The following is a 263,556-nucleotide window of genomic DNA, read 5'->3' as shown; positions in this document are numbered from 1 at the left end:
ATAGACTCAGATGTCTATAGGCTACGACAAGTTTCTTGCTGCAGTGAGGGTAAGACAGTGGCAGTGATCGGGACAGTGGCAGTTGGAGAGTGCGTACTCCAACTAATGGGGACGCTGCTCCTTGGCTCTGTCCAGTTGCCCCTCTGCGGGGACTCAGGTGTCGTGTTGCCGGGTCTTCCAATTTTTCAAGCTCCAGAAATCCAGGCTCTGATTTTCAGACAGGGCAGCCCCGACGAAAGCACCCTCACTCTACTGATTCGGCCCGCAGGCCCAGAGTTTCCACTCCTTTTCTGTGTCTGTCTCAAGAGCCAGACTCCTGCCCCAAATAGCAGCTCATCCTTCAGCACAAAACAAACAAAAAACCCCTCCTCTTTCTGATTAGAGAAACTGAGCAGAGGATGTCTGGTAACTATGGGTGAGTTTCTTCAGCGAACCTTCTCTGGAGACCTTCCACGTGCCAGAGATAGGAGGGTGGACGAGCCACAGTCCTTGCCTTCCAGGACAGCCCACCAGCTCCTCTTAAAATAAACAAGGTACTTTGTTTTCTGGCGAAATTTGCCTTATGCAAATATCATTATTGCACATCATTATTGAACAATTGCTTCTGTATTCCTTGGCAAACCTATTTCTAAGAACTTTTGTTAAATCCGTGGCATTTGCTCGCGGTAGTACCACTCCCTCCATCATAACTACATCTTAGAACTGACTCATCTAGGGACGAAGACAGCATTTTGCAGATGTGTGTGCTACAAGGTCACACCACACATGCTCCAAATTTCCAGGGATGACCTAGATTCCAATGGAAACCATCTTCCCTGTGGTCTCCAGTGCATTGAGTTTTGTCCTCATGTGTAGTTGGTAGTCCCTGCAGATGGTGGGGGGGGGGGGGCATGCAAACAGGACACTTGGTTTCTCTTCTTAAGGGGAGGGATGTGAGGGAGGCGGCAGAGTGATCAGCTGGACTGGTTGGCCTGGGCCCTCAGGGGTGTTCCCTGGAAGTGGGCCTTCTGGGCTCACACCAGGAAAGTCCCAGGCAAACGGGGACAAGTTGGTCGCTCCAGCTCCCATGTCCTCTTCTACTTGGACACACAGCTGAATTACATCTCCCACCCTTTTGGAGTGAGTTAGATGCGACCAGGGGACCCAGTTGTAGTCAATGGATAGAAAGTACTCAACAGCTTGACACTTGGCTTTCAGAAAACCACCGCCAGCAATCCTCTGTGCTCCTTCCTCTTCTGCTGACCCGATGAAGAAGACCTGGCACCCTGGGCATGACAGATCCTCTGCCAGCAGAGTTCTACAAGCAGCTCTGTCCCAGCCATTGGGTAATTTAGAATCTGCTCACTTCGGTGGCTGACCCTAAAGAAGGTGAAGTAAGTATGTCCAAGTGGGAGGGAGCTGTCAAAAAACCTAAGATACACGGCATTGATGATGGTTGGGTGGTGGCTGATGATGACACTATTGGAGGCTTAAGAGGTTGAGGCATATATTCTGAAATGGCAAAACCTTTTCACAAAACTGTTGCTGATGATAACTTAGAAGGCCCCCCAAGTGTCCAGTGAGCTCCTAGCTCTAGGGGGCCGACAGTTGGCTTGTGGCTCTTCCCTGTTTTGGGCTCGAAGGAGGTGAGCTCAGGACAGAATTAGCTGAGTTTGTAAGCAGAAAGGAGAGGGGATAAAAGGTGCAGAAATGTGGGGTGTGCAGCATCAGAAAAGCTTCTAGATCCCCTTAAGACTTTTCAGTTACACAAGGTCCTTCACGCCTTCAGCCAAGATGGTATCGCTCCCCATCTACACCTTTGGTCTCAGATGCGCTGTCAGCTGATGGAAGTAGGCGAGACAAAGCACTAAAACTATCTTGTCCAGAACAGATATTTTAGGTCTTGCTGCCAACACAATGGATTGGATATAAATAGGGCAGAAACCTACTAAGTTTTTGAGGGACTTCTATTGCCAAGGAAGACATACGCCAGCCCAGACTTTACCAACAACTACAATAAAAATTGATAAAACGTTCAAATAACTTTAAGGCCCTGGAACTCGCAGGAGCTGGAAGTGGGTGACGCAGATGTCTAAGCTGTAGAGCTCCCAAGGAGAGCATTCTCCCCAACGCCCACTTCACAGGTGGCTACGGAGGATAACAGACGAGAAAACCTCCCAGAGGAAGGAGACTGGAATTTTGGAGAACGATGAGCCAGGGATTTTTTTCCCCCCCAGAGGGCAGAAACAGGGTCTAGTTAGGGAACTTCCCCCACTGCCACGGCAAAGGGGTCTTCTCAATGCCTAAGCAGTAGGGTTTCATAACTGCTGAGGACTGGGTATGCTTCCAACAGGAGGTTTATGGCAGGTCTTATGCCCTGGCTCCCCCATTGTGCATTGTCTGTAAAGGGAAACATAAATTTGCCTGGGGCCACATCCAGACCTACGTCTCACCCAGAGATGTTGGAGTTTGAGCTGGATGGGATCTGGGGCTGCTGCACCCTGGAAGGTGAATGTGTACTGTGAGGGCAAGATGATGATACACATATTTAAATCCAAAGGGAGGATCCATGGCAGAGACTGGTAGGTGTTTCAAAAAAAAAAAAAAAAACTCTTCCTTTCCTCTTCCTGGACACACAGACTGCTTTTCCCAGATTCCCTTGGAGCTGGGTGAGCCCATTTGATGAAATTCTGGCCAGACTTGAGGATGTGGATGGAAATGCTGGTTTGTCATTTCTAGGCCTGATCCATAAAAACTTCCCATGGGCAATCCCCCATGCTTTTTCCCCTTTGGCCAACTGGTTGGCAATGGGATAGCTTTAGGAGCCTGGTTCCCTGAGCGACTGAGTGGAGCAAAGTCCTTCTCCTGCCCCCTCCTCCCCCTCTCCAACCAGGAACTACTCAGGATTGTTACAAGAGGGCAATAAATACATTTCTATTATGCTTCAGACATATGTTTTCAGTTCATTACCTTAGCTGGGCACGGACGCATGGACAGCCTGATGCAGTATTACAAAGTGATGGGCAATAGAACTAAGAACAAATAATCCTAAAATTTGTATGGAATCACAAAAGACCCTTAATAGCCAAAGCAATTGAACCAGACTGGAGGTATCACGATCTTAGATTTTGAGAACTTCTTCAAAGCTGTAGTAATCGAAACCGTATGATACTGGCACAGAAATGGACACATAGATGAATGGAACAGAATAGAGAGCCCAGAAATAACCCCCCAATTATATGGTCAATTAATCGTCAAGAAAGGAGGCAAGAATATACAATGAGAGAAAGTCTCTTCAGCGAAGGTGTTGGGAAACTGGATGGCTACATGCAAAAGAATGAAACTGGGCCACTTTCTTACACCACACACAAAAATAAACTCAAAATGGATTAAAGACCTAAATGTGAGACCTGAAACCATAAAAATCCTAGAAGAGAGCTCAGGCGATAATTTCTCTGACATCGTCCATAGCAACATCTTTCTAGATATGTCTCCTGACGCAAGGGAAATAGGAGAGCAAAAATAAACTATTGGGACTACACCAAAATAAAAAGCTTCTGCACAGCAAAGGAAACAACCTACTGAATGGGGGAAGACGTTTCTGTAAAGGGTTAATATTCAAAATATATAAAGAATTTACATGACTCAACACCCCCAAACCAAATAATCCTATTAAAGATGAGCAGAAGACATAACAGACACTTCTCCAAAGAAGACATCCAGATGGCCACCAGACACATGAAAAGATGCTCAACATCACTCATCATCAAGGAAATGCAGATCAAAACCACAATGAGGGATCACCTCACACCTGCCAGAATGGCTTAAATCAAAAACACAAGAAACAACAGGTGTTGGCAAGGATGTGGAGAAAAAGGAGCCCTCGTGTGCTGTTGGTGGGAGAGCAAACTAGTGCAGCCATTGTAGAAAACAGTGTGGAGCTTCCTCAAAACATTAAGAATAGAATTACCATATGATCCAGTGATTTCACTACTACTGGATATTTCCACTACTGGGTATTTACTGAAAGAGTACAAAACCTCTAATTCAAAAAGATATATGCACCCCTGTGTTTATAGCAGCATTATTTATAGCAGCCGAGACATGGAAGTGGCCCAACTGTCCATCAACTGATAAATAGAAAAAGAAGATGTGGTGTGTATGTATATATATATATGAGCAGAAGACATAACAGACATTTCTCCAAAGAAGACATCCAGATGGCCACCAGACACATGAAAAGATCAATATATATATATACATATATATATATGTGTATATATATATATATATATATATATATATATATATATATATATATATAACAGAATATTACTCAGCCACAAAAAAGAGTGAGATCTTGCCATTTGGAACAACATGGATGGATCTAGAGATTATAATAAGTGAAATAAGTCAGAAAAAGACAAATACTATATGACTTCAGTCATATGTTGAATAAGAAACAAAACAAAGAAAAAAAGAGATAAAAATCCAGACTCTTAAATATAGAGAACTGATGATTACCAGAGGGGAATGGGTGAACTAGCTAAAGGGGATTAAGAGTACACGGTAAAGGGGATACAAGAGTATTATGATGAGCACAGAGTAACGTCTAGAACTGCTGAGTCACTATATTGCACACCTGAAGCTAACATAATGCTGTATGTTAATTATATTGGAACTAAAATTTTAAAAAACACGGGTGCAACAAAATACAATAAAAACTGAAATCAAACCAACCAACCAACCAACAACAATGGGCATGCAAGAACCAAGCAGGAAGTAGAGTTAGATGAGACTGTATCACAGAGGGATTCCAACAAGAGGTGAATTTTTTTTAAAGATTTTATTTATTTATTCATGAGAGACAGAGAGAGGCAGAGACACAGGCAAAGGGAGGAGCGGGTGCCCCACGGGGAGCCTGATGTTGGACTCGATCCCAGGACCCCAGGATCACGCCCTGGGCTAAAGGCAGACGCTCAACCACTGAGCTACCCAGGTGTCCCTAGGAAGAGGTGACTCTTGAGGTTGAAGGGCCTGTAAAGTGACAACACATGAGCAAAACTAATTTTTGATCTAGTTGTTGAAAGCAATTGCCTTCCCATGTGGATAAGAATAAATTATCTTCCTAAGAGTTTTGAGAAATGCTTCTTTGCAGTGAGAATTGGCCTGCTGGACTCTGAGGTGTAACTCATTTTGAGAAGCCCTGCTGGCAAGGAGTCAGCTGGATCAGAGGTCACACTCTGGTGACCCTTGGGCTGTAGCAAGCAAGTCCAGTGACCAGAGCTGGCTCTCACATAGGCTTTTACACAACATTTGAAAAACAAATCAAGAAAGTCAATCAGTGTCCTCCTTGCTGGGACGTGGGTATCATTCCAAGTCCTGGCAACCTTGAGCCTGTCTCCTGTGTGGTAACAATTGGCTGCTGCTAAGTGGGAGCTGCTGTTGGGGGTGGGGGAGTCCAGCCTGGGCTCCCAGACAGCCACACCTGGGATGGCCCCACCCTGTCGGCTGCCAGCACGCCTCACTCATCCCGTTACATACCCAGCTCAGGTAGCCATTGGAAGCTGCGTCCCGAAGCCAGATTGTAACACCTGATTCCTAACATTCTGTGATTTCATTCATTTTAGCCCTGTCTGTAAGAATGCTCAGGTCCTTAAAGAAGAAAACAACTAGAACGGGCTCTGTTGTCTCTTGGGTTTTATTTCACTTCTGAGTCCTTGCTGTTGAAAATGAGCAGTCAAATTGAACTCCAATAAAAATAAAAAAAAGAATAGTACCAAACTTTTTAGAAAACCACTGGAAATGACTATTAAAACATAATTAGGCAAAAAAAAAAAAAAAAGAGAGAGAAAATGAGCAGTCTCTGCCTCTCTCTCTGTCTCTCATGAATGAATGAAGAAAGAAAGAAAGAGAAAATAAGCAGTCATGCTTTTTCCTTCCCAGGTGTGAAATGGTCGAACTGGGCCACAGCACGAAGACCTAAAGTCTCCTTCTGGGAAAAGGAGAATGGAGCGCATTTCTTATGTCCCTGAGTTACTGATTGTTGGAGGAGGTGCGGCATCTCAGTTATCCTTCTCCCCCGTGGTGAAGTTAGCAACCTGTGTTACAGGGGAAGATGGGATAAGGAACGTGCCAACTCAGGTGTGTAGAGACCTGATGAAAGTGATGCAAATCAGGTGTGTCTGATACCAAGGTCCATGCTCTCGGCCACCGTTTGGGCCACTTCCAAAGCCAAGCAGCCCTGGCCAGGGGAGCACTGTGGGGTTCTGACCCTCCCTGAGCATGTCTGTCCGAAGGAGGGGTGCAGGGGGCAGTCCCATCCCCTCCAGGAGACAGCCTGCCCGAAACCCCTCCCTGTCCATCAAACTGCTGGGCTGGCAAGGCCCGGGGGTTTCTGCGCCCGCAAGGACACGCCAAGGGCAGGTGCAGGTGCGGGTGGAGTCCGGGGACCCGGAAGGGACCGTGCAGCTAGCTCCCCGGCGTCGTGCCCAGCAGGCGGCAGACGGATCTCAGGCGCAGACAGACAGCCACCCCTCCGGGGTCGCGGCCAGGGCCCCGGGAAAGCCAGCGCGGGAGCACGAAGGGCTCCTGCAGAGGATGCTGCGCCGATGAGGGCCGTCGTCGCACTGGGAGCCCCCGGAGCCCCCGGTCCGTGGCTACGACCGTGACCCGCTTCACTTCTGCTCTCGAGGGGCCCAGGCTGGTGGCAAAGACAGTCCGGCGAAGAATCCTCACAATGCCAAAGGCCATCTCCTTCAAAAACAGTGGACACGAGAGCAAAACGGAGGGAAGGAAGATGTCATGCTGCCTGGGAAGCAGCCGCTAGGGCGGGAGGGACGCTGCTGCTAAGGGGACCCACCGTGTCCCCTTCCACGCCTGCTGGGGGGGGCGTCACCCCGTGTGTGGTCAGCTGTCCAGTGTTTGTTCTCCCTCCTTCTCCTTGGGAGACCCTGCCGTGGGCACAGAAGTGGCCCTGCTGGACACCTGCCCCTCCCCTGGCCATCGTGACCCGACCCTTAGCCCACAAAGGGCTCAGACACTTGGCCCAGCCTCTCCCCGCTCCCTGCTGGGATCAGCCCCTTGAAAATGAAACTGTTGAAAGGTCACGGCCTTGAGCGGAGAGGTTGGGGCTCCAGCAGGAGCCCGCGGTGAATCCACTTAAGAAAGCTGGGGTCTCTGCATCTATTGACAGGATCATATGGTGCTTGTTTTTTCTCTTGCTGATATGATCAGTGGAGGGTCCTCAAAGAGTTAAAAATAGACCTGCCCTACGACCCAGCAATTGCACTGCTGGGGATTTACCCCAAAGATACAGATGCAGTGAAACGGCAGGACACCTGCACCCCGATGTTTCTAGCAGCAATGGCCACAATAGCCACACTGTGGAAGGAGCCTCGGTGTCCATCGACAGATGATGGATAAAGCGGCTGTGGTCTATGTACACAATGGAATATTCCTCAGTCATTAGAAACGACAAATACCCACCATTTGCTTCGACGTGGATGAACTGGAGGGTATGATGCTGAGTGAAGTAAGTCAGTCGGAGAAGGACAAACATTATATGGTTTCACTCATACGGGAAACATAAATAGTGAAAGGGAATAAAGGGGAAAGGAGAAAAATAAGTGGGAAATATCAGTGAGGGAGACAACATGAGAGACTCCTAACTCTGGGAAACGAACTAGGGGTGGTGGAAAGGGAGGTGGGCGGGGGGTGGGGGTGACTGGGTGATGGGCACTGAGGGGGGCACCTGATGGGATGAGCACTGGGTGTTATGCTATATGTTGGCAAATTGAACACCAATTATAAATAAATAAATAAATAAATAAATAAATAAATAAATAAATAAAAACTGGGGTCTTTGTGACATCATTCAGCCGGATCCGAAGCCCCGTCTGCCCCCCAGACACAGTCCTTTGCTCTGCAGCTGATTTCAGTTGGGCTTGCTGGGGCTTGCAAAGTAGAGGATCCCTAATTTATACGTGTCCTTTCTCTGTTTCCTTGTCAGCAGATTGGGATTCTGGTTTTATTCCCATCGCCCCCCCCCCCATGGGAGTTAGGGTTCCCTACTTTGAATTTCAGAAGAAATAATTCCCGTTGCATACTTTGAATTCCCCAAGTCCTATAGGACTAAGGAGATAACTAGAGCCGGCCTCCCATAGGCTCAGAGTGGGTCTGTCTGGGTGAACACGCTCCGGGGCCTCGTCAACCGGTCAGCGTGGTCGAGACCACCGGGCAACACGACCGACGGCAACGGCCACGACCTCACGACCTCGGCGGCAGCGGGCTGCAGAGAAATCCCTTCTGGAGCTCTTGAAATGGATCCGGTGTGAGGGACGAGCCTAAGAAACACCTAGAAATAGAGATTGGTCAGGCAGGGGTGCGGGAGTGTGGGATCCTCCCGGGTCAGGTAACTGGGAGTGCGGGGGGCCCATCACCCCACGGGCCTAGGACGGTAGAGACCTCCACAAGGTCTGTCTTGAATAGGTGGGGTGACCGAGGGGTAAGGCACCCCGGCGGGGATTTCTCAGGGCCAGTGGCTGGGGACCCAGGCGGAGAGCTGGCCTGTGCCTCTCCCTTGTCCCAAGGCACGGCCACCCCGGCTTCGCGACCTGCCTGGCCTCAGGGACGTGAGCGGGGCCCACCCCAGGGCCTGGGGCGCTGCGGGCACCCCAGCTGAGGGGAGCCGTGCTCTGCGGCCTGGCGGGTGCAGGGGGGACAGAGAGCCGGGCTGGGACCAAGGAGACCAAGTGGCTGTGGCTCTGGGCCCAGACGGGTCAGTCACTGCGAGAGCAAGTGCAGACCTCGTGCTGTCCCTGCCACCTCCACCGACACCTCTGTCCCCAGATCGGCAGCCTGAGGGGGGTGCAGGAGGCGCGGGGACACTTGTCTGAGGAGCCCAAGCCCTGCGGGGAGACCCTAAGCTCCACAGGAGCCGCGGGGTAGGTAAGGGACAGGGTGGGACGCGCAGACCAAGAAGCCGTGGAATCCAGAAGGCTGCGTGACCAGCCGGACAGAGGGTGGGGACACGGGTCCTGGAGGGATGGCGGTGACAGAGGGTGTGGCCTCGCGAGGTCCTGGGGTCCTGGCAGCAGGGGCCCCTGCAAGGTTAGCCGGCAGCGTTGCATTGCTCAGGAGCTGGGAGCTGGGGTGCTCCCCAACCAGAGTCTGGTCCCCCCTCTTCCAGGCTTAGGGCCACGACAGCGCTGGAACCCAAAGTGAGTGGCAGGGAGGGAAGAGCTGGGGAGAGGTGGGGAGGGGAGGGGGCTCGTGCATCCATCCCTCGAACCTCCTCCCTCCGAAGCCTTTTAGATGAGGCCTGACCACGGCCTGACCACGGGTGGACCCCTGAGTGGGGGAGGGGAGGGCACAGACGGCTGCGGGGAGAGTGTGCAGGGTGCAGCCGGGCACCCTGGGGCGAGGCTGCATATCTGCCCTGGGTGCTGGACGGGGTGGGTGATGAGGGGCAGGGAAAGCCTCCAAAAGGAAGCAACTTGACCGGGTCTTTAGGGTTCCCCCATCCGAGACAGACGGTGCAAATCACTCAGCTGAGAACTGGAGGAAGAAGCAGAATTCAAAAACCAGGCCTCGGGACTGCAGGATGCACCCCACGGCGCCCCAGGCTGCCCCAGGCCCCCAGGCACCACCCGAGGGCTCCCCGGCTCCCCGGGGAAGTCAGGCTCCTCAGTAACACAAATAAAAAGTGAGGGTGCTAACCTGCAGGGGAGAGTGGGAGGGAGCGGGGATTAACTCGGCTTGGAAGGGAGAGAGAGTTAGGGTCTGAGGCATGAGTGGGATTTCGACAGGGTGCGTGGGGAGTCACAGGGTGATAAGAGCTGACCCCGGGGGAGCCAGGAATTATTCTGATGGAATTTCTACCTTTCCATGGATTTCACAGCAATGAGCAGTTGGAATCCGCACTGTCTTTGAGCCTTGGCTCCTTTCCATCTGCCAGTCCCCTGACCTGCCTGCCAGTCTCCTTACCTGCAACTCCCCTAACCTGCCTGTAAGTCCCCTTATCTACCTATAAGTCCCCTGACCTGCCTGCCAGTCCTCTCACCTGCACGGCTCAGCAGTTCTCTTTCCAGGGCTGCCTTGGTGTCATGTTTCCAGTGTGCCTTGCTTCATAGATGCTAAATAAATGTCTGTTGAATGAATGAGTGAGCGGAAAAGGATCTCTATCCTTCACCCCTAGAGGAATGTTTTGTAATTCTGGGATTACAGAAGGTTTAGTTACCTGTAGGTCACAGGACTCAGACCTTAGCTTCCTCTTCCCGGATTCTTTTTTTTTTTTTTTTTTTTTTAAGATTTTATTTATTTATTCATGAGAGACACAGAGAGAGGCAGAGACACAGGCAGAGGGAGAAGCAGGCTCCCTGCAGGAGCCTGACGTGGGACTCGATCCCAGGACCCCGGGATCACGCCCTGAGTCCAGGGCAGACGCTCAACCACTGAGCCACCCGGGTGCCCCTCCTCCCGGATTCTTAATCCTTTTTTCTGCTTTGGATCCTTTAGGGGGATGGGGTATCCTTCTCAGAACAAAGTTTTGGTGGTTTTTTTTTTTTTTTTTTTTTTTTTCAGTTTTTGTCAGGGAATAGATTAATTCTTTTCATTGTTTTAGAACAAGGTATAAATGCTAAAATTAAATATACAGGATCACAAAAACATTAAAATACAGTTCTCAGAATATTTAAAAAAATAAATTAGTATTATAGTAATACATGGCCTTTATTCACATGTCAAGTAATAAAATCTAATAGCAGTTCTTTTTTTTCTAATAGCAGTTCTCATTTATTCCTGTGATTTTATTTTATTTTTATCTTTAAAGGTTTTATTTATTCATGAGAGACACAGAGGGAGGCAGAGACACAGGCAGGGGGAGAAGCAGGCTCCACGCAGGGAGCCTGAAGCGGGATTCGATCCCGGAACCCCGGGATCACGCCCTGAGCCGAAGACAGATGCTCAACCACTGAGCCCCCCCGGGAGTCCCTAATTCCTATGATTTTAAAGTGGTGATGACCTTCATGACATTTTGAAATATTTGCAATATCCGTAATAGACCTGAAAATACCTATGATTTCCACTCCATACTAAAGTCACCACTACAGGGGGTGCTCGTTGCCTGCATGGATTCCCAGAGAAAGCACTTAGTGATGTCAAGAGGGCAAACGAGGAGGCCCGTCTACCCCGTGCCAGTCTCTGCAGCCACCGAACTCCCTCCCTGGTCCCCAGCTGCTGCCCCCCACTCCCCTGCAACCAGTGCACCTGCTGCCAGAGCCAAGGTCACGGTGGGTCCCCGGCGGCACACACCTGAGCCCGGGAGGCAGCCTGGAGCCAGACACCACCACCCCGAGCTGTCAGGGAAGCCACGGTGCTTTGGAATAATCTGGGCCTTTTGGTCACAGGCAGAAATAGTCGGTCTCCAGGAGACTCCCCGACCTGATGCTCTCACAGGTGGGGAGGCTGCCGGAGGGCAGGTGTGCAGGATGCAGGTGTGCAGGACCAGAGCTCACAGGAGACCCGGGACGGAGCGGGGGGTGTCGTAAATGCCTTTGAGGCTCCAGGGGTCGGATGGAGGGTTTGGGTGGTTTAGGAGTTTGCTGGTTTTCGGGCTGCGGGTTGAGTCACAGCGTGCAGGTTGCAGGTGGAGTGAAAAGGCTCCTCTGCCCACATCCTGACGTTGCTGCGGGCCCAGCGGGATGTGCCCCAAGCCCCAAACGCGCCTCGGCTTTGGTCTCAGTCCCGTGGCTCCAAGTTTTCCTTAAGAACTCTGTGTCTTCTGGGAAGACGCGTCCAAGGTTCCCGGTGATGTCTTTCCACAGTAGCAACGTTTTGAAAACCAAACAAGGCGGAGGGGGTCATCCGTGACGTGCTGCAGAGAGAGCAAAACCAAATGCGAATGTGGCCAGGATCTCTCTTTTTTTTAATTAAAAAAAAATTTTTTTATTGGAGTTCAATTTGCCAACATTTAGCATAACACCCAGTGCTCATCCTGCCAAGTGCCCCCCTCGTTGCCCGTCATCCAGTCACCCCAACCCCCTGCCCACCTCTCCTTCCACCCCCCCTTGTTCACTTCCCAGAGTTAGGGGTCTCTCATGGTTTGTCACCCTCACTGATCTCAGAGAGTATGGGACGGTGCCTGGGGGGCTAGAGCTAGACCCCTCGCTAGAGCTAGACCCCCACAGGCCCCTGGAAGCGCTTACAGCAGGTGTCACCGCGGTCACTGGGGGCCTGGGGGCGCACCTGGTCTTCTCCACCAGCTCTTCCAGGCTTTCTAAAAATCCTTGCAGGGAGTGTGCAGTACGTGGCTTAGCCAGACACGTTCACTTTCAAGGAAACCTCTGGTTACCTCTGTGTCTGCCACAAAGACCACCGCATGTGTTTCAAAAAAACAAAACAAAACAAAAAACCATGTCTCTTTGAGTGTGAATTCAATGAGGACAATTAAAAAAAAAAAGGAAAGGAAAAGGAAAGTGCCCCCAAGTGAAAGGTTAGAAGCGTTTGCTGGTCTCTATCCTGGGAAGCCAGAGTCTCTGAGGGGAGCCAGCGTCATGATGGTCCCCTGGGGGCTCCATCCCCCTGCCTCCTCCCCCTGGTCTCCCCCTCCTCCCCCCTTGGCAGCAGCCAGCCTGATGGTGGGACAGGGGCCACGCCAGCCTCTGCCACTTGGCAGCGGCAAGCAGCAGCATTGGGGGTGACCTAGGCTGCCACTGGGGCCGGGACGCCCATGTAGCAGTGGTGACACGCTCATCTCCCTAGAACCAGCCGTCCGAAACCTGCTAGCTTCAAATGTCTGAAAATCCCAACGCTTTGCTTTGCCTTCGCACGGGTTTTCTTGCGGAGGAGATAGGCTGCATGTCAGTTGTGGCGAATATTTATAGTACAGGCCTTGGTGCTGCACAAATATTTACGGAGTGCTCACGTCAGAGGGAGCAAACGTTGGGTGGCTCCCTCTAGGACTGCACCGGGGGTGGGGGTGCTCTGTACACCCCCCCATTGGCAGATCCCAAGTATCCTTCCCGGTTTGGTGAAGGGAGGCCCCAGGGTGTGGGGTGGGGGTGGCTAAGGGGAGGGACTCGCATCCTGGGCTGGTGGGGGGGCCTCACTGGCTGTAGTGGGGGGCAGTGGCAGGTGGTGACAGGGTGGAGGTGGCCCGGGTTGTCAGGGGCCCGCAGGGGGCCAGGCCAGGCACCTGCGCGAGGGGACTGGTGTGTGCGTGGCCGCCCGCGGAGCTTTGTGCCCCTGCTTGCTCACTGCACTCATGCACCTGCATCTGCGGAGACCTTCTGGAAGTGACTCCTGGCTGCGGAGCTCTGGTGACCTACCAACCCCTGCTGCCCGGGGTGGGGATGGGAAACCAAGTCCCTGCACCCGGGACAAGGGCGGGCCAGGCTGAAGTTTAAGGGGCAGGCTTGGAGCTAGGGGAGGAGATGACCAGCTCCGGTCCCCGAGGGCCGGGGACGGGGCCCCTCCAAGGGAGCACGAGCGGTGTGAGGGCAGAGGTGTGTGCAGGCAGATGGTCTGGCCCGGGCACCAGGGGTTGCTGCCGAGGCCAGGCTGCTCGCCCCAGCGGAAGCCAGCGATGTGGCCACAGAGAGCATCGTGGTCCCGCTCGGGGCCCCCGAGGGCTGAGGTCAGGGACAAGGTGCTCCCACCTGCCTGTGGAACTCCCGTGCTGACTATGGGGGTGCTGGGGGGAGGGCCCACGGGGGCCCAGGGACCCCTTGGAAACTGCAGCCAGAGCAGTGACCGTGACCCCGGGAGGAGGGAGCAGGCCTGGTCTAGGGATAGCCTGGCAGGGGGCGGGGGTTGGGGGAGGAAACCAGGGCGGGCAGGACCCCCCCCAGGGGCTGCACCAGGCTCACTGCCTGTTTGGGGGGCAGGGCCGGCTGGGTTTTGAGTGGATCTGGGGCAGCCTGGTGGGGCCACCCCAGTGCCCGTTGTTTGCTGGGATTTGGAGCTTGGGCGAGGTGACCCGGGCTTCACAGCCCGCCCCGTCCTGGTGAAGGGGACCCGCGGCGGTCCAGCAGTGAGGGGACCCTGAGTGCCACCACCAGCGACCTTGGGCGAGTCGCTTGTCCTGGCGCGGGCTCCGCTGGCTCCTCTGCCCGGTGTGAGGATGAGTGGGATGACCCACTGGAGCACGGTGCTCCAGACAGTGTCTGGGACAGAGGTGCCCCACGTGTGTGAGCGCTTTATGGTGACTACCCGGGACCCCCCAGGTCTTAAGTAGGGGTGGTGAGGCCTAATGAACAGATGACACAGTTGGGAGGGAGTGGGGGGCAGGTGGAGAACAGCTGTGACCAGAGCGGGCGAGGATGTTTCCTGAGTATCTGAGGCAGGCTGGTGGCGAGAACAGATCACGGGGCCGTGGCTTCAAATCTCCGAAAAACCAAACGCTCGCCAGCCTTTCTCGCTGTACCAGACAACTTAGTTTCGTGAGCAGACCAAATTAAACATTTGCTCCTTATGTTTCCAAATGAGCAAATTGATGCTGCAGAACGTGTTTGAGGTGCCTGGGGACTGTCGGTGACCCCAAAGCTGGCTGTTAACCAGCGGTGTGACCCGGGGAGCCACCGCTGTCTCCGAGCCTGAGTTCAGGAGTCGGTCAGATCGGAAGCATCACCCAGCTCTCGTGAGCCCCGAAGGTCCAGCTCTAAAGGCAGCCAAGGGTTAGGCTGGCCTTGGCTACTTGGTGCACTTGGGAACAAAATGACAGACCCTCTTGAGGAGCCTAAGTACAGGTGGAGGGCAGGGGACAGGCTGGCAGCAGGCAGCAGGCAGGGAGGCTCGTCAGCAGGCAGGCAGCAGGCGGTGGGGGGGCGCTCGGGTCAGGGGATCCTGCAGCCTCTGTCTCTCATGAATAAATAAATAAAATATTAAAAAAAAAAGGAAATGAAGACATGGGGACTCAGGGATTATACGATGAGGGAAGGATAAATTAATCTCCAGGCTGCACACGGTGGCCCTCTGCTTGCTAGCGGCGGGCCACAAGTTCAGGTCGGGGCTTCTAGGCTATCAGAGAAAGAGGGAAATAGGACAAGGCTGAGCACATCGCTTCTGGTTAAAATGTTTCGGTGATTTCCTCTGGCCCTTGGATAAGAGCCACGTGCCTTCACCTGCCAGCCTCTTCCCTTCCCTCCAGTTCGTGCTTGGAGGCATGGGAAAGCCTCACTCTTCCCTTCCTGGGGCCTGCCATGCTCTCGCTCTCTCCATCTGTCATTTGGGATCAACTGGCCTGCCTTCCCCCGTCACCCAACTCCACGGCCGCGGCTCTGTCCCTCCCTGAGGGTTTGGCACACAGTAGGCATCAGAAAAGGGTAGGATAAACGGATCTGCGGGAACTCGGACAGCTTGCCTTGTCCTGAGATCTCTGTGTCAGGCTCCCCCACAGGTCCCCAGAAAAGGGGCACCGTACGGTGTGGGGGACACACTGCGCTGCCCACGGCCTGGCCCTCGGGATTGAATAAACAGCCGCCCCGGAGAACTGGAGAGAGGTTCACGGTGCAGAGGTTCCAGCAGGACTTGCTGGGGACCACACCCTCAGATGATAAGGACAGAGGGAGGTGGCAGTTTCCTGAGGTGGGGGGCGGGGGAGAGTGGGTTTAAGAGAGTTTACATGACACCTGCAAAGGGCATGTCAGGAAGCCTGCTTTCTGTCACCACCCTCGGTACCTATAGATACGTATCTGTAGAAGTGAGTGAGATTTGGGGAAAGAAACAAAAGAACCCCAGAAAAGAGAAAGCAGAGGAGGGTTCAACCCATAGTCTCAAGGGACATAGTCTGGGACAAAGGTCACAGAGATGGAAGTGCCAGTGACTGATCTGAATCATCTGCAAGGTAGGCAGGTAGCAGGTAACCAGAAGTTGACACGGTGAGAACATCCAGACCTGCTGTCCTAGGAAAACGCTGCGGTGAACCTCCTGGTAAATATTTTCAGAACCTTAAAAAGCCCAGTGAGCACTCCATGCCAACATTTTGCAGATAGAGATTGTTCCAGACATCTTTAATCATTACATCTCCACGTCATTACGCATATCCCCGGATTCTAAGCTGCTTGAAAACAGTAAGAACATGTCCCCCTCATGCATTTCCCCTAGTATCCATTCCAGAATCTCCATTCCGTACTTCCTTGTTGGACTCAAGTAGACGAAAAGAATTGGAGTCGTAGAGCTTTCAGAGGGAGGGAAGACATGCCAACCCTAACGGTATAGGCTTGCGTTTCCGATGGGTTAAAAGAATTATTCACTTTTAAAAATATTCGCCACCCCGTTACGGAAGTGATCTGGAGCCTACGTGAAAAATGACTTCGGGGTTTTAGATAAGGATGTATTTCGAGGGGTCATCGCAGGGAAGTGAGTCCGAAGAAGATCCTCCAGAGGCAGGGGCTGCATTCCTCAAAGCGCGTCACTGGCCAAACCACAGCTGGAGGAAGATGTCCTGCTCTGGGCCCCATATCTTATATGATGGATAAACCCAGAAGAACTCGGGAATCGGTGACCGAGAGGAAGCCCCTCAAAGCTGTGGGACGTGGGAAGTAAGATCCCATTGATGCTACCACCTGTCTCCTGGCCCAAACTGGAACCTTGGCACTAACTCCAGATGCTTTCACTTCCCCCAATCCCTCCTGGATCCCAGCACAGCTCGCCTTCCCCCAAGTCCTCAGCTGAGTTCTGATGCCCACCAGGTCCCCCAGCTCTGCAGCAGCCCCCTTCCTCCGGGTGGGCTCATCTGCCTGTCTCCTACAGGGCTCCCAGCGTGAGCTTTCTGAAATGCACACCTGTGGGCGCCTGGGGGACTCTGTCAGTTGAGGGTCTGCTGTCCTGTCCTCGGCTCAAGTCATGATTCCGGGGTCCTGGGACCAAGTCCCTGTAGCTGGGTCCCTGCCGAGCAAGGAGTCTGCTTATCCCTCTCCCCTTGTCCCTCCCCCCTGCTCACTCTTCTCTCTCCCTCTCTCTCTCAAATAAATAAATAAATAAATAAATAAATAAATAAATAAATAAGATCCTTTGGAAAAAATGCACGTTTGTGTCACTGCCTGCCTAACCGCTTCTTGATCGCTCACACAGCCGGCACCTGACCCAAGCCCACCGAGGGAGCCTTATCCAATTTCTGCCGCCTGCGTCCGCATCAGGCCACAGACTGAGCAGGCCTCTCTGTAGGCCCCGCGCTCTCTCACCTCCACACTTTTGCGCGTGCAGTTTCCTCTGCACGTCGAGCCAGGACGGAAGCTCAGCTCCAGCTAACTTAAAAAGAGAAATGATCATGCATGCAGTATATGCCTGAGTATAAGGTAACCCTAAACATAAACTATTTCCCCCCCAAAAAAAGTCTCTGCCCTGCCTCCATTTTCCCCCCAAGCTGAATATTCACTCTACCTGAAGAGGCAAGTGCTTCTTCCCAGGTGCTTCCAGAAGTCCTCGCTAATACCTTCCTGCCAGCATGGGGTGCCTATGATGGTGTGGATTCTACACTTGCCCACCCCATATGAGTATGGGATTTAAATTCCTGGAGGCAGGAATTGTGTTTGTACAGGCCATCTTCTTTCTTTCCTATTTCAAAAAGATTGTATTTATTCGTGAGAGACACACAGAGAGGGGCAGAGACCCAGGCAGAGGGACAAGCAGGCTCCATGTGGGACTCGAACCCAGGACCCCAGGTTCACGCCCTGAGCCCCAGGCAGAGGCTCAGCCCCTGAGCCCCACAGGTGTCCCGGGTCACCTTCTTTCCAAACTCCGTGTTCATTCTCCAGCGCCTTCACCCTGCTTTCCCATGGGGCCGGCGACAGGGCACCCTGGGCCTGATGGGCCAACGGGGGGCTTGTTGACAGGAGGTGGGGGACAGAGAGGAGAGCGAGGCTCAGGTGTTTATCCCTCTGGCTCCTTTCCTACAGAGGTACCGTGAACTGGCTGCCCCCCTGAACTGAGGGCGACACCTCCTGCGAGAAGATCCTCTCCGCACGGCTTTGGGTTCTGGGAACACCTCCCTTCCCTCACCCCTTGCGGCCTTGCTCTGCAGGCCCCAGCCCTGGGTTCCTATCTCTTCAGGTCTCCCTGTGCCCTGCCCACCAGATAAATAGCTCCTTTATTAAACTCTCCTCGTATTACCCAATTAGAGCATGCCACCTGGTTCCTGCCGGGCCCCTGCCCGACACAGTGTTCTCTATTCATCTTTGTTTCCCGGGGGCCAGAACTGTGCCTTCCATACCATGGGCACTTAATAAATTTGGGAATTAAGGAATGATTAAACAGTGGCTGGATATAGGAGTGTTGAGCCCTGTTCTGAAAATGGACCCGGGTGGGTAGCTTTCAATTTTTTTTTTTTTTTTGGTAAGAAACATAGCTCGTATTGCAGGGCAGGACACACACGTCTATTTATATACACGTGAACGAGAAGTTTTGGGAAGCAACGTGTACCTTTACTATGTGCAACACGCGGGGATATTTTCTATTCAATTCTGTTCTGTTTCAAGCTGAAATTCCCCAATTCTAGGGTCTGCTGAATTGATTTCACGGCCTGAGACAGGATTGCAGCCCACAGCCTAAGAAGCACTGGCCCAGGGTCCTTGAGCATTCCCTCCATCCTGGAGAGTCTGTGGTTGGTTCCAACGGTTGGATTTAAGGCATGATGACTGAGAAGGGTGACGATGCATCCAGTGGGAGCTGACTTGGTGGCCTCGGAGAAGCAAACAACATCGCCACTCCGCCTTCAGTTTTTCATAGAATTCTTACTCAAAGTTGGCCTTTTTTAGCTTTGGCCTAATTTAGGGGGAAGGGCAAATTAAAGCTCTTAAAACACGCCTATGGGTCTGAGTAAGGTTCAACATCCGATTGATCCAAGTCTGTGTGAGGGACCACCCTGCTCTGAGAGCTCTGGGGCGAGCCTGGAGAGGACAGCTCGTCTTATGTGCCTGCCCCACGGTCCCTGGGCCTCGCCTCCCTGTCCCCGTTGCCCCCAGCAGCTCTCTCTCCTCCTCAACAAAAGCCTGTCATAGCACCCTGGTCGTGTTTGGAGCCTGACCGGCAGGACAGCCCAGGCCTGTCCGTGTCACCAGGGGTGGTAGTCACCAGGGCCACACAGCCCATTCGCCCCTGGGTATTGTCTCGCTGCTTCAAACCCAGCCCAAGTCTGCGGCCCTCTCCACCTCAAACCCTGTAGGATTCTATTTTAAACGTTGAGTTCTATGTTCTCTAAAATTGACTCTCCCTTCCCAACTCACCATCTGTCATTCGCCTGGTATCTGAACCGTAAAGCCAAGTTGGAAGAGTTGAGAAGATGGCAATGGATCTTCTGCAGCTATGATTCGGCATCAAATCCTCAGCCCTCATCCCCACGGCCCCAACTGGACATCACCTGCCTGCCGGATTCTCGAGAGAGGTAAAGGCAAGAAAGACAATCCCAGACAGGCGGGCGCGTGGCCAGATGGGACTCCGAAGTGGGGGCCTGCCGAGCCCTACAGGCGAGCTGTCATTCACTGGTTTACTCATCACCATTCTTTCGAAAAAGTCCCATCAGCGCCCACGATGTGCCAGGCACGGGGGCCGAGAACAGTGAGCAGAAACCACAGTCCCTGTCCTGGTGAAGCTTATGCTCCGGCGGGGGGGTCAGGAGAGGAGCGCGGACGTGGACAGCTGAAGGGCCACGTGAGAGGTGGTGGCAGGTCCCGTGAAGGACGCAAATCCAGCTAAGGTGGGTGCTAGGTAGCGTGCAAGAGTGTGTGCGCGTGTGCACGCGGGATCGCCCTTTTAGTTAGTGATGTCAGTGAGGGCTCTTCGAGGAGGTGACATCCGCGGAGAGAGCCTGGTGGATTCGAGCCAAGGAGACACGCAGGGGAAAAGCACCTGGTGAGAGAATTGCGCACGCAGAGGCCTTGAGACCATGCAGGAGAGGCCTGCTGCCCCTCGGCCTCCTCGGCTCTTCTCCACCCCAGCCCCCGCCAAACCTCAGCCACTCTCGGACACGAAGACTCAGTCATCTTTTTTTTTTTTTAAGAATTTATTTATTCACTCATGAGAGAGAGGCAGAGGCACAGGCAGAGGGAGAAGCAGGCTCCATGCAGGGAGCCCGACGTGGGACTCGACCCAGGACTCCAGGGTCACGCCCTGGGCCAAGGGCAGGTGCTAAACTGCTGCGCCCCCCGGGGATCCCCCAAGACTCAGTAATCTTAAAAATATTTTTAATTGTGCTAAAACGTGTCTAACATGAAACTTACCATCGTCACTATTTTTAAATGTACGGTTCAGGGGTGTTAACTGCATTCCCGCCCAGAGCTGTCCAGTCTCGGAGAAGTGGCACTCCCCATCCCTGGGTTGACAACTCCCCGGTCCTTGTCCCCAGCCCCCGGCAACCACCGCCCTACTTTCCGTCTCTACGAGCTTTGACTATGCTAGGGACCTCGGGTACCTGGAATCACATGGCATTTGTCTTTTTTGACCGCCTTATTTCAAGGTCGTTCGTGCGGCAACCTGTGTCCCAATGCCTCCTTCCTTTTGAAGGCTGAGTAATATTCCACAGGCCACATTTGCTTCTCGCTTCAGCCGTCGAAGGTCACTGGGTTGCTTCCACCTCTTGGCTGTTGTGAAGAATGCTGCCTTGAGTCCGGGCGTGCAATCCGATCTCTGTGAGCCCCCGCTTTCGGGCCTTTGGGGTGCATCCCCAGATGCGGATCAATGGCTGTACATCACTTTTCCTTTGAGCTGAACAGGTGCTGTTTGGCCGTGGCCCCTGAGAACGCAGGGGCCTGTGAGGGGCGCTCCTGCTGTCCCTTCTCCTGTCCCTCTCCCCGCTGCACTATAAGCTCCTGGTAGACGGGGAACGCCCACCTGACACTCCGACACCCCAATACCCGGCAAGGCCTGAGGTCTGCCCTCTGCACGATTTAGGAAAGGAACGAGTCTGACCAGGCCTGTTGCAGAGAGGAGGGTGCTGAGCCCCCCGCCTCTGCTTGCATGTATTTCTTTTATATGGGGCTTCCCTGATTTTGTTTGAAAGAACTGCCCTAAGATTAAAAAAAAAAAAAAAAAAAAAGAATATAATTCAGTTTCCTGTGGGAAATTCAGAACCCCACAGGGGGCTGGTGCAGGGCCAGGAGCCAAATCCAGGTTCCACTTGGTGCTCTACTTGGTGCTGCTGCCACATGGCCTCGGCCAGGAGGGGCGGTTGCCTGCTGTGTGGCCCCCCTTGCTCTGGGCCTGTCGCCTCCCTCAGGAGAGAGGGGACACCCCTCAGCAGGCCTGGGCCCCGGGGTGGGGGGCAGCCCAGCGTGGGGTCAGCAAGCTTTAACCACAAGCTTTAACCACAAGCTTTAACCCAGGTAGGAGGTGTCAGCACCCAGGCACCTGCAGGCAACCCGGGCGGGGGGTGGGTGTGGGGGGGCTCCAGATGCCCCAGCAAGAGGCAAGGTGCTGAGGTTCCTCATCTCTGAAGCTGCTCCTTCCGAGGAGGTTTGTTGCCCGAGGACCCCAGACGCCGCCGTGCGATGGACAGAGGGGGGCCCCGGTGTGTGGGGTGTGTGTGCAAATGCGTGTGCGTGAGAGAAGGCCCGGGCGAGGGGGGCACGTGTGCGTGCAGCAGGGGAGTTCCTCGGGGAGTTTTGGGAGCTCCAAGTCCTGAAAAGCCCTTGGAACCGTACCGGGCACAGGTAAGTGCTCCGTGGACGCTGTGCTGGTCACAGGGGCGGGGAGGCGCTGGGTCCAGAGGTGCTGGGTGGGGAGCCCGAGCACGGGAGGGGGCGGGGGCAGCAGCGGGGCCTGGAAACCCCCGCAATTTAACAAAAGCTGGCATCTGGGCAGGCCTCCCTTGCCGGCTGGCGCGGCTCTCACCTTCCTCCTCTATTGTATTCTTAAATTTACATAACACAGGCTCCATTGTGTAAAGGAAAAGTGATTTTCTGGGTTCCCCAGGTACCTGGGCACCAGTGCATCATCGAGGGTCCCCGGGCAACAGCCAGCGAGGTCTCAGGGGATGGGGACCGCGGGGTCTGGGGGCCGCATAGCACCCCCACCCTTAATAGTAAAGACTCCCCGGTGGGCCCGAGGCCCCTGCCTGCCCTCCTACCCGCCCCCCATCCCCTGGGTCCCTCCCATCTTCTGCAGGAGGAAAGCGCTTCCCAGATGTGCAGGGTTCAGGGGGGCTCCCGCGCAGCCCATGGATCCCGGGATGCAGACGGGTCCGGGGTCCCTGCGGGCCCTGACCAGGCTAGTGCAGCTCCTCCAGGACCAGCGGGACCCCACTGCCCGCACCCCCATGACTCCGTGATGGCTCTGAAGGGACAAGGCACATGGGGCCCCCGCGCGCTCCCTGCTGGGTTTCCATCCAGGCCATCACGGGGCACTTTGGGTTCACATTTTTAAAATGCTGCCTCATTTCTCCACCGAGCCCGGGGAGAGGCCCGAAGGAGGGTTCCTTCCCCGGCAGGGGGACCCCAACCGTCCTGGTGCCTCCGGCGGGAGGTGGCCGCCCGGAGCAGGATGCGGATCCCAGCCCGAGCAAGCGCCTGCGTCTGCCCCCCACCCCTCAGGCTGCGGGTCGCGGTGGTCAGGGGCTGCCCGCAGGGGGCAAAGCCAGGCGGCCCCTCTGGAGAGCCGGTGCGGGACGCCGGGACGCAGCTCGGAGGCTGGGAGAGGCCACGCTGTGGCACCCCCGCGTCCAGGGCGACAAGGGTAGTCCTGCTGGAGGGTGGCAGTCACGGCTCCCTGCTGGGAGCCTGAGGAGAGAGGCAGGGGCACCAAGAGGCACCCCGACGGCCCCCGGGCCGCGTGGCCGGGGTGGCTTACCAGGGGACAGCTGCCGCCCTCCCTCCTGCGCTGTCCCCTGGGCCCCAGGCCCACCTGGGTCGCTCCCTCACGCCTTCGCCCCTCCTGGGCCCCGGGAGCCCCCAGGGATCTTCCCCAACACAAGCACGATGCTTTGAGGTGGTGGCCCGGCTGCAGGGAACGGGGAGCCACAGCCACGGGCTGTCCCGAGTGGTTGGAGGGGTTGCAGCCAAGCCCGGTCCCTTGGGTCCCTTGGGTCCCTTGGGGCGCAGGCCGGCCTCGGGCTGAGAGCACCAGCGACATGGCCCTTGAAATACAAGTTTGGTGACTTCTGACAATGAGCGACCTTAATTCGGGCCGTGCGCGCTGCGTTCCTTGCCCAGCCTGTGCCTGGACCCCTGCTGGGACACATGGGGTGTCTCCTGCTGCAGCAAGAGCCCGAGTTCCCCCCCACCCCACCCCCAGAGCAGGCCCTACGCGCCGTGCACTCTCCTCCTTTATTCCCCCCCGAAACACCTTCTGGAAGAGACAGCAAGCACCTGTTGAGGGGATGGCCCCTCACCCGCAGGTACCTTTGGGGTCAGCGTCGCGCTGAACGTCGTCCTGTGTTCCGGCAGCCATGCCGGCTTCCTCAGAAGGACAGTCCCGTAGTGTCCCCTGCAGCGGTGTGCAGGGGGGTGCAGGGGTGCCAGGTGCTGGGGCCTCCCACTCTCCGCTCCTCGTCCTGAGCTCCGAAGACACCCCCAATCCTCAGGATGAGGGCCCGTCCCCTGGCAATCGTGCTCCAGCCTCCCCACCCGAGGGGCACCTGCCGTCCCCCCCACACCCTATATCCAGCCTGCAGATGCTTATCAGAGTCCGAAGGCAAAATAAGCCCTTTTCTCAGCCAGAAATAACCCAGGTGTCAGCGCGGGGCAGGTTCCTACCGTCCCTCTGCAGACGGGTCCCTGGGGGCTGAGGCTCCTCCGGGTAGAGGCTGGCGGGGGAGGACCTGGGTCTGGGTCGGGACTCTGAGGGGGCGACAGGGTCAGAGGATCCTCTCACTCCCTCCGCCCCCTTCCTCCTTCCTCTCCCCACCCGCATTCCCTTCTTTCCCTCTTCCTTCTTCCTTTCTTCCTTCCTTCCTTTCTTTTTTTCTTTCTTTCTTTTCTTTCTTTCTTTCTTTCTTTCTTTCTTTCTTTCTTTCTTTCTTTCTTTCTTTCTTTCTTTCTTTCTTTCTTTCTTTCTTTCTGATTTTATTTATTTATTCATAAGAGACACACACACACACACAGAGAGAGAGAGAGAGAGGCAGAGACCCAGGCAGAGGGAGAAGCAGGCTCCATGCAGGGAGCCCGACGCGGGACTCGATCCTCGGTCTCCAGGATCATGCCCTGGACCAAAGGCAGATGCTCCACCGCTGGGCCACCCAGGGATCCCCCTTTCCCCTCTTTCTTCCTTTCCTCCCACATCCGTTTTGAATCTCGTGTGTTGGTGGACGGTGCGTCCCGGCCCCTTTCTCTTCAGGGGTGACACACGAGGACCTTTGAAGATAAACTGGGATCAGAGTGAAACTCCAGTGGGTCAGCGTCTCCACAGGCTCCGGGGGCCTCCAGAGCCCGGGTCAGTTCGCAGTCGCACCTGAACGACAATCCACACCGGTCATAAGGCCAAACGGTGGCACTGAAGTCGTGCACGGGCCTTGGATTCTCTCCATCGGCTGGGACGCCGTGTTCACCCGTCCACCCTCCCCGCCTGCGCACTCTTGCCCGGGACAGCATGGTTTGCTTTTGCTCTTTTCTTTTCTTTTCTTTTCTTTTCTTTTCTTTTCTTTTCTTTTCTTTTCTTTTCTTTTCTTTTCTTTTCTTCTTTTTTTTCTTTTCTTCTTTTTTTTCTTTTCTTTTCTTTTTTCTTTTCTTTCTTCTTTTCCTTTTTCTTTTCTTTTCTTCTTGTTTCTTCTCTTTTCTTTCTTTAAAGATTATATAAAAAAAGATTGATTATTTATTTATTTATTTATTCAGGAGAGACACAGAGAGAAAGAGAGGCAGAGACACAGGCAGAGGGAGAAGCAGGCTCCATGCAGGGAGCTCGACGTGGGACTCGATCCCAGGACCCCTGGGTCACGCCCTGAGCCGAGGGCACATGCTCAACCACAGAGCCACCCAGGCCACCCTGAATGGTTTTCTAAGCCGGGGTCCGCCTGGTAGAGGTAGAATTTTGAATGTGAATTGCTTTTTGTTGTTTTTTTTTTTTTCTATGCAGTCCCCGCCCATCCAGAGTAGCAATTATTATTATATTATTATACGGTTGCCAGCAATGATTACGTAGGTAATTGTATACATAGATATAATTATATACAGATATAATTTGTATACATTTTACAGTTTGTTCAAAGCAATGGCCCATACATGGTATCATTTGCTGCCCACAAGAGCCCTGTGATGTGGGAGGGCAGGGTATCTTCAAATGTGTGGCCGAGGAGATCAAGGTCCAGAGAAGAAACGATGGGCAGGAGCCAAGGCAAGAAGCCCAGGGCCTGACCTCCGGTCCTGGGCCGTTTCCACCCTGCACGTCCACCTGCCACCCCTCCAGTCTGGCTGCAAGTGTGTATTCCCCAAGGGGCTACTAGTTGCTGACTCAGCCGAGCATTCATTTCATGATCACTGGGCTCCAGTCACTGATCTACACTGGGAATATATAGCAGTGAAAATAAAAATGGAACAAAACCCAAATGGGCTCCTTCTGTGCGTGAGGATCAGGCCCTGTTAAGGGCAGCACCTTGGGGAGGAGCTCACACCCGGGTCTGAGCCCCAGCTCCCCGCTTCCCCAGCAGCATCCTCTTCCGGCAGAGTTTTCAAAACTTCTGGGTCTCAGTTTCTTAATCAGTGGGTGGGGAATGATTCCAGCCCCCACCCATGCGTGTTGTGAGGAATACACGAGCAGATGCAACAAGGATCGGAGTCGTCTCTGTACGCGGCAAGCCCTCTGTACGTGCTGGTTGTGCGTCGACCTACCTTGGGGGGGACTAAAAACACTAAATATGTGTGAAGATTGGAGAACGCTTAGGGATGCTTTGCAGTAAAATTGGGGCCATGACTCAATGCTTCTTTCTGGCTTTTTTTTTTTTTTTTTTGTCTTAGCAGAGACAAACCTTCTCTTGTCTGTACCTCCCTTTGCCTCCCCCCCCCCAAGAAGAAATGGCCAAGTTTAAAAAGTATTCATTTGGGCTTTTCTTCCAGAGGTCTCTGCAGCTCTACTCCGTTCTCCTTGAGTCCCTAACGCAATACTTCACGTTTGTACCTGTCCAAATAACATAAAATAGAAGTCTAGGAGTAGGGGTTGTATACTGAAGACATACAGGATGTCCGTGACGTAGTCTGTGCCTCTGTATTGACAGATGGCATTTGGAACATTCCAGGCTGAAACTTTCCAGTTGCTTCGCAGATAGAGCGAGCCTCCCAGCACCTCCGCCGGCCCCACCGGTAAGGTGGTAGCTTGGCTCTGGCCACCCTCCTGCTTGACTCCCCACTCACACTGGGGCACCGAGAGGACTGATATCCTTGGTGGTCCCAAAAGATTTTCTCATGGCTCTGCCAAGGCAGGTCAATTAGTTACTTGTCTCACTTTGATTATTCTAACATTCTGAGGGGAGTCGGCCTTCTGCTCCGGGTGTGCAAAAGTGCAAAACTTTCCAACGTGATCTAGTGTCTCTTGAGATGTGGCTTTGTGCATCAGTCCACGGGCAGGCTGACCGTATGTCTGCCCAGGACAGTCACCCTTTATGTTTGGGGTCCTCGTGTAATTGTTCATAGTCCCCGCTTTGTGCTTGACAAGCATCCTGGCTGGGGTGATGCCCTGGTCACCTACCCGCGGCACACAGCGAGCCTTCTCTTAGCCACTGTCTGTGAGCTGGGCACAGCAGGGCCTTTGAGGCCTAAGGAGTGTGGCGAGAGTTAGAAATTTAGAAAAAGTGATGGCTAGAAACCTGCTCTTAACTAAACACTGAGCCTCACAGTCACACAACATAACCCGCTCAAGATACAGTGTTAGGGCGGAAACAGAGTTCCCCAGATACCCATGCGCACCCCATGGGTTCCCAGGCTTCCCTGCAGTCATGGGACTCGCAGAGGGGCCAATGTCGTGGTGAGCGGATGCAAAGGGTCAGGGCAGCGAAGATGCTGTCCCACTACATTTCACTGTCTGTGCCGAAGGGACCTTGGGCTGTGACGGCAGCGCAACCTGGAAATGGAGACACCCCTCGCAGGGAAGCTTGGCCTGCTCCCGTCAGACTTGCGTGAGCGAGAAGGAAACACTGGCTGGGTGACTGAGCTTTTCAGTTGTTGCTGCAGCACGGCAGTGCGTGGACCTGAAGCTAGAATATTCTTGCGTCTGCAGAAGATGAGAATTGTCTTTTAGCAAAGTGCGGCCTACAGGTGAGCGCGCGTTTCCCTGTCTTCTGAACCAGCGAGCCCTTTCGTGGGTGTCCTGGCCTTTCCAGAAACAGTGTTTGATCTGTAAGTATGGCCTGGAAGGTGGAGACCTGGAAAAAGCCCGTGGCCTTCCCACCATGCACACTCCCCTCCTACAGAGCTGCGGGGGGCGGGGGGGCGGGGGGGGGGCCGGGGGTGTCAAGTATCAAGCACCCTGTGCCCGACTCTGTGAGCTACTTGGAACACCAAAGACATGCAAGACCTGGAGCCAAATGAGACATAGTGTCTCACTGTTGTTCAGCTCTGCCCAGAAGCCCAAATGCTTAAGACATCAGGGGGAGAAGCTATCGTGCCGGGTCGCTGCAGAGTTCGGGTTGGGGGTACTCCTGCTGAGTGAGTCCCTGCTTTGGCTGAAACTGAGTCACAGTTCAAGCTGGTGAGTTTGTTTCCCAAATGCCAGCTGGTGGATGGGCAGCATCGGAATCTTCTGGACACTAAAAAAAAATTAAAAAATGATACACGTGTAGGCCCATCTTCCCTGGAGACTTTGATTCTCAGTCGACCCAGGGTGGATTCCGGCTTAAAAAAAAAAACCAAAAAACCATCCCGACCACCAGGAATCGTGATGAACCTCGAGTGATGGCTGACAAAGGAAATGTGATATTAGTTTCATATTATTTCAATGAATTCAAGGAGTTGCCAGTGTTCTCTCTGGGATCTGGTGATGCACCGTAGAACCGGGAGCAAGCGCTTCTGGGCCACAGGAGGTACGGATGCGCTGTGACCCGTGTGACATCAGGCTCTCGCCAGAATGCAAAGCGAGATGCAAACTCCCTTATCTTGTGAGACTCGCTCCTCTGTCTCCGCTAAGGGCCTGACGTTCGGCTGAAGAGCAGTGTTTCCAGTGCGTGGGACCTACCGGGGGGGAGGGGTTAGAGGATGCGCTGAGCAGGGTGCAACCAGCATTAAAACAAAAAATTAAATAGACCAGGAGGGCGGGGGCTGGGAAGAGTGCATGACGTATGTTCAGGGTAGGTGTTGTTCTGGAAAACTCGTTTCGGTGGGTGTGTCGTGCTTTGGGCCTCCATGTATTTCTTTCTGCGTGTCACGGCCCAAGACGCCTGGAAGTCTCAGCCGGACGGCGTACATCAGCCGTGGCCCTCGATTACTTGGGGGCAGCCCCTGTCTCCTCTTCTAGAAGAGGGATAGGAGGCGGCCCCCGGAGGGCAGACCGGGTGGCATACAAGTACTTCGGGGAGGCTCCCTGGGAAGTAACAGAAAACCAATTTGTGGGTGATCACATATGGGGGGACAAACCAATCTCAGGAAGCCCAACCGAGAGCAGCTGACTCACCTGTCACCCTGTCACCTGGGGCCAGCTGGGTTTCCCCGGAGCCCAGTCTGGCAGAGTTTCCCCTGCCTTGCCTGGGGGAGCCTGGCCCCCCGCTGGCTGCTACTGCTGTGGGCGAGGCCCAAGTGGTGTCAGGACAAGGCTCCATCGGTCCCGGAGGAGCGTGCGCCCGGCAGCGGCCTATCGCGGTGGGTGGGTGGGGTGCTGTTCCCAGGCAGGGGGAGAAAGGCCAGACTAGGTGGGCTCTGGGCCACGCGGGACTTAGGGCACGAGCGAGCGTGGGCCAGGTGAGCCCCTCTTCTTCCAAGCCCTGAGGTCTCTAAGACCACTCGGGCACACGGATCCTAGAAGAGAACCGCGTGGGGCCAACGGGGTGTCGCGGAGCACCTTGTGTGTGGGCCTTGGTGGGGGCAGGTGCCTTCTGCCGGCTTGGGAGGGGCTTAGCGGTGGCCTTTGAGGGGACCCTGAGAGTGCTGGGCTGTCCCTGGGGCTGCTCTCTTTGGAGCGAGCCGGCCCCCCTCTTCTCTGCAGGAAGAGAGGAGGAGGAAGGGAGAAAATAAGACCTTAAAGGACATCACTGAAGGCTCCAGGGGCCCCAAAGCCCCCCCCCCCACCCTATTTCCAAGTGTCCTATTTACAACAAAGCCCCTGAGTGGTCGGGGGAGGTCCTGGCCGCTGCTGCCACTTCCACCTTTAAAGCTCTCACACTATTTGGGAATGAAAAAAACCGCCAGGAAGGCAACGATGGAATTTGCAAAAGCAACACGGGCCTGTTCAAAGCTGCAGGGTGAACGCCTTCAGTCCCGCCACGGATCTCTGGGGCGGCCCTCGGGCTTCCTCAGGCCGCTGGGGACAGGGGTGAAAGGGCAGGTGCACTCACCACCTGCCTCCACCAGCCGCCCCCGCCAGGGGCCCCTTGCTGCTTGGAAGGGCACAAAACTCCCTCCCTCCCTAACCGGGCTTTCTCAGGATGGTGGTCCTCCAAATTTTGGGTGCGTACGCCTCACCTGGGGAGCTCGTCCAAAAACATTAGCCTCAACTCCACCTGCGGCCCTTCCAATTTAGCAGGCCTGAGATGGAACCCCAGGGTCTGTATTTTGAGATGCATCCCCCACCCACGCACCCCCTGACCTGCCCCGGCGTATGCAGGGGTGCCCATGGAGGCAGACCACATTCTGAGAGGCTGCGGGGAGGCTGGCCAGGGAGGGGAGGCTTGCACCCACCAGCCCTGGGCCTCACCCAGAGGTGGGACTCCTGTCCTCCTGTGCTGCTTATTAGGGCCTGGCTGGGTCCTGAGGTTGGTTGGTTTTCAGAAAGAGGCCTCAGACACCTGCTCCTCACCAAGCCCTGGGGCAGACGAAGAGGAGAGAATGGCTAATCGAGCCTCAACATGCTTTGTAAATGCCTTTTCTACACGGAAGAAAAGAACAACAAAAGGCAAACAAAAACAAAAAAAAAAAAAAAAAAAAAAAAAACCCCAAAAGATCAAAACATTTATAAAAGCAAAATGTGTGGAAAATCCAAGGCCTGGGCTTCCTTCTGGGCAAACCAACCAACCAACCAAATCTTGAAAGGTAAATCTAGCTGTGGCCCCTCAACCAGATTCCCTGACCCAGTCCCAACCGTCTGGTCCAGTCCCCACCCACCCCTCCACCCCACCCAGCACCCCCTGGACCCGTGGTGGCCTTGTCTTCGCTTCGGTTTTCTCAGGGTCACCCACACGTGGCGTAAGGTTGAACAAAGACATTTATTTGTAAAACCAATTCCCAGTGGGGGAGAGGGTGTATCCATAGAAAGTAGAGTGGTGGTCGTGCAGAGGGCCACATGCATACATCAGTGACACCAAGGGCCCAACCAGACGGGCCGCTGCGGGCACTGGGGAGCTACCGACCCCGCCAACAGAGAAGCAAAATGTCCTTTCCGCTCCAGCACACGGTTGTGCCAAGATGTCCTGTGAGAAGGCAATTTGGTCTGACATCCACGGTGAAGTCATCAGGGAACAATTGAGGGAGCCTTTTTTTTTTCTTCCCTATTCTGTGTGGCTCGTTTGCTTCCCACCACACCCGGCTAAAAGCCTAAGTGGTCCTCCGCCCTCCAGAGGATGGGGGCAGTGTCAAAGCCCCGGGGCCTCCTCACATGCCCATCCTTATGCTCTGAATGATCTGAAAGATAGCTGGAAGGAGGAAAACAAGACACAGGCTCAGACAGAGGCAGCCCGCAGCTGGAAACCCCAGGCCGCAGCCAGCCCTGCTTCTGCTGACCACCCCCCCCAAACTCCAGGCCCCTGACATGTTAGCATACAGCTGATTAGATATTTCCTAACAAGGAGTTAAGTTAACAAGAGGTCAGTGAACTTCTTTAAAAAGGCAGCCTTGCTCGGCCTGCCCAGGGATGCCTGGGGGATTTATGGATAACTCCGGCTAATTCCAGCGGGAGCTAAGGCCAGCATTCCCTCAGGCGGAGAGCTTTGGGCCCCCTTCCCCAGAAGCCTTTGGTGGTGGCTGCAGGGGACCGGGTTGGGGGGACACAGGGCTGCCCTCATCGAACAGGTCAGCGAGGCTGCCTTTCCCAAGCTGCAGTGCCCTGGAAAACAGGCAGCCCCTGAGCTGGGAAGGCGGGCCAGGTGGTCGGAGCAGGTGCAGCAGGCTGGGGCCCTGGGTGCGGGAGCCCGGGGAGCAAGCTGTCCTGGCGGCTAGCCCCCATCCAGAGCAACACTGAGTTCACACTGAGGGGCTGGGAGCCTGTAAGCCCGCAGAGAATTCTGGTGCCCTGCTGATTGTGCTAAGAGCTGGTGAGACAGCTCCCCAGCCTGGGTCTCGCTAGGGAGTTCTTTTGTTTGTTTGTTTGTTTGTTTGTTTTTGTAGCTATGGTGTTCAATTGTGTCCCAGCAGAGTGAGGCCCAGCTTCTATTTTGCACCCTGTCCGGAGGGCAGTGTTGGTCGGTCCTGATGAGGACGACGGGCATCATGATGCACACGGCTGCGACCATGCGTTGTGCGATTTTTTTTTTTTTTTTTTTTTGGAGGCGAGGCTGGGTATCCTTCCACTTAATCATGTCTAAACACGGAATAAACAGGAAAGCAGTGGAGCGGCCGCAGTAAAACAGGCTCTCCAGAACCCTGAGGAAACACGTCGTTGGCATTCCATGATCTAACTTTAGTGAGCACGCACTGGGCGCCAGGTCCCGGGCTTCGGGTGTGCAAAGATCAGTAACACGCAGGGCCCTGGGCGATCTTTCCTGGACAGCTAGATGTGAGGGCGAGATAAGGCCTGAATGCACCTTTTTTTTTTTTTCTAAAAACAAACCAAACCAAAAAACAACCCTGCACCCATCGCCACTACTCTCCTCAATTGGATGCACACCAGACATGACATACTATTAATTTTTCATAAATGTTCAGTGTCACCATAATGAGAAACGGTCCTTGGTAAGACTCTGCTGTAACATCGTCGTGGAATATATGTGAGGTTTTCCACCTGACACCAACAGCTCCGGTTGGCTGGGCCCTGGGCTCTCATTTCTGCTTCTGTTTTGATTATTATGATCTCCGCTCACCTCTATGGTGTCACCATACCACCATGCAGTGGCCCCTCTTCTATCATCATGTTGCTACAGACCCAGCAGGGCTGTTAGAATTACATGGAGCATTAAAGCCAGCCGGTTCTGCATGAAGGTCGGAGGGGCTCTTCTCCAGAGGGAGCGAAGGAGTGAATTCAACAACTTGGGATATTTAATTCTGGTTGTGCTGGGAGGTTTCCTTGGCTTCTTCTGGGTTTGGGGATGGGTCTTGACTGGAGAAGGTACTAACTGGGTGAGAAGGCACCTTACCGAGATGTATAAGCTCCCGGAAATCATGGACATCTCTGTCCTCCCCTCCCAAGGCGGACAAGGGATAAGAATCAGATAAACATTCTGTGGTCCAGCTCACCAGGACTGCTGGGAGGCCCCTGTATAGTCAACAACATTAGGGGAAAAATATTTACGTCTACCCTGCCTCATGTTTTGTTCTTGGGTTCGGAGGAAAACGTCCCTAATCTTGACAAACAAGTTGACAGTGGAATGTTAGGGTTAGATGGAACCAGGTTTTCACTGAATAGCTGTGTGACCCGACAAATAATTTAACCTTTTCGAGCCTGTTTCCTCTGGGGTAAAATGAGGACCGTGGTGTTTGCAGTGCTTGTTATAGGGTTTAAACGATATGACACATTGACACATAGGAAGGCTCTGTGACACTGAGGACTCCACCCCGGAGCTGTCGCTGATGTCACCATCCCTGCAGTAATGACTGATGCTTCTCCACGCCTGGGCATCAAGACCAGAGCTCAGTTAAGGCCCAAGTGCTACCCGCCGCTCTCTAGAGGGAACTCCCAAATAGTTCTGAGTGGGAGTTCTGAGCCCTGATAGTTCTGAGCCCTGATTTCTCTATTTGTGCAACTGTAGATGATATGGGACTCAAAGCATGGCAAGGAATAAATAATCATGACACAAGCAAAAAAATCTGCCCATCATCAAACGCTCAAAAATGTTATTTCTCCCTTAACTTTATCCTTAGACAAGAAATGTAGGTCAACAAATAGGAAACAGTCTGTGCCTTAAGTCTATTGTGCCCCATTCGGTTAATCCATGACTTGAAAAGTGCTAGGTAATGATAAAAACCACTTAATTCTTTTTAAGGAAAAATCCGACAAAATTTGCTTGTTTCAGAATAGCAACCCTCTTATTAAAACAACTTGTCAGTTACGGAGTCGGCTTTAAGAACTAATCAAAGATCACTCCTGATCCCACTGAATCCAGGAATTAACATTACACATTAAAATGTGACAATCTGATAGCCCTTCACCTGTTTACAGGTGACTCTGTAAAACTGAACCCGCTTGGAGAGACTACTCTAAGTTCAAGTTCCCCATTGGCCTCCACCTTTAAGGTAATGGGGGGAGGGTTGGGTTTATTATTCCTTTTTCGGTTGTATTAATGTCTTTAAGAAGCCTTCAACGTTCCCTACCAATTCTGTTAACTGTACTTCTGTGTGGCTGCCCGTAATGACCCGCAGAGTAACCCCGGCCTTCCAAGCGCTGACTTTCCGAGGCAGCGAACAGGAAAGGGGCCAACAGTGGGTTCAAAGAGGGAAAGGAAGTGGGGAGTCTGGACCCTGACAAGTTAATAACTTAACAGTGAGTGAACAAAGCTGAGAAAACAGCTGAGCGGCCTGGAGCAGAGGGGCTGTGCGTAGTAAGCCAGACAGCAGGGAGGAGAGGTGCCAAGAAAAGGCAGGCATTCCAGGCCAGGGCATCGGGTCTTAGGCAGGTCACTGGGGTCCAGAGAACTCCAGGCTTGCGCACGAGCTACGGAATCGCAGAGCCTCTGGACTCTGCAACGTGTTCGCTTCCTGATCTTTGGGAACCTTGGATGGTCACGTCTCTCTCTTTTACTTAACCATCCCCTTGCAGTAACATCCTCAGGCTTTCACATGAGAGAACCATTCACACTCAAAAGATCCAACAAACCAGAACGATCCTCCTGACTCGACATCTGCCATCAACAGGTGCCCTCTCGTCCACTCCCCAACTTTTTCTAAAGAGCTGTCTATACTCACTTACTCCATCTCCTTACCTTCAATTCCCAACCCCAATCCACTTCATTCTGGCTTCTGCTCCCTTCACTCCACTGAAATACCTCTTGCTAAAGCCACAAAGCTCCCCCATGTCACTTAATGGGCATTTTCCAGCCTCCTCTTGCCTGCCTCCCCTCCTCACCATTGTTGAACACTCCCTCCTTCAACCCTCTCCTCCCTGGGCCTCTGTGACACTATATTCTCCTGTTTTCTAGTTTTCTTCCTTCCCTTCAGCTCTTCACATACATGGGTTTTATTGGGGGCATCCCGACTCCACTTGACCAGTAAACAAGAATAATGTCGTTCCTCAGTGAGCATTTTGGCTTTCTTCTATTCATTACATTCTTTCTCCCTGGGCGACCTCATCCTCACCCACAATTTCAGCTGGCACATAGCTTTGGATGACTCATCTGTTGGCCCTGACTTCTCCTCAGAGCTGCAGACCCACACCTCCCACCATCTAACTGATACCTACACATTGATGGCTCAAAGACACTTCAACCTCAACAGGATCTTCTCATGGTCTCTTCCCACCACCAAACTTGGCATCATTATCCTCCACCTTGAATGGAAACCCAAAATGCCAGAGCCATCCTGGACACCTCCAACAGGTCACCAAGACCTGTGGACTTTACCTAAGTACCTTGTGATTATGCACCTTTCTTTCCATCTCTCCAGAAGCCACCGTAGTGCAAGTTACTACCATCTTCCCCCAGACCCCTGCGATGACCTCCAACTGGTCTACTCTTGCTCCTCTTCATTCCGTGCTCCATACTGTAGCTAGAATTATTCTTTAAATTAAAATAAATAAGAGGGATCTCTGGGTGGTGCAGCGGTTTAGTGCCTGCCTTTGGCCCAGGGTTCGATCCTGGAGACCCGGGATCGAATCCCACGTCGGGCTCCCTGCATGGAGCCTGCTTCTCCCTCTGCCTGTGTCTCTGCCTCTCTCTCTCTCTCTGTGACTATCATAAATAAATTTAAAAAAATAATAAAAAAAAAGAAAAGAAATGAGAGTGTGTCATCCCTGTGTTTAAAGCACATCAAAAGCTTCCTATTGCCCAATCCTTGAGGAGGACTCCATGACCTGCATAGGCTGGCCCTATCAACCTGTCCAGACTCATCTTGTATCACTCTCCTCTCTGAAGGGTAATCCCTCGTGTTTTCAAAAGCTCTCTGCTCTTACTACAGGCCTTTTACACATGCCATTCTTTTGGTCTGAAATACTTCTCCCGCCCTACCCTGTTGCCTAGTTTTCCTTTATAATCCCAAAGTTATTTCTGCCGAGAAGCCTTCTTCCACCATGTGAAGCAAGAGTTCTCAAATCTGAGTGTGTACAGTAGTCTCCTGAGGACATGTGGAACAGAGGCTGGACCCCACCTCCAGAGTTTCTAGTCCACTGGGTCCAGAGTGGGAAATGAGAATGTGTATTTCTAACCAGGTCACAGGTGGTGCGGAGGCTGCTGGTCCAGGGACCACACTTTGAGAACCTCCTACCCAGAGGATACCAGCCTTTGTGGTATATGCTTTCACAGCCTTATATGCCTCTCCTTCAAACACCGTCATGGCTGAAATCTCACGTTTCAGCATAACTACTTGACAAACTCCTCTTGCTTCTCCACTAGACTGTGAGCTCCAGGAAAACAGGGACCTTAGATGATTTCTTTTCTTTTATTTATTTTTTTAGAGATTTATTTATTTATTTGTTTGTTTATTTGAGAGAAAGAGAGAGAGAGAGACTGCGAATGAGGGGGAGTAGGAGAAGGGAGAGAATATCCAAGTAGACTCCAACGTAGGGCTCAACCTGAGATCATGACTTAAGCCAAAACCAAGAGCTGGATGCTTAACTGACTCAGCCAACCAGGCACCCCTGGACCTTGAATGATTTTGCTCATGACTATACCACTGGGCCCAGCTCAGCTCTGGGCATAGTAGATCCTCAGTAAATATTTATTGGGGGAATGAAAGGTGAATAATTGCAAAGAGCATGGAGGAAAACACATGTACATTGAAAACCTCAAACTATGACTCTGTGAGCCACGAGTCAACATCAAATCATTACTTTTCAATTCCAATATTGCAAGAGCTCAGTCTTTAGAGGGGAAGGAAAGTCATGAAGGACCATAAACTCCTGAAGTCCCGGGACTATGTCATCCCAACCCTCTTCCACCCTGGGGACTGATCTATCCCAGCTAACTGGGAGTGCCAGAAGGACACGGGGATGGCAGGAAGGGATCCCCGGGGAAACTGTCAGACAGCGAGACAATAGGAGGCTGCCAGAGAGCTGCCTGCCAGGCAACAGGAAGCTTCAGAAGGCCAGTTTTATTGAAAATAAGGCTGATGATAAGCAAGGTCAAGAGATTTGTTGAGAAGAGAGATTGAGACAGGCCAAAGGAAAACCCGTTAGGAGGATAAGATGACTCTAGAAATTATTTAATTCTGATTATTTTTCATCTAAAAAATGAAAAGAAAAATAAAGAGCTGGTAAGAAAAGAGTACAGGTTCTACGAGAGGGTAAGTGGAAATGTCAAGAAATGAGACATTGCAAAGGCGAGTCATTAAGCTCTCAGGAAGAGTCAGCACAAGGAGAGTCAAAGGCAGGGTACTAGTCCTGGTCGCATTTTCTGGTAGCTTCTCCAGAGATGGAGAAGAGGGAAGAGAGAGAGGTGCCTGGGACACATGAGAGCAGAAAGGCGCTGTGGAAAGAAGGAATATTATTAGCAAAGAATATGATGGCCCCATCTCTGGCAAAATGGCACACAGCAGAAACGCTCTTCTGAGGACCAGACTGTACACAAACCCAAATGCTCCATGGGGCAGAAGGCAGAGGGTGGCCTGGAACGAGGGAGGACGCAGGTCCCCTTGAGGCAGCCAGTGGCTGCTGAGATTTCCTTCCCAGAGTGTCCATCGCAGGTCCTGAGGCAGGACATAGAGCTATGTCCTCAGTCCTTCCTTCGTGGTGACATCGAAGGGCTCCTTCTGGGCTGCTCAGTTCCTCAGACATCCTGCTCGCCAGTCTCAGGGGCTGTGACAACCACCCTTGAGCATCACAATTTCGAGAGAGTTCTGGAGGTCTCCGGGAAAGGCCAGTGTTTATTGGTCGACCTGCAGACATGGTGAATTCTTGGTCCTGGAGCAAAGTCCAGAAAAGAGTAAGGTGATCGGGGCCTCCCGGTGGCCCAGTCAACAAGCAGCCCATGGCTGGGTCAAGGCTGTCTCCATCTGGGGGCAGACCCAGGATGGCCGTACATCTGGAACCTCTGGCAGGGAAAGTAGGAGATGTTTTAACAGGAGTTCTTTTCGATATGCATTCATACGCTAAAGGCCTAAGGTTGGTGGACAACTTCTGCTGGGTCTGGTCCTACTCTGTGGGGGAGGCCGTGAGAGAGAGAGAGAATGCAGGGCAATAGGAAGGGGATGGATTTAGAGGTCAGGTTTGGGTCCTACCTCTCTCACTCTTTAGTGGTGATGCGGGATGCTGGCTGATTTCCTCTCTAAGCCTCAGGTTCATGATCTGGAGAAATGAGCCCCAGAGCTTCTCTGCAGGGATTCCGTGATGAGAAGAGCAAAGGTACGTGGAGGGCCTGGTGTCATGACAAGCCCTCAGGAAATGGTAGCCAGCATGGTTCTATGAACAGGTCTTGCTCACCCCCATCTGCTAGTTTATAAAGAATCCTTTCTACAGATAGAGAAGAGGCTTGAGCTGCCCCTGCGGAGGTGACCCCTCCGACCTCTGGCTCACAGACCTGTCCCCCACCTCTCCGGGTGGGCGCTGGCACAGCCACAGCTCCCTCAGGACCTCAGGGCTATCTATCCCAATACAAGTTTTCTAAGTCAAGTCACTGGGAAGATGGAAGTGTTACCTTTCTTTCCCTGTGTGCATTCAGAATCTTGGTCAGAACCCCCCCGAGGGGGCTGAGGGGTGGGGAGACGGTGTACCAAGGGTCATAAGCATAACGACAGTAGCAACAGGCTCCTAAGGTCCTAGGAGCTAGGGACCATCCCTATGTCTTTTAAGAATGGGAGAGCCAAGGCCTAGAACGGGCATAAGTTGGACGAGGCCACCGGCTACTAGGTGGCAGAGCCAGGTCTCAAGCCCGGGGGCCTGGCCCTGATGCTGGCACACACACGACTTGGTCCTTTCCCTCCTCCGCACTGTTCTTAACAAAAACAGCCAGTCCTAGGGAGCATCGGGGCGTTGGCCCTTCCAGAGACACGGAGATGCCTTCTGTAAAGGGAGACAGTTGGACCCCCTGACACACGAGGCTGGGGACACGGGAAGGGTTCAGGCCCAGCCGAGAGCATCTCGGGGAATCACTTCTTCGTATCTGTTCTGAATAGGCTGTCCTCAAGGACGGACCTGCCTGTGGCATGCTATCCCCTCCACCCCCCCGCACCCACAGGCAGGCAGGGGCCCTGGACGATACAGGAGCCTGTCGTCTGTTAAGTGACACACAAAGGAAATGTCTCTGCCCAGAAACAGTGCAGCTACTCGCAATTCGTGTGCCAAACAAACCTAGCAGGCCCTTTGCTGAGAGGCATTAGCTCTGTCATGATCGAGGCCAGCGCTGGGCCAGACACAGCTTCCTATCTGACGGGCAAGGAGAGTCCAGATGTCTGTTCCCTTCTTGGGATGAAAAAAAATCATAATATCCAGCAACACACGCACGCGCACACAGTCACACACACAGTCACACACACACTCACACATAGACACGCTCTCACGCACACACATCCTACTAAAACCAGGACAGATGCCCTTTTATTAATTTCCCTCTAAGATTTGAGCAGAGCTCAGCTGCTTTTTTTTTTTTAAGGTGAAAATGCACTAGTCTAGATGTTTCCTTCTTCAAATACACTTCATTTTTTTTTTTCTGGTGATAGAAGTAATATATGCTCACTGACAAAACTGGGAAATAGAGAAAAGTCTGAAGGAAATAACAGGCATTGGTTAATCCTATTACCCGAGGGGTTTCCCTTTGATGGGGGATGCAAGCTCACCTTGTTTCGAGAAGACCCAGGCCTCGGTAGCCATTGCAATTCGCATCATCTCTAATTTAGGAAAGGAGAGTCAGGCTTGGCCACAGCGAGAGGAAGAAAATTGAAATCAGGAATCCGTGAGGGAGAGACAGTCTGAGGGAGGGACCGGGCCGTGGCTGGCATGTAAGAGTTTCCCTCTGGAAACCAAGGGGTCATGGCACCAAGTGAGCACTCCATGAACCCCAGTGGAAGTGTCCCTGAGGACCTGAGGGTGAGGCCCAGAAGGGTGAGGCCCTGTTGCAAAGAGCGCGGCCTCCGACTGGGGCCCTCTGTCTCCAGTTGCCCACTGGGGCTGGGAAAGGGGAAGGACTGCCACGGGGTACGAGACAGGTGGATATGCTCACTGCCCAACGGAACTGTCTAGAACAACCAACACGTTTAAGGACAAGACCTAATTTCAAGGAGTCCAGGAGGCCTGGACTAGTTCTAGTCCCAGGGGAAAGCCGAAAAGGCTGAAGACGGTTGTCCTGTCAACCTGTGGCACTAACATTAGGAAAAGGCTGGGCCACGGGTGGCAAAGATGAGCTTGGGACCCTGCTGTGGCGGGTGTTAGGAGTCAACTGCAGCAGATACCTCCCCCCCCCCCCAAACCCCAGAGCCTGGCTCAGGCCTCACAATCCTTCCCAGGAAAGTTCTTAAAATTGCTGAGGGCAAAGGGGAGAGGAAAACCCAGGGCTCTGGGGTCCCCCCTGCAATGACTGGCTTCACTGCCGGTCTGGGGCACTGCCTGGGGATGGCAAGTGGCTTCCAGAGATAGTAGCGGGCCTATCTGGGCGACGGCATCTCCTCAGACACACATTCCGGGGCGCGCTTGTCTCTGAGTCTCAAGATAAAAACAAGCAGTGCTCGGGAGCTACGGCAGGTTCTCAAGGAGGCGGGCTCCAGAGGGGACCTGGACGGCCAGGGTGGGCTGCTTATCTGGAAAGAGGCCCCACCGCCCGCAGAAATGGAAGATAATGTTTTTATAAAGAAGAGAGAGAAAAACACAGCAAAGCCTCTGAGCATCCTTTGGGCTTCTGCGTGCACCTGGGGTCCTTGGAAATCATGGAAGGACAAACGCCACCTGCCAAGTCCCAGGCCAAGACTTGAACGAGAAAAGTTTCTGGCCTTGGGTGTGGGGGGGACCTGGGGGACTCAGCAATTGAGCGGTTGAGCGTCGGCCTTCGGCCCAGGGCGTGACCCTGGGGTCCTGGGTTCGAGTCCCACATCGGGCTCCCCGCAGGGAGCCTGCTTCTCCCTCTGCCTGTGTCTCTCAGGAATAAGTAAATAAAATCTTAAAAAAAAAAAAAAAGAAAAGAAAAGTTTCTGGTCTACTTGGAATACGCATCTGGGGAGACTATAACAGGCTTTCTGAGAAACAGGTTTTGGGTTTTGGACAGAATGTATATACTATGAATAACAATAGAGCAAATGACACAAAGAATGGTGTGGCCCCGAGTTGTCCTATCCATGTCCTATCCGGGTGATACCATGTCTCAAAAGAACACACTGTTCCCAAAGCCCTTGTATCTCGCAAAGAAAACTTCTGCAGCCAAACAGTGGTGTGGTCAGGTTGCCTTAAGGAAATGCAGCTTCACGTTCCATTTCTGTTATTCAACTTAAAGTACAAGCCCCTATTGGTTAATTCTAGTCTGCACGTGGGTGCTTCCTTTGTCCTGGGTGGGGAGGTCTGAAAGATTTTGCTGCTTTATCATCGGAAAATAGTCTCGTGCACCCAGAGGGTTATCATTTACATTGCTGACACCCATCCTCGGAGAGGCAGGGCCTCTGGCTTTTTCAAAGATCAAGAGCGACGCGAGTGGCTGAGCCTGGAAGGAGGAAAGGCAAAAGGAAGCCGAGCCCCCCACGGCACACGAGCCCCAGCTGCAGAGCCACTGTTCTCCACGAGGGCCACGGTGTCGGAAGCTGCAGCTTTCAAGCTTGCTGGGGACCAGCACCGATGTCCCTGGAGTCACTCAGTGCCAGGGGAGGCTGGGGAGGGGCCCCCGGGATCCCTCTTCGATCAGTAAGGAAATCGATAGAGAGAGTCAATAATGCATCCAAGGTTGTCCAGCTGATGGCCACTCTAGGCTTTGAACCTACATCTGGCACATTCCAGAGCCCTCCCCCTCTCCGAGGCCTCTTAACCTCTTATCCTCTTATGGCCAATTGGTCAGGTTTCAAAGAAGTGTCTTGCCCAAGAGCCCTTTTGCAACCATGGAGAGTAAAAATCTACTTGCTCTGAAGAGGGGTGTGTTTGGGCAGCTCCCCCAACTGTGTCTCAACAGGGCCACGTGGTGAGGGCTATGACTGTGTGCCTGGGCTGGACCTCAGCGCAGCCCCCGGGGGTCTGGCGCCCTTATCTGATTTCCTGGGGAGGGGGTGAGCATTCTCTGGGTGCATGTCTGCGCCGGGGTCCCTGGGTGCCTGCGCTCTGTGCCCTCACCACTGCCCTGATTCCTCTCCCTCCTTTCTCACTATCTGGCTCTTATCAGCCCCACAGGCATGAAAGGCATGTGCGGAGAATGAGGAAGGCCTGCAAAGGGGCCGGGAAGCAAGGGGTCAAGCTGCGACACATGGCTCCCCGTGGTTAAGGGGTCCGGTGACCTCCTGGAGGTTTGTTAACTCGCTTTTGCACACACACGGGAGTAAGGGTGACCAGTAAGTGAGCGCATATACTTCAACGCCAACGTGTTCCCAGCCTTAATCCTTTCCCATAATCGAGCTAAGAAAACAGGTAAGATGCACATTCCTTATAACTTGCCTGACCTCCGTGTGTCTCCATCCCAGGCCCACGGACTCTGTTTCTAAAAAGATGTTATACTACATGTTGGCAAATCGAACTTCAATTAAAAAAAAAAAAAAGTTTCTAAAAAGAGCACTTTGCCCAACCAAGCATCACGAGAAAAGTGGGTTAACAGAGTGGGGTAAGGAGAGCGAGTCTTTCAAGAGCATCAAGTCCAGGATCAACACCTTCATCAATCTTGGAAGATTCCATAGCTTTCCTGTCTGTATAAAAACATACAAACTATGAATCTCCAGCCACGTGGACTCACTCACTGTGACCAGGAGCTTCGATCACCCAGCACCAGGGAGGCTTGGGGCACGAAGCAGAGGACCTGAGAAAATCCCATTCTTTTACAGGCAGAGAAGACACTGGCCTTGCAACCTTCCGAAGGAAAAGCTCGGGAGGGACAGGAGGCTCCGTACGATGAGCTGAATCGTGACTAATCCCAGGGAGGTGGCAACAGGGACAGATCTAAAGGAGTTACTGTGTTTTTTTTTTTTTTCATGACATGTTTGGATAGCAAAGAACACGTACAAAGATAGAAGGAAGGGCACAGTACCAAGGACAAGTTGAGAAGAGTGACACATTTTTGTGAGAACAGTGCCCGGCTTGAGCTGAGGCTTGCAAAAAAAAAAAAAAGAGAGAGAGAGAGAGAGAGAGAGAGAGAGAGAGAAAGGTGGTAGTGGATTATTTTTAGTTATGATTAAAAAAGAGATGAAGCCCATTATCTAGGGATCACGGTAGCATGTTAACAGAACACAGAGAAAGTGAGATGACCCAACTCCTAACTAGCCTCACTGTAAAAGGAACAGAGGAAGACCTAAAGCACCATCCCCGGAAGAGCAAGGGACCTGAAGGCAGACGGTGTGACATGTCCCTAATCGCGGTGTCCTCTCCGCCACTTTGAGTCTGCATCTCCAGGCCCTGCAAGCGCCCGTCCCAGGCCCCTGGACAAACCCCCAGGAAGGATAACAGAGCCAATGTAGTTAATCCCTGGGAAAAAAAAATGCATGGAGGCTGGGAGGGCTCCAAAAGATTGGTGTCAGCAGATGTCCCAATTTACTCGGGGCGGGGGGGTGGTTGGTGGGAAGAGACACGGTTCCTACTATATAGACCAAGAGCCTGGCAAGATTATAATTAAAATGCAATTTCGAGAAGGTTTTTAAGAAGCCCTTTGAAAAGGATGGGCATTGAGAACCAACACAGGTTTGAGACTTTATTGACTGAACCCGCCCTCTGTGCTACCTAACGATGCAGACTGGGGTTTGGGTGGGGGCTGTTTAATGTGTATCTTGATGCCAAAAATAAGAAAACAGTGGCTCTGTATCTATTAGGTTCCTGACAACCCTGGCTGCAGGATGACTGGGCTCACGGATGCCTCAATAGGGCTTTGGCCATTCTTGAGCCCTGCATATAGCAGATTTCAAGCCTAGGAGCCTTGTCACCTGGCATTCCCTCCTGTGGAATGACCTTCCCTTTGTCTGGTGGTTTGTCCTTCAAAACTCAGTGCAAATGGCACCTCCTCTGGGAACTTTCTCCTCTGCCCTGTACGATTTGGAAGTCCCTGCCCTAGTCTGATCATGTGTGTTCTCCTGTATTCACTTGTTGGAATCCTAACATCCAGTGCGGCAGTAGAAGGCAGGGGCTTTGGGAGGTGGTAAGGTCATGGGGGTGGAGGCCTCATGAGAGGGATCGGTGCTTTTAACTATTTTATTTTATTTTTTTTATTTTTTTTATAAAGATTTTATTTATTCATGAGAAAGAGAGAGAGAGAGAGAGAGGCAGAGACACAGGCAGAGGGAGAAGCAGGCTCCATGCAGGAAGCCCAACATGGGACTCGAACCCGATTCTCCAAGATCATACTCTGGGCCGAAGGTGGCGCTAAACCACCAAGCCACCTGGGCTGCCCTAACTATTTTTTTTTAAAAAGATGCTTTGATTTATTTGAGAGAGACAGAGATCATGAGCAGGGGGGAAGGGCAAGAGGAGGAGCTGACTCCCTGCTGAGCCCGATGGGAGACTCGATCCCAGGATCCCCGGGATCATGACCTGAGTTGAAGGCCGACACCTAGCGGATTGAGCCACCAGGTGCCCGGCATTAGTGCTCTTGTAAAAGACACCCCACAGATCTCCTTACCCCCCCTGCGATGTGAGGCTACCAGGAAAAGTCTGGGACCGGGAAGAGGGCCCTCACCGGACCATGCGGTACCCTGATCTGACTTCCAGCTTCCAGAACTGTAAGTGATACATTGCTGCTGTTCATAAGCCACCTGGTCTGTGGGATTTTGTCACACGGGCCCAAAGAGCCTCAGACAATCCCTTATCCGCGCCCACCAAGCACCCTGGGCACGCTGCTATCATGGAACTCTCCCCCCACGTGCAACTGCCAGCCTCCTTATCTGCCTCCCTCAGGGCCTGCAGGCTCCTCAAGGGGTTTGCATTTCCAACGCTTGGGACAGGGCCAGGCACACAGGGGACCCCCGAGACCTGGTGACTGTTTGCAGGCGTCTTGCTGAGATGTTCAAGGTCAGCCTGAAGGGAGTTGTCCCTAATGGCGTTCCGGAGGCTTCTCAGTGTCTAGACTTTCCTAGTGACTCGGAGGAGTTATGCGCTTTCAGAGACTGTAAAGCTGGCGGAGGAGGATGATTAGATAAAAGGCTCAAGGTTCAAGACCTAACAATCTACAGGCTGGCCATAAAGCCTGAGAATGCAGATTATTTTTTTATGTGGATTTATTTTTCCTGATTTGTGTGTGTGTGTGTGTGTGTGTGTGTTGGGGGCATGCTAAAGGCATACGTTTGTTTGTTCTGTTTTTGGCTGAAAATCAGAGACAGATCGTCTGAGGCAATGCGTAACGGAAGACTCTGCAGGCCATACTCCTTGTAATCGTGTACAGTGCTCTGAGCCATGCACGGCTAATGGGGGGAGACCCTGAGCATATCACGTCATGTCACTGACCGTATTGCGCATTGCAATGTGGTATCGGCAAGCCATTTATTATGTATATTCTTTTACGTTTCTAGACTTCGTGGCTACCCTTGTAGAAAGACAACTGACAACCAACAGTAAAATTTTAATAGAAATATTCATGAAGCTTTATGTTAGATCTCCAAGAAAGTCAACTGGATATCTACAGTATGGGCCACATCTGGCTTTATTCATCCATCCACACATCCACGGATCCATCCAACCAACACACCGAGCACTCACTACGTGCTAAATACTTACAAGAATGTACACACTTAGTGGATGACTAAACACTGCCTCCCCTGAGCTTATGTCCCAGGGGTGGAAAATGGATAGTAAGTAAGCGAACTAAATAATGTCATATGTTGATGAGGGCCATGAATAAAACAAGACAATGTGTGATGGGGATAAGGGACAACTTGGGACTGGGGTGGGGGCGGAGGTGTGGAGATGCATCTCTGAAGCTTGCAGGACATTTATGTAAAGAAGAGCCTGGTGGTGCTGAGCTGGTCATCAGCTCGATGTGAGTCTCGGATGTGCTGTGACTGTTGAAAATAAACTGAAGCTCGGGTCATATTAATAGAAACAGAGTGACAGGATGAAGGTCAGTCAGTGACAATCCTACTGCCTCTGGAGCAGTCACACCATTTCTAGACTTCTGCAGCTGCAAATGCTATAAATTTCAAGAAAGTCATGAAGTGCATCCAGAAGAGGGGGGGTCTAGAAACCACATCTTATGAGGCGAGGTTGAGAGAGGTAGGGAAGGAGTTTAGTTGGCAGAGTTTAAACTCATCTTTGAGAGAGCCGAAGATTCAAGATGTTCAGAAGAGAGCGAGTCCATGCCTTGTGGTGTTAGGAGTTCACCCCTGAACTACTGAGAAGACAGCACAGCGTCGTTCAAAAGAGGGGAGATGTCTCTAGCAGAATTAGGGCCATACAGAAACGGGGTAGGTATTTTGAAGAAGTGAGCCCCCCACCCTCAGAAGTATTCTAGCAGAGGTTAGATAACGTCTGCTAAAGATGAGAGATCCCCGTAATGGGTAAAAGATTCCTATTGAGCTGCATCCTTGGGAACGGGGTACAGTTTTGTTTCTGTAAGTGAGAGATCTCGGGAGCCTCGGAAGGCCTGTCCCGCTAGAAATGACCTCGTTTCTCCCCACTGACCACTATTGCAGAGACCCAATCTCGGGGATTGGGGATTACAAGACTCCTAATAACAGAATTCAACTAGAAACAACTGCATGATCCCATGCTCAAGCCTCCCGTGTATGTGTGTGTGTGTGTGTGTGTGTGTGTTTGCACGTGAGTATAAGCAAAGCTCTCTGAACTTACAGTAAGAGGCACAGGTCAAAGGCCCAGTTCTCCCTAGTTCTCATTTCCTTGTAGGGCAGAAAGCCTCTCCCTTTCTCCGGAATCTGGAGCTATCTTGGGCAGACAGGTGCTCCGCTCTGTTCTAACTGCCCTTTTTAGGCCACGTTTTCACACAAAGGTTTAACTGAACTCTCAAGTGTGTACAGCCGACTTAATTGCTCCGTGTAATCATCTTACGATTATGATTTGATAGTATATCAATTCTGTCCCTACTCATATTTGCTCTGCCGGCCTAGAGACTGGTTCAAAACCCACCGAGATGAAGGCTTCAGGCAGTGATTAACTTGAATCCCAGACCAATATTTTTTTTTCTGTCTATTTACTTATGAAATGTGTTTCTGAAGAACAGAGCAGAACATGGGCCGTGAGGTCAGCGAAAAACCCATACCTGAGCCACAGACAACAAAAACAAACAGTGCCAACAGCCATGGTCCCACAGGATATTTCTCTTCTTGTGGCCTCTGAAAGGGAATGGGGGAAAGTAAGATTAGGTTCATTGATTCAGGAAACGTTTGTGGGGTACTGCTAGACGCTACTAATGGCTGGGGACGCCACGGTGAGGGAGACAGATCCCGTCTTAATGCCCAGTGGGCAGAAGTAGCTGAAGAAAGCCAACTGTAATGGGTCCACAGAGGTGTGAACAGGCTCATCAATAACCTTATTTCTACTCCTGTAATGCAGTGAACTTGGTGGGCTTAAACATTCTGGGGATGGATGGGGGTACAAATACACAAACCAATACAGTGATTTGGGAGCCCCAAATGACACTACTCCATTTGTCAAAGGCACACTCTATGCCAGGCTCTCCCCTGGGCAATCTCCAGCCCCTATTTCCACCACCCACAGCTCTGTGCAAGGCGTATTATCATCTCCCCACTTCTAGTTGGGAAAGAGACACCCCAAGTCTGGTAGCTTGAGCAAGGGCTGGGATTTAGGACTGCCCCCTTAGAGAGCCAGGGTGTTTTCCACTGATAGAGTCATCTTTAATTCCTGAACCTGTGGATTCCAAGTAAGGTCACAGAACAGCCATTTTCTCAAAACCTTCTATGTGCCCCCCCTTCCCTCCCAAAAAAGTCGAGAAGTGGATGCCATGGAAATCCTTGGAACGACAGAAGCGGCATGGCGACCGTGAGTGGCTCTGCCAAGGAAGCAGCATTTTGTAACAAAGCTCCTGAACCTCAGTGAAGCTTATGCTTTGGGGAAATCTCTACATTCCCTGGGGAGCAGAAGGGCACTACTGTGCCCACATGAACCTGGCCCTGTGTACCTCCTGCCCCCCTCAAACCAACAGCACAGGCATAATAAGAATGACCATCCACAGCCTAGGTCTCTTTGCAGGTGGGGCCTGGACCTTAAAATCAAATCGATCCATGGAAGGACTATCTTTTGAGGGGGGGGGGGCATCCGAAACAGTGGTGAGTTTCTCAAATAAAAAGGGTAAAAATCAGAGTGAAAAAAATAAAGAACTCACTCCCATTTCTTCCTGTGTGTGAGCCAAAAAGAGGCTATCCCCAAGGTAAATTAGGGAACTGGTTGTCTCACAGATGGGGCCACAATTCTTTGGTTCTCGGCTTGCCCGTTACATTCTGAGAGAGCGTCCTGTCTTCTACCTCAAGTGGGTCCACTGACCACCTATCTATCGCCACCGGCTTTTTCTTGACAGCATGTATTAGAGTTCGTATCTGTTTATTCTCAGGATTACGTGTTTACTGTCTGTCTCTCGGCCAGACCATCGGCTCACGAGGGCAGGCACTATGTCGCTTTCCTGAATCAATGTGCAGCAATGGCTGGTACAGGATGTACACACAGGAGGTGCTCAATAAGTGCTCATCGGAAAATGAATAAGCATAAGAACTTTTTTTGTATATATATAAATACTTCCTAATTGGTGGTAGGGTTATCCCTATCACCCTCTTACTGGAGAAGTACAGATGAAAGTGCTACTGGCAGGTAGACTCTAAAGATTAAAACCCCTCAATTCTCTGGCCTTGACAAGCACTTAACACCAGATCAAGGTCAGATCAGGTAAATAACAGTGATATTAACTAAAGTTACCTGAACAGAGCGTGGCACTTAGCCCTCTCCACCCTCTTACATTAATGCCCTACCAATCTGTCATAGTTGACCAGAAACCAGTTCTGTGGCTGTCATCCCACTAATGCTATATAAAAAGTTCATTTAGCTCTGTCTCAAGCAAAGCCAACAAGTGAATTTAGGAGCCCGTAAATGAATTACTGGTCCAATGCGGATACCAAACGGAGTCCATTATTGTTCCTTTGCAGGAAAACACAGATTGTCAACACGCAGAGCTTGGGCTACAAAACACAAATAATGTATTTGATGACATTTGCCAATAAATCAATGTTACTGGAGGACTCTCAGAGCTCAACAACAGCAATGTGTCCTTTTCTGAGAGCTTGGAGATCCTCTTTTTTGCAAGCAGTACCCAGCTCAGTCCCACTGGGGCAATTCACCTAAGCCTGAATCTATGGCTGGCAAAGGAAGGAAAAGCAATAGAATCCTGCAAATGACATGGTTCATCTCAAACCGAAGTTTGTTACTTCTGGCGGCTTTGGAACGTCGGGGGCTGGCTTTCCCCATGATTATACACCAGCAGGGTAACTCAGAACTCTGAAATTTGAATCCCCCTTCGTTCTGGAGAAGTTACTACTATATAATCACAAAATGATTATTCTATTTCCTTCTTTCTTGGATTTATCTGCTACCTGGGAGAGTATCATTCACTTCGTAGCTGTTAACTGATGAAATTCTGAAGGATCTGCATACAACTGAAGGGGTTTATTTCGGAAGGATTATTCTGAATTTTCAGTTAGACTCTGTTCACAGGTCCCCAGTGTCATCCTGGAACAAGTCACCCTTGTAAGTTACTTCTTTCAAAGTATAATTGTGTTTGACCTGTGATTAGGGAAATGAGATTTAGGGTTTAAAGTATTTCTTTTTGAAAGAGAACTTCATTTATCTTTTTGGACGCTGGTCCGTTTACGATAAAGTTACCCAAAGAGGTCTTCTAACCAACTGAAGATCAACATAGACTGTGGCTTGGTTTGGGAAACTTTCATTACGAATGTAGTAGGGCCGTGTGAACACCTTCATAGGTGCCAGGCACTTTGGAAGGGCCCACTCCATGGTATAGCAGAACCTATTTATATTCACTCATCATAGATTAAACAAGTATGAATGGAGCTCCGAAAGTTGAGTTGAGTTCCAATGGCGTTAAGTCCATGTTTTAGATAGCTAAACATTTCCCCCCAATTTTTAAGTTTCCTTATTTTGAAGACAGTAACTTTTTCTTTCCCCCAGATCTCAACGGTCTTCTAATGGCCTTGAGAAGCCAGAGGCGGCCCACACTGAGTCTACAGAGCCTAATGGATACATCGGCTCCCCAAATCGGTTCCCGTGTTGTTACTTTTGCAGGCCTATACTTGTCACCTGAGTTCAGCTAATCATTTTCTTAGTTCTTTAGTTTCTCAGTTCATTAAAAAAAACCACACAACTAGAGATTTCCAGCACATCAGCTAGTCTGTATATCTAGGACGAAGCGATCTCCCAGGGACATAAAACCCTGAGTGCTTTAACATCAATTAAAATTTATTTTTTTTTTCAAGGTCAGTTTGGACAGCAAGGTTTGTTTTTCTGAGCAAAACCAAATAGGGAAAATAGATCTATGTGAAAAGTGGTTCGGATTCAGTGGCATAGTAGCATTTTACTGCTCAGTCACCACTAAATGATCTAACACCCGGGGTGTGTGTGTGTGTGGGGGGGAATTTCCATTGTAACTTAAATCTGGAGCTGTGTATGAAGCTCTGGGTAGATCCTAGAGTTTGATCCTAAGGTCTCTCTGCTTGGTTTTGTAGGAATCCTGCTGTGATGATCGGAGCTGTAGCGTTTTGCTCAGTTACTGAGCTAAAAGGAATTGCCTCATCAGCTCTGCAAGCTCTTCCAGCCAAACCCCAAGCTTCATCTGGACTTCGCTTAAGTGTCTAGGATAATAGATTCCAGGCGCCTTGGCTCATAGGCTTGGAGACCAACACTGCCCGACAACTGGTCCCAGGCATGCCTCTGAATGTCCCAAATCGGCGGCCTGGCATTTTCTCTTGAAGACACTCTAGAAGAAACCCCCTGTGCAGAGGCCCAGGTTTTACTTTCAAGTCCAGTTATAAAAGCCTTAATCTAATCTCCAAAGTTCTGGATCATACCCTCAGGATGGAGAACAAGAGTAGGGCCGCATTTCAACTGGAGCCCAGTGGGGAGAGGCCTCACGGGAGAGGAGGCAAAGGAGAGAAAGCAGGATGGAGGGAAGACGGGGCTCTGAACCCCGCTTCCCTCGGACTTGCACAAGCCCTTACAAAGGGGCTGCCGAGAAAAGCCCGCCGCGGGGGGTGCCCAGGGTGGAGCGCCGGGATCGGCCGGACCGGGTGATGGTAAGGGCCTCCGTTCCCCAGCATTCATGCAAGCGTGCGTGCACCCAAGGGTCAAGGGGGTCAACCCCCCGCAGTGGGGTTCACTGCTCCCTGAGGATGGGCCTCTCGGGCTCCGCGGAGACAAAGGCCCACTCCCTCCCGGGGCTGTCTCTGCCGCTCCCGGCCCCACCCGCCCTGGGCGCCCGGGGAGCCGCGACGAGCCCCGCCCGCCCCCGCCCGCCCCCGCCTTACCAGGGTCTTGGCTACGTTCCCCCTCTGGGTGATGTTTTTGCTGTGCTTCTCGTTGGCCATCCGGATGCGCTGCTTGGCCACCATGGCTGGGCGCTAGCCCCCGGCACGAGCCCCCGCGACCGCGACCGCGACCGCGACCCGGCGGCGGGGACAGCGACAGGGCGGCCGCGGGCGCTGCAGGTGGCAGGCGCGGCCCCCGAGCCCCGCGCACCCCGCTCCAGCCCCCCGCGAGCCGGCTCCGGAGAGGCCAGAGCCCGGACGGAAGTAATCTCTCATCTCAGGAAACCCTCCGCTGCTTCCTCGCCATCCTTCCGGTCCCCCCTGCTACCTAACCAGCGCGGCCGCCCCAACCTGGGCGGCGGGAGCGCAGCGCGGGGGCCCGGCCGGGGGGGGAGGGGGTGAGGGGAGGGGAGGGGAGGGGAGGGGGGACCTGCCGGGTGGGGAGGGGGAGGGGGAGGGGGCGGGGCGGGGAGGGGCGGGAGGGGAGGGGGCGGGGCGGGGAGGGGCGGGAGGGGAGGGGGCAGCACGGGGGGACCTGTGGGGAGGGGGGCGGGGAGGGGAGGGGGCAGCAGCGGGGGGTGGGACCTGCGGGGTAAGGATAGGGGACGAGGGAGGGGAGGGGAGGGGAGGGGGGCAGCACGCGGGGGGGGGGGAACCTGCTGGGTGGGGATGGGGGGGGAGGGGGCGGGGTAGTACGGGGGAAGGGCCCTGCCCGGTGGGGATCGCGGAGGGGGGTGGGGAGGGGGGCAGCACAGTGGGGGTGGAGGAGGGGGCGGGGAGGGGGGTACCTGCCGGGCGGGGAGGAGGGAGGGGGCAGCACGCGGGGCCCCGCCGGGTGGGGATGGGGAGGGAGGCGGGGAGGGGGCAGCACCTGGGACCCCCTGCCGGGTTGGGATGACGGGGAGGGGGCGGGCTGCACGGGGGGGGGCGGGGGCCCTGCCAGGTGGGGATCGATCAGGGGGCGGTGGGGGGGCAGCACGGGGGCGGGCGTGGGGGGGTCCTCAAAGGACAAAGCAGAGCGGGGGCGAGGCCGGGCCCTTGCTGTCGGGGACAGTCCCGAGAACCCCGGGGCAGGGGTCTGGGCACGGGGTCCTGCGCCCGGGAGCCCCTTCCCCGCAGGACCTTGGTCGAGCGCTGCCGAAAGCGCGGGAACTCCGCGAGGGTGGGGCTCAGTGGGCGCGAGGCTGGACTTGGGCGGGTGGCCTTGCCCTGGAGGCCGAGGGGCCACACGGGGGAATGACAGCGGGCAGGCGGCAGGTGTGGCGCAGACAGGTGTGGGGGCTGGGGGGGCCTGCGCGCCTTTGGCCCCGCCCGCGGGGCGGTTGGAGCTCCTCCCGCCACCCTTAGCCCGAGGGACCTGGACTGGGAGGTTCCTGGCACCGCAGGGATGACAGCTAGAGTGTGGGTGACTCACTGGCACTAGTGTTGGGGCCCGCAGATTGCCTGCTTCCGGGGCGGGGGTGGGGGGCCGGGAGGGGCGTTGAGCCCTTCACTTTTCCTTGCGCCCCAAGACTTGAGGTTAGCTCTCAGCAGCTCAGAAGAGTGGAGAACGGGGTGGGGGGGAACGGCCTGCAAGGTCTGGAGGGTGGGCTGTGGTGGGGGAACCTGCTTGGGGCCCTGCGCCCCAGGCCTTCCCTGAGGGCACGGTAGGGCCCTGCTTGGATAGAGGGTCCCTGCCATCCTCCCCCTCCTCCTGCAGCCTGTCATCCAAGCTCCCACACAGACGGCTTGGGGGCTGCCCTAGGTGGCCCAGAAGGGGCCGCCATCAAGCCTCATTTAGTAAAGTCCGGGTCATTACTTCTTCTAAAGTCAGTTAAGTTTCCACTGTAGTTCCCACCAACATCACCACCCTTCCACAGGCCTACAAACCAAGCAGGCCCCCCCCCCTTTTTTAAAAAATATTTATTTATTTATTTATTTATTTATTTATTTATTTATTTATTTATTTATGATAGACATAGAGAGAGAGAGGCAGAGACACAGGCAGAGGGAGAAGCAGGCTCCATGCAGGGAGCCCGACGTGGGACTCGATCCCAGGACTCCAGGATCACTCCCTGGGCCAAAGGCGGGCGCTAAACCGCTGAGCCCCCCAGGGATCCCCCAAAGCAGGCCCATTTTTAAAAGACCCGCGCTCTTTGTCACGATGGGCTCTGTTGGTGGGGCCGCGTGAGAGAGGGCCACCCCCGCCCCCCGGCTGTCCACCGAGCCTTGCCAGGGTCCCAAGCCCAGAAAGTGCCTCTCCCTGAGGCACCTGCCTGGGGAGGATGTAGAGGGTGAGTTCCCCCCTGAGTTGAGGACACACCTGGCTCTGAGGGACAGTAAGGAAAAGCTACAGACAGAGATGTTTGTCCCTTTGGGCCTATAAGCTGAAAACCATCCTTTTTTTTTTTTTTTTTTTTAAGATTTTATTTATTTATTCATGAGACACAGAGAGAGGGAGAGGCAGGCTCCATGCAGGGAGCCCCACATGGGACTCCATCCCCGGACTCCAGGATTACACCCTGGGGCCAAAAGCAAGTGCTAAACTACTGAGCCACCCAGGGATCCCCCCTGAAACCCGTTCTTAACTGAGAAGCCTGCCTTCCCACAGCCTTAGGTGAGCCCCTTGTTTGGGGGAATAAAATTCCTTCTTGGCCCCTGATTCCTGCTTGGTGGAGGCTAATTTTGCTCCTTTTTCTTGTTTTAATTTATGTGTAGCCTGCACGCTCAGAGTCAACCTGCCAACAGAAATCGGATATATACAGTAAAAACTGAAGGTTTTGTTTTGTTTTTTTTTCTCTGTCTCTCTCTCTCACTAATTCCCACGGGTCCTAGGTTACCCTTCCAGCATTTTTTATTCATTCATACACCCGCCTGCGTATTTCCTTTTTAAAAACAAACAGAATCGTACTAGACAAACCGTGCGGCCACTTACTCTTCTCTCTCAGTTTATTGACAATGTTATCACGTCTACTTATAAATCATTTCTATTTTTCGTACATGCATACTATCCCTCAACATGATTATATGGAATGTACTGGATTATTGCTAGACAGTCACTTCCGATGTGAGTGTGTGTTTGCCTGCACTGTGCACATCCCTGCCCACCTGCCTTTATGTACTTGTGCAAGTAAATGTGTGCAAGAGATTGCGGGGCGGGACCTTGCTGCACCTTTTCAAGGTCCTGGGTGGAGAGATTGCTCCTGATTTGGGGGGAGCCAACCTGCTGTGACTTCCACCGTACTCAGGCCTGCTCCTCTGTGGATCTCAGTCCTCTTTATGGCCCCTGAGCATCAGCATTATTTGCTAGGAAAGCTTTTCCCTTCCCCTTTGGATTCTGTCCCTGCCTCTCCTCAGCCTTCGGCTGGACCTGAACTAGAGGTTGAGCTGGCTGGTCCCAGAGGCTTTTCTGCAGGGAAGCTGGGGCCAAGGTCTGAAGGTGTGTCCCCAGAGTTCCGGAGTAACCACAAGGTTAAGAAGGAGCAAGGCCCTGGGTTGTCTTGTTTTTTTATTTTTATTTTTATTTTTATTTTTATTTTTATTTTTATTTTTATTTTTATTTTTATTTTTTTATTTTTATTTTTATTTTTATTTTTATTATTTTATTTTATTTTATTATTTTATTTTATTTATTTTATTTATTTTATTATTTGTTTTTTTGAGGTGGGAGACCTAGGAGAGGAATGGAAACTTGATCAAGAGTTAAAAGTTCCCTTGGGTTATTTCATGCTGGCAGCAGGAATTTTATAACATGCCGGTAGCATGCGGTGCTCAACCACAACTTCTAAAATGGCCCTGGGTAACGTAGCAGGAAACTGCTAAATGATTAAAATTTAATTTTGGCCAGTAATTTTTTCGACCTTTAGAGCAAGAATCCTAACCAGCCCTCCCTACATTAATCATGAGTCTGCCCCACTTAGGGTACTAGGTTTGCGGCTGTAGACTCTAGGTTTCACACACCTTTATAAATGATGTATTATCAAAGTGTACAGATGCTACACTTGACTTGTGAAGTAGTGCACACCTGTCATTTTTCTGTGGCTGACCAGCATGCAAATCTCTTTTCTCTTTGGGGGACTCCCCGACTGCATGCAAGTTAGGACCTTCTTTCCCAATATAGAAGCCCAATGGGACAGATATGGTATATCTTATTGTGCTTTGTTCTCTCATGCTTTGCAAATATTATGATTTTTTTTAACAAGTTGAAGATTTGTGGGCACCCGGCGTCCAGCAAGTCTATGGGTGCCATCTTTCCAACAGCAGTTGCTTATTTCACGTCCCTGCGTCGCAGTTTGGCAATTCTCGCAAATGGTCAAACTCTTCCATTATTTTATCTGTTACAGTGATCTGTGATCACTGTGTACAACTCACTGAAAGCTCACATGATGGTTAGCATTTTTTAACAATAAAGTATTTTTAAAGTAAGGTATGTACTTTTTTTTAGTTGTAATGCTATTGCACACTTAATAGACTACTGTACAGTGTAAACATAACTTTTCTGTGCCCTGGGAAACAAAAAACCTTATTTGATTCACTTTATTGTGATACTCATTTTAATGTAGGAGTCTGGAACCCAAACCTGTAGTATCTCTGAGGTGTGCCTGTATTTGGCTGGGAGGTATGGCCCAGCTTGGCCAATCATATTCTCCGTTTGGGGCTTTGAATTTTGAACAAAAAGAACAAAAACAAAAGGATAAGGTACTGTTCACCCTGGTAGTGGGGTACCCAAGAGGCAAGCAGCATTCAGCAGTGGAGAGGGTGGTGGCGGTGGAGTGGGGGTGAAACCCACTGATTTTGTGGTACCTGAAATTCTTAGACTCCTCTTCTGCTTCCATTGACCAGAGGTTCTTTGTGTTGTTTACATCCAATAACCCTGACTCATGTGCATGAAAATGAACAACAACAACAACAACAACAAAACCCAGAAAGTTTTGGCTTGGTCATTTCCCCTTCCAAATCTGGAATGATTGTCATGTCTCTTGAAGCCTTCAGACACTGTTAGCCAGAGGTCCTTCCTCACCAAGGGGAACTAAGTCTAGAGGCCTTGGTGACAAGTGTGGGCAGCCAGTTCTCGAGTATGAATGGGGATGATTGGCAGACACAACTGCTTACATAAAACCAGCAAATCACCAACACTTCAAATTAAGACTTTGTTTCTCCTTCATCCAAACCATTCCCAGTACTGGCAGAGAAGAGAAAAATTGGGCAGATTTCAACATCATCTCCTTTCGTACATGTTATATTCTGGTGCAAATGTTCGTGAAGGTGTCTCAATAGGAAGCAGAGAAAAATAAAAAGAGAACTGACAGCCAGTGTTATCTGCTGCATGCCTTGGAATCAACTCAATGCACTTGATTATGATTTCATGGAATCATGCCACATTGTCACTGGAAGGAAGCTCAAGAGTCATTTGTTCGGTGTTTATTGAGTGTCTACTGTAGGCCAGACACTATTTTAGACACTGAGAATTCAATGGTTGATAGAAGGCTTCTGCCTTCAGGGAGCTCTCAGTTGTGTGGCGGAGACAAAGAAGTAAACAGTGGGAGACGGCCCCAATTTCACAAGTGAGCTCAAGCCCAGGAATTGCAAGGAAAACTGTAGCAGAACTGAAAGCAAAATTGAGGCCTCTTGGCTTTCCATTTTCTCAAGAGAAACGTTTACCAGGTAAACTTAAGAGGGAGCCAGGGTGACAGGGCCAAGCTTTGGAGCAGCTTATACGTACACAAAAATAAATCACACACACACACACACACACACGCAAGCACGCATGCATGCACACTTGTGCATGATAAATTCCATTTTGGACCTCCAAGGCTTGAACTTCGGCCCATCAGGGGTGGCACAAGCAGACTTTAACCATTCTGATGACTATGTCATTCCTTGACCCCAGAGGTGATCAGATTAAGCCTCCAAATGCAAGATGTGATTACCCATCTCCGCTCTGTAATCGGCTGGCCACGTCTGTTATCAATTGCAGCAAAACCTTCGTATCCCAAGGGGAAAACACCTGCCCTGCTGCATGCAGTTCTCTCCCTGATGACTCCCCATGGCCGTCCCCTCGTGGCTGCAGAGACGTGAGGCTCTTCCACATGTCTCAGCTCCCGCTATGGCTGTGCATCACTCATGACTGTGCCCCCGCTAAGATTCCAGTGCTTCCAGGACAGAGTCACCTTGTTTCAGTTCAACTGGATGCATGTTCTTAATGGGTGGAAGAGTTTCCTGGCAGGGAAGAAATGACATCACTGATAATATCTAACATTTCCTATGTGCTTCCTAAAGAGCCAGACTGCCAAGTACCTTCCTTACGCTTTCTCACTTCTTACACAACCCTGTGAGGATGTGGACCTTGGGAGCAAACAATCCTGGGCCCTCCACTTCGTACTTTAGTGATGGGCCTCTTTTTTTTTTTTTTTTTTAATATGCCTCTTTTCTAATCTGCAAAATGGGAAGAGCAAGAGTGTTTATTAGATGTGATTGTTTTGAGATGAGATGATAAAAAAAATGTTTAAAAAAAGCACTGAGCACAGAGGCTGGACCCGTGGTGATCACATAATAAATGGCAGCTGCCGCTTTTACCTACACCATTAAGGCAACAGGTCTACGGAAGTTAAGTAACTTGCCCAAGGAGAGTCAAGATGATGAACCACAGTACCCGCCTTCAGGTGGTTTGGAGTCTTCTTGAGGTTCTTTTTTTTTTTTTAATTTCTTTTTATTGGAGTTTAATTTGCCAACATATAGCATAACACCCAGTGCCCCCCTCTTGAGGTTCTTAAACACTAATGAATGCGGTAACTCAGGATGAATGCGAGAAGCCCTTGAAGTGAGAGACAGAACCTGTGGACAATATTTCTGGGTCCTTTTTTTCTTTTTAATTATTTTTAAATCTGAAAAAAAGAAATTCAAGTATTACCATATCAAAGGCATATAGAGAAGAGTTGGTCTTTTTTGCCTCTGACTTTAAGTTCAAAGGAACCCCTTCGTGTCTTTCTACGCAAATTCGAGCACGCATGCATAGAGCATTTTATACATACATGTGTGTATGCTTATTCATGTATAGTATATTTAAAGAAGCTATTTACAAAATCCTTTTAATCCCTCCTTAAAAATCCCAAATAGTCCATTTTTTTTTCAATATGATCTGTACCTTGTGTTTGTTTTTTTTTCACTTGATAGTGTATTCTGGAGGTTGAGCTACATCATTATATCAAGATTGATTACAATCTTAAATGGTTGCACGGTGTTCCACTGTGTGGGTATATAATGATTGATTTAACCAACCCTTTATTGATGAATATTTAGATTGTTTCTAGGTTTTTTTTTTCCACTATGAATCAATAAACAACCTTGTATATGTGTTTTTGTAAATATGCACACATGTGTTTGTTGGAGAACTTCCTAGAAGTGTGATTACTGGACCTAAGGTTACGCACATAAATCTGTGATGGATATTGCCAAATTATCCTCCAGAGAAGTTGTGTCAATGTATGCTCCTTCCATAATGTATATGAGCTCGTTCAGTCCATTATTTCTTAGTTGCATTGGGCAAACAACCCTGAGTAAATAGTGTTGCTTCTTTTTGTTTCTTTATATTTACTAGTTAGATTGAGCGCTATGTTAATGAGCCCAAGGTCATGAATTTGTCTACTAAGTAGTTAATGAGCTTTGCTGGCTCTTTCATCAAGGTTAGTCCTTTCCATGGTCTGTGAATCCCAACAGAGACTAGAGGAGAAAATGAACAGAGAGGCAATATTCTTGACCATTTCTGGATTTAAAGACGGTAATGGTGAATTATCGACAGACTTACATCTTTAAAAATGATAATATTGCTCTGTTTCCTCAGCTTCATTATTTGTAGCAAGATATATCTATATTTAGTATAATGCTCTAAACAATTTGGAGAAAGAGGACTTACATTTATAAAAAATCCTTATTGCGCAGAAATTGTTTTTCCTAAACTGTTAGCCCCTTGGTGGCATAGACCATGGATGTTCAGCGTGATATTCCCAGAGGCTGTCATTATGGCAAATGCGAGGTATTCAGTGGGTATTAAGTGAAAAGATAATGGGAGACTGAGAGGATTTGGGGGGTTTGGATAGTGATCACAGTAAATATTCAGTGTTTCGTCGAGTTTGTATTTCATTCATTCAGAGTGCACATCAGCTTGTGTTGTTAGGTGCACAGAACATGTACATATTCTGAGTTGTGTGACCCTGGAGTCTAAGAAGGATGACAATGTAAATCCTCATTTAATTGCCTTTGTTGTTTTTCTTTGATCTAAATTAAAAGTTAAATTACCATTTTTAAGTAACGTTCATGTTTTCCTCATCCAATTCCCGTATTCCTCTTTACAGTTGTTATTATTACTATTATTATTGTTTTTATCTCTGTCAGGTCTGATTTACAGAAAAGTCGGGCCTTTTCAGTAACTGCATCACAAAATCACTTGAAAGGAGCTTTGTGAATGGTCAGGAATGCTGTTGGCTTTTCTGACTGTCAGCACATTAAACCCAGGATCCCAGCTTCTGGAAACCTGTCACATCTGATATACTTGAAAAGGCTTTCGCCCAGAGCTCATTGGCAATGAGAGATATGGATTAACAAACCGTCTGCGGAAGGCCCAGATGTTTGCACGGAGCTGCTTTCACCGAAACCATAGCAGCTTCTAATCACCCCACGTGCTTGCGTGATTTTGTATGTGGAGGGCCCTGGCCACGCTGGTATCTTCAGCTTCATGGGGGTGCATGTGGGGGGGGGGGCAATGCAAGCCAGGCAGGAGTTGCCCTCAAAGTGAAATCGGAACCAGCATCAGGAAAGAGGGACTGCGAAGAGGAAGCTTTGCTGGGAATTCGGGTCCCTGTAGGAAGCATCGGAACCACCGTGTCACTGCAAGTACAAGCCTAGGGCCGCAGGCTCGGTCCCTCTCCCACACCCCCGTGCACACCCATTTCATCTAGGAGCAGAAATCAAGAAAAAGCCAGTCTGGGGGAGGAAAGGAAGTGATTCAGAGCATTTGGCAATCATCCCCAGCGCTAAGTGGATTCGCAGGAATTCCTCGGAGCAAGATATTGGGTGTGTGTGGTTCAACTGCCCTTTGACTCCAGAGCCCTTTGTCCAAATGTGACAAAATACCAGCGGAGAGTGACAGGAGCTGCGGCATCACCCGGGGTCAGGCCTAGGGGATGGTGTGAATTCTTTCTGACAGAGGCAGAGGGTCCTGTTGTCCAGTGTTCAAGGCGTTTTGCAGGCCTTAATTAGTCCATCCCCGCACCTCGGTGGGGAGATAGGTCAGCGTTATTATCATCTCAGGTCTACAGCTGAGAAACTAGCACACAGATGGTGACGGCTCCAGAATTTCTCTATGGGGGGGGGCCTTCAGGGCAACAGCTGGCCAGAAGGGATGGGGTGGATGGTGGTAGGAACCTGCCCTGAAGTCCTGTTTGCAAGACATTTGATGTACAACCGAGAAAACCCCAAACACACACAACCTCTACCTGGCACCCCCATTGCCCATGGGGACCCCGTGACTCTACCAGTGGAGGATTCTCCTAGGAACAGGGGTGGTGGCATCGGGTCGGGGTTCAGGTTGCCCGACCTGTCCCGTCAGAGCCCCCCAATTCATAGCCGGTGAGCCCACCTCCTGCACAGCCTCACGGGACTCTGGGGTGGAAAAGAAGCCTGGAGATGATCCAGGCCCATGCCCCGGCCTAAAGGGGATGCAAAGCAAATGTCAAAAAAGGGGCATCATTCATCATACTGGGTGCCCTGTGCCTGAGACCCGGGAGTTTCATATGCAGAAACTGTACCCCAAGAATCCGAGCATGTGTGTTTTTTTGGAGGGGCAGTTGGGCCTCATTTCTTTTTTTTTTTTTTTTTTTTAAGATTTTATTTATTCATGAGAGACATAGAGAGAGAAGGGGGCAGAGACACAGGCAGAGGGAGAAGCAGGCTCCATGCAGGGAGCGCGATGTGGGACTTGATCCTGGGTCTCCAGGATCACACCCCGGGCCAAAGGTGGCGCTAAACCCCTGAGCTACTAGGGTTTGGGCCTCATTTCTGTTCATTTTGATAACACACGTAGGGCACGCAGTAAAAATAAATCACTTCGTTTGAACAGGGCTAGTCATAATTCCATAGTAAAAGCCATAAACAGAATTTGGCAACAAAAGGAGCCAAGTCCACAAGGGAGACACGGTGACCGATTGGCTGAAGGCTTTGTTGCTCCTTGGTGCTGAGGGAAGAAAAATAGGTTTCTTTTCAGATCAACTGCAGTTATTGGTAGCGTTACTGTTTTAAGAATAGAAGTTCACAATTTCCCAGGCAGGCCTGGTTCTCCAGGGAAGTCCTGTGATTTGTTTCCCACCCAACTGTGTTCCCTGGGCCCCCTGGGGCCCCTGTTGTGCATTATCTTTGGTAACGAGTGATAATTCTGCGAGCGGATCCGTCTGGTTCGTGTTGGCATGATCTGCGTTCCCTTTCCCAGGCCACCTTCCCTACGCGGCCTTGCCCACGGTTGCCACTCGGTTGACGTTGCGGAGGCCCTGACATGCAGGCGGTGCACCTCAGATGGCCCGGGCTGGGCTACGTCACGAACAGCCTTGCCTGAATTCAACCCACATTTTGGCTCCATGCAATAGAAAGAGCTGAACGTTTTTGCCCAAAAGAAAAGTGGGATTTTTTTTAAAAAACAATACGCCTAGTTCATTCTGCAGCTCTGTCGCTCTGCGACGCAGGGCCTGCCTCAACTCTGCAAGCCACAGCTGATTGTGTTCAAGGCCCCAGCACCCCTCGTGCTCCCGGCTCTGGGAAGAGCTCCAGGGAGGGCAGGGTCGCTCTGGGTGGACCTCCCGATGGCTGAGAATGCCAGAGAGGACCCATTTCTGAGCCTACTGCTGCTTTCACCTTCCTGAGATGCTCGGACCTGAGCAGCCCATGGGAACCTCTCAGTGTGTGGCCCTGTGGCTTTGTGGCCTCTGTGCCTGGTGTGGGCCACATCCTCCGGCTTTGCTCCAGTGAGAGTCAGGGACAAGGTGTCATGTCACGACTGCTATTTTATCCCTTCTCCTCCCCTGCCCAAACCCACAGAGCCTAATCGGTACCCAACAAGCTTTATTACAGACTTGGCTTTCTCAGTGACAACTTAATGAAAAGGGACCTTAACTCCCCTTCTTGCTTCTCTCCATCCATTCCTTTGACTTGGACTCCACCCCGTAGGAACTCACTCCGACAAATGCTATGGTTGGCCTTGGCTCTCTCCGGCCCTGGCCTGTAGAGATCTGGAAATAATTGACTCGTCTGACACTTCTTTCCAGAGCTGAACTTGTCTAAGTCAAATTGTGGTTTCTTCTGCTTCATTGGCTATTTGTTTTCTTAGCTCTGAAATGTGCTTCCGCCTCACCACCCCCCTCCATCCTGTGTATCTTGTTTATCCAACGTGGGCGGTTGCCAATTTAAAAGAAAGAAAATGACCGGGTAGGGCTCTGAATAGTTTAGGAGGGGGAGGAAGGGGACAGGAGGACAGAGAAAGAGGGACCGGGCCGCTCGGAAAACTTTTGGCTGAATGGGGCCTTGCCAGCCAGAGATCCGTGAGAGATGTCTCCAGACTAGACGGGCTAAGGGCTGTCTCACGCCCATAGCAGCCCTCGTGTGAAATAAAGATTTTTTTTTTTGCCTCCCACTATCTACGAACTGCCAATTCTTTATTAGTCTTTTTTCTCTAGGACTCTCTCTTTCTTGGAAAGGCTGTTTCGTTTTGCTCTTATTGCAAGGGGCTGGGACGGTTTAACCTTTTTTAAAAAATTGTGGTAAATACACATATCATAAAATCGAACCGTTTTAGAATGTACAATTCAGCGGCATTAAATAGGTGCCCAGTGTTATGTAACCATCAGCACTATTTCCAGAATTCTCTCACTATCTGAAACAGAAACTCTGTACCCACTAAACAATAACACTAAACAATACCCTCCCGCCCCCCCCCCCCCCCCCCCCGGCCACTTCCCAGCCTCTGGTCAAACTTCTATTCCATCTCTGTCTCTATGAGTTTGTCTATTCCAGGTACTGAAATACAGTTTTGAAGTCTCAGTTTTCTTAAAAGGGTAATACTTGGCTCCAGGCCTCGATGCGCTTCTATCAGATTGCTGAATGACCATCTGGCAGGCTGAGAGGTTCCTTGAATAACCCAGGAACCGATGGCGCACCCGAACTACTCATAGGATGGCTCCTAGCGGACAGGTTGACTTTTCTTCATATTACGCTCTTCAAAGGCCCTCCTGTCTCCCTCCCCTTCGTTTATGATATTTTAAAAATAGTTGACTAAAAGCTAGTTTGTCATAAAAAGGTGGCAGTTGCCCTAGTCACTGTTACTAGGAAAAGATTCTAGATTCTAGGTTTTGAAACACATTTCCTTTACTCTTTTTCTAAAAATTGGGCACCCGGGGGGCTCAGTCGGTGAAGCTCCTGCCTTTGGCTCAGGTCATGATCCCGGGGTCCTGGGACCGAGCTCCTGGCTGGGCTCCCAGCTCAGTGGGGACCCTGCTTCTCCCTCCCCCTCCGCTGCTTGTGTGCTCTCTCTCTTAAATAAAATCTTAAAAAAATAAAATAAAATCGTGGTACAATATACATAACAAAATTTACCATTTTCACTACTTTTTATGTGTGCAGTTCTGTGGCATTAAGTACAGTCACATTGTTGTGCTCAAACTCACTAGTCACCTCCAGAACATCTGTATCTCCCCAAATTGAGACTCTGTCCCCATTGAACACAACTCCCCATCTCCCCCTTCCCCGGCGCCTGGTGACCCCTTTCCACTTCCTGTCTTTCTGAATTTGCCTGTTCTAGGTGCTGCATATAATTCCCTCTAATTGACTCAATGTCTATAAATCCTGTTCAACAGCAGCAATGGGATTTCACATCAAGGGGAGAGGGAGCTGTTCAACTTCTGGTCTTTATTTCAGGCATCTGTTTTAACACAGGTGGACTTGGAGAGATTTATAACCGGGTTCCTGGTTATAGATTGGCTTTTTGAGATTCCTCTCCAGTGATAACGAAACCACTTTAACAAATGTTGTCCATATTGGGTTCGTTTCTTAGGAAATAGGAATCACATGTTTCTTTGGCTACAGGTGGGGCTTGCAGATTTCTAAAAGGGAAATTACTTCCTTGAGGGACTGTTGACTTAGTGAGCAGCTGGAGGCCCCTGGGGCACATTCAGGGCACTTTCAAATTCCTTTGGGATGGGAGTGTAAATAAAACTTATTCTTGTGGCATGAGAAGGAGAGATTCTAGAACTGGAACAGGCCACTCAGGTAACCACCTCAACGTTGTGCTTAGAGAAGTGAGAAAAGTTGTCACTATTTTTTCCTTCTTTTGGCCAGAGAGAGAGAGAGAGAGAGAGAGAGAGGAAGGATAGAGGAAAGGATATGAATTTGTTCTCTATGGTCTTGGTCCAGAAAGGATCAAGACAAATGTGCAGAGGTAATTACAGGTAAACAGAAGAGCAAGAGCACAGAACGATTTCTCTATGTAGAATGTACTGGATGGACCCATGTTTTTCCATTTTTTCTGACTTTTCCATAACAATTCAGCCTGTAACTTTTCCTTCTCTAAAATCCTCCTGCTGTTTTCTGAGTCACTCACACTTCAGTACAATTGTTTTTAAAAATTTTTTTACCTGGGGGCACCTGGGTGGCTCAGTGGTTGAGCGTCTGTCTTCAGCTCAGGTCATGATCCCGGGGTCCTGGGTTTCAGTCTCACATCTGGCTCCCTGGGGGGCAGCCTGCTTCTCCCTTTGCCTGTGTCTCTGCCTCTCTCTCTCTCTCTCTCTCTCTGTCTCTCATGAATAAATAAATAAAATATTTGTAAAAATATTTCCTTACCTGTGTTTAAAGCCTGACTTGCTTCCCACTGGGACAGAGAGAAAGCTCATCGAGGGCGAGAATCAGGTCTCCTGGAAGGTGATTACCATTACATCTGATCTTGGACACGCTTTCATTAACCACTGAACATAGTGCTTTGCCCACAGGCAGCCATCAGTCGCCATCTGGTGAGGCTGTTACTTTCTTTGGCTTCCCAGGCTTCCTTTTTTGTTTTTCTAACTTTTCATTCTTCACCTACACCTTCCCTCTTTTTTTTCCTCAACACCCATGAAAATTCCCTCTTTTCCCTCTGTGCTGCCCAAGGCAGCAAGGAGCCCCTAGGGCAGTGGAAAAAATACTGAACCTGGGACCAGAAAATATGCGTTGGAGCTCTGAAACCCTGTGTCAGGCTTTTGTGTTCTCATCTGTAAAGCTAAGCCTGACAATACTTCCTCTGTAGGGGCAATAGGCTGATGTGGGGAATGAGCACCGGACGGGAGTACAAGTGTGTTGTAACCTGTCATGCTATGGAGGGAGGCTGGTGGTTAAGGGTGTGGCTTTGGGGGCAGCTTGCCTGCGACTGAACCTGGCTCAGCATGATTACGGTGGCCGTGCCACTTGAACTCTGTGTCTCGGATTCCCAGTCTGTAGAACAGAAATGATAATATCTGCCTCACAGGCTCGCTCTCTAGACTCCCACAGTTAATCTGTGGGTAGACATAGAGTAAGCACCCTGTGAAATGACGATGATTATTATGTAACCCGAAAGAGTGATTATTCCTGAGTGCAGATAAATTCCAGTCTGACACTCAGGTTTAGCATTTGTTCTTATCTCCCACCCCAGTCTGCAAGGTGTTTCCCCTTGGATATTTTTACTATCGCTTGAATACCTTAGCCTCGAATGGAATACATATTATTGCGATCCAAGCACCCCCTAAACCTTCCCTCCTGTCCATCTCCACCACTGCTGGTGAAGGACAGGGCCCAGGTCCTAGCTCCGCACGTTTATACATCCGGAGGAGTCCTCCTCAACTCTCTTCTCCCCACTACCCTCCATGTCCAGGTCATCAACGGGATGCGCTATTTCAAACATATTCCAGTTCAGCTGAAAGAGCTGGAGACGTCTTTGGCTCTAAGAGGAAACTATGGGGTCAAGTCAGTAGGGGACATAGGAGAAGCTGGACTCGGTTGGACATCCTAATTGTTGGCATTCCTGTCATTTCCCCAGCTTTAGAAGCAACACTCAATCAAGTGTTGTGCTTCATAGGTTGTGAATCTCAACACTTCTGCTCTGAAACCTGTCAGGTCAGGCCCCCCTGAACACGTACCATACACCTCCTTTATCAGATTAAATGGGGTATAGCATGTTGGAGTGTAGTTGGCGTTTACTCCTGCGATTATTCGATTAGTGATTTATGTCCCCTCCAGACTGTAAACTCCATGAAGACAGATACCATATCTGTTATTACCATGCTATCCCTAGGGCCAAGAAGAAAGGGAATCCTATCAGTTGACTGAACATATGAAAGCCGAAGTACACAATATTAGCAGGATTATTTCAAGGGCCACTCAACATCCTGTGGAAATTCCAGATTCTAAATCTTCAAACCCTATTTTAAGGATAAAATTTCAGGTCAAATTAAACTCATATGAAGAGTGGTTAAGGGGATAGGCTTTGAGTTCAACCCTCCACTTTCTGCTAACGAGCTGGGTGACCCAGGGCAAGTTATTTAACTTCTCTAAACCTCGACCTCATCAGTTGTAAAACCAGTTTAATAATACTTCATCTCCTCAAGTAGAGTACAGCACTTGGCGCATGGAAGACATTCAGTGAAAAGTAGTAATTATTATTAACTGACTATTTTGACTAGAGTTTCCACAGGGTGCAAATTAGTCATCTTACATCATTCCCGCACGTGAAAATAATGAGTTATTGATTAGCGATGGGCCGTAACATCAAGCTTGTTGAAGATCAAAATCAGGACTTAAAAAAACTTTGGGATATCACTTTCCTGGTTTGAAAATGAAAACACAGATGTATTCTTGATTACGTATATCCTGATCCCATCTGAGCTGTATTTAAAACAAAATCTACCACGTGAAAAAAACTTGACACGTTTATGACCGCATTTTTGAGGTGCAATTTCCATTCTGGTGTGTTGTTTCGCAGATCGCATTGCTGGCAGTTAGGCAGGATGGAAAATGAGATGTCAAGTTGACATCTTGGATAGATAAAACTTCAGATTAATGGGGTAGGGGAGTTTATTCAGGGCAATAGGGAAGTACACTGTGAGTTGAAGAGTAATCTCCTCAGTCTGTGCCCAGGGACACAGGCGAATTGCCAGGCTGGGATGTGACAACAGTGACTGCTCTGACGTTTGCTCTCACGACATGCTGTCAAATGTTTTTGAAGAAACGATCGTGTGCATTTGTAAGTTGGAAAGAAAGAGAAAGAAAAGTAATCCAGCTGCTTTTGCTTATGAAATAGGTTGAAAGGAGGATCGGAAAAACAAGAAATCGAATAAAATATTTGGCATGTGAGCCCATTATAACGGATCACAGAATAGCACCTTTGTATGTGGTCTCTTCTAGGTTGCTCTTACAGTTGGCCGAACAGAAGTTCGACTGAGCATCGGAACATCTGGGTCCTACTCCCAGCTATCCTGGCTGTAGGATCGTAACAGACCACTTAATTCTAGGCCTCATTTGTTAGATTTGTAAAACAAGAATAATATAATAATATTTATTCTCTTAACTCATGGAATGGTTGTGCCAACTGCATTAAATGGATGAAAAATCTTTGAAAAATATAAAGCATAATATGCCTTCTTATTATATGCATTTCCCCCAGGGTTTACTCCTTATTTTCCAATTATGTATGTATTATATATAATATATGAATATATATATATTTCAAAAATTACCCAGATTTCCCCTCATCTCTCAGAAATGCTTAGCAAATATGTCCATTGCTTGTTGAAAAGATGGGCTTGGTGCTCGTTTACGATGGTTACTGTGCACATAAATAGGACTTTCTTCTGAGATGCCTGTGTGTCCTCCGAGCAGGGGATCCAGAAAATGCGCTGCAGTACAATGACTGATTTTAGAGATGCAACCCGTCTAGGGCCAGGAGGGAACTCGATTATATTTCTAAGGCGACTGGGATGACTGTTTAAAACAAGGTAAGTTCTTCTTAGCACTTTTCTTAGGGTTGGCAAAATGGATTAGCTAATAGCCTAATAATGTATGGATTTATCTTGATTAACACGTAACGACTATTTGAAACACAAAGGTCAGGAACTACTACAGTAGAACCTAAGACCCTATTGCTATCACATATCTCTATGTCATGGGCTTAAGAAATAACAACAACAAAAAAATGGGGTGCCTGGGTGGTTGCGGCCAGTTAAGTATGCAACTCTTGGTTTCGGCTGGGGTCATGCTTCAGGGTTGTGAGGTGGAGATCAAGCCCTGTGTTGGGCTCTGCACTGTTTAAGACTCGTTTTCCTTCTCCCTCTGCCCCTCCCCAACCCATGCTCTCTCTTGCTCTCAAAAAAAAACCAAAAAAACAAAACAAAACAAAACCAAAAAAACAAAAAACAAAAAACAAAAACCCACCACCACCACAACAAAAAACAAAACAAGAAAATTTACCACCAACTATAATTTTAAGATATTGGTGATTGTTAACAGAGAGATTGATTTTAGAGATTTTAAGTGAGGGAAACATTGTGACTTAGAGGTAATAGAACATGGTATGGTAAGGAGGACATGACTTCTTTGGTACGTTAGTCTCCACAACAGACCCAGGAGGAAGATTTCTTTCCCTCACTTTCCAGACAAGGAGCCTGAGACATGGCTAAGTTACTCTGCCAAATGAGTCAAAACTGGTAAATAATAATCCTAGAATTTAGATCCAAGTCTGTCTGATTCCAAAGCCTATAATGCCATGTTGGGTTTTGTTGTATGTTGATCTGGCAAGGAGTTTGTCCCTCTGATTGTATTGTAAAGTTGGAAGATGTTTGGCTGGCGCCTTGTGCGTCCTAGCTGGGTGTTCCTCCTTTTAAAATCATGAATCACATTGGACTTTCACAAGATGACTGACCCCAGAATGAGACTAGACTCAAGAGACCATCATGCCAAGGCATCTGCTTGCTGGCCTTGGCAGAGACTGGGCCATCCACCGGGGACCTAAGGAGGGGCCCAGGGTGCAGGTGCAGCAGGCGGATGAGGGCAGACTACTTTCCAGCACAAGGCTTTTTCAGGATATCATTTCCCTTTTCAGTTTGGATGAAAAGTTTGTAAGTTCAGGGATCCCTGGGTGGCTCAGTGGTTTAGCGCCTGCCTTCGGCCCAGGGCGTGATCCTGGAGTCCCGGGATCGAGTCCCCCGTCGGGCTCCCTGCATGGAGCCTGCTTCTCCCTCTGCCTGTGTCTCTGCCTCTCTCTGTCTCTGTATCTTAATGAATAAATAAATAAAATCTTAAAAAAAAGAAAAAGAAAGGTTTGTAAGTTCAGAAACCACAGCATATGTAGTCACCACCCTGTGCCCACCAGCCGGAAGGCACAGATGCACGGTTGTATCATACTTGCTTCCGAAATGTCTGAAGTCCTTCTGTTCCCTTGCCAGGCCCATTTCGTTCCCCCTTTCCTAGACATCCCCATCATCGTGAATCTAGCATGCACCTTCCAATTCATATCTTTTTGCTTTCCCCAAATAGCATATCCTAATGGTGTATTTTAAAACTATTTGCAGAGAGGTGGTGACATGTTGTATTTTTTACGCTGTGTTCATTTCGTGGTAGGTTCCTAAGATGTAACCATATTGGTTTATACAAACCTAGTCGATTAATTTCAACTTCTGCATTGTGTTCCAGAGTGTGAGCACAGCACCACATCTATTACTTCCCTTATTTTTGGCTACCACCTAGAATATTCTAGTAAGTCTTCTTGTGTGTAGCTCCTGGTGCACATAAGGGCCATTTCTTCTAGGATTTTATACCTAGAATGCCACAGCTGGGTCTTAGGCCCCGCGCATTGGCAATACTATGAAATGTTCTCCAATGTTTGAGTTGATTTGCACTCCTACCAGCCCTATATGAGCGTTCCCATTTCCCCCACACCTTCAACAACCCTTGGTAGTGTCGAACTTTTCAAATCTTGTAAATCTGATGAGTGGGATCCTCTCCTGAAGATCTCCGAGGCTTCCCATCATCCACCCTCTATCCTCTTGAGTGTCTGAGGCAGAAAGGGAGAGGGTGGGCAGGCCAGGGTGTGGCCTGTCGTGTGTGTGGAAGATATGTCATGCTCTGAGTCTGATGACTGCTTCTGTGCCCACATCCTGTTGGTTGACAGGACTGCGTGACCATAACAAATATTGACCCTAATTTTCTTAAGTGTAGGCTTCTGTCTGTTTATCGGTTGGTTCCATTGAGGAGCCACTCTTTCTGGTGAGCTCGTGGAAGAGAAAATACCTCTAGCCAAAGGCCCTTGGCAGAAAACATTCGGCTTCCATGTCTTTTGAGAATCTACGTCACACCATGACACAGCAGACGTGGAAGCAATGACTCATTGACTGTGATTCTCTCTGAGGCTCTCTGTCTTAACTCCTCAAGTTCACTTAGGCATCAGCTCTTGGGAGTGTTGAGGGAACTGGGATTTGGAGCACACATTTACTGATCTTGGTGTCACCTCTTAACAGGTAGATGATCCTGGGAAAGCTATTTCTCTCTGAGTTACGTTTTTTTCATCTGCAAAATGGGTGACCATGATAACACCTACCCTACTCGGGAGGATTAGGTGAGGTGAATAGGTCCACAGTTAGAGCTCATTACATGTCGGCTATTTGTGGTGATGACTATCAGATTTCTATCGGAATTACAGGTCACAGTAAGTGACATGAGTGCCACTGGATCTTCACTGGCCTCCAAGTTCCCTATATAACACACTGTGCCATTTGCATTTTTACCTTGAATGGAGATTGCAGAGTGGAGGACCAAGGGAACGTATTTTATTTGACCCTCAGGAGAGTATTTTTTAATTTTAATTTGGTTCAACTTTTAGAAACTGGGAACTCTCAAACACATATCTCAATTTCTTGCTTCTCTTAAAAAATTGGAGCTCTGGGGGCACCTGGGTGGCTCAGTTGGTTAAGTCTCTGACTCTTGATTTCGGCTTAGGTCGTGATCTCAGGGTCATGGGCTCGAGCCCCACAGTGGGCTCTGTGCTGAGTGTGGAGCCTGCTTGTCCCTCCCGACCCCACATACTCTCTCCTTCTGATAATAAATAAATAAATAAATAAATAAATAAATAAATAAATAAATAAATAAAATCTTTTTAAAAAATTGAATCTCTGGTAACACGGGGTCAGTAACCTATGTATTCAAGATAATCCCAAGAGCTCTTTCTCCATGCGGTGCACTTTCTCCTATTTGTCTCAGCCCCCATGCTCTCATACTGGATGCATTTATTTATATCTCCTGCCTGGTCCTGGTGCAGAGCTGAATTTCCACCTCCTGCTCTTGTGCTCTCCAATCTTCAAGCTCCTTCACGATGATCAAGCCATCTTTCTCTGAGCTTCTAGGGATGAGGGTGGGAAAGAGGGAAGAGTAGTGTTTGGTGATGGGCCAGCTCCGTGCCAGACATTTATTTGTGCCCTGCACTTTCCACACCCCTGTATTATTTAATCTTCACAATAGCTGTGAGGTAAATACCATTATCCTCAAGTACAAATTACAAAATACATCTTACAAATGGTTAAGCAAGCTTGGTAAGTTGGATAACTTGCAGCAGGTCACGCCGCTACAAAGAGGCAGAGCTGGTATTTGAGGCTGGCCCTTTGGAACGCCTCCCCCCTTTTCTGTTTTTTATGTTGTGCCCAAGGAGAGGAAATTAGCTTCTCAGAGGTTTTGGTGTCCATCCTGCCAAGGCTCCACCTTGGTGTCCTGGCATTGTTATCGCTTTTTAGGTCTGCTCCTGAGGAGAGAGGGGGCGGGATCTCGGGGAGGAGGTGCACCTGTGTGAGCCCCAGGGCATTATTCACTCATCCCTGATTGGAGCTACCTCCTCCTGCAGTGACGGGCTCCCTGAAGGATCCAGAACCTCTTAGTTGTGCTTCTAACTCTTCAGGGATGGTGTTTTGTCTGTGCCCCAATATGCTAGGACACAGGGGTTTTGAACTTCAGGAGTCCGGCCACTTATTTCCCTGTCTCAGACTTCCCAGCTCAGTTCTGGAAAATCAGAGAAAATGTTAGTCTGGGAGTTTGAGCAAGCGGAAACAGGATGTGTTCCACACGAAGGTAATTGCACGGCTGGCGCTGGCGATGTAGTCAATGGTAATGAGGTAGGTGAAGTCACACAATCGAGGTGCCTCTGAGTGGCTGAGGAATGTTTCTCTTACCTGGATAAATATTTTGCATCAGTTACCCTGGTGAAAACCAGCTTCCTGGTAAAGGGTTGATTTAAAAGCATCATCAACAACAACAAAGACTCTTGTGGGCCGAGTGCTCTGTGCTATGTAATTATTTCTCAACTAATGATACCAGCTCCACTTTACGCAAAGGGAAGATTCAAAAACAATTCTCATTGGCCAACGAATATTCCAAAGTGGGTAACCATTGCTCCAGAGCTTCAAAGGTGAGGACCACTTGTTCCTTTGTTCTTCAAACAGAATTCACAGTTATAGAAATCTTCGAAATGAAATGAAATGAAATGAAATAAAGCCATTGAATTTAGCACTCACGGTTCCGTAGAAAGTCCTGTGTGTGGCCTTGGGCATCAGAAAACTTCACAGGGAGATCCTAGGTGAGAGAACTTAACTTTTTTTAAGCCTTTATTTTCACCCATATAAATGAAATAATAATATGCCAATTTCCACCTGGTGCTGTGAAGGTCAAGTGAGATTATGTTTGGTTCATGCAGCAAGTATTTATTTTATTTTTTTATTTTTTATTATTTTTTTTTTTAAGATTTTTATTTATTTATTCATAGACACAGAGAGAGAGAGAGGCAGAGACACAGGCAGAGGGAGAGGGAGAAGCAGGCTCCACGCAGGGAGCCCGATGTGGGACTCGATCCCGGGTCTCCAGGATCACATCCCAGGCTGCAGGCGGTGCCAAACCACTGCGCCACCGGGGCTGCCCCGCAGCAAGTATTTATTGAGTGCTGACTATGCACCAGGCACTAAGCTTGACGCTGGGAACAAAAGACAGAAGGGTCCCTGAGCCTCAGATGCTCCCGGTTTACCAGGGACAGACCCCATCCCACCCACTAAAGGATGACTGGGACACAGAAGTCCATCCTGTGCGACAGGAGCCCACGGAAGGCCAAGGCCCGGGCCTGGGATGGCAGTGGGTCGGGGTGGCACTGTTCTGGATCTGGAAGGTGTAGGGGGCTCCACCAGAAACAGAAAGGGGGATGATAAGGTGGGGCAGAGCAGTGTGGGGAGTACCTGTAAGCCCTCTGGTGCTCCTCAGAGTTAAGTGGGGCGCCCAGGAAGCGGGAGTGGGGAGATGAAGCTGGGAGGTGGGAGAGCAGGGAAGGGCTGGTCAGTGCTGCCTGCAGGCCGAGGCGTGGGAGCCTCCTGCCCAGGGCGAAGAGCCCCTGCCGTGGAAGGGACTTTGGCCAGTGTGGGGGGCAGCAGCAGGCAATAATAGACAGTGTTGAAGTTTTGCTGTCATCAGGTAATGTGGGCCAGTCAATGGCCTCCAATCAATATGTGAACAAATCTCACCTGGACCTTGACCCCTGCAGAGGCTGCTCTTCTGCACAGCTGTGGATCTCTCTGAAGTCATTTCTCAGAGCCTTCCAGGTGTCCTCCCAACTACAGGCCCACTTGGCCTTGGGCTCATCCTCACTGGATTTCGGCACATGCCAGACCTCAGCACCCTCACTTATAGGGTGCCATGGCATGTCCCTCTCTACCTCATGCACTGGAGAAAGTCCAGGCCCGGCCGAGGCCTGCCCCTCAGACCATCCCCAGGCCCAGCTGGACCTAGCAGTTCTGTGGCCCAGCAGTCGGATATTTGTTTGCCTTGGTTTGGCCTTCAGTGCAACCTTGGGAGGTCTTTGGTTCCATGAGGGGACAAGAGCGTGACTTCCCTGACAATAAGCCACAGAAAGAACCCACTGGACCCTCTCCCCCTCCCCCCCATCCATCAGGGGTGCTAAAGCACCGGGCCCACTACCCTTGCCTGTCTCGATTGTTGGGACTCTTAGGCAGGCCAGACTCCACCAGCCGCCGGCCCAGAGAAAGAGTTTGCGGTGGAGAACCACAGAAGGCCCAGCCACGGCGCTAGCAAACTGGTAAATAAAATACATTATTTTTATACCTACCATGCAAAACGGCAACAAAGCTTAAAAATATCTGTAAGGCTATAGTTTTTTTCTTGACTGATAGTTGGCAAAATGTTAAATATCACTGAATTTAAATATGATTGTTGCATGTCTGGGTGATCTTCTGATGAGCTGGCGATGTGCGGATAACTAATAAGTTTAATAGATCTTATATAAATATGTCACAATAAATTATATAGTTTTTACATACGTTTTATTTTTCTTGCCTTATTTCAGCTCAGCCACCATGTTATAATTAAGATTTTCACACCACTGATGCTCACTTGATAATAAAGATAAACAGGATTAAAATACATTGTAAGTTTTTGAAGGTGATGAAGTAGATACTTTTATTTTAAAAATGAATTATATTAAATGTGTAAACATTTATAATTATATTAAATGTGTAAACATTTATAATTATTTTACATACGTTTTTAATGGTTACTTATCTCCTAAAATAGTCACAGTTACCTTTTAAAATTTAGAGGCAAATTAAAATAAAAGGCACTCCAAATCAAAATGATTTAAATGGAGCTGAGTGTTTTAATTTAATTTTTCAAATATTTGAGTCCCATTAAATATTTTATGAAAGTAAATCTGTTTGTATTTCTGGTTTTCTATGTCTCTTTAGTTGCCAATGTAAAGAACTGTTGTCATGGCTTATGTATGTCATGTGCATATTTATAAACACTCAAATTTGAGTGTAATGTGAGCTGTTTAATATTGCAAAATGTTTTTCTGTCAGCATGTTGTGAATGCCCTGCTAATTTGCGAGTGCCTCCAGAACATGCACTGGAGCACAAATTAGTCGTCTGGCCCTACTGTGAAGCAATATTTAATTTATGCCCCCGTGTTATCTGAAAGGAAGGTCTTGGCAAGTTAATTTGTCTTTTACCTTCATGCTTCTCTCACTCTAAAAATTCTGGGCCCTTTGAAGCAGTGTTCACCTCTGACCTTGGCACTGGCTCAACCCACAAAGCTTCACAGCCTTTTGGATGCAGTTGCCTTTTATTTCAAGGACAAAAGAGCAAAGAGGTGTGGACGAGTGATTCCCTGGGGCCTGGATGGTGTTTACTAGAGAATGGTGTGGTTAGAGACTGTTTATGGTGACAGGTTATGCTGTGCCACCGACAAACGCCAGGTCTGCAGAGCAGATGACAGAAGGCCCATGTGTTTCTTTACTACATTTTTTGTTTGTGGTGACTGTGTTTATATTATGTAAAGCCTTCTAAGGCATGGGACAAATACAACACAGAACTCACAGTTCAGTTTAAATTTCAGATAACCAATGACTGACTTTTTAGGACATGTATATCCTCAAAATTGCACGGGACATACTTATACTAAAAATTGTTCATTGGTTATCTGAAATTCAAAGTCACCTGGCTCTCCTGGATTTTTATTTGATAAACATGGAAACCCTAGAGGCCAAGAGCATGCTCTGTCTTGCCTCGGACTCAGCCACAAGGGCATTGTATGGAACACAAGAAAGAAAAAACTAGATCCCTGAATTCTGAAAATCTCAACCAGGACCCTAGAGGGAGGAGTGCTGAATAGCCTTTCTACTATTGCCAAAGGTAAGTAGAATCAGACAGGTTTGTTTCCTACCAGGAATATCTGTGGGAAACCAGGAAGTGAGTCCTTTCTCCCAAGTATTTCTTTGAAGCCATAATAGTGTATTTTGGGTTCACGTTGTCATAAAACTCAATCACCAGCTCTCCATTTATTTGCTCATTTGCCTATAACATATGTGCCAAACTTTTCCATGGATCTGGCATACTGTTGGTGTCAGAACAGCCCTAGGAAGTAGGTATTATGATCTTTATTTTACAGATGGAGAGATATCAGCTCAGGGAAGTTAAATGAATTGCCCACTATTGTCCACTTGGTAAGTCACAGAGGCATTATCTAAACCCATGTTGTTCTGACTCCCACCTTCTGGTGGAAATGCAAGCTAGGGAGTGGAAGAGAGAACAAGAGGAGTGCTCAACTGTCTTTAGCACCTTATATTTTAGGCATAATCTTTTTTTTTTAAGATTTATTTATTTATTTATTTATTTATTTATTTATTTATGATAGACCCACACACACCCAGAGAGAGAGAGAGAGAGAGAGAGAGAGAGGCAGAGACAGCAAAGACATAGGAGGAGGGAGAAGCAGGCTCCATGCCAGGAGCCTGATGCGGGACTCGATCCCGGGACTCCAGGATCGCACCCTGGGCCAAAGGCAGGCACCAAACCGCTGAGCCACCGAGGGATCCCCCATTTTAGGCATAATCTTAAACACTTTATACTACTGACAATCTTTCTTGTTCCAGTCAGATTATATTCTGACCTCTTAGGAAAAAAAAATACATTGAAGAAATGCAGAATTGTTTCCATAAGGTAGAAACTGTAGTGCTCAAAAAAAAAAAAAAAAAAAAAAAAGTGTTTGATCATGTTAAAACTTAACTGGAAATGCAAAAGACTTAAAATTGCCAAAACAATTTTGAAAAAGAAGACCAAAGTGGGAGGACCTAAAACTATCTGATTTCAAAACTTAATGTCAAGGTCCAGTAATCAAATACACCTGGTATTTGCATATGGATAGCATGTAGGTCAATGGTAGACACTAGAATTCAGAAATAAACCCACATATTTGTGGTCTATTGATTTTTGAAAAGGGTGCATGCAAAAGAGCGAGGATAGTCTTTTCAACAATGGGATTAAGAATAGTCTTTTCAAAAATAGTACTGGAAAAATCCGATATCCGTATGCAGAATTAACAACAGCAACAGATAGAAAATATTTAGATGCTTACCTCATTCTACACACAAAATTAACTCAGAATAGATCATAAGTATAAATATTACAGTTCAAACTATAAAACCTTCAGAAGAAATCATAGGAGAAAAATCTTTGCAACCTTGGGTTACGCAAAGGTTTCTTACATATGACATCAAATATATGATCCATAAAAGAGAAAAAAAGGATAAGGTGGATTTTATCAGAATTAAAAACTTTGACAATTCAAATGACACTTCTAGGAGAATGAAAAGCAAACCACAGACTGAGAGAAAAGATTTGCAGATCATGTATCTCTCACGAGGGACCTACATCCAGAATGTATAAAGAACTCCTACAACTCAACAAGAAGACAAACTATTTAATAAATAAATAGGCAAGAGATTTAATAGACACTTTATTAAAGAAAACACATGAATGAACAACAACAACAACAAAAGGAGCATGTGGAAAGATGCTTACCATGATCAATCATTAGGGAAATATAAATACTACCAGAGTTAGACACTAATACTTACCAGAATGTTGGCATTCAAAAAGACCTACAATACCAAGTTTTTGAGAGAATGTATAGAAACTGAAACCCTTATGCATTGTTGGTAATAATGTAAAATGGTAAAGTCACCTTAAAAAACACTTTTTTAAAGCTTAAATTTAAGGGCACCTGGCTGATTCAGTGGTAGAGCATGTGACCCTTGACCTAGGGCTTTGAGTTCCAGCCCCTTGTTGGGTGTGGAGCCTACCAAACACACACACACACACACACACACACACACACACACACACACACCTTGACCTAAATTCACCTTACAACCCAGTGATTCTGCTTCTAGGTATCTGCTCAAGAGACAAGATAATATCTATTCACATGAAGACTTGTACGTGAATAATCGGAGCAGCATTATGCATAACAGCTCCGAGTCTAAACGTCCATCATGATGAATGGGCAAAAAAAAAAAAAAAAAAAAGTGATATATTCCTAGCATGGAATATTGCTTGGGCAGCAAAAAGGCACGAACTACTGAAACATGTAACAGCAAGAGTGAAAGTCAGAATGAAAGAAGCCAGACACAAAAGACTGGTGCATTACTCCACTTATGTGAAATTTCTAGAAAAGGCAAAACTGTTGAGGGTGGCAATGGGAGCAGGGTTTAGCGGCAAACAGGTGTCAGGAAGCTTTCAGGTGACAGAAGTGCGCCAGCCCTGGAAGTGATGGTCAGACAGCTGGGTAGTTTGCCTCAAGTTAACCAAATTCAACACTGAAAATAGGTCAATTGCACAATGCCTAAATTATATTTCAATAAATCTGTAGAAAGATATGTGTTGTCTTTAGCCACTCACCCTACTCTGTCAGATACAGCTTTGTGCCCAATAACCCGCCAGGGGCTTCCAACACTCCGGATTAGTCGTCCAGTGGAGACATCTTTGCAAGTGGATGGGCCTGCTTTGTTGTGTGCCTTCCAGTTGTCCTTGGGGATATTCTGAACTCCTGAAGGACAGGGAGGTACGTGGTGTTCCAGAGTCCTCCAGAAGCCGGTTTCTTAAGACACCATGTTTGGATGGGTGGAGGAGAAATCCCTCAAGGAAGCCACTCAACTCTTACATTCTCTTATTTCTTACAACTGAAACGAATGCCATTAGGTTCAAATTTGCCATGGATGGAGTCACTGCCTTTGGCATTTTTTTAAAAGAAGATTTTACTTATTTATTTGAGAGAGAGAGAGAGAGAGAACAAGTGGTGGGGAGGGGGTGCAGAGGGACCACGGGCTCCATCTCCTGATAGGGGGACAGCAAATGCACCCCACACCTCGCTGGTGGCAAAGGGCGACAGTGGAGTTCCAGCAGAGGCCATGTGCTGAGGGGCGGGGGCCTCTCCTGGGGGTGGCTGACCTCATGCATCGGCTCAGTGCCACACTGAACCCCAGTTCATACTTTCCCAGGGTCCCCAAGATATGGAAGGAAACTCCGCAGAGTCTCAAGCTGGCAGTTCATAGCCTCGGCCTGGATCACTTCCTCCTGCATCTTTTGACCAAACTAACCCACCCCTGCCTGGAAGTGGGGCTAGAAATGTTAGCAGATGGCCCCCACCTTCCCACAAAGGCCCTTTAGGAGCACCTGTCATCCTCGTGATTTGTTTACACGTGGCTCCCCCTTGCCCCCCATCACCTGTGAGTGTCTCTAGAGAAGGTGCCGTGACTCGTCTTCATCCACCCCGGCCTGGCCCAGCACGGCGCCTGGCACTTGGCAGGTGCCGAAGACACATCGCTGGCCTTGCTTTGTTTGGTTTTCTAACAAAGAAATGTTCACCAAGCAAAGCTCGAAGGCCTGGCGTGGAGAAATGGTGTGTTTTCGCATTTGACTGTCTTTCTAGCAAAAAAAGTAGCCCAAATCCTGAAGTTTCCATTTGTTCTCCTGCAAGTCTTGGGATGAGCAGCTGCATTTCTCACAACTTGGCTGGGGCGAATCACGAGGGACGTTTTTCACAACTTGGCGAGGTCAAATCATGTGGTTTATGATTTTTAAAAAATTACGAGAAAGGACCGTTAGTTTCTCACTGTTGCTGGAATATTTACAACAGTGTAACTTGTGCTCAGACCCACTCTCCCGGGAGTGCAGTGTGGTCACAGGCATTACCTAATGCAGTCAGGCCTGGGGAGGGGAATGGAGCTACAGTAACCTCCATTGTCTGGAAGGAAACCTCGGGAAGCCTCCCTGGTTCACACAAGTGCACACATGAGCCGCTAGGCCTTGATTTCCTGACTTTGGTTCACACGTCTCTCTAGTCCCTCTGGTTCTCCGTTCATTTTTCAGATCCAGAAAATGTGTGAAAGCGGCCAAATGGCCTCTTTTTAAGGTGAATATTTCTCTTTTCCAGTGTCTTTTTCACGTTTTTAAACAACGTGAGTTCAAAATAACAGATATAAAAACAAATCCACCAAAATAGCAAACAAGAGCGCGCTGAAGCCAAGGTCACCCCTCGGGTTGGGCTGGACAAGCTCAGAGCGTGAAATTAAATGACCTCAAAGGCCCCATCCTCTTCTAAGATTTCATGACTCCAGACTTGAGAACATCTCCAAATGAAATCTATCCCGATTTAAACAAATCTCTCCAACTCACTTTCCAACGGCTGTCTCAGGCTGTTTGCCCGGTGTGCTAATGGCCTTGGGAGGTCAGCCAGCCTCTCTGGCTTCTGTTCTTTTGGGAAAAAGTGGTTCAGAGTTTTAAAAAAAAAAAACAAAAAAAACCTACTATATAATGTTGCAACTCACCTGCTTGCTCCATGTCTTTTTCCTCTCACTTTGTTGGTCCATTCACTCATTCATTTCTTCATCCATTCACCAAGCATTGTCTGAATACCTGCCCTGTTCTGGACACGGGGCTTCCTGCAGGGCCTGGAAATGCACCTGGCTCTGTCCTCAAGGGTCTCAGCGTCCAGTGAGCACACAGATAATTATAATCCAGAATGGTAAGTGCAATACTAGGCACAGAATATTTGAAGACCCCCACAGAGAGGTACCTCGGTCAGTTTTGGGGCGGCCAGAGAAGAGGTCAGGAGGGAATTCCTAGGAGAGGTGATTGCTCAAAGTCAGTATTCAGGTATGAGATATTCATCCTGGAGAATACAAGAGTAAATAGAGGGGAATGCGGCAGGATTGACCAGTTGCACTGAGAATCCTTTTGAGATTGTCAGTCATGGGTTGAAACTGAGACCGAGGAGCCCGCTAGAATGTGGTCCACCAGCCACATTTGGATGTGTGGATACAGGTTCAGAGTGGGTGGAGGGTTGGATCTTTCTGGGGCTTGGTGCTTCCACGTGAGTATGAAAGAGGGAAAAACAAGGAAAGATGGTGAGGCTGAATGTCAGGGCTGGCTGTGTTTATGGCCAATGCCCCACAGCTGGGAGGAGTGTGAGGGAGAGAGCAAGTGCAGCTGTGGGATGTTTGGAGTCCGGGTCAGCATCTGAGGGAGTGAGGCGGAAAGGCAGCAGGTGGAGTTGGAAAGCGTTGCCCTTGACAGTGAGACATGGTTGGCTTGTCATGACAGGGGACAAGATGGCGGGAACAGGGTCTGTGGAGGAGAGGAACCCCAGGGACGGAGGGACTGGATGATGCTGGATGGATTGTCTACTCTAGCCCAGATGTTAAACTCTGGCCCCTGACCAGAGTTGTATCTACTTCCTACTGCTGCTGTAACAAATGACCACAAACATTAATGGTTTGAGCGACACAAATTGATAATCTTACTTTTCTGTGGGAGGCCGACATAAGTCTCATGGATTTTAATCAAAGTGTTGGCAGACCTGTGCTCTCTGGAGGTTCCAGAGGTGAATCTGTTTCCTGGCCCTTCTCAGCTTTCTAAGGCTGCCTGGACGTCCCTCGGCCTGTGGCCCCTCTTGTACTTCAAAGCTGGCCACAGCGGGCTGCGTCCTTCTCTCATGGCATCACTCTGGCCTCTTTGCTTCCCTCTTCCATGTTTCCTTATGATTGGGCCCATCTGAATGATGCAGGATAACCTCCATTTTAAGGTTAGCTCATTAGCAACCTTAATTTCAACTACAACCTTAACTCCCCTTCGCCATGTGTTTTAGCCTGTTGGGGATCCCAGAACAGAATCCCACAGACTGGGGGGCTTGTACAACAGAAATTTATTTCTCACAATTCTGGAGGCTAGAAACCCAAGATCAAAATGTTGGCAAGGGGACGCCTAGGTGGCTCAGTGGTTGAGTGCCTGCCTTCGGCCCAGGGCGTGATCCTGGAGACCTGGGATCGAGTCCCATGTCGGGCTCCCTGCATGGAGCCTGCTTCTCCCTCTGCCTGTGTCTCTGCCTCTCTCTCTCTCTCTCTGTGTCTCTCATGAACAAATAAAATCTTAAAAAAAAAAAGTTGGCAGGTTTGGTGTCTCCTGAGGACTCTCTCCTTGCCTTGCAGATGGCTATGTCCTCCTCTGATCTTTCCTTAGTGTGTGCATCCCTCATGGCTCTCTGCGTGTCCAAATTTCCTCTTAATATAAGGACTTCAGTTGGATTGGATTACACCCCAATCTAAATGCCTCATTTTAATGTAATTACCTCTTTAAAGGGTCCATCTCCAAATATGGTCACATTCTGAGGAATAGGGGGTTAGGGTCTCAATGTAGAAATTTGGGGAAGATGCAATTCAGGCCATATCACCAGGTAACATATTTACAGGATCCAAGGATTAGGACGTGGGCATCGTGTGTGTGTGTGTGTGTGTGTGTGTGTGTGTGTGTAGGAGGGCCATTGTTCCACCACAGGAGAAATGTTGAAGAGAATAACCATCCTCCCAGTGCTAAAACCTTCAACAAGTGGGGATGAGCCCAGGCTGTGTGCAGGTGACACAACAGGGGGTTCTGGCCTGAGACTATGTGCGTTAGACTCGCTGGAGTTTGGGGAGGAGAAGCTAGAGGAGGCCCCACGGACCTAAACCAGGCAGGGAACTTGATGTGTGTGTGTGTGTGTGTGTGTGTGTGTGTGTGTGTGAGAAAGGGCTGTCGCTTGAGAGGGCTGCAGGAGAATCGGCCTCCTTAGGAGGGATGAGGTGGAGTGAGGGCAAGAAGGTGACACGGTCTCTCAGAGAGGAGGTTTAGACCTCAGGGTTTCACGTCATGAGCTCAGAGGGCACGGGGCAAGGGCTGGTAGGGTAGCAAAGGGTGAGACTGAGTTGGCGCGCGGGGCTACACACCTGCCCCGGAGGTGGGCCTGGCCTGGAGACTTGGCTGTCCCATGGTGACTGATGGGAACAGAGACGTGAGGCATGGTAACGACTACTCAAGCCTTCCTCCACACCCGCTCATCAAGCTGGCGCTGATCTCATTTTTCTCATTCTTTCTCCACTGAACGTACCATTTGGCTTTGTACCTAATTTTCCTTCAAACAGTTAGACGGTCGTATGGTTCATCCGCACAATTGGGTTGTACCCTCTTCTAGGGCAGGGACCATGTTTGATTCTCCAGTCATGCCAGGAATAGTCCTGGGCATGTCATTCAGAGACTCAATAAATAATTAAGTTCCCCATATCTTTTATTTTTAGACGAGCTAACAGGCAGGATACTCGCACCACCTTCCATGACTCTATTTTCTTTCTTACAATTACCAACTTTCCAATGACTTGAGAATTTTGCTTAAAATATAAAGTGATCTTGTTTCCTCATAGATCCGAAATGGTGACTGACACTTACCGAGCGCTTTCTTGGTGCGAGTGCCACGCGGATACTCTCACTGCCTCGTTTTACAGAGGGGCAAACTGAGGTCTGGACAAACTAAACAACTTTTCCTGAGACCACACAGTCGGAAGGTGGCAAAACCACACCTCAGATTCAGCTCTCTGTGAACCCGAAGCCCATTCCTCCTATCTTTTGATGGGCAGCCTTCCATTTGTCAGTCTTTCTTTCTTCCCTAGAAAGAAACAGCAAACGATAATGCATATAAAAGTGTTACTTGTACAGGACGACCGCTCCCTGGCTTTGTCGTAAAGCGTTATTTCTATTTGCAGAGTTTAAACCTCCAGAGTCCAGGTTCTTGCTATGACATCAGTTTGAGTTTCTAGCCCAGGGGCTTCGGAACGTGTGGAAATGAAGTCTAGAGTCTAGGTCATTTCTGAACAGAGTTGCCAGTAACTCGAGCTTTCTTCTTGTCTGCTCTCCAAACCTCTGTTTCCTGTGATTTGTGAAGATGCCAAGGAGGCCAAGAGATGCTCCCACCTGGGACATGAGCCTTGTGGTGAGCGTCTGCTCCATGGGTCTTTCCCACTGAGAGGAAGGATGACACATGTTTTCTAGGCAGCTCATTTTAAAACCATGGTTGAGTGAACTTTTTTCCTTTTCTTGAAAAACTTAAAAAAGCAAAAAAAAAAAAAAAAAGATCAATTTGCTCTTTTGGGGAGGTGGGGAGGAGATTAACTTGGAAGCAGAAATTCTATTGGGATCTAGAATATTTTCTGCCTCCAACATCTTTCTCTAGGTTTTCAATTTCTTTTTTTTTCCCTAAGATTTTTTTTATTTATTTGAGAGAGAGAGAGAGCGTGCACAAACAGGGGGAGCAGCAGGCAGAGGGAGAGGGAGAAGCGGGCTCTCCGCTGGGCAGGGAGCCCAATGCGGGGCTTGATCCCAGGACCCCGGGATCATGGCCTAAGCAGGAGGCAGAGGCTTAACCGACTGAGCCCCCCAGACACCCCTAGATTTTCAATTTCTTGTGTGTGTGTAGAGAAGTTGCATTTGGGTTGTACTGACCTGTTTGATCCGGTGCTGTAGGATGGAGAAAATGTTCCAAACCATTCATTCCAGGAAGCAGCCCAATTCTTTCTGAAGGTCACAGAATCTCAAATCACATCCATGCAACCAGATCCGTGCGTCAAACAACTCCAGAGAGATGGCTCTCCCAACTCCTAAAATCTCCAGATTAGAAGACTCTGGGACAACCTGGTTTTTGCAGTGAATTTTGGTGTCTCACATCCTTGTTGCAAGATGAGTTTTGTTCATGAACTGAAATCTCAGCTTTGGGGAAAGAGAGACTCGGACCTTGTTTGCTCCTTGGCGGGGCTTAGCTTGTCTCTCTGAGGTCCATCATCTACGGAATGAGTCTCCTGGGAGCCATGACCCAGACACTGTCATCAGAGCCCCTCCGTGGACACAGTGGACATGGGCCTCTGGAGGTCTGTTCGAGCCTGAGTCCAGAGTGGCGACGAAGCATCGGAAAGGTCTCCTTGGAGCCACGTGTGAAAGCTTGGGCATTGATGGGATTTGGATTGGCATCAGGGGCTAGTGGACACCTGAGAACTACAGACTCTGGTTATTCGGTGGCCAGTGGCTGTGGCTCTGGTAGTGGTTCTCCAATGCTGGTGAGTTAGGAGACGATATAGAGCCTCGGGCTCTCCGAAATAGGATGCGGCCTGGCCTGTGTACTTTTAAAAAGTTCCCCAGGAGATGCTGATGTGCAGTCAAGTTCGAGGGCCACCTTTGGGAGCGTGACGGTAATGACTGTACAACTGCCCAGCCAGTTGCATGCGAGCGAGAGTGTATTTCTGGACAGTGACCTTTTGCAAAATCGTTTTTCATTACGACTGGAAGGGAAGAAATAGAAAGTACCAAAGGTCCTATCTTCTTACAAGGCAATCAGGAGAAAACCTAAATCGTTGATAAGAAGAGTTACTAAGCAACCGCTTGTCTGGCTAGGACGAGAACTTCTAGGCCTAGAGAGAGAGCTTTAGGCCCCACTTCGAGAGCCCTCGTTATTCACTACTTTGTTTCTGTTGTCCCTGCTGGTGTGCATGCCTGATGACGGCGTCCTCATCGAACAAGTAAAGAAATCGTAAATGATATTTCAAATGAGAGCTACGTCCTTTACGCCAGACGGTGAGACAGACGAAGCAGATAGTCCTTGATGAAGGGTCACTGGGTAGACTAATTTGTACTTGTGTGTGAAGTTCGGCTCAAGGATTGTTTTCTCAAAGAAATGGGCACCAATATAGCCTTCGGATAAGACACCCGAATCTCGCAAGGGGAGCTGTTGAGCCAGTGGAAGCCGGACTAGCTAATCCCCGGCCAGGCTGTGGGGGCCCAGGGGCCTGCTGGCCTTTGGACCTCGGGGATAGGGCTTTGCACAGCCCCTCCCCGCCTGTCTCTTATTCCCAGGATTCCCAGGACAGGCTGGGCATGAGAATTAACAAAACAAAACAAAACATCAAAACCAAGAGAAAGACGGCCACTAAATGTTTCCAGAAGTTTACTCTGTTGGAAAACTTTTCGAGGAGCCCAGTGACTACCACCATTCCCAGACAAGCGAGTGTGTGTGTGTGTGTTTCTTTCTTTTTTTTTTTTTTAAGATTTTATTTATTTATTCATGAGAGAGAGAGAGAGGCAGAGGCACAGGCAGAGGGAGAAGCAGGCTCTATGCAGGGAGCCCGATGTGGGATTCGATCCGGGGTCTCCAGGATCATGCCCTGGGCCGAAGGCGGCGCTAAACCACTGGGCCCCCCAGGCTGCCCTGTGTGTGTCTCTTAAAAAGGCATAGGCCTCCAGCCGTGTGGACAAAGGAGCACCCTCCGAGGTGAGGTGCCAGGATCCTGGGAGCGCCCAGGGGACCCACAAAGGGCTTTTGAGGCCCCACCGTTGCCGCCGGGCCTGAGGGGGCCTCTGAGCACAGCGGGGCTGTGTTTGCCCCCCGTTTTCTAAATTCAATTTTATCACCTGGACAAATATTTGTTTGTGGGGCCACAGCATGGAATGTCGGAGCTCAGGACTGTAGTCAACACTGCAGACATAGAAATACCTTGTCCCTCTCTCTTCAGGGCCCCACATGAGACCACCCCATTCTCAAATCCACAAACAAGTAGATTGTCTCAGACCCGGTTTTCTCCCCAGACTTTGAGGGGCTTCTTCAGGGTTCATTTTTACTTGTGCCAATGTTCAGATTTCCATCCTATACAGAATATGCAAGAGAGAGCCTTTCCTTCCCCCTGCCTCCCCCCCCCCCCCCCCCGGCTCCTCTAGGCAATGCCTAGTTCTTTCCAGTGGGCAGAGAACAAATTTACCAGGTTAAAAAAAATTAGTAAGTAGATCTTTTGTTTGGTACCAATAGTTAGGAATGCTGGCCAGGGAAAGGTCCCTGGTCCTTCCTTGATTCTGCTCTTGTGCTTCAGTCAGCAGGGTTTCGCGCCATCAGCTCTACAGGGCAGCACCCCTGGGCCGAGTCCCCTCTGCTGGTGGGGCCGCTCGGGTGGGCCCTCTGGGTGCTCTTGGCTCTGGAAGGCCACCGGGTGCTGTGTGTCAGGTTGTCATGTGGTACCCGGTGGGCCCCTGGAGCCCACGTCCCCGATCCTGGTCCTCGGCTGCCCCAGAAATGCTCATGTGAGCTCGGGCCCGCTCTCCCCACCTGACAGAGACAGCCCGGCTCCGTGGACACCGGTTCTCACCGTCCCAGGTGGCCGTGTACGGGGCCCCGCGACGCCAGGACGGGCACATGGGAGGAGGGAAGAAGAGAGAGCATTTCTCAAACTCTTGCTCTGAGCCAGCTGCTTTATATTTTTATTTTCTTCATGCTCTCCCCAGCCACTTCGTGAGCACCCAGTCTCACCCCCATCTAAAGGATGGACAAACTGAGGCCCTCGTGGGTTGAATCGGCCGCCCAAGGTCCTGCAGCCGGTAAGTGGCTGTGGCATGATTTGAGCTCCTCCGCCTGATTTCGAAATCTGTGCCATCGCTACTGCTTTCTACTGGAATGCCCGGGTACTGGAGATTCAAGTCCCTCTGGTCTGGTACAAGGGCAGAGCCTTGCTTTGGTGAGGTTCCTCCCCTGACACAGAGGTAGCCCTCCTCGGGGGCACCTGCTGCTGGGACGGCGCCCGGCACTCTGGAGGCTTCCTCCCCTGTGCAGGGCCTGGTGTGCAGAGGTCTGGGCGCCTCAGGGGACTCTGCAGGGTGACCTCCTGATTCTGTCGTCCCCGTGGTGGGTTGTAGGCCGTGCAATCAGATCCTCAGCCCCACCGTCCTCCCCGCTCCTCCTCTGCACCCTTCCAGCAAACTCCTTCCAGCTGAGCTGAGCCCACTGAGATTTCTGTTGCTTGCAGAGCACGAGCCCTGGCAGCTGGGGCTTCCTGGAGATGCAGCAAAGGAGAGGGAGGCCCCGTTGCCCTGCCCCTCTGGGCGCTGCCTCCCCCCGCCCCGGATGCGCCTCTCCTTTGTGGGGAGTCTATCACTCCCCACATGAGCCCTTCCAGGGCTTCTGTGCATATGAGCTGAGCAGGCACAGGTTGGCTCCCCGACCAGCACCTTCCAGAACTGTGGGGAGCCTCTGAGATCCATGACATTCGCTGTCAGGGTTCATGGAACTTCGGACGAAGGAGGTGGGAAGGACAGAAGCAACGGTGAGAACAGCTTTGTCTCCTCAGAAAATTCTCAGCTACGTGGCTGCAGGCTGTGCCTGTGGAATGAGGTCGAGAGAGTTCTCCGTCTCAGCTCCTGTAAGCCACCACCCGTTCAGGGACTGTTGCATGGTACCTGTAAGCCCTGGCTGTGAGACCCCAAGAGGGGTCCTGTCAATGTACGGGAGGGGCACAGAGTGAGGTTCTGGCCAAAACTGGGTTTCCAAAGCAGGCAAGCTGGTTTTACATTCACTTTGGTCGGGGGGGAGGTGGAAGGACGGACGGAGGTAAGAGAAACACTATGCCGTCTCTTCTGGAGAGGCCACTGATGAGACCCCCCAGCCCTGTCAGATGGGAGGGCACGGAAAGGAGAGTCCTCTCTAGGGCCCTATCCATCCCCAGAAGATTTTAAGGTCTCTGAATTCAGACTCCCTCCACACCCTGGCTGTGAGCCACTCTGAACTTCTGTTTCTTTTTCTGAAAAGTTGGCAAAATAATGGCACCGACCTTGAAGAGCTGATGGGAGACCTTGGGATAGGATGGTGCTCTAGAAAGGCCTTTCTTTCTTTCTTTCTTTCTTTCTTTCTTTCTTTCTTTCTTTCTTTCTTTCTTTCTTTCTTTCTTTTTTTCTTTTTTCTTTCTTTCTTTCTTCTTTCTTTCTTTCTTTCTTTCTTTCTTTCTTTCTTTCTTTCTTTCTTTCTTTCTTTCTTTCTTTTTTCTTCCTTTTTTAGAAAGGCATTTCAAAGATAATAGTGGACTGTTCCCATAAGCCATCCTCATGTAATATTATTTTAATGCTAAAATGAAGGAGACATTTTTCATGATGAGAGAGCTTCTACAGGGTCTCATGTGAGTTCTATGCAGGTAACTCTTTGTTTCTCCAGTTCTCCAGAGTGAAAATAGTAGGTCTCCTTTTGCCTTGTTTGAGCCTGGCCTGGGAAGGAGTGGGGCTGCCTCGGGAATGAACAACTAGAAGGGGGTGCAGAGGCTCACACCCAGGGATGATCGCTGTAGGAGTTGGAAGCGGCTTTGGGAGGCAGGATGCTGCTTTTAGAGTTGATTTTTTTCGAAGTGGATTTTAGAAGCAAGAATCTCACTTTAGAAAAGGATGATGTGACAGCAAAGGTTAGATGCTTGGAGTAGAGGCCCGAGGGGAGAGAGTGTACGCAGGAGGGACCCACACTCTTCAGGAAGTCATGACCCTAGGCAAGCCGCTGGGGCCCACGGATGTGGTGGCCGTGGGTAAGAGGAATCAGGTGTGGATGGCTGAAGAGAGAGCTGCCGAGGATCCACTGGGTCCCTAATAGGAGTGGCTGGTTCCCCAGCTGTCCGTGTCTTCAGGCCTCCATCACTGCAGATCCACCTCATCCCACGGCAGCCTCACCACTGACTGGTTGCAGTGGGGGGCATGGCATATCCACCCATTTCAGCCCCAGGTGGGATAGCCCTGGTGGGCCGTGCACACTCCTGAGCTCCTTGCTGTGCCAGCCACACTTTTGTTGGGCATGTATTGCTTTGGCTCTCCTTCTGACCAATCCTATTCCCTCCCCGTCACTTCCAACAGCTCTTGATCCCTGATACATACCCTCTATACCAAACCCCATTTCCAAGTCTCCTTCCGAAGAATTCGGTCTTACTACCAACCTGCAAAGATTGTTGCCAGGAGTGGTCCAGGAAAGCAGGCGCTAAGAGGGACTTTGAAACAGGATCATTTCCCATCGAACTGGGTAAAGAGGTCCCTCTCCCTAGGGAGAGGTGCTGACTAGATAGCTTCTGACAAAACGTGGCAGTCCAGTTGCTCAAACTTTCCCCCAGTACCGAATTGGGAGAACATATTGGTTGAGGACAATGTATTAGCGAGAGCAAGGTGTCAGGCATTGGAGAAGAATGAAAGAAACAGTAAATATAGGACTGACTTTGCTCAGTGGCTTTCAACAAAATCCCCAACATAGTAGTTCAGAGGTAGGTATCTATCTCAAGTTAAAAATCATAATTCCACCTTATTGGGAAGTTCGAGAAAGTTCTTGGAGACTCTAGAAACTTCTGTCACCCAGGAAAATGTCTCTGTCATTGAAATAGTAAAACTGAAAGTCAAAACCTGCAGCACCAATCATTTCCTGGACCCCCAAGAACTGGGAAATGGCTTACCTTGAATAAACAATTGTCACATTGGAGCTAGAGATACAATTTTAAACTCCTGAAATGACCAGTTAATTCTGCACTTATCCACATTTCATTTTCCCTGGTGGCAGTGACCCACTAGTGCGTGGGGATCAGAAATCCTGCAGCCCCTTCACTGTCCTCCATAGTTGCGGGGGGAACACACACCTGCCTTGTGGTTCCTGCATCCACCCATCTCTCTGAGCCCAGCTTGAATTGGGTGTTTTATGAGATACATCCTGTTTGGATTCCTTGATGCAAAAGAATATCCTATAGAAAAATCTTGCCCACCTGCCTCAGTCAAAAGACTTTCCAGCTTAGATTTCAAGATGCATTCCGTCACCAGCTGTTTGCAAACAGTCCTGCGAAGCTTCAGCTTCATGAGCTGGCCTCTGCATTTATCCCGGGTTGGGTTTTGTTTCAAAAGGCTGAAAGGAGCCTCGACATAACTCATGAGCATCTGCAAACTCACAGGGATAGGATGCAGTGGGGCAGGTAGGGTTTTGCTGCATGTACAGGACTCCCCAAGGAACAACATCCAAATTGTGAGTTATTGCTCTTTACCCATAAAAACCGTTTTGCCAAGAGCCCCGATTATGCAGCCTGAGAGGTAGATACTGGGCAGCTGTTTTGGTTTTTCACTCGTATCTGTTTTGTCATAAATACTGCTTTATCTCCTTGGTGTTACATAGCATTTTAAACTTCCCAGACCTCTTTTCATCCTCTGAATAGCCCTGCAAAATAAATAATTACCATCTCCTTTTGATATATAAAGAAGTAAACTTTAAGTTGATATAATGTGTTATCTAGAAAAATTAGTAAGTAATACCTTTTAAAAATTCTTCTAAAGGACTCTAAGTGTTGACTCAAATTATTTTTATCAAGGGCTATATAAAAATGCAAAAATATGTAAGTAGATATACATTCTGTATGCTTTTTTTTTGTTATGCAACCATTAAAAATCTAATTACATACAAATAAGACAAAAATATCAACAGCATTCAAGTTCATAACATTCATTTCATATGTTAGGTGATGTTTTACTGAAACTAAATTGCCAATGTTGGGCTTATTAGCAGACTCAAGTACCTACATTTCTGATACTTCACTTATCAACATGATTCCTTGCCTCTGCTGGAGTCACTGTATCTACCATAGTCCCTATAGTCTCACTTTAACCTGACTTTATTTGATGGATCCACGATCAAGAAAAACCAACCAATTAAAAGGTATAAACCAAAAAGTCATACTCAAAAAAAAAAAATTGGTGTGTAATGAAAAATTCCCCAGTGTACGTTTGCTGTGATAGTTACCAGTGCTGAACCATTGGAGGTGAGTACCAACAACAGTGGGGTTCAGGGAAAGCACCAACTCACAAGGTGACAGTACTGTGAACTTGGCTCAGGATGGTGCCTCCATCACCGTATTTCTCCATTTGAATTACCTTCTATTAGCAAAGCGATATAACACTGTCGCCCTACCCCCAGGTTTATTAAAATCTGCTCACCCCACAGGACCCCAATTCAATGCTTTTGCTTCTGACCAGGATCAGGACCAGTGCCTCCTCTCCTCATTTCCATGGTGTGTGTCTCCTTTCTACTCTGCCTTGGGTTGCAGTTGGCAGTGGCATGTTTGCTTTTCACAGTGGGTGGAAGCCTTTTAAGCCAGGTACGTTGTCATGATCATTGTGGTTCCCAAGATGAATGAAATGTCCCAGTTTTTGGTGAAGGCAAAATGAGGGGCCTTCACAGGATGTGTATTTGAGCTCCACTAGAGGAAGAAATCTCTCTAAATTGCTTGCTTTCTGGCATAATGGAAGCTTCTCAGCATAGACTGGTTGACACAAAACTAAATGTTCAAAGCTTGAGCAGATTTGGGACTCATCTAATCCAACTTCATCCAAATCCCTTGGTTTATAGAAGAGGAAATTGAGTCCCAGAGAAATTAAACAACTTGCCTAAGGAAAGGACACACAGCTAAATATTTGTAGCACCAGTCACTAGCTCCAAGCTCACTATGTTCTTCTACATCAGACAGTTTCCTGCCTTCGAGTCTTCCCTGATCCCCAGAGAAGCCATTCTAATCAATATGCTCAGATCTCAGTTCATCAGAAATTCCTGAAAATGAAAATTGATTTTTACTGCCTGCTGCGGTTCAGCTTTTAATTTTCTTAACTAATTTCCACCTACATCACCAAAAAATGAGGTCTTCGTCATATTTAATAGAGATAGGACTAATTAAGGACAAAACTAAAGGGTGACTGCATACAGTAGGTAGCAAAAAAACTCATGTTTGAATGAATGAATCAATAGCTACATCCTAAATCCCATGACATATGAATACAGAAACTAATGGAATGGACCAATGGGCTTGCAAACACAAATTGCAGAGAGCGAGACTACAGAGTTGATGGATGGTCTTCCCACTTTACCATTTACACACTAAATCAAAATTGACAAAGTATAAATCCAGGACTTTTTTTTTTTTTTTTTTTTGGACTTCTTTTTGTTAATAAAGGCTCATTGGAACATGGCTGTGCCTGTTGTTTATAATTGTTGGTGGCTGCTTTTGTGCTGGCAGAGTTGAGTAGTTGTTCCAAACACCATCTGGGCTTCAAAATCTAAAGTATTTACTATCTGATGTTTTATAGAAAAAAAAAACAACAACAACAACAACTAGATCCTTGAACTTGAAGTGTTTCTTAACCCGGGGTTTGTAACTCCAGTATATCTCTAGACATACTTTGGGAATCCTACCAGAAGTTTTAAATGCTGTGTTTTCATGTGGATATTAGTCTAGAAGTTTTAAATGCTGTGTTTTCATGTGGATATTAGTCTGGATATTAAAAAAAGAACATAAACACGCCCTGCATCATCTGAACGACTCCTCTAGAACCTAGTCACTCAAATTATTCAAATTATAAAGTGCCTTGTGTTTTAGTGTCTGCATTTAGATTAGGGTTGATCATCATCAGAAACATGAGAAGATGGAAAGACCTCACAGCAAGCTCGACAAAGTCCCTTTAGGAGCATCGAGGGCTGTGTTCACCGCCTTGCCTATGACTGAGAGGTATCTGCCCATGAGTCAGGTAAACTCCGAACCAAAGAAAAATATACACCCCCAGGAGACTCATCCTGGTGTAGTCAAACCCACTTTCCATGCTCCAAAGGAAAAAGAGCCTCGTTACTTTTGTTGTATGGAAGAGTGAGAAGGGGTTAGTTAACATTAAACTTTGCATGGGGTGCATTTTTCTTAATGTCCCAGGATTTCACAGAGTGGTCGGTGGGTTTCCAAGGACCTGGGGAAATCAGAGCTGCCCCATCTGGTTGGAGCGATTGTACCGCTTCACTCCCGGACTGGAAATGTGCCTCTCACAGGAAGTATGAAGTTGGGTTAGATTATCCATTTAAAATGGTGTCCTTGAGCCATTTACGAATCCTTGGGGGTCTATATCAATCCAATTAGATTCATGAAGGGAGACAGGGAGATAAAAGCAGACAGCCTTTTAAAAGTTCATGGCCTATGGGGGAAAAAAAAGACTGATTGGTTCAAGGGGAACTTTCAAAGCAAGAAAGCAGAACTTGACTTATAAAGTTTGAAACCATGGCAAGGCAATCAAAATACCGATTTCACTAAAGTACAAAGACTTCTGTGATGTTTCAAACCAAGTAACTGCTTAAAGGAACTCAATTTCAGTCTTGACTAGTTAAGATAAAGTTTACAGTTGCAAACTGGAACAATCCTTTTAGAAGGAATTATACAGCAGGAGGCATAAAGACAATACATACCCGAGAAACAGTAATTCTATTCCTAGGAATTTTTTATTTAGGAAATAATTCACAGAAATCAAAGCATTTGTAAACATCTATGTTTGCTGCTGTAATATCTTCAAGATAAAAAAAATAAGGAGGCAGTTTGTGTACAAAATACCAATGTTAGGAGACTGTTCAGTGAATTATGTTGTAGCAATATCATAAAACCATTAAAACGAATACTTTAAAGAATGTATAGAAATGCAGAGAAATGTGCTGTGATTTAAGTAAAAATAACAGCAAACAAAGTGGAATGTTCACTATGGTCGTGGATATGTAAATATTACACTCAAAGGTAATATCAAGGAGCAAAAATAGTTTTAATTAGGTAGTGTGATACTATGGGTGCATTTTAAATGTTTTCTTTAATGATGCTGTGTTTTCTCGAGGACAGTCACTAATTAAAAAGCTGAAAGCTCAGACAGGGACAAACATTAATGAAACACTTTTTTTTTTAAAAGGAAACACTATTTTAATTATGACATAGATTTAATATATCAGGGGAAAATAATTCACCTTATTAAAAACATAAAAATTCCGTGAAGAACCAAGGTGCCAAAAGTCATGAGGCTCCCTTTCTCAGGACAGCTAATGGGCACAGAGTACTCACTGTATGGAGACGTGCTTCAGTCTTCAAGCATCCTTTATGGCAAGCACTAAGATTATTCCCACTTTTCCGATGAGGTAAAAGGCATAAGGAAGAGAGAGAATCTGTTTGTGATCGCACAGATAATCAATGGCAGAGCTGGGATCTAATCTGTCTGACTCCAGTGACACTGCAGCTGTTGGGCTGGAGCACCTTCGAGATGTTACGCTCACCAGAGACAGCCTCTCGGACTAGAAAACTTTTGGAATGAGTAGGTGTGTGGTCATCAGACAGACCTGAGTTGGGATTCTGGCTTTTGCATCTGCCAGGATGCTTTTGATGAAAAGGAAATCGACTCTGACTCATACTGGTGTAGACACTCGGGAAATTTATCATCTCATTCGTATGAAGTGCAGAGGTTGGGCTGGCTGTGGGGTTGGTGAGGCTGGTAGCTCAGTGATGCCACCCAGGATCTTTGCTATCTTTTCCCTTCCCCCTCTGCTGTCCTTAGAGTGAGCTTTGCTGGGAAAAAGAGGCATCTTGTCCTTGCCCAAGGATGAAGAGAGAGTTCCTCCCCCTGGGATGGTCTTTCAAGACAGAGAAGCTTCCTCCAGGAGATTGCTAGCAGAAATATGCCCCAGGAACATTCCTGAAGAAGCTCCTGGGTGGGGATGGTAGGAGCCTGACCGCTTTACACTCGTGCAGAGAGGTGTGGTAGCCAGGGAGTCCACCACAGTGCTCGCCACTCTTCAGTTAGTTACCATGTCTTCTGTAAGACGGTGGATCTAAGGAGTCGGTGGGATGAGGATTGGTTGTGCCTCATCCGTAAGGACAGTCACTACTGGTTGAGTTTGTCATTTGGGGAAGAGCGGGGTGGAGGGCGTGCTGGCTCCAGAAGCCTGGGCTCTCTGAGGGGTGACCTTGGTATGCTCCATTCTTGTTCTTCACTGCTCTGCACTCCAGCAGTGGTAGACTGAGAGTTTGGTCAAGAATGAGGTGCTAAGCAATGTCCACAATAGCCAAACTGTGGGAGGAGCCTCGGTGTCCATCGAAAAATGAATGGATAAAGAAGCTGTGGTCTATGTATACGATGGAATATTCTTCAGCCATTAGAAACGACAAATGCCCACCATTTGCTTCGATGTGGATGGAACTGGAGGGTATTATGCTGAGTGAAGTAAGTCAGTCGGAAAAGGACAAACATTATATGGTCTCATTCATTTGGGGAATATAAAAATTAGTGAAAGGGAATAAAGAGAAAGGAGAGAAAATGAGTGAAAATATCAGTGAGGGAGACAAAACATGAGAGAACCTAACTCTGGGGAATGAACAAGGAGCAGTGGAAGGGGAGGTGGGCGGGGTGACTGGGTGATGGGCACTGAGGGGGGCACTTGGTGGCATGAGCACTGAGTGTTATGCTAAATGTTGACAAATTGAACTCCAATAAAAATAAAATAAAAAAAGAAGAGTAGTGTAAAATAGGGGCAGCTGGGGTGGCTCAGCAGTTTAGCACTACCTTCAGCCCAGGGCTCGATCCTGGGGCCCTGTGATTGAGTCCCACATCCGGCTCCCTGCATGGAGTCTGCCTCTCTCTCTGTCTCTCTCTGTGGCTCTCATGAATAAATAGATAAAATCTTTTTTTGTTTGTTTTTAAAGAATGAGGTGCTAAGACTCCTAAAACATTTTAAATATTCTTTTCTCTGCTATTCTTTTTTTTAAAAGCAACTTTATTGAGATATTGATATATAAAATTGTATATATTTAAAAGGTACAATTTGATATTTTGCTATATCTAAACATTGTGAAATAAGCACCACAATCCAGCTAAGCAATATAGCAGACAGTTACCTCTACATGGTTATCGTGTGTGTGTGTGTGTGTGTGTGTGTGGTGCGATGATTTAAGATTTATTCACTTAGAAGATTCAAGCATATGATATGGTGTTAACTATCATCACACACTGTGCACGAGAGCTCCAGAACTTACTTGTCTTGCACAACTAAACTTTCTCCCCTCTTCTTGTCCTAAGGCTTTTACCTCATTTCTCTACTGAATTTATTTGGTCAATAAGAAAAATGCATAAGCCCCAGGTGTAAAGATGTTATGAAGTCCAGTTATTTAAAAAGTGGATGTCAGATTTCACAGAAGATTCGCCATTTTCAAGATCCAAGCTAAATGCGGTGTCGTTTTCCCTGTTCCCCATCCCCACTAATCCTTGTTACTGGTGTTTCTCTTTAGGCTGCTTTCAGTTTGGACACCAGAGTTTCTTTCTCTGCGTTATTACTTTTTAGTTATACTAGGTGAAAACACAATGAGCTTTTACAGATTGCAAAGCTCACGCACTTGAACATTTGTGGCGCTCCTCTTCCTGTCCCCTCCTGCAAACACAGAAAGCATCTGCTTTTCCAGTTAGATGTTCCTGTATAGTGGAGGTCCCCCCCCCCGCTTGAGGAGCATCAGGCCTAGCTTCTGCCTCACATGCTGATGGGTAGGCTGAGCCTCTGTCACCTGCTCCACCTGCCTCTCCCCTCCTATCTCTGGATCTCTGGTGACAGAGAGAATGACCCCTAGGGATCCACACAAGGAGCTGTGAAAACAAGGAAAAGAAAACTGGCTTGCAAGGCTTGTTAGCATGAATACACGATGATTTCCTCCTGCTTTCTATTCTTCCCGTCTCCCTTCTTCCCTTTCTCCCGGACTCACGTACAGAGAGCCCCGGATGTAATGTGTAGTTGTAGTCACATCACTCAGGTGGGGGTTCAGGAATCCTAGGCGTGTGCCTTTATTTGAGTGTTCGAAAATCATCTTTGAAGCCTAAGTAAGGGGCTTTGCAGCAGTGTTCACGGGTACAAAGCCACTCGTGCTTTTGACATCTCTAGTTGAATGCCATAGGAAGCATGATGTGGTTAGTTCTGCTGCGAGTTCCTGCTAATTCTCCAGGCTTGACCCACTCGGTATAACCCTAAGGCCCTTGCAAACACATTAAAAACTACAAAATACCAAAGGGCTAAAGGCAATGGAGTGCAATCTAGAAGAATATGGCTGTAGAGTAATAAGTCATTATGGGACCTTTCCTTTTTGTAAAGCAACAACAGAATACTTAATGAATGGTTTAAAAGGAAGATATTACTTAGACTTCTTTCACCCCAATGACACTGTCTTTTCGTGTTTCCAAGCAACATTGGCTCCATGTCTACATTCTCAAATAGCTGTCATCATAACGCATTTGTAATTACGAATGGTACTAGCTGTTGACATGCTTGAATCTGACATTCTCAATTTCAATTATTTGCCCGGAACTTCAAAGATTGTGATAATTTGTAATTCTGCAGGGGTTTGATTTTGAAATGGCTGGTTTTCAAAACTGTCGTGTGGGAAAGTAAGAGTCCACAGTGAGTCAACCAACCTGGCCCACCGTTCCTGGGAGCAGCGTTTCAATACAGCTTTTGTACTTGCATATGGAGCTTGCAAGGGACTCTCACAAAATGATAGATGTTGTTTCTTTGCAGATTTCAGTAAATTTGGGTAAGTACACTAATAGTATGATATAATGCAACCTAGAGTTTATTTTATTGGCAGAATTTATATTTATAGCTTTATAAGCCAATTCTGAGCTCGTAGATACATTAAGAGTCTTAAGGGGTTACTTAACATTTTTAGGTACTGCATTTTAAAGGAGGAAATTGTAGGCTACAATGGTTTTCTCTTACCTGGGAATTTGCAAAGATATTAGCCCATATGCCTCATAAATGTCAATAGTGTACTATATTCTACTTAATTTTTATGTGACGGTCACGTGGTGTTATGTAATCCTCGTAAAGATCATATTAAATGACTACGGAATATTCCACTGAGTGGTTGTATAATGGGTTAGATATTGTCCTGTTATTCCACATTTAGGGTGTTTTCAATTTTGCGCTATTAAAGATAATGTTTCAGTGATAAACTTTGGGCCCACTTTTGAAATATTTCCTTACGATAAATTCTGGAGGTGGCAAAGGAAGATGGACATTTTTAAAAAAGATTTTTATTTACTTACTTGAGAGAGACAGAGAAAGAGTGCGCACGTGGGGCAAGGAGCAGAGGCAGAGGGAGAAAGACAAGCAGAACCTCCGCCGAACAGGGAACCGGATGCGGGGCTCCATCCCAGGATTCTGAGATCTTGACCTGAGCCAAATGCAGATGCTTAATTCACTGAAATCACCCAGGCGCCCTGCAAGATGGACATTTTCATGACAATATCTATTATTATATTGCTTTCCAAAAGATTTATGTAAATCTACAGTATGACCATCAATATATTAATGACTGTTTAGTGACACAAATTAGATGGCATCATGCATGATTATTAATGTTTCCTGCCAATTAAGTGAGTATAAAGTGGTTCAATATTATCGTCTCTCTGATGCTTTGATGTATGCCCAGATTGAACACTGTATATATATTCAGAATTCAAAGTTTCCTCCAAGATGATGTACCTGTTCATATTTTTTGCTGAGTTTCTTTTCGGGAGGTCATTCTGGGCTTTGGACTTGAGAGATATGGAGAGATAGAGCTTGAATCCCAATTCACTGGCCACTTACCAGCTGTGTGACTTTGGGCATGTTACCAAATCTCCCTGGTCTCGGTTTCCTCATCTGTGATGTGGGCCTAAGAACGTGTGTCTCGCAGAGTTAAGGGGTTGTTAGCCAGGTTGGCCCACATGAAGAATACGGAGCACACACATTACAACGGATTCATGGGTTTTAGTCACATGATGTGATTTTGCTCTGTTGGTTGTTGTTTTGGGTCATAGCCTAAACCCTCAGTGGTTTCCCATCACTCTGAAGACAAACCCTGGTTGGCTGCTCAGCAGCTTAAGCGGCCTTTCACCTCTGTGCTCATTCTCCTGTCCGCCCTTCACAGGAGGGCCTTGCTGGGCCAGAATCCTATCTATGCCTTCCTGCAAGCTCCTTCTCTCCCTCCTGCCCCACCTTCATCTGGCAAACTGCAAATCATCCTTCAAAATATTGTCCATTTACTTGTATTTTCCTCAAGCAGGCTCTAAGTCCCGAGTGAGTAAAAACCATCTTTTATTTGATGTGGCAGGCTTATGGCACAGTGCTTGCGTGTGGAAAGTGCTCAATAAATATTTGTTGAATGAAGGAATCAATGCCTACCTAACTCATCGGGTGTGAATCCATGTCTCATAGGGGGAAGAAAAATCACTTTCACGGAGCAAATATTTGCTATTGCTGGGATTGCTTGGGGTGAGGGCAGCGTTGTAGGAGAAAGGGTGTTGCTATCCAAGGGACAGCCCTGGGTGTGCAAAACTATGGAATTCCAAAATAGACACATACTTTCACTAATCTGCAACCGCCAGTCGTGGTTCCGCGGATGATTCCCTAAAAATTCGAAGGACAGAGAATTGCTGTAGGCTATTGTGTTCACTAGTGGGTGACACATACTCTGAAGGCAAACCCAGACGCGGAATCCCTAAATTACGATGGGTTGTGGCTGTATTGGAGGAAGTGATTAATCTCTCAAGATGAGTACTTTGGAAGTGGCAACAGCTGTTTGGATGATTAAGTTCTGATCTAATTGTCTCAAAGACAAAAAAAAAAAAAAAGGTACATGTTTTGGCACCTGTCTTAAGTGCTTTAAAATATACATGAAGGGATATTGGGAGTGGAATAAATTAAAACTCAAGTTAGCTCTTGAAAGCGATAGGTAAGTGGAGTAAGCTTCCCTGGCAGGAGGAGGAACAAAGGAAGGCATGAGGGGTGGAAGCAGTGAAGGGACAGTTGTGGCTGGGACGTGGAACAGGTGGCTCCCCGAGGAACTCGAGGCTCCCCCAGGCATGCCTTGGTACCGCACCTGTGCAGCCGCAGGAGGGAAAGCTGGAGCAGAGCCTGACGCAGGGATTGAGGACATGGGATTCACCAGAGAGATGATTTTAGGAAGAATAGGCCGGGGAGTGAGGGAAGCAGGATAGGAGTGGGGAGAGAAGCCAGCAAAGAGATTAGCCTGGGTGTGAGTCACTGGGGGTGGGCCATAACTTCATACACTGCAGAACTGTCCCTGCCTTGAGGCAAGGGGCCTTGGGTGTCCCTGCATCCGTCAACCCCTGGCAGTCAGCCACCCCCAGAGGCAGGGTGTGGTTATCTATCTGGTGGGATGTTCTGGTGAGCCCGGGACCAGCTCCAGGGAAAGGAGCAGCTGGGAGCAGCCAGGAGAGCCGATGGCCCAGCAGCCAGGCCATGGGAACGCACACGGGGAGGGGCTCTGAGGGAGACCCCAGCACCTCTGCTATAGTCCTGGCCGCAGCCAATGAATTCTCTTCCTCCCACCCCATGAGCCTGCATCCTGACCTCCTTCTCAGATTTAGCTCCAATGTCTCTGCTCCATGGAGCCATGGCCTCACCACTGTGGGAGAGCAACCTCTCTTTGGACACCCTAAAATGCTTCATTTGCACCTCTTCCGTGGCACTTTTCCCCTACTGGGTGTCATTTCCCTCGCTGTGCGGGTCCTTGCTCACCCACTGGGCTGGCGGGTTCCCCGGGGCAGGTGTCACACGCCCCTCGGCTCTGTACTGCTGGGGAGAGAACTTCAGCTGTGAGTCCGTGTTTTCTGTGTTGGCCACTAAATGCTCTTGGTTTATCCTCAGGCCATAGCTCTGCAAAGTCCTCTGTAATCGTTTTTGCCCCCTTGCACATGAATATTTATTATTAACATTAACATTATATTAACATTAATCTTCTTAATGTCCTTTGGCCTGTGTGCTATCAGCATGCCCAGCCCAGGAGCGAATTATAGTAACTTTGGGATGGCAGCTTTGGGGGGTCCGGAGGATGCCTTCAGGGACTTCCTTCTGCATCACCCCATGTCTAGTTTCCCAGATGGAGGTCGGGCTGTGAATTAGTTGAGAATTGGAGTGCTCTATCTGACATGCCTGAGAGCCCATACGCCTGCCCCACTGTGGCCCGCAGCCAGGCTGCAATTCTGGATTTTCTTTTGGGCCATCCTTCCCCAGAGGAAGGCCTGCCGATTGCTTATCAGCAGTGCAGAGTGGTGAGATGCTGCGGAGGTTGCCCCATTGAGCCTTCTTATTTTTGTCCTTCAAAGTCCCCCGGGGTCACCTGTGTAGGGGCACACGGGAGGAGAGCCCAGGACAGGTGGCACAGGGTGTCCCGAGGCAGCACGGGAGCCCATCACAGCCACCTGCACACTGCAGTGTGTTGGGGATTCGGACCGAGGGCAGAGAGTGGCACAGGTGGGAAAGGAGGCTTTGGTTTGGCAGAAGGGCTGCATTTTCCGCACGTTCTTTTGGAAGAACATCCAAGATGGTGTGTGTGTCTCCCCCCCGTGAGGCCTGATGCATCCTGATGACTTACCACGTGTATTGGAATCAAATCCAAGCTGCTTAAACATGCTGGCGGGGATAGTGACCAGGTATTCTGTGGCCGTGTTCCAGCCTGAACTCGGATCCACTACCCTCAGAAGGCCAGACGTGTCACCCATGCAACTTAAAGGAAATGAAATGATTCAGGAAAAAGAAAAATGGTGAATTCTGACTTGTTTTCTAGACTGGGGAACCTGCGTGCAGTAGCTTTTTCCTGGAGCAGAGCCACTCGCTGGCCAGAGTGATCATTAACCACAGCCACCAGCGTGCCCATTTGGGATGGGTGCTGTTAGTGGTGACGGGAATCATTAACTCCGGAAATGCTGACCAGGCCACAGTTAAGGCCCTTGCCAAATGACTGGTGCCCAGCTCTTCCCAGGCATCAGGCTCCGTGCTTTCCAGACTCTTCCTTCCTGCTACTGCAGGATGTAACCAACCCACGGCCAGAGGGACCCAGCAGGCACCACCCCGAAGTGCTGCAAGCAGACAGCACTGTCTTCCTTCTCTTTTGTACCCTGCAGGGTGACAAAGTCTTGTCCTCCTCCTCAGGCACTATCACCTCCTTTCTATCTTTGCTTCGGTTACACTGAGAAAAATTTTGAATTTTTTTTTTAATAATAAAGCAGCAGAGCGTTTTATTTTTACACAGTCATCGTTCAGTAAATGCTGTTACATTGTGAAATATTACACTTCAATATCCTTTTCAATAGAGAGGTCTTCTAAGGAAATGACCTGGAGCCTTCCACATTTATCAGATGCCTTTTCATTATTCTTTTCCATTTTTGCAATTCTGGATCCAAACTGCATGGCCCGTTTTGGCAGAAGAGCACAGGTTGTTAAGCCAAGTTCCACTGCTGCAAGACGCAAAATCAGTTTTTCACCAATTCCACGGGGTAAAGTCAAGTCTACCTTTTTCCAAACTGGTAGGGAATTTAGAAAGGAGATGACATTTTCATCCAGGAAAGGAAATCTTGCTTCTTTTCCGTGATCACTGATAACTCTGTCATCACGGCTGAGATTTCTAGAAGATATTTGTCCAGTTCCATCTCAATTTCCTCATTTAATCCTTCCATTCCATGTATCTGAAAGCACACACGATGGTGAGAATTACCTGCAAGTCGCTCATCAGCACCAATTCCAGTAAGAACTACGTCTGCACTGCTCTGATAGGACCTCGCTCCATCCTGGGGCACTAACCAACCAATTCCTCTAGAAGCAAACCAGACTCTACAGCCAGTGCTCTCATCCAACACTGTATCCAAGCGCTGGACTAAGTGGCATATCTGACTTCTTCTTAACTCTTGCAGTTCTTCCAGAGAAACATTAATTTCGACAAATTATTTATAAATTTCGACAGCTGCTAGTGCTGTGATATTGTAAATACTGGACTCAGGAACTTTTGTTAGGAGAAAATTGAGAGAACTTAAGTCTTGAATGTCATTGGAATCTTCACCTTGGAATGGAGTTGAAAATGCCATAGCCCAAGTAGCTGTTTACTGCTTTTCATTAGCAGATGCTCACATGTCTTGGGGTGGGGGGGAAAGGAAGAATTGGCTATCTTAAAAAGTGGGTAAAAAAGCTGGTGTTAGGGCATGTGTTCACCTTGGAAATGTTCGATTTAACAATTGGGTCATGCACATCTGGTGTAGGAAATTTTTCTACCGTAAGTGACACCAATAAATGTTTGTTATTTAAACAAACAAATGTTTGTTATTTAAAACAAAACAAAACAAAATAACTCCACTCCACTTATTGAGGACTCCACTTATTGAGGATTCAAGTGTTGGCTCTACCTTGTGTTCTGCCATCGGTGCTTGCTTGTTTTGTCTGCGTGGGTGACCTTGATGGCCCCGGACAGGGGCGCCTTACAAACACAGTACACAAGGGCCAAATGTTTCGGTGTGACAGCTTGATGTTAACAGTACTGGACGGTGGCCCGAGATACAGGTTGGGTCCCCAAGGTGCATGTTGCCGTAGGAAGACCTGGAAATAGCTGCGATGGCGAAGGAGGAGCCTGCGCCCTGGAATCTTATGATCTCCTTCAAACACTAAACCCACCACCAATACGGTCATTGGTCAGGCAATTGCTTCGCCTCCGTCTTGTTTGTTGGTTGGTTGGTTTATAAAGCAGTGTGCCGTGTGGTATCAGCGTTAGTAATCTCGCTGTCCCTCCCAGGGAAGGAGTATGCATCCTCGTCGCACAGAGCCAGGTGTGGCCATGTGACTATTGGCACCGGCCGTGTTGTAGTGGAAGGACTATACCTCCCTGCCCCATGGACGCCAGGCTGGCCTGTGAGATTTGCCTTGGCTGGCAAAGGGAATCGTGTGGCTGCTGTCTAGACCCCTTAGGAGACCCCATGTGGTCTACCACTGTGTTTCTGTCACTGGGTTCTGGAATGAAGAGGATGGGAAGGGCTGCAGCTGACCCATGGTGCGTGTATAACATGAACGAGAAATAAAACTTTGCTGCGGTAAACACTGAGATTTGTGGGGTTTCTGCTATTGCCACCTAACTCAGCTTAAGCTGATTAATACACCAGAGAACAGCATGATCTTGTAAGGATTAAATGAGAGTTAACTTCAACATGGATTGTGCACTATGAGCTTCAAAGTACTGCCTTCTACCTACAAAAGCCAGCGTTGCATAAGGCATGGAGCCCATCTTCCGAAGAGCTAAGAGTAGAATTGACAGAGACTTCTAAAAAAAAAAAATTTTTTTCATGACAATGTATAGTAGACCTATGGCATTTGGAGGGGATGCAGCCTGGGCCACCACATGGTCCTAAATTCAGGAAAACCCTCTAATATGTGACTTTCCATAGAAAATTCTCAAAGAGAAGTGAGTCGAGAATGGTAACGCTGCATGGTGAACTGGATGCTGAGCAACTGCATGAGATCCGTCACCTGCTGAGTAACTCTGTCCCTGAGACTCACAGGTCAAAGAACCTCACGCAAACCCGAATCACATGAAAACATTTTATTTCAACAGCATGTGGTTGCTTGTGTGCGATCAAAGGTGCAAATGTAAATTATCCAGGAACCGAGAGTACAGGGCATGTACCCTGGCAGTACGTGACACTCAGGATGGCTTATTACTTGATTAATGGCTGGTCTAAAGCCAGGGAGCATGGGAGGGCCTAGTAAAATTCAAAGGTGTCCACAGCGTGCTCATTCTAATCACAAGTGGTTTTGTTGTCAGAAAGAGAAACCCATTTAGACGAACTCAGGAAAGGCAGGGGGCAGGGGACTGGAAGGACGCAGGGGACCCTCATGGGACCTGGAAGGCCTGTGACCCTCTCCATCCCTTAATTCCTCCCTGAGGATGATCACTTTCCTCTCTCTAAGCCGGCTTTCCCTGCAACCCTAGGCCTCCTCGCTTGGTCTTGCCTGGGTTCTGGCCTCCCACTGCTGCCCTGGCCCTTCTCTGTGTGTTGGTTAGTTTTATGTTTCTACTCGACTGGGCCATGGAGGTACCATGATCCTTGGTCAGACATTATTCTGAGTGGTTCTGTGAAGGTGTTTCTGGACGAGATTCGGATTTCAGTTGGTAGACTCAGTAAAGCAAATGGTATTCCCCGATGTGAGTGGGCCTCATCCCATCAGTTGAAGTCTCCATAGGACAAAAAACCAAAAAAAAAAAAAAAAAAAAAAAAAAATCCCCAAAACCCTGACCTTCCTCTAAGTAACAGAATTCCTCCTTCCTAACAGCCTTTGAACTGCAACCTTGTCTCTTCCTGGGTCTCGAGCCTGTCAGCCCTTGGCCTGGGACTGGACCATCAGTGCTCCTGGGTCTCCAGCTTGCGGACTCACCCTGCAGATCTTGGGACTCGCTGGCCTCCACAATTGCACAAGTCAACTCCTAACAATAAATCTTTTTCTATCTCTACATGCATCCGATTGTTTCTGCGTCTCTGTAGAACCCTGATTAAGCCTGATTGAATCGCTTCAGGTTCACAGACACTCTAACAACCCTTGCTAGGTCCTCACGCCAGTCCTGTGGGAGAGCAACTCTGACTTGCTCTCTCCCTGGCCTGTCAGCTCCGGACCAGGGGTGTGTGGCCCAAAGGCTTACCCCATTCAGAGTGGGTCAGTTCTTGAAAGTGACCACGAGTCACTAGTATGAGGACTCATTACAGGCTCTGCGACCTGCCAGCTTGTGGTATTAGGCAAGCCACTGGGCCTTAAGGGGCCTCAGTTTCCTGCTCTGTACATGGGACTGGAGATAGGAATGAAATGGTGTGCAAATCCTTGAGGACTTCATTGTGACACAAAATGCTAAAGCTCTTCACGAGTTTCAGGCCCTCATAACTGGTACGTATCATAACCCCCAGTCCAAGCCCTTAATTGTAAAGATTGTGATGTCGAGACTCAAAGGGATATTATTATTATTGCTGCGGACACAAACAATGATTCTCACGATTCTATGGTTTGTTCTGGTCTGACCTTTCCACCCTCCACGAGGCATCTGTTTTCTTAGCTGGGAGGGTCCGGTTCCCCAGTTTACCCCCCTTCCTTTTAAGGACGTTCTTTGTTTCCTGGGGGGGCACCAGGGGCCCCACTTGTTGGACCCCATCTGAGGTTAGGTGTGTGATCTTCCCTCCTGGTGGGGCGGGAGCCCTGCAGTGGGGGTGAGGGGCGCAGCTCCCCCCTGGGGCTGACTCCCCGGGGCAGGCATCCAAACTCCGCTGGCAAGAGCAGTCAAAGGCAGAGATCTGAGTGAGGCTGAAGTCACGGGGCAGAGAAAATGCACAGCACGCAGGCGGGCGGCCCGGGGCCAGGGTTTCGGGGCTGTGCAGTTGGGCAGAGCCCGGCCTGGGGTGCCCAGCAAACAGCTTTTGATCTGAGGCCCGTGGTGGTGTTTGAACTCTGAGCAGCGCCTCTAATCGCTCTTGGCTCCGATTTCCCAGGTTAATTTCCTGACATCTAAGGAGCTTTGTTTAGCGTGTGTAGCTTCCTGCCTTTTATGTCAGAGCCTGTGAACTGACGGAATGGGGAGGGAGCCAGGGAACCTGGGGGCGGGGGCAAGCCTTGGAGACTCCCTAGTTTTTTTTCCTTAGTCATACCCCTGCCTTAGTCACTTTCCCCCCATATCAACGCAACAGGAGGCTCTTGTGTAAGATGTTGGGGAGGCGGGGGGGGGGGGGGGGGGGATTGTGGAAGGAGCCCAGTGGAGTGCTGGAGGGGTTTTACCCGCCTTCGTGACTTTGCACCCATGTCCCCACCCCTTTGGGATGGGCAGTCCCCGTGGGGCCTCATCCTGGGTCCCCACCCCATTGCTCTCTATCCTCTTTTGTCCACCATTCAAAAGATCCTGGCAAGCCCGGACCAAGGAGACAGAGGGAGTGACCCCACACCCCAACCCCATTGTCCAGCCTGGGCAGACTCATCTCTCTCCTTCTCTCACCACCCCCCTCCCCACCATCTCTGGTTCTTCACCAGCTCTTCGTTTGCATTCCCTTTGTTGGTCTGACAACACCATTTTATCCCAGTTTGCTCAGTTGTTTCTTTGTCCTTTCTGTGGGTGAGCTCCAGGGTTTCTAGAAGCTTCTGGACAGCTGGGCTGTGCCTCTTTGACGTAGTGCATATGGTGCCCCGAGCAGACAGGAGCCTGAAGCGTGTGTCTGACTGCGGCAGATGGCACAGCACCTACCTCCCTAGGGACTGTGGTGAGGCCCAATTAACATTTCAGACACCCACACTGCAAGTGGCAAGTAGTTAAGTTTGGGAACCCAAACTTTTGTAGGCAAACAAACAAAACGTGATTCCTCTTGCTTAGGAGGGGCTGAATTCATTAGGTCAGGAGATTAGGGATGCCCTCTTGCCACTGTGAAACTATTGAGAGAACGTGTGGCGGAAGGGCCCTCAGAGACCCGGGCCTATAGGCTCGGTGATGTCTCCTGAGTCCACGTGGGCCGTCTGGCTTTTTGTTTCTGCAACCCCACACATCCTTGACCCTCCGTGAGCGCTCGGAGCATGAATGTGGACTGTATGACTCCTTTCCCCCTGGCATCTCACACGTGAGCAACCTGAGCCCAGAGGCCTTGAGGAGTTGGGTGGACAAAAGCTGCTCCCAAGCTAGTGCTGCTTCCACTCCCTCGACTTGTTTGCTTTGTGGGGCTGGTGCGGACCACCGGCTGCCTCGGAGGCCACTCTGGCTGGGTGTGAGGGTCCTCGGATCTCGGGGAGCTCCCCAGAAGCTCCTCTCACAGCTTGGTAAGAAGGAGAGCCCAGGAGTGCTCCAAGGGGGGACTCGCTGCCATCTGTGGCCTCTAGGAGGTCCTTGTTGGGAATCTGGGGTGTCTCCTTTGCACCTGACTGGGTCCCCACATTCTGAATGTCCAGGGATATCTGGCCAAAGACAAATGCTCCCAAAGGCAGTGCTCTCGGGTCATAGCTCCTCCCCCAGGTCGCCTCCAGAGGAGTTGTTAAGGGGACACTTGACCAGGGTTACACAGCAGGAAGATTTACCGGTTACAAATAGTGAAACTCTTAGTCAAAATAGAACTACTCAAAAGAAAATAATATCTCTGTTTAGGAATTCTTCTGTAACTCTTTGCCCCTCTCTGTTCTCTGTCTCTGTTTCCGTTTCTGTCCGTTTGCCTCTCTCAGCTTGTCTCTGCGTTGGACACGCATGCACTCCATTCTTTCCTCCAGTTTTCATCAGCAGCAACCTTGTATGTGCTGCTCGGTGGCAGATGAACTCCCAGTGGATGGAGAAGGTGTGGCCCTCGAGTTACACTGATTTGGATGCCAAAGGACTGATTTGGAATCATCCAGAGCCTCACAGGGAAATGCGGAGGAAAGGCAGGGGAGCCCTTTAGATCCCCGTTGGGACAAAGCAGCTGGTGCACAGGGGACAGTGGTGTCCCTGGCACCAAGCCCAGGAACAGGCATCACGGAGACAGTGAGTCACGCAGGAAAGTCTCCCGATGCAGAGGCTGCTGCTCCTGCCCGGGGTCCATCTCCTTTCCTGGGGCTGGCCCTTTGGTGAACTCCCCGGGCCTCTGGGGCCGGCAGGCTTGCACAGTAAACCCCAGTCTGGCCCCAGTTAGGAGGTAGGCCCAAAATAGCGGAAGAACGAGGAAGAGGGAGGTTTCCATAGCCAGGTCCCTGGGGAAATGCCAGTGATACGAGTCCAATTCTAGAACCTTCTTAAGCAGGATGCTTTAAAGATCTGAAGTCAGGGTTTCCTGCACCGAGAGAAGACAGACTGTTTATAGTACTCAGGCTAGGTAATGCCCTTATTTCTAGTTTAACAGTTTTTTCATTCCTTCCTATTTCCTCCGCCACCTAGCTACTTCCCCAGGGCGTTCATAGGAATAATGAGAACATGTGTAATTGCTGTGAGCTCCTTAAAAGGAAAAGGCTATATAAACAGAGTATTTTTATGTGTGCATATAAAATATATCTTCTCGGACTAGAAGTTTCTTATTCATGGAGCTAAATGAAACAGGTTTATTTGGAATAGCAGAGATCCCAAAGGACCTGAGTAGTGCAGAGAGCCTGTGTGGGGGGAAATATCAATCAACATTAAAAAGTGTTTCTGGCACTGATTTCTCTCCCTCATCTGTGGGGTCTTAAGTTTCTACCTTATTCTCTTTGTTTCACCTTCGTGGGGCTCCTGGAGCCTGCTCACACATAGGCTTTTCTCCATAGACCATTCACCATAAGGTTTCAGGTAGTGGTGTGCTGGTCCTAATTTTTGTTTTTTGCCAATTTTCACAGTGCAAATATTCCTCATCATGGCCAATTATAAGCTATCAACACGGCTGACGTGGACTTGGCGAGAGATGCATGTAAGACACCATTATATACTTTTCTCATCATACAGCTAAAATAAATATAAACCATCTCAGGAGCCCAGATTTAAATTAAAAAAAAAAAAGGTAAAGTGTGGCAAAGTCATTAGGAAGGGATGAATTTTGTGAATCTATGACATTTGTTCTTAAGATTATTTAACTGTAAATTTTTACGCTTTGATTTGTAAGGATGGCCACGTTAAAAACTGGCTTGCAAGATGTCGGAAAATGGTGCAGATGGCTCTCCCAAGCTGGTGCGAGCTGGCCCCCGCACAACGCCGTGCTGACGTGCAGAGATGCTGAGCTGGGTCTGGTCTCACCTCTGAAGCCCAGCATCGGTTGGGCATTTCCACGCAGACATCACACTACAAGGGTAGAGTAGGACTATAAACATAAACTCCTGGTTTCCCCACTAGCATCTCCTTCAGACTTTATCCAAGTAAAAAAGTCTTAAAGTGGCCTTCTTTCCTCCTCCTCTCTCAGGCTTTACACGTTCTAGCAGCTGTTATCAATTCTTCCCTCCGCAACATCTCTTCAGCAGTGGTTCTCCAACTCAGGTGCGCACCGGAATCCCCCTTCAAATAAATAATGATGTCTGGGGTGCCAGCCTCGGAGGGCCTGATGTCACTGGTCTGGGGTGCAGCCTGGACATCCTGATTTTGAAAAGCTCCCAGGTGAATCTAATGTTCAGCCAGAGTTGAAAATCACTGTCCTTCCTTTCCATCCTCGCTGGGACCTGCCTCCAATAACAGGACGGTGGCAGCACGGGCTTGGAAGTCCAACGGACTTGGCTGTGAAGCAGCTTTGCCACCTACGAGGGCATGTTTCTTAAGTCCTGGTGCTTCACTTTTACCAAACCGTGGAGCAGGAGCAATAATCCAGATCGTATACAGTTATGTGAAGATGTAGCTCAGCGCTTGCAGCATAAAAGCCAGATTCCCGCTTCGTACGTATCCCAGTGGCCTGCTAACTGCCCTCATCTCTCGCTTCTCCCCAGCCCGTTTATCTCAGACACGACTGCTGAAATGACCATTCCTCCAAGTCAAATCTCTGTTTGAAGACCTTGAGCGGCCGGCTCCCCATTGACTCTGCCTCCTGCTCCAGGACCTCAAGGCCCCAGGAAGGTGGGACCTCTCTCCCGGGTCTGTTCCAGCCCTAGTGCTTGACCCCTTGCACACCCTCCCTGCTCCTCACGCAGGAAGCAGCTCACAGCTTTCAGGAAGCCTCTCTTTTCCGGAGAATTCTGCTGGACATCTCCTTAGCCTCTCCTAATCTCTGGTTTCAACCTCCTGTGCGCCCCTCATTGGACGTCGAAGTTCACATTTCCGCAGCCTGAGGCCTCCTACGTGACAGGCACCGCTCTCTGCGCAGCCCAGGCCGCCCCTGGTCAGCCAGGGGGGCTAACTACACAGAGTGACAATCAGCCTGAGGGCTCTGAGCTGCTGTTTCCTGGAGCTGTTTGCACTGGAGGGAGAAGGAAGTGATTCTGAGGTCCCACGGCCACTCCTGCGGGGCCTCTTCCCCACCCCTGCCCTGCCATCTGCCCTCGTGCAAATACCGCACCTAATTGCACCCCAATTGCTTCTGGGTGTCCCAAGCAGCCACCCCAGGGCTTGACCTCTCAGCCAGGCACTCTCCCCAGTGCCCTCCATGCCCTAGGCACTCAACAAATATGGGAATGGTGAGAAAGACAGAGAGAATGCCTGGCTCTTGCTCTTCCCTGCCAGTGCCAAGGACAGGGAGCAGAGCTGAGGACAGCGAAGGGCCTTACACCAACACGATATTCACTTGTCTCCCCGAAGAATGTGTGTCTAACATCACCCACAATAAAAGGAAGGGTTATTTTATAGCAATCGATTTAAAATTATGACTGTTATGAAAGCAACCACATTTACCTGGGCCGCTTCTTATCCTCTTGCTAGACACTGACATTTGGATGAGCAGGGACAAATGTTTCCACCTCTTGTGTTCAGTTTCCCGGCTCCATTACCACCATCACCGAGGACTCGGGTGGCCAGGTTGGAGACCTCAGAATCTTCCTTGACTCCCTTCCTGCCTCACCCTTCAAAGCTCCTTAGCCACCCAGTGCTGTTGACTCCATTATTTCCAAGGCCACATGCCTGGCTCCCCTCTCCAGTTCCACCACAATTAACTTATTTTAGCTTTTATTTCCTCTTAGTGGGTCTGGTCTATGGTACAAGCTTGTGACCTACCTGCTTGCAGGCTGCCTGACACATCTTTGCAAAATCTGAGACATCATACTCATGCTTAAGATCTTCAGGTCCATGCAAAGAACTCAGTCTGGATCTTTCAGTGTGGCTCCCATGCCCACACCTCTGACCCCAACCCGGGTATCAGCTCCATTCCCGTTCTGCTTGTTCGAACCGACCCTGTACGTCAGACACATCACACTTCTCACGGGACTTTCAGGCCTCTGGGCCTTCGTGTCTGCTGCCCCCTCTGCCTGCGGGAATGCTTGCCTTGTCCTTTCCCACCTGGACATTCCTACTCCTCTAGGAAGGGACAACTCAGAGGTGACCCTCTACACAACCTTCCTTGACTCCCTCTGGCAGAATGAATTATTCCTTCTTTGTGTTCCCACGGCCTTTGGTACAAACCTTATTCAGCACTTGGCCGCATTATTTTAATTATTTGCTTTCCTATCTGCCCTCATTCAAGTGTGGCTTACTCATCTTGGTATTCCCCAAAGGCCCCATGGGGCGGGAGGTGTTCCAGAGATGTTTGTGGAAGAAAGGAGGGCCTGTCCTGTCTCATGTCACGCATGCTCTCTCTGGTCCCTCTCTACCAGAGATAGGCCAACAGACCAAGTGGGGAGAGCCTACGTCAGGCCATAATACTCGTAAGCATCTTCAGAGCTCCATCATATGCCCAGGAGAAAGACTCCTTCCCACATCCCACGTGGCAAAGCAGCGCCTTGGCAGACAGGTGAAAAGTCCACCCTTCACCCCCAAAGAGGCCGTGTTTGGGAAACCCGTGTTGATACTAACTTGAGTATTAGTCACCCATAAAACGCTGCCAGAAATCTCTCGGGGGCTGGCCCGAGACACAAAACGTGTGCAGGTTGTTTTCTAAGCTGCGCTTTGTTAAAATAGCAATTCCCAGTTTGCCTCAGGTGTAAAGTTTAGGTTCATGGTTCACTGGATGTTTTAGGAAAACACGAGCAAACATTCCAATCCCACCCCCCCCGCCCCCACCTGCCACCCCTTTCCTTCTCTTGCGGTATGAGAGGCTTAGATTGTTTATTCCCATGGCTCGGATTCTTCAGAGAAGAGATTGCTGATAATGGTCATTCCGTCGCCTGGCTCTCTCCCAAAAGAACCATCTTTAAGCTCTTGGTGGATTCGAATGTCCACAAAACATTACTGTTCAGGGCAAGCCTGGGGCGGTGTTGGGGAGCTTTGGAGTCCCTGCCGGAGCCAGAGCTCTGGGCCCGGGGTTAGAGATGAGGCCACTTCTGGGACATCTAGCCAAGGTTCAAAGAATGAATAAATAAGTGAGCAAAGGAATCCTCCCTCGTGACTTGAAAAAAGGATCAGGGGAGTCAGCTCTGGACTTGACACTCTTGACCCCTCCCACTCGCCTTCCCTGACTCTCCCTTCCAGAGGTTCACCTACTTGCCTTTGAGCACCGACTTGGTAGAGAGATTTCACTAACCTTTATGTTGCTGGATTAACCTTCGATGTCAGGCAGTAAAAAAAAAGGCCATGAATGGCTGTTGTGCAGGAGGAGAGGCTGGAGGGCTCTCTAGTGAATGCAGGCAAAACCGAAGGAAAAGTATCTGTGAAACAAAAGTAGAAGGTCAGGGAATGATGGTAGGGTATAAAATGCCACCATTCCCTTCATTCAAGAAAATGACGCCTAGGTTGGTTGTCACTCTTCATTAAGCTGGAGGCAGTGTTGACAGAATGGAACTGGGTGCTGAGGGGACGTTGGTGAAGCAGCAAGGTGATGAGAGGGAGGAAGGTTTGGCGGAGTTCCAGCTCTTTCTTGTTAGAGCCCCAGTGAAGGTGAAGAAAATGGATCCCAATCATATAAAGCAGCTGCTCCAACACCACGTCGTCAAGAAAATGGCCAAGGGGGTCTCTCTGCCTTGTGTCTGCTTGGCCGCCGGGGTGACACTTACTGCCCAGGATTAAAGAGTGAATATTAATCTAAAACAGATGTTCTTAGAAGTGCAAATATAATTAGGTTACATATATCAGTGAACAAATATTGTATGAAATAGTGGAAAATGTTATAGAAACGAATAGCATGGGGGGAATGCAGCCACCACCTGTCAGCTCCGAGTTCCTCGAGTCCAGCTTCTCTTGATTACCTCTCGAGGAGCTGGGGAGCTTCTCTCATCTTGGGACGTTTGTCCTGCTGATCCCAAGATAGCAACTGACAAAGTTCTTTTTACCGGCTCTACCCTGGCGGAGGTTCTCAGAGGATGTAGTCTTAGCCACACAACTCTGTGATAGGGTGAATTCAAACGCTCACATAATGGTGTGCAGGAATTCGCCTCTTATTTTACTTGCTCCTTACTGGGTCCTTCTAATGATAGACAGGGCATTTATTTATCCATTCAGGGCACCCTGGGTGGCTCAGTGGTTTAGTGCCGCCTTTGGCCCCGGTCGTGGTCCTGGAGACCCGGGATCGAGTCCCACGTCAGGCTCCCTGCATGGAGCCTGCTTCTCCCTCTGCCTGTGTCTCTGCCTCTCTCTCTCTCTCTCTCTCTCTCTCTGTGTGTGTGTCTCTCATGAATAAATGAAATTTTAAAAAATGCTTTATCCATTCATCCATTTGTCCATTCACTAGCCACATGGGCCAAGCTCTGTGCTAGGGCTACAAAACATAATAAGACAGACCCTGGCTTTAAGATGCTTGGAGCTCAGAAAGGGAGACTGGAAAGCGATCAGCTCTGATACCACAGTGAGAACATCACACTGGACTTCTGTATAGGACGCTGTGAGAAGGTATCAGAGAAATACTGGCTGCAGCCTCGGAGAGAAGTTCAAGCAGACTTGGGGTGACCTTGAAAGGTGAGTAGGAGTGCGTCAGCTTTCAAGGTGACAGGGGGTGAGGTCTGGATGCTTAGTGGGAATAGCACTTCGAAAGAGACAGAGACATGAAAAAAAATGGGGACCAGGAAGCTGTAGGTATTTCAGTGGTGGACCAAGACAGGTGGGATCTTAGCAGGAAACGGAGTGGGAGGGATAGAGAGGGGTCATCATCAAGGACCTTGTGTGTAAGACTAGTATTTTTTACTTTACTCTGACATAGTGAGGAGCAATGGAGTATTTTTTTCTTGATACATCTTTATTGAGGTTTACCTTAAATACAATAAAATGCGCTCATTTTAAGTGTGCAGTTTGATGAGGTTGGGCAGACATACCTGCGTAACCACCGCCCCGATTCAGATGTAGAACATTCCCATTGCTCCCCAAATTTCCTTGTGCCTCTTTGTGGTCAACACTCCCCTCTAACCCCAGCTCCAGGTAACCACTTGATCTGTTTTCAATCATAATACATTAGCTCTGCCTATGCAAGAATTTCATATTCGTAGTATGTTTCCCTTTTACATCTGGCTTCTTTCACTCAGTATAATGTCATTGAGATTCATTCACGTTGTTGGGTGTGTCAGAAGGTTATTCCTTTTCATTGCTGAGTAATATTCCATGGTATGAGGATACCATACTTTTTTTTTTTTTTTTTCCATTTATCTGTTGGTGGATATTTGGTTTTCCAGTTTGGGACTATGGTAAAGTCATTTTGACCATTCATGTACCTATGTCTTTCTGTAAACATGGGTTTTTATTTCTCTCGGGTAAAAAAGTAGGACACGAAACACGAAAAGACGTTTCACATCCTTGGTCATCAGGAGATGTGAATTAAAACCACAGTAAGATACCAATAAACACCTATCGGCATCCCTAAAATTAAAGAGACTGACCATAATAAGTACTGGCGAGGATGTTGGAGAAACTGGAACTCTCAGACACTGCTGGTGGGAAAGTAAAATGGTACATCTGCTCTGGGAAATGGCTTGGCAGTCTCTCACATTGCATAAACATGAACTCAGCAAGCCACCTCCTGAATTTTTGGCCATTGAATAGTTTTAAGTAGAGCAGCAATATGAACAGATTTTGTTTTCAAAAGAATAGTAGCATTAAGGATGATAGAGTCTGTGTATTTAGATCATCTTCATATATGTGAATTTTTATTAGTGAAAAATCGTTTATCATGCTTTAATGCCATACAGAGGTAACTATTCCCCTGTCGGGAATAGCTAGAGAACATTAAATATCCCATTATTGACTGTAATTCCATATAATCTTCTTGATGCATGGAATAGCACTGTTGCTGCTGAATTAGTTTCTTAAAACAATATCCCAGGGTTGGGATCACTGAGCTCCTATTCTTAAAAATCTTTATGCTTTTTCCTGCCAGGTGACATTCTGACTACCTAAGGGTTGCACCAACCAACAACAGGGTACATATTATTGTTTATTTTTCCCAGGTCAGGAAGGAGAAGCTCAGGTTCTGTGAATTAGCTAACGTGGGTAGAGAAAGGTACAGCGGTGCTTGAACCTACATCCTTGAGCCTCTCTTTAGTCTAGGGTTTCTTCCTCCTTCTATTCACACTTTTCCTTGCTCAGAGCTTTACTTGGAGAAATGCTACTCTGTGCCAGAGACTCTGCCAAAGCAAGGGACAGACAAATGAAGATGCATAGTTCCCCTTTCCCAAGAGCTTATCGCCTGGTGACCTTCCCAGATTCCCTCCTCTCCTTCTGGAGAAAAATCTCAAGTGAACAGGCCATACTACTAAAAGAAGGAGAGGCAAAGCATTAGAATCATGGGGTGGGTCACAGCTTTGATACCACTGTCTGGTCTAGCTTCCAGGACCACGTTGAGGGAACTGCTTCCTCTGTTGTGCTGTTACGTGGGTGGGTCAGCCACAGGGGGCAGAGGCCTGAGGTAAGAGACCCCTCTCAGTGGGGGGTGACTACAGAGCTCTAGTGTGAGCTTACGCAGGGCAGAGCACCCAGAAGCACTCAGGAGGGATAATGACAGTTGGGAGCGACAACTGGGGTGGGGGTCTGATGGAGGCATTCTGAATTGAGTGCACTTTATTGGGAGCAACTGAAGTTTCTCGAGTTCTTTCTGTGTGGTTGGCACTGATCCAGGTGCTGTAAAAAAGTAGAGGGAAAAAGCTTTGGGGGCTGGAGATCGAGACGTTCCGAGAAACCAAAGATACCAAGAAACGTCTGGCACACTTCGGTGCAGGTGAGGGGGGAGGCAGGGTGTGGAGGTGGTGGCATTTCATTTTAGTGTGCTCTAGCTGTCTCCCTCCCTCCTTGCCTCCTTCCCTGACTCTGAGTGCCCTTTCTTCATCTTCTACCCCATGGCACCCCCTGGGCCTCCAGATACAAGATACCCCATCATGTTCTCCCAGGCCCCCCACAGAGGTGCCTTGCCCAGGACTGCACTCTGCTTTGGGATCCAAACCACAAATGGTGCAGATAGTAGCCAGGTCAGCCAGGTGAGTACAGAAGGATGTGTGGGGAACCAGCGGTGGGGGCCGCAGAGGACTGAGCAACTTCTGGTCCATCTCAACAGGGCAGCTGCTCCTGCCCTGGGTGACTGATACTAAGGAAACTGGGCATTACAGGGGCCCCAAGGTTCTGGGAGGAGTGGGAAAACTAGTTTTTATTTGAATTCTCACTATGTTTGAATATTGGAAATCTGGTTAATTTAACTATTTTTTCTAATGGTTTTTATTGGCCAAATAAAATAAGACTGGACTGGATTCCACTGGGGACTTCTCATCTGTACTTCTCTCCCTAGGCGATGCCACTTTGCTTTTTCTTTCTCTCTCAGAGTCTGTCTCTCATTCTTGGGATCTTCTCCCTTTAGGACCCAGGGAGGTAGCTGGTTACTTAATTTCCAGTGGTGAATTTGTCTTTGACTTCAAAGCTGTGGCCTAGAGGTATGGGACTCATGGGGAAAAGTAAGGCCCCAAGGGGGTTGTGGGTGATCATCAGGTGGCCTGGCCCTCCTGACCCCAGGTCTTATCAAGCCATTTGGGTAGCCTGTGAGTTCTGACCATCTTTAGGGTCATTTCCTTCTTCAAAGGTTCTGGGGACACTTGACAGTCATTCCCAAATGAGTTCATTTGGGCCTGGGACTTGGAATGGGGAAGGGATGGCTCTGGGGAATGGAGCCTATGGAAAGACATGGTGACTGACCCAGAAACCCTCTCAGCGTAGCTCAGGCTTAGCACTACAGCCCTACCTGCATTGTCCAATATGGTAGCCACTAGTCACCTGTGGTTTATTTACGTTTAAATTAATTAAAATAAACTAAAAGAACAATGTTTAGGTCCTTGGTTGCACTAGCTGCAAGCGCTTAATAACCACAATGGGCTGGTGGCTGCCATATTAAACAATATAGATATGAAAATTTCTATTATCACACAAATTTCTATTGGACAGCATTGCTGGACCACCAACCTCATGAGGAAACAGGCGTGGGAGTTAGAACTGAGTTTTGGTCCTAGCTCAGCTACTCATTGCCTCTGAAACCTTGGGCAAATTACTGAATTCCTTTGGATCTTTTTTCTTCACTGGTAAAATGGAAATAACATTTTCCATAAGATTCCCTTGAGCATTAAAGGAAAATGCAAATACTTGGGATTGTAGCCATGAATACTGTTAACACGGCCTGTGACCTCCAAGCCAGAATGCTGAGCTATGTGATGGGAGGAGCCAGGTCTCACACTCAGATGGGAGTTTTTGTTCCCCTCCCTATAGTTCCTTGTCTGCTTCTTAAATTTTATTGTGCTAATTATGCTTATTAGCATAACCTCAGAAAGATTCTTTAGGTGTATGTAGGCAGGGAGGACAAGCAAGAAAGCAGAAGTATGCTGTGGAGGCTGCCCTGAAAGTTGTGTAGTGCAGTCTGTACAACTGTCTCAGGAGACCTAAGGGAAGTTCAGGGTTGAGCATGCACCTGGGAACAGGGAAGAAAAGAGAATGTAAGGGGGCAGGTGCGTCTGGTTATCAGTGGGCATTGGTGATGCTGGAAAGCAATCAGATCTAGTGCATGGCATGTGCTAGGTGCTCAAGAAATACTTTCTAAATGAATGAATGAATGAATGAATGAACCATGCAGAGGGTAAAGCCCAATAAGGCAACTTCCGATGACCCTGGCTACTCTACTGACTTCCCCTCAGTAGAAAGCCTTGAATTAGTGGAGGTAAAGGCAGTATATGGGGTGGGGGGATGTGGGCTTAGCTTGCAAATAAGATGCAATAAATATAGGGGAGGTTTAATAGCTTCTGTGTTCTGAGTATCTATTTTGTTCCAAGGATTTTGCATGTTTATCTTCATGCCTGACAAATATCCTGCCAGGAAGGTGTCTCCATCTCTATTTTACAGAAGAGTGAGTTGCTGGGGCAGCCCCGGTGGCACAGCGGTTTAGCGCCGCCTGCAGCCCGGGGTTTGATCCTGGGGACCCTGGATCGAGTCCCACGTTGGGCTCCCTGCATGGAGCCTGCTTCTGCCTCTCTCTCTCTCTCTGTGTCTCTATGAATACATAAATAAAATCTTAAAAAAAAAAAAAAGAAGAGTGAGTTGCCCAGTGACACCTGGCTATATGCAACCATCAGCTGCACCTCCAAGATCTGAACCTCCACTCCCCATCTTTCCTGCTATACCAAGCTACCCTTAAATAAGCAGCATGTTTTCTCTGAGGAAGCCTGGGCTGCTCAAGTTTTAATGTAAGAAGCTGCAACAATCTCTAATCTTCGGGTGGACTCCTGACTTGGCGAATGCTCCTTGTAGTCTAACAACCTTCGTTGTTAGACTAGCCTGCTCCGGCATAGGACTCTAAATACACACACACACACACACACACACACACACACACACACAAGGATTCTGCAGCACTTTATGGTCAAATGCCTTGAATATACAACAGCAATAAAGCTGCTTCTCCCGTAAGTTCTCCTTACAGCACAAGGAAGTTCTATGACTTATTAGAAAGTGCAAAAGAGTGATGAGTCACTAACAGTGTGTGTCTGGAAATGAGGACATTTGAGAGACTATTAGGGGAACTGAAATGGATCCAGGACATTTAATAGTGTGTATCTACTGCTATGGTCATGGAATTGTTTAATCCTTTTTGCTTCTTTGACTTCAATGCTTGTAATTGTATATCCCAGAATGCAACAGAACGAAGCTAAGAGATTTTAGATCACACAGAACACAGGTGTCAATCGCAGGCCACTCTGCCTGGAGACTGGTTTGTCTTATGCTAAGGGAATGTCCAGTCACTGGATCCTATTGAATATCCATATTTTTACCAACACCTGTGTGGGCCCTCTGTTTACAAGAGTAGTAGTCAAGAGTACATGGTCAAGGGGGTATGGAGGAACAAGCAGTCAGCAGGCACAAGGGTCCAGCCTGGGCTTGTTCCTTTTACATTTACCACCTAGAAGGTGTCTTTCATTTGTGGATGTGGCCACATCTCCTCGTGTTCCAGTGAGGACCAACCTGGAGGTCTAGCTATCTTGGACAAGATCTCCTGGGACTAGGATGCTCAGTTCTGTCCAAGGCACTTTGGAAGGAAGAGAAAGGAAAATGAAAATCAACGATTTGTGGAGCTCAACAGTTGCCCTGAGGCAGCGTTTCTCAAAATGTGTTACACGGAATGCTAATCCCGTAAGCTGCTCTGTGATGAAAGGATTCTGGGTTCAAAGATGTAGGGGATGTTGCATATCATATCACTCGTGTGGAGCTGCACAGTGCAAACCAGCATATGAGAGGCTGTAAGAAGTTTTACAGAAAAAAAAATCTTTTTTTGTTAAATAAACTTCTAAGTTTACTTGAATGTAAAACTCATCTTCCCTCCACCTCTATCACATCTCTTAATAGTCGAGGAAGCCATTGAGCATTGAGGGCAGATGATGATGAAGATGCAGGAGGGGATTGAATCTACTGGCTAAAAAAAAAAGTGTGAACCCTTTTTCTACTATCTTTTATTCAGATCAGTAATCCCAAACTCTGTTTAGGAAGCCACTGAGGTGTCAGGAAGCTCACAAAACACCATTTAAAGCATGGAAAGGTACATTCGCTTTGACCAGAAAAGCACCCATCGTCCACTCAGTGGTGAATGGGAAGAAGAGGGCCACAACCCTATTCTCCTCTAGTCCTGTGCATTCCCAGCCTTGTCCTCAGAGAACTCCTGCTGACTCCTCAGTCAGGCTTGGTTTCCTTCATTGTGTTCACTCATAAAACCCGATCCTTCCCTCCAGAGCACTCATCTCCTTTGTAATTAGGCATTTGCCAGCATGATTATTGGTTTATGGCTTCCACTGGACTAAAAGCAGAGAACAGGGACTGGCACATAATTGGTGTTCATTATATTTTTTTTCAAGAAATTGTATTAAATCCATTAGAAGTCCTAATAAATCCACATCCCTTGGTACTCATTAAACCAGACACTTTCTCACCCTCTGGGCAAGAGTCTATATTAGTTTGCTAGGGCTACCATAACAAATAACCACAGTGTGGGTGGCTTAAAACAACAGAAATGTATTCTTTCACAGTTCTCAAGGCTACGAGGCTGAAATTAAGGTGTCGGCAAGGGGGCTTCTTCCTGAAGGCTCCGAGGGAGAATCTGTTTTATTCTCTCTCTGAGCTTCTGGTGGCTCTTGGCGTTCCTTGCCTCGGTAGCTACATCACCCCCACCTCTGCCTCCATCTTCACATGGCTTTCTCTTCTCTGTGTGTTTGATCAGAGATGCCTGGATGAAACTCTGGGAATTCCTTAAATATAACAAAAACCTAAATAAAACCTATGGCTACGCCACCTTGTCCCATTTTCCTGCCAATAGTTATCCACCCATATCTTCCTGCCTTTTCTCATGAGCCTGTAGTATTTCCTAAAAATGAAAGGCTTATACATCTTACTATCATTAATTCTGCCAACAGACATTTGTCGAACATCCTGGAAGATACTTGGAGCCATAGTCATCTGCTGGGCAGGAGTTTCCCAGGAAGGCTTCCTCTTCGTGACTCTCTTGAATACTTGTACCTTTCCCCCTCCAAACCCACAAAAGACACAGTTGTAGAGTAACTCTATGAGGCAGACAAACTTGGTAAGGATTACTCTTACTAGCTCAAATACTTGAGAAGAGGTATCAAATGCATAATGACTTTTCCATCAATTATACCAAGAAGAATGAGGGAAGAGGCAGGATTTGGTCTTTTCCTGGTCATAAAGAAGGGAAGAAGTGGCATGTCTGAAGAAATCCATTTGCTTTTTCCATCTATTGCTTTTTTTTTAAAGTAAAATATGAACTCACAGATAAGAAAGAACTTGAGGAAAATAAATGAAATGCAAGGAATTACCTTGATGAATGCCAAAAACATACCCCACCTGCAGAAGAAATGTTTCCAAGAATGTTGTGAGGAAAGAGGAAAAAACAGTGCAGTCACATCAATACCATGTCTGTGGAGGCAGGAAATACTTTTTGAAAATTAAATTTTAAACAGATAGTGATGATTTTGATATTGAGACACTTGAACAAAAACCCTGGATGAGTTTCAAGATTTTGCTTTCTAATATTCATCTTCTTTCCTTTTAGGAAGCAAAATTTATGAACTTCAGAATTAAATTTAAAGGATATAGTGGCTTGGAATGCTGGAAATATTCACTAGCAAATATGTCAGACTTTAATAAAGGTGAGTCTGACATATTTCCATGAGAGAGAAAGGCATCTTGTATTTTTATTCTTTTAAACCAGGCATATGAAATACATTTCATTAATTTTGATGCAATAAGGGGCCCTTAGCTCACATATTTTATTTAGCAAAAGGGCATGATACACCTTTCTTTCCCCGTGTCTTCATGCCTTGAGAAATCTTTTTGCCCTTCATGCTCACATAAAAAGCATATCTCCAAGGTACATAAATTTTTAAACTATGTCCTCAACCAGGTGAATTGCAAAATGGATCACTCAATCCTTCCAACCAAGAAGAGACACTGTCATGGGAATACCAAGAAGAGACACCTATCTTTTGTTGGATCCAGTGATGAAAAGTTTGGGAGCCTTCACCCTGTGGTTGGAAAAACTCTCATCTAAAATAATACTCCTTTGACCAGGTGTGTCCACTGAGTTCTGGGATTGCCAAACCAGTGAGAACAAAAGTCAAGTTGAAGAAAGCAGTCAAGGAGAGAGAAGAGAAGAGGGAGGAAATTTGAAGATGAGATTTGAAATGAGATCAAGAGTTGATGAGGCAAAGACATACAGGGTGGCTGTTCCAGATGACAGGAGCTGCAGAAGATGTTTTTAGGAAGGGAGAAAAGCTTAAAGGAACAGGAGCATCAAATATTAAAAGTACTACAGACAGCACAAAACATTGTTTTGAAATCTGAAAATGGTACGAGAATACAGATTGCATTCTAAATAGTTTGGGAACATGATTTTCAAAAGTGAAGGAGTAATTTTACATGGTATGGTGGTGTAGTGGTTGAATTGTGGCCCCTAAAATGAAATGTCTACATCCTAGCCTGCAAATGTGACCTTATTTGGAAAAAGCATCTTTGTAGATATAATTAAAAATCTTTAGATGAGATTATCCTAGATTACCTGAGTCTACCCTAAATCTGGTGACAAGTGTCCTTATAAGAGATTAAGAGGGAAAACACAGTCCTACAGATTTCAAAGTGAGCATGCCCTGCAAACACCTCGATTTTGGGACTTCTGGCCTCCAACTCTAAGAGAATAAAATTTTCTTGTTTTAGGCCATTCAATTTGTGGGAATTTGTTATGGCAGCCCTAGCAAACAAATATGAGTGGTTAAAGCAGGGTTTTAGCATCCAGAGAGACCTGGTTTTGAGTTGTGGCCCCTCTTCTTCCTAACCTTTTGCAGGGCTCTTAGCATCTCTAAATATTAGTTTCTGCATGAGCAAAATTGGAAAAACAATAGTACCTACTTCATAGGTTGCAGAGACCAAAGGAGTCAATGTGTGGAAAGGATGGAACACAGTGAACGTCACATAGTAGACACTCACTAATGGCAGCTGATATTACTCTAGTGATCATTATTATCTCCCATACTCCCAATCACTTGCATTGGGGCTTCCACAGAACCCACTCGTGCTGGTTAGGAGACAATTCTCTCAGCTCTAAACCTGCTGTATTCTTCCATTGGCTGGAGCTTTGCTGACTACATGTCTCCTTTGCCAATTATCGACATTCCAGGGAGGTAGGGTGATGCAAAGAGAGGAGGAGTTACTTGCCCTTTCTGTTTGCTTGCTTTTCCTATCAGCATCTCCATCAGTGAGTTTTCACTCTGGAAACAGCAAGGTTCTAGTCAGTTGCAGTTTCCAGCATCTTTCAGAATTCCCCAAAGCAGTCCCATAGCACTTGCATGCTCTGAGGGACCAGCCCCACACAGGCAGTTCCCCCTCCTCAGAAGTCCCAGGCCTAGCTCCCCAGGCCTCTCTCCAAGCTTCCAGGGTCTGGCACCGCCCAGTCCCCTCTCTTGTGTTCCTGCAGCTCTAGAGAGGTTTGTTGGCTACTTTCTGCAGTTGCTAGCTTTTGTCACCTTGGGGTTCCCTGCTTGCCTTTTCAGTCCCCCAGTACCTGTTTAAACAATTCTCTGTAGTAGATTGTCTCTGATAAAATACTAGTGAAGTTCCTGTTTTCTGACTGTGCCCTGGTGGAGAGGACACTCTTCTTGGTTTCCTATGTGTGTGTGAAATGGTTGGCACAGCCTAATGGGCACTGAATTGAAATCAATAAGACTTGAGTTTGTATCTTGGCTCCCTTACTTCCCAACTGAGAAATCTTGGCCCAAATACTTGGCTTCTTTGAGAGTCCAATTTTCTAATTTGTGAAATGGGATTAATAACGTTTATCCTGTAGGGTTATGTGTAGTTGAATGAGATAATGTCTAAAAAGTGCCTGGCACCTAACAGATGTTCAAGAGGCATTGGCTATCATTTTATGTGTGTTACAATTATACTTTTGCATCTTTATGCCTCTTACAGGTTCTTCTGCTATTAACTGTTGAGCATATGAGCTCCTCTGGCAAGTCTGGACTCTCTTATTCTGGTTTCTTTGTTTCTTATAGTGTTTGTTTTAGATGAGACGACTATAGTTCTGTTGTATTAATTAGCTTGACCCCAACTGATTTATGGATGAGGAAGTGGTAGTTGTATGTACGACGGAGCTGACTTTAAAATGCACAAAATATTAGTATGAAAACAAGACTCCCATTGGGAAGTGCCATTGGGACACTTTAGCTAGTGTGGTGCTCAGCCTCTTCAGTCAGCACTCTTTCCCATGTAAATGTGCTCCTGACTTCTAGAAGCCTATTTAGGAAGAGGCTGTGACATGTCAGAGGCGGTGGAATGTGAACAAAAAACTAAATGAATACAATCTGACTGAGGCTGTTTTCCTAAGACTTAGTCAAAATTCATTTGAAGCCACTCCCATGTTTACAGACTATTTTAATGTCAAAGAACATGGTCTACAAGTCATCAAACATTCTCTGGGTACCTCAGGAAGCATTCTGTAGGGGCTGCTGGAATTAAAGTCACACAAAAGCTGTGGTCTTAACTGGTGTGGGGTTTCCATTAAAATGGGACGCCAAACTGACAGGCCCAAACACAAATATAATAGCTGCATATGTAATTCTTTTAGGTTCTAGAATTTTCTGGAACTCCCAGGAAGATTCCTGACTGGGCAGGTAAGGGGCCTGAGGCATGGGTACCACCATGGTAAAGTATTTTTCAGTCTATTGGGAATTATTTCCCCATTCTCTCTTCCCATCCTCAAGTGACCTCAATGCCTAATACCACTGCTAGGCATTATCACATCAACTCACAGGAGGCTTGATCCATTCTTTTGGCTCCCGATTACTTCCCCTTCACCACCACCAGAGTGTACCTATTCTTTCAGGATTCTGCTTTCTTTATATGAGAAAGTCCAATCAGTCAGCTGTATGAATCAGACATTGGCCTAGGTTTATTGACATAAAGGTACATATATCTTGGCCTCAAGTACTTTCTAGTCCTCGTAGGAGAGACAGATAGGTGAACAATGAGTATATATATCAAATGTGCAATGATTTTGGGTTCTAGGATGATGAAACACAAAGAAGGAATGCCCATTCTAACAAAGACATGATAAGAAAGAGTTTCATAGACACTTCAAAATGGGTAGTAGTGCAATGTGGCTTTAGGGAAAATGAATTGGAGGGTGCGGAAATGGGGATTCTATGGCAGAATAGAATATGAGCAAACAAAACCTTGAAACCCAAAATACAGATGTGTGGCAGGTTTTAACGTCTGAGGATTGAGAGAAGAGGTGACAGGCTGAGGTAAAAAGGTTGGTCTGGCACAGAGTACAGGAAAAAGGGTCCTTGCTTTAAACTATCTTTGTTTCACACCTCATAGCCAGGTCCTTGGTGTTTCAACCAGGTATTTTGCACTGCTTCCTCTAATGTCTGTTTATCACAAGCTTCTCAACTATCATGTCATGATTGTTGAAAAGGTGCCATACTTGGGGAAAGTATTTAGGAAAAGCAATGGAGCCTCACACCTCTCCATCATCTGGGATTCTGATGAAAGGTCTACCATGCTCTTCTCTGCCTTCCACCCCAGAAAACAAGTTCTACAGACATCCACTGGGCATCTACTGCAACGTGGTTCCATGCTAGTCACAATAGGAAGTAACTAGTGCTTTTTAAACAAACATTTACTATTTTCTAAGCACAGTGCTAGATGCTTTGGAGGCAAATAAACATAGGGAACAGTTCCTCCCATTAAGAGCTTACAGTTTTTATTGGGGAAACAGGCCTATACATGGCTTATAACACACCTATGGCCAAAGAAGAGGTATGCAGAGGATGCATTAGGGGTATGGAGGAGGGCACTCAGCCTAACCTGGAGCTTCTGGGAAGTCTTCAAGAGGTGATGGAAGCTGAGCTGAGTGTTGAAAGGTGTGTAAAGGATAGCTATGTTAACAAAGGATGGACAGAAACTCCAGGCTGAGGAAAGAGTGTGAGCAACAGCAAGGAAACTTGAAATCACACAATGCTTGTTAGGAGCTACAAGTGCTTTAGCAAGATTAGAGCATGAATAGTGAGGCAGGAAGAGGCAGAAGAGGAATTTAGAAGGGGAGAGGTCAGTTCATGCAGGACCAGTAAGACAAGCAAAGAGCTTAACTCTGTTTTATCATGATGGAAAGCCATGGAATGGTTTTATGTTGAGGGTGACATACTTCAATGGCATCTAACTGCAGACTAGAAGATGGATCAGAGTGGGATGGCTGTCTAAGTCTTGTGTCATAGTCCAGGTAAGAGCTGAGCTAAGAAAGGGGCTGGAGGGTAGAGGAGGGAGAAGGAGATGGGGAATGAATAATGAGTAACTGGAAGAAACCACTAAGATTTTCATTATTCTGAGAGAAGTAGAGGCCATTGTGATGGGGGAGAGAAAGAGAGGGATGGAAATGTGTCCTAAACAGAGATCTTCTGCAAACTTACTTTTAATAGAATTTTTATCATTAGAGGTTTACACTAAACAGGAAAGGCACACTTATATTTCCTTCTAATGGTGATACTTCCTGTTATGTTGATCATTTCCTTTGATATTTCCATTGGTCATTTTGAGAAATCTGTATAAGGCAAAGAGGACTTACTTCTGTGCCCACCACTGAGTGGGTTAGGTCATCTGTCTGGTCATCTGTCTGTCCTGCTCTCCTGCTCCTTTCTGACTTTGCCCTGAGCAAGCACTGTGAGCATTCATTGCTTCCTGGGTATGGAAGGGGATAAAAGTGGAAACTATTGTTTTTTGATGGTTTCCTTTGCTGTGAAAAAGCTTTTATTTTGGTGTAGTCTCAATAGTTTATTTTTGCTTTTGTTTCCCTTGCGTGAGGAGGCATCCATAAATATGTTGCTAAGGCCAGTATCCAAGAGATTACTATTTGAGTTTTCTTGAGGAGTTTTATGGTTTCAGGTCTCACATTTAGATCTTTAATTCATTTTGAGTTAATTTTTGTGTAGGGTGTAAGAAAGTGGTCCAATTTCATTCTTTTGCATGTAGCAGTCCAGTTTTTCCAACAGTATTTATAAAAGAGACTATCTTCTTTCCATTGTATATTCTTATCTCCTTTGTTGTAGATTAGTACCATATAAGTGTGGATTTATTTATGGGCTTTCTATCGTGTTCCATTGATCTATGTGTCTCTTTGTGGGCCAGTACCATACTGCTTTGATTACTATTGCTTGGGAGTATATCTTGAAATCTGGGACTATGATACCCCCAGCTTTGTTCTTTTTCAAGATTGTTTTGGCTATTCAGGGTAATTTTGTGGTTCCATACAAACAAAAAGGCAACCTACTGAATGGGAGAAGATATTTTGCAAATAATAAATAAGGGGTTGATATCCAATATATATAAAGAACTTTTATAATTCAACACCACCCCCCCCCAATAATCCAATTAAAAATAGGCAGAGGACCTGAATAGACATTTTGCCAAAGAAGACATACAGAACCAACAGACACATGAAAAAATGCTCAACATCACTAATCATCAGGGCAATGCAAATAAAAACCACAGTGAGAGAACACTTTATACCAGTTAGAATGGCCAGTATCAAAAAGACAATACCAAGTGTTGGCAAGGATGCGTAGAAAAGGGAACCCTTGTGCACTGTTGGTGAGAATGTAAATTGATGTAATCACTGTGGAAAACAGTATAGAGATACCTCAAACAATTTAAAATAGAAATATTATATGATCCAGTAATTCCACTATTGAGTATTTACCCAAAGAAAACAAAAACACTGATTCAAAAAGATACATACACTTATATTTATTGCAGTATCATTGACAATAGCCAAGATATGGAGGTAACCCAAGTGTCCATCAAATAGATGAAAGAATAAAGAGGGGTGGTGTATATATATATATATATATATATATATATATATATATATATATATATTAGAATCATATCAGCCATAAAAAAAGAATAAGCTCTTGCCATTTGCATATACAACATGGATGGACCTAGAGGGTATTATGCTAAGTGAAGTCAGACAGAGAAAGATAAATACCATATGATCTCACTTCTTCGTGCAATCTAAAATACAAAACAAATGAACAAACAAAATAACAGAAACAGACTCGTGAATACAGAGAACAGACTGGTGGTTACTAGAGGGCAAGGAAAGTGAGGGGATGGGTGAAATAGGGATAGGGATTAACAGGTCCAAACCTCTAGTAATAAAATAAGTAAGTCATGCAGGTGAAAAAAAAAAAAAAAAAAAAGAAGTGGAAACTGAGCTCGCTTGGGAACAAAGAGGAGGGAATATTTACTGTTTTGTGGAGTTGGTCCCCTCTAGGAGCACTAGGGTGAGGCAGATCCAGGCTTGGTTTCTGGATTGCAGAGTCTTTTGATCTTAAAGCAGCCCTTTGATCCTGGACAGGATTCAGGCCTGGGGGAATGTGGCTGGTGGTTTGCAGAATCGTTTGCTCACTCCTAAAACCAAATTTTACCTTGCAGCCATTAAAATTGTGAACCAAATGTTTCAAAGCAGGAAATTATTTTTATTAAATTTATTTATTTATTTTTATAAAGTAACAATGCCTTCCACTTGTAAAGCATGTTAGCCTTTACAAAATACTGTCACAAATTATGTGTGGCCTTCACATCAGCTTCACAATTTAGGTAAAAGGAGGAAGCGGCCCACCCGGGAATCCAGGACTTCCATTAGTGTTCTCAGCCTGGGGCTCAATCCTCTGCCCCTTGCTCCCTCCTCACCTCCAGCAGGTGAGTATCATCTAAGAAGTTTACTAAGAAAGCTGACTCTTCCATCTTTTACCCCTTAGCCTCCTGTGAGTTCTTTCTGCCACCTGGTACCAGGTGTGCACAGAGGGAAGACCAGCTGGCCACTGGGAAAGCCCGAGGTTCCTCGCCCAGCTGTTGACCCAGAGAGGGAAGACACCTCTATTTCCTCTTTTGTGAAAACACAGATTCTCATGTGGTGTGGGGAACAAATATGCCCCATGGGAATTATTTTCTTCAACCAGGAGAAACTAGATCTGTGTTAAGATGAACTTCTGTAAGGCTTCTGAGTCTGGGAGGATGGATTTCACATCAGCAGGCTGTAGACATTAGCGGCCTGATTTCTGTGGTGTGTGTGTGTGTGTGTGTGTGTGTGTGAGCCATTAGAGAGTGGCATTCTAAGTGTTCCTCCAGAAGTAATAGCACATTTCATGTGTCACTCACAGGAAAGACGTCATGATGAATGACAGCCTCCACCTACAATTTCAGCTTACTTTGGGTTGCCTTCATCACTTCTAAGACAGTAGCTTCCACTGAAGCATTTGTGAAATCCCTGGAATGGAAGGCTGGTGAGAGAGGAGGCTTCTCAAAGCTCCATTGCAGGGCCCTGAGGATACACCAGAATCTTACCACATCGAGGTGACACCCTGTGGCTGATGGCTGAGAATAACACCCCTCTTAGTTCTCCTCCTCTGGGAAGTTGATTCAAACATCATTGTCAATGCACACATTTACGTGTTCCTGCAGGATGTTCTGGAGTCTAGCCATTACAACCTGTCATCCATGAAGCTTTGTGCCCATGCCTGGAGGCAGAAAGCATATGAAATCGTACACTGAAGAAAAAAAAAAAAGTACCAAATCTCAGAGGCAAGTTCTTCTCAGGTTTGAAAGGAGATTGAGAAATCTAGAAAATTCAGAGGTTAATATGTTAGAATCCAAATAACCAGTCAGTTCAGTAAAAAGTAAAATAAGATACACCCATGTTCATGGCAACACTATTCATAATAGCCGAAAGGTAGAAGCAACCTAAAGTCCAACTGTGGATGTACTGATAAACAACACGTAGTTTATACATACAATGGATTCTTCAGCCATAAAAAGGAAGGAAATTCAGGGCTGTATACAACATGGATGAACTTTGAAGATATTCTGTTAAGTGAAGTAAGCCTATCACAAAAGGATGAATATTGTATGAATCCACTATATGAGGCCTCTAGAGTAGTCAAATTCAGAGACAGAAAGTAGAATGGTGGTTTCCATGGGTCAGGGGGATGGGGGAAATGGGATGTTATAGCTTAATGAGTATAAAGTTTGTTTACCAAGTTGAAAAATTTCTAGAAATTGGCTGTACAACAATGCGAATATATTTAACACTACCTAACCGCACACTTAAAAGTATTTAAGAGGGTCAGTCATATATTATATGTATTTTACCATAGCTAAACAATAACAAAGAACAAACAAAAACAAGACAAGCGAGTTGAAAAACAACTAATGGATTGACAGAGCTTTGTTAACTGGCCGCTCAGACTCCTGGGAGACACAGCCACATGTGGCCAATGGAGACTGGGGTCAGAGGAGGTGATCTCAGCTGGGAGAGAAGCTGCCCTGGGGAGGATTTGTTGGGGAGGGAGGTGGGTCATCCTCTCTGCCCTTTGCCTTTCTGGGAATTCTTCCCTCCACCAGTAACTTCTGGAGGAAAACTCATTGTGAAAGTATCCATTTCTTTGTATTGCTCTAAATACTGACACTATCTTGGGCAGGGAACTACGGTGTCTTAAGATTTCTGGGGACTGGAGTGGTCTGTCTTTCATTGGGCCCAAAGAGTGATCAGACTGGTTCCATAGATAGGAGAATGCTGCCGGGGTAGGTGGTTCATCTAACAGACTGTTTCTCAAGAGGAATCCACAGGTTCTATGTAGAAATAATTTATAGTAGTCTAACCTTTATAATACGACAATAATTTAAAATTATGCATTTAATTTAATAGTTGGAGCAACTGGATGATGAACTTATTGCAAGCCTGCTGGTACAATTTGAGCACCCACAGTTATGACTATATTCACTCCAGTGAAGGGCAAATGCCATCTTGAAGCTTTGCATGAATGGAGGTGTAGCACCAAATTAAACCAAGAAAAGTGGTGGGAGAATTGAGTCATCCCATGGCACAGGGTGGCACAGGCATGCCACACTCAAAAATGCCAGCATCGTAATGATGCCAGCGTCGCATTTGTGCTGCGAAGTGATTTCAACAAAACAATGTTATTGGTGTCATTAATTTAATGTTGTTAATTTGAATTTTATTGACCTTTGAGGTAGTTTCCATTTAATTTGTAAACTTGTGTTGCTTTTCATATTATATTAGAGCTACAAGCATAAGGAATTCATATCTACATTTTTATTGGTATATTTTTAAATAGCAATATAATAAGGTTAACTCATAAATAAGGTCAAGTTAACAGTAACTCTAGAATGGCTTCTTTTCTTTAGAAGCTTCTGCAGCTCCTAGTATTGCACAGGAGTTAACAAGCTCTGTCCGTATTTGATCAGACCTAGAGGGACATCTTCAACTCAGGATTCTATGAGGCCAATATAATGACTTTTCAGAATGAATGAGCTTACATTTAGGAAATCTACCCATTATCATCACCATAAATACATAAAAATCCACAGATATCATTAATAGCTTTCTGGTTTTATGTAGAAACTTGCGCTCTGACTTCTTAGCCTCTTCTCTCAGGCTACGTTGACCTCTGCTATGTTTCACACCCCTTTCTTGTCCTTTCTTGTCAGCGCTAGTTTGGCTGCTTCTTTTGTTCAGGATGCTTGTTTTATGTATAGAAACTTCTAGACTTGCTATCAGCAAGTGCTTAGATTTCATTTTAAACACAATTCTGATCAAGCAGTCTCTATGGAGTTTGGTTTCCCCAGAAAACATTCCGCAAACTCCTTTGTTATTGTGCTTGCTACCCCAAGGCTTGTTTTGTGGTTCTACTGGCATTCACAGCTCTTTTCGTCTTTCTCTAACCGCACACTCTGCCTTCCATTTGCGTTCTTCCTCCTGATATGGATCCCGCCCAAGCATCAGAAGGGTCCCTGTAGTTCTGTGGGCAGGATTCTCACTTGGGGTGGACTTAGGCACCCAGACACTTTCTTTGAGAAACCATTAATGTTTCCACTGTCCTTGGGAATTAGGGATCATTTCTGGTTATCTTTCCATGACCTGCATCTGGGGGTATCACATCTCCATGCTATTGGGTCACTTGGCAAATATTTATTAGATGTCTTCTGTATGACAGGCACTGTTTCAGGCATCTGTCAATACCAAGATGAATAAAATATAGTATCTTTCATGAGTTCGTGGTCTCATTGGGGATGCCATGTACATTGAAATAGGTTGTAGTACCTTGTAACAAATGCCCTACTATATATAGTATGGATGCCATGGGTCCTCCAGAGGTGAAGAGGAGGAGCCATTAACAACAACCAGTGGAGGCCAGGAGAGACATCCTGAAGGGTGTGGCATTTGAAGCCCTCTTGAAGGATGAAGGGGAGCTCCTTTGGTGGGAAATGGTAGGTAGGCATTCAAGGTAGAGAGGAGCTTGTGCAAAACTCAAAGGAATAGAACTGCATAGAGTTCAAGTGGAAACGTAAATTCTTTGGGATGGTTGGAGTATAGGTTTTGGTATGTGTCAATGTGTATAGTGGGAGGGAGAGGGTGGGGGACGCTCACACTAAAAGGAAGCAGAGAATTTAGATTCTAGGCTGAGCAGAGGCAATTATATACTACTTGTCCTGCCTTTGGGCTCCTGTGTTTTCTCTTTCTTTACTTCCTTTCATTTCTCCTTCCTTTCCTTCTTCCTTTAATTTTTTCTTCCTTTTTCTCTCTTTCTCTCTTTATAATTTGTTCACATACCATACAACTCACCTATTTGAAATGTGCAATTTTCAAGTATACTATATACAAGTATATTCAGAGTAGAACCATCACCACAAATAATTTTAGCACATTTCGCTATCCCAAAAAGAAACTCCATACCTTTTAGCTATCATGCCCCACCCCCTCAGCCCTAAACACCAATAATCTACTTTCTGCCTCTACAGATTTGCCAACTCTGGACATTTCATGTGGATGGAACCATATGGCGTGGGACTTCTTGTGACTGGCTCCTTTTGCTTAGTATAATGTATTTTCTTGAGCGGCTGCAGAATGGGCAACAATTTGACTTCCCCTAACCTTGCAGAGGGATAGTGAGATTGTGGAGTAGAAGAAAGAAAATAGTGATGAAGTATTTGCGGATCTGAGAGTGCAAAGCTACAAAGACATAAAGTTTCATTTAAGACATTTTCTTTCTGGGACTATGGCTCTCCAACTCTAAATATTTCTCTTATAAAAGACTTCCTCTTGTTTTGAGTAATGGGTAGTTTATCTGGAGCCCTGTGGCATAAGTCCATTTTTGTACGCCAGTTGGTAGAGACAACCCCTCTCTCTCCCACTGTGTGTTGCCATTCCCCTCTTGAAAACACCACTGAATTTGCCGTCCAGGATCCTTGCTTCTTTATGACCCTTCTGCCTAATAGAGGGTAGGCATAAAACTGCCTCTCCCCCAAAACAAACTCAATGAGCTGATAGGTGGCATAGGCTGTACCCGGACCTGTTTTCATAAGTGTGATAAAATTCATATTTGCAAAATTCAACAGGGCAGCCCTTGTTCCTTTCCTATGTCACTGTGTTGCTGAGTTCTGAAAAGGTCTGCTTTCTTTCTCCGTGAGCCTTGCTGGCCCATTTTCAAAGACCGCCTCAGCCAGTGTGAACAGCCCTGGGTCCTTTCCATGCAGCTGTCTTGGGGTTTTATAGATCCTGAGCTGGAATCTCGTGAAGACTGGCTGCCACTTGGGTTGCAGTCCAGTGATTGTACCTCTTGTCTTACATGAAGATGTGATTTTAAATCGGTTTGGGAAAGGACAGGACTAGCCTGAATCATCTTAGGATTCAATGCTAAAATAGAACAGAATATGCAGTAGTTGACTCATGCTATCGTAGTTAAACTACTTGTCACTTAATACTACGTGACTTTAAGAATTGTTTTCATCAGTAATTTCATAAGGCACAAAGACGCCAGGGAGCTTCCTCCATTTTGTTCCCTTCTCTAGTGATGTGCGTCATTATTACACCTCTCCCGAATAGTGTTATTTTAAGAGCCTATTGTTTACGACTCTGCTTTTTTCTTTCAGTTTCTCTCTTGCTGCCTGTCTCTGTCTCTCTCTTACTTATATTGACCAAAATATGATGATAAATATTGCCCTTATATATATATATATTTTTTAAAGATTTTATTTATTTATTCATGAGAGACACACATAGAGAGAGGCAGAGACACAGGCAGAGGGAGAAGCAGATGCCCTGTGGGAAGCCTGATGTGGGACTCGATCCCAGGACCCTGACCAAAGGCAGACAGATGCTCAACCACTAAGCCTCCCAGGTGCCTGCCCTGGTATCTTAATTAGGAAGATTTGGGGATCTGGCTTGAGGCTGTCTGTTAATGGTTTTTAAAATATGCTAAATGAGAATGGGAAATGGGAGAGGCAGGTCCAGGACAGCAGGTAGAGGGAATGCTCAATGCTGGTAGAAATCCCAGGCTACTGAAATGAAGTTTCTACCCAAAGTTAAAGACCAATTTGCCTAATCCTAACAGCTGTGATCCAGAATCTGATCTGGGAATTGACATCTTCAAAGAGTTGATTCAACCTAGAATATTAAAGTTAGGAATGGTAGCAGCAGCACAATTATCCTCTATATTGATGATGTCCCAACCTCCGACCAGTATGGTATGGTGGGAAAACACAGGTTTTATGGTCAGTAAATTGGGGCTGGAGTTTGGGCTTCGGCCATTTACTGCTGTGTGATGTTCGGCGAGTTATTCAGTATCTCTGATCTTCGATTTACATTTTTTTTTTTTTTTTGTAAAGGGAAAATGGTAATACCTATCTCATGGAGGTTATTGTGAAGGTGAAATGTGCAGGTATGGGGTATTTCAGATTCAAGATTTATTTGTTCCTGTCCTTTGATAGGACAGTGTGTTATATGATCTGTTTGAAAATACCTGGTCGGAGATTTAGCTGGAGAGTGTGCTGTATCCACTTTGTCCATTTATTCTTTCATTGATTCACTTGTTCATTCACCAAGCCTTGGCCACTAAGTGTGTGACACTGGATGGGTGTTGGGGATACAGCCATGCCCTGCCCTTGCCAGTGTAGTGAGGATGCCTACCGCAAATGCCAGTTACATTCCAGTGTGGATACTCACCACGCTGGGGGAAGTCAAGTGCTGTGGAAGCATTTGGAGAGTCAGTCAACTTAGCTGGGGGAGGGTTCGGGAAAGCATCCCCGAGGATGGAGAGAAGAGAGCCAGGTGGAGGTGAGGCAGAGAGCATAGATGACACACGGTGGGTAAGGGGTTGGGGATAAAGTGGCTCCGGTGGATACTTTGGTATGTCTGCAGTGTCAAGTATGAGGGGAAATACAGAGATGGATCCAGAGGTATGGAGAGAACCCAAGCTTCCAGGGCCCAGGATTGTCTCCCTGTTGGGAGTTCTGTCCCTCAGATGTTGATACAATGGACGCTGTCATCACCAAAGAGAAGGTGCTAGTGCAGTCCTCACAGTTAGAGTTAGAACCTGAACTACATTCCCCCATAGAAACAGCGTGTTAAATGGTAGCTCCATGTAGTTAGAATACCCCTACAAAGAACACCTTCAAGTGCATTTTAAACAAGTAAAATATAGAAAAATAAGGGGAAACGGATTCTGTTTCTAGGCTTGTCCTTTGTAACACAGAGCTCTGTACTTCTTGCTCTGGCCATCTGAGCCTACACTGGATCCACAGGCTGGCTCTGCGTGGCCCACGCTGTTTGGATTTGCAATGTCTGGTCCGGTGGGGGTCTCTCCTGAGTGCTTCTATGGCTCCCTTGCTCCCTGCTGGTTGATACCTGGCCCACTTCTTCACACTGATGTTACCTAACTTGGCCCCTGGAGACAATGAACGTGGGGACCCTTTCTCTAGGCAGCAGAGGCGAGAGATAGTATCATCGTTTCTGTCTGATTCATCCTTGCTGTTAGTCCCTATGTGAGGTCAAGCATGATAATTGAGGCGGAGTTTGGAGGTGCCTTCTTGCTTTGCACCAAATGCTGGTTTTTCTTTTCTCTTTCTCCAGTCCTCCTTCCTGTCTCTCATTTTGTCCTGCCAATACTTTTCTAGCTCCGTTAAATTTAATTCAGCAAAGGCATAGGGGCCTGGCACTTAGCGGGCAGGGGCTAGAGAAGCACAGTGGTGACCATAAGGAGTTTACAGTTTGGCACGAGGGGGTCGAGGACAGACAAGCGAAAGGTCCAGCTCTGTAAGGTTGGGGTCACAGCCCCACCGAGGCGGGGTCTACAAGAGTGTGGAGGAGGAGTACCTGAGCCACCTTGGAGACAGAAAGAGGCCTGATGGGCCAGCAGGAATTAGCTAGACAAACGTGCGTGCGCTCCAGGCAGGCACAGAGTAAATAAAACATGAGCCAAGGTCAGACACGTAGCAAGGTGCACTAAGGGGAGATTGCAGGAGGGAGCCAAAGGCTGGGAGCAGAAAGGAGGAGGAGGTGCAAAGCCCTGAGAGCTGAGGATGGAGAGGCCAGCTCCTGCCTTTCAGTCTCTCCCTAGAAGGGTTTTAGGGTAGTACTTAGCACCTCCTGGCAGCACTCTGAGCTGAGATGGGCATTGGTTTTTGTCCTCTGGAAAGTCTGTATTTTTCAAATGTTTCCTTAGAGGAAAGGGTCCCTGGAGAGTGGAGGGGCTGAGCCTGCATTGGCAGGAAAAGTGGATTAAAAGCAGGCCAAACCCAAAATAGCTCCTGGGGTTGACCAGATGGAAATTAGATTGCTGGCCTGTGTGGGTGTAACCCTGGGGAGGCCAGCCAAACGGTGAGAAGGGAATGATCCCTTCTAGAGAGTGTAGGAGACAATGTTGTGGTCCGGGTCCTAACTCAACAAATGTCACAAAAAGCATAACCTAAGCAAGCCACAACTTTAAAAAAAGATTCAAAATGCAAAGGATTTTCCAGCGCCTGTAGGAGAAAGCTTACTCTAATAGTAGATGAGTACCAAGAAGATCACTGACTCTGCTGTTTAAAATATTAACACCTGGACTTGTTCGGGAAGTCACAGTCTAGAGGCAGCTTTCTACTCCTTCCTGCTGGCAAGAATTTAAGAACCAAAGCCATTCTCCTTAGGTTGCGGTCACTAGGCTTGTGGGTGTTCCATTAGGAAAAGGTGCCCGGGCTTAGGAAGTGAGGCAGGGTGCTGTGGAAACATGTAACACCTATACCGTCTTGGCTTTCTTTTCATAACTATTTGGGGTGCTCATTCATGATGCCAGCCTCTCAGCTGGCTCAGGGCTGCCCAGCATCCCCACGGGCACCCCTGAGGCAGGCGGGTCTGATTTCCTCTTCTGAAAGCTGCAGGATGTAACAGCTCGGGTGTGAGGGTGTGAGCACTCCCCTCATCCTTGTGAGAAGGACAGGCTTTGGGAAAGGAGGTTCAGACTTTCAGTAAACAGGACGGGCTTTCTTAAGCTTCTCGGAAACGCCTGGACCTGACACTTGTCATCTGCTACTAAATTTGGCCGTTTCATTTTCCTTACTCAGGATATATTGGCAACCATGGCACACATTCCGGGATGAAGTTAGATAAACAACTTGGCTGCTGAGGATTTTTACCTGTTACGGCTCCAAGAAATATCCAGTGTTCTAAGCACGACTCAGGGCAATTTCAACCAAAGTGTTAAGAATAGAAAAGATCAGTAGTCTAGTTGATCTCTTTCCCACCCCATGATTTTCATTAGTCTCAATAAGCTGCTAGAGGTAAGTTTTTGCCCTTTCAGCTTTGATGTTGCATGTAAGCTAATTCCTGTGTTTGGGTAAGACCGTGGAGAGTTCCAGTATCACCTCCACCCTCCACCTGGGTGGGAAGAACGCATCTCCCCCACCTTGAATATGCAGAGCACCTGTGCACGCCACTGTCCCAGCACTAACTGCTGATAGCATATTGTTTGTTCACCAGTCTGTCTCCCCCGCTGCTCCTGGAACCCCGCCAGGGATCATCTCTCCTTCGTTCTTGAATTCTCAAAATGAGCCCAGTGCCTGGTGCATACTTGTGTGCCTGGTGCACACATACTTGATACCAAGCACTCCTCCCGATTCTGGGGGATGATGCTTTTGGCTGCCGACTGACAAAGGAATAGGCCAAAAGGGCTCATGGAAAGGCAGCTAGGAGATAGGGGAAGGAGCAAAGGATTTGAAGACCAAAGATCCTTCTTTTGTTTAGTAGCTGTTTCTGTCACTCTGAGCAAATCATCAGTTTGACATTTTGTTCCCCAAAAAGTGATCATCCTGCTTTCCTAGTTTTGGGAGAGAGGAGTAAATGATGTAATAGATATGAAAATGCTTTCTTAAAAAAAGAAAGAAAAAGGAAGAAAGAAAGAAAGAAAAAGAAAGAAAGAAAGAGAAAGAAAGAAAGAAAGAAAGAAAGAAAAGAAAGAAAGAAAAGAAAAAGAAAAGAAAGAAAAAAAGAATGAAAGAAAAAATGCTCTCTCAACTGTGATGGGTTTTATGTAAGAGAAGCATTTTTTTACCTGCCAATTGGGACAGCCACGTTTTTGTGTAGTTCCCTCACATTCTGAGTGACCTCAGGCAGGTCAATTATTTAGCCTATCATGGATGCTTCCTGGGTAAGGAAGCTGTCATTTTTGTCTTCCTGGGTCCTTGTGAGGATCAAAAGAGATAATGCATATGAATCTGGTTTGGAGATTATTAAAGTCTATGAACTGGAGTCATGATATTGTTTGATAAGGTGGGATGAGTATAGGGCCTGCATTCCCCGCTGTCCTCCACCCCGTCCCTATCTTCCCACCATCAGTCCTGGGTGCACGTATGTGTGTGCACTTACTGTGGTGCCAGGAGGCAAGAGCCCAACCATCTCCAATTGCTGGCAGTCACGGTCCCATCCTTACAAGAACCGGATGGGTGAGACTCTTGGTAGTCGGCCATGAGGACTGGACGTGGAGGACCGCCAAAGCTGCTTCTGCCGAAATCCCACATTTTGAGGAGATGCATCCAGGTGCATAAACAGACACATACATTTCTGACATATCTGCCCCCAAATCAGACATCGGTAACATTTGTCACTCTTCAATAAACAAGATCAGCTTTTTCTGCTAGCTGGATAGTATAAACAGTCAGGGTTCTCAGCTGTGCACTGAAAACAAAGCACTTCAAAGCATGATTAAGTAGAACCTTAAGAACCAGGATCCTCAGTTCACCAGAATTATGTTGCTGCATTTAGTATTCATGAGAACGATTAGTAAGCAACACACAAAGCTTGTATGTCAAGATAATGGATTAGGATAATATTTGTGCTTTGTGCTGCAATAGAAGAATGCACTTGAATGAGACTCTGTTGTGCGTCACTTATTCTATCCCAGCTTTCTCGTTCTAAGAAAGTAGGTCGTTTAGGGACGCTTGACTGTGAACTCCTGAGGCAGCAGAGAGAGATAAGGATTTTGGGGTGTGCAAGTGAAAGCTGAGAGGGAGGGGGAGCGATCCTGAGACTGGGGTGCTGGTGGAGATGGGTGGGTCTGCTGAGTCACGGCAGCCTCACCTCCTCTCTGTCCACATCCAGCCTTAGCAATGAGACCTTGGGCAGAAATGGTTGTGGAGAGTTCTCAGAGGGCTTGAGTCCAGGAAATGGGGATGCTGGCCCCAGTAATAATTGGCTTCTTCCGCCCCTGGCATGGGCTAGGGAGTACCAGGCACTAGGACTTCAGAAGGCCATGTTGGCTCCTTGTATGATCCTGGTAGGTCAGAAAGGCACAAAGATTAAATTTTGGAATCATTGTGCAGTGCTGGAGTGGATAAAAAATAAATAAATATGATATTTCTTGGAAAGCTGAATTTGTTTGCAAACTTAGCCTCCCTTGGTTAGCAGTATTTATTTTAGAAATGCAATTTCCAGGGGGTTCTGTGAGGTCAATTGATATCCTCCAGTTTCCAGCATCTACATCTTCAGGATGGTAGGTGGGGGTGGAGCAAGAGGAGAACTGACAATCCAGTTTCAGAACTCAGGGTAGTGGGATGTGGAAGAGACTGTGGTTCACCGGAGTCAGGCGCTGGAAGTGTCTCTCATCTCTCTTCCCACTGGGAGTGCCTGACATCCTCAGGTTGTGAGAGTGGCAAACCAGGTTAACCTCGTATGGTGCTAGGCATATTATACACATCCACTCATTTAATCCCCATAACAGCCTTGAGAGGTGGGTACTGTTTTTAGTCTCATCTTATAGATAAAGAAGCTGAGGTTCAGAGATGCTCAAGATCATATCACTCGTAAGGGCAAAGCCAGGAGTGAATCAAGCAATCTGGCTTCAGAGTTCGTGCTCTCAGGAACTGTACTCTCCTGCAAGGTTATTCCTGACGTATAATGGATGGGCTGGGATGTTGTTACTAGACAGTGCTCATGGGCACGCAGGATGCTATTCCAAGCAAGACTAAATCATCAAGAAAAGAGCGAATGTGCATGTTCATTATGGTTACTCAGGGGTGTAATATTTTTGTTTTTGCCTTTCTATTTTTTAGGACAAATTTTCATTAATACTGAAACAAAAAGGGATTTCTGGGTAAACTTGGATGTTTCACTTCGGAAATACAAAGCAATTCTCTTCCTAGCACATTGTGGGTAATCTGGATGTTACTGCAACAAGGAAATTTCAGTAACTGAGGCAATCTTGAGGTGGGTGAGGGCAAATTCTTCCTGTGACACCCTCTCACTAAACCAAATCTGGTCTGGTTTGCGTGGCTCTTCTTAGAAACACTGAAATATGAAAAGTGGCACAGGAATCTCAGGATGAAGTCACAAAAACAGTATATTTGCTTTCTGGCAAGAACACTGGATTCCGGCAGAGAAGAGGGGCCAAACACAGAGTACGTGGTTTTGTCTGGACCATTCCATCTAAATGAAATTTGACTGGGGATTTGGAGAGCATTATTACTACCTCGGGGAATTCCTGTGTGAATATAAATAGAGCTTAGTATTTGTTTATAGGTAAATACTCAAAAGGTTGTAAATAGGTGAAGGTTTGGAGGATATAGCAAAATAGTTTTTTTTTTAAATAAGGATTTTATATTATGTTTGGGTACTTTCCATGTCATACTACTTTCTGGATTTAAAGATGACATTTCTCATGGTAGTTTCAACCCATGGTTATATGGCAGAAGGATCATATAAAAATAGATACTTTTAGAGTCTTCGTGGATTTTAATTTTATCCCTAAGAGAGTAACAGACAAGTGACTAGAAGCTTCCTTTGTTAAAAGCCTAAGACCACCCCTCATTTCTCCTCTCTCCCTCCCTCGCCCAGGGGGCCTGCCCCAGGGCTGTCCGCCTCAGTAACAACAGGTCTCCACAAGGAGCAAATCGTTGAAAGAAATCATGGGGGTATCCTCTGACAGCCCTTTATCCTTAGTCCCTTGCAACGGCCTTTCATTTCTGACCCAGCTTTTCCTCTGGACTTGGGTTTCTGACTTATTGCCATGAAGCCATCTGTCTAGCCATCCAGCCATCCATTTGTCCACTCTTTCTACTCTTCACATATTATCTATTACCTGCCTCCTCTGTGGCGGGCCTTCCTCAGTGCCTCCAGATGATTCTGTTCTCCTCAGGAGACCTGTGTGCTCCTAGTGGCCAAGCATGCGGGAGGAATGCAAGCCTCTGTGAGGACACCCTCAGGCTCATTTTCCCAGACCCCTCCCGTCACCATAGGAGACCATTGTAGTGCCAGGTTGACTGGTCTGCAGTTCCTGTCTGGCACCTCCAGACACAATTCTGAGCTCCAGGGCTGGAGTGGGAGGAAGGAGAGGGGAAGCTCTAGGGGTGCGGGGGTGGGGGGGGGGTGGGCAGGCCACAGTCTTATCTTGGTTCCTCTTCTTCCTGTGGGGTAGGAATCACCCTCATATCGCTCCCTACCTTCTCTCATTCCTTGATACGTATGGCCAGCCAAAAGAGCTTTTGGGTCTTTCTATGTTTAAACAAACAAACAAGAAAGGTCTGAGAGTCCTGATAAAATGCCTTCTCAACAGTCTTACAAAGTCTATTGCCATTAGAGTGAGAATTGGAATTCACAGCATGAGCAATGGTGGTTTTTTTCAACAGTTAGTTTATCCCCTTCTAGGGGTTGTCTGAATAGCATGATCCAGTTCTAATGGCAGATGGGCTGGGGGGTAGGGGGCAACAAATAGTCACTGGGAAAATATAGTGAGTGGGCAGTAATTCGAAGCATCCCTGGAGATGTGGGAACCTGTGTGAGCCCCACCCTCAAGTGGCTTCATCCTCCATCAACACTGCCCTCAATGACGCCCTTTCATGTGACATGGGAAAACCACCTTCCCCCTTATGTTGGGTTCTGATTTATGTGGTTGTTTTGAAGATCAAAACTTGGACTCAAGCTCCCAAGCTGGGCAACCCTGCCAGTGTGCATGGGAGGCCCCTGTGCTGGACTCAGCTGTCACACCGCATCATCTCTGTCCCACTACCCCTGGGCAATTTGGCCCTCTGTCCAGAAGCAGCAGCTCCAGGGTATCGCCATCTGTCAGACCAGCGAAGCTTCTCTGGGGCATCCTTCAACTTTCCCTCCCTGGACTCTGACCAGTGTTCAAGTGCAAGCAGCCTCTCAAAACACAGGCAGCTTGAAGATTGCTTTTCAAGGACAATTCTCAGCCCCAGCTGTGGCCCTGACCTGCTCCTCCTATCTGACATTCTGGTGCTCATGTCCGTCATCTTAGAGGGAGGGGTCTAACCATGCCATGTGGGCAGCCCTTCCTAAGTTTCTCATCATTATGGCCTGAGGACTCAAACCTTCCATGTTCTGTCTTTGTGCCTTTACATAGTTTATTCCTTCCTAGAATACTTTCTACTCATGCTCCTTGACTCAATAAGCATTCCCTGAACCAGCTGGGCACTTCTCTGGAGACTTCCTGAATCTAAGTGTCACAGGCCTGGAGGCCTTTGCTCAGCATCTCTTCTGTCTCTTGGGGGACTGCCTTGATTACTTCCTTTCTCCTTTACATCCATTTCCCCCTTTCCTCCCAATCCTGAATCAAGGGCTCCTCCTCTGCCCCCTTAGAACCCCTCACACCCTCCTATTGCAGCATTTATCATGTGTTCTAATTGCTTCCTCTGTCGTCCCCTGTTTGGGCCTCATTAGCTCCAAAGGGCAAAGATACAGTCTTGTTCATCCAGCACACTGTCTGCACATAGAAAGCCCTCAACAGAATTCACTAAGTGTGTGCAGATGAATAAATGCCTGGTTTTAACATATTTTTGAAATCACATCCTGGTGAAGGATTGACGAAGAAGATATTCCTAGAACTGGCAAAACAAACCAGAGTAATTTAGTGGGACTTTAATTTTAACCTGACCTTGAGGCTCTGAGCTGAATAAACAGAAGATGAAAGACAAAATATTGGGATTAAGAAACAGGCATTTTCTCCCTGCTTAAAGTTTTAAAAATCTCATGCAATTTTGCCGAGAGAGAGAGAGAGAGAGAGAGAGAGAGAGAGCTGTGAATTTTCTCTTGTCTCCAGGGCAACAAAGTGAGTAACGTTAGAGAGAGACAGAAATTGAGACAGAGTCTCACGAAGCAAATTTGCTGTTCCGGCCAAAAGTCATTTGAAAAGACACAAGGACTTTTCCCAAACAGAGGGCATGGGATCAACACCAAAATAAAAAAGCTAGTGGGGTAGATTCCCTGTCCATAATCTCTCGGTAGGGGTCGAAGCAGTGGAAATGTTCTGACTGGTCAAGTGTGTGGAGCCCCGACAGGGGCTTGGGGTGGAGGAAAAAGAGCAGGTCAGAACTGTACACATCAGCCGGTTGCTAAAGCCCGGAGGAGCGCGATCGCAGGCAAGGTGTGAGGGAACACAGCGACAGCATTTCTCTGGAAAGGGTTGGCAGGGGCCCGGGCTGCTCCCATGGGGGCCCCCCGCTTCCCACCTGCCCGGAGCCTGCTCATCTTGGCTCCATCCGAGCGAATTTCAGGCCTGTTTCCGGCGTGGTCGTTGCCTCCTGTTCCTGGCACTCTGAGCATCGGTCGTTGTCATGGAAACAATCATTTAGCCGATTCATGTGAACAGGGCCTTGATCGGAGGGCCAACAGGACCCATATCACTTGGGTGCAGGAAGGTCTCGGTTGGGAACCCAGTCGCTGCTCCCCTAGCAGCCAAGGTGGGTGGTCATGGGGCTTTCCAAAGCCTTCTTGGTTCATCCCTGCCTGTCTCCATGTCCTCAGAATGCATTTTTTTTTTTTTTTTATTGCTTCACCAGTATCCTCTGTGTATGCCTTCAATAGAAATGTTTTTGGCTTCTCTGACTGTCAGGACCCTCCCACAGTAGCTGGCTCCCACGTTTGGTCATCAGATTGCCCACAACAATCCACGGCGGTCATCTCTGTCTCCAGCACCTCGTGTTCAGAATGTGGGTGATGAGCAGCTTCTTACTCACTGTCTGTGGCATCCCTTGTGAGGACCCTGAGGGCCTGGGCCCCCGGAGCAGTTCCATCTGTAGTGGTGCCCACAGTCTGGCACTCAGATGCCTAGCACCCCAAGTCGTGGCAGCGAGGGGAGCCCACGGGTGCCAGCCTAGTTAGGGAGAGATATGAGCCACTGGGAAACACAGCTGGCCCCGAAGGGCCGTGCATTTAATCCCATGTAAGTGATGTGAAGCTGCCGTGAGGATCTCGTCCCTGAAAACTATGCATCACACAGAGCTGTGGAGGCAGCTGGTCAGATCCACACAGAGAGTGACATCTGATATGACAGGAGCTTACAGTCACTTAGCACCGCCAGATGATATTGGAGGCAAAGAGTGCTGCAGAGCCTAAAGGCCACCAAAGGTCTTGTTTTATTGGTATTCAGAAGGATGCCAACATGTCATTGAGGAAAGTTAAATATATTTGTGGATGTACATGCCTGTGTGCACATACTTCTTAAGGAGGTGAAGTATCAAGACGCCAGGGTGGCTCAGTGGTTGAGCATCTGCCTCTGGCTCAGGTCGTGATCCTGGTCTGGGGATTGGGTTCCGCATCAGGGTCCCTGAGAGGAGCCTGCTTCTCCCTCTGCCTGTGTCTCTCTCTCTCTCTCTGCATCTCTCATGAATAAATAAATAAAATCTTTAAAAAAAAGGAGATAAAGTATGTAATGTACATCAGGAAGATTTCCTACCAAACAGACAAAATGACAAGGGGAAGAAATGGGTTGTATGGGAAATTCAGTTATGTGAACTACTACTCTGCGTACTCTATGTGGCTAGAACTACTTTCTGGTAGTAGTTCCGAGCCAGTGGAGCTAATAGCTCTCTTCTTGGTGCTGCAGAAGCTCTGCTAGAGCCAGAGGGACCCTTGCAGTCACATACTCTGATAGTCTTTAAGTCATTACCAGCCTTGAAACCCTTCCTGCCGTGGGGTCTTGTGTGGGAGCCTCCCCGTGTGTGAAAAGCCTTCTCTCTGCCAGCACGTGGGGAAGCAGCTGGAAGGATGGCTGGTTTCAGGTGTGGGTAGCATCTTAGTCTGTGCGGGCTGCCCTAACAAAATGCCACAGATGTCCCTTGAACAACAGACATCTACTTTCTCACAGTCCTGGAGGCTAGAAGTCAAGGTGCCAGCAGGGTCGTCTTCCTGGCTTATAGACAGGTGCCTTCTGGCTGTGTCCTCACACAGAATGGAGAGAGACAAAGGGCTCTCTGGAGTCTCTTCTTATAAGGACACTAATCCTATCATGAAAGCCCCGCTCTTATGACTGCATCAAACCTTAGTTATGTCCTAAAGTCCCCCTCACCACATGCTAGCACATTGGGGGTTAGGGTTTCAACATATGAATTTTGGTTTGACATCATTCTATCCGTAACAGGTGGGAATGAGGAGGTGTGAGGAGGTCCTATGATGTGTGTAGGGTCCTGTGGCTCATGTAGGCAGACGGGGGACTTATTCCCAGGGTGATGACGTCTAATTCAGGGCTCCTTGCCTTCCACCACATAGCATCTGTCACAGGATCTTGGATCCTCAGTCTCTTCTGTTACTTTTGATAACTGAGTGGGTTTGAGGAAAGATTTCTGGAGGTTGCCTGTTCTAAAACGCATCAGGAGCCATATTAACAATTATATTAGAAATCAATATCGTATGGAGAGCCTCGACTCGTCAGCATTGTTCTAAGAAGTTCGCAAATAGTCCCTCATTTGACCTTCACGATTACCTAGGGTAAGGCCCTGTTACCCTTCTCCATTTCATAGACAGAGCACAGAGACACTGCGTGATTCTGCGAGGTCACACAGCCAGTAAGCGGCAGAGCCGGGCTCTGAACTCAGGCCATCTGGCTCTGGATCTGTGCTCCTAATTAGCACAGGGATGAAACAGACAACACCATGGTTAGGAGAGAGGCAGGGGTAACTCTTCCCCTGGGCTGGGTGTGTTGGAGGACACCTTCTGTCTCCTTGTCAGGGCTGGGGCCAACCAGTAAGGCTGATTTTGTGAAAAGCTATAAGGGAGACCAACATATGGGTGCTTCCCAAGCTGAGAACACAGGCCCAGAACAGAGTCCTCTGCTTCTTCTGACGCCAAGTAATGAAGCAGACAGCCTTCCTCTTTTCTAGTAGGATAGAGGTCAGAGATCTCTTTTTTAGGACCACAGCACCAAGGAGCTAAGCAAGGCCACTGCCCTGGACCATGGGGAATAGGATACCATTTTGAAATGGTCTACTATTTAGGGATGATGATCTCCCCTTCCTGTTGGTGATATTCAGTAGTCACCAAGGACATTCGGTGTGCTGGGCGTCCTACAGCCTAGACACGTGAGCTGTGCTATTGAGGTTTCCACAGGACATTGACTGATGTCTTTCGCACTTAGGGAACCTCATCATCAGCTGTTGCTTCTGGTTAGACTGCCCGTGCACTACTCTCAGGCACAGGAAAGGATGTGGGCATGGAAGAGTGAAGGTATCTAAGGGTAGTGGGGAATATGTTTCACTGCCAAGATGTAAGCAGTATGTCAGATTTGGGGGTTCTGTTGATAAGGGTTCAATCTTGGCCAGTCATTGGGTTAATGGGCAAAGAACTTCACCTTCCCAAACTCCAGCTTCCTCACTTACAAAATATAACAACTGCGTTGAAGTTTGTTGTTTGGATTTACTCAAGGTGTCCAGCATCTGGTCAGAGCTCAATGTTAGTTTGTTTTCCTCATATGCTGCAGATTGTGTGCTTTTACTTAAAGAAATGCAATGCTTCTGCTATAGTTTAATTGACATCATATTTCTTCGGTGGGTTGTTTGTCTTTGACTATGAATCTTTTTATAACTGAGATGCTTTCATGCTTCTGGGTAAAGAACAGAAGTTAAACCAACAAAGTAGCAAAGCTGGGTTTAAGGATAGTCACAGAACAGTGAGGACCACCCACTGGCAGAAAAGAATCACAATGATTTAAAAAGAAAAAAAAAAAAAAGAATATCCTCGGGGGGGAAAACTGCATTGAAGTTCATTCTATTGTCTCAAGTCTTGGAAAGCTTTTAAAGTTATTATTTTATGCCATGTTCTCAAGTGCAATCTCAACAAAGAAATGACTGTCTCCCAGAAAGATTGGACCAAGAGAAATTAGGGAATTAGAAGATCAAGACGGTAGCAAATAATCACTCACCAGAACAAGAACAAGGAGAGAGAAGCATCATCAGAAACTCAGAGTAATATTTCAGAACGGGTTTTGCCCAAGGTCAGTATTCCCTTCACAGACCTGCCCCAGGTGACAGAGCTGGAAAGCAGGAGACAGGTAGTTTCAGAATTAAAGCATTATCTCTTATTCTTCTTTCCTGCAGATCGCAGTTTTTAAAGATGTTTTTCTGGCTAACTCTTTAGTAATAGGGAGCAGCTGATGTGTTATGCTGTTTCTCTCCTATGGGAATATGTAGTTTACTGGCAGAGAAACACACACACACACACACACACACACACGTCATGCAAGTGAATGGATGAGGGTGAAGGAATCGTGATTGGCCATGAAGAAGGCTCAGAAGTTACCCATGGAGATGAAGCACGCAGATTTAATTTAATATTGATTTCAGGTTCGGGAGGAAGAAATCGCTCTTGCCACTGAGCGTGGTGTCATTCAGCGACCTCTATTTTCTCATTCTGACCAGGACTCTGCTCTCCTCCAGGCCCCTCCCCACATGCACGTGTCTCATACTGAGGGCATTTTGAGGAGCTGTTTATTCATTCTAAGGCGATGAAGAGTGGCATAGAAAGCGCATCCAGTCAAAAGCACCTCTGTACAGTGACCAGGAAATCTCAGACAGATGAATTTCCTGAATAAGATGCTTTTCTTTCCCTACCTCATCAGGATCTTCTCTGACAAGCTTATCGCTTGTTCTTAAATGATCTTTAAGAAGAATTCACCCTGGTTTTTGCCTCCTCCGCAGGAAGGGGATGGATGGTAAGATAACCAATGCCTGCATCAAACACTGGGTTACCTATTTCTGGTGCGTGTTTTCTTTTCAAGTTTTGAAAAAGGCAACATCATTCAGTGCCAGGCTTGTGTCACACGGCATCTTCCTATGTCTCTGTCAGGGCACACACTCACCCATTCATCTCCTCACTGCCTGACCCCCTGAAAACAGTGTGACTGACACATAAATTGTGCCAGGCAAGGGACAGGTGGGTTAGCTGAGCTTGGGGCCCTGCCAGTCCTCCCATCATGTAATAAGAAAGCTCTCAAATAAACACTGTATGATTTAATTGAATCTGAGCGAGGAGATATGGTTTTTACAGAAACTAATTACGGCAGGCAGCCTGGCATATTAGTGCCGTAAATCTCGCTGATGTCAAGCCCTTGAGCTGTTGCCGTGTTGGTTTATTTTCTCTCTCTTTCCCTCTTCCCATGCTTTCTAGTGTCCCCCCCCCCCCACTCAGTCTATTTCCACTTAGGTTCATCCCTCCCTCTTCTTCCCAGTATGTTGAGACCTTGACCAGAGGTTCAGTACTTGTAGCTGAATGATGCCTGCTTCAGGTCCATAACCATATGTGGTTCTGTGTATGTATATGTGAGTGTGTGTGTGTGTGTGTGTGTGTGTGTGTGTGTGCTGGCCTTTCTGTCTGCAATGGACGTGATGATTCAGGATGGAATGGTATAGTAAGTCACTATGGCAGGTGGGGTTGGGGAGCGGGGGCAGTGGCTAAAAAAATGATTCAGGCTTCCTTTCTTCAAATAGCTTGTCACAGGTGATACTGGGGGTGGTAGTGTTGGCGATAAAAAGGGGAAGAGGAAAGTTGTGTAAACAACTAGTCTTGGAAACATCAGGCCGGATGAGGCACAATCCATGGATCATGAGAATGCAGACGGAGGAGTTTAATTCTGACTAGGCTAAGCTTTCACTTCTGTCCGTCCGTTAGGAACAGAACACTTGATTAAATATTATGAGTGAGTGAACTCGTAATTACATTTATTACTTACTTAAGAAGTCTGGAGCTAAGTGGTGTCGGAGACTGTTCAGTCACTTGATGATCCTTCCATGTTTTTTCCATCCTTCTTTGCCATCCTCAGTGTTAATGGCCTTTTGCTTGTGACCTTAAGATGGCGGCTGCAGGTCCAGACATTGCATGTGCATCCCAAGCTTAAAGAAAGGGGCAAGGGCAAAAGACTTTCTTTTTATTAGGCTACAGATTTTTGGTCTTTAAGAAACAAGTTTTTTCTTCAGGCTTCAAGAAAATTTTCCTTATATCTCCCATGATCTGACCTGGGCAGCTAGCTGTAAGGAAGGACAGGAATGTGAGTAGCTAGCGGAGGCGAGTGAAAGGGCCATGAGGTATTCCCCAGGGATGCATGAAGTGTTACTCTCTTAAAATTGAGATTCTGTGAGAAAGGGGGAATGGGACTGGGAACAACAGCTGGGTTGGTCAACCTGTGGCATCTGTCATACTTTCCTTTAGTATATTTGAGAAAAAGGATATTTGTCTTACTATAGTTACTGAGCTGAGCCCTGCATTCCACCAGCAGATGGTCCTCACATGGATACCCTTCTCTGCCATTTGCTTTGTTGTTAGTCACCACCATAGTTCTTCCAACTACGGTTCTCTTGGAATAATATTGCTTCTTCTACACACGCCTCCACATAGGATTTCAGATGAGACAGCCCTGGGTTCAGATCCTATCCCAGATGTACCGTTCTCTAGCATCGTGGTCTTGGGCAAGGTGCCTAACCTCTTCACTCAGTAAAAATACACATAGTGACTTGTGTCTCATTGAGTGGCCAAGAGCATTAAATAATGAATGTAAAGTGCTTTGCACTGTGCCTGGCCCGAGGCAATGCTCAATAAATGAGAGTTTTCTCTTTTCTCCACATTTAAAAAATAATAATGGCTAGCACTTACTGAATGCTTACTATATAGCCCAGCACACTTCTTCTTCTTTTTTTTTAACAATTTATTTACTTGACAGAGAGTGTGCATGTGTGGGGAGAAGGGGCAGAGGGAGAGAAGCCCAAGCAGTCTCTCAGCAGAGCTTGGAGCTTAATGTTGGACTTGATCCCAGGACCCTGAGATCATGACCTGAGTTGAAACTGAGTTGGAGGGGCACCTGGGTGGCTTGGTGGTTGAGCATCTGCCTGGTTAGTGTCTGCCTTTGTCTCAAGTCTTGATCCCGGGGTCCTGGAATTGAGTCCAGCATCAGGCTCCCTGCAGGAAGCCTGCTCCTCCCTCTGCCTGTGTCTCTGCCTCTCTCTGTGTGTCTTGCATGAATAAATAAATAAAATCTTAAAAAAAAAAAAAAAGAAAGTGAGTCGGGAGCCACCTAGGCATCCTTGCCCAGCACAGTTCTTAAAGCCTCATGCCAATTAACTCATTCAACCCCCACAGCAACACAGTGAGGTCTACAGATGCATTATGTCCCTTAACAGCTAAGGGAATGAGGGACAAAAGTAAATTCGTCTACAATTCCAGCCATGGTAAGAGGCAGAAAAAAGATTGAATCTAGGCAGTTGGTCTTGAACCTGGGCACTGCCCACTGTGTGTACCTCCTCTCACACACAATCTGTCTCTCCTGAGAATGGATTCATGCTAGGACCAAAGCTTCCTATTAGGTGGCAGACGCTGACCAATGGGCAGCTTGAATGATCACAGTTGTGTGGTCACGGAGAATGGTGGGTTCTTCCAAGACTGAGTGCTGTCCGAGGAGAGGAGCACAGTGGGAGAGCAAAGTCACATAGGGGTGTGAGGAGACGTAGTGGTCAACACTACACAGCAGGCTTTACCCCATCCCTGGTGTCCTCACCCTTGTTGTGAGGACACACATCTCATTGTGCCACAAGAGCACCCAGCTCCCTGGGCACGAAGAAGCAGGGAATGGAAGTCTTCTGCTTCCAAAGAAAGACAGCTCTGGGCAGTTAGATAATTTTCCAGGTGGGAACTGTTGAGAGAGGGAAAAGATCAATATGAGAACCCAAGAGCACGAAATCACTTTGATATCTCCCTGGGTACAGCTTTTCTAATGGAAACAAGACAAAGCCTTGTTCTATGGAGGAATATGGTCATTTTTTGGCTTCTGAAAAGCCTCCTCAGACTCATTGAATGATTCCAATCCGTGGACATAGGCTATAGCATGAGGCTCCCCATGGAGCCCTGGAGCTCTAACACCTTTTGGTCTAAGGTCCCGGAAAACCAAGGGAGAGAAAAGATCTGAATGGAGAACTGAATCCTTGCTCTGCTGGCTATCCTACATTGAAGTCATTTCGATTTGATTTTTGGATGGTGACATTTTTTTTCTGTAAGGGAACCATGGAGCCAAGCCTTAGTACCTGCATTAATATGCATTCTATTAAAAGAAACAGATGAATCTCAAGCCATGCTGGAAAGGTGGTTGGATAAAGACAGAGCATTTTTTTTTTAAAGGGATTACACCACAGTCCACGAGGTCAGGTGGTGGGTGGTGGGTGGTAGGATGGTGGATGTGGAGATGTTTAACAACCGTCCTCTGAAGAGTGAGATTCCTCTGCACATTCCTTCGCCTCTTTATTGCTTTGTTGCCTTTGGATTTTGTTTGTTTGAGTAAAGGATGAGCACCCACTGTAATGGGCCAGAAAGTTAATGTAGCTGAGTAGCATCAGCCTGCCTTGAAATAAGTCTCTGCATTGTAATGATGAGGTGTGTGAATTTTTTACATGCCAGGTATATAATCAGTTTCTTACTTAGACCTATCTGAGCACTGCTGAACCCTCGATAATGACAAATTTATCTTTTTTTGGACAGATTTATCATTTTAAAAGTGAATTCCTGGTGCCTTATATCATATGACATCACAGTACCATGGCTGGAACTAGGATAAAGGAGATTTTAGTGCTATCCTGATTTTACAAAGAAGAAGACCTGGATACAGAGTAGCCAAATGATTTGTAGTGGGGTAAGGACTCTGACTTCTCATCTTTGGAAACAAATCTCACCACACCATTGGGCCCTTCCCTTAAGTGGTTGGGAGGTCTCCCCAGGTCTCCCTTGGGACTCACATTCAAAATGCATCAGGAAGTTCATGTCCAGCAGAAATGAGAATGGACCCATGGATGTTTTGGGTCATCAGTCCTCTGCCTCCACAGGTCAGAGCTGCAGGTGGGTTCAGCAGGACTTTGAGAATATGGTGGCTTATTAGGAGAAATGGAGGGTGGAGGCAGGGTAGTATGTCCATATTCTAGAATCAAAACCATACTGAACACTGGAATGGACATCAGAAGTTTCCGGAGCTAGTTCTCAGGAATTAGGAAAATGATACCCTAATTCTGCCCCCAATTCCAAAGTGTGGGTTTTCCCTGCCAGCAACCAGCTGAGTGTCCTACAATTCAATTTGATTCTGAGACTCTCTACCTGGAAATAGCATCAGATCCCACAGGCTAAAGAATCAGTCCTGCAAGACTGCCTCTGTCTTCAGTTGCCAATCCTAAATCTAGATTAACTGTGTTTCTGACCAACTGCTATAAATTGGATGTTCCAATGACCTCCCCCCCACTTACATTCAATTAATTTGTTAGAGTGGTTCCCAGAGCTCAGGAAAACATTTACTTATTAGATGACTGGTTTGTTATAAAAGGATATAATTCAGGAACAGCCAGAGAGATGCAGAGAGCAAGCATGGAGAAAGGGTGCAGAGCTTGAGCCATGCCCCCTCCAGGCTCCTCGCTCTCCCTGCACCTCCACATGTTCACCAACCCAGAAGCTCTCTGAATCCTGTAATTTTGAGTTTTTATGGAAGCTTCATTACATAGGCATGACTGATTAAATTGTTGGTCATTGGTGACTGAATTCAATTCTTTAGCCTGTCTCCCCTCCCAGAGGTCAGAGGGTGGGAATTGTAAGTTCCAACCCTTTAACTACAGGGTGGGTTCCCCTAGCAACCAGCCTCCATCCTTACATTACCTAGGGCCTTTGTAAACACCATCTCATTAACATAAAAAAGATACTTCTCTGACTCCCATCACTACGTGAGTTTTTAGGGGCTCTGTATACTAGGAATGGGAAAAAACTCAAAGATTTTATTTCATACTATAAATCACAATATCACAGAGACTCAGAGGGGTGAACTGACTGACCTAAAGCCACACAGCCAGAACACCATGCATTAGAGCTCAGATCCCTCTACAGGTACCGGGTCCAGTGCACTTTTCTCAGTCCCTCACTGCCTAATGTTTTGGTTTCCTTCCACTGATTGTAATTTGTGGACCAGAAAAGTGATTAAAAGGAGACAGCGGGACATGGTGGCAAGGAGAACAGCTCTGGGGGTGGCTGAGGCCCCAGTTTGAATTCCACCTTGACCATCAGGTAGCTATGTACCTGTGAGAAGCACATTCAAGGCAGCACCAAGGGGGAATGGCAGGGTTGTACTGGCTACGACTATTCCTTTTTCCCAGAAAAATTTATTCTGGAAGCAGCGTCCAGGAGTCTTCTGTTTGCATCTTATGGGAAAAATGGGAGGATCTGGCTCTGTCGAGCTGCAAGACAAAGAGAACATTAAGTTGTGGCCTCTGTAGTGGGAGGTAGTGAAGGAGAAGGGGATGGGACATGGTTTACTAGGAACAAGTCAACAGTGGGATGAAATCCTGAACTTCAGGGAGTAGGGAGATGGTGGCATGCAGTCTATGGCTCAGCCTCATGTGTAACCCCGGGAGGCAGTTTTCCTACTCCTTAAGAACCAGGTAAAATTGGTCCAAGTCTCCATTTCTTGGCACTGCCAAGGTTGTCTCCAGATGTCTTCATTTACGAAGGAGGGTTTTGGACTCACTGTCATCTCAGGCACAGCCCTCAGCGTCAGCTGTCTCTGTTCCACTTGAAGGATCACACCACTCCCTATGGGTGCTATTCCTGTTCTCCCCCAACTGACCTAGGACATTGACCTCTCTTCCACAGAGCTTCCCAAGCTCCGGGCACATGCTTTTTTACTAAGAAGTGAGTTTAGGGCTGGGTCCACTGATACCAGAGCCAAGGAAAAGTCAATGGAAGAAAACAAACTGGTTGCGCCATTGTTTCTACAATAGTTTTAGTCAGAATGAATTCTTTTAATTGTGTTTTGCCCTTTTGGGCCAGCCGAGTCTGTTTTCTTCAAGACCTCCCCATGCTGTTGTTTGTGTGATGCTGGATTCCCAGAGCAGAGTGGGTGTTTAATAAATTAGTTAAGTAAAGGGAAGGACAACCGTGAATCAGGAAGCAACCACTCATATAGCCAAGAGCTTTTGCGCAAGTTTGGAATAAGAAGGAAGAACAAGCTCTTTCAGTTAACTAGGGTTTAAAAAAACCTTCTTGAATCTTTCCCTTTTCACGTGAAAGATTTTCTTACTGTTTTTTTCAGTGGAGGGTATAAGTTTCAGTATGAAACTCTAGACACTTCCCATTGGGTCATTGGGATTGGGCTGGTAAATAAATAAATAAAATACGTATAAATATATTTATAAATATATAAAAATATATTTGTGTTTGTGTTTATATTATTTATATTTATATTATGTAATATATGACTTCATAAAACTTAGAAGTATTTTCACATACATAAAATATAAATATTTATTTATTTATTTAAGTAGTTGCCTACAATCTAGGTTATCTATCCCTCCATTTACCCACTCTTCAAACTACATGGGCTGCATTCCTGAGGTTGCCTTGGGGAAAGGAGCTCCAGGGGGAACCTTTGTGGCTCAGGTCCTGATCCTGGGGTCTTGAGATTGAGTCCTGCATCAGGCTCCCTGCTGGGAGTCTGTGTCTCTCATGAATAAATAAATAAAATCTTAAAAAAAAAAAAAAAAGGAGCTCTAGGATCTTAAGCCATAAGTGAGGGCACTGAAGGTTTTTTTCTTTTCTGCTGGGGAATGTCTCTGGGCATGGACCATGCTTGTGTGTTTGCTGTGGCTCCTTATGTGAAGAGTGGAATTGTCATTACTCAGATCCTGTGACGAGTAATTGTCATTACTCAGACAACCCCTGAAGGTGTCCTGATGGGTGATTTTCAGGCAGTGTGTTTAGGAAGCATGGGCTGGCCATAGTTTCAGGAAGTCGAGCTGTGATTTCGGAAGGTGCAGAGATCAGATTAGGTACTGAGAGGATTTCACTGCTAACAGATTCTAGAAAAGATCTTTTCAGGACCAGCATGGAAAAGAAGCCTCCTGTGTCAGTCCACTCTCATTGAGGGGCCAGAAGACTTAATAATAGGTCCATTGGCTCTTCCCTTAAGGCTCTGATAGATTTCAGCTGCCTTTTTTTTTTTTTTTTTTTGATGGGGATGGGAGAGAAGGGTGCTGGAGGATGGCTGGAGGAAGTTAAATACTTCCACCTGGGCTAATGTTTCCTCCCTCTGAGCTGTAACGTGAGATTCCTTCTCAGAGGAATCAGAAGTGGAAGCAATAGTTTTGGTTTGATAATTCATCATCCTGCAGGTGGGATCAGAGGATGACATAGAAAAATCACACAGGGCCATGAGGAAGGTGGGGAAAATCCATTCAAGATGTCCATTACGGTGTGCGAAGAGTCAAATTGATTTCTGCAAAGTCACTTTGTATGATCTTCTGGAAGGGTGTGTTGAACAGCCGCTCTATTCAAATAATGCCCCTGAATATTTTCATCAGTGGGTGATGAGAAACTCAGGAGTTTCTCCAGTTGCCTGGAGTTCCTTTAAATGGAAGAAGTGTCACCCCACCCTGATCCCATGTCACAGATGAAGAGATTGCACTTGGGAGAAGACATTTGTTTACAAGGCAGAGAAAGAGCTCAGAGAGCCATTTAAATCAAATCAAGCCTTGGTTCTTGTTCCCATTACTGTCTTCCTGCCTCTGTGGCTGGGGTTGACCGGGGCACTGAGAAGGGGTGACATGCCAGGCGGACATCTCATTGGTGTTTTATTTCCTCAAGAGGCCTCAGCCAAACTGTTACAGCAGAACAGATTGATACAGACCCCTGCCTCCTGTCGAGTTCTAACTGTGGAGAACTACCGACCCCTCTCCAAATATGGCATCCTCTTTGTTGATTTGTGCCCCTGCATGGTCTCTCTGTCTAGAATCCCCATCCTGATTCTCTCTTCTGGGTAAGGCCCTATTCATTCTTTAAGGCCCTGCTCTGTGGCTGACCCTCCTAGGAAACCACTGAGGCCTCAGCCTCTTTCTAACACCCCTTCCGTAGCCCATCCCCCCAGACCTTGTCACTATCTGAGCAAGTACCTTCCTATCTCCCTGTCCTGTGTGCACAACATGAGGACAGTGACCTGGGCCTTTTGATTTCTAGGGGCTCCCACCTTCACAATACCTGATACTTAAAATAAACTGAAAAAGCACCAGTCACATAACAACTCCCACAGAAACCCATATTAATTCATGCTCATTACGCCTAACCTCTTGAGGGGGTTGCTGGGAACTCACAGAAACAAAGCCCAAACACTGAGGAGTACTGAGTCTGTCGGCAATTTACATTCTCATTCCACTTTTTACTCTTTTTACCGTGTCAGGCCCTTTCCACCCACCATCTCATTTACTCCTGACAACGGCACTACAAAGTAGGTGTTACTGTCCTCATGATTACTTTACTTTGGGGAAACTGGGATAAAAAAGATTATATGCTTGGCTCAGGGTCATGGAACTCCCCAACATGGCAAAGCCAGATTTGGACGTTAGTTGGCTGAAGGCTAAAAGTGGCTCTTGACCACTGAGCTGGATTACCTTTTAACACATCCATCACAGCATGTGTTTAAGTGGTACAATGATGGCAGGGGTGGAGGGCCCTGGGATGGGGGTGCCTCAGCCTGGGTTGAGCAGTTGTTTCTCCTTCAGGCTTAGAGTAATATTCCTAAATGGGGTCAGGCCTGGGGGCTTGCACTAGTGCTGTTTGGGTAATTTCTTTGGAAAGGTACCCATGCGCCCCCAGAATCAGAGCATCTATGGTGTCTACAACCAGCAGTGTCATTAATTAAGACCAGGTATGATGGTCTTCACACACACACACACACACACACACGTACGTGTGAACGCATGCTCATTCCGCCAAACAACTGCTTACCGAGGCCAAGCAATTCTAGAGACTCCAGAGTCTTTCACAGTATCAAGGGGAAAGGTCCTGTGTGGGGCCAGGCAAGACGCAGCATAGCCGACTCCAGAACAACACCAGTAAGAACAAGCCCCAGGGGGCCAAGTGCACGGCTCCTGCCTTGTGTTTGCTCAGAGTTCTGAGCAGGAGTTTGGGGTGGGAGGGGAGAGGCTTCTAGCCGTTCTGCGCCAGCCCTAGGCAATGGTCAGAGCCTGGGATTTGTCTGGGCTTTGCAACCCTGGAGGGCTTTGCTGCTTGCTGCAGACCCAAGAGCTGCCAGGAGGCCCCAGAAAATGCTTGAGAACAAAGAGGCAATAAACACACTCTGAACCCTTTTACCAACTGGCTTCATCCCAAACCAAAATGAGAAATGAATTGCTGGGGTAAGCTTGTGTGTGTGTGTGTGTGTGTGTGTGTGTGTGTGTGTGTGTGTTTGTCTTAAGCTGATGGGAAAGGAAAACAGTTTTAGATGGGAATAGTCAGTTTGGGCCATTTAAAGTTATGGTCAAATGAATATAGCCAATTTAATTTTGATAAATTGCTCCTTCCCAAAAAGCTGCTCTGATAAGCTATAAAATCTTAGCACCTCAAATTTTCATAAGTACAACATTTCCAGGGGAAAGGCAAAGCGTTTGCTTAACTTGAAAATGTATTTTCTGAATAGGGAAGCTCATCGTTATCATCATCATCTTCATCCTTTATTAAGCACAGTTTATGAACTAGGCAATCTTCTGGAAGCTTACAGATATTATCTATCATTTTTATAACAACTCCATTGGGGTGCCATCCTTGACTCCATTTTATTCAGGACAAATTGATGTTCAGATACTCACTTTGTTCAAGATCACGCTGTTGGTACTTAAATTTACGTCTTTCCGAGTCCAAAATCCACACTACTTCTGCTATACTTCCTTGTGTGCAAATTATTTGTTATTACTAATACAATGTCCTAGGGCAGATCAATATTCAGCAGTTTGATATGGGGATGACTGTCTTCTCAATACACTGGCTTTTCGTAGAGAACTTCAGGTGGATGGGCTGTTCCCTAAGCGTGGATCCAGGAGGCAGGGGCTGGATTCCATTTCTGGTTCTCAAGGACTTTTTCCATTCTTTTTTTTTTTTTGATAAGCTAAATATGATGCCTCTTGCCTTTATCCCTGTTTCATAAGACTCGGTGAATTCATATCTGCAAGTCACTCCTAATATCTAACCATTAGGTAGTCACACATTTTGCTAGTTGCTTTCTTTGTTTTTGAATAAAGTCAGACCATATACACTTTGTTATTAACTGAGCTGAAGTTTTTGGAGGGGTCTTAAGTGAGGAGATTGGCATGGTCAGCTCACCCTCTGGAAAGCTTTTTGAGGTCTTCCTCTCACAAAGGGCTCACTACTAGGGAGGCATCAGTGCGTCCAGGAGGTTGCTTGTCCCAGTTTTGTAGGAAGAGGGTCAACCCAAGAGAAATGTGGGAATGTAGCTTCACTCTTTTGGTAGCACAGGTAAGTCTGAACAGAAAAGTCACACTTCATATGAAATAATGGAAGCAAAACCAAGTACTGATGAGCAGTTGACCTTTTAACAAAACAATAACAAAAAACAACAAAGAAAACTTTCAGAACTTTTCTAATATGATTATTTGACCAAAATAAATTTTAGATATATCTGTTAAATTGTTGAATATGTGCCAGACTTCTGTGAGGACAAAGGAAAAGTATAATCAATGGGAAGATCTATACTCAATGATATTTAACATTATTCAGCATTTTTTAAAAAAAAATAATTTTATTTATTTATTTGAGAGACAGTGTGTGTGCTTGTACAAGCAGGGAGAGGGGCAGAGGGTAAGAAAGAAGCAGAGTTCCCCGCTGAGCAGGGAGGCCTAGGGAGGGCTCAATCCCAGGACCCTGGGATCATGGCCTGAGCCTAAGGCAGATAATTAACCAATTGAGCCACCCAGGCGTCCACATTCAGCACTGTTTTAAGGAGATTTATACAATGAAACCAATAATCCCCACAACAATTATGATCCTTTTCCAGATGAGGAATCTGGGTGCAGACAGAGAAGGCAAGCAACTTGTCCAAACTCACTAAATGGTTCTTTGACTCCATTGTTCATACTTAGTTCATTTATTCATTCATTCACTCAATATTTATTGGCTGTGATGTCTGGGTGCTATTCTCGGCACTGGAGGGAAAAGGTATGCAACCCCAAAGGTGACCCCTATGCCCCTAGTCCTTGTGTTTGAGTCAGGGGTGACTCTCAAACTGCACGTGTCATGTTTAACATAACATCCATACCTTCTGCAGCTCTGGGTGTGACAAGTCACACTTCTGAAGTGGTGGTGAATGCTGCATCTTTGTAGCAGGTATTTGTTTTAGTAAATTGATTGTACATTGTGAGTTCCACGGTAACAGACGTTGGAGCCTTTCTCTTATTTCACCTCATATGGATGTGAGTGAGAAGGTGTTTAGTAAATATTGGCTCTTTTTTAAGATTAGGAAATTATCGGTTCCTTGCAAATGAAGACTTTTGGACTAATGGAGCACAAAGTGCTCGAGTTTCAACCAGAGACAGAGGGGGACTCAGGAGGGATGAAGGCCTGAAGCAGAGCTCTCAGCGTGGATGCCTTGGTTCAGTCCTATATACACTGCAGACTGCTTTCTGGATTTGTGTGGGTTTGGTTTGAGCTGCACTCAGTAAAGGATGGGAACCGTGGGGACACTCTGAGCATCCAGAGGCCTTTCTCCCTTTGATGTTAGCTCCCAGTGCTTCTTGCTATCTTAGCAACAAAGACCTCTGAGGGCAGAGATTCTAGTCCTCTCCCTTGCCCAGTTCCTCAAAGAACTGGTTTGTTTAAGTACTTGCCAAATGTTGAATGGGTTAAGTTGAAAAGATCCCAGGACCCAGAGTCATGATAGCTAGTTTCTGGTCTTAGTAACTCAGGCCAGTTTGTCTGGGTCTCTGGGCCTCTGTATCCTCATCTATAAAATTAGGAGGCAAGTCCCCTCAAACTCAGACAATTGCAGATGCTGTTTTCCAGGAATTCTTATTTGGAACAGTAGATATGGAAAGTCCATAACTTACATTTTACCTCTGCCTCATAGCAAGCCCTATGGAAAACTCCAAATGGAGACAGCTCTGACTTTCTATAGAGTGCTGAAGGGCTGCAGGTTCTTTGTCAGGAAGAAGGAGATTTCATTATTCTTATTATTACAATCATCTATCATTTATTGAACCCTTAGAATATTCCAGGCGTTGTGCTAAGTAAGTGCTTTATGTATATTTTTTCCCCATTAATCTCTGAAACAGAACTATGATTTGGCCCTTTCATTTTCCTCATTTTATAAACAAGACAACCAAGGCTCAGAAAGATTAATTAACTCAAGCAGGCTTATAAACTAACAAGTGATAGACATGCACATGTACATGCATGTATATGGGTGTATGTATGTGCAGGTGTTGATATCTTGGAATGAGACTATCTCTTTTTTCCTTTTATTTGTCTAACTCTGCAGTGGGAAGGTCTGTCCATCCCCCAGAGAATACCAGACTCTGGCAAAGATCCATAGCTTAAACAAAACCCCTTCCTGTCAGACCCACTGTCTTAGTCCATTCAGGCTGCTATGAAAAATACCACAGACTGGGTGGCTTACAAACAACAAACATTTATTGCTCACAGTTCTGGAGTCTGGAAGTCTGAGATCAGGGTGCCAGCATGGTTAGGTTCTAGTGAAGGCCTTCTTCTGGGTCACAGATTTCTCATTGTATCCTCATTCGGTGGAAGGGGCTAGAAAGTACTGGGTTTCTTTTATAAGAACACTAATTGCATTCATGAAGTCTCCTCTTTCATGACTTAAGCACCCCAAAGGCCCTATCTTTTAATACCAGCATCTTTGGAAGTCAGGATTTCAACATGAATTTGGGGAAGGGGAGACACAGTCAGATCCTAGCCCCTGCCTAAGCCAAGCCAAAGTGTGAGGAGAACTAGATGCTTTCCACAAAGGTGAAGAGAAATGAAGGCCAAGTCCAGATCCTCACTAACTGACTTCTCTGGCATGAAGAGCCTCACTGAGCAGGGGCATCAGTGATCTGTCAAAAAAGAACCTGAAATGATTCCCAGAGGGGAAACTGGGGTTGTTAAAACTCCTGAAAATTTTTGTGACCCTTATTTCCAGTTGCTTAAAATGCCTTCCCATAAAAGACACAATTTCACTCAATTCTTCAATCTCAAGATTATAGCCATCTTCAGAGGAGGGCACATATTCAGGCACCCATCAGACCTGGATTTCAAAAGGATTTGTCTTGCTTTCTGTTAACATTAACAAAACTGCCATTGACGAAAACCAAGGGCATTAAAACCCAGGGCACATCCACCGCCATGGGGGAATTAATCAGATGATCATTTTGAGAAATGGGCCTCCTGTTGGGACACACTGGCCAGTCTCCTTAGAACGTGTCCATGATTTCATTACAAAACCATTCATTCCATCTTGTGTAGAGATTTCTCTTGGGAACTCACACATACAAAATGGCCTCTGCTGGTAGGACAGCCTTCCTTGGACAATGTATTTGCTGTGTTGTTTCACAGAAGAAACAGCATAGGCCAAAGAATGCACATATCATAGTTTGGTGGCTGGAACACCTTGGTGGAGAGCACCCAATAAACTCAGGGGTGCTGATAGGGCTGTATTTATGTCAGGTGTGGGCCCAAGGCTCCCCGCCCGCCCACTTCCTATTCACAATACCTCCATCTAGTGTCACTGGACAAGGCCTCCAGGCCTACCTACTAAATGAAATTATTATGCACCTTCTACCTGGGTTTTCAATGTGCTTTGTTTTACCACTGCTGCTGGGTGTGCAAAACAATTGTTGGTGCCTCATATGTGCCTCAGCTTTGTTCCCCTGAGCCCAGTGTAAACTCTGTTCAGCCCCTGCAGGCCTCTCTGAACCTCACAGTCTGAGTTTAAGGGGATTGGAGAGCTTGCATTCTCATTGCACACACAAGGGTGAGGAGGAGCAGAGAACTTCAGTACATGGCCAAGGTTCCAGTTATTTGTTGTCAGAGCCAAGACCAGAAACTAGCGATCATGACTCTTGGTCTTGGGACCTTTGCATTTATTCAGTCCGACATTTGACAATCACTTAAGCCAGTTCTTTGAGGAACTGAGAATGGGGAGTAGAAGGGGGGGGTCTCTGTCCTGAGGAGGTCATGGTCTTTGTTGCTATGACTGCAAGAAGCACTGAGAGCTAACATCCAATGGAGGGAGACCTTGAGATGCTCAGAGAGCCTCCTCATGGCATCCATCCTTCACTTAAAGCAGCTTAATCCAAATCAGCACAAATCCAGGATTCATGGAATAAAACCACTGGAGAATAAGGTCAGAGTGAGACCTGGGCCAAGGGAACCAACACGGAGCCTTCTTATTCCTTCCTGAGAGGCACGCTGAAGAGCGGCCCCAAGTGACAGCCGTGGGACTCACGGCTGGGCCTTGCCCCCCACACCAGCACCGCCTGGGATGAATCACACACCAGAGAACAACAGGGCTATTTCTTGAGAGTCATTTGTCAAGTTGACATCCCTGCCTAGAGTTATTTAGGGCTTTCTAAAGACACTTCTTTCCCTCCCTGGTGCAGGAAGCACCTGTGAGGCTGTTGAGTTGTGGTTTCGCTCAATAGCACTTTGATATCCCTTACGGCCATCAATTACCCTTCTGTCCTTGCTGGCCAGGCTTTGGCCAATATAAAGATAGGAAAACTTACAGAGGATGGTGAAGAGGAAGAGGATGGTGGGTTCTTCTGGGATTTGAGGCCAGACACTGTTTGGAGGTGGGCTTCTTGCTGATTTCTGTGGGGTTCCTCTAGGCTAGGACCGTCTGCATCCTTGGCTGGCTGGGCTTGGGACGTCACTGCAGTGTTCCTGTGAGACCAGGCCTCCCTCCTGGAACACAGCTGTGCTCCTTGCCAACTACTTAGAGAAAAAGCAGGCCTGTAGGATGAATGTAGCTGGAGCAAAACTGGTCCTCTGATTCAGGTAAATGACTTCAGGGAGAGGGAAGTTGGAAAGAAGTCAGAAGAGAAGAACGCAAGTGACCAGAAGACTTGGTGAATGGGCCTCTGTAAGTGGTTAGGGGAATCAGACTTGTTGAGCCTAGGGAAGGAAAGAGTGAGCTAAGAACCAGCTTTGATTACAGGGAGAATAATTGTGCAGAGATTAGTGGTCATTTCCACCGAAAATATGATGTGGGTTACAGATGCTGAAATTGCTGCCTGAGGATTTTGTTCAGTGTGTGCTGGCCTGTCTGGGCTATTGTATTGTTCTTATTCATGAGGTGGGGGGGTGGCTCCTTCCTTGGAGATTTGCATGAATGAAAATGACATCCTCCCAGCTGGACTGGTTTAAAGAAAGTTTTAATGGCACATGGGTCTCTTCCCTTCAGTTCACACTGCCCACTGGCCCAACTCAACCCTTAGGTCTTAATCGGTTTGGCAGACTCTTGATTGGTATCCAGACATCCCACCCCTGACCCTCCAATCCGTTTTGCACACTGAGGTTCCATTAACCTTCCTTAAATTTATCTTGGGTTATGGCAATGTCCTGTTCAAAAAAAAAATGTTTATGCTTCATTTATTCCTTCAACAAATACTGAGCACCTATTGTGTTGAGCACCTATTATGTGTCTGGTGCTATACTAAGCTTTGTGCATATGCTATGGCACAAAATGCAGTACAGCCTTATGGAGGTCACTCAGTCTTCATAGCCTTGTCCCAGAATTTTTAAAGGCCACCACTATCTGGTTTTAATATGTCTTTCTGACTTTATGTCCACTGCAAAGACTTCTCTTCTATGAGCCTGGTTGACTCACCACTCCCAACTCACTGTGGGCCTTGCCCGTTGCCACTACTGATGCACTGAATACCCTCATCCAAAGCCTATGTCTCTTTGGAGCTAACACAGTCTCCCCTCCTTCAGCTGGACCTCTGTCATCACCTGGGTTTAGGAATTCTCCAGCATGTTAGCCCCCACAGTGCTTACTTAGCACTAGATACTTTCTGCCTGAGTACAGATAGCAAACTGGGCTGCTGATGAGCCTACTCTGACCACTGCTGCCTTCACTCATTGTGGGATAGGACCTGAGAGACATCATGAGCACCTGGACTTTCCCTCCCTATCCAAAGCTCTGCTGTGAGCTGTGATGGGGGTAGGCAGGTGGGGGGAGGTGAGAGGGAAGTGAAGAGGGTGAAGGGAGTGGTTGGCCTGGGCATGCAGAATGTTCTACATCATGAAGAAAAGGTCAAGGATATTGCATCTCTGAACTTAAAGGGGAGAAAGGCTCTTGAGACTGTTTAATAAAACAACCTCATTTTACAGATGTGGAAACTGAGTACCAGAGAAACGGATTTACCCAAAGTCACAAAGTAAAGTCATAGCCTGTTTTCTGATTCATCCAAAGTCACGAAGTAAAGTCATAGTCATAACATCAAGTCTGTTTCCCTTGTCCGCTAAACTATCTATCTTGTCTTTATTTGGTTCGGTGGCTAGAATCCTAAAGAACCTAACACTTCAGGACACACATGAAAGAAATAGGAAATGTGTTAGCTTCTTACTGTGGCTGCAACAAGCATAAACTTGGTGGTTTAGACAACCCAAATTTATTATCTTGCAGTTCTGTAGGTCAGAGGTTCAACATGGGTCTAATGGAGCTAAAACCTAAATGTTCGCAGGGCTTCCTTCTTCTCTGGAAGCTCCAGAGAAGAATCTGCTTCCTTGCTTTGCAGTTGCTAGAAGATGCCTCTGTTCTTTGGGTGATGGCTCCCTTCTCCTGGCTTCTGAGCCAGCAGTGGTGTGTGGAGTCCTCCTCACATTGCATCACTCCACTTCCTCTCCTGCCTCCCTCTTCTATTTTGAAGGACCCTTGGGATTACATCGGGCTCCCCAGGGTAATCTTCCTATCTTCAAGTCAGCTGAAAAGCAGCCAGAATTCCTCTTTGTCACAGAACATAACATATCCACAGTTTCCAGGGATTAGGATATAAACATCTTTGGGTTTTTTTTTTTTTTCCTGCCTATCACTGGAAGGGAGTAGGAAAATGAGAACAAAGATCAACTCTTTCTCTTGCTTTCTTGACTTCTCTAATTCTCTGTGGCCAGAAAAAGGCAATTTGAAGATATTTTAGACCTCTGTATTCAACCCCAGGCTTCTCTTCTCAGCTGTGATTTGGTTAGTATAGCCAAGACACAAAGAAAAGGAATAAAAATGCCAAAATTTATAGAAAAGGAGGCTCACAAATGTTGTCTAACATGGGATGAGGAGGAAGGGAAGGCTTACTAGTTTCTAAGGACTTGTGAATTCCCAGGCTTCAAGGGTATGGGCTTACATTGCCAGAGTGGGGTGTTTAAATGAAACATCCAGATGGAATCCTCTAGTACAAGGTTTGCTGATCGTTCTAATCAGTAAGAGTGGTGGTGTGAGAAAATGTCCTGAACAATTTAAGGAAAGAACCAACCAACTTCAATTTAGGATGGCTTCATAGACTCACATCCTCTCACAGACTAAAGGACTTTTTCTTTTTTTTTTTTAAATTTTTATTTATTTATTTATGATAGTCACAGAGAGAGAGAGAGAGAGAGGCAGAGACATAGGCAGAGGGAGAAGCAGGCTCCATGCACCGGGAGCCCGACGTGGGATTCGATCCCGGGTCTCCAGGATCACGCCCTGGGCCAAAGGCAGGCGCCAAACCACTGCGCCACCCAGGGATCCCAGACTAAAGGACTTTTAAGAGTTTCTTTGTCCAGCTTCTCACCTAGTGCAAGACCCTCTACCTGTACAAGATCTTTCACCATCCATCATCACCCTTCTTTGTAAAGCTCTGGCCAGAGATGGGAAATCTAGATTCTCTTAGATATTCTCCAATTCTCTGGCTCTATAATTTTTTGTGAATCCCAAATTTCATCTCTAATTACTTCTCGGTATTGGTAGGAAAATCAGACAAAGCATCCCCACCTCTTCCCCACCAGGATGGTAGGATGTTGACTTGTTGTTATATCTTCATGTAAAGGGTCCAAGAAACCTTAGACCACATGTAGTATTTCTCACAAATGGGGCTGCGAGGATAGGGAGGAGTCATCTGTCAGTAGACCTGGCGTCTTCATGGAGTTCTTTTCCTTAGTTGCTATATTAACTGCTATTTAATCTGCCTAGAATTCCCCACCCCTCTTGTGATAACAGAGACCAACTGTCCTCCTGGCCGCATGGGAGACATGACCTAGGAGAGCTGATCACATACCTCATGTGGTTAGCCTTAGTGAATGGGCCAATCAGCATCTCATCTTGGATTTTTTTCCCAGCCCCTAGGGGGAACGGGAGAAAACACCTATGTGCTCAGATCATGAGCTATGAGGAGGTGAGCTTTGCCCATGGCTGTGTCCCCACCTCCATGGAGGATCTGGTCTGGGAAAATAGCATCAAGCAAGAGCAAAAAGGAGAGAGAATGAGAGTCCTGAGGATATGCCTCAATCCAACTGTCTTTTTTGTTTTTGTTATATGAACAAATAAATTTCCTTTTAGGCTTATGCTGGTTTAAGATGTGTTTCTTCCATTTGTAACCCATGAGTCCTGAATAATTTAGGTCCTTTCTCAGTTTTCCTCTTTCCTAGAAATGCTGAAAAGTGAACTAAAAATCAGAAGCTATTAGCGTCAGAGTCCAGCCTGTCCATTATGATTTGGGGAAGAGTCAGAAAAAAGAAGGGACAGAACATCATTCAGGTGAGACAGATTCTTATCTGTGAGGTCCAGTGAGATGGAATCCACAGGTGATGCATGGGATCTTGCTACCTCTGCTCTTTCTGGACCTCTACTTGCTTAAAATAAATTATGACTCCAAACTCACATAGATTCAGCCCCAAATTGGCGTCCCAAAGTGAGTGTTTTTCTATTTTGGTGTCAATCAGAGATTTAGAGAGTACTCAGTAGATTCACTGGTAAACACAATGTTTTGGCAGCAGAGGGAGAAAAAAAAAAGAAAAATAGGGGGAGGGAAGCGAACAAAGTAGCAGGAGAACTAAGGAGAGAGAGAGAGAGAGAGAGGGAGAGAGAGAGAGATGACTCCATCAGCAAAATCCTGACTGAATATCTCCTATGTGTGTAAGGTTGTGCTAGTTTCAACCTGTCATTCCAAAGCAACAAGCAGAAACCTTTTTTGTGACGACAGACGCTAAGAGATAGGTGTGTCTGGTGTATGAAAAATGCACACCCAGGTATGAATGGCAAGCAGCAAAGTAAGTGGACAATTACTCTTGAAGGCTGTTAAGGAAGGAACAGGATGAATGGGCCCATGTTTAAACCAGAAGTTAAGTTAAAACATATGGAAAATGTTTTTTTGATATTCACTTAGAGCCTGGAACAGTCTACACGAAGAGGCTGTGGCGTCTCCTGTAGAGGGAGGCTGCTGCGAATAGTTTAGACTGCCTCATGGCTGCTTCACAAGCTTGATTACAGGCCTGCATCTCTGCCCTTCACATCTGCTTTTCAGTAACAGCATGGGGGAAGGCAAGCTGTAAAAGGCTTTTGCATTTTTTTCCTGGCGGACTTTGTTTCTCATGTTTGTTTTGTGAAGAAAAAAGTATATATATAGTGCAGTAAACAGTTGAACAAAATCTACACAGTTTTGTCCACACTTTTTAAATGCCCCCAGATTTGGATATAGTGTTTATTTTCGTGGCTCGAAAGTCAGAATGGATCTGGAAGGTCAGAAGATAGCTGAACTTTTGACTCTGCCCTTCAGCTCACACACTTTTGTGCATTGTTTTATCTTCAAAATGGGAAAACGAGGAACCATTCTTCAGCCATATCTCGCTCAGAGAGCCTTTCCCCTCCTGCAGACTGTGCCACCACCCGCAAACTGGAAAACACCCCAGGAAACCATCACACCATTGTGAAAGGACTAATCGCCACACAACACTTGCTTTTCCTTCCTGGACTGCGTCACGGGCCATGGCTGTGTGGTTCCCACATTGTTTCTGTCATGGTCCCAAGGAGCGTAACTCTTAATCCAGGGTCTGGGCAGGACAGCCTGTCTCAGCACGAGCTCTTATGTAAGTGGCTGTGGGGAGAGCTGGCAATAAACAAACATTTTTCCAGCCCTTGTTTTCCCTGCAGCCTTGAAAAATTTCTCTCTGGGGTTGCTGCTGCACTCCTGCAACACGATGGCAAATTCCCAGCTTAGAAATATCTTGCGCTGCATTTCTAGATTCTAAAATCAGAACAGAGCGATCCAAGTGTTCAAAGAAACTGAATTATTGTGGGATATTTAGATGGATTTCTCTAAAAGGGGATTTGAGGCAGCATTTCAGAAAGCTCATCCACAGGTCTGTGTCGCTGGTACCTACTGGTAAATTCCATCATCACTTCAGGGCCAGAGATGGGGAGCAAGCAGATGATAGGAATGAACCTGGTCATGGAAAAGTGATTTCATGGCTACCAAGTCATATCCACCAGTGTCAAAGTCAGACCTACTGCATGAACAAAATACACACATACCAGAACAACGAGGCCGAGAATTTGTAGACCCCTTTTTCCTTGGGCCACTCTCACTTAGAAACTCAAAGAAGGAACAGTTTACAATAATGGCCTCAAAACACTCTGCCTCTTACTCCCGTTATTGAATTTAGTGGACATCCCACCCAAGTAGGTAACATCCTGCATGAGCACCAAGACAGGCTCCCAGCCCACTGGGGTACACTGCTGGAGGCGAAAGCTCCTGTGGTGGACTTGGATGTCACCTGTGAGGTTACCTGGCCTCAGCTGCTTGTCCAAAGTGGTCATGGTCATGTCCTCCTGCCCACCCCCCATAATAGTCTCCATTGGGAGACCCCAGCCTAAATAACTGTGCTCTCAGTTTCCCAACAGTGGTCGGATGCTCTTTGGGCACTCCCTGTGCTGAAGGCCAAGATGGCTGCTCTGTATCTCTGAGTAACTCAAATCATTTCTCTATGAATTACCAAGTATGTTTGTTATTTGGGGGAATTGATAGTGATGGGAAGCACATCCACAGTTTCTTTCAGATTTCTTTGAGTCTATGGAGACCCCTGGAAGAGAATTTATTGCCTATAGCCTGAACACATTGCTACACATTCAAGAAGGCTTTATTCTGCTCGTTGGCAAGCCTGGGTCTGTGGCCATATTAATCTCATTTCTTTCATCATTGTCTCCACAACATCCATAAAACTAAGATAGAGCCATCTGGAAAGGGAATAGCCTTCCCAAGGCCACTTGGCTAGTCTTTGAAGACAGGGAACTAGGGTTGGTTGCATAATTTGCAGGGCCTGATGCAAAATAAGAATGTGGATCCCCTTTGTGAAAATTATTAAGAACTTCAAGACGGCAAGAGCCAAGCATTAAACTAAGTGCAGGCCCCAGGCAACTTGCACAGGTCACATGCCCCCAAAGGTATGATGTGTGTAGCTTTTATTCAAAGCCTCGAGTTATCAGAGTGGAGTAGCTAGAGGAAATAAGTACTTTGCATGCCCTGTAACAAAGTCTAAGGCAGAGTGACATTAAGTGGTGGCTTCTTTTTATTTTTTTAATTTACTTATTCATGAGAGACACACAGATGGAGAGAGAGAGAGAGAGAGAGAGCAGAGACATAGGCAGAGGGAGAAGCAGGCTCCATGCAGGGAGCCCGATGTGGGACTCGATCCCAGGACTCCAGGATCATATCCTGAGCTGAAGGCAGATGCTCAACCGCTGAGCCACCCAGGTGCTCCTAGGTGGTGGCTTCTAATGGGGAATCTTGTGGGGTCACTATGAATCACAGATACCATTCTAAGTACTTCCACATGTAAAATCATTTCATACACATACATGCACACACATATATATATATATAAATAATCTACATCTACTAAATCATAAATCCTCACAGCAACCATACAAAAGAGGCACTATTGTTTACCACTGCTTTATAGATGAGGACACTGAGGCACAACAGAACTTCAAAGAGCATTGACTGAATGATAGATTCTCAGCTTTCTGATGCTGACTCTCTATTCTTCTATCTACCTGGAGCTGACTGCATCATGCTAAACTCATGGGCAGTGGCTGTGTATGCCACAAAACAAATTTATTCCTACACAAAGATGGGTGCTACCCATATATTCATTCCCATAATCCAGGGTACACCTTCTTCGGGAATTAAGGTACCTGGGATGACTGAAGAAAAAATTAGAAGGTTTCTCAGTGAGCACAGAATCAAAACAAAGCTAATTGCCTAATCTCAGGGGGGATGTCCAGCAGACTAATACAACATCTGGGAAATCATCCTTCTTGTGCTTAATGCCTTTCTTCCTGGTGGACAGAGTGCTCCTGTCTGTTGAGCACAGGGTTTCTCTCCGGCACATGGTATTGTCTGGGCCACCTCATGCCAGGCCAGTTACATTACAACTGAATGGCTTCTCCCTTTCTTTATGTTGTGTTCTGATCTGGGATTTAATCCCAAATGTCAAGATTCCAGCAGTAACTTATTTACAAACCAACTCTGAGGATCCCCAATCCACAGGAGGACTGTTGCTTTCTACCTGTTTCCACTTCCTTGGGTGAACGGAATCTGGGCCTCTATGTGCTGCCTGAACTTAGCATTTAGGTGCTCTAAAGAAGAGTAGAATGGTAACATGTTAAAATAGATTATGTTAGTTCCACCAGGAATTGAAGATAAATATGCCAGGCTGGCCCCTGGGATGTAAGTTAACTCCCTAAAGGCTCTTACCCGACTGGCATTAAATAATTCAACAACGAAACTACACTTGAGTAGGTTTCAAGTGGAACAGAGGAAATAGTCGTAAAGTAAATGACTTTTGCATCATTCAGGAATTCATTCTTTTGTTTCGTTTTGCTTTGTTCGGTAACCCTCCACTTGAAAGTTGTCTTCTCCTTGCCAAACATTGGGGTGATTCATAAAATCAACTTCTGATGTAAAGAGAAACTGCTAGAGGTGATTTTGAAGGGCATCTCTGGAAGCCAGTTTAAAGAGTAGCATGACTGAATTATGAAGACGATGATGGCAATGATTGTGAATAACATTAAAAATAATTTTACATACAGGTGGCAAGCATTGTGCTAACTGAATAAAAACAAACCTATGAGATTATTCCCATTTTACTGAGAAAGAATGAGTTTGGGACCAGCAATGGTTATAAAGATAAAGGTGATGATTCTTAAATCCTGAACTAAAAGCAGTAAGAATTGGCTATAATTGGAAACTTGTCTGGGTTGGAAGAGATGGTTCCAGGGAGACCAACATGGGCTGGATACTTGTGGGGCACATGGAGGAAGACCAGGGACCACAACTAGCCAACCAATACACATGGAGGAAGGTCCTAAAAGGATCTGGGTGGGGAAAGGACCAGGTCAGGTCCTTCTTTCAGATTAGGCCCACCTGGGTGAAGCCCCGAAATCCCTTACAGAGAGAGGACCAAAAAGCCCACCAGGACCTCTTACTCTGGGCTAGGTGTGGATTTGAATCCTAACTGATTGTATGTGCTCATTTATGCTCAAGTTAACTGTTGAGTAGATTGGTTAGATGGCATTCCACAGGTGGATTTTGCCTCTCTTTCCTAATTTCTTTTGCTCTATCACAAACTCCAGATAATAAAACCCTCTCAATGCTGAGAGGCAGAAGCCAGCTGAACCCCACTTAGTCACTTAGTCTTCTGTGCCTCCCTTGGGAGGTGGTTTAATCATACCCATTTGTAAAAGAGGAATTGGTGGCTCAGACATACTCAGTAATTTTCACAGCTACATACTTCACAGGTGAGGGTTCAGACATTGGCCTCTGTCTCTCCGGCTCTTCCCTTACACTGGGGAGTCAGGCACACTGCCGCACTCATACACAAGCAGTTCACCAGGCTTATTCCTATCTTCAGCATGCCTCCCACTACTCTGCCTTCCTGTAGCTGCCCCTGGGCTCTAAGCCAGGTACACCATCTCCTTTAGCTCACTGCTTTGTCTACGCATATGCAGTTACTGAGAAAAGCAAAAATATGGCTGGGATGTCCTATCTACATTTTTATGTTCAAAATCAGTTATTTGAAAGCAATGTCAAAATACAGTACTACTACTACTACTACTACTACTACTACTACTACTACTAACAGTTCACAGTTAAAGCAGGAAATACAATAGTGCTTCTATAGCATCTACTATGTGTTAGGTACTGTTTTAAGTGTGTTATATTAATTCACTTTGCCCTCTATCTTCATAAAGCAGTGTGTGTGTGTGTGTGTGTGTGTTAAAGAATGCTAGAATTTCAGTTTTCTTCTCCAGTCTTCAAACTTCTCAAAATGAATTTTAGCAGGGCCTGACCTAAGTAGAACCGGTTCTAACCTGTGGCTCCAAAATGATCCCACTCTAATGCCTACCTCTTTGGCAAAGTGGGGGGCCAAACAAAACTCTAAGGTCTAAGTTGCATCCTGCATTCCCCCAGGCCTGGTCTCCCTGGGAGTGTTTCTCACAGTCTGTGGTTCTTTCTTTCCTTCCTTTTGCTTCCTCCCCTGTCACCACAAAGTCTTTCTTTTTCATCTTGAAGAGCCACATGCTAATTACCAAACACACCAACAAGCCACTCTCCTGGGGCTTTCAGGGCCAAGACTCCCTGCTTGTGGAACACTTGTAGCTTTCTCCCACCATGGAAGGGTCATGCCACAGAGCCATGAGAGACACATGTGGGCAGACAGAGGGGAGAATCTGGCTCCCAGGTCCAACAACATGCAAAATCAAGCTCTGGGGAGTAATTCCCCTCATAAATCTCGGCTTTAACTACAAATTATTTAGACTATCCAGTTTCACTTCCTTCTCCTCTCCCATCAGATTCAGAGGATTTCAGACTTAAGAGAAACATTGAATCTGAATTAAGTGTCATCAGCTTGATCATCTCTAAATCTCTCCTTTCACAGAGGAAGCCTAGGAGTGGGGAGATGTGGGGGCAAGGGGTCCCTGGGGCAGGGATCAGAAGATGTCTACAGATCAAAAGGAGCCTGCCACGCCAAACTGGATTTGGACTTACTAATGTTGAAGATGGTACCACCCAAATGAAAGACAAAAGGCTGTGATGTTACTGCCCTTCATAACTGTCCTGCGTGGTACCCTTCCGGAAGTTTGAAACAGGAAATAAACAAGCTTTCAGGGGTTACAGCAAGACAGTAATGACAGCTTTGGAGTGCAGCTGCAGCCACTTTCTGTGATTAGACCTCTGTCCCTCCCTTGGCCTTGGCAATGGGTCTAGGGCGCTATTTGATCCCTAGGCTTTCATTCCACCCAGTTCAAGTACCTGCTTGCAGGCTTTTCCTTGCCCAGCACACAAACAAACTTTAAATGACAAAGGAAAACACTGCCAGTGTTTTCCAAGGCAGGCCTGAGGCGGGGATTTCCCAGAATTTGTTATGAGAGGCAACCTGCCTCCCAACCAATTCCAAAGGAGCCAGGAACCAGGTGGAAAAGCCTTGAGTCAGGCCTAGAGAATTTCAGTTTCAACACCCACTCAGCAAGAGGCTGTTTAATTATACGGGTTACCTTCAATGAAAAGGTCACCCACCCTGTAGTAAATGATTAATTGTTGGCTGCTTCACATACTGTTCTGAGTCTAATCCCTTTACATTTCTGGTTAATTTTTGTAGGAAAACCATGATGCGCTTCGTTTTCTCTTATGAAATGGTAACCACAGTCGCCAGTCAATTGGTAAGCTGGCTCCATTTGACGGATCTTTTGCAAACAACTCTGTGACGGGTTGAAGGGTAGGGGATGGGCAGCATCATACCCAATTTGTTGTTCCAAATCTGCTGTAAGTGGCTCACTCAAGTCAAACATTCACTGACTGATTGGAAATCAGTTGACTAATCATTGTGGTCTACACACAGAAGGAAGAAAATACGCAGGCTTCTAGAGAGAACATTCATTGACACCACACTGCTACTGCATTCAGGGTCTTCCAGTGACAAACTTGCTGTCCTCAGCCCTCAGGGTGACTGACCCAGTAAGATCAGAAGGTCCCTTTGTAGGGCCTGTCTTAGGACACCTGAGTCTAAAACAATGCTTAGCCCTGTCACACTTGCTGACTTTCCTCTGATGGTGATGGCCAAAGGGACAGAGAAGTGTTGCTGAATTTGACCTATAACACATGCCACAATTTAGCGCCTTCCATTTCCCTCAAGAGCATGGTTGTTAAGAGTCTAATTTGTTGGGGATTACTTTTAGGGGAGATAAGGGGAATGATGGATTGGTAGATAGAGGGACTGTCAAATGCATTCTGATAATTTCTTCACCTTTTTTCCTATCTGGGACTCACTCAATATCTGTTGGAAGCTCCTTAATAACCACAGGCATATCATTAGAACCTGTATCCAGGAGACGACCCAGTTAGCTTAACAACTGTGGGAGCATTTATGAACATTAAATATTTATTCAGATTAAGGATAGAAATAGAAATAAATTTTAAAAATTTAAATGCTGACAAACCCTACAAACATCACACCCCACTCCTCCATCCCCCATAGCATACCATTTCTATTAACTAATTGCCTGACATACCTCTACAATACTGTTTTCCCCATACCTTTTTGGCTACATATTCTTTGATAGCCTCTTTATATGACAATAATTTTATAGGAAAAAACAATAGAAGGATAGTCTTTCCTCTGACATGGTTGATCAACACCAGTTTTTTTAAAATTTTAAATTAAATAGTTGGGATGCATGAACAATTCTCACAAGGATATATTTGCTATTTAAAGTACTACTCCTCAAGAGTTTGTGCCCTACGGACACAGAGAGAACTTCCTTTTTTACTACATGTCCATGAGAACTGAAATCTGTATTTGCGATTTTATACGTGTGATGACTAGAGGAATTCCCACAGACGAGCTTCTACTTTTGTAACCTCAAATCTGGGCGATCCTCCATTTCCCATCCATTTGCAGGTCTGGATTCTGCATAATGCATTTTATTGTGGTATGGCACCTGGCTGTGTGTCTTCATATCATGACACTAGATGAGTTGGTGCAGTGGGTTCTCAGAGTATTTCTAGAAGCAATTTTATGCTGACTTGTATAGCAATAACATAACTATTATATACAAACATGACTTTGAACCATATAAATGTATCCCATTAAATGCAAACCAAATGTATCTCCAACTCACCTTCCCTTCAGCAGAATCCCAAAAATGCTGTGGCAACTTGCGCAGGGGTTAGTGTGGTGAAGGGGAAGTCAGAGCAGAAGGATAGTTTTAACTGATTTCAGTGAAAATGTTTCACTTTTGCAAATCGGTCTTAGAGCTTAAGTTTTATTCACAGTAATTGTGCCTCAGCTTGTATCCATTTTAAAGCCCAGTTCAGTGCTCAGTAAATAGCTGTTAATTGAAGGAATGAGGAACTCAGTCTGAAAAGGACAATGCAGAGGGATGAAAGAGGACATCAAAGGTGAGGCTACTGCTAGCCATGTGTGTACCCCAAGCAGCATCTCAGCCTAATGTGGGAACCAGGAAGCAGCCACATGGCCAGCTGAAGGAAACTTCCAGGGGTGTATTGGCTGAGAGGATCTGGTTTTTGGATCATGACATTTTCCAAAAGTACAGAGCAGTCTTGGCTGTTAGAGAATATGAGAGGGCAGCCAGGATATTCCAGAGAAAAAGATAAAAGAGGTTGAATGTGGAGAGGAAAGGATGATAATGATTATGATTTTCTTCACTAGGCCTCTGACTCCCTCAGTAATGGCAATTCTGTGTGTGGCCTAGAAGGTCAGAAGTCACTTTTGGGTAGTAAGCACACAAAGGTTTCTGAAGTGACCCACCAATGAATGACAGCCAGTCTGCTGGCCCTGGAGAGAATTCCTTACTAAGTCTGTGTTTCTAGGAGGCCTTTGTGGTTAGTTCTTTTCCTGGGTAAGAAAACAGGTTTACAGGGGAGGGACTGTGATCTATGAGATTTATTTGTGAGCCTCTGAGATCTGTGGCAGAGCTGGAACAAGACCTCAGATTCACTACTTCCTATTCTCCAGGGTACCACTATTCTCCTGTTGGCTCACTGATTCAATGACTATGCATTAACTATGTATCGATCACACCTACAGGCCAGGTCCTGTTCTAGGACTAGGGGTACAGTGATGGACAGGACCAGCAAAGCCCTTGTCCTCAAGGAGCTTCCATTCTGTGGCAGGGGGTGACAAGTAATATACAAGCAAATGAATAATATGTATCAGCTCCAGGGCTGATAAGTGTTCTGGAGAAACTGAAATAGGGGTGGGATATGGCTTTTGAGAGGTGGAGAGGGGTGGTAACAGCAATTTCAGGAGTGTTTCACTTTTGGTGGATAATACCTGGGGCTAGAATGATGAGAAGGAGGCAGGTGTGCAAGCACCCAGGCAAGGATGCTCCAAGGAGAAAGGGAACACGAAGGCTCTGAGACCGAGATGAGCCGGCACATTGGAGGGCCAGTGTGTCTGCAGCAAAGTGAAGAGGTGAAGAAAGGCAGGAGAGGAGATGAGAGGGACAGGGGCCAGACCATGATGAGTTTTGTAGACTATGGTGAGTTTCATGGATTTGGACAAATTAGCTTCCCCAGGTTGACAAATTGACTCTCCATATTACAATACTATGCCACATTCCTAGAAGGGTACAAAGAAGGTGACTATTGTGAATCTAGAAACCACCAAACCAGTGCTAACAGCAAGTTCAGGGACCTGTGAGGGTGAAGGAAGGGTGTGCAGACCTCAGAGGAACAATGGAGTGAAGTAAATTGGTCTCACACGATCCCTGCTGGGGCATGTTCCAAGGCACTCAAGAGAGTAATCGGGCACCAGATGCGCAGAAATAGTCTTTATAGTTTATAAAGGACACTTTGGTTATACGAACAAACAGGCGGTAGTGGGAAAAGAAAGGTTACAGAAAGGCCAATTAGAAGGTTATTTTGGTTGTTAGGCTAGAAAAGCTAGTCAATGGTAATAGACGCAGGCATGTATCTTGGGGATAGAGCTGCAAAGACCTGCTGAACAACTGGAAGAGGATGTCAGAAAGAGGGGAGGAGCATGGTGTCATCATTTGCTGAAATGAGAAAGATGAGAGAAAAATAACATTTTGGTGGGAAGACCGAAAATTCTCTTTGACTGTGTTGTTTGCAACACCTAATAATATATTAAACGTTAGACAGAAGACATTAGACAGAAGATTGCAACCCAAGGAGAAATTCAGGGTTGCATTTATATATATTACTGGTTTCATTGGCTCATATTGATGCTTCAAGAGTGTTGTGAGTAAGCCAGGCAAGTACACAATTCAAATCTTGCCATTGACCCCTATGACAAGTTAACTGGCTCTTCACTAAAAATGCTTGCTCCCCCCCCTCCCCCCCAATAAAAGAGCTGTTGCTGGAAGCAGCTGCCCACTAGGACTCATTTCTTAGCCTCTTTTGCATTTAGGTGGGAATGATGTGACTAATGTTTCTAGGTCAAGGCATTTACAAAGCAATTATATCTTAATCAGTTTCTCCACTTCCCTGTTTAGCTGGCCGGATGCAGAAGATGTGTCCCTTGGGCAGTATTTCTCAACCTTGGCACTACTGACATTTTGGGCCAGAAAATTCTTTTTTGCAGGATCTCTCCTGTGAATTGTATATTCCTGGCCTCTACTTAGAACTGATAGAAAAAAACTACCCTAGAGGATAGTGAAGCCACAAAATGGGAAGAGACCTGAGTTTCTGAACCACTGCATGGAGGATAGCCATCACCTGCTGAGTAGAATCCACATTGTACTGTCACATGAACGATAAATAAACATTTATTGTAGTAAGACACTGATGTACATTAGGAGATCTTAAACATTCACATCACAAGAAAAGAAATTTTATAACTATGTAAGGCAAAAGATGTTAACTAGACTTACTGTGGCCATAATTTCTCAATATATACAAATAGCAAATCATTATGTTGCACACCTGAAACTAATAAAATGTTATATGTCAATTACACTTCAGTTAGAAAAAAAAATTAAAAACCACTGCCACTCACAGGAAGAAATATATTGTGACCTTGGACACACATGAGTTTCACAGTCCAATACTGAACATTACTATGAGCAGATGATTCTGATATAGATAGTATATTTGTATACTATCTATACCATTCAAGTTATGGCTATAAAAAGTTTGTAAGAAAATGGGAAAATGATTATTTGATTATGTTGAAAAACAATATGTTTTAACTGAGCTCTTTCCCATGGCAATCCTTGAGCACTATGTATAAAAGCCTTTTCTTTCTTTTTCTTCCTTCTTTTTCTTTCTTTCTTTCTTTCTTTCTTTCTTTCTTTCTTTCTTTCTTTCTTTCTTTCTTTTTCTTTCTCTTTCTTTCTTTCTTTCTTTCTTTCTTTCTTTCTTTCTTTCTTTCCTTCCTTCCTTCCTTCCTTCCTTCCTTCCTTCCTTCCTTCCTTCCTTCCTTCCTTCTTTCTTTCTTTCTTTCTTTCTTTCTTTCTTTCTTTCTTTCTTTCTTCTCTTTCTCTTTCCCTTGCCTAAAAATGTTGTTTTTCTAATAGAAAGGAAACCTAATACCTTATTTGAAATCCAAAGAAAACCCAGGTTCTGGCCCCCACAATGATTCTGACAGACTATGTAATCTATAAAAGTGGTGTGAGGAAAATATGTTACTTCCACAAGGAATTCTGGAGGGAGAAAGAATTACATTATTTGTAGCACTTTCCAAGGGCTAGTTCTATATAAATATAAGGTATTATTTTATCTGCCTTTCATAATTAGAAGGAAAAAAATATTATGAAACATTTTCTTAAAAAAAAAAAAAAGAGACTGAGTCCTGAGTAATTGCTACCATGGACATTCAATAGAGCATGGAAGTTAAGCTCAAATGGTAACCTGTTTTTCTGTCTCACACTATTTTACTTGATTAAAAAAATTCTAGGTCCTAAATCTCCAGGCAACAAGGATCCCCGAGAGCTGCAGTTGAAGTAAAGGAACTAGTTTTTCTTGAGATATCTCCCTTTCTGGAGTTTTCAATGGAAAGTTTTATGAAAAGTAAGACATAACAGAGTTAATGAGAAGATAGAGAAGTCCAGTCTTGAAGACTCCAATTTTTCCTAGAGGACCTCACAGCTTTTCCTCTGCAATGTAATCTTGTGTGGTTACACATAACTTTGCCAATTGGTTCCAGAAGTTGGTCAACTGTTTTGATATCTCTCTGAGGAGTTATCTTTTGTTGCTCATGGCATGGACACTTCCTAAGACTGTAATTTCTTGGACTTCAATTACCTGTGAAGTCTCTTTTGGAAAGATTAAAACAAGTATCAAGGGCACCATCATCTTGCTTTTCCCACCCAGATCCATTAGTGTTTCATGCCTCAGTGGATAGAAAGAGAAATTATGGAAGGTAGAAGAAAGAGATTTTAAGTAACTTTAGGCAAATGATGGAGTTGGATATAAATGGAGACGATGTATAGAGAGACATGTTTTTTATTCCAGAAGGATGATAGAATGGAACATTATCACTATCACCCATCCTAGGAACTCTCTAGCCTTGAAATCCCTGGGCACTCTTAATAGTAATAATTACTAACAACTAATAATTAATAATAATAATTATATTTAATATGTAAATATTAGTATATATTATAACATATTATATATAATGCTTGTAATGAAAACCATAATAGCTGGACTAAACATTTAGTGATCTCTAAGTGATGGACACTGTACCAAGCATTTTATGTTTCATTTTATTATTTCATTTAATCCTCACAATAACCAAAGAGGTAAATTTTACTATTACTCATTCAGGAGGATAAGTAACTTGCCCAAATACCAAAGTTAGCCATTGGCACTGTGAGGATTTGAATTTGAGTAAGTTAGAATCCAAAGTTAATGTTCTTAGCCATTATGCTATACTGCCTTCTCGATGCTCATAAGACATCTACAGTAAACGTATACATTCTAGAGCAAGGTCTCAAGGCTAATCAGTGCTCTTTTGTAACACCTTTGTCTTTCTTAAAGAAATAATGCTTTCTCCAAAACCTAATGTACTAGATATGATACACTGTGAAAACATTTCTTTTTGCTTCTTTCAAATTTGTCAGTTTATGATTGTCCCTAAGTGATCATCTATAATTCCTCTTTCTCCTGGAAATAAATCCACTTTCTACGAGCACATGCCACTTTGGGTGTATGACCCAGGTCTAGCCACAGTGATTAGTCCAGACTTGGGCACACAATTCAGTTTGATCAATTAGAATCCTTCTCTGAGACCTTTCTAACTGGAGGTGGTGAGAAGACTCTTGCGACCTGAGCCAATAAATCTCCTTTTTGGGGGGTCTTACTTTATATTGAGCTTCTGAAAGAGTTCTGGTTAATGTAACCTTATCTGCAACTCTTCTTAATTTTTGTTTTATTGTAGGCCCTAGTACACTTTAGCTATAGGGGAATTTGGATTTGTACCAATAATACCAAAAAAAAAATCATTTGATATTAAATGAAAAATGAGTTAAAGAGGGGGGAAAGGTACTTATAGGAAAGCATCTTCATGTTTGAGACCTAGTGTTAGAGTGTTACAGAACATAGTTCCAAGGGAAGTTATAATATTTCTTCTCGAAATATTTGTTTAAATATGGTAAGAAATTTTAACAAGGAGGAGGTGCTAGAGAAGATGCAGTCCTGCCTAAATGTAGGAGAGTCCTGAAGATTTTCTGGATCTAATCTCTACTATTTTGTGCCAAGTTTGAGGACTCATTATACTTTAGGCTTTATAAAATATTTCTCCTCTGGGTGCTTCTGTTTGCGTAAATTTTCTATATTGGGCATGCATGTTTTTCTAGTGGAAACTTTCTCCATTGTACATCTTTTTTTCCCCTAAGGACATATAAGAAAAAAATATCATCTTGTTTTTCTATCTAAATGGAGGTTTGTGCTAAACACAAAAATCTAACTACAAATAAATTATGCTCTGATCTTGAAGGATAAAATAAACACAAAGCAATGCAGAGCTGCATTTTGTCAGAGCCAAATGGAACATGACGTTCAGAAGTTTCCAGTTGGGTTCCAAAATTAGAATGAATCTTGGCAAAATGCATACTCATGTCCCATTTAGGAATCTTATCATTTGAACTCATTACTGGCTACTCCACGCCTTACTCATTCCAGTAGTTCCCAGGAGGTCTGAGGACCTTCTTCCATGAGTTCTGGAGCTTCCCTAAGTCAGCTAGTTTTAACTTTGCCTAAGTTAGGAAGGAAATAGGGCATCAAAAACCCGACCAGTGATCTATGACTTGAACACCCACTTCCAGCCGCATGTCTTCTGAGAAATTCAGCTGTTGCTACAGAATGCATGCATTGAGTAGTCATCACAACTGGATTTTACAGCTTAGCCCTCTCAAAAGTATTTGGTGGTAGATGCTGAATCTAAGCCTTCTGGTTGGGCCACGAGCTCTGGTTACTATGAGAGTGTCTCTGGATTATATATTCTATAATAAATAGTTCATTTCTTGATTGGAAGCCTTCTTGGATAGGAAGTCTGGTTCAAGGGTGAAAGCACGGGAGTTCCTATCAGGAAACTCTAAAATAGCTGCCAATTAATGTCAAGCAAGGGTGAAAACTTGCTGAGCTCCCTTCCAGGGGCCAGAATGCCAAACTCCATAATCAAAATGGACTGGAAGATCTTCACTCTGTTGTTCATAGGGCCTCTAAGCTCAGTATTTCATCTTATCTCCCACTACTCATGAATCAGAGTGTAAATACTTTCATCAACCAGTGTCCTATGAGTCCCTTAACATGCTATGTTCATTCTAACTTCTGGACTTCAGCTCATTCCAGTTTTTCTCTTGAAACACTTCCTTTCAGTCCACCCTGTAAATGCCATTCACTGTCTCAAGCCCATCTCATACCTTTTTACATCCTGTATCAGGCATCTCTGCCAACAATTTCAACCCATTTTGGTTGCTTGCCTCTCTCTTTTTTAGTTGCCTCCATCACACAATTACTACTTAATTAATATTCTGTCTTTTATCTTTCTGCAATTGCATGCCACGATTGTATTAAAGCATTCTGAATTCAAGGCACATATTTTAGACTCTTTTTTAAAAAAAATATCTCTTGAAACTGGAAAGATATTTGGAGTTTGCCCAAAGTTGAATGTAAATCTAACAAAAAATGAGCAAAATCTGTAGACTGAAACATATAGAACATTACCGAGATAAAGTGAAGAAGACCTGCAAAAATGAAGGTATAGATCATGCTCACAGATTGGAAAACTCAGTATTAAAATCAGATGATTATTTTCATGAGCAGAGGAGAGGCAAAGATTTCATTAATAGCATTTATAAATTTTATGATGTACTAAATATAAAACTGGCACTACAGGGTATTAAAAAAGAAAAACTCCAGTGTGCCTGGGTGATGTAGTCAGTTAAATGTTCAACTCTTGGTTTTGGCTCAGGTCATGATCTCAGAGTCATGAGATTGGCCCTGCGTTGGGCTCTGTGCTCAGCGCAGAGTCTGCTTGAGATTTTCTCTCCTTCTCCCTTTGCCCCTCCCCCCAACTCTCTCTCTCTCTAAAGTAAATAAATAAATCTTAAAAAAAGGAAAAAAACTTCAGTTAATCAAAAGACACCATTAAAAGAGTGAAAAATGAAGTCAAAGATTGGAAGAAAATATTAGCAAATTATATACAAGACAAAGGACTTGTATCCAAAATATATAAAGATCTCCTACAAATTAATAAGAAAAAGATAGACGTCTAAACAGAAAAAAAGTGCAGCAGACTTGAAGAAGTTGTTTACAAAAGAGAAAATTCAAATGGCCAGTAAACATATGAATAGATACCTAACTTCATTAGTCATTAAGAAAATGCAAATTAAAATCACAAACTTCAAAAACAGACACCAGACTGGCTAAAATGAAAAAAGACATTCAATACCAAGTATTGGAAAGGATTTGGAATATTCGGAACTCTTGTACACTATTGTTACACAGTTGGTAAACCACTTTTCAAATGTCTTTAGCAAAATCTACTAAATCTGAACATATGTATATGCTATGAACTAGTCCTTCTAACTCTTAGGTGTATATGAGCACATACACTCATCAAAAGACATGTAGAAAAAATATTCATAGTAGCTCTGTACATAATGACCAAAAAGTGGAAACAATCCAAATATTTATCAGCAGTAGAGTAGGTAAATAAATGATATATCCACACAATGAAATGCTTTCAGCAATGAGAAAGATCAAATTATTGCTACTTGCAACAATCTGGATGAATCTCACAGATAATATTATTGAGCAAAAGAAATCAGACACACGGACTATATATTGTATGATTCCATTTCTTTAAAGTTCAAAAAAGGCAAAATTAATCTATGGTATAACCAGGACAGGTTTCAGGATGCAATAATGTTCTGTTTCTTTATCTGGGTGGTTGTTACAAGGGTTTGGTCTTCTTGTGCAAATTCATTAACTGTGCACTTATGATTAGTGCTTTTTTTTTTCTGTATGCATGAAGTATTTATGTTTAAAAGCAAAAGGTTTCATCCTAGGCAGATGAACTCCCATTCAATAGGTATTTTTATCCACTGCTCATAAGCTCAGGAGTGGAAAGTGAAGAGTTTTATTGAACAAACAGACCCATAAATCCAATTTCAAACCTCATCTTGACCTTGGAAAGAATAAAACACTGGGTTGAACTACTCAGCTCCTCCTGCTTCAACAAATTTACTCATAAAACCATTTTATAGACATTGCTTTGCTTTGCTTTCAACAAGGAAAGCATCTTTGTTAATAACCTTCCCGTCCTCATTATTTCCCATTGCAGCTCATCTCCTGGCTTAGAGTTGTCCAAGTCTCTCTCATGACTGTCATCTTGTTGAATCTTGCATTACAACTGTGGTATTCTTTTCTTATTCCACCACCCTCACCTCCTGAGGGCAAAGTAGCCCTGTGTGGCTCAGTTCAATACATAGGAAAGGCTCAAGGCTGGGTTTTAAAAAAATTTAATTTAATTGGATTAACTGCAAGGCTCAGGGTTATGAACTCAATGGGTGGTGTTGGCTACACCTGGTTATATTTTGGAATCTCCTGAATCAGGTAGAAGGCCACTATCCACATCAAAACCCCTCCAAGTGCTGGGGAGTCTTTGCTTGAGTCTGCCACACCCCAGGCTTGATTTTCCAAGGTTGTTCTTGGGCACTCAAATTGGTTTAGGTTATTCCAACCAGAGCACTTTTGAATGTTGAAGGCAAATTGGGAAATATATTGTCCTGGTTTTGTGTAAATTACATCCATCATACTAAAGTGTAAGAGAACATTAAATTTGGACTCTAGAAGTACTGAATTTAAAATGTTTCTACTTTAGGGATGCCTGGATGGCTCAGTGGTTGAGTGTCTGCTTTCAGCTCAGGGTGTGATCCTGGAGTCCCAGGATTGAGTCCCACATCAGGCTCCTTGTGGGGAGCCTGCTTCTCCCTCTGTCTGTGTCTCTGCCTCTCTCTCTCTCTCATGGATAAATAAATAAACTCTTTAAAAAAATAAAAATAAAATAAAATGTTTCTACTTTAGCCTTTACTGACTCTGAAACTTTGGTAGTGGAGGTGGGAGAGGGGCATGTAGCACCTGTTTCCTTATCTTCCTCCAATGGGGCAGTAATGCCACCCCACAGGATTACTGGGAGAATTCATTCAAGTACACACTGCACTCAGCTTTCAATGTTCGACATTTATTCAAAACATTCTATCAACTCTGGGGACTCACAAAATGTTCATAGTCCAGTTGGTGGGTAAGATGTATGAACAAATCAGTTCTGTATTTCTCAACCTATTTTTCATTACTGGCCTCTAAGGAACCTTCTTAGACATTCTTTTCCTTATCTTTCCCTGCTCTCCATGAAATTTTAATACCACAGGTACACTGTGCATATATTTATGGATTGTATTCAGATCTGTGCTTTATAATAAAAAAGAGTATGATTTTTCCAGACCCCTCCTTCAAGAACTACTTCTCTCCCCCTTGCTGGAAGATATATATCCTCCCCTGAAAATGAAGGAGACAAAGGGTTACAGGGGAGTGTGGTGAGTGCAATAGGAGAAAGTGGTACAAGTTGTAGAGTCACTCCACTGCCCATGGGTGGGGGAGACTGACTGTGGTGGGTGTTGTTTGGAAAGACTTCAGGGAGTAAAGGGAGATGCTAGAAATCACAAAGGAGGAATCAGAACTGTCTGGCAGGCATAGAGAGGGGAAGTTCCCATGGAAAGGCATAAAGGGTGTGAGGCAGTATGCCCACTCTGGGTGAGTACAGATGGGGAGGCCTGGGGCATGAGGTGGGCTGGTGTGGCCACAGAGGGCCTTGAATGCCTAGCCAATGGCTGACCTTACCCCAAAAGCATGGGAACACAAAACATCTTTAAGAAGCAGAATGACTTGATCAAATTCATACATTTGCAAGTTTCTTCTGGCTTTTGTGTAGATGAGGGGGAATCAGGTCAGAGTCCTTTACAGAAGTAAAGACAGAAATCGTGAGGCCTTGAATGAGAGCCTGTGAAAATGAAAGGCTGGAAAGAGATTGTAGAGACAGGATTAAGTGAAACGGTTTATGTGACAGCACCTGGTTTATGCCATAGGTAACCGAGGGCTGTTTACTGAAACTTAGCAATTGGGACGGTTTGGCACTGCAGAAGCTTCCCAGAGATCTCTGGACCAGATTGCTGGGATCTCTCAGTGGCCCGAGGCTTGATATCTGTACAGTCAATATGCTTCCTTGAGGTAAAACCTGGCAGAGTAAACCTAACCAGTGGGCTATGAGGGAACAGCATGGGCTGTTTCTGGGCTGGGCCCCGACTGCTGGGCTGGATGACTCCATGAATCATTACATACGAGTGTAACAACAGGACAGTACCGGCCACGGGCATTGTCAGGCCTGGGCAGGGCTTTCTGCATTGACTTCCACTGCTCTGTTGCCTTTCAGCTCCAGCCAACCTGAATCCACCAACTACATCACCAGCTGCTCTCGCCCTCTGGCTTTACTGTCTTCTGGGAATCACCTGATCTGTTACCAAGACCCCTGAGCGCTGACCACATGCTCCCATTTGTGACTCTAGTTCACAGTAAAATCACCGCCTATGGATTTTCCAACATGAAGCTGTTCATTTCACTCCTGTTAGCAGCTTTGAGGATTATGAAGAAATTTTAATTGTTTAAGAGAGAGAGTGTGTGTGTGTGTGTGCACAAGTGGGAGGGGGGGTCAGGGGAAGAGGAGGGGGAGAGAGAGAACCCTAAGCAGGTTCCATATTCAGCACACAATCCAATGTGGGGCTCCATCTCACGATCCTGAGATCACAACCTGTGCCGAAGCCAAGAGTCGATCGCCTAACTGACTGAGCCAGGAATGTATGCAGAAAATTTAAAAGGCAGCCGTGATGTGACATGTAGGGTAAACAAGGACTGAACGACTCTTCCACTAAGTGTAAGAGCAGGTGTCAATGGCCTTTTGGCCAAGGCACGCATGCAGGGAGGTGGGCCAGGGAGGTGGCAGCGGCCAGGAATGCAGCTTCTTCTCTCTCTTCTGGGGTGCTGGCAGTGGCTGCCCCACAGAGCTGCCTGCCTCAGGGTACCCAGGGAAGGGTCTGTCTGCCACTGGGGACCTTGTGGTACATACATTCCCTTCAGCTTTATACAGAACACACTCACCATGTTTGAGAAGATGGCTTTGAAGTAAAGGTTAATGCTCTTTTGCCCGTTTGGAATCAAATCTATCCACTGGCGCCACCTTCTCAGTGATCATCTTTATCATACCATGTCCCTTATAGTCCCTCTCATTGCTTCCAGAAGTCGCCATGATGGTGGCATGAATCAAGACCTGCCAGTTTCCCTGCCAACCATCCCTTTCAACCTCTCTGCTCTTTGGCTTCCCCAGTCTCTCCGCTCTGCCCAACCCCAGTGGGACAGACAATCGGGACGCAGCCTGTTTACCTTGGCTCCGACACGGAGTGCCTATAAAACACTGCCCTTCATGGACTTGCGATGAAACTTGGCTAAGGGGCCCTGGCCCTCTGCCGTCCTAGGGTGTAGGAACTGGATTCAGTTGGGCTTGCAGAACCTTCCAGATTCCCCTTATTTGTTAGGAGAAGGTGGAAGCCACAGTGCTGAGAGACAGCCAGAGCTGAAAGTGACTAAAGAGCTAGCTAGGGAGCTCTGGAATGCTCCAGTTAAGCCAGAGCTTCTGACTCACCTCGAAGTCCATCCCAAGCAGGGGCTACCTAATAGCTGAAAGGCTATAGCCAAAGATTGCAGGCCTGTGCATTTTGATATCTGGAGGGAGGTTTTCGGTGGGGTGCCACAGTTCCTGACATAGTCACCATTTAAAAATTAATTGGATTAGGAGCTTTGAGAAGATGTTAAACAAACACTGAGAGAATGCATAGCTGGCAGAGGAGACCAGTACACTGTGACAAGCTCCAGGATTTAGAGCAACTTCGAGGGGCTGAGTGGTGATGTAATGTTCAGCGAGAAATGTTAATGAGAAGTGTGAATTGTTTTTCTATTAACTGCGTAGTGCATGGGAGAGGACATGTGGCATACCAGCATGAGCTGAAAGGACCTTCAGGATTTTAGTGGATAATAAGACCAAGGGAATACAAAACAGACATGCTGGCACCTCAAATTTTACATACCCAAAACTGAGCCTGTCAAATTTGTTCCTCTCTTGACGGTACCAATTTCTACAGATTAGAGCTATTATTAGCCTCCCAGAATTATCTACCATATGGTGACAGTCTATAGCAACTATTTAATAAACATATATTTGGTATGTATTGAATAATATGTTTTGTTTTAGTGAGTCGTTTTATCATTCATTCATTCTTTCAGTAAATATTTATTGAGCACACAGTAAGTACCATACCCTTTGTGCAGTGCTAGAAATATAGTAGTGAATAAGATAGACACAATTCCTACCCTCTGAGAGTTTATCAGGCACAACAGGTATTAAACTAGTGCATACACATATAATTATTCAAAATTATAATCTTCATTAGTTTTATGAAAGTACAAGATTCTAGAGGGCATATAGGGAGGAGATAGGGCATATTTGGGAGGAGGATTCAGGGAATGTTCCTTGAGGAAGTGAAATCTGAGCCCCCTTATGGTTGTTCTGTCTGCTACAGTTGCCACTAGCCGTGGCATGTGGGTAATTAAATGCAAGTGGATCAAAATTAAATAAAATAGTTCAGGTCTTCAGTTGCACTAGCTACATTCCAATGCTCAATAGCCACCTTTGGCACATGGCTACTGAATTACATAATACAGATATCAAATGTTTCCATCATTGTAGAAAATTACATTGGGCAGTGCTGTGACACAGAATTTAAATAGCTGAAAAGGGGCCAGGGGAGGGGAAAAGAAATATCTTGAGCCAAAACAAAGATACTTCAAATTTAGAGAAACTTTATAATCTAAGAGAAATAAGATTTTTAGAATGTCCATTTGATGGTGAAGTTGGATGGTGGGTTTTAGTGAAGGATCAGAGGAGATGGGGAATGTCCCCTCCCTAGGTTTTCCAACTCAGGCGCAGACAGATAATACCCAGCCCATTGTTCAGGGCCCCCTGTTCTGGACCTTTGCCTTGGTTCCTGGGTGTAAGAAGTAGTCAGTGACCAGGACAGCAGAAAGGAGAACACTTGTAATATATAAAATAAGTGACACAGAATAGGGCAACAGGGAGTAAATTTTGAATTGTATCCTAAAAACCACACATAACTAAATCCTGGCAGTCGTCTGCCTCTGAGTCATCTGCCTCTTGCAACAGCCTCTGTTCTCTGCCCATCGAGTGAGTCCTGGTGCCCCTAAGATTCCTATTGTGGGCGCTATTCTCTTTTCACTCTGTCCATTCCTCTGAGTGTTACCATTCACTCCTTGGTTTAATGTGTATTCTATGTGCTGACAGTTCCCAAGTCTGTATTTCTAGTCCCAGCACCCTCTCTTGGGCCTCAGACTTCTAAATTCAAATGCCCACTAACCATCTCCAGTTGGCTGTTCCACAGACACTTCAAACTCCTCCCTCTGGTGTCTACCCAGACTGTACCTCTTACTCGGTTCCTTACTTCGACAACCGCAATGTTTTCTCTAAACCAGAAGCCAGAAGCCTGGGCACCATCCTTGACTTCTACACTGAAATCCCATCGGCCACCAAGTCCTGTTGGTTCTGCCTCCCAAAATATCTTCTTGAATTTATTGGCTTGCCTCCCTTCCCTTTTGTACTATCTTAGTTTATTATTCCCTGTCTGAATTATGTAACCATTTCCTAACCAGTTGCCATGGCCTAGTCTTGGCCCCCTCCAAATCATGCTCCACTCTACAGCCATAGCAATCTTTTGAAATCCAATAATGTCCTTCCATTGCTTAAAGCCTTCAATGTCCCCCCATTACATTGTTCCAAAGTCCTTTCTGTAGTTACAGGGCTCATCTTGATTTGGCTTTGCTCACTTCTCCAGCTGCTTCTCTTAACCTTTCTCCTGTGTATATTATTCTGTAAAAACACTTAGCTTTATTTAGTTCCAGGAACCCAGCATGCTTAACTTTGTGTTGTGATCTTTGCACACGCTATTTCTAGAAATATTTTTTATCACCATCATCCTCCTTCTCCCTCCTCTTTTTTCTGGCTTATTCAGCTTCAACGTTTTTTTTTGTTTTGTTTTTGTTTTTTTTTTTGTTTGTTTTTTTAAGAAGACAACCCCCAGTTCCTCAGTGTGGGGTTAGCTGACCTATCACACACCCTCTGAAGTAGTTTTTTTTTTTTCCTGAAGTAGTTTTAATGATGCCCCCGCAAATGTCCACATCTGAATTCCCAGAACCTGTGAATGTTGTTTTGATTGGAAAAAGGCTCTTTGCAGATGTAATTACGGATTTGAGTTGACAATGACAAGGGTCATTATAAGAAACAGAGAAACAGAAGAGGACATGTGAAGAAGGAGACAAAGATCTAGTGATGCAGTGACAAGCCAAGGAATGCCCAGGGCTACCAGAAACTAGAAAAGGCAAGGAAAGATTCTCCTCTAGAGCCTTCAGAGGAAGTGTGATCCCACTGATACCTGGATTTCAGTCTTCTATTGTCCTGAACTATGGGAGAACTAATTTATGTTGCCATAAGCCACCAGGTTTGTGGTAATTTGTTGCAGCAGCTGTAGGAACTAATATATCCTTCCCTTACTTCTGTATACCTGTTTTCACAGTGCTTCAAAGTGGCCTCTTTACTTGACTGTCTACCTTCCTAACTTGCAATAAGCTTCATAAGGCATGGGTTTGTTTATAATTATATTTCCAGCACTTGCTCAGGACCTGGTACAGATTAAGCAACAAATAATACTTGATGTGTGAATCTGATACACACAGGATAGATTAATAGGACCTACTCCTGCCAGATTTTCCCTAGCAGGTGTGCTCAGCTTCTCTGTGTGCTGGGAAGTGGTCACAGTTTGCCATGACATCTGTTCCCCTCATTTTGGTTGTCCAGCATCTGAATCTCCAGGGGAGCCCACTATAACACACACATTTTCATGTTCTTTGTGTGCCATGCTCAGAAAAGACTAGGAAATACCTTTAAGGTAAGGAGTCATGGAAGCTTCTTGAACTGAAACATGAATAGGGCCAGCTATATAATTGGTGGGCCCCAACACAAAATAAAAATGTGGGCCTCTGGTTCAAAAATCGTAAGCAATTTCAAGATGGAGATAGCAGACCATTAAATTAATATAAAGCTCTTCTAAGTGTGGGGTCTGGTGTAAGTGCCAGATCTCACACTCATGAAGCCAACCCTGACCATGAAAGATTTGCTGAAGATGGATATGAAGTCATTGTGTAAAATGGGTTGAGCAAGTTGGGGGTATATTTGGGGATGAGGTAAGAGGTTACTGCAATACACCAGGAAGGTGGAGGTGATGAGGCCCTGGATTCAGGCGGTTTCATAGGAGTATGAAGGGAAGAAAAAGGCAAATCTAAGAAATAAGAGATGATATGTGCTCACAGTCAGGGATGTTTCAGGGTCTCTCTATATTTCTCCCAGCAGAGGAAGCACTGAGAAGCTCCTGAGGAATTGGGGAACATTAGTGTGTCATTGACATTCTACTGAGAGCTCTATCGGGTAGGACTGGCCATTTTACTCCACAAAGGAACCACATGGAGACATCAGGCTGTACCTAATAACTTCCTGACGTTAGTGAGGGAGACCGATGCAAAAGGAAGTGGGAGAAAGGACAAGCCTACCATACTTCCGGGGGCCAGAATGTGTGAGGGTGAAGAATGGTAGGGACTGCCACAAGCTCTGGCCTGTCCATGGGTGACAGCCACTGTACAGCTTTAGCTGCACACAGTTATGTGAGAACACAAGGGCATGGTGACCAGAGCTTCAGATTTTTTTTTTAAGATTTTATTTATTTACTCATGAGAGATACACACAGAGAGAGAAGCAGAGACACAGGCAGAGGGAGAAGCAGGCTCTATGCAGGGAGCCTGATGTGGGACTCGATCCCGGGTCTCCAAGATCATGCCCCAGGCAGAAGGCAGGTGCTAAACCACTGAGCCACCCAGTGATCCCCTGGAGCTTCAGATTTTAAAAGAGAAACTAAAGGTTCAGAATTGTGAAATCATTCTCAGTTTTTAAGCATTGACAGTGAAGTTACATTGTGTGTGTGTGTGTGTGTGTGTGTGTGTGTGTGTATGTGTGTGTAAATACTGTAAGCCAAGACATATACACTCATGGGCCAGATCTGGCTCATGGAACTCAGCTTGCAGCTTCTGCACAGGACATAGTTGGTAAGAGCTGGGGCAGGGTTCAAATCCTGCTTCTGCACTTGACCAGAAAGGCTCCTCTAAGCCTCACCCTTCTATATAATGGGGATGATTTTAATATCTACCTCTTGGGGTAGCAGTGAGGTTTAATTGACATCTTTTAGGCAAAGCACAGATGGTGGTAACTGGTATATAAAATCTAAATAAATGTTAGCTGTTGCTGTGTTTACGCATCCACTACATGTCAGCTTCTGTGCTGTGTGCTTTATATATTCTATTTTATTTTGTGCCCACAACCAGGCCGTTAAGTAGGCTTTATTACAGTATACTCACCTCCCAGACGTGGGGCAGAAAGAAAGGCTCAGAAATCCGAACTCACTTGCCTCAAATCACAGGCTTTGAGTTTGAGCAGGAATTCAAATCTTATAATTTCTGCCTACCAAGGTGTTGTTTTTTAAACAGTCTCTCTTACCCTACAGTGACTCTTGTGTTTTATTCTGGAGGTTTTTAGAAAGAATGTCCTAGCCAACAGTACTTTTCGAAGAGAATTTAGTAACAAAACACACTTGAAAAAGAAAAAAGAAAAAAAAGCTCTCCCTCCCTCTTCCAAACACAGATACACAAATGCTCAAAACAAAAGTAACGAAAGCTGCCAGTGTATTTTCTCCCCCATCCAGTGGACTCTTAAATAACATTGTTTGGAACAACACATTATTCTTTGTATTTTCCCAGTTCCTTAGGACAACCACTGCATTCCTATTCTGGCTTAGAGGTGAAGAAGTTGACAGCATAATGGATAAGGAACCTGTGTACAGGCCCTACGGCAAGAGATTAACAGGTAGGACTCCAATGCCTTTATTGACTAAACAAACTCTCTTGGGTCCACTCAGCTATGGTGACAGGTGTCAGAGCCAAGCACGGGGCCCTCAGGCCTCTGTGCCTTGGAACGTAATTAGATATTTGCTCCGTGGCCTATACATCGTGTATATCCTCTGGTCTTACAAACTGATAACTCCATCCCCCCACTTCTCTTCAGGGCTTTACACTTTGGAGCTGGCTACCCAAGATTGTCCAGCAAGCAGTTTTTTTTTTTTCCTTAAAACAAGAAAGGGAAAGGAAAGAAAAGATTTGCATTGTTTGTAGGTCTGAAAGTAGCAAGAATTTTAACTTGTTCCTGGAACAAACCCTGGAGCATTCGAAATGGGAGTGGAATTAGGTAGGGGTGGGGGAGGTCCCAGCTGGGCAAGTCAGAGTGATGAAATTCATGGCAAACAGCTTTGTTTGAGTCTTTTGACTATGGCCAAGCCAGTAGGGCTGAGAGCATGATGTTCTCAATAACAGCCTTGACAATAACATGATTTGTTTTCCTCCCAAAGCCGAAAATGGCATCTCAGCCTGCAAAGGGGAGCTTTCTTCTGAACCTGTGGGATGGGAGAGCTGATTTCGTCCTTCACAGTAGGAAATGAAGGCATTAAGCAGAGCAGACTCAAATCTAAATGTCATCTGACCATAACACTTGCCTAAACAATACATATTTTATTTTGGAGGAGCTTCTCTTTAGTCTTTTCATGGGTAGGATTTCAGACTAGGATGTTCTGCTTTCCTAACCACCACGTTGAAACTAAATTTTGCCACAGTCTGAGAGTTACAATACCCATGTTATTTCTATATTTCACACCATAAACTCAGTTGTGAAGCTGGACCCAATATAGCTGATATTTTTTAGGTCCTGGGATGATACCTACCTAAATGGTTTTCCTTTTTTCATACTTTTCCGGGTTCTTTCAGAGAATTGGAAGGATGTAAAGTAAGCCCCCATGCTTTCTCAACAGGGAAAACTAAAGCTAATAGGCATTTATGCCATTAAGAAAAATAATGGTCTCAGTTAGCTGGCAGTTAATAATGATTGCAAGGGACTACAAATCTCTTCAGTTGCACAAATGCTGCAGATAGAAATATGTGAGATTCCCATGCTTTCTCCATTAGTGGAAAGCATGGATGGAGCTCAGTTCTGGCCAAAGCAGTGCTTTAGTGCTTCGGGGAAACAATGAGTCACCAGAGACATGATTGATCCCTGCCCTCACTGAAATTACTATAGAAAGCAAAAGCAGTGTGCTCACAGCCACACACATGCACAAACCTGTGAAAGATAGGCACAGACTCCAAGGTGAGCACTGTGCAAGTTCATTTCTAAATCAATGGCTTGAACTTAGGTTGTATTTGCCAATGTAAATTATAAATTATACCCTAAAGGTTGATTAAGTTCTCCAGTGGGCAAACCACAGCCCATTTGTTCCTTCAGACAAGGGTAGGATTTATCCACCTTCTGCAACTTTGTTTCTGTGGACTAATGAATTGATCCCCTTGGTCCTCACATTAAATCACAGAAGCTCTGTGTCACCATCTTGTTGGAGGGAATGTCCCTTCCTCTCTCCTTTTACTAAGCTTCTGCCTTTTATTTTTATTTTTTTAAGATTTATTTATTTGAGAGAGAATCTGTGAGGAGGAGGAGGGGCAGAGGGAGAGGGAGAGAGAGAATCCTCAAGCAGACCACCCCGCTGAGTGTGAAGCATGACACGGGGCTTGATCTCATGACTCTGAGCTCATGACCTGAGCCGAAACCAACAGTTGGACACTCAAAAGTGACTGAGCCTCACAGGCACCTCCTGAACTTCAGCTTTTTAATGGTTCCAGTGGGGATGAGGCCATGGTACCTGGCTATTGGTGGGAGCAGTGAGTGGTAGGTGCCTCGGGTGGAAATGGAAAAGCAGGGAGGGCTCCAGAACATTTAGGGAGCAGCTCATCTTTAGGCAGGAGTTTAATCCTCCCTGTGGCACTTCTTAGTAGTGGGGACTTAGGCAACACTGATTTAATGAGTCCCTTGGCCTTCAGGGACCCTTTGAAGCTAGGTTTCCACATCTGGAAAACAGGATAATAACAAATGATGCTTCCTTTATGGGACTGTTGTGCAGATAAGAAAGTGGGGGTGCAATACGACCAAGCACTTAATGTAATGTGCTGTCACAAAGTTGGCATTCAGTACATATTGGATCTGGATCTGTTAGAAAAAGAGACAACATGTATAAAAGTATAAACAAGTACAAATACATTGAATGCAAACTGCTTATATACAGGCTGAGAAATAGGTGTGGAATTATTTGGGTAGGAGGAGGTGATTTGTGGGATGGCAGATGAAGCTACCCAAGGAAACTCTGAGAAACTTCCATGTGGATGCCCCTCTACAAGACATATCTGTTAACACAGGCAGTCTTTTTGAGTTCTTCATGATGGTCTTGGATTGGTCAGGGCTTCTGTGTGGGGCTCCTGGCTCTGTTTCTGTTCCTGCTGATAGCAGGAAGCTCAGCCCCACCCTTGCAGAGTTGCAAGATTTGGCAAGTAAAAATAGAGAATGCTCAGTTAAATTAGCATTTCAAATCAACAATGAATAATTGTTTAGTATAAGTATGGCTTATGCAGTATTTGGGATGTGCTTAAATAAATAAATAAATTCCATTGTTTAATTGAGATTGAAATCAAACTGAGTGTCCTGCAGAGTATTTGGAGACCCTACCCCTAACACCTCAACTTGTAAGAGACCAAGGGCAGAACTCAACAGGATACTCTATACTGATATGTAGTTAAGAGGAATTAACTAAGAGGTTGGATTGATTGAAGAAAAAGAGCAAGGGCAAGGTGGAGGTATATGAAGGATGTCTTTGTCAGAAAAGCCCTCTCCTCAACTCTATTTGGATCAGGGGGTCTCCTAGCATAAGCACCAGGATTGATGCTTATTCCCCTGCACTGTGGCAGTGTGGGGAATTTGGGCCCAGAGGGAAAGTGCTGCCTGCCCTGGATAAGGATCTGAAAGAAAGTACATGTGACCATTGGTCAGGAGTTCCCCTAGATTCCAGTCAGTCTTCTGCCTCAGCGTCAAGTCTTATAGCATCAAATCCACTGCTCCTCTCAGCACCCACTGTTTTCATGTTTCCCTGATGGACACAGAGACTTTTCATTAATCCTCCACACTGTGGTAATGCCCCTTAGTAAATTCTTAGGACAACAACATGGTTTGAAGAGAAGACAGAACAACGTGGCTTGAGGAGGCAAAGAGAACATTAAAAATATAAAAATAAATGGTATCACCAACTGAAGTTTGGAGGGAGATGATGTTAGAAGAACTTTAAAGCACTCATTTCTTAATCGTATATAGTGAAGAGTAAACCAATGCTATCAAAAGCTGATGGAACAAGAGCCAAGCACATAATTTAGAGTTATACACATAACCATTAGAAAAACTTAAAAATAATAATGAAACTAACCATACTCAAGAAGTGGGCAGGAGGGTAAGGAAGCCCAAGAGAGTGTAAGAGGCATTCATTCTTCATCTTTCAGAACAGGAAGCAAACAAAACAAAACAAAGCAAAAACACCTATTAAAACCTAAAAAGTATGGGGTGCCGGGGAGGCTCAGTTGGTTATGTGTCTGCCTTAGGCTCAGGTCATGATCTTAGGGCCTTGGGATTGAGCCCTGCATGGGGCTCCCTGCTCAGCGGGGAGTCTGCTTCTCCCTCTGCCTCTGGCCTTCACCCACTCTCTCTCTCTCTCAAATGAATGAATAAAATCTTAAAATAAAATAAAACTTAATAAAGATATATAAGTGTATCATTTTAGCTTTCTTTCTTTTTTTTTTTTAAAGATTTTATTTATTCATCTGACAGAGAGAACACAAGCAAGGGGAGCAAGACAGAGGGAGACAGAGAAGCAGACTCCCTGCTGAGCAGGGAGCCTGATGCGGGGCTTGATTCCAGGACCCCAGGATCATGACCTGAGCCAAAGGCAGATGCTTAACCAACTAAGCCACCCAGGTGCCTCACAGGTTACTTTTGATGGGTTATATTACAGCAAAAACCACTGCCTAATAATAAAAAGATGATTTATTATTTTGCTTATAAATCACAGAAGGCAGACTCACTCACATGTGGGGACCTGAGAAATGACATGGCCAAGAGTTCTCTGGGTTTTCTTTTTTGCCTCATATAGTCCAGACTTGAGCTAAAGAAGCCAGCAACCCAAAAAGGCCAACAGGAGCAGACAACAACAGCAATAAGCCCTAACTAAGAAAAGCCTGCTTTCTCTAGTCAAAGGAAGAAGAAAGGAGCAATCTAGAAAAACAGAACATTTTTAGACATTAACTGCTCCTTCAGCCAAATACCACAGAAAAAGCTGTGGCTCCATTCCCACCCATGCCGGTGAAGACCATGTGAAGATTCAATGCTTCTAATCCTTGTGAGCTTGTATTGAGGTACTCTTGAATCCCCCACTCTGGGATAGGCAGAGAAGGCCAAGTAGGGGGCTAGGACTTTCATCCCAACTGGCCTGCAAAAGTGTTCCCTCATCCCCACTTTGAAGGGTAGGTGGAGATTACATGGGAGCTGTATCTCCCATTGTCATCCAGCAGTAACAAGAAGCCCCTTCCTACAAGGGTCAATAGAGACTGTAAGGGGAACGTGGATTTCCGTCTGCTCCCTGGCAATAACAAGGTGTTTCTCCATCCCCCACAACCCTGCGACCTCCTGCAAGAACAGTATCAGAAAAACTCACTTAACAACAGAAATTTTTATCAGACCCAGAGTCTGAAACTTTTTTTTTTCAGAGTCTCCTGTTTTGATATATAGTTTTTTTTTATTGGTTTCCTGTGGCTGCTACAACAAAAACTGGATGGCTTAAAACAACAGAAAGTTATTCTCTCCTATTTCTGAAGGCCAGAAGTCTGAAATAAAGGTACTGGCAGGGCAGCTTTCCCTCTGGGGGCTTTAGGGAATAATCTGTTCTTTGCCTCTTCCAGTGGCTGGTGGCAGTCTTGTTTTTTTGACTTGTGGCCACTTCAATCCCATCTCTGCCTCCATGGTAACAGTGTGCTCTCCTTTTTTATCTGTTTCCTCTGTGTGTCTCTTATGAGGACACTTGTCATTGAATCTAGAAGCCACCTGGATAATTCAGGATGATCTCCTCATCTGAGGATCCTTAACTTCATGACATCTGCAAAGACCTTTTTGCCATATAAGGTCACATTGATTCATTCCAGTGATCAGGATATGGGCATACCTTTTGGGGGACCACAATCCAACCAACTATAAGGTTTAGCTCAGTTCTATCAAAATATCAGCAAGATTTTTGTAGACATAGACAAGATTAGCCTAAAATTTATATGGAAAGGCAAAGAATTTAAAATAGCTGAAATAATTTTGAAAAAGAAAAATAAATGAGAAGAATCAGTCTACTAGATTTTAAAATTTATTATATAGCTGCAGTAATCAGGATTTGTGTGATATTCGTAGAAGGATAGATAAGATGGATCAATAGAACACAACACAGAACCCAGAAATAGACTCTTACAAATATGCCCTACTGGGTTTTGACAAAAAGTAAAAAGAAAGAAAGAAGAAAGAAGAAAGAAGAAAGAAAGAAAGAAAGAAAGAAAGAAAGAAAGAAAGAAAGAAAGAAAGAGAAAAAGAGAAAAAGAGAAAGAAAGAAAGAAGAAAGAAAGAAAGAAAGAAAGAAAGAAAGAAAGAAAGAAAAAAGGAAAGAAAGGAAGAAAAAAGGAAAGAAAGAAAAAGGAAGAAAGAAAAAAAGGAAAGAAAGAGAAAAAGAGAAAGAAGAAAGAAAGAAAGAAAGAAAGAAAAGAAAGGAAAGAAATAGAAAAAGAAAGAAAGAAAGAAAAAGAAAAAAGAAGAGAAAAAAGAAAAGAAAAGAAAGAAGTGGTTCTGGATCAATTAGATATCCATAGACAAATATATGAAATGCAACCTAAGTCTCCTTTCTTTATAAAATTAACTCAAAATGCATCATGAACTTAGATGTAAAATGTATAACTATAAAAGTCCTAGAAAAAATAGGAAGATATCTTTGGGATCCAGGGCAGAAAGGTATTAGACTTCATACCAAAAGTATAATGTTTTAAAGGAAAAACTGCTAAGTCTGAAACCTCAAAAAATTTGCCCTATGAAGAGACCCTGTCAGAAAGAAAAGACAAGCTATCTACTGGGGGAAAATATTTACAAACCACATACCTGACAAAGGACTAGTAGCTAGTATACGTAAGGATCACTCAAAACTGAATAGAAAAAAAAAATCAATTAGAAAATGAGCAAAAGACACAGATATGCCACCAAGAAGAATATACAAATAGGAATAAACACATGAAAAAAAGCTCAATATCATTAGGGGTGCCTGGGTGGCTCAGTCAGTTAAGCTTCTGAGTTCTGATTTCAGCTCAGGTCATGATCTCAGGGTGGTGAGATCTAGCCCCATATTGGGCTCCACACTAGGCATGGTGCCTGCCTAACATTCTCTCTTTCCCTCTTCCTCTTTCCCTCCCTGTTATTCTCCCTCTCTTAAAAAAATGCTCAACATTATTAGCCAGAAGGGAAACAAAAATTATATTTGCAATGAGATATTACTACCTACTTATCATAATGGCTAAAATAAAAAACAGTGACAATACCAAACAATGGCAAGATGCTGAGAAACTGGATGATTCTTATATCGCTGATGAGAATGTCAGCCATCCTGGAAAACAGTTTGCATTTTTTTTTTAAAGCCAAACATGTAAGTACTATATGATGCATCAATTGTACCCCTAGGCATTTATCTGAGAGAAATGAAGACTTACGTGCACACAAAAACCTGTACATGGATGTTCATAGCAGCTTTCCTTTAGTAATCAAACGGTAACTACTGGAAGCAACCCAGATGTCCTGCAGTACATGAACAGTGAAACAAATGGTGATGCCTCCGTATCTTGGGAAACCTAGTAATAAAAAGGAACAAACTATCAGTGCACTCAATGACCTGGAGGAACTTCTCGAGAATTGTGCTGAATGAAAAAAGCCAATCCCAAAAGGTTATAGACTTTACAGCTACATTTATATAACATTTTTGAAATGACAACATTATAGAAATGGAGAATAGAATAACAATTTCCAGGGGTTAAGGGGAGGGTGGGAAGGAGGTGGGTGTGGCTATAAGAGAAAAACATGGAGGATCCTTGTGACAAAGGCCATGTCCTGCATCTTAGCTGTACAGATGTCAGTATTCTTGTGATACTGTACCACAGTGTTGCAAGATGTTAGCATTGAAGGAAACTGGGTGAAGGGTAAAGGAGACCTTTCTCTATTATTTTTTAGAATTGCATGTCAATCAACAACTGCCTCAAAAAGTTTAATTAAAAAAACCTGAAACAAACTTTAAAAAACCCTTATTTTTGTATTACTTTGATCATTAAAAATAAAAATAAACAACCTACAGGAAAATATATTTAACATAAGTTACAGTAGTTTAATGTTATTATTGTAACATGATCTTTATATAATTGTTAAGAATAGACAAGTAGATAGAAAAATAAAAGCTGCCAACAAGTAAACCTCAAACTGAGAAATGCAAATGGCCAGTAAGTAGTGTGGCCATGAATTCCATTTGCTTCCCTACTGGTTAGTGCCTCTTTTCACTTTTAACACACTCCAGACCAGACAACCAACTGATAAAAAGATGTTCACCTTCATAAGTAATAAGAGAAATGTGAAAAACAAGTTATTGCTGTCTCCTATCAACTTGCTAAAGAATAAAAGTCTGTTAATTCTCACTGTTGGCAAAGGTGTGGAAAAAGTGCATCTTATGTTTTGTTGGTGAGAGTATAAGTTGATTCAAGTTTTCTGGAGAGTAACTGATCAATAATGTTAAAAATTTTTGAAAAGTATATTCTCATGAATAGCAATTCCATTTCTAGAAAATTAGATAAGTAGACAAAGGTATATGTTGAAGGATTTGTCCCTTAAATGCATATATATGGTGAAAACTATCCAAATAGCAATCATCATTAATACTTAAATAATGGTACCTACACATGTACATGTCGATGAAATGTTATGTATGTATAGTAAGATATTGACATATCTCAGTAAATGAGTAATTTGCTAATGCTTATTTTCTTATGTATATTATTTGTGTTTTCTAAATTATTTTTAAAAAACATGTATTATTGTTATAATCAAAATACAGCAAATCTATTTTAAAAGGGTCCTGAGAAAATTATACCTAGAAGATCAAGGTAGCCTCAAGGAGATTAAGTGAGGCAAGAAAAATGCAGAGTGTCATTTAGGAAAGTGGCCTCCACAGGATGTAGGAATTGATTCCAGCACCTAAGAACACAGTCAAGGCTGGGCCTAGTCATCCTGAAAAATATAGCCACCTTGCTGTCCCGCAGTGTTGAATGCAGTGGCTGCACTCAAAATTAGAACATATGGGACAGGTACTTCAGAGAGCATAAAAATCTATGAAAATGTAGCTTATCACTCTTGTTACATGTGGCCTCTCCTTGCTGCTGAGCTGGGGTTTAATGGTAGCTCTGGAACACCAAAGAGCCAACTGGATCCTCCTTGCTCATGAATGGGGCGCTCTGGTGAGCAGTTCACATTCAACCCTTTGGCCATCCTTAGGCTCCATGCTGAGACATCACATGGTGTGGTGCCCAGAGCAAAGGTTTGGACATCATAAGGCACGGGATTAAATTCTGACAGACCCATTCATCATTTCAGAAAACCTGGGCAAATTGCTGTAATTCCTCTAGCTGTGTCCCCTACTTGGAAATGAAGAAAACAATAATCCTTATATTAGAGGACTTTTCTGAGGATCTGATGAAATGGGGTATGTGAAAGTGCTTTGTAAATGCAATTTCTGCAAAGCCCAGTTATGCGTGTTAAAGAGGCAGTGTGGATACTAGAAAGGCATGGCATTCCAGTGTGCAGCCAGAATGACCATCTGCAGTCACGTGAATTTGACAAGTTTCTTTAAACTTCCATTTCCCCATCTATAAAATAAAAATTATAATACCTTCCTCATTGTGTGTGTGTGGTTTTTTTAAGTGAAAATTACATGAGATAGTGACATAGGGAAGGAAACTCAAATTTATTAAGTTTACCTGCTATGTCATACACAAACTAGATGCTTTTATATGATAGTAAATACACAAATATAAGGCATATTTCCCTCCAAAATACCCCTTGATGTAGAGAGTTTTGCCTTACATTCAGGTTCTTACAACGTCTCTAACTGTGGGATGTTCTCTCAGTTATTTTATATGTGAAAGACAACATACCATTTGGAAAACACACTAGACCATAATGACTCAATGAATGCTGGTTTGGGACACATAAAGGTCATTTGATGGGATCCGGGAAATAGGAGGCCTGAGCGCTGAATCAGGAAGCAGCATTCCAGATGGTTAACCAGCACATGAGGGGCCTGACTGTGAATCAGCATCTTTAGAGGGGGGTTTCTAGCTCTCCCTACATCTTTAGTGAAGTCAATTCTTTGGTACAATGAATAGGTCAAGACTGGGGACTGGTTAGGTATGTTGTAGAGACTCCACCCTCTTTCATAAGACAAGAAGATGGCAAATCTACCCATGCCACCAGCCCCAAGGGGCTTTTGTCCTTCCCTTTACAGAGGATCCTCTTGCCCAATCCAACTCAGAACTGCCCAGTGTCTTGTCCCCATGCCAGCCTTTCATGCTCCATGCTCACTGGACTGCTGGGGGCCTCTCCAAACTACTGAATGAACTGAATGGCTGTTTTTGTGCTTCCTTGCCAATACATGTCTGTATGTTTGGTGGGGTTTAGTCTAACACTTCTGAGGTTATAGGAGAGGGGATTTATAGTTCTCCATGTACCTCTAACCTGAAGAGCCTATCAGTCGTTAAGAGAAAGCCCTGATGTTTGCAGAATGGCCAAATTTGCTGAAGTCAGTTCTTCAAAAATCTTTCACAATGCTGTCTGTCTCTCCACCAGGACATAAACACTTTTAAAGTAGAGATCATGCCATTTCTGTTGACCTCTTTCAAATGCCTAGTATGGTGCTTTGCACAAAAGTAAACATGGGAAGCAGATACCCTTAGTGACTATAAAGGTTGGATTTGGAATAAAACTTCCCCCATTAAGTAGGTGTAAAATGTTTGTTGAGTAAATTATTATTAGCAGTAGTACAGGATTCTGATAATTGCACAAGAGTTATGTCCAGGCCAGCTACTATTGTGCAATCAGTTGTCATAAGTCAACTATTGGTTCAAATGTATCCCTGTCAATAAATTCACCTGCACCACCTACTAAGCCACCCCCGGCAGGGTTGGAGGCAGTCCACACAGCTAGCCCCTCCATCTCCCATTCCTGCTTCTTGGGAAAAGCCAGCAGGATACTTTCTGAGAAGGCTGCCTGAGATCCAGTCCCAACTCATTCCTAACGAGTACTGTTTTTTCCAGTCTAAGTGACCTCCGCATCAGGATGTTGATTATGACAAATGGTAGACATTTTTTGTGCCATTCTATCTCAAGACTTTACACTGCTCTTTCCCCCTAACTATGCTAGGTGATTCCCAGAGGGGGAGCTGGAATGAGAACAGAGTATTTGTTGACTCTTGGAAAATAATAGCTTTTCCCATCAGAGTTGGATTTGGCAATTGTTTTGTGGTTAGGCTTACATGCGTGGTGCTTGTTCTGTTTTGCAGCATCACGTGGGTTTCCACACACATGCCCAGAGGCACCAGTATACCCATACAGATCTACGGGAGAGAGGGGACTGGTGCACCTACATGTGTACATAAGCCCCTCCTATTCTCTACACAGATTCCAAACTTATCCTGAAAAGACCTGGCATGGGGAGAGAAGGGAGGGGAAGCAACTCACTTTAGTCTTATCATATTTGTTTTATAATTGTTTTTGAAGAATCAGGGCCTCTATACTCATGTTCATTCTTTCTCTCTCCCCGCTTGGCTTCCATCCTGTCCTCCACCCTGGGAGGGCTCCAACTGTGGGCATAAGCCCAGGTGTGTGTGTGCTGAGCTCAAGATGATGATTCACTCCAAATATAGCCTTGTAGGCCCTATATGTGTCCAGTCAGGAGGAAGTCAGGATATTGCCCTCCCATATTAACCATCCTCTCTGCTTGCTTGTGGCTGTGGTGCTTAGGATAGTCATAGGGAACAGGCATTCTAGACTTGAGGGGTGATAGTCTATCTTTCCAGGACTGCCTTCATTATTTTAGAAGCTGCTTATCTCAGGAGACTGTGCCTTTGGGATCCCTAAGTACTTAAAGGCTGCTGGCTCCCACATCCTTGAGATGGTCCCACTGGGTTCAGTTCATTTCAAACAGTTTGAAACTAATGTTGCTTGTCTTACATGTCAAGACAGCAAACATGAGTGTGAGTTCCATCAAGAGGAGGAAAGGCCTCTCCTTCTCGTCTAAGATGGTGACAACATGGCCCTACTCCTCCTACACGAAGGAGGTTCTTTATAGTTAGTGTCTAGGGCCACCAAGGCGTGCCTCTATAAATGGAACTTTATAGATAAACTTTCCAAGCGAATTTTATCAGGCCCCTCAATAGTGTTGGCTGACAGGGAGAGGCAAAGCTGTATTAGCTTTCCACCAGCAAGTATGTATGACAAGTGAGATGTTAATGAAGTTGAATAGGTAACTCCTGGCCTAGAGAAGAGCAAGAGATAGACATTGTTTAAGAGATATGGGCTCTTTCACCTGGCACCTATGGTTTGTCTCTCCACTGATTATGCGCTGGCTTCAGCAAAGAGGGTAGGTAATATAGGTAAAACATGATTGTATTCTGGTTGTCAAGGATACAGGAAATCTGTTTGCTTAGCTCAATACATAAGCAAACTTAGTAAGCACAACCCAGCATTTGGATTTCTGGGCCTTTACCAAATCTCTGCATCTCTGCCCCAAAGCTATGCTAAGTTTCATGATGTGTGGCATCTTCTTTCCATGTTCCTTTTCTCTCTACCACACGGTCGGCCTATGAACTACTGACATAAAATGAAATCCCTCATGGCAAGGGAGTTTCAGCCAGCAGCAGAGTTTGCCTGATGTTGTTCAGCCCTCAGAATGATAGCACTAGGCGAGGAGAACATTCACAGCCCAGCTCCCAGCACTGATTCCTCAGGACTGTGAGGAAAGCAGAGATTTCCTCAGCTTGTTGATTGGCTTGGTTCAAAGGACAGGTGACTGTAATGGAAAATGTGATGTTGAAAGGCTGAAGTAAAAGGGTCTTGGAGCCAGAGAGAAACATTGTAGACCTGAGAGCAAGAAGGCTAAACCATAGATGTTGTTGACATGTTTTCATATCAATCAAGTGCCCGGGACCCAGGTACTAGAATGGCAGGGTCCTTCTGGCAGGATGGTGGGGAAGCTTGTGGGACTTGTCAGGCCATGGTGAGTCTCACTGGCTGTTCTGTTTTCCTGGGATCATCTCTCGTGGAGTCTGTTTTCCTTTCGTCAATTGGCAAATCATTATAGAGTCACAAGTGGACTACATGTGAATGTTCCCCAGGCTTCATTAGCTTTGCACAAAAATGAGATTGTCAACCCTTAGGATCAAATTTTGTTTGCTCAACTGCATCCTCCATGGGATTTTGGTCTTTCTTTCACAGTTCTGGCCCCACTAGTATCTCTTGGAGTTCTGAGGATGTGTCTTTTTTTTTTTTATTTTTTAAGATTTATTTATTTATTTTAGAAGGGCAGGAGAGGCAGAAGGAAAGAGAGAGAGAGAATCTGAAGCAGACTCCCTGCTGAGCACAGGGCCTGATGTGGGGCTTGATCTCACAACCTTGGGATCATGACCTGAGCTGAAATAAAAAGCCAGATGCTCAACTGACTGAGCCACCCAAGTGCTCCAAGGATATGTCTTATATGCTTCATGGTCAGTCCAGATGCATGGAAACAGCACCCTGTGTTCTGTGAGCCACTGTTTAAGGGGTCGCCCTTTAGTAGATCAAGGTTGAGTTATATATGATCCTTTCTCTTTCAGGCACACCACAGAGGATAGTGAGGGTAAAGTCCAACAGAAGCCATGCATGCCTTTCACTTACACTGTACTCTGAGATGCATTCTCCCTGAGTAGGCTCATTCTTCCTTTATGTTTGCCTTCTTTTATCCTCTCCTCCCCTGTTACAGTTCACTGGTTGAAGAAGCCAAGTTCACAGAAATATGTTTTTGTAGCTGAATGAATCAAAATGTACAGGTAAGTGTGGAAAAATCTGATTGCATCCACAGGGAGGAGGGCCTGAGGGAGCAAATGAGGGGCAGGCCTAGAGAGCCCCCTGGGAGAGGTTTGCAGAGCATGGAGAGAGCTGAGAGATGAGGTTACTGGAGATGTGGGAGGAGGACATCCTATGTGCCTCCATAGCAACCCAGGCTTTCCTGACTTGCCTACCACAATTACAGTGCCTTGTAATTGCTCTTTCAGCTGTCTCTCCACTAATCTATGAGCTTCAGAGACTGAAGCTTTAATCTCTGTATTCCCAGAATCCAGCTCAGTTCCTGATATATAATAGGTGTTCAAAACACAGAAGAATGGCTTGAGCAAAGATCTGGAGGCGAAACAGGCAAATTGCGGGCTGGAGGCAGTAAACAAACTTGCTTGGTTCAAAATGATGGAGATGACTCTTATGAAGGAAATGACTCTTATGAGGGAGGGTGACACTTTGGCAGTTAGCCTTGAGTACTTGGATTTTACTTAACTGTGAGTCAGTAGCTGGAATCAATCCTTTAATGTAGATCCAACAATACAGTTTAAGAATTAATATTCAGAAGGTGTGTTTAGAATGCTGGGTGCAGGGACAGGAGGAAGGAAGCTAGGGGCTGAGGGACTTACCTAGAAGATGTTATAGGTAGTAGGCATGAGATGAGAGAGGTAGGGACTGAAGGAGCATTTATGGAAATAAAAGGGGGGGGAGGCAAGAGGGAGGTTGAATGAGCAGGAATCAGGCTGGACTATTTGAAAGAGTTATAGATGTGGATTCATTCATTTACTCATTTTTCATGAATTCATGTATGCTTTATATAGCGTTGGGTTGTGCCAGGGCCCTTGCTAAGCACTCTTCTCTGTTGTTGACTGTCAGATGATTGTGGTAGCACACACCACAGTCAGTGAGTAACTGTGCAACACAGTATGGACTCAGGCTTCAGTTTCTGCTGGTTCATGTCCTAATTCTGTCTGTATGCTTTTTGTCAAGTTTTTAAACTTCTCCAAATCTCACTCTCCTCGTCTGTGACATGGGGATAATGACCTGGCTCACAGAGTTGTTGTGAGGATTGCCTGAGCTAATACACAGAGAAAACTACAGCTAGCTATCATATAATAAATGCAGATGTCTTAAAGAAATGCCCATGTGTTAAGCACTGTGATATTAGGATATCCACACATAGACAGGGAAGATCCCATCTTGCCCCCTAGCACCCTGAAGACAACTTTGGGGGATGGAAATTTGCCAACTGTGCTGTGTAATATAATGTGGTAAATGATCTAACGGAAGGACGATGTTAGTGCCATGGAACTCACACCAAGAGATTAAGGGGCCTGAGGAGTTAAGAGAGATGCCATAAAGGAAATGGTCATGGAACTGGATTTTGAAAAGGAGTAGAAATTTGAAAGATGAGAGGACGAAGGAAGAAAAGGAATTTCAGACAAAAGGTAAAACTGTACAAAAGAACAAAAGAAAATGACACACCTTTCTCGCAGTGTTATTGTAGGGGCTGGACTGAAGTACCACAGATGCACTGTACAAAAACCTGCAAAGTGCATAGTAAGCACTCAACAAATCAGCAAACACTAGGTCTCTCCAGGCCTTTGCTGAATATCAGCTGTATCTTCTCTGGAAAACTTGTAGCTCAAACCAAGAAAGGAGGTATGCTTCAGAAAGGAGAGGAGAAAGAAAGCTGGGGTTCTAAGACCAAGGATTTTATGACCCTGGTTAATGAGTGAATGAAGAGGGAGGAAAGCAAGTGTCTGCAAAGGAGGGTGACAAGGTCACTCAGGGTAAAGAGCAGAAACAAGATGATTCATGTCATAGAAGCCAAGGAAGGAAAAGTCTGAAGAATGAGTCTGGTCAGTTGTGTCAAATGTAATGTGAAGTAAAAAATAGAAGAACATTCTCCGTAGTGCTTCTGGTGGCCTTCAGCATCCTCCTCAGAAGTTGCCATGGTAACCACTGCAGCCACTCTAAAGGGCTATCTCTCCAGTGTCTACTCACAGCTCCAGAAATGGTTCTTCTTCCTCTGGCATCCCTACTGTCCTCTGCATCCCATACCTTCCCCAGGTTCATGGTGTAAGCACATCCCAGAGAGGTGGGAGCAAGAGGGCACACTGCTGTACCTAGAGCCACCCTACAGACCAAGCCACTCTCCCAGGACAGCCCCACCCACCTGAACTTTTCATGGTTACAGCATCTATGTAGAAGAATGCCACACACCCCCCCCCCCCCCGAGGAATTTGGTCACTGAAATAAAAGCAAAACAAAGCTTTCCCATGTTATTGTTGCTGGGATTGGTCTTCAGATTACCTATTGGTACAATTCTCCCAGGAGATGACCTTAAGGACTCAGACCTCAAATATTTAGTGACAAATAAATAGGGTTGTCAAGATAAAGTCCTATGAGACTGGGTCACTCACAAAGGCACTGATAAATAATGAGACCATATCAAACTACTAAAATGTCAATCTATCCCAGCACCTATAACAAAATTCAGGGAACTTATAGTTCCTAAAAACTACAGATCAATAGGCCTTCCTTTGCTTGAATCATATACCAGTGCATCAGGACATGGGCTCCCTCCGCTTTATTTACAGTTGAAAAGTAAAGTAGAATAAAATGGAAGTTACTCTGGAAAGCACAGAAATACAATGGAGGAGGCAAACACGATCGGAGGTTTCCTTTTTTGTGTCTCTTCTTTGCCTCATATTTTCTAAAACTTAGTGAATCAAATCTGAAGAACTACTCCAAAAAAGTAGGATAAACTAGTATGCTAATGTTTAATTCACGTTTGGTTGATCAGTACCTTAAAACTTTGACCAAAATGGACTTAAAAGATGAAAGGAGATCTTGATATAATTTTGGTGGAGAAGTAAGGGCAAAAGCAAGTAGTTAAGGAGGAAATAGTTTGTAAGGAGGGAAAAAAGCTACAGCTAAGAAATTGGCAAACAGAGCAGTGAGGATGGAAATCTGTGCTAGAAGCTCTTGCCTCTTCATCGGGTACTGAGCTGTGTTCTCACTGTAGTTCCCATGCTGCTAGACTTCCTCACTCCATGCCCAGTAAAACTTGCTCCTTGGTCACCCAATAGATCAGTCCTAACCTAGCATCTGCTAATTGCAAAGCAGAACACTGAGCATATGGAGCACAGAAAGAATAAAACTCGAAAGCCTCCTTCCTCTTCACCTATCTCAGAGATCCTCCTCTGATCCCCCCCACATGAGATCAGGGCCCTCATCCTGGGCTTATGAAACACCCCGAGTGTCTCATTCACAATAGCTATCACCCTTGTGTTTGATTAATTTCTGTCTGCCTATAAGATGCAAGCTCTAAGAGGGCAGTGACTCTTGGTGAACTGATCCTACCTGTATCAAGGGCGTCTCGTATAGTGCCTTACACAGACAGAGGGGCTTCCATACAGGATGAGGGAATGAGTACACAAGCAATGGAAGAACGGATACCATTTCTAGCCTATGGAGATCATTACCTCACCCCTCTCTTGGAACAGCAATGGCAGGATGTCATTCAAATATCAGCTCATTCTCCCCTTCCTTCTCTTTCCTTTTTTTTATGCTTCTCCTCATACTGCCACATGCTTCACTCCTCACCCCTCCCACCAGCCCCTCAAATATTAAAATAACAACATCATCAAAAACCACAAAATGCATTCTGAGTGTCTGCATCCTGGAGGAGGTGGTGGTGCCAAAGTGGGCTGGATGAGCACAGCCCACCTCCTCTGCTATGCCGCATGGGGTTTTTGTATAATAGGAACATGTCGATTGGCATGTTCTCAGTTTGGAAAGAGAAGCCATGCCTTGTTGTGGCTTTGAGTTCAGACCAATTTTTCTTAATCTTTGAAGATGAAGAACCCTATAAGCAAAGCAAGTCAAAATGAGCCTAAGTGCTTCAAGCTCTAGGCAAGGCAGGAAGAATGCCATGCGGTGGTATTGTTTAGAAAGAGACTTGGTAATTGCTGTACTGGAGAGCCGACATTTGCAGAACTCAATTGTGTGGCGTCCGACTGAGTAAGTTAGCAAAATAAAGACAGATGGCAATGGATTAACTCCAACACGCCCACCAGACAATGGCAGCCAACATGGAGAACTGCGGAGCGCTCTAAAAATGCGCTTTCTGGAATAGCTCTCCAAATGCCTCTATTAGATGCCACCTAGTGACTCCCCAAAACATTGCATCTTGTACAACCACGTAGGCTGAGGACACAGGTTAAGGAGATCTTGCCACACATAGATGGCTTTTTTTTTTTTTTTAATAGGAAGAGAGTGAGAGATGGCAGATCATGAGGGACTTGAGAATTTATAGTTTAACGTCAGTTCACTGAGAAAAAATGGTTGAATTCTGTATTCTAACTTGTATGTTTAGAAGAGAAAAAGATGAAAGAGAGAGAGAAGGAGGGAGGGAGGAAGGCAGGGAAAGAGGAGGGACAGAGGGAGGGAGGAAGAAAAAAGAAAGAAAGAAAGAAAGAAAGAAAGAAAGAAAGAAAGAAAGAAAGAAACAAACAAACAAACAAACAAACAAACAAACAAAAGAAAGAAAACAAATCCTGCAAGACAGGCAACTATCTTGCATTCAGAAATACATGACTCAGAGGTAGGTGCAAGATTTAGGACAGTTTATGCATTTAGGTCCTGATTTTATACAAACTAAAACCTAGGGTAGTGAATCATTTCATTTTTTAAAAACGTATTTTATTTGAATTCAATTAGTTAACATATAGTATATCATTAATTTCAGATGTAGAGTTAGTTATTCATCCATTTCATACAACATCCACTGCTTATTACCTCACGTGCCCTCCTTAATGCTCGTCACCCAGTTACCCCGTCCCTCCACCCACCTCCCCTCCAGCAACCCTCAGTTTGTTTCCAGTAGTTTAGAGTCTCTTATGGTTTGTCTCCCTCTCTAATTCCGTCTTATTTTATTTTTCCTTCCCTTCCCCTATGATCTTCTGTTTTGTTTCTTAAATTCCACATATGAGCGAAACCATATAACTGTTTTTCTCTGATAGACTTATTTTACTTAGCATAATAGCCTCCAGTTCCATCCACATCATTGTAAATGGTAAGATTTCATCCTTTCTGATGGCTGAGTAATATTCCATTATATATATATATATATATCACATCTTCTTTATCCATTCATCTGTCGATGGACATCTGAGCTCTTTCCATAGTTTGACTAGTTTGGACATTGCTGCTATAAATATTGGTGTGGGTGCCTCTTCGGACCACAATGCTCGTATCCTTTGGGTAAATTCCTAGTAGTGCAATTGCTGAATCATAAGGTAGCTCTATTTTTAACTTCTTAATGAACCTCCATACCGTTTCTCAGAGGGGCTGTACCAGTTTGCATTCCCCTCAACAGTGTAAGAGGGTTTCCCTTTCTCGGCATCTTCATTAACATCTGTTGTTTTCTGACTTGTTAATTTTAGCCATTCTTACTGGTGTGAGATGGTATCTCATTGTGGTTTTGATTAGTATTTCCCTGATACCAAGTCACATGGAGCATTTTTTCATGTGTCTGTTGGCCATTTGTATGTCTTCTCTGGAGAAATGTCTGTTCATTTCTTCTGCCCATTTCTTGACTGGATTATTTGTTTTTTGGGTGTTGAGTTTGATAAGTTCTTTACAGATCTTGGATACTATCCCTCTATCTGACAAGACATTTGCAAATGTCTTCTCCTATTCTGTAGGTTGTCTTTTGGTTTTGTCAATTGTTTCCTTTGCTGTGCAAAAGCTCTTTATCTTGATGAAGTCCCAATAGTTCATTTTGCTTTTGCTTCCCTTGCCTTTGGAGACATGTCTAGCAAGAAGTTGCTGCACGTGGAAGACCTAAATGTACTATATGTTGGCAAATTTAATTTAAATATATTTTTTAAAAGACCTAAATATGAGACAAGAATCCATCAAAATCCTAGAGGAGGACACAGGCAGAAGAATCATCCATTTTAAATGCCAGTTCCAATTGACTAGCTGAAGCTCTTTGGATAATGTGGAATTGTGAGATGGCTTCCAGGCACAGAGTTGGCACTTTGTGGTCATTGAGGTTGTCTGCAATCATTACAAGATGAGGGGACTAGTTATGCTTGGGTGCATATTAGAGAACCATATATCAGGCTATGAACTCTCCTAATTTGTTTAATAGTGGATATTTAGCCAAAAAGCTCTTTGTATTTCTGATTGTCTGAGGGCAGAAGCTGAAAGGTGCACAGAACCTATAGAAAAGGTGATGCTTTTCCATCTAAAGGAAAGGTGAAGAAATAATACAAGCAGTTTTGCTAGGTTCCACCAAATTAGGGTTTCATTATGTTTGCTCTTCCATTGTGGAAGGTATTGTTTGACAATTTGCACCATTAGCACATAAAATTTAAGTCTTATAGTCCTTGAAAATGTGCTTAGTGATGAGATATTGATTATTCCTAACTATAGGATTTATTTTACAAGTGAAGGTCTCGACAATTTCAGTAACTGACCCAGTATGCAAAGTAGTTGAGGAGAGAATGAGCTTTAGTTTCTGGGCATCTCCATCTCTACTACCATACTGAACTGACACTGTATTTCTTGTTTCTTCCTGGCAGTCTCCTGGCTGCATTTGGGTCAAAAGAGAAATTCTTTTCTCTATTGGTTTTTAACAGCTTTTGGTGACCAGAAAACAATGCCAGCTGTGTAGATTTTGGGGACTTCTAGTCTATAGGGTCAGGTAGTTGTGTGGTTAATTGATTTGACTCTATCCAACAAGATCCATGTATCCTAGGTGAGAGCCTGGGTCCCCAGCTGCTACAATTCTGTTTTCTCAAGCAACTTACTCCTTCTTAGAGGAGTCATGACTGAGGCCATGACTAAGGGATGTGAGAGCTAAGTGAAGAAGGTGACATTTCAGCTGGGTCTTGAAGGGTGAGGAGGAGTTGGACAGGCCAAAGATGAAGGATTAGCGTTTACAAGGGCAAGGTCACATAAAAGGCAATGTGTGATGCAGGAATAATGAGTAGAGGTCCAGGTTGACTGAAATACAGTAACAAGAAGCCATTACTAACAAAGCCAGGAAGGCTTTTTGTATCACTTTTGCTTTGACATGAGCTTCATGTTTGGACTTTATCCTGTAGGCTATGGTCCCCAGTATTCACTCTTAAGGACTCCCTTTTTATACTTTCTTCCCAATTGATCATGTCGTCATAGATTTCTTTTTAATCTTCCCAAATATCACCATTAAAAAGAAGTAACTAATTGTTTCCCATTTTTTAAAGTCATCTAACTTCCATGACTTCCAATTGGAGCCATGGGTAAGTATGAGATACAGCATATTACCACACCGAGTTGATAAAACACCATTCAGGAGAAAAGAAGCTCTCCTATTCAATGAACCATATCATGGGGTATGTTCCAGATATAGAATTTCAGCTGCTGTATCAGACAAACCCTCAAATCTCAGTGGTTTAACACATGAAGGTTTATTATTGCTCAGGTGAGGTCCACTGTGGATTGGGAAGCCCTCCTCCATGTTGCAGCAAGGCCACTGAGAACAGTTCCTCCAGAGTTCCTGGATCAGGGGAAGACAGAACACGGAGGAGGCACCCCATCTCAACCTGGAAGTCACACTATCACTTTTACTCATAATCCATTGGACAAAACTAGTCACGTGCTCCAATCTGACCTCAGAAGAGGGTAGATCACATGGGGATGCATGCAGAATATTTGTTCATCATTTACTGACTCTACCACATAGCATAAATGTGCAGTTTTGTTCCGGGGTTCTTAGGAGTTCAGGACAGCATCCAGTGGAGAACCACTACTCTGGCAATAGGAAGCAGGGGAATGACTGGATTGATTTCTTTCTCAGAAAGATCACATAGGTGGTGTTTCAAAGAATGGACTGTAATGGGTAGACTGGAGGAGGAAAGACCAGTTTGGAGGCACTAGGTCCAAATGAGGGAGGATGAGGGCCTGGCCCAAAGCACTGGCAGTGGGACAGAGCAGGGGAATGGGTTCTAATAATAATCTGGATAAAATTCTTTGGTATTGGACACAAGATATAATGCCCTGAGGGTGTTGGAGGTGCCAAAATTTATTCTTGGGCTTCTAGGCTGGTTGAGTCAAAGACACTATGACAGCAACAGCATGAGTCAGAGCAGAAGGCAGGGCCTCCTTCAAGGTTGCAGGTATAATGGTAGCCAGTCATTCTTTTTCCTTCTGACCTAGTCATTTGCCCTACCCCCTCCCCACCCAAGAGAAGGCCTTAGTCACAGCCTGTGGGAATTCAAAAGCCAAGGCACCAGAGTTAGGGCAGGTCTAGCTAGAAGTTTCAGAGTTCAACCCAGGGATAAAAGGCTTTGTTGCTCTACCCATCATGTTTAGGTGCTCTATTAAGTGTTTGAGCCACAAGTGCTATCACCCAGTGCTCCTTCTTCTCTTCTACTCACTTTCTTTCAACAGTTTTTTTCCTCTGAGACCCTTCCAAATTATCCCCACCAACCTTTCCAATTTGCACCAACCATTACAGCAATCTCCTACTCACTCTGGGTATATTGGAATCAAATGTATCTGTGCACTTCTTATTCAGAAACCTAGTCTGTCCTGTCCTGTCTCCCAATAGACAGCATCCCTGAAGAAATCACACCTTCCCAACTGCTGTGAATTGAACAGGGGGGGTGCAAATCCCACCCTTTTCATAAGAGTGCTATACCCTTTACTAAATCTGGTGTACTCTGGACATCAAACCTTGAAACACAAAAATCAACAGTGTTCCCTTGTTTGAAGCATCTGCCTCTTAGCAGAATCTGATGTCATATGGTTTCTTTGAACTTTATAGACAATTGAAAAAAATCACTAGAGCAGAATTAAAACCACACTTATGAATAATCTGTTCAGTTTCCTCAAAGTTTATTCCATTCACTCACTACAATGAACTACGAATCAGTACATGACCCTTATCATGGACAGCAGTAAAGAATGGTCTTGGGCATAAGCCAACAAAACCCTTGGTACGGGGTTGTACCTCTGTGGTTTACTACATATTACAGGACTTCTCTGAGCTCATCTGCGAACCAGGGGTGATAAAAGGCAAACAGCAGTGCTGTTTGGGGTTTGGGCACATGACTTGTAGAGAATTGAGTGTAGGCCTTGCCCAATAAAAGGTAGCAATACCATAGTTACTATTCAGTTCCCTTCCTTATGGTGTGCGATATTGCAACTCCAAATGTTTCTGCCTTCCTTCCTACCTGGGTTCCCTTGGTTTTGACCTTCTTGATTTTTATTATGCACTGATCCCCATCCATACCTCACATGAAGCCTTGCCCTCCTCCTCACTTCTTAGATCTAGTAGTAATTTTAAAGAGTTCTCAGTATTTTGTTTGCTCAAAAGTTGAACCTAAAAGTACAGAGTTTGCATCAACTGCTTTTATCCATACAGTCTCAGTTATTTATATTTCCATTTGCTGCTCTATGAGACCGTGCAAATGCCAGAGAGATTTGCTTCCAATTCTCTGAGAGCTTCCTGGGAATATTGTCTTGTGGTAGAGGAAGCCGAGCCAGCAGATTCTCCTTTTGCCAGAAGTTCAATAAGTCTCCCTGCCTTTCAGTGGGAAGAGAAATATTTTCAGCTTGAAATGAATACACTGCTCAGAGATAAATTACTTCACGATCTGACTTTTGTGTGGCCATTAATTATCCATGTTAACTGTAGAAACTGGGGTTGAAATCCAGACTATTGTTTCCTTGCTGCTGTTGTGCTCTTCAACCATTTCTCACCGTTTATATGTGTGGCACCAGCAACTCTATGCCTATGTGCACTCTGGGAAGTACTTAAATTTCTTTTTGACATGTGTGATACATTCCTGACCTAGTCTGAGCATTCAAAACAGCTCCACATAACCTTCTGAGGAAAAATTTGTAGGACTATACCCAAAGAAACACAAACACTAAATGACACACTTTTCCATCTGGGCCTGCAGACAGTGTCATGGCATCCTTAGGGTATTTTAGTACTTGAGTTGCCTTCCATCTCTTGCAAATGTTTGACCAGAGCATGGAAGTAACCACATAGGAAAAAGAGAGAGGAAATTACATCTTGGGAGAAATAGCATGGCTGGAGGTATGGCTAGAATGGTAAAAGAGCACATGGTAAAGGAGAGGAGGAGGTGGAAATGTGCTACTATGGGCTGAATTGTATCCCCTAAATTTATATGTTGATGTTCTAACCCCTGAGAAGGTGACTATATTTGGTCTTTAAAGAGGTAATGATGTCAAAGCAAGGTCATTTAGATGGGCCTCAATCTAATATGACTAGTGCCCTTATTAAAGAGGAGGTTAAGACAGACACCCACAGAGGGAAGACAACGGGAAGACACAAGAAGGAAATGATGGCCACTTCCTGCCAAGAAGAGAGGGAGGCCTTAAGGAAACCAACTTTGCTGACCACCTTGATCTTGGACTTCTAGCCTCTAGAGCTATGAGAAAATAAATTTCTGTTGTTTTAGCCACCCAGTCTATAGTGTTTTGTACCACAAGAAACTGATACAAATACCTTACTGGTATATAGCAGCAAGTGAATATTTAACAAATAAAGAAGTTTAGGAAGGCTGGACAAATAATTATGTATCTCTAAAATATTGTATGTAGGTATGTTGCTATTTTATATATATTTGAAGTCACTTTCTATCTCCTACTCCTGAAATGCTTGCTCAAGTTTAAATTGTTCCAGATCTTGTGGTCCATCTCACTTAAATCACACTCAAACTCCCCTCTTTTAGAGAGAAGAGACATTAATTGGTAATTCTCAAACTCTTCTTTCCAGGTATTTCTAAAAGCAGATAAGAATGGTTGCAGCAGTGAATTAGCCTGGAAGGGGAGTTTGAAGTAACCTGACTCTTTTAAGAGTCAGGTTTATTGAGATATAATTTACATAAAGTAAAATTAACCCTTTTAAATTGTACAGTTGGTTAAATTTTTCCAAATGTATACAATCATGTAACCACCATCACAATCAAGATATAGAACATTTCCGTCATCCCAAATTTCCTTGCGCTCCTCTGTAATTTCCTTCCTTTTCTTCCAACCCCTGGAAGCCACTGATATAAATTTTATCCCTATAATTTTGCCTTTTTCAGAATGTCATATAAATGGATTCACGTGATATGTAGCCTCTTATGTCTGGTTTCTTTCATATTTTTTGAAGTCTATTGTTTTGATTCTAAAATTTATTTGAATTTTATATGCAATGCTGCTATATATGTATATATATATAAGGTACATATGATATATCTTCAATGATGATATAATACATATATACATATATGTGTGTGTGCATATATATGTATATATATAAAATGCTGAATAATATATTCATATTTGTTTTAATATTGCAATACATTTGAACCTACTTACCTAGTTAGGTTACTTAAGTATGATCTAATAATAATTAGATAAAATTAATGCTCCATGAAGGTGCCCCATTTACTAATTTAAAAATATTACTACTAATTACAAAGATGTTGGTTGCAAGACATGTCCAAGAAAGTTCAAAGAGATATTCTTTAAATACTGGAGAAATATGGAACAGAGAATAGTGAGCAAAAGTCTTCCTACCTTTTACCAGAGACAGAGATCATAAATGACTTCTTGGGGTTTTAGAGACAACATTATATGCAAAATAAATGGAAAACATTTTTAAAAAGAAAAAAGTATCCAAATAGGCCACAAGATAATCTCAACAGTGATATATCATTAAAACATGCTGAGGTCCAGGGGTGCCTGGGTGGCTCAGTTGGTTGAGTGGCTGCCCTCAGCTCAGGTTATGATCCCAGGACCCTGGGATCAAGCCGTGCATGGGGCTCCCTGCTCGGTGATGAGTCTGCTACTCCTTCTCCCTCTGCCTCTTCCCACTCATGCTCTCTCTCCTTCTCTCTTGATCACTTTATCTCTCAAATAAATAAGTAAAAAAAACAAAAACAAAAACAAAAACATGCTGAGGTCCTAAAGTTTACTACTATCCTGATAGCAGTGGTAGTAGCTATGGAGACTACTGTTTCAGCCAGTACCCACCAAACCACTTCCTCACAACTGGAGGCTTTTTAGTTGGTTGTTTCTCTGGGCCATAGCCTATCTGCAGGACAGGTTTCATATATGTTTCTAGATTGGTAATCAAAAAATAGTTTTGGGGGCACCTGAGTGGCTCAATTGATTAAGTATCCAACTCCTGATTTCAGCTCAGGTCATGATCTCAGGGTTGAGACTGAGCCTAATGTCGGGCTCTGTGCTTAGCACAGAGTCTGCTTGAGATTGTGTCTTGGTCTCTCTCTGCACCTTCCTCTCTTCTCTCTCTAAAATAAATAAATAAATAAAATCTGGAAAAAAGAGTTCTTGAATGAAGGTAATTCTTTTCATGCAAGGTCCAGGTTTTGGAGGAGATCAACAAATAGAAGGAGGGGAAGAAGAGGCACCCACTTGATCTGCTGGACAGTACATTTTCTGCTCTTTTCACAGTCTCCTTAAAATTCTTTAAGATCCCACTCAAATCTTACCTCCTGTAGTGTCTCCATTATGGCCCATTCCCTAACTCAAGGCAGAATGAGTTACTCTCTCCTTGGACCCCTTCTAACATTGTGCACAAAGAGTTAGCACATTTTATGATAATTAGTTCTTTATGTGTATGTGTCCCCTGCTATTCTTTAATGAGCTTGAAGACACAAAGATTGTCTTATCTCTCTCTGTATCCCTAAATCCTTGCATACAGCAAATACTCAATGAGTATTTGCTAAATTTAGTTGGCCCCTATAGCACAGGATATGCCACATGTCACAGGCTCACCTCAACAAGACTTTGGAGAACTAAGAACTGGCCTGTGTGGATGAAAAGCTAGCCTCCATTTTAATTTGTGCATCAGGCCTCATGTTTCCTGCCAGTCTGCCAAGCTTTTGACCCAGATTCTTTCTCTGAGCCTATTTGCCTGGTCCAAGTGCAAATATAATTCCTGATCTGACCCAGATCCACTGCTTCTACTTGTTCCAGCTCACCAGGGTCTCCTGCTTTGGCTTCATCTATGAAACCTGATGTGTGACCGAGGTCACCCTGGTGAAGGGCCAGGTGGGACAAGCTGGATTGCAAGGTCCCAGAGTGACATCTGATTCTCCTGCCTGTCTGTGAGGCAACTGGGTGGGCCAAGTAGAATAAGCCTTCATGGGCTCAAGTATCCACATGCTCCTCACAGTGAATCCTGAGGCAGGAAACAGGTGCAGAGGTGGGCCAGAGCGGAGCCCAGGAAGGAGCAGATTGGTTGGTTGGAATGTACTGCTTGTCCCTCTGGCCGTGTTCATCCCCTTGAAGAAGTATGGATGAGATTGGAACAAGAATACAGGGAAAATAAACAGGAGTATATTCTATTTATACCTAATTAGGGCCCTGTTACCCCTTATAGTATGTTGAATAGTTGGCCCCAAAAGGTATGTCTACGTACTAACCTCTGGTACCTGTGAATGCAAACCTATTTGGAAAAAAGTGTCTTTGCAGATAAAATTAAGTATCTCAAGAATTAAGCTGAACCCTAAATCTAATGACAGATATCCTTAACATGGAGAGGCAGGAGGAGATTTGGGACAGAGACACACAGAGGAAGGCGGCCATATGAAGACAAAATCAGAGATTGGAATTTTGCCGCCACAAGTCAGGAAGGCTTGGAACCACTTCTTGGAGCCAAGAAACTGGACGAGGCAAGGAAAGATTCTCCCATAGAGTCTTCAGAGGGAGTGTGGCCCTCTTGACACCTTGAGGTCAGACTTCTGACTCCAGAGCTATGAGAGTATGAATTTCTGTTGTGTTAAGCCACCAAATTTATGGTACCTTGTTACGGCAGCCCAAGAAAACCAATACACCCCTCCTTTGCTTATATACCAGAGAAATAGGTATACATTGGTGCGCTTGGTCCATGAAGGAGGTTTTAAGAGGATTAGTGAGAAAGGCAAGGCACGAGGGAAGTGACTGGCTCAGAACCACTAAGAAATAACTCCTTTTCTCCCCAAATCATCAGTAGAGACCAAAAGCAAGCACAGGAAAAATGTTTCTACTATTCAATGAAGTTCACTCCAAGAAAGTATCTTCCACTTATATAAGAAGTAATAGCAATAGAAATATTAATATTACAGAGAGCATGCCATATGTCAGGTGCTGTATTACGTGTTCCATTTTTCCAATGAGAAAATTGAGGCTTAGAATGATGAGGCAAACCTTTATACAGTACTTAGGATATGCCAAGCCCTGTTCTAAGAACTTTACAATGATTAATTCCATCCTCAAAACAACCTGTGAAGGAAGAGTTATTTCTGTTTTACTGATGAGAATACTCAGGCACAGAGAGGTTACATAACATGTCTAAGGTCACACAGCGAGGAGCTGGGATTCAGATCAAGCTGGGATTCAAATCTTTGTCCCAAAGATTCTTCTTTTACTTAAGTTATTCCATAGCTCTCGGTTTAAAAAAAAAAAAAAAAGGATTTGAATGCAGGTGTGTCTGACCCCAAATCATATGGTTATTCCATAAGCTACATAGCCTCCTAAAAAGACTGAGAGGTAAAATCACATTGTGAAGAGTGGTCCTGCCCACATGGCCATCCCAACCTGCCCACTCAGTTACAGGCTCTGAGGGTCTTCAGCCAGGAGGCCTGATTCCTCCCAATTGCTTATACAATCTTGAGCGTAATTACCAACATAGATAGAAGCTCAGATCCACTTTGGGGGAGAGACTGAAATTGGTTTTGTGGGCCAGTCTCTGGGAGGTCACAAGAGAGCCCTACCCACCCCTTTCCCTGCTCCCTCTTGCATACTGTCCTGCCCATATTTACCCAGTTGTGTAACTGAAGTTTTTATTGTTTGAACAAATATTTATCAGGCATTTATTGCATTCTATGCAATATGGCAGATGCTGGAGACAGAGTAAAGGCCTAGGTCCAGGCAAGGCATGCATAGTCTCCAATTCAGAGTGATAGATGCTACCAAGGAAGAATAATATTAATTAACAGCCAGTACTTTTTTTATGTGCCAATCATTATATAATCCTCCTACCCATGCTGCTCTGGCTTAACATAGGAGGGTCATCTAACCCAATCTTGGGAAGTCAAGGAAGGCTTCCTGAGGGATGAGTGGGGGTTAACCAGGTAAAGAAAGGGAGCCACAGAGAATGGTCTTCCAGGCAGAAGCCTGAAGCTGAGAAAGCACATAGTATACGTTGTAGAAAGGAAAAGTAGCTTAATATAGTTGGGGGCAGAGCAGGAAGTAGGAGTAGTAAAAGATGTGGTGGGAGAAATGTCTGTAGGTAAAGATTCCCTTGGCTTTGGAAACCAGGATAAAGGTTTATTAGTCCAGCCAGATTGGAGTCCTCCCTATTGGCACCTGTCAGCAGGGGCCCTCAACATCTTTCCCCTTTTGCTGAATTCCCTGCCCCTGTCTACTGCCTGGAGTCTTCCTTCCAGGTGGATGAACAACCCAGAGCTATGACTCTCCCACCCAACTGACTATAAGCATCATTATTGCCCAAAAGCTCCTTGGATATTGACACTGGCCTTAGTGGCTCTCAAGTTCACAGCTCCCCACACCTCCAAATTGATGGTTGGACACCACCAGCCCTTTAGAGCAGATCCATAGAAAAGTTATTCCTCTAGGTCTGGCTCAGTTGCCCCTTCCTCCTCATTATCTGGTTGCTTAGAGGGTCCCTGAATGTTTCAGGAAGATGTCTACCATCTGAAGGTTAAGAAGAGATTCAGAGCTGTTTCTAAACAAAGACTACTTAACTGGTTAGTGGGAGGGCACCCTAGCCTCCTGACTCTATGTCCCCAGTTTTGGTCAAGTGCAAGGGTGTAGCCTGTATCTGAACACTGATTGTCCTGCTAACCAGTAGCTGGGTGATCTTGGAGCAAGTTACTCAGCTTTCCTAAGCCTCAGTTTCCCCAACTATAAAAAGGGATAAAGTTTCTCTACCTATTAGGATTATAGTGAGAATTAGAGTGTGTATAAAGAACTTAGCCACACGGCCAGGCATTCAGAAGACTCCTATTATGAAGAGTGTAGTGGATATTGTGGAAACATGCCAGGTTTCCCTTCATGTCTGAAGCATTCACTCTCCTGGTGCTGATGGTTCCCTAGGCCAAAGGTAGCTTTCTTGCTCAAGGCCGTGGCCCTTTTCTGGGGTAGCCCACATTCAATGATAGGTTGATGTGGGAATACAAATTCTGACCCCCTTTGCCCCATAAGGGTCATCAGAAGAGTCTCCTTCCATCTTCAGAGTTCCTCCTGAGATCAGCTGAGGTCTTTGTTGCCACTGCTGGGGAGCTCAACATCTTCCAATCCCATTTCCTGGGCTTTCTCACAACTGCAACCCCCTGGAGCAGTCCTGGATACATTTTCAACATGCATATCTCAAAGTTTTAGATGACCCAAGCTGTAATGATGAGGAGGAAGATGGTGTGGTGACTGTACCTCACTGCCTTTAAAGATCAAACCTGCACTGGTATTGACAAGAATATTAAACTGGTAGCAAATTAACTTACTGGATTTTATTTCTTACTTATTCTCAAATAAGTTATTTCTTTGTTTATTTGAAGTTCCTATTACAAAGAGAATATACAAACTCAAATTTCACATGTATGATTTACAAAAGTGTGATACTTCTTAAGAAGCTAGCTTCAGATTCCTCCTTTCAGACATTGATTGTTCTCAGTAAGTCACATATGTGACTTAAGCAATATTTATCATTTATGTTAGAACAGAAAATCAATCAATATCCAATTGGTGAATTCAGTTATAATTGTTGTTAACTATTTTTTCTCAAAGTCTAAATCATATACATTGTAAACTCTATTACTAGGCTTGGTAAAAGTATGGGACCATTTGGGCAAACCAATATTCTGATAGAGTTACTACATTTCCACACATGCTTTACCAATTTTAATGAATTAGAAAACTGTAAAACGTATTTAACACTAAAAGTCTGCTGTTCACAGTTCAATTTTATTTTTGATAATTTCAAAGGCATTTGACATTTGAAAGATTATCAGTGCATTATAATTGTGCAGAGATAAGTTACTGGAGAATGACAGATAGCCAATTTTAATCTGCGTCAATGATATACATGAATATCCATATTTGCATATATTAATTTTGTTTAAATATAAATGAGGACTATTATAAAAATTGGTAATTGGAGTATAGCTGTTCATGGGCATAGTAGGGGACTCATCTATCTGAGTGGGATTAAATAGCTCAATTTTAAATTAAGATAAAATTTACATACACTGCACATCAAGCATACAGTTTGATGAATATTGAAAACTGCACATAACTATGTAATCAACAAACTGATGAAGATGTGTCCAAAGCAGGGATTATGTGGGACAAGTCTTCTGGATTTCTGAATGTCCTCAACAGTATGCTCAGCTTCAATAGAGAGCTGGTCAGCTGTTGGATCCTGGTGCCTGCTTCACCCTTCTGATCTCCATTGCTTCTGGCAACTTCCATTGGCATTCCTTGCCCCTCTTCTCTGCTGAACTTCACGGCACATAGTTGTCATCAGATTTGGAGGTGACTTCTTTCACTTTCCCAGACAAAGGCTGTTTCCATTTTTTCCTTGAACACACACAGTGATCAGATTTCTCCACTCCTTCCAGGACCTCTCTAAACCTTTGTTCATAAATCTTCCCAGTACAATCCTGGGTGATGAGTGGGCAGCAAGTCATATGCTCTGCTTTTATAGATGGAAACCTTGAAGCAAAGTGAAGTTAAATGGCTTCCTGACCAAGGAGACTGACACTGACTCACAATTATATGACCCAGTTTGTGCCATGATATTGTTTTATTTTCTCCAGAAGGAAGGAGAGTATGGTGGAGTTCAGGAGCCACTTTATCTATTGAAGCCTCTCTATTTTTTCCACCTCTACCTGAGAGGTTACTCCATGGTTCAGGGGTGAGGACAGAGCAGCCTGGAGGGAGATGCAGCAGTAGGAAGAGACAGAGATTTGGTGTGAGAAGCCCTGGGTCTTGGTGATGTTTTTAGAGATGAGAAGCAAAGGAGAAAGAACCAAGGGCGGAAGATGGTCAGACAGTGCTTCTTGGGGCACCTGGGAGGCCTAGTAGGTTAAGTGTCTGCTTTTGGCTCAGATCATGATCTCAGGATCCTGGGATCAAGCCCTGCATCGGGCTCCCCGCTGCTTCTCCCTCTCCCTCTGACACACACTATCTTTCTAATAAATAAATGAATAAATAAATAAATTTTTTTCATAAAACAGGGGTTCTTAACACTTCTTGCAGTTTTATCTTCAGTAGCTTATATTGGCATTTTTAATTATCACTATCAAAAAGATGGTGAAGAAGTTTGTAAAGAGGTCATTGAATTTTACTTTTTAAGAAGGCATTGAATTTTCTAAGAAATCCCCCTTCCCCACTGCAAACATTTCTCCCTCCAAATGTTGTTCTTTATGTTAACTGATTGGCTTTGTTGAAATAGCCACATTTAGTTCTTAGGAGGAATATATATATTTAGAGGCTTAGGAAATTGTACCAGAGGATTTTCCATGTTTTCAGCAATGGGAGGTGTAGCCACCCAGTGTATTAAATTTTGTAAAAGGAACTGTGGGGCTGGCTTTGCCCCTGCCCTACCTCTCCAAATGGAGCCAAGAGACTGGAGCAATCGGAAATGGTACCACTCTCCAGCTGTTCTTATTGGCTGGCTCACAGTTCACCTCATCTCCTTAGCATAACGACTATGCTGTGGGATTTGACAGTTGCAACATCAAATTGCCTCAAAGGCTCTTTCTCGTTTCCAGGGAGTTCCACTGGCCCTCCCTTAGTTTGGTGTAAGAGCTAACCACAACTTTAATTATTAGTCTTCTTGAGAGAACCAGGGAGACTGTCTCTCACACTATGACTCCATCTACTCAGCTCTGAATGAATAATCCAGCTTTTTACAGTTAACTCCCCAAATAAGCCTGACACCCCAAAGAGTGAGTAAAATAACTATATGCCTTATTCATCACTACCTGGGCATGCCGCTCCTATTTTGCTCCTTACAAAATATTTTACATTTATCACAGCCTGAGTTAAACTTTCTCTGGTACCTTCTGACTCATAAGAGCATCAACCTAATCCACTGTAGACAATCAAGAACTCTCTTTAACTGTATTTCTGGAAGAGGCATCATCATCATCAAGGTTGCTTAGCAGCAGAAATTGGTTTATTAAAAACAACTTTCTGTGAGGAAAGCACCTTCACATTTTTTTGTGGATTCACATCTTCTTGTTGACTGACTTGCTAACTGAATTACTCAAAAGGTTTTCTCCTTATATGTGCTGGGAGGGGGGACCTAAGGGGCAAAATGGCTGGGAAAGACTTGATATTAGAAAGTGGATGAGACACCTTGAAGCAACTAGGGGAACCATGTTTCTTCTGTCCAGAAATAACATGTGTACTTTGCCCTGCTGTCCAGTCTCATTATGGGCTCCTGCAGGATGAGGGAGAAGCTCAGACAAGAAGGGACACATGTCAGGCTGGGGATGGGGCCAATGAACCCAGGAGATGTTGCAGACGTGGGTTATTATCTAGTGACCTGAGGCACCACAGTTGCCAAGCTCATTTTTTTTTTTAACTATTCAGACCAACAGTTATGCTCTGAAAAATAGCAAAGCTACCTGTGTAAGGGAGGTGAGAGGGGAATCACTGACATTTACTGAATGATTATTATATGCTAGCCACTGTTTCAAGCATTTTTCTGGACGCAAAAATAAATACTATTGGTTTAACATTGTCCGTAAAAATGAGAGACATAGGGCAGCCCAGGTGGCTCAGCGGTTTAGCTCTGCTTTTGGCCTAGGGCGTGATCTGGAGATCTGGGATCGAGTCTCACATCAGGCTCCCTGCATGGAGCCTGCTTCTCCCTCCGCCTGTGTCTCTGCCTCTCTCTCTCTCTCTCTCTCCCCCTCCTCTCTGTGTTTCTCATGAATAAATAAATAAAATTTTTTAAAAAATGAGAGACATGGGGCACCTGGGTGGCTCAGTCAATTAAGCATCCAATTCTTGATTTTGGCTCAGGTTATGATGTTGGGGTCATGAGATTGAGCCCCACATCAGGCTCTGCGCTGCGCATGGAGCCTGCTTAAGATTCTCTCTCCTTGCCCCTCCTCTACCAGTTCATATATATATGTGTACTCTCTCTCTTTCTAAAAAACGAAAATAAAAACCAAAATAAAAATGATAAGCCAAGATTTTGAGAGGTTAAATTGATGAATATGGTTATCTGTAAGTAGCGGGGATGGGATCTGAACCCTGGCATCCAACACTCCTATCCACTGCACTTCTTAGCCACAGGGGGAATTGTGGCCGAGTTGTCAGATTTTCCCATTTTTCAAGGAAGCCAGTTTATTTGAATTTATTAATGAGAAATTTCTGAATTTTTAAATTGTTGTCAATATCTTTTTAATTTTTTTTTGTTTGTTTGTAAAACTCATTTCAGGTCAGCAACTAAATGCAGGCTGAACGTGATCAAGGATTACTTCCTTTTTGCCAGTCATTAGGTCATTGCTCAACCTGTAACTCTGTGTACATACGGGACAAACCTGGACCAAAGAAGTAGAAATGTAAACAGGAACCTGCACTAGTATCATTGTAGTAAATGCTCATCAAGGAAGCTTTGAAAGATTGGGTCATCAGAGGGAGTCTGACTCCCTCGGCTTTTGCTAGTTTCACCAGAAACCAAGAGAAAATGTGGATTTCAGATTTGTAATGGAGCAGAGTCTAGACCTGTGTGTTTCAGCCTTAATGCTATAGTCTTATGGTTCAAAGAGGTCAGTGGGTTACAAGTGAGCTGAGATACTGGCGCTTTCAGTCCTCAGGGGGCTGAGAGTTTCTGTGGTCCAGAAGTCCCTCACTTGGTCACCTCTGGCCTTAGGTAACTTCTCCTTCTAGTTCACCACATGTCGCAGACATTATAATTTTTAAAAATGTGTGCCATGAAGTTAAAACAATTAGGAAGCACTATGATGGTCTGTTTCTTGTGTAATGTGGATTGTTCTAATTTACCATCAAGTTTTTTTTTCTTCCTGATGAATGGGATTTACATCTTTATATGAATCCTTTAATTTAAGTTTTGTCTTCTTATGTTCACCTGGATAGTAGGATATCCTCCTCCCGCTTCTCTCTCTCTCTCCCCCATTCATGGATCTTTTTATTAAAAGCAAATTATAAAAAATAAAATAAAATGAAAGCAAATTATTTCAGGGTGGTTCAGTAGGATAAGCATCTGCTTTTAGCTCAGGTCATGATCCCAGGTCCTGGGACTGAACCTTGCATCTGACTCCCTGCTCAGTAGGAGCCTGCTTCTCCCTCTCCCTCTGCCACTCCCCCTCCTTATGCTCTCTCTTCCTCAAATAAAATAAAAATCTTTAAAAAATTATTTCATTCATTTGTTCATTCGTTCATCCATTCATTCATTCCTTCATTCCAGTTTTCTTCCTGACTTCTTCTATTTTTTTTCCTTTTTTTTTTCTTCCTGACTTCTAATCTCACATGGCAATGTGGTATTATTTGGTATCAATTCATTCAATAATTATTTGTTATTTGTTTGGAAAGGGGAGAGGGTAAGGGACCTACTGGGGCAATCAACTTATTTCGGTCTTCCTGGGACATCTGTAGCACTGAAAGTCCCATGGATTCCCTCCTTAGTCTTGGGCTAATCAGAATAATTAGTCACCCTAGGCCCTAGCAAACATGTAAAGATGTTGTTATAGACATAATAAAAGACCATTCTTCATTTGCACATCTAGATATGAAGAAAACCAGGGGCGAATTTCAGACAAAATAACCTCAGTTTTTTACTTAGATAGATGTAAGCTCATCTGCTGGAAAGGAAGGTGAACAGATGGTAGAGGAACTGTCACTCAATGAACCCTCCCCCCCCCATATTCTAAATAACAAACCTAACAAGTTATACTCACTCAAAATTGGGGGAGATGTGGCTATTATGGAGGGAAGCACCTAATGTGAACCGTGGCCCATAAAGATCCAGTGGAGAGTAGATACCACCAGGTTGTGAGAGAAGCCAAGGACAGAGCAAGCAAAACTCAGTGTGTGACCTGGCACAGGTGTGTAAATGTCTGTGCCCTGGGCCTCCATCTGCAAAGTGTAGGAGTGGACCATGCACACCCCAAAGTCTCACATGCATTCTAGAATTCTAGCATTTATTCAAGGATTACATGGGGAGATAAACAGTTACAAACACACACAAACACACACAAATGTTAGAAGTCCTTGGTATGTGAAACCAAAAGAATAGGCCAGGGATCCCTGCCAAAAATTAGGATTACGACTAGGATGGAGTAAACTCTGGCACACCAAAAACCAGGCAGCACCCTGAAAGTTTGGGATGAAGGAAGTTGCATTCCCCACATCAGAAACAAACTTCTCACTGTATACTTTAACAATTTAGAAAATATCATACAAATCAATAGCTTGTAGACTGAGAAGCATTTGAACATAACAGTATTTCATTTGATCCTCACATGATCCTGGGAGGCAGACAGCAGAGCTTTTACTCTCCCCATTTTATAGATGAGAAAACAGTTTCCAAGTAGCTAAGGACACAAAGTCAAGTCCTGGATTCTGTTCTCATGAATTTCTGTAATTTCTGAATTTCTGCTTAAAGAGAATGGGGGTCAGCTGCATCTTATCACTAGGCAGCCATTTCAGAAGCAGAAACCCTAGGCAAGAGCGTTAGGGACCCATGGGACACACTGTGCCCTTCCCGGACTGGAGCACAGGACTGTGGTTATGAATGCCATGGTTGGCTTGTTCTACAGAGGGCTCTTCTTGGTATCACCAGAGATGTCTCTAGATCTGAGGGTAGCCTGATCAGTCTCTATTACCCTCTCCTGGGGCTGTGCCCTTGTGGTCACACTTCTAATCAGGTCACTGCTGGAGTCCTTCTTCCTAAATGTCCCAGTGCCATCCGTAGCTTTGGGCTTTGGAAGGCTGTGGGATTGAAATGATCTGAGTCTATGAGGACTCTTGCTTTTCTGTTGTGTGCTGTTATGTGAAGCCCAATGCAATTGTACCACTTTTGTTGCTGTTTAGATTTTTTTTTTCCATCATAGATCATTATTCCAAAAATAGACTGGTAATATATTCTTATACATCTGAATTTAATTAAGGATCTTCTCATTGACATGGATGTTGTTTTACTGCTTCTGGCCAGGCCAGACAAGGGTGTCTAAGGATGGATTTCTGAATTGTGGGCTAATTTCTCTGATCTTTTTAACTTAGGGCCCCTGCTCTGAGATGGTGATTTAGGACTTTGACGTGCTGTCTTCCACCACACTCTGGTCACTAGGGAGTATATCAAACCTCACAGAAACACTGCTTCTAGGAGTCAGGGTTGTCCCCTCCAACCTCAAAAGGATCCTCATGGAAGTCAGAAGATTATTTAATGTTCAGTATTCTGAGGACTGTCAGAATTGCCCTGGCCTTACTGAATCATTTCATGACTTGGGAGGGTTGGTGATGGGATTAAATCTTCCACACTGTGGTCCATTTCTGATGTGTTTGGTCTATGGAGACTCCAAGGGCATTGTGGGCTCTACTTTGTTTCCCAGAAGGACTAACCAGAAACTCATGTACTATTTTGTTCGGTAGCTTCTCTATTCAGCAATACCTCACCCTTGAAGCTGATGCTGCCTAAAGAATGAGAGAAGGTTTGGCAGAAATGACAATTATTATTATTATTTAAATATTTTATTTATTTGTTTATTTGATGGAGAGAGAGCACAAGCAGGGGGAGTGGCAGGCAGAGGGAGAGAGAGAAGCAGGCTCCCCACTGAGCAGAGAGCCCGACGTGGGGCTTGATCCCAGTACCCTCGGAGCATGACCTGAGCCAAAGGTAGATGCTTAACCAACTGAGCCACCCAGGTGCCCCAGAGCTGACAATTGTTACCAAGTATGCTTCCCGTACCCTGTGCCCCTCTCCATATGTGAAGTCCACACCGCCTGCACCTGGGGCAGTAGAAGCCTACATCCTTTAACAACCTCACTGGTGTTCACCCCAGCTATTGACTCAAATCCTGGGGAACACTGACTGCCTTTTTGGTAGATGTCAAAATCAGGAAATTATGGCTCTCTTCATCTGGAGTTCACACCATTTGGAGCCCAGAATTTGGGTGGCAGAGATGATGGGACGACAGCATCCACCCATCCATTCATTCATACCCACCTCTAGTTATGGAGCGCCCAGTGTGTGCCACATGCTAAGCTGGATACTGGGCATTCAGCGGTGAATAGAGAAGTCAAGGTCTCAAGGAGGGGGTTCTGTTTTGACAGAATAGCCCACAGAACTCCAACTGCTTTTGCTTCAGGTGTGTTAGTTACTGCCAAGAGTTTTTAAGTATTTAAGGGCCTTGCTAAGTTTGGAAAGCTCTGGCTCCTCTCTGCTCCTTTGGAGCCTGGCCTTGAGTGAGAAGCTGGTTCCTCAAAGTGCCACTGTCAGCACTCTCCAGATGAGTACTATGCATGGGGAGGGCCCAGGGCGTGGGGCCCTCTGAGGGCTGTGTCATCCCCCGCTCCAGCCACAGAGGTTACATCACGAAGGGAAGCTGAGCTGTCAGCTTGTTGCTAGGCTGTGGCTATTTATTTTTATAAATGAGACTTGTGCTTAATTTAGAAATCTGCTTTTCCTTTTCCTTTCTTTTCTTCAGCATCATCTGGCTGTCTGGCACCACCAGAGAACTGCATTTCTGACCCAAGGAGAGCTGGTGGGTGGATGGGGGCAGGAAGGAGGTTGGGGAAAGGATGGATGCCAGCTCAGCTGCCTCATAGGGAGGTAGAAACACGTGGCCAGGCCATTAGCATCCAGTTGGGCTTCTAGATGGGTTTCATATGTGACACCTACATAGTCCTCACTTGGAACAACAGAGCAGAAAGCCACCCTGGTGCTAACTCCTCTTCTGAACAACCACACACTGGAATACAGCAGAACAGAAGGCAATGCCACAAAAAAGAGGATCAAAGTCAGCCAGAAGCAGGTGACATCTAGACTTTTAGAACTTTGGATGCAGCTATTTTAATATTTAATAATATTTAATATATTAATAATAAAATATAATATATTAATAAATAATATTTAATATTATTGCAGTTGTTCTGACATGAGGATATTTAGATTTAGCCTAAAAATTCAGCCAATAAATGTTCTGATTTTCAAAAATAAATAAGTAAAATGGGCATTTTATATTCCTTCTGTGAACTCCCTCCAACTCCAGTCTTCACCCAATTACCAATTCTACCTTTGGGCATCAAGGTGAATGGGTCAGGAACAGGTAGGGGGAAAGGGGGAGAGAATAAAAATGGGAGAAATACTGAGGATCAGGTAATGGTCAAGAATGAAGTAAATGTCAGGAATGAGGTGCCCAGTCAGGAGTAAAGGAGAGGAGGGTCAAGAGGCCTCTAAAATCAATAAGAAGGTCACAGTGACACAGAGCAGAAGCCACAGATAGAATGAGGGGTGGGAAATTGGTTATAAACATAAAATACAGTGAGTCTGCATTTTGGCTCACCTGTCTTGAGGTTGTGTGAGAACAGTTGCATGAGAAAACAGTCTACTTAGGATTCAGAATCATTCATGTTGGTTCTTCCACGGGCAGTGTCTGACTCATAAATGTCTACATATTTCACTTGAGGGCTGGAGCCTCAGTTTCCCCACATAAAATGCAGATGATTATGTCTATAATTCCTCTTTCCCCACCTTTTGCTCTCCCTGCAGGGGACATGCTGAGGATGAGCTAGCAGCTTATAAACTGCTCCCAGCCTCTTGGAGAAAGGTGCTTCTGTAAACAGTGGGTATTTGTGTATGTGACTCAGGATTTTGGAGTCGGGCAAGGGTAGCCGTCTGGTGATTCATGTGAACACGCTGATGCCTCTAGCTGGAATGTATAGTGTTTGGGATGAATTTGTTCTTGCCACCACAGAGAACTTCACCTTCCCCCAAATGCTAATACTTGAGGAGTCTGCACATGGTCACCAGGACATTAGCTGTGACAAGAGGTGAAAGGAATCTGGCCTTTCTGCCCATCCATCATCTATAGTTTTGTACAAAGAGCTATAGCAGCACGTCTATGCCAAATCATCCACTCCCCTTTGCCAGCAAAAATGTCTTCCAAATACTTCTGCCATTTGTCAAACTGGCCAAAGTCCCCCAGAGGCAGTTCTGTAATTGAAGGTAGATGGAAGAGAACACTCTCTGCCAGGCTTAACTACCTTCTGTGTTGACTTTCTGTATTGCAAGGTGAAACCTCACTGATTTGATCCTGGAATGTCCTTCTGGAATTGGTGCGAGGCAGCGGGGTGCTGGGGCCTCAGCTTCCAGGAGCCTGACCTGAAGTCACTACAACTGGGCAGGGACCTTCCTCTAAGCCCTCAAAATGGAGGTGAAGGAGGCACATATCTGCAGCTCGGCTGCCCCAGCTCTTCTACCAAGTGTGAGCTGTCACCGACCCTATTCTAGAAGCCAATGTGCCATCTCCTTTGGTACAGTTAAGCTTTGTTCCTGCTACCAACTCATCTTTCTTTGTTATTTCTCACCATGTCCCTGACTTCAGATTTCTTATGGATTCCTTTCTCAGACATCGTGTTTTGATTCCCTCCTCACATTTACTTCCAATTGCCAAGAACAACTCTGTTCAGGCAGGAAGATATTATTTGGCTTAAAAGAGAGCGAGCAGTGGCTTTTCTCCACTAGCATTCTTTGAATTTACGTGGGAATGTATTCTGGGAACTGCTCAGAGTCTCCCTCAAGTCTCTCCCTCACCATCAACATGTTTCCGTCACAGCGTTGCTTTGCTTACATTGTTTTTAACTGGGTAATGATAAGAGTTTTTCTTCTGGAGCCCTGCTGTAGGGCTCAGCACCCTCCCCATGCTAATACTCCCCAAGGACCTTGGCTGAGCCCACACTGAATATTACAATGGGTTTGTTACTGTTGTTACAGACCTGAGCATTGTTCCCCGTGTTTGTGCGATAAACCTTGAGTCTACCTTCAAAGTTGTTCGTTTTTCCAACTCTCGGGCATCAAGTTCGCCCTTGAAGGCAGCCCATCCCAAGGAAATGACAAGCATTCTTGATTCAGCTGGACAGATAGGGTCCAGCTGACATGGGCTTCTCTGTTGACATCCCAGAGGCCTGAATGACACATGTTAAGCATAGTGGCTGATCCCTAGCCATGTTCTGAGGAAGTTACATCCCTCCAATCACTTTGTATAGTGATTCAGGAATCTGCTGTTTGACATAGAGTTAAATGATAGGAGGGGCTGGGCACCACCCAGACAGCAAGCAAGTCTGCTCGGCCTGTTCCCAGAGCATGTTCTGAGAGCCCCTGAAAGTGTCCTGGTCCTGGACCTGATCTGCCTGGACCAATTGCAAGTAACAGCCTAGTCCTCCAGACTAAGGGACATGCTGCCCTCCCTGAACAGAATGCCACACTGGGGGTGAGGGAAAGATCTCTTTGAGAGGGCTCAGCCAGCAAGACCAAAGTCTCAGAGCCTATAATCAGTGGAATGCACCAAGGCTGAGCAATGAGCATCCCTTCCATGTGAAGGTGCTTCCAGATATATGATGGGCTCCTTTGAGTCTGCCCACAACTCCTGGAGGTGAATTGAGCAGGTGTTACTACTCAGATTTTAACAATGGGGAAACTAAGTTCCAGAAGTTCCTCCTAAGACAGTGGCCCAGCTCCTTCCTCCCGGGAGCACCACATATGTGGGGGCCTTCCACACAGTCAGGCACCTGCTGAGAGTGGCAAGCGTGCACCTCCTGGTTGGGCACTGCTCTTCTTCAGCCACTGAATGGGAAGACTGTGACTCTGCTAGTAATAAATTACAGAGCTCTTCAGGTTGGAAGAATGTCTTCTCCTACTTATCCCGGAGGGCCCCCGCATCAGGGCTGCATGGATGAGAAAGAGAGAACTGAACTCAGTGTCTTAAAAAACAATGCCAAGTCGAAGTAAGTGTGGAGGTTCCCTGTTGTTTTATCTCGTTTTGCCGACCACATGGACTTCTGAGCAGGTGCGGCCTCAGCTACTCCTTACTAGCTCTCAGGCCTGATGAGCAATGCCATAAATGCTCACTTTCGTTGACTGTGCCTGGATTGACTTGCTCTATAAATTCCTCTTCATGCAGCAGCAAGAGAAATCTCTGGAGCATGGGAAGGTAGAGCCAGAGCTCCCTGGAATGGAAGTGGGTTCCTGGATGCCACTTTCCCATCAGTTCTCCTGGGTTCCAGCAGACAGCAGATTGGACTTGCAACCAAGCAGACACATGAAAGCAAACGTGCGCTTCTAACATTTTGTAACCTGCCTCCCACAAAACAGAAGGCACTCTTCCCCTCGCATTATTCTCTGCCTTGTTCTTGACATTTTTAATGTGCTGAGTCTACAGCCGACTTTGCATTCCCGACACCTCCCACGTGAATTGGCTCCTGGTCCCTCCAGGCCTGAGGATCCCAGTCATGTGCTACACCCCAAGAACACTCTTGGCTCTCTTTCTAGCCAGGCTACACTCTCCTCACCTTGACATTTAGGGCCGGCTGTTTCTTTTCCTCTTCTGCTCCAATAAATCGGGTCAGTCAAGATTCACTGTTCCTGGGCAGGGTTTAGGGAAACTAGTGTTGAGATAAGGGGAGGGGGGGGGTCTGTATGTGTTCGGTGAAAGCAAGCATTCCCTTTCTGCTCCTGTTCCCTGGCTTTGCAATAATGTGAAACCCTAAGCAGAATGCCTGGGCTCTGTTTCCAGGCCTTTGTCTACATGGAGCTGAGTATATCTTTGAAGTTCTTCTGTTTAAACCAGACAAAGCTATACTGTCCCTTTCCTGGGTCCTTCCTTATTGATGGCCCAGGCTGAGTGGCTGGTTCAGCTCATTCACCTCACGGTGTCTGGCATGGAATGGAGTCATTAATAGCCTGAGGGACAGAGGTTGGACCAGTTCTGTCCCTCCCCTCCCCCCAATTTCACATTCTGGACTTTAGGTGTAATCCAGCCTAGGAATGAAGGGAAGTCAAGTGTCAGATGCTAAGTAATGCCTAAGGATACCTATGCATGGGATGATAAAGTCATCTGAAAGAGAGAAAGGGGAAGGGAAAAGAAAGCAGACAGGAGAGATAAAGAAGGGAAAGGAAGAAAAAGTACAAAGTGATAGTAATGCAGCAGAGTGGCTGAGTGCCACCTACAATGCTTGGAGTGGCACAATTGCCATCTGTCACCCATCCTCGTTTCAAAGTGACATCAGGAGCTGGTGAACACATATGCTTGCTCCAGAGAGGACACACAGCTCAGATTTTAGAACCATGTTGCCTCCTATGATCCCCTGGAGTACAAATGAGCAAAACCCTCCTTATTTAACCCTGAATGGTCTTGACCAGAGGACTCTAAAATGCTCTGTAAAAAAATAAATATAAGATGGTATTTTTTTTTCTCCTAGTCACCTCAACACTTGAACACATACTGTTAGCACAACCCTCCAAGGTTAATTTTAAGATGCTGGTTTACAACATTTTTAAGGGAAGAGACCGTGAAAGCTGAATTAGGTATATTGCCTGGCACACAGTGTGTGTTCAATAAGCATCTGAACTTGAATTAGTGAATGAATGAACATGAGAGAAATATAATGAACAATAAATGAATAAGATATTTGAATATTTAATGTCACTTACTTTAAAAAAACTTCATGGCCTTTGTTCAGGGCCCCAAGGACGAGTGAACTCTGATACGTAAAGTCAATAGGTGACCTGAGATCATATGCCCACACTGGAATGCTTGTGCAAGGAAGACATGGACAGGGCACAGGGATGAAGGTGGCAGACTGTGCCCAGGAGCTGCTGAGGTCTCACCAGGCCCTGGATGATAGAACAGGACAACAAAGTATGAAACAGCCCATTGTGTCAGAGAGCTCAATACCCTAATACCAGGGGATGGCTGGTGTAAATGGAAAGGGTATGTGTGAGGGGTGGGGTGGGATTGTGGGGAAAGCAGGGGCCTTGGTGCGAGAAAACACAGACAAGATAGAGAGCCTTGAATGCCTCTGGTAACCACCAGCTTTTGCTGGTGACCATAGGTATTAGAGTGTCTTGTATAAAGGCCAAGCACTGGCAACAGTAGGTTTCACTTATCTAAATCTTCCTGGAAGGCTGAAACTTCATGTATAAACTGCTGCTTGGCCACTGGGGAGTGTGTGGGTATCTCCATGTCTCCTTATAGCCTCCAAGCTGATGGAAGAGGGGAATGATCTCTGACGCCTATGTGATTTCTGGTCTGTATTCCTCTCTGCTGTGAGCCACTTAAGCACAAAATCTCCCTGGTCTCTGAGCAGACTGAGCACAGCAGAGCTTTACTCTGTATGTATGTATGATAGATGAACATATGGATGTATGTATGTATGTAAGGATGGATGGATGGACAGACAGATGGATTGGTGGATGGGTGGACGTTCAGAGTCCTACAAAGGCCTTTATGCCCCACCCCTCTCTCCTAAGGGGGCAAAATTCATCTTTACCACCAGTACTTGTTCATCATTAGCCTTGTAGTCTCTCACAGGCACAGAGCCCAGAAGAAATCAATCTGGAATGAAAGGAGACAAGGCTGAAGCCTCCAAAGAACTTAGAAAGAAACTTGGTCAGAGCTTATTGGAAGCATGAGCAGCACAGACTCTAAGGCCTAGAAGGAAGAAGGGGCTCGAAGGCTCTACAGATCCCCGGGCTCTTGTGTGCCCAGCAGCACTGGCACAATGGGCCCAGGGCTGGAACACTGTGAACACTTCTGCTGCAGAATGCCTTGGGAGCCAAAAGATTTGATAAAGCCTGAATCAGAGCAGATAAAAGGCAATTATGTTCCCACATCCTGGGCTCCTGCCACCCTGCGGCTCCCTGGGGATATACTTGTGGCATTTGGATATTTCTCTCACAAAGGCCCGCAGAGAGAAAAACAGCCACTCAACATCTAATAAATTATCTGCCATGCCACTGCTTCTGCTGGTCTCATTCTGACACTTCTCTCCTTCTGACTGTAGACAATAATTATCTTCTAATTGCTTAGATAATCTTGTTCATGGAGCTACAGCAATGACAAAAAGCTCTCATTTGTTATTGCTTATTCTGAACGTTGATTCAAGCCGAATTACACCTTGGGTGTACGTGTGACTGTATTCTGAAGAGTAGAGCACCCACCCCCCACCCCTACTGATCAAGGTCTCTAAGTGGGTATCAGCATGTTTCTTGCCTCTTTCTTTGCTCAAGGGCTGCACTTGACTTCTGGGAGGTCATTACTCAGCTGTTCCCCAAATAAGGCACCAAAGTGGGGTCCTTGTGTATTTGAGGGCCACCAGCCAGCCAGCAATGGATGGAGAATAAGTACAGGAAGGCAGTGAGTGAATCCAAATCCCCACCCCTCTAACAGTGGATATTCCTGGAATTCAGAACCAGTCTTTGACTCTGTGTGTCATTATCTCTTTTTTCAGAGCACAGAATTGAATAACAGAGAAATATCACAAATCATTGACTTAAGTAGTATTCACTTCCTAATGCTAGATGCTATACAGTCTTTGAGAAGCTTATTTCCTGTAATATGAGCACAGATTATGCATTGAAGGCACCATGAATATACAGAATATATAGAAATATGAGGTGAAGGTGCAAATCAGACATAGCAATGAGCATGGATTTTCAGAGCAATAATCAAATGGAGAATGCTTGAGTAAAATACCCAAATATGAGCTGAAGGGCAGGAGATCAGGCTTGTAGATCTCAGTTGCTGGACTAATTACTTGGTTCATTTGTTCAACTCTATTTATTGAGGACCTACTAAATGACAAGTACCAAATGAGGTACAGAGAGTTTTAAAAAAGAATAAAACACTGCCCATGGCTTTGAGGAGCTCACACTGTGGTAAGAATTAAAGCATGAATGTACCATATGAATAATTCATGTACAACAGTACATAGAAAAGTTGGGGTATTAGAAAAGCACTGACGAAAGATGAACAGACTCAGCCTGAGGAGATGGGACTCCCATTTCAACTGGGCCTAGGAGGGTTGATAAGCTTCTGAAAGCTTTGCTGAGGGCATTTTAGGCCTTGAAGCTGAAAAAACAAGGAGTCATTAAAAGAATGTGATACTATTCCATGTGACCAAAGAATATGTGGAGGGAGGCATAGTGAGGGGATGTGGCTGGAGAGGCTGGGGCTAGTTCTGAATAACATGTGATGGATCTGGGCTTTTACTTCAAAGACTCTAAGTGGGGAGAGGGCATAAAGAGGTTCACTCTGGCCAGTGTGGAGGGAAATGGATGGAAAGAAGGCAGGCAGGAAGCAGACACAGTGGAAAAGTAGCAGAATTAGTACAGCAGAGAAGAAGCTTCCAGAGACCTAAGAGAGATGGAGGCTTTGTATTTTCAGTGCATGTGGGGCACTGTTACACAGAGACGTTTTATTATTTGATTCTCGTAACCTGCTTATTCTAGAAACCTGTCCCCATTTTCTTGGGCCTTGAGATCTAGCCATTATTTATGCAATGTCAGGGTGAACACTATTTTTCATCTTTGGCCAGAGAGAGATCCCAGGGTGTACACTCAGGTTAACAGAAGTTTCACGTCACAGGTTGGACTCAACTTGAAGCCCTTCCTTTATGATAAAAGTAATTATGCTTTCTCTTTTCAAGCTGACAAATTCTCACTTGAAGCTGAAGTTATTTGTGTAAGGACACAGATCTCTCCTTACTTCCTCTATCAATGGTGTTAATAATCCCGAGATCAAGTCTCAGCTGGACACCTGCTGTTTACTCTTCACATCATTATTATAGGTTGTGTTCAAGAAAGAATGAATATTGTTCAATGGCCAGAGGAAGGTTCAGGTCAGGTGTTCACAGAAATATGTAGTCCCTACCTGGTTTTGAACTCAGCCAACCTTAAGCTAATGGTGAACACCTTTTCCTTTCCAAAGTCCTGCCCATTTGCTTGGAGTACCTCTGATGACTCAACATCCTCAGACTTCCTACACACAAACATCTGTCTGGGATAATTGTCATGTTGTTTCCAAATGATTTCTGTGAAAAGTGATAAATGAAAGTGCTCTCTAGGAGCCCTCAAAAAATGCTCTACTCTGGACCTTGACCTCTCCTTATTTTCTCCACCAGCTGTGTTAATAATCCAGGGGTCAATAATCAGTCAATCCATGGTCAAAGATTTATTGGACACCTGCTGTTTACACATCACACCATTGTTCCAGGTTGTGTTCAAGAAAGAGTCTAGACTGAGTCTCAGCAAAAGTCCCTTTTAATTCCTCCCGCTGTCTGCAATCCTTCTTGCTACCTCAGAATAGCCTATGTGCTGTTGTGAAAACTAATCTCTCTTAAAATGCTTGCAAAGCCTGATGCGTATCAGTCATCTGCTCCTTACCAATGGACAGAGAAACAAGAGAAGGGCTAGTCTCTGAAATGCTTTTCAGATATAAATCTCCAACCATACGGAGGAAGCAGCCTCTCCCTCAGAGATGGTACATTGATTTGCCTAAAAACAAACAAACCTACATTTCTCTGAGCCTGTTTCCCATTTCCCAAAGGTAACATATTCTGGAGAATAAAACAAAATGAAAATATATTGACTCAGCATATCCTGTATGTGTGTGTCTCTCTTAAGCACCATTTAGGAACTATAGGGTCACAAAAAAAACAAAAAAACAAACAAAAAAAAGACTTGACCTCTGACCTCATAGAGCTTACATTTTACTTGAGGACACACAGAGCTTGATAAATACCTTCACAGGTCCTAACATGAAAAGATATGGTCCCTCCCACCCATATACAGACCAAAATTTTAAAAAAAACAAGCACAGTATAAAACACAGAACTACCTGTATGTAAAAATTCTAGATTTTTCTGATTGCAAAATTCTAAATGTTAATTGAATCAAAGCTGAACTTATCTTACGTTTTTGTACTCCTGCATTATTGACTCTTAATGTATGTGCTTCATTTGCCAACTAGTAAACCAGATGAGGGCCTTAACTATACACACCACAAGATACAGGACTGATCACACCAGACAATATTACAAGAATAAAAGGACATGGTGGGTCCCTATGTCATTTAGAGTTCTCAAGAGACATAGAACTAGTAGATTATATACATATGCTATATACAGTATATTTATAGTGCACATATATGTATATGCATATATATACATATGCATACAGAGAGAATAGATTTTATATATAGGTGTGTATATATATACACACACACATTTACATATATGTATGTATATATGTATTTATACATATGCATATATAGAGAGAGACAGAGACAAAGAGAGAGAAAGATTTATTTCAAGGAATTGGCTTAAGGAATTATGAGGGCAACTGGCAAGTCTGCAATGTGTTAAGTCAGGTCAGCAGCAAACTGGAAACTCTCAGGCAGGGGCTGATGCTGCAGTCCGCAGATGGAATTTTTTCTTGCTCAGAAGAACTTGTTTTGCTCAAAAGGCCTTTCAATTGATTAGATAAAGCCCACCCAGATTATCAAAGATAATTGTTACTTAAAATCAATTTAAGTACCTGTGAATCCTATCTACAAAATACCTCCATAGATGACTATAGCTTGGCCAAGTAGACACGTGACACTGACCATGACAGTCCCCTATAAAGGATTTGGCCAAGAGCAGGGTAGATGAGCGGAAGGAATTCTAGACTGTTGAGAGCTGGAAAGGGATTTGGAGATCATCAAGCTCAAGTCTTCTGCACACAGGGAAAGGGCCTACAGTGCTTGGTCTGTACAAAATTTTGAAAACTGATTTTTCCCAACCCAGAATCACATTTTATGTGAGGAATTCATGGGGATTGTTACAGAGGCCTGGGGTCTAGATTTTTTGTTGATCAAGGCCTGATGGAATAGAGTGTACACAACAGGTGCCCATATTTTTTTTCAAACAATATTTTAAAATCAGGTCACGTGGGTATTAGAACTGGGTCTGAGGCTTAGCTCTACGCTTTGAGGAAAGGGTCCAAGATGATCAATTCACTGATATCTCCCTAGGGCCTAGCCAAGTTGTGGTATGTAATAGGTGCTCAAAATTATTGGTGGAATTCATGAATTGAATGAATGCATGGAATTTAGGCCAGGTGGGTGTGCAATATCCTGGTTCCAGCCATAGGAATGCAGACACAGAAAGAAAATATTTTAAGTGTGAACTACGGTATTTTCTGAGTTTCCTCATCAGTCCAATGGAAATGGTAGTATATTACCTATTTAGTAGCTGTATTCCAAAGACAATATGGGTAGACAGATAGATATAACATTTAGCACAGCACTTGGTATATAGTAGGTGCTCAATAAATGGTAGTGATTACTATAATCACCATTATTTCACACTATCCGGTTCCAGCACATTCTGTTGGTGCCATACCCAGACTCCTTTTACCCGCCACTGCACCCATCCCCCAGCTCTGGGAATTGAGTGCTAACAGCTCACAGTTGTCCCCTTCTCCAGAGAATTGCCCTCCACTGAACAAAAGCTGTGTTCACCAGGCAGTTATGGTTCCCTGCTCCTAAAGGACAGCTCACAGCCAATGACTGACCCAAAGGAGAAACACAGCGTTAAGATGGCACCAATCCTAAAGCTCATGCTAATCAAACTGCAGCTAGTGCTGAGCTGGGCTTACATGCTGGCATTTCCCCTGCGCTTTTCTGTTCCTCTCACTCCCTTTCTCCTGAAAGCATGTCCTCAATAAATCACTTAGACAAGACTCCTCACCTCAAGCTCTGCTTCTAGGGTATTCAACTTAAGACACAGTTACTTGGAGACGGCTCCCCTTCCTTGTCTATGCAGGAATGAGCCAGTTTGCTCACTGTGGTTCTGCTATTTAGATTCTTGGGTAACTCACATGATGTTCCTAGCCAGAAGAGTAAAAGGGCTTTGCCTCTGCAGCTGGCACCTGGCTCATCTGCATCACACCTACCCAGTCGGAGAGGCTGAGTCCTCTTTATCTTACATTTTGCCTAATTCTTCCTGGCCAAGTCCATTCAATTAGCTTGTCTTGCTCTGTAAACCAAATAATCGGGCAGCCCGGGTGGCTCAGTGGTTTAGCGCCGCCTTCAGCCCAGGGCGTGATCCTGGAGACCAGAGATTGAGTCCTACATCAGGTTCCCTGCATGGAGCCTGCTTCTCCCTCTGCCTGTGTCTCTGCCTCTCTCTCTCTCTCTCTCTCTCTCTCTCTCTCTCTCTGTGTGTGTCTCTCATGAGTAAATAAAAAAATCTTAAAAAAAAAGCTTGTGTTAAAAATAAATAAATAAACAAACAAACCAAATAATCACGATTTTGACCACCACACTTGAATTTCTGGGAAAACATTCATTCATCTATCCGTCCATCCATCCACTCATCCATCCAACAGTTAGAAAGTATTGTCCAAGTAGCCAGGTATTATGCTAGGTGCTGGGGATGTGGCTATAAGCATAGATAAGATAGAGTACTTGCCCTCCAGGAACTCATTCTGGAGGGAGAAATGGACAAGCAAATAGGCAATTGTACATGATGTTTATAACCCATGCTCTAATATGATGCTAGGAGAACACAGAGAAGCTCCTATATCAGGCTGGAGGTTCAAAATGCTTGGTTTTTATTGTGGTTGATTTACACGCAAATAAATAGAATGGAGATCTCTTAGAACAAACCAGAGTGGTTCCTTCAAAGAATAAGGTGTTACAATGTAGAAAGAAGTGTAGTTTTAAGCACAAAGAATGGTTGCTTAGTGATGGGCAGCATAACAAGATATAAATGCAAAGGACTCTGCCTGCTGTGTTATTACTGCTGTAGCTTTGCTCCCACTCAAATGTTCACTTCCTGGGGGCCCAAAGAAAGAGGAGCTGGATTTTGGTTTCTGCTTGGGGACTGGCTAGATCAGTGGTAATAAAAACCAAGTTCTCCCACTGGCTTTCTACCACCGTCGTGGCTGATGGTCCACAGCATAGTCAGGATGCAGGGGTCTCATGGCACAACTGCCTTATTATTGCTTATTCCTCCCCTGCCATTCATTAGTCTACTCCGGCAAGACATGCAGAGGTTATAGCATAACTATGAGGTTAGGAATGCTAATTGTTCTATGTTGATATTAGTGTGGCTGGTGCTAATGCGAAAATAATTACTACTCTGTGCCTTTATGGACATTTTCATTGCCCTCTGGTGGTTACGCACTTATTTGGCTATAGATGGTAATGACATAATGCATGGCGGCTATTATTGCTTTAGCTATACAACTCGGGGGAGTCAGAAAGGAGAAGGTGTTTGGGAAGGAAGGCTGGGATTTGATAAATTATTTATTTCTTGAACTTTTTTTTTATTTTTTATTTTTTATTTTTTTGGTCTTTGCAGAGAGTTCTCTTTGGCTGTAAGAATATAAAGTCCTGGGATGCCTGGGTGGCTCACTGGTTCCGTTTCTGCCTTTGGCTTGGGTCATGATCCTGGGGTCCTGGGATCAAGTCCTGCATTGGGCTCCCTGCAGGGAGCCTGCTTCACCCTCTACCTGTGTCTCTGCGTATCTCTCTGTGCCTCTCATGAATCAATAAATAAAAGCTTTAAAAAAAAGAATATAAAGTCTTAAGAATACCAGTGATTTGGTGATCAAGAACCCCAAGAATTTATGCACAAGTCAGCTCTTCTGCGGATTACATGCTGAAGTCTGAGACATAAGAAGTGGTCCTGGAAGTGTTCCTCTCACTCCCCTCCCCCAAGCTTTGCAGTTATCTAGATACCTCCATTTCTCATATCCTCCTGTGTAGTCTCTTCATTGGCTATAGAATAAAATAAAAACTTCTTTTGGAGATGCTTCAAGATCTAATTTCTGCCTAGCTTTCTAACTTCACCTCCTTTCCCATTGCCCTGCCATTCCCAGTAGCCTGTGTCTGACCCACTGTTCTTCCCCAAGCATATCATGCTTTCTCCTCATATGCTGCTCTTACTCCCTGGAATGCCCTCATCCTTCAGAGGCTGGTTCATCTGAGAGCCATCCCTAACTCCACTAGGCAAACATGATCATATCTTTCCTGTGCACTGGAGGTTTTACCCAAAGCATAGAAACAACCCCACTGTATGATAACGGTGTTAGTTCACCTGTTTCCCCATAAGACATGAACTTCTAAAGAGAGGTTCATGAGGCTTTTCTCTAATTTCCAGTATCTGGCTAAGTGTCAGGCACATAAGTGATTAATATATGCTGGAATAAATTAATAAGGTGGGTTTCCTCCTCATGGGCGAGGTTCTTCTGGATTAAAATGACAGATAAATCAATTATACTTTATAAGGTTCACATGAGATGTTTATATCAACAGTCATAGTCACATAATCATATCTTTTAGAAGGCCAGTTTCCTTCTCTTCATGGACCTCACATCTGCTGTTCCTTCCACTTAAAACACTCTTGTTTCCACTCCATATGATTCCAACTTAAACATGTATTCCTTGGGATCCCTGGGTGGCGCAGCGGTTTGGCGCCTGCCTTTGGCCCAGGGTGTGATCCTGGAGACCCGGGATTGAATCCCACATCAGGCTCCCGGTGCATGGAGCCTGCTTCTCCCTCTGCCTGTGTCTCTGCCTCTCTCTCTCTCTCTCTCTGTGACTATCATAAATAAATAAAAATTAAAAAAAAATAAACATGTATTCCTTAAAGAAACTCTGAGCACCTTTCCAGTCACTATCAGACAGGCTAGATCCCCATGGCATCTGTATGTTGTTTTCCATTTTATTTACACAAATTATAATTAGAAAATATTTGCTCATTTATTTGTTTAATAATTGTCTAAGCTATAAAATGTTAAGCTCCTTGAATGCAGGGGCTGTGTTTATCTTATTCACCACTGTGTTCCTATTGTCTTGCCTATAGAGAGTTTACGATAAATATTCCAAATAATGAACTAAAAAAGTCCCTAAGGCAAGACATACTTCTGTTATCTACTTATATGCACACATTATAAGGTTAAATAACTACATCCCTTTTCAGAGATAAGCTGAAGTATATGTTTTCTTATGTAACATTTCAAGGAGCACACTGAAACTTCATCAACTTGGACTAAGAGGAATAGGAGAGAAGAAAGGTTTAAATATACGATAAATTTCAACTTCGAGCTTCTTCTTCCAGATGGGTTTAATTCAACATCTACTAAGCACTACTTTGTGCTAGGCACCATCCCAGACTCAACACAGGGTCTGCGAACATGAATACAACATGGCACCTGACTTTGAGATGCTTAAAGCCCTCTGAGAAGTGTCTTTCTTTCTGTAGATTCACTAAATTCATATTCACTCTAAACACAAATTGTTTTTTTAAATCATGTGGTCACCTCTGCCCATTTCTGTGTGCAATGCTCTTTCCTGTCTTGGACCATTTAGTTAATTATAATTTTTCTCTCCCATAACAAACCTTTTTGATAAGATCATACACTTCCTCCCTCCTTCCTTCCTTCCTTCCTGTCCTTCCTTCTCTCTGTTTTTTCCTCAGAATCCTACCCTCATAGCTCCTTCTCTGCTCTACTCTCTTGTTCTCCCAGGGCCTCTCCCCATAACACTATTCATTGCATCTTCCTCACCCCTTTACTCCTGTTCTGTATGCGTCTTCAGGACAGATACCATCATTTTGTCTGTCTCTAGCACAGTGACTGAGCCATAGGAGATGCTCAATGATTCTTGTTGTTATTACAGTGAATGAATAAATGAATAAAACTAGTGTTTATGATTAGAGGTCCTGCGAGACTATTTTTAATGGATTGTTTACAATTAGGAATACTCACTCTACAGTGATCTAGACCCTCAAAGTTCCTCGTTTGTTTTTTCCTTCAGTCAACTAAGTTAAACATCCCCTCATATATTCGAGATTCTATAAAATTCAGCCATATGAAGTTACAATTTTTGTGCACTCAAAACGACTATCAGCACTTCCCATGTGTCAATCTCTTAGAAAATCCACTTGCCAATGATGGTGCCAAGGTGAACATCAAAGTGTCTGTATTTAAATGTTCCAGATTCCAAATGTAAGAACTGTTTTCCTTATCTTGGCCTAGGTCTACCTGGCTTACATATTCAAAGCTATTCAGAAGGGTCTGCTAAGCCCACTGCTTCTTACATTCTCCCTAAGATCACAGATGCTTGGAGTGCTATGAAAAAATAATATTTTTTAGGATCACTTATGAAAGGTTAGCATGTTATAGCCAATTACTAGAAGCCTTGCACAAAGTAAATGTGAACAGAATAAAGGAGATGTACAACAAAACCCCAGCATAAAGTAGAGGTACATTCTTTGAGAACTAAGTAGCACAGGAGGTATTACTCACATCATGAAGAAAATCACCAGTTGGTGGGAATGCAGGAGCTTGTGGGATGGTGGTTTGGTGAAGTCCCTTCATTTCTGGAATAAGAGTCACACTGTTTGGCTATTGTCCCTGCGTCTTTAACTCCACTGCCCTGCTCCTGTCCCATGTGGCCAACACCTACAGGCCTGAGCTGTCCTCTGAACTGTCTAATCCACAGCTTCTAAGACTTTATCGCTCATGCCACCCTTTACTCCATTTTCCACACAACTGGTGTTGTTAGCTCCAAGCGTCTTGACTCATCTCCTGTCTATGGGATAATTACACTGCAAAAATCTCACAACCAGTATTTCTCTACCAGGATTGTCCTAGATTTCCCTCCTGAATAGAGGTCACTCAGAATATCATCTCAGGATGTTGACAGAGCCCCTGAGACCCAACCTCCAGCACCACATCTACTCATCTGTTGCTGTCTGTGCACCTCACTGCTATTTCCCAGCCCCTGAGATGGGTGACTTTGCCCCACAAACGACCTGTGGCTGCGAACACAGGCTCCTCTAAGGTTCAAACGTCACCTAATATTGGTCAAAACTTAGCCTCCACTCAGCTCTCTCTTCATATTTCATATTTCTCAGGCTTACCGGAAAGGTGAAAGAAGAGAAGCCGGATGAGAGGCGTGAAGCCCAAGACCTTGGGTATTTTTATTAGGTACGAGTCAAAACTGACCTGGACAAAGAGGAGCTGTGTATGGAAGGGTATTGTGTAGTTCAAGGCCACCACAGCTATACAGGCCAATGTCACTTTAGCAAGAACGCTGACCTGGTTCCCAGGGAGAACTGTTTGTTGCTTTCCCCTGTAGGTATTATCCCTTTTTGTCCTACAGACAAATAAAATCCCTGCTCCCACCTCACAGGATTTGACCTTCAGTTTGGGTCCTTGGTTTCCTCCCAGATCCCACCTCTCAATCTTCTTTTTCCTTATTCTGTCACACTTGCTGAATGAGGCACACAGTTTGCAGTCACTGCAGTAAACCTTGTGATTGTGAGGTAATTGGATAATATTATCACCTTCTCAGAAAAGTCTTCAAAAATTATCATGAGGAAGTGAGGCATTCCTCTCCTGGTAGGTATCCCTGTGGTCAGATAAGACGGCTGCTACATTCCATTCTGATCAGGTCATTCAGCCATTCTTCCATAGCGGGCACCTCCACGGAGACACAAGGGATGTGATAGTGCAAATCGCCTGGCTAAAATGGAATTCCAAACATAGAGCCTACACTTGGGTTTCTTTCTTTCTTCTTTTTTTTTTTTTTTTAGATTATTTATTTATTTATTCACGAGAGACAGAGAGAGAGGCAGAAACACAGGCAGGAGAAGCAGGCTCCATGCAGGGAGCCCGACATGGGACTCGATCCCAGGACTCTAGGATCATGCCCTCGGCTGAAGGCAGGCGCTAAACCGCTGAGCCATCCAGGGATCCCCCTACACTTGGGTTTCTAATAATCAGTCCATATGTAGTCTGTCCACAATCAAGGGCTTAGTTTGTTCTCTCTCTGTTTGTTTGTTTTGTTTTTGTTTTGTTTTGTTTTTGCTTCCTCTTGCCCTTCAGTAGTTTCAAGAAAAGTCAGCGTCATCTTGCAGATGGTGACAAGTGTCCATCATCAAAGTGAGCTCTCGTCACAAATCCCTTTTGTCATATGTAGCGTAAAGCACAACCATTAATACGTGGGGCTTTATGAGCTAGATTGGTTGGGTATAAACCTTCGCTCTGGCCATTTTTAGGTTTTTAAACATGAATACCTTACTTAACCTCCCGATGCCTCAGTTTCTCATCTATAAAGCGAGGATTTTAATAGGATGTGACTCACAGATCATTGGGAAGACTAAACACACAGCATGTGCAACAGGGCCTGGCAAAAGCTGACCAAAAAAAAAAAAAAAAAATATATATATATATATATATATATATATATTATTGACAGGAATGGTTAAAGATCATGTTCTGTATTTGCCTTAGAGGGGTGTCTGTCCTATGTGAGAACTCAGTGAACCCCTGAATGCTTCCCTGAACCCTCCGAGCTCTCTAGCCCCGGCACTGGGTTTAGCAGAGAGAGCCCCCGCCTGGAGGGCAGACGACCTGGGAATTTTTGAGGTACTTTTGAGGTATTTTTCACGAATAACCTACCACAGGCCAGTCCTGGCGCTAGACTCCGCTCCTACGTGTTCCTCACACCAGCTTCCCAAGGCGGACATTACTGTCCCCATTTCACAGATGAGGCAACGAGTCCGGAACATTGTAACCACCGGGCCGGCGGCGCCAAGCCGCGAACAGTTCCTTCTGGAGCCTTCACTGCGATCCCAGCAGGTGGGTCTGGGGCGGGTGCTTCGACCTGGGTGGCCCTTACGTGTCCGGCCTGTGAGGCGGAACTAGCCCTCGCGGGGTCAGGAGCGTCTGAGAAAGATTTCACGCAGGTCGCCGGAGGCCGCGAGGCTCAGGCGGGCGCGGACCCGCTCGGTGGAGCGCTGAGCGGAGGCGCACCTGAGGCGGCGGGGGCCGGGAGGAGACTGCGGCCCCGCCTCCCCGCCCGAGCCCGGATAGGCGCGCCCGGCTGAGTGGCAGGAGCCTCGGCCAATAAGGGCCGCGGAGGGCGGCGGGGGCGGGGCTGTCCCGGGGCCGCGCTGGGCCCTCTGGGAGGGCGGGCGACCTCGGGGGTCGTCGCGGCCGCGCGGAGAAGCCCGCCCCTCAGCGCGAGGCGACGGGCGAGGTGTCGCCGGCGGGGACGACGTGGTGCCGGGGCCTCGGCCGGCTCCCGGGCTCTGGCCGTGATGGCGACCCGGGGGCACCCCCGCCTTCTGCTTGCCCTGCCAGCCCCGACGGACCCAGGGGTCAGGGCCCGCCCGGGAACTGGGGACGGTTTTCCTCCCGGAAACACATTCGCCGTCCGCCTGGGAGGAGGAAGCGGGAGCCGCGGGGTCGGCGAGAAGGGCAGCTGGTTCCCGCGGTCGGGGCGATCCAGTCGCTGCTGCCGCCGCCGTCTGCTCGCCTGCTCCTTTATTTTTTTTTAATAAATTTATTTTTTATTGGTGTTCAATTTGCCAACATATAGAAGAACACCCAGTGCTCATCCCGTCAAGTGCCCCCCTCAGTGCCCGTCACCCAGTCACCCCCACCCCCCGCCCTCCTCCCCTTCCACCACCCCTAGTTCGTTTCCCAGAGTTAGAGTCTTTATGTTCTGTCTCCCTCTCTGATATTTCCCACTTATTTTTTCTCCTTTCCCCTTTATTCCCTTCCACTATTATTTATATTCCCCAAATGAATGAGACCATATAATGTTTGTCCTTCTCCGATTGACTCATTTCACTCAACATCATACCCTCCAGTTCCATCCACGTCGAAGCAAATGGTGGGTATTTGTCGTTTCTAATGGCTGAGGAATATTCCATCGTATACATAGACCACAGCTTCTTTATCCATCATCTTTCGATGGACACCGAGGCTCCTTCCACAGTTTGGCTATCGTGGACATTGCTGCTAGAAACATCGGGGTCCAGGTGTCCCGGCGTTTCACCGCATCTGTATCTTTGGGGTAAATCCCCAGCAGTGCAATTGCTGGGTCGTAGGGCAGGTCTATTTTTAACCCTTTGAGGAACCTCCACACAGTTTTCCAGAGTGGCTGCACCAGTTCACATTCCCACCAACAGTGCAAGAGGGTTCCCTTTTCTCCACATCCTCTCCAACATTTGTTGTTTCCTGCCTTGTTAGTTTTCCCCATTCTCACTGGTGTGAGGTGGTATCTCATTGTGGTTTTGATTTGTATTTCCCTGATGGCAAGTGATGCAGAGCATTTTCTCATGTGCTTGTTGGCCATGTCTATGTCTTCCTCTGTGAGATTTCTGTTCATGTCTTTTGCCCATTTCATGATTGGATTGTTTGTTTCTTTGGTGTTGAGTTTAATAAGTTCTTTCTAGATCTTGGAAACTAGCCCTTTATCTGATATGTCATTTGCAAATATCCTCTCTCATTCTGTAGGTTGTCTTTTAGTTTTGTTGACTGTATCCTTTGCTGTGCAAAAGCTTCTTATCTTGATGAAGTCCCAATAGTTCATTTTTGCTCACCTGCTTCTTTAGCATCTTGGTTCTGTGACTGGATTTTTCCTTCTTCAAGCTTTGCCCGTTGTGGTCAGGCTCCCTGCCCCACCCCGCTCCCCCCACCCCCTCAGTGATCTGGGCTACATGGTCCAGACATTCCCTCTGCAGGAAACCCCTCTGTGGTTCCCCACCGCCCTCAGGAGGAAGGCCCGAGGACCGAACATGGCCTTCAGGGCAGCAGAGGCTCTGGCCTCCGGCCCCAGCCCCACCTCCAGATACTTCTCACTGCCTTTCCCTAATAAAAGTGAATTATTCCTCAAACCATCAACAATAGTGTCAAGTGAGAAGTCCTCCATAATTTGAACCCTCGTGTGTTGGGTGATCACTTGAGTTGGAGAAGGCAATTCCGCCCCCAGAATCCCAAGAAACCTCCAATCCAGTTCTTGCTTATCTGCTGATTTCACTGTGTGATCTGTCCCATGTTTCTTCCAGTCTCTGTTACTTATTTATAAAATGATGTTTTCTTTTTTTTTAAGATTTATTTATTTATGATAGACAGAGAGAGAGAGAGAGAGGCAGAGACACAGGAGGAGGGAGAAGCAGGCTCCATGTCGGGAACCCGACGTGGGACTCGATCCCGGGACTCCAGGATCGCGCCCCGGGCCAAAGGCAGGCGCTAAACCGCTGAGCCACCCAGGGATCCCCATGATGTTTCCTTTTATTTCTTCTTTCTCAAGGTACTTTCAAAGATACATCCACAGTACATGGAAAAGGATTATAAATTCAAAGTATTGTTAATATATGTCCTTTAGACCAAGTCTTTTTCTGGGTCATGGGGAATCTCTACTTTACATACATTGCATAATACCTGAGGCCTATCTTTATATCGGCATGAATTTAAAGCCCCCCACAGGTTACCTTTTCCTATGGCTGGATCTGAGGGGCAGGCCTGACTGGTAAAACCTTCTCCACTTGTGCTCACTGGTTACTGTATGTAACAGAGGGACCTAGAGAGAAAGTAAGATAGAAGATGTTAGCTAAAGAGTCCTGCCTGGATAGAGTAAAAGATGGATCTGTCTTAAGAAAACCTTGAAAATTAATTCTTTTTGATTCTTTTTGTGCCACATATAATGATTGCTCTCAGAGGAATTGGAATCACATGGAAAATACTAGAATGTGGGATCGCAAGCTGTAGTAGGCCCCTGTTCATTCTATATTCGTAATCACCTTATTGTCTCAGCCTTCAGTGCCCTTTCCCAAGCTGGGGTTCATTTCTCCTTTTCTTCCCCCAGCCTCCTAACACTTAGCTAATTCTCAGAAGGTATAATAAATATTGAATGAATGAATGAATGAATGAATGAATGAAAAAATGAAAGGGTGAAGGATGGATGGAAGGAGGGATGCAAATATAAAGCCAGAAGATCTGGGTTCTTCTGTAGATCAATGCAACAACCTTATGAAGTAAATACAGCAGCAATTATTGTCCTATTTTGCACATGATGAAACTAAGGTTCAGAAAGTTATGTGATTCAGCGGAGTACACACTGTTCAAAAGCGACAGAACTGACCTTAATTTTTACGACATTTTTCTTCCCACACATCCTCATTCTTGAAGGTAAGAAAGACTTAATTTCTACATTTTAGGCAGAGAACAAGCTGAGAACAGGACATTGATATGCCTGTCTCCTTCACCACCTCCTCCTCCCCTAAGCAAGTGATTTCAGAGGCAAGCCAGTACTTACAGGCTATTTTAAAGACAGGGCTGGAAAGTGACACCTGGTAGGAACACAGTAAGGAAGAATTAGACATAATGAGATTTCAGCCCATTTTTGCACCAACTTTTAATGGAAGATTCAGTACAGTTCTCTGCTTTTGAAAGAAACCTGTTTCCATGGCAGAGGAGGAACTGAGGGAAGGAGAGAGAAAAAATGGTAAAAACATATTTTCTGGAGATTCCTAGGTGGCTCAGCAGTTTAACGCCTGCCTTTGGCCCAGGGCTTGATCCTGGGGTCCCAGAATTGAGTCCCACATCAGGCTCCCTGCATGGAGCCTGCTTCTCCATCTGCCTGTATGTCTGCCTCTCTCTCTGTGTGTCTCTCATGAATAAATGAATAAAATCTTTAAAAAAAAGCATTTTCTCAGAATCATTTTTCCAGATACACTGAACAATTCAAAGGATAAGAGCAGTTCAGTGACAGAGAAGTATGGCAGTAGGTGAGCTCTGAGAAATAGCCCAACTCTTTAGGTTTCATCTAATGGACAAGATAAATGAGAAACTTGGAAATGTTTAATTGAGCCCATGAGCCTGCCTGTTTCATTTATTGTGGCTCAAATCTCTTCATTTAGACTCTGAAACTAGACTTCTTGGATATTAAACCCCAGCTCTATCACGAAACGAGCTCTGTAATCATGGTCATGATTCTATCTATCCTTATCTATAAAAGGATGTAAATAATAATGAACACCTCTCTTGCAGGTTGTTGGGAGAATTAATGAATTCATTTTTATTAATACTCTATGATCAATGCCTGGCATATTGTATATGCTATTGTCACTAACATCATCACAGCTGCCTCTTGATAATTGAAGCAGGGCATATACTTTAAGCTTTATTTTCAGTTGCATCAGAAATGGAGGAAAAAGTCACAAGATCACCTGGAGCACTTTTACACGTCTGGTCTGCCTCTCCATCTCCTATCTCCTGCCTTCTGGAAACTCAGACTCAAGAGGTCTGGAGTAAGACATAGAGATCCATATTTTGAAAAAGCGTATCTAAAATGTTTTCTTTCATCTTTCACTTCAACCTGACACTCCACTGGAACCCCATTTTAAGGGATTTCACCAGAGGATGAAAAATATTTTTACTGCATGAGGATTAGCCAGGTAATATGGGCAGGGCATGTATGTATTATTAAGTCCATCTCCCTACCTAGATCAAAACCAACCTAAGATAGGATTCAAACTTCTGCATTATGATAAACTGATGAGCCTGCCTCCAATTCACAGATGATATTGTCATGATGATACTCTTTCTGGAGAAACTAAGCCCTGGTGATGTAAAGTTTGGTCATATGGTATTGTGTGCATTAGGCTGCAACTCACTTTTTTTTTTTTTTTTTTTTTTTTACTTACTGACCTATGTGGACATCCTTCCAGGTTCATGTACATAGATGTAACTTATTATTTTAATAGCTGCATAATATTCCATAGTATATAATTTCCATGCTTTTTTCAGCCATTGCCTATTGCAGAAAATGTGAATTGTTTGCTACCAGATTTTAAACACCAAATATGATGTAGCAATAAACACCCTTGCATGTATATCCTTACATACTTGGGTGTTTTTTTCTTTCTTCTTAGGATAGAATCAGAAAATGTAATGGCTGGATCACAAAGTACATACATTGTTAATTTAACTTCACTTTAAAGATTTTATTTATTTGAGAGAGAGTGTGTGCTCCCATGCACAAACTGGGGCGGGGGGGGGGGAGGAGGCAGAGGGAGAAGCAGACTCCCCACTGAGCAGGGAGCCTGAAGCAGGGCTCAATCTCAGGACCCTGAGATCATGACCTGAGCTGAAGGCAGACGCTTAATGACTGAGCTACCCAGGGGCTCCCACGTGGTTAATTTTAGATGATATTACCAAAAGGGTATAATAATAATGAACTTCACCACTGCCCCTGCCCTGAGCTCCTCCTGAGCATATTCTGTGTACTGTGGAAGGGGCAGGCTGACCTGGAATACCTTCAAGTGGATGCGGTTGTGAGTATAACAAGACTATGATTCATGGTTTGTGAGGCATTTTGCATTTTATGGATCTGCTAAAACCTCATCAGATCACAGGCCGCCTTCCCTTTTTTAACCATAACGGAGTCTGGTGTGGCTGAATTTACCACCCACCATGGCATAGCCACAAGCTTCGATCTACCTTCCATCCCTGTTCTTAGTTTTGTATGATACCTACTTGAGGGAGAGAGGGGGTGGGTGGGAGTAGATGCAAAAAAAAAAAAAAAAAAACACACACACACACAAAAAGAGTTCAGGAGCAGATAAAAGGAATGGAATTGTGGGAGCGGAAACTCAAGCTCAACCCAGAGACCACAGGAGAGAGGTCAGATAACAGGATAAAATCTATTTCCTTATTTTCATGCTCTCTCTGCTCAGAAACATATTCAGCTTAATAGCCCCTGACTTCGATACCACCCTCCTGTAATCTACTGCAAATCCAACGGACGCCGTTGTCACACTTCATCAGCTGTGCTATAATTCCCAATAACTGGCACACAATTGATGTGCTATCCCTGAAAAGCTGGCCCCAAAATAAATGGCTTCAGAGGGTTTAATGATAAATCAGTGGCATTCTGAATGGATTCTGTAAGTATTCTAAGTCAGTACAAATCCTCCCTGGGATCCAATTTGGCTGGTTCATTACCAGTTCTATCTCCTGCATGCAAAAAAGATGATAAACAACATTGTAAAGATGTAGATGAGATTGGCTTTTGTGACCTAATGTTTCTGGTGAAGGGAGAAGTACATGTTGTTAAAATGAGAAAGAGGCACACAACCCACTGGCAACAGATTATTATAAGCTTCATTTTGAGCAGGAATCATTTGTGATTTTATTACCGTGGAGACAAAGACCTGGCTGCTTTTGCATTTTATAGTGGCTTAATTAACCTTTGTGCGCAGAAATCTGGTACACCTACTCCATGAACAAAAAGCCACTTAAAAAAATCGAAAGCCACCAGCTATTTCTGATAGACTCAGACGGAGATTCTGCAGGGGCTTATAGTGGTGAAAGCAGAATTTTCTGGGGATGGGTCCCAGCAAGTGACTTAACATCTCTGTGTGTCCATTTCTTCCATTTGGAAAGTGAGCTAATAGTAGTTTGCACCTCATTTCTTTTAAGTGGCACGAAGACAGGCCAATAAATAACCAAATGTGAGAGGGATAAATAATCAAATGCAAAGAGGGAAAATTTAATTCATCAATCTAGCCTTGGAGAAACCATCAAGAATCATTGGCGTTTAGCTGTCACTTCAGGTTAAGAAATCTCCACATAAGGTGTTGGAATTGACAGTAGAGTATTGTGTTTCTGTTCATGGCCTTTGGAGTCAGGTAGACCTGGAGCCCTGGACCTGATGGCCTGGTCAGCTCCCAGATATTTCTTGAGTATTAGGTGTAACCTTGGGGAATTTGCTGACCTTCTCTATGCCTCAGTTTCCTTATCTGTACATGAGTATTGTTAGAGTACCCAGCTCAAGGGGTGCTCAAGAGGACTAAAAGGTGCCTAACTCACAGTAAACACTAGGTAAGTGTTGGATGTTACTAGGCACTTCTGTGTATACAGCTGGAGAAAAGATTGGGAACCAGGTAGGACACTTGCTACATTTCTAAATCTAGAAATCCCTACCATCTGTTTTTTCCTTTTGATTTCATTACTTGCTTCTAAGAGCATTATGCAGAGAACATTTTGGTTAACCAAGGACCATGGTTATCAGGACACTCATGAATTAAGATTTTTCTATATAATTATGTGCACTGCATTAGTAGACATGTAAAAGGGCAGATCCAACTCCATGGGGCTGGAAACTTGCATAATTCAGGGGCCCTCTTGAGGAAAAGGAACGCAAAATCCCAAATACAGAAATAGGCACAAAAGTGACTATTTACTTACAATGAGAAAAGAAAGCACAACAAATCACTGGTTCAAGCTGGTCCTGCACAGGAGGCAAATGAAATGCAGATTTCGGGGGCTGACCTGTGCACAGAGTGGTAATCTAGGTGGAAAGAGCAGCAGCTCCAGGAGTGGCAGACTGTATGACCACACCGACAGTCCTCTCCAGGAACAGACATCAATAAAATTAAATCCACCAGTGCATAAAGATGATTTATTACATGTAAACTAAAGGAATTTATGTTCCCTTTTTAAGACTTCACAGATACGGGCATCTGGGTAGCTCACTTGGTTGGGCATCTGATTCTCGGTTTCTGCTCAGGTCATGCTCTCAGGGTCTTGAGATTGAGCCTCAGGGTGGACTCTGCACTCAGTGGGAAGTCGGCTGGAGATTCTCTCCCTCTGCAGACTTCACAGATAAAGAAATGTATAGATGTGTCTGAACCAACATCTCAATTTGGGAGCAGGAAAATACGGTCCTGTGTTTCCTTTTAAGTTCTTAGCCTTCATCTCAAAAAAGATTCTCCTTCAGTTCTTATCTGGATGGACAGGGGTGCCTGGAAGTGTGTCCTTGGGGCATGTCAAGACTACAGTCTCTTCTCTTTCATTTCTCTCATGTGCTTGAGTTTTCAAGTGCTCTATGGCTGGGAGAGAAAACATGTGTTTAAGAATTTGTGTGGTGAGTCTTCTGTCCCCCACCACCTGCACCACACACATCACTTCTCAATATTGTCCAGACAATTTTGGAAGGGTTGAAGGCATTCTAGGAAGTATTATCCTACACATACAACTACTGGAAGGGGGACAAAATCAGTCTCTCTCTCTCTCTCTCTCTCTCTCTCATTTCTTTTTCTCTATCTTCCTCACCTATTCCCACATACCCCACCATTCCAAAATCCTACACAGATACCAAGTTAAGAAATCACTTGCTAATTAAGAGCTCTGAAATACCCCAAAGCATATATAACTAATGGTGAAAGAATTTTGGATGCTGTGACAGGAAAGAGGAAGTCAATATGGGGGGCTGCAGGAAGGATAAGCTTCCAGGCACTTGCCAAATGACTCAAAAGCCATGGCTGCCCACTTCTTTTACTCCCCAGGTCATTGCTGCTCTTGGAGATAAGCTGATCCCTATATTGGGCAGTGCAGCGGGGCCAGCTCTGCCAGGCCCAGTGAGGGTGACACACCCACACCAGCCTGTCCACACATCCTCCTCTGCCAGAAGCTACAGCACATAGAGGAGTGTTGTGGATTCCAGTGTGGGTCATCTCAGAACTAATGCTTCCTGAAGTCCAGGATTCATCTAGATGATTCAGGGACAAGCAAAGAAGTAGGAAGAAATTTGGCATCAGGTCCTTGACAATACATGAGACTTGATTCTACTGAATGACTTAGAGTTCCATCTTGTTAACAAATATGTATAGCAGCCATTTATTCAAATATTCATTCAACAAACAATTCTTAACACTTGCCAGTCTTGTACAAGTAAAAGATACAAAGAGAAAGTTCACACAAGTTTAATTATAAAAACATACAAGTATATCAAAAGCAATATAGTATAATGTGATACTTGCTGTAATGGTAGATAAATAGAACTTTAGGGAAGCCAAGAAATAGGAATGATTGTGTTTATATATGTGTGCACCTGCATGTAGGGGGCTCTCAGCGAAAGCAGGGAAATGTGATTTTGTTTCATATGTAACCCAAGGATCTGTCTCCTGACAGTATAGCCCCTTTCCTGGTAAGAACTAGCTTCCCCCTCCCACCTTCCCATCAGGGTTACCTTCTAAGACAGTTTCATAAATCAAGGTCACACTGATGAATTTTCCTTTGAGAAGCTTCTCCCCTAGACACAGAACAGCAGCAGTCACATCATTGTTGTGAGAGCATTTGTTTTTTACCCCCTTAAAGGTGAGAGGGGGGAATAAAATTAAGTCTTACAGATCTGAGTCTCTTATGGAGTCCCTTTACCCAAGAAGGTGTGTGGAGCAATATGGAGACCAAGAAGACAGGTTCAAGAGAGTGATGGCCCAATTGGGTTGAAGTTTTGTACATCTGTCCATCTGGACATATGTCCTGGACAGATTCCTTGAATCCTACCTCCTGCAAGTACCATAGGTTTCATGTTTTCTCTTTTACTTCAAAATTGTGATTTTAATCCATGAAAGAAGCCCTGAAAAGATCAAATAGCTACTTCAATCATGGCAGTCTTCAGCTTCTGTGTCAATGGCAGCACACATATGTGGGCATACCCCTTCTCTCCTTGCCAACTCAGCCTGGTCAAGTAATCCGGCCACAATGCCTCAGATAATACAGAATGAGAATTAATGAAGATTGAAAAAGAAAGATTAATGAAGATTGAAAACTTGCTTTGGTTTAAATGATCTGAGCAATGTGAAAAAACAACTTTTAAATTTTAATTTAATTTTTTAAAATTTGTATCGTCCAAGACTTAGGTCTTCTTCAATCAAGCTTTCTAGTAATTTTTTTCCCTCCTTCTCTGAGAGATAATTTCTGGCCCATTCTTAGGGCTATGGTTTTGGCCTCAGCAGCTCTGCCAACCAGACTCCACTGTTGTGCTGAAGCATCCACCCCCGCCCCTCCCCGCTTTGCTCTCGTTGTGTTCTCATGGCAGATCTTTGTGAAACTTTCTTGCTGGTTAGAATCACCATCCCCAGAACTTGGCAAGAAGGGGCTCTCCTCTGAGGCAGTGGTTGGGGTCAGACACAGAAGTCCCCTGGCTACCTGCCTGGTGACTATTACCACCACCACATGAGGCCAGGGACCACTCTGTGTTGAGTGGGTAAGAATGTTCATGGTAGTACTTAGTATGTGGGTTGTAGTTCACCATATGGGATAGAAAGATGAAGCAGTAGTCCTGAGCAGGAGGGCACACATCATGGAGACTCAGAATTGTCAAATACAGCATCTGAGAGAAAGGGGACAGGGATATATGGGAAGCAAGAATGTTGTTGCTTAGGAGCTTTAGGAATTCAGAGGGAACTCCACTGTTGGAGAGATTAATGCAAAGAAAGAAGCTTGGGGCACCTGAGTGGCCCAGTCGGTTAAGTATCTGCCTTTGGCTCAAGTCACCATCTCAGGGCCCTGGCATCCAGCCCTGCACTGGGCTCTCTGCTCAGAGGGGAGTCTGTTTCTATCTCTTGCTCTGTGATCTCTCTCTCACTCTCTCTCAAATAAATAAGTAAAACCTTAAAAGAAAGAAAAAAAAAAGGGAGGGAGGAAGAAAGGAAGAAAGGAAGAAGGCAGGCAGGCAGAAAGAAGCCTAAACCAGCAAGAGGCAATGAACCCAAATTTCTGAGACTGAGAGGCAGCTACTTCCCACTTGAAGCCACCAGCCCTCACAGATTTCTCCCTTTTCCCGAACTCCTCTCACATTTTCCATCTTTATTACACGTTTTCGCATTTATATCATAATCTGTCTTATGTTGCTTCCCAACTATGGTTTCACGTATATACATGATCTCTTCCCAACATTGAATATAAACTCTTGGAGAGCAAGATCAAGCCCAACAACTGGCAAAAGAGATGAGTGAAACCAACCTTTACAACTTGCATATATAAGAGACACAGTACAATGGAGTTGTATCATGCATAGAAATAAAAATTAAGTATTATAAAGAAACCAACCAGCACTTTATAAAAAAGCATTCTTTATGTAATTTCCTGGTTCAGAAACTATTTTTAAGGATTTTAATAATAATAAATCTTAAACATACACTCAAGTAGAGAAAATAGTTTAACCCGCATACCACCATCACCCAGAGCCTCAAATTTTCAAGTTTAACCACTCCTGTTTCTTCATTCCCCCTTGTACCAAGAGTAATTTAAATTTTTTTTTGAGTAATTTAAAAATTTTAATCACAAATCCCAGATATGTTACTTTTTGGTATGTATTTCAGTATGCATCTCTAAAACATATGAATGTTTTCTTTCTTAACCACAATGCTTTCATCAGCTCAATTAGCATCAACTTAAAATTAACAACAATTCCTGGATATCATCTCAACTTCCCTGATAGTTTCCAAAGAGTAAGAACATCATTTAAAAGAAGGCCTGTTTTTCAGCCTGTTGCAGAAAGCCATGCTGGGAACTGACAAGAGAAGGCTGCAATTAAATTCAAGGTCAGTTCTTGTTTGGCCATAGTAGCCAAGTCTGACAATCATAGTCACCAGCTCACTTAGGACTGGGTCAGAGTCCAGCATTCTGGAAAGGAGCTGGTGGGTCCCAGACAGCTAATTCTGTGTAGACATGTGTATATGTGTGTCCAGCATAGGGGCCATTTCTGGGGCATTCAAGTGGGAGTAGAATTCAAGGGGGGAGGTGTGGCATTCGGGGGGGAGGGGAGAGACTATGAATTTAGATGAGAAGCTTTAATAGAAATTCAAAATTTCTTTCAACTATAAATATAGACAAAAAACCACAGAAGTATTAGTACCTATGACTTTGTCACCAACAAAAATTAAAATATTTTTAAAAAGAAATTACAATATTTTAATATTATACTATGATTGCAGATTTCAGCAAATATTGCAAATACCCATTATTTACTTTGAGCTGATGTTAATTGTTTTCCCACCTCTAGATCTTGTTATGTTCAATAAGAAAGCACATATATTTCTATATCACAAATTTGGTTTGTTTTGCTTTTTTATTACTTAGATAACTGCATTTTGATATGCTTGATTTCCTTTGTAGTCCCGAGCATTCTATTTTAAACATTTTAAAACAGTATTCTGGGAAAGAGTCCACAAGCTTCATGAGACAGGCAAAGGAATCCATGGCACAAAGAGAAAGGTGAAGACACCCAGGAAGCCTAAGAGTGAGAATGCTATGAGTGATGTTTAGGGGAGTAAAGGGATTACCCCTTGACCGGTTCATCAGTTCTTTGAACTCTGGACATAATAATTAGGGATGAGATATCAGCCCTTATAAGGAGCCTGGAAGTTGCTGCAGGAGCCATACGAAAGCCCATCTCCAAAACATTTCTGCAATGCTGGCATATGAGTCACAAACTTTGGCCAGCAATTTTGAAAGGATGCTCAAAGTCCTCTAGAGGCAGAGTACTATAAAAATCTAAAGTATTAATAGAATTCCTCCTACCTCAAGGCTGTGGCTCCTCCCACGGCCTTGTAGGCACCAGGAGAGGCATCCTGCCAGGCTGACTATGTGGAGGACTGATGGAGACAGCTCTCAGCTCACAGTCTGATGCCAATACCGACTTGCTGTCGTGAATGGTGTGAGGGGGAGATAGAGTGATTTGCCTAAACTTCCTTTTCTGGGAAATGGGAGCAGTGCCACTTGCCACCTACCTCACAGAGTTTTAAGTCAATCATCACGGTGTTATGTTAAATCCTAGGAGTGTCACATTATCATAGCATGAAAAACTTACCAAGCTTTGCTAAAGGCAGAGGGTAAATCTAGCCAGCTATTATTGCTGGGACCACATAAAGCCATATTCTTTACTCGTAAGTTCACCAACTTTATATGCTTCTCACTGACTTGTGACTATTAGCATTATGCAGTGAAGTGCATACAACTGCCTTATACAGTAACCATATCTTTAAATTTTCCAAGCAAGAAAAAAAGCTCTTTCACAGTTGTTTTTGCTTCCGATAACCATAGCCAATTTATCAGCCTCTGAATTTCACATTCACATGTGGTGTGACTTTTGGCAGGAGTGTGTTAACAACCATGAAACATTAAAAACAGCTGGCAACCATTCACATTAGCTCCAAACTGGAAATGACCCAAACACCCATCGATAGTAGGACGAATTAAATAATTTTTGGTACATGCCTGCAAGGGCATACTATACAGCTGAGAGAATGAATCAACTATTGCTATTGGCAACAACATATATCAATCTCACAAATATACGAATGAGGAAAAGAAGCCAAACAGCAAAGAGTATACCTTGAATGGTTCCATTTATAGAATTTATAAATGTGGGTTGGTGACTAAGCAAGCCTGGGACATTAGAAGTCAGAGCAGCGATTGTCTGTGGATGGCAAGTCATGACTTCTTAGAAAACACGAAGGGGTTTCTGGGAAGCTAGCACCAATTCTGTTTCTTGACTTTGGTGCTGCCTACTAGGATATACTCATTTTGTGAAAACTTACTTACCTGTACACTTAGAATCTGTGTACTTTTATGTGTGTATGTTTTAAGCTTCAACAAAAATTCAGACTTAAAGACATGAACAGGGACTAATTTTTTTAGTACAACTTCTGTCAGAGCACATACTTTTTTTTTTTTTTTTTTTGAGAATTGGCAATATTTTAACATAGTGTTAAGAAATCTGGAATTCTTAATTGGGATTTTTGGTAATATACAAATCACCAAAAAATTAGCTATCCTGCCCATCCATCCTCCAATTGGGTTATAATACTTTCTATTGACATATTTGTTCATCTTAAATGATAGATATCATAAAGCCAACTGTGATCTGTTTTAATGGCTTCTTAAAGTGACCTTATATAAAATGAGCAATGATGAGGATGGCTTTACTGGAAGCTTCTCCCCA

The 263,556-nt window shown here is 45.7% G+C and overlaps 1 protein-coding gene and 5 long non-coding RNA genes across 29 annotated transcripts; 4 read left to right on the top strand and 2 right to left on the bottom strand.

The window, feature by feature from the left end:
• The first annotated feature begins 23,690 nt into the window (after window positions 1-23,690).
• LOC140608132 (uncharacterized) lies at window positions 23,691-25,767 on the top strand. Its single transcript, XR_012010149.1, has 3 exons — window positions 23,691-24,498; window positions 24,738-24,925; window positions 25,101-25,767. It is a non-coding gene; the product is annotated as an uncharacterized lncRNA (long non-coding RNA).
• Window positions 25,768-30,225: 4,458 nt separating this feature from the next.
• SERP2 (stress associated endoplasmic reticulum protein family member 2) lies at window positions 30,226-51,308 on the bottom strand. 2 transcript variants are annotated; one of them, XM_072782994.1, is made up of 3 exons: window positions 50,925-51,295; window positions 46,640-46,712; window positions 30,226-30,670 (listed from the first exon to the last, which is right to left on the bottom strand). In XM_072782994.1, the coding sequence occupies exons 1-3, from the start codon at window positions 51,006-51,008 to the stop codon at window positions 30,630-30,632; spliced, it is 198 nt and encodes a 65-aa protein (XP_072639095.1). In that variant the 5' UTR covers window positions 51,009-51,295; the 3' UTR covers window positions 30,226-30,629. The 2 variants fall into 2 exon arrangements, with proteins under 2 accessions (XP_072639095.1, XP_072639094.1); XM_072782993.1 differs by lacking the exon at window positions 30,226-30,670 and adding an exon at window positions 35,764-37,366 and having other exon boundaries at window positions 50,925-51,308.
• Window positions 43,738-59,207, top strand: LOC140608131 (uncharacterized). Its single transcript, XR_012010148.1, has 3 exons — window positions 43,738-44,150; window positions 50,127-50,693; window positions 55,746-59,207. It is a non-coding gene; the product is annotated as an uncharacterized lncRNA (long non-coding RNA).
• An 18,134-nt stretch (window positions 59,208-77,341) lies between these two features.
• LOC140608127 (uncharacterized) lies at window positions 77,342-249,804 on the bottom strand. Of its 23 annotated transcripts, none has more exons than XR_012010125.1 (12): window positions 247,889-249,425; window positions 247,272-247,345; window positions 237,464-237,528; window positions 236,625-236,807; window positions 200,480-200,617; window positions 154,284-154,441; window positions 151,741-151,875; window positions 149,926-150,085; window positions 113,166-113,289; window positions 94,334-98,522; window positions 83,073-83,289; window positions 77,342-80,437 (listed from the first exon to the last, which is right to left on the bottom strand). It is a non-coding gene; the product is annotated as an uncharacterized lncRNA (long non-coding RNA). The 23 variants fall into 23 exon arrangements; XR_012010144.1 differs by lacking the exons at window positions 77,342-80,437; window positions 83,073-83,289; window positions 94,334-98,522 and adding exons at window positions 104,643-108,881; window positions 199,878-199,921; window positions 200,312-200,376; XR_012010145.1 differs by lacking the exons at window positions 77,342-80,437; window positions 83,073-83,289; window positions 94,334-98,522 and adding exons at window positions 104,643-108,881; window positions 199,878-199,921.
• On the top strand, window positions 116,424-130,248 carry LOC140608129 (uncharacterized). Its single transcript, XR_012010146.1, has 4 exons — window positions 116,424-116,777; window positions 116,947-117,033; window positions 129,242-129,343; window positions 129,805-130,248. It is a non-coding gene; the product is annotated as an uncharacterized lncRNA (long non-coding RNA).
• Window positions 158,179-187,224, top strand: LOC140608130 (uncharacterized). The gene is made up of 4 exons (XR_012010147.1): window positions 158,179-158,392; window positions 167,648-167,772; window positions 174,675-174,735; window positions 186,993-187,224. It is a non-coding gene; the product is annotated as an uncharacterized lncRNA (long non-coding RNA).
• Window positions 249,805-263,556: the final 13,752 nt, after the last annotated feature.

Source organism: Canis lupus, chromosome 17, assembly GCF_048164855.1.
Source record: "Canis lupus baileyi chromosome 17, mCanLup2.hap1, whole genome shotgun sequence".
In the NCBI taxonomy this organism is placed as follows: Eukaryota; Metazoa; Chordata; class Mammalia; order Carnivora; family Canidae; genus Canis; species Canis lupus.
The sequence above is the reverse complement of the archived record's forward strand: the minus strand, read 5'-3'. Positions and strand labels throughout refer to the sequence as shown.

Bases quoted from the DNA above. Each gene is read 5' to 3' on its own strand.
- SERP2 (XM_072782993.1), bottom strand. From the start codon at position 51,008: ATGGTGGCCAAGCAGCGCATCCGGATGGCCAACGAGAAGCACAGCAAA. The intron at 46,713-50,924 runs GTAAGGCGGGGG...ATTCCCTTTCAG, and splicing joins GGAACGTAGCCAAGACCCTG to AGGCCACAAGAAGAGAAATA. The intron at 37,367-46,639 runs GTATGGGTTTTT...TTTCCCTGCCAG, and splicing joins TTTTGTTGTCTGTGGCTCAG to AGGTTCCAGATGTACGGCCA.